Genomic DNA, 279,799 nt, shown 5'->3' with positions numbered 1-279,799 from the left:
TGGAGGCAGGAGGCTCCCTTGCCCTGACCCAGCTATCCTGGCTCCAAACCAACCTCCGCCTGCACAGAGCTTCCCCTCCGCAGGCCACGGATCCACCTGGGCGACGAGGTGCCCCCACTGCCCCTGCCAACCCATTGCCCCATGCGTAAATGTGATAGAGGATTCCTGGGCAAGAGAAAAAGCAGCAGTGTGGGAGGGCAACGCAGTGAAGAGACTTGCTCCCAGCATGTGTTTTAAAAGCAGCTGCCATCGTGTCTTATGTGAAGCCCGGTGCAGTGCTCGTGCAGAGGATTTTGGGAGAGCACGCCAGCAGCAGCACACGGCTGCGGGGAGCACAGCTCGCTCCGCACCGGCTGCTCATGGCCCTCTGCACCAGGGCACTGCAGGCGTGAGCAAAACAGCGCTTTAATGTACAGAAAAGCGGTGCCGGAGAGGGGGTGCCGCGGGGTTTGGCCGCGCACAGCAGGGTTTCAGGGCTGTCCGGGTGCTGCTGAAGACATCTGCGGCGCTTTCGGGATCTGGCCGGAGGGGCCCGGAGGCAGCAGCGACATTCCCGGCCGGCCGCAGCTCCGTCACGTTTTGCTGACCACAGTGTATCTGCTGCTGCTGATGTTCTGGGTGCGTTCAGCCTGCAGGACTGGTGGGACAGGGAGAATTAACACCCTCTTAGTTGGGGTTTTAATTCTACTTCAAGTAAACAGTGTTGAGAAACTCTCCGTTTGCTTGCCAGTAGGAGGAACCAGCAGAATCCCTTCCCCACAACAAGCCATTCCCAGCCTCACAGTGAGCAACAGCCTCCCAGCCCCAGAGAACATTTTCCACTTCCATCATTTTGTGCAGTTTGTGTTTTAAAACCCATCCCAGCTCAGCAACGAGATCTTCCTCCAAGATCAAAAATTGTGATTCGATGTGAACAAATTATTCCCTTGCAGCTGTATCGAGATTTGCTGTCTCCTTTCCCACTCTCTCAATTATTTCCTTGTTCGTTGCCCTCATTATAGCTTGGCAGCCCTAGCTTTTGGGGGAGAGCCTTTAACTTCATTACATCTGCTGGATTACATTAGTGATCTAATCTGCTGATTACAATCCATACACAGGATATTTTCTCCTTGCTGTTATCTGAAAAATATGGGCATTGGTACAGAAGAAAGGGGAAAAAAACCAAAAAGCAATTTACAATTGAGGGAGCGGAAATAAATACATCGTAATCACATGAGGAAGTAGTAACCGCTGAGCTATTTTGGGCACAATACATCATGCAAAAGACGATGTGTCTTTCAAGCAGATTTCAAGTCCAAAAGGCACAAAATGTTTTCAGAAAGTAAATCCTCACATACATTAAGTACCATGCCAAGGAGTGAAATCGGATGCTGTCAGGCTTCTTATTTAAGGTTTGTACAGCATTTGGATAAGGAAAGCCAGAGCCCCAGCTGGTATAAACCAATATCACTCCTTTGGTTCCAGCAGGACAATACACATACCTAAAACCACGCAGGTGCTTACGGACTTTGTTGGATCGGGACCGTCCTGGATCAAGCACACCCGCTAGAGCAGGGAGGCGGTGAGCAGCTCTGGAGGTGTAACGCAGGCTTCATAACCCGCAGTGGATGTACACCCTGTGCTAGCAGGTCCGTCCCTTGTTCCCTAGAGAATCCTATGTGCCCAAAATCACAAGTGGCTTAAAAAATCCTATGGGATTCAAAACCAAACTGACTGCCACCCTTGGCTGCTTGTCCTCCTCTTTCCTGAGCATTCGAAGGTTACAGTGTGCCTGAGGTGGAGGGAGCTCAGCAATGATCAGCTATTTTCTCCACAGCAAAGGAAAGATGCCCGTGTTTTGCCTGCTTGCAGGAGCTGGGGCTTGCAGGACCACAGCAGCCGTCACGCGGCACATGGTGAAAACCCATGACCTGGCCCCAAAGCGAGTGTGCACGCAGGCATCCGCACGCGGGAGGACTCCAGCAAGGGCGTTTTGCACCCACAGAGGGACAAGGTTTAGGCAAGGCCAGCCACCGAGAGAGGCGAACATGCCCCCGCGGCCCTCCTCTCCCCCAGGTCTATTCTCAGAAGAGGAACAGCGGGGGTAGTAGGCTCTGCGGCTCCCGTCGTTCGTCTGGTACCACCCCGAACAATTGTTCTGGCTCCCTGCTGCTTGCACTCTTTGGATGCTTGCGGACAGCTAGCATGTCTCTCTCCCACCCCGTTTTGTTGTGGTTTCTCCCTTGAAAGCTGCCAGGCAGATTTCCTGAGCCCGCCAGTTGACAGGGCCCCACTGACACAATGCCTGCTGTAGAGTGTCAGGACGGCAGCTCCCCAGCACGCTCGCCGTCGGGGTGCTGGGGAACGCTGGGGAACGCTCGGGGGAGCGGCAAAAGCTGGCAGAGGCAAGGGGTGCAGCCCCGAGGGGTGGCAGGAGCTCTGGACGGAAGGCAGCCCTGCTCGGCTGTGCAAGCTGCTTCGGACAAGTACAAAATGCCCCTCACCCTGGCATCGGGGCGGCTGTCTGTTTGAGGGGTGCAACCTCTCTGTGGGTGGGTGACTCACCTGTACGGTGGAGACAGCAGCCCATCTCACAGAGGTGCTTGCCAGACAGCACGACCAGAGGTTTTTGTAAAGGCAGTAATAGCTGCAACAGCCATGACTGACCAGACCACGGCTTCAGTTTTGCACGTGGGCAGTCCCGGGGACTCCCGGGGACACTGCATGCTTGACGCCAAGGCTGAGCTGGAGTGATGTGCTGCACTGAACTTAAATGTTACATATGAATATTTTAAAGGGTGTGAATGGCTGCAAGAATTAATGGAATTGCATAAATGAAGAGCAAGATTCTCTTGTTTTCATTTTGCAAAAACCCCGCTGAAAGTTCTGTCAGAATCAGCAAATCTCAGGAGAAAGTGCCTTTGGTTGGCACTTCAGGTATCAGCCCCCGCTGAGCAAAACAGCACCTGTCTCTGGAGGATGTGCAGGACTTACCGCTCTGTCTTTGGGTCCATGCCTCTCATGTCCCTTCCTAGGCCACTTGGGGCAGGGAAGCACTGGTCCACTGCTTCCCCCCAAATCTCTTCCATCTTTCTGGGGGTCAGCCAGCCTCCAGCAGCTTGCTGGTGGCAGGCTTTCACCTCTCGCACAGACTACCACACACAGGCGTGTTTGCTGTGCTCCTGCTGAGCAATCCCTGCCGGGCTGGACAGGAACCACTGCCTCTGGTTTGCAGAGCGAGTGATCTGGTGTGGAACAAGATGAGTGGTTCAAAAGCAAGAACTTCTTCCATGTTTTATTTGAGCTTCCTTGTATCCTCCCCTCTGCTGATGGCTGGGGCCATGTTCCGTCCATACCATCACGCAGTAACACGGCACGTATTAAACACTAACAAATTAGGGTCACTGTAAAATTACCAGCTAGCACACCTTCTTCTCCACCGCTTTCAAACGGGGCTGGGTTTGGTTTTGGAGAGACGCCCTCTATATGGACAGAATTATGCTCCCTTTGGTTGTATAGAGACTTTATTTTAGTCATATTCTTCAGTCACTTTAAACTAGAATCAGTTCAGATCCCTGAGGAGCCATCGGATCCCTGAGGAGCCATTATACAATGACAGGATTGACCTCACCAGGTCTGGCCCGGTCTGAACCATGGCCAGTGCACTGGGCCAGTGCAGGGTGCAAGTGGCACTGAAACCCGATGAGTTTGCTATGGTTAGCATTAAAAAACCGAACTGAAAGTACCTGCCTTGTTCTTCATCTCTCCAAGATATCTGAATTACCTGCTGTGCTGTATGCGTGAAACACACCTCATACCCTGCAACTCTTACTGGATTCAGCAGGCTTGCAGCAGCCTCAGGAATGGGCACCGGCTGCGGGAACTGAGCACCAGAAGCCTTCAGGGAGGGTGCAGATGAGAGCTCGTGCTCCCTTCTGCCATCACCTGTGTGTGCAGAGGAGGGAAAGCCCCCCCTGTAATTTTGAGACAACCAAAGCATCTATCCAGCAGAACTCCGTGCTGCATTGTCTGCCCTGCCTGGTTTCTGAGGTGCCTCCCACCAGGATGGCCAGGTCCCCCGGGATGCCCCTGCTCCCCGGGATGCCCCTGCCCCCCGGGATCCCCCTGCTCCCCGGGATGCCCCTGCTCCCCGGGATGCCCTGCTCCCCGGGATGCCCCTGCTTCCCGGGATCCCCCTGCCCCCCGGGATCCCCCTGCTCCCCGGGATGCCCCTGCTCCCCGGGATGCCCTGCTCCCCGGGATGCCCCTGCCCCCCGGGATGCTCCTGCCCCCCGGGATCCCCCTGCTTCCCGGGATCCCCCTGCCCCCCGGGATCCCCCTGCTTCCCGGGATCCCCCTGCCCCCCGGGATCCCCCTGCTCCTGGGATCCCCCTGCTCCCCAGGAATGCCCCTTCCCCTCGGGATGCCCCTGCCCCCGGGGATCCCCCTGCCCCCCAGGATCCCTCTGCTCCCCCTTGCCGAGCAGGGGCCGGGGGGCCGCCTGCCCCAGGCCCGGCCGGGAGCGCGGCCGGGAGCCCCGCGGTGGCCGCCGCGCCCGGCAGCGGAGCGCTCCCCTCGCCGCGGCCCTCGCCGTCGTCCGGGGCCGTCCGGGGGCGGCCGCGCGGCGGGGGCGGCCCGGGCGGGCGGCGGGGCTGGAGCGGCGCCGGGTTTCCGCCGGGCGGGAGGCGGAGCGGGGAGGCGGCGGCCGCGGCCCGGGCGGAGCGCAGAGCCGAGCGGCGCCGGGCCGGGGCTGTCAGCGCGGCGAGCGGGAGCCCAGCGGGCCGGGCCGGGCCGGGCCGGGCGCCGCCGCCGAGCAGCGCGCACCGCCAGCCCTGCGGGGGAGGCCGCCATGCCGGGCGGGCGCTGAGCCGGCGGCGCGGAGGGGGCGCGGAGCGGAGCGGCGGAGCGGGGCGGGGCGCGGCCGGGCCCGGCCGGCCGGCCGGGGGAGCGGCGGGCCGGGGCCATGCCATGCCCGTAGGGAGAGATGCCTTTTGGAAATGGAGACACTGGATCACAGCGCAAACATGGCGTCCCCGCGGCGCGGCTGCCCCTCTCGGGCTGGTGCCTGCTCTGCTCCCTGCTGTGCGGGGGGCTGGCGGCGGCCCGGGCGCCCCCGGCCCCCGCCTGCCAGCCCTGCGCCGCCGACTGTACCTGCGCCGGCCCCGCCTGCCTCGTCAACTGCTCTGCCCGCGGGATGGAGCGCCCGGGGACCGGCATCCCGCCCGCCGCCACGGCGCTGTGAGTACCGCGGGGCGCGGCGGGCCGGGGCGGCGGGGCCGGGCCGGGCCGGCGGCTCTGCTGTGGGCGAGCGCCGGCAGCGCGGCCGCCCGGCAGCTTAATTTGTCCTCGAGTGTTTCCTTGAGCGTTGTTTTGCCCTGCGCCGCGATGGAGATGGGACGCGTGACAGCGGGGACAAACATGGAGGCATGGCAGAAAGTTTGCGTGAGCCCGCGGGGTCGGAGACGGGCAGAAGTGGCCCGAGAGAAGGAAGGGGGAAAACAGCTTCAGTCTGTGAAGTGTGCGGGCCCAGCCTGGCAGGGCTGCTCGGGCTCGTTAGCTTCACCTGGGGTAGGGCTGGCGCGGCTGGGCTGATGGCCGCCGAAAGTCACGGCCGTGGGGATGCGCTCGGCTCCGCACCTGGAGAAGCGTTTTCAGGATTCAGCCCAAACCGGGTCATCTGGGAACGCTGCTCGCGTCCTGCCACGACTCGGCGAGCAGTGGGGCACGCTGGATACACCGGTGGGTGAGACCGGGGACACCCCGGGAGGTACGTCGGGCAAACCGTGGGTAACATTCCCCGTGGGTTCGTTAAAGAGAGCTGGGAGGCTGCTGCGCCGGAGGGGCAGGGGGTTTTGTGCCGGGAGTTTAATTTCTGAGGTTCTGGGAGAAGTCGCAGGAAGAGAACGGCGTAGGAAATGAGCCGTTGGAGGTGGTTTAAAGACTGCTCTGTGAACAGAAAATCCAAAAGACTCAGTTAACGAGTTCAAAGAAAAAAATTCTCCATGAAAGTGCTGGGATGGGATGACAGTTGTGTTTGTGTGATGATCTTGTTGTTTTGGGAAAATCAGTCAGAACGGTATGTTTCTTGGAGGGGCATTAGAATGGTCCCTATGCTCAGTCACTTAAGTAAAGTCACTGTATGATGCAAAAAACAGACTCAGGGTAAAAGTGGGGTTTTTTAGTTTATTTTTGAACCTAAATTTGTTTTCCTTGGGGAGCAACTTTTCTGTTCTTGAGGAGACAAAAGCATCGAGTGATTCATGTAGGAGAGATGACGTGGGGCCCGGCACAGTAGAAGAATCTCACATGAACTAATTTCTACTGGTATTTCAATAAGTTAAGGGTCTGCTTTTCTATTCAGATATCTTAACTAAGTTGCCACTTTTTAGTGTCAATAGAGATTAAGAGATATTGCAGAAGCTGTGAAGTACCACAGTAAACATTAAATTGTAGGTCAACAAGATGTACCTAGACTAACTTCAGGAAAATGTGCACGTCTCTAAATCCAGCAGACAAGGTGTTTTCCAACTGTTTTCTTACAAGATATGTTTAGACTTTTCCAAACAAACTAGCCATTGTTTGTTGCTGAAAGTCCCTAACTGGGAAAAACTGATTTTTATTAAGGGGTTTCTGACACTGCGTTAACTGTTGTCAGTTAGACACGGGGACCTGCAGCTCAGGAGACTGAATGTGCCGTTGCGACAGAGGTGGAACGTGCCAGCGCTTTGCTGGTCACTTGTAGAACAGCCTTCTGAAGACTGTGATGATAAGTCCTTCATTTGGCTTTTTAAGGATTTGGGATCATTACAGAGTGTTTCTAGGATTATTAATTTCGGTAGTAAGTGTTTGAGACTGTTTATATTATTGTTGTTCAGAGGCGTTGAGTTGTAAAAGCTCCCAGAACGTTTTGGATTTGATCCTATTATGCAATGACAAATTGAAGTTGGACATAAAGCTCTTGCAGGTCAACAAAACAAAGTGCCCGGAATGTGGGAAGAGGAAATCTACTAAAGCCAATGGACTGAAACGGCAGGATAGTGTTACTGACATCTTCCTCTGCTTCCGATGGAGAAATGTTTGTTTACAGCACTGTTGAGAACAGTGCGGTGAGGAGAAGAGCTTTGCTCCGCTGAGGGACGATTGTCTTTGGAATTCAGGCTGTAGCGTCGTCTTTGTCAGCCAGCAGATCATCTTGTGTGTACAGTCAGGACTCAGCTGAAAAAGTGTGTGCTGGTAATATTCTGATGACTGGTATAAGATGTGCTGAAGCGGTCTGCTGTGGCACATGGATTTCCTTTGGGGAGAAGTTTACTGCCTTGTTTGACCTCCTGACGATGGGAAAGAAGGCATGTGTACTTATGTTGTCATTATAACCATGAAAGATTTACAGATTAATTTCTGTCAGGATGAGAGGGACTCTGGCTCGTGACACAGTGAAGTTATGCAAGCAGTTTTCTCTATTCATTTCATGTTCCCTTTATTGAACACTGACAGATAAAGTAAATAATGCTTTTAATGATTTGCTGTCTATTCTCTCATTAGAGGAAAGCACTTTTTTAATATCTCAACAAAACATTATTTTTTTATTAGTCTGAAAGGAAACCAGCCTTTAAGAAGGCCGAGTTCAGAAAATTACCAGCGCCGAAGCTCCTTGATTCTGCGGCAGGCGTGCGCGCTTGCAGTTACGCTCAGCAAATGTGATACCGTACCTCTAGCTGTAGAAGTAAGGCCTAGGAAGTGAATTCCTCTTATATCTGATGTTATAGACATAGCAACTTTGAAGAAAGAAATGCCAGCTTGGGCAGCACTGTTACTAGGAGTACAGAAGAAATGCCCCATCCAAAGAATCACTAAGGAAATAAGCTCTGCTGCTTGCAGACGCTACATACCTAGCGGGAAGCAGTCTCCAGGCAGACTGAATGGGAATATTGGCCCCCTCCCATCGCCAGAGTCGGGTTCTTGAAGTGTAACGCAAAGTCTGGCTGGAATCAGGAGCAAAGTCTGTTTTTCCAAATAATCTGCAGTGCGCAACTTAAAAAACTGTACTTCAAGAGCAACACACTTCAAGTGGCAGCATTTGCACTTCTGAGTTTCTCCATCTGAGAAACGCTCTGATCTGATCTCTTTTCAAGTGCTCTGCTTGCAGGGCAACCGGATTTTGTTTGCATTTACTTTGAGACTTAGCTGTTTCATGAGCTGGTATCACTGCTTTCATTCCTCAACTGGAAATACACCTTGTAAAGGTTTTCTGACTTACCCTTGCAAATATTGACTATTTCTGACATGTTGAGTACTGTGGTACTTTTGAAGTGGAGATTAGTGTCTTGATTTATAAGACTAGAGTTGAAACTCCCTTATTTTTCCTTCATTACTGTGGAATACTATCTGCGGATGGGTAAGAAGGAAAAGGTGAAAATATCAGAGGATATCTGCTATCACCACGCTCCTGCAGAAGCAGAAGCTTTGCAGATTTGGGGGTCATAACTTTTATCCAAAACCCAGCAGGGTTTTTTTGTGGATTTGGCAGTGAGCTCTGGGCTTACACTGCCTAGCCGGTGACTTCACCTAAGCAAACCTTCTTAAAATAAACAGTTTTTATGATTCAGGAACCTACAGTCTGTGATATTTTAAATTTCAGGAGTTGGCAACGATCGGTAGATTTTGGAATTGTTATGTGATACAGTAAAAGCCTTTTCAAGGCTCAAGGTGTCTTCAAAAGCTATCGGGGGGGAAAAATCCAATTAAAACTAAAATCCAATTCAGGTAAAACCAAAAGCAGTGGCATATCTGTACAGTAGTGTCCAGTCCACAAAGACAAAATAGCTTTACTTCTGTTCCTAGAAAAAACTTAAACAGCCTGGAATGTCATTCTCATAAGAAGCCGTATCCCCAGCGAAAACAAGGCTGTGTTTCTCTTTTGTGAGAAAGTTTGGAGGGGGAAAAAGGCCCAAATGAGGTGCTAGATAAATATTTTGCAAACTAGATTCATTCAGCCTGTGGGAGGGACCAATCACATAAGCAAATTGTAACTATAGTTTAAGCCCCAAACAAGGAGGCAATTCTGTATTATTCTGTCTAACACTCTGGTGTTAGCGAAGTGTCACCATAATGCCATTACAGCAATGGCACGAGCAGAAGGTCTGGGTTGTTTATTGTGCTCCTTCCTAAAGCTTCAGAGAAATTTGAGTGCTGTTCCCACGAGTGAGAAACTTGCCCTTTTTAAAACTAAAACTTTGGCTTTTTTTGGTGGTGTTTGAAAATGTACTAACAAAAATGTCCCGCTAGGTAAGAAAACGCATCCCCCAGAGAGGTGGCGTTTGAAGGCATTCCTGCTCCGTGGCAAATGTTGCAATTAAATAATCCCGAGCAGCATCAAGGTGCCTCACTTCCTAGACGCTAAGCCCAGCATTTAAAGATTTTGAGATTTGCAATTCGGTGCAGCCAAACCTACAAACCCTGGAAGTGACAGAAAACCACACATTGAGAAATGGTAGCTAAACATCTCACAGCCCCACGGGGCAGAGGGAAGACCTGCTGTCTGCATGCCCGCTCCTGACCCTTGTCAGGCGGTAGTGGAAAGGAAGACCGTGTCTCTGCTCACCTCATCTTTTGGGGTTCCTTTGGCATCTGGTGTATTTTTTACCAGGTACTATTTGCATTGATTTTTCTCTGTATTTCCTGCAATTTTTAAGTTTAGTGGTGGTGTCTTTCTGTGTGTGGCCTTTTCCCTGTTGGAGTGAAAGTGTGGGCTCGATCCTGCTCTGCTGGCAAGCCCCCGCCAGGTCTCTCTTGCATTTCACCCAGCTGCTTTCATTTTGCTCTCACAAAGAGGGGTTTCAAAAAGAAAATCGCTCAGTCAGAAGGTAGGGTGAAATGGACTCATATGGTTTGTTAATGCTTCTCTCCCTGTTTGCCGTTTAATGGGATTTCTTGTTTTATCTCTTGTCATGCTGCGGTTTCCACACTGTGGTTTCCATAATGCGTTTCTGCGTCATCCTTTCTTAATTTCGTCAAGCTTTGTTGTCCTTTGATTGATCGTTGCAGTTCAGCTTGATTTTGTATCTTGTCTCTTGTTTACCCCATATGTCCCCAAACGTTTCTCTGAGTAATAAGTGCATAAGAAAGTGAGCAGGGGTGAAGAAGGACAGCTCAGGAGCGAAAACGTGCTTTCCAGTGCCAGGATGGAGCGGGCTGGGAGCTGCACAGGCAGAGGTGCTTGCTCTTACCGTGAGCAGAGCGCACAGGGGAGTGTGGGGGACACGGCACTTGAGAAATAGTCCCTCCATAGCCAACAGCACGATTTAGGCAGTCGCTGTCAGGCTCAAAGAGAAAATTTCTGTCTCTTCCACAGTGGAAAGTTGGCAGCTCCGCTCGTGGGCTGCACTTACGGTGCTATTGCTATTTGGAGGAATGGCTGCTACCCCACATCAGCCTGCCTTTCTCTCCAGGCTTTGCTGAGATTGGGCTTAAAGGCTGGAAAGCTACAGCGGCTGCCGGGCTGCAGAGCTACCGACCGCGCTCCCCTTGCAGCTTCTGCCACCGACACTAACATGTTCTGCCGAAGGTCGCTGCCTGTCCCAACAGGAGGATGAGGGCTTCAAATCAGACCTCAGCTTGTTTTTCATAACGAAGGACTGTTGTTTACTTAGACACTGAAGCTAAGTTGGCATCTCTGTTTGCCAAAACTAAAAATGTCAAATTGAAATATAACGTTAGTTTTTGCTTTGCAAAGAGCACAAAAAGCAAAAAACATGTGATTACAGCCATTCCATTTTTTTAAGGGATAACTGTCATCAGGAAGAGCATCAGCAACATGCAAGTTGACCATCTGTAGCATTTGCGGTATATTATAGGAATCATGACCAGTAAATGGATTCTGTCCTCGCTTTCCAGCTCCTCCCTTTCCCTCAAAAGATTGCATCCATTTTGATGATGTGCTACCACTGGATTTAAACAGAGATAATCAAACCAAAACATAATATTCTTCAGTCAGCTGTTTCTGCCAGTCTAACAGTAAAAATAGTTCCCCTCAGGTTAGGAACGAATACATCTCTTTGGCTTCTTGGCATCAGGCCTGATAAAAACTTTAATAAGCTGAGCTCAGAGTCAAAGTTTCAGATGTGGCATACGGTCTTGTGTTATTCTGTTTAATCCAGCATAATTTTAAATTTAATTAGCAACCCGTGTTAAGATAGTGTGATACACTGGTTTGCTAACAGTACTTGATGGAAGGAAATGACGATGTTCACTTCGTGGTAATGAATCTCCCACCTACGGCATTTTTCATTTGCGGTGCATGTGTTAACTGCGTGGCCCTGCTTTACCTCCCATCTGGGGCCTATGGGCTGCCCTCCGACGGCAGTGCTGGGAGGCGATGGGACTCTCTCTTCCCGCTGCAGTTACGCTGGCAGATGCTCTTGAGCATCACCAGGAGAAGGCTGTACTCGCTCTGACAGCAGAACCGTCTGCAGCAGCTCTTGCTTTTGATGAGCCTGCGGGATGATCTGTAGTGACATGAGTTCTGGATCCAAGCCAGGACTCAGCCAGCCTGTTCCTATTCATTTGAAATTGTACGTGGACACCATACCATGCCCTTTTTTCTTCTAGTGACGGCTGGGCAACTTGTATTCTGCCCGCCTATACAGACAGGTCCTTGTATCAAGAAACACATTTGGCTCTGCGCAATACTATTTTGCATGTCTGTGATGAAGTCATGAGGTCTAATCACTGGTTTGAAACTGAGATTTCCAGGGTGGAGTTTGTAGCCCTGGCTAGAGCCTGTGCCCACCTCCTTGGACAGACATCGCTAACCGTACTTGCAGATGCCCAGCAATGCTTCTTCACAACTCCGTTGCAACATCCCCTGGCAGTACCTCGGCCCTGGCTCCCGCGGGATCCGTGCTGCGCTGGGCTCCTCTAGCAAAGAAGGAGGACTTCTGCAAATCCAGAAGCGAAAGAGCAGTTTTCCCTGCAGCTTTGGTTGAGACAGACAGTGAAGCCTCTCCTTCCTCTCCCTGGTGTGGGGGCTTGTATGGGATTCTGAAAACACCTTTCTCTGCTCGGTCACGGGGCATGGATCCTGCTGGGAATGGGTTAAATAGGTTCTGCTACAGCAAATGCTTCATCGTCAGGGAGAGGTGGGAGTGGCTCTCTAAAAAGAGGATCGAGGGTGTGGGTTGAGTCCTCCTGAGGGAGGAACCCGAGGAACAGCTAAGCCTGGGAAAGCGAGAGCCCAGCCGAATGGTGTTGGCCAAAGTTGTTGGTTTCTCTCTCAAAGCCCCGCCTCGGGAAGGGGGTGGAGTGAGTCCAGCCTGAAGTGTGCAGATTTTGTTTTTAGGTCAGGTTGGTGGTGGCATCTGTGTCTAGTCCCACCAGGGACGGTGTGCGGAAGCTGCGTGTGATTGTTGCTGCGCTGCGAACAGCCCCAAGGTGGTTAGCTGGCGGGTGGCGGGAATGGCTGTGAACACAGAGCTGTGCGTCGAGGGGATGCATCTTTTACCTTGTTGCAGTGATGTGAGCGCATGGGTCCTTCTAAAAGCTGAAAAAAACCCCATGGTCGTTCCTTTTTGTGTATTTATTTTTGTAGGGCAACCTTGTGTTGCTTGAAAGAGCGTTACAGAAGTGGCTATTTTTATACTTCTCTGTTCATCTGCTTGCCTCACAGCTGGGCTGGTTGTGTTTTAGGGGTGGAATACAGCTTTCCAAGTGTGGCTTGGAAAAAACAGATGTTTCAGTTCCTGTCTCCACTGCCGATGCTCCCATATGCCACATTTCCAACAGCAGGACATCAGTGCTGGCACACTGGCCCTGGACTGTGCATGGGGGAGGCCCTGCGGGGCTCTTCAGCTCTCCAGTGTCTGCGTGCTGTTTGCGGAGCTGTCAGGAGAGCTGGCCACACCAGCGTTAACTTCAAGGGGAAGCACATGGCTCTCCGTCAGCACCTGCGTGCAGCCCAGTGTCGGCACCCCCGGCGCCTTGCTGGCAGCGGGGACCGGCACGCTGTCAGTATGGGAATGTTCACGGGTTTTGCCTCATGGGTTGCTTCTGTGCTATTGCTTAATGGCTTTCACACGCAGAGGCTGCGTAGCTGTTTGCGAGCAGAGAGAACCATCTGAGCCACACTCTTCAGCCGGTGCCAGGCAGTCCGTGGGGTGATAAGAATAATAATCACGGGCTCCGTCCTGTGACGCGTGCTCCCAGCACAGAGTGTGCGTGCTGTATTTCCTCTCCTGGGGCTTAGAGAGCTAAGGGAACAGTTGGAAAACGCAATGAGATGCAGAGTAGAGAGTCTCCAAGAAAAGTGTTGCAGCCACGTTCCCTCCACTTAGTTATGTTTTTTACTGCTTCAGACACCTCTGTTTAAGCTGCATTTCTTCATCAGAAAGAGGAGTGGGACAGGGTTTTGGGGACAGTGTCTTACCTTGTCACCCACAGCCAGATGCTTGCACAGGAGCGTTGTGAAGACCTTGTGAAAGGGTCTGTGCTCTGCCCGAGCCTGTGCGGTCAGCATTGTGTGCTGCCTGGAGTGTGGAGCTGGCCCTCGGCAGAGAGTTGTGTTTCACCCCTCCCCAGATGAAAAGGGTTGGAAAGCCTTCTGGAAAGAGTGAGTTTTCAAAAGGAGGAGTTTGGATATGGAAAGAGCAATCAATGGCACCTTTAATATTTCGTATTGCTGTACCATCTCTGTGATCTCATAGCTTAGGCACAGTGCAGACACAGCAAAGAGACAGCTCTTACCCAAGACCTGCAGGTGGTCCAAGCAATCCTGCAAAAGCATAAGCTTGGAATATGGGCACTTGCCTTTGAGGTGTTAGCAGAGCTGCTGCCATTCTGGCCTCATAAATGATTCCAGCAGGCCACATAATGACTCTTCAGTGATTTGTGTCATGAAACTACCCTTGCACCTAAGCATAGCAAAATTAAAAAGAAATCTTCTCCTGTTTCCTAAAACAAAACAACGCACTCATCTGAAATACGATGCAGGGTGATTCCCTGGGAGAAGAGTTTCCATTGGAAAATATCTTGGCTCCCGACCAACCCTCTGTAAAGCAGTTGTAGAGGGCGGCTCATTATTGCTACCTGGGTGATTTTCTAGAAGAGACTGTTACATAAGCAACGAATTGGTGAAGCCATTAGTCAGGATCCCTTCTCGGCTACTTCACTACATGGTAAAAAAAAGGTTCCCTGTCCTCCCAGAAGAGGAGGCGACTGCAAGTAGAGAGCCACTGAAATGAACAGAGTGACGCTGGCCAGAGATTCATAAGTAATGAATTAAATCTGTGCAGATCAAAGGTTTCTATCAGAGTGTGGGAACGTTATTTTACTCCTACAGAGGGAAAACATGAAGTCACTGGCTTTATGAACTGAACTCTGCCTAGATTTGCAACCCCTGATTGCATGGATCAGTGCAAAGTTTGTATCAGAAGTCTTAAAAAACTAGTGTAGACAAAACTGAGATGGTAAGACAAAAGCTAGAAGAGGCCAAGGGTTAGACTGTGTTAGTCTTTCAGTTGCGTTAAGCAAATTCGCTGTAGCTAATATATGAGGTGGATTGAGTTCGTACCAGCAGTAAGTAATGGCTTTACTTAAGAAAAAAAAGAAAGCTGCTGCCCCTTTGTGCAGTAAAGCTGTTATAGGGCATAGCACATATTAGGACAACACCATGGAAACAAAGCTTAAGCTGTCTGGGTGGTACTGGAGGCCCTGCTAGACTGCCACAACACAATTCCCAAGTTTTAATTTAGAGAGAAGACACACCCCATTTTTTGCAGGGAGTGCCGGGAGCATCACTGGTTCTTGAACAGCGTTTCATACAACACAAAGTAACTTCAGTAGCCCAAAGCCAGACCCTGAACTCTGAGACCCTTGGCCCTCACTGCTGCCCCTGTTGTCACTCATTGCATCCAGCAATTAGCCATTTCTTGAAAAGCTTTCTGCGTTTCCAGTGCTTGCAGGAGAGTAAACTGTCGAGGTAGCAATGTCACTGTCCTTGGACAGATTAGTTTCTGATTACATGCACAGATTGCATCTGACATAGCCACCAATTTAAGTTACCTTGGATTTGCTTTGCGCTGAGTGTAGTGACCTATATTATCCAGCCAGTCAGATTGGAGTATTACTCTCTGGCATAGTTTAGAATTCGCAGCATTTAAAGGGTTAATTACAGCTAGCTGTCAGATCTCTAAAACAAGCCAGCAAAGCCCACTGCTGCATTCTGTCTTCCTGTGGATTAGCCGTGACAGGTCCAAGCCTGTACTTGATCCCGTAACTTCAGAAAGAACTGGGAGAGGAGACTAAGTTTCGAAATTAATCTCCAACACCCCTGCTCCCACAGGATGCAAAGCTTCCCCTGAAGTAGATGCACTCTCTAGATGCTTGGGAAAGACATTTCATAAGTCATTGGAGAGTCCTGGATCTTCTGAGGGCGTGCAGCCTTACTCCAGATCCTCTCCTCTTGCAGGTGATTGGTCTGATCAGCAACATGGAGCACCTTTTTCTCCCTGTGCACACTGACCACAACTCCTGTTCATTCCCATAGAGAGGGGAGGTGGTAGTGGAGCCAGTGTTGTGTTTATTGGCTTTCCATGCAGTTCCTGGAAGTTGCTAAATTCTGCAGCAGCCATGGAGGCGGTGTACAGCGTGCTTAAAGCCAGGATTTGCTTCCCCTTCTGTCCTTCTCCACAATCAGGGATTTGAAGTGCATACCTTAGTTTGGGAAGAAAGCCGAGCTACTGGGGGCAGTGTTGTCTAACATCTGGAACACAGAGGGGAAAGCAGGACGCCTTGGTTTTGTTTTCAGTTCTGACCCTGGTTGTGTGGGCTGGGCTGTCATTGATTCATCTGCACTCAGTCTCCCCTGTCTGAGCAATGGGGCTGGTGCTTCCTTGCCTCGTGGGAGTATTGTAGTGGTTGTTTACGGGAATGAAATGCTTGTGGAGGGCTTAAATGCTAGGCTGCTGGATAAATGCCCTGGATTTCTAATTCCTACTTGCTTGGTGCTCTGCCATCCTCATGAGAAGGCACCAAAACATTAACTTATACCAACTGTCAGGAAGCTGAATCTTCCCTCTGAGCAAGGTAAATGGCAGGGCAGCACAACACACACCCGTACTCGTTTTGACAGGCTTACTGGTAACCTTGGTCCTGCCTTCCTGCCCCTGCCTGTGCTTCAACCCCTTCCTGCCGTCGTCCTCTGAATTAAACAACCTTGTGCTTCGCTGGTACGTACTGTGTGGCAGGTACCAGAGCCAGCAGTATCTCACTGTGCTGTCGTAGCTGGAGAACCATTCGTTTTTCTTTTAAAGCATCTGAAAAAAGAAAAGTTTTGTTTTCTGCCCAGCTTTATTTTTTATTTCAAGGCAGTTCCATCAGTTTCCCAAACAGAGACATCCCAGCCCCAAATGGGAAGTCAGCGCTGACTCCAGCCCAGCGCGCCAGCTCCTGAGAGAAACGTGGCTGCTCCCTGTGGGCTCCTTGGGACAGAAGGATATGGGGCTGGAAGCATTTTCCTCACCAGGAGCAGCCTGGGGAAAGCAATTGTGTAGCTCCAGGCTGCGGGTACAGAGATGGATGCGCAAGGCCAGAGCTGTGCTGCTGGGACAGGACGGCCTGCGCCCCCACAGCAGGGCTGCAGCCATGCTGGTGGGCCTCGCTCCCCTTGGCGGAGAGCGAGACTGGGATGGTTCTCCAGTGCTGCCAGCACCTCCACTCTTTCTCCCTCAGCCAGCAACCAGTTTACCTCAGCCAGGCGCCACTTTACCTCAGCCAGGCGCCACTTTACCTCAGCCAGGCGCCATTTTAATCTCACCAGCTGCCGCCTGACCTCAGCTGTGGGGCAGCTTCTGCTCTCTTGTGCCATTTACCCCCCGCCAGGTCAGCCAGCCCGCAGCTCAGGGGGTCTGGCAGGCAGGTCTCTGTGGTGTTAGCAGTCCAACCCTGTTTCTCAGCCCTGTAGCAGGCAGCCTGTTGCAGTCACTGTGGCACCGGAGGGCCCGTCATGGCGCTTGACAGCAGTGTGGCCTCGCAGATGGGCCCTCTGGAAACACAGGGTTTTTGTCTGGGCTTGGGGGAACCCCTGTGCAGCCATCTCCTTTCCTGCCTTGCACCTCTGCTGCCTCTGCGGGCTCTGCAACCCGTTGGGCACGCAGGGCCTTGGCGCTGCACGTGCCTCACAGCGAGGCCGGGCTCAGCTGTGGGGAGGGGGTGCCATGAGCTGCCCCGTGTCCCGGCCTGGGCGCCCCGCGGGGCTGAGCTGGCTGCCCTGCCTCGGGGCTGCAGAGCTGGGCCTGCTGACACCGCCGCGGTGCGGGTTCAGGATCAGGCAGTCGGTAGCTCTTGGCTGTAATGCGTGCTACAAGATCCCTGCTGTTAGTTGTTTGTTTAATGATGGCTGATTAGAGGGAGAGGAGACTGGCCCTTTCCTTCTCCTTAGGGGGTGCGTTTCGGTATTCCGACTGGGAGTTTGAGGATGTCTTGATCCTCTGCCTAATCAAACTCAGTGCAGGGCACGAAGAGCCATGTCTCCACTGCGCTGCTGCCACCGCAGCCTGAGCACGGCCTTCCAGGGGGAGGGGTTCTGTCTGTTACAACACAACACACATTTCAGCAGCAGCATTTTTTTTCTTTATTGAATCTAGAGCAAAAAAGCCCTCAGCAGGAGCTTGAACTTTCTGTTGGGATGAGACACAGGCCTGTGGCAGGGATGGGTCCCAATTCTCCTTCTGGCTGCAACTCAACTTTTACACTTGTTTCTTTTAACTTCTTGGGGTCCTAATTCTTGCCGGCTCACGGGCTGTCTGGCAGTAGCGAAGCCGTTGTTGGCCATCTATGGGAAGATAAGAGTTTACAGTCAGTGGCGGCGTGGGTGGCAGAGGATCAGCACGGGGGCAAGTGTGAGTTTCTAGTGTGACCACGAGAACAGTCCCGTCAGATTTATATTATTAATTAATGAGTTAATTAATGAATTAATCTACAGAATTGAAGAGCATGGGAGACTTGTGTTGTTTTACTCTGTTTCTGTGCAGGCCACAGAAAGATGAGAGTCTTGGTGTTGCAGCATCAGGTCCTGGCTTCTGCAGAGGACTGTTTTAATCCTTCCCACCTACCCTTTCAGATCCACCATGTTGTGCTGAGCAAGGGCTGCTCTTAAATCCCACTTGGCCATCAGTATGTGCAGGCCATGAAATACCCTGCCTGTCGTACTGCAAGAACAGGTTCTGGGTCTTGGGATGCTGGGAATCCATGTATTTCAGGTCTCAATATACACTTTTATCTGGTGTCTCCCTGTCCTGAGTGTGCACCATGAGGGTCCTGGTGTGGAACAGTCTAAGCAGACACCTGTTGTGGTGCATGGGCTGAGGTTGCACGGGTGGCTCAGCACCACTAATTGATGAAACCCAGGCATGGCGATGGGAGCGCAAGAGCCATTTACTCATGTGTTGCTCTCCATGCCAGGGACTTTGGTGACAGGCTGTGGTGGTAAGTGGCTTTCAGCAGATGCCTGTAAAATTGTACAGTCCTTCTTCTCCTAGTGGGAGGAAATTACGAACTTTTAATGTTAGACCCAATGACTTTCTGTCCTGACAGCAGAGCAGGACTTTCAGGCCTCTTGCCTACTGCTAGTCATGGGGTGATGAAGAAGCAGCTGAGGAGTAAATTCCTGACATATCAGCAGTGCTGTATCTTTTTGTATGTAAAGGTACCAGAAAGCCCAATTTAAAATGCAGAGATTCAGTTGTATCTCTATTGCGTGGTACCATGGTATGTGTGGGTTTGCAGAAAAGACCCAAAGCTCTAGGAATTGTTTTTTGTATGTGTTGTGCTGTGAGCCCTGGGCAGGATTGGGACCTCGTAGTGCCGCATACTGTACACATGCATACCGAAAACAGAGCTTATCCTCAGGATCTTGCAATAAAAATAGACAAGGCGAAAGAAAAAGGAAGTCTTCCTGTTTTTTCGGCCGGGTAAGGCTGTAAAAGCTTTATGCTCATAGAGAGTAAGGGAGTTGCCTGAGGTCATACAGGGAGTTTGTGTCCGAGCCCGGCACTCAGCCCTCCCAATCTTCTGAGGTGCAGCTGAGTGTGATAAACACGTGGGCTTGCACGTGCACGTGGGGCCAATCTGACATGAGGATCTTGCAGTGTGAGATGACTTGCTGGGGGTGCAAATGCATCTAGCTGCCACTGGTCTGTAGCATCTTCAGACTGGCAGAGCTGCGTTCGCTGCCTTGTCCTAGTCCCAAAGGCAGCACAGCGTGGCTTAGATGTGGTTCATTTCGGAGTGGGGAGAGCAACACCTATCATCATATCCTTTCGCTGCCTTGTAAAGAGCTGTGCTTGCAGTAGCCGCTGCTCCTGGTGTGCACGGAGGTCCTGCCTCTGCAGGCGTGTGTAGAGACTGTTCCTCCATGGTGACCTCCAGGAAGCAGGATTAATTTAGGTAAATTTGGTGTGACAAGAGGAACATTTCATCATGAATTTGTGCCGGGGTTCTGGATTAATCATTACTGCACTTAATGTGTTTTAACTCAAAGCTAGAACCATCCGCATCACCTGACCGCTCTGCAAGCAAAACCAATGGGGTATCAGATTTTGGCATGGCTTTGCTACCCGGAACTGGGGTTTCTGCGAGGCATGAGGGAATGGAGAGCAATGGTTAATAGGTAGGATGGAGTTAATCATTCACTGAATTCCTTAGCTACAAACTCTCTTCTCAGTACTTTTTTTTGGTGCACTGCTGGAAAGGAAATCGGGGTATGTGAAGCAAAACCATACTTAACAAGTCACAGTAGCCCTGGTGTGTGTAGGATTTCTTGCCTTTTGCTGAGGGTGGAGCTCCCCTGTGGCAGGAGATGCTTGAATAACCTGATAGAGCTGAGCAGTGCTGGGAAATTTGATCTATCTGCACCTTTCACTTTGGATGCCTGGGCCAGAGATTGAAGAAGGAAATGTCTGGCCTTTCACCTGCCTAAGACCCAAGGCAAAGATCTGTGTTTTTCTTGCAGCCAGTCAGTGGCATCACCAACACCTCAAACAGAAGTGGGAAAACTTATCTTAATTAATAAAATAGCGAGGATGCAATTACTTACAAGAGTCGGCCAAAATATGAGTCAGCTACCTCTCATAAATCTTGAGATTAAAAATAAACCAAAAAAGGCCAAATGTTCTTGCCTTCTGGGTTTTGAGCCTGAAGTTGCATGTAGGAGACATTTGGAGGCATCTGTACTTCTCAATAGGGAGATGCAGAGGAAAAAAAAGACTTCGGCAAAATAAAAGGGAAGGAAAAAAGTAGAGATTATCATTTAATGTCATTATTCCAGGAGACAGCTGTAGGGAACCCACCACTTCTCTTATGGCAAGGCTGAGTATATCTTCTAATTCCCTTTTTGGGGTAAAAGTGGGTCATCTAAAGCCACGTACCATGGGACCAGATACAGGAGTTGGTTAGAATTCAAGTGAGGTTGATACAGGCTTTGAGGTTGCTAAAGAGGCAGCTGAAATCTTGAGGGTCATTTTTAGAGGATTTATCATGTGATCAGATGGATTGTATGACATTTTTGCTGTTTAGAGGTAAGTATTTAATCTGTAGGTAACCCAAGGCTGAACTGAATACTGTGCCAGGTGGAGCTAGCCTTCAGTCCAGGAATCTGAGTCTGCCTTCCACTTCCTCACAGCCCTGATTCACCTCCCAAACACCACTCAGACCTTGAGAAATTTTATCCCTGAGCTTCTGGCTTTTGCCTCTTTCTGAGGCAGAAGAGTGTTTGCAGGGTTGGGGATGGTGGTTACAGGGTGGTTGCAGAGTTGGGGATGTGATGTGCTCAACCGCGACAGATCTGCTCTCTGCCTCGGGAGTGCTGACTGGACCCCAGAGGCGCGACTGTAATTGGGACCTGCAGGTTCAGATGTATTTAGTGGGTAGCATTAAATTCAAGTACTGTGACGTATTTAATGAGAAGGGCAAGTTCCTCCAGCTCCGTCTTTGATTTCAGAGGTCTCTTCCGTTCCTCCAGCCTCACCTTCTCCACACGCTCAACAGCGATATCTTACCAATATTTTTCTCGTGCCTTCTCAGAACTCCAGTGAAAAGTTGTGACTTGAAGCCTGATTCTGATCTGTCTCATAGCAAAGATCACAGTGGTGTTCAGCTGAGTACTTAAACCCATGCCAGGAGTACATAGGTGGGAGAGCAGATTCAGACTTTTCCTGTGCCGGTAGAGCTTGCGAGCCTTTGAATGCCGAGTCTAACGGCTTGTGCCAGCCCCTGGGGTGTCTGCTCATAATAGACATGGACGGATTGCTTGTGTAGCTGATTGTTTGCAATTTGAAACTACAACCCTTAATTGCTCACTGTAAGTTACCAGGACTCCCCACGTGGAATCTCATTAGACAGCATAGTTAATGGGAGAGCAGAGGGAGCATTTTAAAGTGTGTTTGATGATATGTTGAACTAAGGAAGATTTGTCTAAGGGTACAGATGCCATTTGATGGGGAAATCTTGCTGTAGTTCTGTTCCCCACTTAGGAGCCAGCGGTTGTAGGATTGGGGCTGTTTTCACATCAAGAAAGGTAGGTTATTACAAGAAAAGGATGGATTTAATTTACTGAGAGTTTCTTGCGCGGCTTTTTTTGAGAGTTTTAAGATCCCAGGTAGGATGAGCATGCTGACTGTTTCCAGGATCCTCTGGGAGCTGCTGTTGTGCAGGGAGGGGCTCCTGGAACTGGCTCTGTGGTTGCATTTCTTGGGAAGTCGCTCCCATTTCTCTCCATGCCGTTAGTGATGTTCCCAACCGAGTTTGCCTCCTCCATTAAGATGAAGCCACAGTCTGGCGAGGAGGGGGAGAGGTCATGGAGGAAGAATTCTGAAACCACCCGAATCCACGGTTCAGAGACATCCAGTTGCGAAAGACTTTTCCTGGTAGGGGAAAGTGTTGGTTCCACAGGGTGTTCATAAACCACTGCTTGCCTCCTGCTTCCTGGGCCTGTCTCTGTCCGTGCCGCCAGATTCTGGCCAGTTAAGTGCGTGCAGTCAACCAGCGTCTGCTGGTCACTTTTCAGAAAAAAAAAAGGGGGGGCAGGAAATCCGCAACCTCTTGGAAGCACAGGGCAAAATACTGCTTTCTGGAGCGTAGGTGCAAATGCAGAACAGCCTGGCTAAGTCAGGAGAGGTCCTGCAGCTCTTTGCTGAGGGCTGAAGCCAGCCTCGTGGGGAGAGTCACCTTCCTCCTTTAACTTCTGTAGCAGCGACCTGTAGCTCTTCGTCTTTTTCCTTCTGCCATTCTGTCTTACCCTGCCACATCAGTTGCAGTTGCCCTTTATTTGAGAGAAAGTCATATTTGCACATTGCTTTTGGTCACTGAGTCAGGGAAGCAGCAGCTTGTCCCTACACCTCTGCAATCACAGAAGAACTTGTGAACTCTTATCCCTGCTCTGCGCACATCCAGCACACTGTTTATCACTCACCTGTTACTCTGCTGCCCTGTTCTGCTCTCCTGTCTCTTATGACAGGCAGATGGAGCCAAAAAAAGCCAAATGAGAATGAAAAATAACCCAGTTGGTGTTAGTCATGCTGCAGAATGTGTTAGCAGTTCAACAATGGCCTTAAACACCTAGTGGGATCCAATTTAAGCCCATAAAAGTGAGGAAGTCCGGACTTGGAGCCTGTTCTTCTACCTGTGTAGGCAGCCATGCGTGTAGTAGCTGTGGCAGAAGCAGGCTAGGAAGGTGTTGGGATTTTTTTTTACTTTATTAAACAATTGTCATTTGTTTCCAAGGATTTGATTTTATTGCTCCTCCTATTTCACGCAGCAGGAAATTAAAAAAAACCCAAACACACAAGACACAGATGCAAATTTTTATTTGCTCAAATTATGCTGAATGTAGGAGCTGGGACTCCAGGTAGCTTCACAAAAGTGTCATAATATTTGATGATTCTGAATGTAATAAAAGTACATGAAATCCATGCTCAGGCCTCTGAGACCAGGAGATCTGCCGTACATGGGAACACTAGTCACAAGTGCATTCCTGCATTTACAGCCCAGGCCTGAGCATGAGCAAGTAATGGCTGTCTCTTTTCTCGTGCATCGCCTTCCCCCTTCACTCCATCTGCTGTAAACCTCGGCGTGATCCCTCTAGCTCAGAAGGCTTCCAGACCCTGTAGGAGCTGGGGAGGTGGCCTCCCTATGAAGGACCCAAAATGCCTGATCTGCTTCAGAGCCACCCTTCGCTCTCCCTGAGTCTTTCCTTTCTAGGATGTCGGAAGAGTCTCAGCCCCTCGGTGAGGAGCGAGGACAGAGCTTTGCGAACGTCCCGCCACATCTCTGAGCAGTGCAGCAGCAGCCAGCCCTGGTGCGGGTCCCTCCGAGCGTGTGTGCATGCGTGTGCTAGCTGGGAGGACTCTGCAGTAGGAAGCGTTTGCCAGACATGGCAGGCAGCTCTCAAGAGTTTTCTTGGCAGGAGGGTGTGGAAAATGTCGGAAAGGAAAAATGGAGCAAAGGCAGCCTGTAGCTCAGTCTGCCTGGAGATCAGACGTGTGCGCAAGGCTGGGGAGCTCTGCATCACACGCTCCTCGGTCCCTCTGCCTGTATGAAATCCCTCTTCATTCACTGCTATACTTATAATCCCTACATGCTCCTAATTTTGTTTTATTTTATTTTGAGGGAAACAGTAGCTCTTTGATAGCCTTCCAAGGGATAAGATGGGACAGACAGACTACTTATTGGGAAAAGCCTCGGGGTCTTTGTCTTCCTGAACCCACCGATTAACACAAAGCACAGCTTCCAGCAAGTCTAAGCTGCTATTTGTATTGAGAGACAGAGAGAGGGGTGCAATCAGCGTGGGTTGATGCTGTTTGAATAGGCATGACTGGGCAGCGATCCCAGCGTGACTTGGCCAAATAAGGGACTGGTTTTGTCTTTTAGTGCGTGACCCAGGACCTTTTCTGACCACAGGTGCCCGGGCCGTGGTTTCCCTGTCTGCTGGAAAGCAGCATTCCCAGCAGCTCTGCTCTCCCAGGCACGCACAAGGTGCCCGGCAGTCTGTCGGGGCGGCACGGCCCCGAGCTGAGTGGGGGATGGCACAGACGTGCTGCCCCGTTGGCTGCTGCTAAAGAGGGGGGGACTCCAGCACTTGTCATTGTCCCGAGGAGATCTGTGCTTAGTCTTGTCAGCAGAAAGCAGCACCTCTCCTCTGACAGATCTGCAGAGAGCAGACCACGGATCAATCTACCTTTCCTCACATCAGCAGCATGACGGAGGATTCAGTTCTTGGTCCATGGCATCCCTTTGCTAGTGACTGGCGGTCCTTCTTTCCATCTTAAACTCTGCTTTAATGCTGGGTTGCACCCCTAAAGAGCAGTGGCTGTATTTCAGCGGTGGATTACGTAATCCCAGTGCACAGAGCGTGCTTCAGTGAGTTAAGTTGATGATGTCCTTTTGGATCCGAGAGGAAGAGGGGTGCTATGGAAACGTAACTTGTTATTATTATATGGGAATGAAATTTGTTATTTCGCTCTTCTGCCTCAGTTTGTGATTACACCATGGAACAATTTTTAGCCTTGGCAAGAAGGCGATTTATTTAACATAAGACCAAAGATGCAGCTTAACTTAGTGTCTACCATAAATCCTGAGAAACGATGATGCTGTCTGAGGCTCGGTGCACCTCGAGAGCTGGGCAAATGTTCTTTCTGCCAGCAGAGCTGATGTAAGGTCTGATTTATGAATGTGATACTTCTTGACATTGCTGTGGTGTCCAAAGATTACCAAGGATGTTTACCGAAACCCTCCAGAGTCTCCGTATGGAGCCTAAGAAGGGATCAGGCTGAATTTACAAGTCCTGCTGTGCCAAGACTGCTCTTGGTAACCTTCCAGTCTCTGCGGTACTCGGAGCAGAGGCAGCGGATGGTGCTGTCAGGGTGCAGAGTGTGGTGGGTGTGTGCGGACCACATGCCTCTGCTTGTTGGGGGCACTCTGTCCTTAGTATTTTATTGGACTTGGCATTGCTTGGGTTCATGCTCTTCTTTCCATTTTAAACAAAGCAAATTTACTGGTGGTTTGTATTTACTGCTAACACTCTCTTACACAATCACCCTTGTGGTTTTTTATCTGCAGCTTATGAAGAATAGGGAACAGTAATTTTGTATTTAATCATTAAATTGAGACATAATCCAAGACAGTTGCCTGAACCTGAAGCGAAGCATCAGCCTCCCCAAAGACTCCTCAACCAGCACTGTCAGCGTTTCATTTTGAGCAGCACTGTGCCAGAGAGGGGACTCAGCTTTGGGTTTCTGTTTTACTCAACAGAAAGTGAAACAACAACAACAAAATCGATTTGTTTACGGTAGAAAAAAAAGCTATGAAGTGGAAGGGGTGTGACTTTTGTTTTTAAATTGTCTGTCTCTGCTCCAGTGACATCTGCCCTGTTGGGTCTCCGATGGTTCGTTTCTCCTTTCTTGGTGTGTGCTTTGGCAACTGTGTGATGTGCAGTGGCTGTGGGTGTTAGCGATAAATGCCTGTCGTTAAGGTGAACCGTCAGAAGACCTATGCCTGGGAACTTTGGAGAAAACCTGAACTGAGGAAGATTTAAACTGACTAACCAAGAAAAGATTTCTGAGAGGAGGAATCAGCTCCTGGGGAAAAGCCCCTTTGCTGCAGCCGTTTGAAACTGGAGTGGAGGAGAGACCGGGCAGGCTGTGCTGGGGCAGGCTGTGCTGGGGCAGACCTTCACGTACCCGTGCTCCGTTCCCTGCGAGCCCTCGGCACCTGGCCTCGGCGCCGGGTTGCTTCCGTGAGGGGGGCAGGTGGGAGCACGGCGGGGTGCTGAGCCCCTGAGCCCCTCTGTCTGTCCCAGCACATGCTCGCATGGGGAGTAGGCAATAATTTAACAGGTTTTACAGTTTGACGTGCCTGTATATATTGACCTGGGAAAGAAATGTCTCTTGGCTTTGCATATGAAAAGAAAAAAAGAAAAGTACATAGTATAGGCTGCCGTTGGTGAGGTTCACCCCTGGGCACAGAGCCAGCACAAACACGGCCCATGAAACCACTTCAGCCTTATTCTGAGGTCTTGAGGGGGACAGGAGTGTTTCGCAGGCCTTGTTCTGGTCTTGTACGCGGGGGAATGCTTAACCCTGGTTAGCTGAACCACAGCAATCTTCGCCTGGGACTTCTTACCATGGCTGTGGCACACGGCGTCTTGAGCAGATGCAGAAATCAAACTGTGGACTCTGGGATGTCCCCTGCCTGTTCCTGCTAATATGATTAAGAAATTGGGGGGGGGAAAGCATTGCAAAAGCTGCAGAGAAGGGATGCTTGCCAGAAAGAAAGAATAATTAAAGAAAAAGGGTGGCTTTTGTAGAACAAAAAATGCTGATTGTGAATCATCCACTGTCCGTGACTTTCCCGCTGTAAAAGGTTGAATGGCCCAGTCTGTGTATTTGTGCTGGCAGTGAGTGATCTCTACAATAACAGCCATACCCTGTTTAGCTTTGCTACTATTTGGAGGATCTGTGCCAGGACTTATTGGAATCCCCCAGGCAGGCATTTAGAAGGTCTTTTAAAATTGGGGAGGGCGGTGGGAGCTAAAACCCCTACTCAGTCTCCAGAGAAATTGGCTTTGTTTAAAAAAAAAAATTCACAGTAGGATGCTGAAGTGTAGTGAGACGTATAACACGACAGCTTTTAATGCGATCAGGAAAGGAATACCTCCCAGTAGTATTTGCAGGTATTAAATCATTAGGAAGATTAGCAGAGTTGCAAGGCCTTTTTTTTCCCTGGACAGTTTATTCCACATAATGTTGTTTTAAAAAGAGGATTATGGGCATTGGTCCTGTGGGAGAAAGGAACAGACACCGTAGCGATCTTCCCTTTAACAGATCACTGATGTGACCTGTAGTCTGAAGTGAATGAAATTATCCTTTCTGTGATACCCTCACAACAAAACCAGACCAACTGCGTCTCCATTATGTGTTTAATTTGAGGGAGAGAAATCCCTTTCCCAAAGTTGATCAGGGAAAGGAGTCTGCAGAAACAGGCACCTCCTTGTGAGGAGAGGGATGTGGTACAGCTAGCCTGTCGCACCCGCTCTGTGCCTGCTGTCGTTCCTCTAGGAAGCAGACTGGGACCTCCGAGCCTCTTTCTTGTAGGCTATGGAATGGCTGCTGTGATTTCCTCCTATTTTTCCCCAGGCTGAGTTGAAACAGATGCTCTAGAGATAATGTATTGTTGACCTGAGAGCGTTTGTGGCTTGTGTACATGTATGGATAATATATATGCCAAGACAGGGGATGATGCCTGGCACTAAGCTGTGGAAGTTGTGAAGGATTAGGGTATCTTTCCCCAAGGAAGCATGGAAATTCTCCCTAAGCAGCATGCACCTTCTGCTTTCTCATCTGGTGGTGGCTTTTGAACGCAGCCCCAGCTTCTCCGCTCCGGGACTGCAGCACGCGCCCTTCTAGGCAGCAGGTAGCAGGAAGAGTCTGCAGTTGCTGAAGGTCTTGTGGGCTGCGGTAAAGCAGCACAGAAGCTGCGTTACAGCCAGCAGAGGCAAGCCCAAGAGGGTCTTTGACTGAGCCAGAGGTCAGAGGTAGATTGTTTTCATTGCTCTGGACAGGTAGAGGTCCGTCCATGTCAAGGGGGAGAGTTGAGCTGAGGGGAGCGGTGTAAAAGCAGGTTATCTTGAGGTCAGTTACATCTTTCCAGGATAAGCTGATGACTTGACCGGAGCATGCTTCCAGAGCTCTTTCCAGGGATCCGTCCTTTGGTCTCCACCCCATACCTCCAGATATGTTGCATAGTGGATTTATCAGCCATTAATATTTGGCAGAAGTGTGGACAGTTACTCGTCCCAGGCAGATCATGTTAAAGTTTTGGCTCTCTCCTATCTGGAGTTTAAATTTTCCAAGCAATGAGTAGAGAGTTAGATGTGCAAGCCCTGTTTAACCCCTGAGATCCAAACCCTTCCTTTCTGCAGCGTCAGGCTCATATCATTCCAGCTGTATCACTGCTAACGCGTCAGTTGTGCCATCTGCACCCTTTGCACGTTGAGGAGCTATTGGCATCTCTTAATGTACAACGCGTAGAAACGAGTGGATCCCTGGGGTACATCTGTTGACTTCAGGGCTGAATTTGTCCCATTGCTGCTTGACAAGTTTTCTCATAAAATTCCCTATAATTCTTGTGGTTTTGTCCTGTGCCCTTCTTAGCAGGGACATTTGTGGGCTCTTTTGATGGGTTGAGCAGGGAAAGACCCATCTCCTCTGGTGAGAGAGATACGACTAAAACCCAGAGTTTAGCTGATAGCGATGCAAACAGTGCTAAAACCAGGATGGGTTCAGAGGAGGACACTGAGCAGACTCCTGTGCGCAGTGGTCCAGAAGAGAACCAGAAATCACCTACACCTGAGCCTGGCACACGATCTGACTTGATGAGGACCTCCACCGTGCTAGCAGCAGTATCTGCAGACACCGAGCCTGACAGCCTGCTGAAGAAGCACAAAGCATGGCCAGCGACCAGAGCTAACCTCCTCTGATGGCTTCTGGGTGATGGGTCTGACCTGGCTGCTGGAGGAGCCTCAGGAGAAAGGAGATTTCCATCTTTATGCTTCTCCTGAAACTCCCAAGAGGGAAGGGTGGACAGTTTCCGTGGAGTGTGTGGTCAGCTGTCCTCTGTGCTTGTACCTAAACCAGGATCGATTAGGTGACGGAGCTAAGGAGAATGGCAGGGGCTCCTCAGCCTGTACGCACTCCGATCCCAACAGTGGAGGCAGGGCTAGGGAGGGGAGCAGCGTTGTGTGGTTTCCACAATTTTTCTGCTTGTGGTGCCCGTGTCCCCTCTTGCTAGAGCAGCACAAGGAACTGTCGGCTCTTTCACTGCAATGGCAAAGAGTCGTTCTTCTGGGGATCTCGTGCAGAGGACAAATCGGTTGCTGTTTCCCACGCCTGTCCAAAAGGTCTTCTAGAGGGGGTGGCTCTGCTGCAGAGCTCGGGGCCCTGCTGAGGCCCAAGCAAGCTGCTCATTTCCCTTTGTACCTACTTTGGGGCCTCTGAACATCAGCGTTTTTTGGAGTAGAAGTATTCTGACTGCATCACAGAAGACTTGCTAATGCTAAAAGGAAGCAACCCAACCACACAGATTATTAATGCCAGAAACATGCAAATGCATTTTGCACTGGAACCAGCAGGTCTATATTGGGTTCTGATTGTTTTTTGTTTTCAGAAGGAAGATGTTTAAGGATCTCTAGTGAACATACTCGAAAAAACATTCAGAGCAGAGCCCTCCAACCCAAACAACCACATTTGAAAAAATACGGGGGAGCTTGTATCAGTATCGGCACCGGCACACAGGGATTAAGGAAGGGCTTGTCCTTCGGCGTCTTGTAAACCATTTCCCTTTTCTCTGTCTGTCTGTCCAGTTGCAGAGCAGACTGGCTCTGGGTCTTTACCATGTCCTGTGATTTATGGCATATAACGTCAACGAAAGCTGCTGTTTAATGAATTCCTTGAGTGTTTCTGTTCCAATAGGGATTCATGGGCCTGACTTTGAATTATGGTGCCCTTGTGCTAGAGAGATGTTTACAGTGAAACAGTAGATTGGAAGCCCTTTCTCCCTGGGAATCGTGGAAATACTGTTATCTCAAGCTTCAGAAGGAACTGTGATGCACGGAGAGCACCCGAGGCACAGGCCCGCCTGCCACCAGAGCACCTCTGCCTCTGGTCAGTCTGCACACCTCCATTCGTTTAGGCTGCTTAATTAATCAGATTTGCTTTTTTTCCTGCCTAAATAGAGGAAACCTCTAGGGTTGATTCTAAATCTCTTATTGCCCAGCAGACCAGAATGTTAACTCCACATTTAGGCAGTTTCTCCGAAAGTGTTTTATTTAGCTGATAGACACAGCAACTCCTGTAGAAGTGCTGCCTGGGTTCTTTAATGAGACACATATTTAGGCATTTAAAACAACAGTCCCAGATTGTTTCTGTATTTGATAAAATGTATTTGAATAAGAAAGTCCCTGCGGGGGCAAAATACCTATTTGCCTGTATGTGTGTCTGTGTATGTATATATCTGTTTGTCTGTCTATCTATCTATGTAATTTCAAACCCAGAATATTGTAACACCCAGGGATCCAGGGAGCATGGAAGCGAGCCAGGAAAGGAGAGGAGATGTGCTTCAGGAACTAGCACAGGTAGTGTTTGTTGGGGGATTCTTCAGCGACACTCAGAAGTAGAAGAGATGCTGCAAACCTAAAACCTGATGATGCATGCCCAGCCTGACACAGAGGGAGGAGATCAGGGCTTCAGGAGCTGTCATCTGCAGACCCACAACCCTTCTGCTGGGCTCAGCGTCCGATGGGACCCCTGCCAGCACACTGGTCACAGCAGCCCGATAGCATCTGGGTCTGTCTTTTCAATTCTCATCTGGAATTGTCCCCGTGCTGGTGACACTGGTCTGACTTTCCTGCTCTCACACACCTCTCCTCACCTCCCGTTTTCCCATCAATGTTCCCTGGAACGAGTCATCCATTCCCATGTCTCTTCTGCCTTCATAGCTCCCAACAAACACCGCTCCAGTCACGCCACCGTGTTCATGCCATGTACCTGGGGGGAGGCAGGGAAATTTGGCACAGGCTGGGCTGAGCCCTCATCACCTGGAAGGGCTGGATCCCCCGACACGGCTACGGACTAGGAGAGATGGAGAAGTCCTCATCAGCGAAGTTTCTGGCTACGTTTGTGGTACCTTCAGCCTGACGAAGAACTGAGCTTTGCCCGTGTTACTGCTGAGAGAATATCCCTTCCTGAGGGCCTGCAGGCTTTTCTCCGGTTGCTGTAGCGCAGGACTTGTTTCCCTTACGTATCATTTCACTTCTCTTCCTGCTGCTGGTACGGGCTGCCAAACGTTTTGTTTCTTCCTCCCCCGTAGATGTGGCTGCATCCACTGCTGTTTGTGTTCCTGCTTTCCTTTAGAGGCTTTTTTTTTTTTTTGAACTTCAGTTGCATTTTTATCATATTTGGATCCTGTGAGTTAGGGATCACTGCACAGCGCGGGGCGAGGGGGAGGACGCTGCGCAGATAACGTCCCTGTTCTGTCACCTGCCCCATGGCCGTCAGGCGCAGACCAGGTTGGCTGAAGACCCGTGCCCAAAGGGTTTAACCAGCAGACCTATAGCTTCTCCTCCTCTGCAGGCCATGGTGGGAAGCAGCCAAGCCTACCCCCGGCTCCTCTGGAGCTCATTTTGCTGTGGAGAGCTGTGGCAAACGCGGCTTTTCAGAGGTGACTGTGAGAAACAGCCCTGTCCTTGTCTCTCCTGGGGTTTTCTTTAATACAAGAAGAAATTGGGCACCTGGAAGAAATGTGGACCCGAGGCCCGGCCAAAATCTCTTGAAGGAGACCTCCCAGAGGGGAACGCTTGTCCTCGTGGCCAGCGTCAGCGTGGCAGGGCAGCGGGTGTTGGGTCCCTCGGTCTCTCCTGGCTCTCGGTGAGGGAAGGGGAGCGGGGCACCGGGACGGGGCCGGAGCGGAGCCGCGCTCCGGGCTGGAGCTGGACGAGCGTTACATAACGCACCGCTCCGCTCCAGAGACACGTTCAAATGATTAATTTGAGGCTCTGGCAGCCACTTCCCTGTAATAATATTTTAAACATTACTTTTCCACTGGTCCTTGCCAGCAATCGTTATTTTGCGCTGTGGAGGCTGTAAAATTTCACTTCAAGGATGGGTTTCACTCCCGTTACAAAATGTGTCTGGAATGTGCAGATGTTTCCTTCGGGGAATAGCGAGCCAATCCGCTCTAACACATCATCCCCACGGGGAGGACTCAACGTGCTAAGCAGCCCTATTCACAAAATCACAAACAAACACACACACACAGAGCCCTGTGGAGCCGTACCCGGGCCGGGCATGTCGCTCAAAGCCCTGTTGATGTAAAAAGCCCAACGGCTCTGCTGGAGCTGCAGAAGGCTTTGGTCTGGGCTGCAGCTGGGCTGCAGGGGTACATGTGCTGGTCGCAGAGAGGTCCCTCTCTGCAGCCGGCGGGAGCTGTGCGTGTTGGTATTGCAGCTCGGCTTTTACTCAGTGCCACATATTACTGTGTTCTGGAGACGGATTGGAAGAGCTATGAAAACTTTGGCTTACCGGGTGCAAAATAACATCCTGCAGGTATCCAAGGGTGTGCATGCCAAGGACAAAGAAGAGTTGCTGTAGATGCGCCAGAGTTAGAGAAAATGGAGAGATGGGATTTAATTGAACAAAAAAAAAGTTTGTATGGAGAGTGGAGGACACTGAAATAGCCTTTTTATGGAACAGCCACTGGCGGACGGGTGCCCCAGCAACTGGGACTTCAAATTAAGGCTGTAACCATCCCTGCGGAATATCTTATGGGGCTGGTCCTGTTTTTGTAGGAGGATCCAGGAGATCACTCATTTTTTTAATTGTGTAATTTTCTCTTTCAGTGTCATCTTTACTACACGGGAGGGGAGAACAAAGCTGTTAGGGAGGTCAGGTCCTTGGCACTCGTGCAGGGGTTGTCTGTCGTGCGCGCAGCAATAGTGCCTGGAGCAGATCTGCTGTAAGTGCTCCTGGAGTCCTCCCGCCCTGCCCCACGCTGGCTGCTCCCCTCCGCGCTGAGCCGTGTGCCCCCTGCACGGCCGCTCCCGTGGCTGCCCGTCAGGAAGGGCAGTCTTTGGGGACGGGCGCTGTCTTTCTGCAGCTCCAGATCTGGACTGAGACGTGTTGCTTGAAACCCTGCCTCTAATGTGGTGAGAGCATTTTGGGCCCATGGCATCTCTAGGGAGAACCTCATTTGGGGTGCTAGATAGGTTTTGGTGATGGGGTCTGCCTTGATCCTGATGTGCACCTCTGTATTAACCAATATACAGGGCTACCTTGCCTTGCACCCTGCATAAAAACCAAGTGGAGCCTGGAGGAGAATGAAGGCAGATACGGAAAATAAATATACAAGATACAGTACTGGGAAAGAGAAATGTTGATAGTGATGAGTATGGACTGAGTGCTCAAGCCCATCAAACACTGATAAGCAAAAGAATGTAAGGAAAAGTCTGTGGCCAGCAAAGTTGAGAAGAATAAAGAGTTTTTCAAGTATATATTGGGAACTAAAGGAATTAAATGATACTGGTCTGTTAATAGGTGGACATGGTCAAATTATCAATGAAAATACAGAAAAGGCAGGACCGTTCAGTAAATATTTCTGTTTTTTATTTGGAAAAAAGCCAGATGATGTATTTGTATCATATGAGGATGATGAAACAGTTTCCACTCCAACAGTAACTGAAGAGGATGTTAAACAGCTGCTATTAATGTTAGACCTTCTTAAACTAGCAAGTTCAGATATTTTGCATCCAAGAATTTTAAAAGATCTGGCTGAAGAGCCCTCTGGGCTATTAATGTTCACTTTTAGTGGGTTTTTGGGCAGTAGGGAAATTCCCAAGGACTGGATCAAAATGAACATATTTTAGTATATGCCAGTATTAACAGAAGGTAGATGGGATGGTACCAACATTAATTAGCCTGCTGTCCTGATTTTCTAGCCCAAGGAGAAACAATACAGTGCATAGCATGGACATTAGCTAGAAGTTAAAGGGGATAGTGTAATTAGTGGCAATCAACATGGAAAATTCACTTATGGAAAATAGATCTCATGAACCTCTACTTTTTAAGTAAGTTTACAGATGGAGTAGATGAAGATGATGACGTTGATGTAATACACATATGACTTCTGTAAGGTATTTGACTCAATGTCACATTTTTTGTCAGAAATTGGAATGAAAAAAATCAGCACTACATATACTAAAGGGATTAAAGACTGGCTTCAAAATGGATCAACTGGAGTCATCATGAAGAGCTGTGTTGCAGTGAAGTCTCAAAGATTGATTGCTGACTGCCTCCGTAGTGTATTTGTCAACAGACTGGAGGAGGACAAAAAACATTAGTGATACTGTCCTGAGAGTGCCGGAGCACAGAGAAGGAAACGGAGCTCTGCTTTGGTTGGAGACTTGGTCACAAAAAAGAGCAACGATGCTGCCGAGCGTGAGATCGTACATCTGGGAGCAGGAAAGGCAGGCCTGGCATATAGGATGGGAACCTTCTCCTGGAAGGCAAGGACTCGGCCAGGGAAGGTGTGATAGTCGAGTGTGCGATGAAGGATATGGCCACCAAAATGATTAGTGCGACCCAGGGATGTGTAAGCAGGGAACTGTGGAGCAGAGGGGTTGTATTTCCTGGTGTCCTCACTTCATGGAGATAGTGATGTCCTGTAGAATCCAGGCAAAAGCGTATCTGAAGGACTGTCTCCTGAGAGGCAGCTGGTGTGTGCTGCACCAGCAGGAAGGTGGTAGGTGACTGCAGCCTAGGGAGTATTTGTGGTTAAAACCAGAAGACGTAATAGAAGGACACCCTCAGTTTAGTGGACAGGCAGAGTGAATCCTACACCTGGGAACTCAAGCTAGGCAAATTCAGACCAGAAATAAGCCTAACTGACTAACCCTGAAACAGCTTACCAAAGCCAGTGATGGCCAGCCCATCTTGGGAGTCTTTACGTGAAGACGGGAACGTTCTCTAGAAGGATGGGGGACTGCTTGCATAGGCTTCATGCAGGGATTGATTGTGAGGAGCCTGATGGCTTGCAGTACGTGAGTCGTTGGGATAAATGATCGCGTTAAAAATCTGTGAGTCATTCCCGTTGTTCTTTGTTAGTGCAAGAAGCAGACTGCCAAAAGGGAAGGGCTAGTAGCTTTGTGTCCTGTTCCCCCCTTCCCCAAAACTGGCTCGTGTATTGGGTAGGTCCCAGGGCTTCAGAACATCTGGAGAGCCTGTCCCTCACTGAGGAGACCACAGAAAGCAGACATAACATCAGGATTGCAAGGAAAACACAAACCGGATTGTGCTGCAGCCGTGGTTTGGCCAGGTCTTGTGTCCTGAACATGCTGCACTTTTCTTTTTGCTTCAGGCTCCCCTGGTTTGTGGATTTTCTGTCGCAGGCAGTGGGCTGTGAACTCTGTGGTTGTGCTCAGCATCATTGTTTTCACAGAGCAGCACCATTTACTTTGTGCTATTTTTAAACATATCAAGTGCTAACGTGACTGCCCCAAATCCCAGCGTTTTCTCTCTGGAGAAGAAGGAAATAAGTGAGGGGCTCCCATCCCTCCGGCACAGGCTGTGCCGCAGAATGTTGCTGGAAGTTGTTCTCCGTCGCTAACAACGCACTGCCAGGCCTGGACCTGGTTGAGTGTTCCTGGTCTTTACTTGTCCTTTTCCCCATCTCAGCTATTTTTAGTTAGCATCCCATGCTTTGAGCTGAAGGCTGTTGGTGAGAGCCTGGCACAGGGAGTCTCTTAAATGAAATGTTGGTAAAACATATCGGAGGTGAAAATCAATTGACAAGGCAGGGCTAAAGTACACACAAAAATGTTTTTCTTAAGCAACCACCCAGGAACTTGGAAAACTTGCTCGTCTGTTAGAGATTGCTGTTAGCTAAAAGTCAAACAAATTTGTACTGTCAGCTACAAAAGGGAAAGCGTTTGAGGGAGTGTTATCGCCCGTGGGAAGTGACTGTCGGGATCTGGCTACGGGGCCAGCGTTAGCAGGGGTGGGTGGAAAGTCGGGTCCGTTTCGGCACCGGGGCGGGTGCTGGCGGGTCTGTGCCGGAGCCTGCGGAGCCAGGCTGGTGGCACCCCGGTCATCTCTGCTCCCCGTGCCCGGCGGGAGGGGCGGGCTGGGGGATTTTGGAGCAGGACCTGGGGGGCTGGAGCTCAAACTTTGCAAACAACTGAGGAGGAAATGGCCGCAAAATCTTTCTGTTAGGTCCGCGTCACCTTTGTGCTGCTCTGACAGCGGAAGGTGCAAAGCGGGGAGCACCCTGTGCTCACCCCAGGCTGCTCCCACAGGGAGCAGGAGGGATACAGGGACATGGTGATGCTGTCCCTCAGCCGCCTCGTGGCTTTGGCCGTGAGACTTTCCCCATCTGTTCTCACACTGTTTGGGGTGCTCTCTTCGTGTCTGCTTTACCTGCCACGCGTGCGTGGCTTTGGCTGGTAGGTGATGGTACTCCTAAATCCTCAACCCTTCGTGAACCCCCATAAATGCCGTGTTTTGCTGCCTCGTGGCTTTGTTTTCCTCTTGTTTGTCTGCTGCTGGTGCTGTGCAGTCCTGACAACGTACTGACTGTTCTCCCAGTACGAGAAATGAGAGAAGCATTTCCCAACTGTTTGAAGAGATTACTTTTGATCTGATGCTGCCTTATCAGTCTCACTCTCTCTTAGCTGGCTTGCAGTCCGAATTCAACTAGGAGGTGGCATTAAGTTTTTTACAAGTCTCACCAGGGCATTTCAGATGATGAGGAGGTCCTTGGTTCACAGTTTTCGTGCTGTGTTGATGCCCAAGTTGTTCCGCTGTTCCTTTTGGGATACAAAACAGGGATGCCCTAGAAGGTTTCCAAGGAAGAGGCTATGCAAATATTTTTTCATACTGTGTCAGTGTTTGCAAACTGGATGTGTGCTTTGGAGAAGACTTTCCTGGAGTTCTCTGCGTCTCTTGGCTCCAGCTCCTGTCTCAGCTCAGTGATGTATCGCTGCTGTCAGTTCAAGAGCATCCAGAGCCTCCTGCATCCTGTGAGCCTTGCCTGTGGCTCTCGTTCGTTGTGTATAGCAGAACTTACGGTGCTAGGGAAAAATAGCATTGTGTTTTTATTATTTCTCACAGAGAAATAATATCCCTAGAGGATAGCTATTCAAGCACAGGCCTCACATTAAAATAAATACAAATAGGATAATAAAAAAACAGGACCCGAAGGTTATGTACTCCATCTCCTGTCCTGGTGGTGAATTAATATCAACAATACCTAAACATTTATTGAAAACTCTTCACTTTCTCTGAGGAAGATTAAGCACTTCGTAGCTCAGCTGTATAATTCCTAAATTACAGCTTACAGAGGGCTCGCTTCTCATGGTAAAATAAAATATCACTGGGCTCTGAACATGCTGACTTGGAAACACTCTGGGTTTTCAAGAGACCAGAGCTGGGGGCTGAAAGAGCCGTGTGTCGGCATGCAATGCCACAGGAGCTGGGGGCTCCCTGGACGGATGCTTTTTCGGGGAGGAAGTGGGTATCTGTGTGGAAAGTGGTTGGATTTGGGCTGCAGGCATCTAACATGATCTCCTTTCTTGAGCTCTGCCATGTATGCTGGGAAGATACTTGGTTTTATCGCATCTTTGGTTTCCTTACAAACTTTCCATGAAACAAATGTATATTTGCAGGGCTGACATTTAGCTGGATGAAACTGCAGACAGCTTGTTTATGTACAGCACTAATTATGGACATTAACTTTGTTTAAATATTTGGGTTGCTGCTTTCCCAAGCTGAAGGTCTTCTCTGTTCTCATCTTTTAGTGTGATGATACAGAGGCGGAGCAGGGCTGGGTGATGCCTGACGTTTCAAGCCTTATTTTATGCCACATTAAGTCACCTCTTGGCAGTGGAGGGGAGGACCACGTCCAGAGCCAGCCCTGGTCACTGCCGGCTCCTGGTCACTCGAGCAGCTCCGAAGGTGGGACCTGGTGTGAAAAGTCTCTCTCATAATGGTGGCCATCCCTGTAGCCAGCTCTTTGTCCCACCGGAGCACTCTGCAGAAGCTCTTGCTGACCTCCACAAGCACAGGAGGCCCCTGGTGACTCCCCAGTGCCCCCCTTGCCTTTGGCTCCATTGTTTCGGTGTTGGGAATGAGGAGATGAAGTCAGTGGCAGTCTAAGAATAACTTGTAAAATGAGCCGTGCTGCGGGTCCCTGCGCAGACAGCAGTGCTCCGGTTCCTGGGAGCCTCTTGTGTGAAAAAGCCCCCACCCTGGCCGGGGAGGAGAGGGACGGAGCGCATGATGCCATTGCCTGTGAGCCAGCCCTGCCAGAACATGACATCTCTCCATGAGGTAACGCGTCCCCTTTGTTCGAGTGGCTTCATCCCTGGTCTGACTTTATAGCCATATTTGGGAAAGTCTGCGGAAAGCTCCTGGCTGCGGGGATCCGAGGAGCCGCTCTTTGAGTCTCAGCTGCCCTGCAGACAGCTCCCACCTGGAGGGTGGGGATGCCCTGGCCGCGGTGGGGATGCCCTGGCCGCGGTGGGGATGCCCTGGCTGTGCACCCTGCAGGCATGCGCCGCGTTACCTCCTCTGTCTGCTTTGGGGATGGGGCACGGGCACAGGAGCAGAGGGAGTGTGGGCGAGCAGTGGCTGGGTAGGGACTGCCGTGTCACCTGGGCTGTCCCGAGCTCTCAGCTTGGTCTTGTGCAGGGCTCAGTCTTTCTCACGCTGCTTGAAGCACAGGCTCTCGCAGCCCCTTTTCCTCAGCCACCGGCAGGGACGCAGACCCCCGCTGCCCGCCTTCCACCCTGAGCTCACCCGCTCTGCCGAGAGCTCAGGGAGTGTTTTACACCTCCCTGTGGGCAGCTGCCTGCCTCTCAGCAGGATCGCGAAGAACCTGTGGCCCCAACCCAGCAAGACAAGTAGGGTTTACTCCTACAAATCGGAGGGTCGCGTTGTGCTGCTCCGGGAGGGGCTTGCGGCAGGAGGAGGCAGGCAGGCTGAGGTGGGGAAGGAGCATTGCTTCCCTCCCGCTGCTCAGAGGGGAGCCCGCAGTGATGGGGTGACCTGCTCGTGGTCCTGCAGCAGGGGAGCTGGGAGTTACTTCTGGGTCTGCTTCATGTCAAACCCAGCCATCTCCTGGCACAGCTGCCTTGCAAGGGCATGTGTGAGAGTGCTTTGCAGTTCTCCCAGGAGAGCACAAAGTGTACAGAACATTGCAAAAATGCTTGTATCCTTGCCTTACATTTTCATATCAACAATTACGATTTTGCTGTGGGAAGAAAAACATTTAGTTTTCATATGAATATTTGTGAAAAAGTCTTTTAGGGCAAATTCCTTAGAGAGAGTTAAGACTTGGGCCAGCACTTGAAACTCATAAATTCAAAATGAACAAATAAATTGTCATCGTGCTGTGACAGCCTCGGGGAGACGAGGGTGCTCGCCGCTGTCTGCTGGTCCCAGCGTGCAGCTCTCTGCGTGGGACTTGCTCTCAGCAGCTGCCTGAGCCTTTCCCTGGACCTCCATCTCGCGCATTTGCTCCCTAACAGCCTTGCTGTTCTTTGGGAGCTGATCTCTGCAGTGGAGTCCCTGGGCACACGGCTGAAATGCAGCCTCCTCTGGGGTGGGATGCATCAATTCACTGTGACCCACTGCTAAATGACTTTGGGAAAGAAAGGGGTGAAACCCCTTAGCGAAAGGCCCCCCTTCGGGTTCGGCTGCAGCTCTTGGAGGTGATTTGCGGTGGAGCTTCAATCCCTTTGCCTTGGAAAATCCCTGCTTCGGTGTGATTGAAACCAGTAGCTGGTGATGAAGATCTCCATATGCTGTTGCCCTCCTGTCTGTGCTGAAAGGCTGGGAGCTCATCGTGCGGGAGAGCTGTGGAGACAGCGTTCCCCCCAGCCTGCCGGCCGGCTGTCCCTGCACCTAGCGCAGGATGACAGCGTTGCTTCCCGCGCCCGGCACACAGGAAAATCTGTGTCTTTTCAGATTTCCATAACCACTGTGGCAAGAATCTCTAGTCCCCCCGCTGCACACAAGCACTGTTACTTCTCCTGTGCTTCCTAGGAGAGGTGCAAGCCAAAAGACAAAGAAAAAAAGGAATCAGATCAGCAAAAACCTATAATTTTTCCTGGCTCAAGTGTGCAAAAACACATAGGGTTTTTCCTCCTCTTTTCTGAAAAGTCTATTATGTACGTCAGGCAGTATCAGCACAGCACGGCTGCATGGGGGACCGTGCTGCCTTTTATTCCTGGAGACTAGAAAAGTGTTTGCCATGGTAACTTGTAAGACAGCGTTTCGGCTGGGCAGGCGACCTCTTGGGCTGCTCCGTCTGCTGACGGAGGGCTCTGGAAGCAGTTGTGTCTCACCAGGCATCTCGCATGTCCCTCTGTCACTTGTCCTCTCTGGTTGCAAGGTGTGGAACGGTGCAGCCTGGCCTTTGGTGGGGGTGAGAAGTGGCAGCATTGCTGGTCATTGCTGGGAGCGTTGCTGGGCAGCTGCTGCCGCCTACGGCGTTTTCTGTGCCTTGGTTTGCTGCTCGCTTTGGTCGTTGCCTCTCCCTGGTTGCTGCAAGGCTTTAGCCACGAGAACTGCCAGGGACTGAGCACCTTCGTATTCTTTGGTGGACGTTTGGGTGAAGCATGTGGAGTTTGTTGAGATCAGAAAGAGGGAACTGTTTCCACTGGGAAAGAGAGGACTTGGGTAATCTGGGAAAGGCTCTGGAGTCGGGAGTGGGGCAGAGAAGATGAATAAGAACGATTATTCAGTGTTCACAGCACAGAAAATTAGGCAGTATCCAATGAAGTGATGCCTCCAGCAGGTTTCAACAAACCAAAGAAAGTACTTTTTTTGTAAAGCATGTGAATTGCGGAGCTTGTTGCTGTAGGCTCCTGTGGAGCCCAGGCTGGCTCAGGAAGGGGTGGACGGCGTCGTGAAAGATCGGTCTGTTGGTGGCCGTTAAATACAGCAGTCCGATGCAGTCTCTGGCTCTGAAGGTCCTCTGTTGCTGGCTGCCAAGAGCTGGGAAGTGTGTTGGGGAAGGATCGCTTGCTGGGAGCTTTGCTCGTGCATCTCCCTGAACACGTGGTACTGACCACAGCTGGGATACGGGGCAGGATGGACCCTTGATCCCAGGGACAGAGCTGTTCCTATGTCCCTGCACCCACTCCTGCTGTTAAAACACAGTCCTGGACCAAAATGGGGCCCGGCCCTGTCCCCATGACTCTTACTTTGGTCACACAAACATGAGGTAAACTCCATTTCGGGGGGGTCTGTCCTGGATCAGGGAAGACTGGCCAGTTGGGAGAGGCTTGTGGGAAAGCCCAGCCTGGCTGATGCACGGGGAGAAAGTGATTTTCCCCAAAGGACAGGGTCTCTCTGTTGCAGATGCTCCATTTACTCACCCTGTGTGTCCTCTTGGGCCAGCCCAGCTCAGGAAGGTGGGCTGGGAGATAGAAAAGCTTTTCCCTTGACTGCAAGCTGCACCCGGCAGCCTGGAGGGCAGATGCTTTATCCCTCCTGCAGTGTTGCAGGCCCCTTAGTAGCCACTATAGAGGCTCCTGTGCAGACTCTGGATGGAAATATGACTGTACCCAAGCCGCCATCTTTCCCTAGCACCTCTGGAGCTTCACTGGCCCACAAAAATCTTAGCTTTTACTGTGGCTTACAGACCTGGAGCTTCTTTCCTACTGAACCACTGCAGCTCTCCCAGCCTGCACGCAGGCTCCTCTCTGCACAGACGCTTCTCGCCGTCTGTGGATGCTTTTCCCATTACTGTTCTGGCTGGGCTCCACGCACCAAAAGGGCTGGGGAAGGCACAAGCCAGCAGTGCCCCCCCTTCCCTTCCCTCCCTTTTTTGTGAAATGAAGGCAGAGCGGGCCCACAAATGACATAATGAGAGCATGACATCAGGCTTGGCAGGCGGAGGCGTGCTATACTCTGCTCAACATTATATGTTCTGTGGAATTAAGAAAAAAACAGCAGTGCACCAAAAAAAGCCTGTCTACCACAGCGCTGCAGAAATAGCCCCCCTGGCTGCCCTGGGCTCGCAGCTGCGGGGCCGTGGAGCCCGTCTGAGCATCACGAAGGGACAAAGCAGGCGGCACCACGCCCTGCTGCTCGCTTCCATCAGCAGCTGCTGGAGGGCAGCAGCTAGGTGAGGGCACGCCAGTGCTCGACGCTTTTTACCCCCAGAAGTTACCTGACCCCATCCGCAGGAGATCTTGCTGGCGGTGTTTGTGACTGATCCATCCTCACGCTCTCCGTGAGACGGGCTGCTGTTAGCCCTGCGGTACGCACAGCTCTGGAGAGGTTCAGTGGCTCACCCAGCATCACATGGGGAATTGGTAGCAGAGCTGGGATGGAGCTGAAGGCTCCCAAGGCTCAGGTTGACGCCCTCATTACCAAATGTTCCCTTATCCGAAGCTTCACCTTCCCCCCACGACCAACTCCACTTCCAGAAGAAGTTTTTTTAAAACTTCCTTTGCAAGGCATGTGAGTTAAATGTGTGAGAGTTTGCTGGGGCACTTAGGGAGCTGCAAGGGGAGCTCTCTGTAAGGCATCTTCCACACACTTCTTGTTCTATACCATAGTTGTTGGGGGGTTTTGGTGCTTCTTGCCCCACAGAGATCTGCGGAGAAGTGGGCCAGCCTTCCCAGCCTCCTCTGGCATTACATGGCTCCATTTTACAGGTGTGGAAACTGAGGCAGGATTGAGAAGTTGTGACTTGCCCATAGCTGCCCTCTTCCAGGCAGCACAGCATGTTCTCAATATCCCCTGTGGCAGAAATAAACTAAATTTTTCTTTCTTCTCGTGGAGAGGGCAGCAGTCTGTGTGCACAGTGCATTTCAATGGAGAGCCTTGTTTTCTGCTGGCTTCAGCTCTGCTTTGAACCTGCTCCGAATTTCCTCCAGCCTGGCAGCAGGCTGGGAAAATACAGTCGTGGCAGTTTGTGGCACCGGGAGGCTGAGCTCTGTCCCACAGCCTTTGCGCTGGGTTTTATTGCTCAGTATTTCCTGATTATTTTTTTTTTTTCTGCAACCTAGCTTGGTTCACAGCCATCTTTCCCATGCCAGGAAGGCATATTATGATTTTCCATACAAGTTGGAGAGGGACCAGTGGGAGAAGGCAAGCAGGCGGCTGGGAGCCCAGCTCACTGACTTGCGGCTGGAGGTGGCAGGCGCTGGCATCCACCACCGTTCCTCGCTTCTCCAAGCTGTCCTGTCAGCAGGAGCTCTGCTTCCCTTGCAGGCTCTGCACTGAGGAGGTCCAGGGAGGTTGAAAGCTGGGAGGTTTTATACTAGTTCCTCATCAGATCATGAAGCCAAGTGTAGAAAATAGCAAGGGAACTGGGCTCTGGTTTGTAGGTACCGGTGGGTTGCCATCTAGTGCCTGGTCTGGATGGAGGACAGCAACGTCTGCGGGTGCTGGACGGGAGCTCGGGCTGTGGAAGATAGAGGGTGGGAGCCAAGGTCTTGGGATCCCTTGGAAAGCACATGAGTTGTAGTTAAGTGACAAGTGTCAGGGTATAGAGAGAGCTTGGGTTAATGACAACCTCCAAGGGTTCAGAGCATCTCGCAGCCTCTGAAGCAGCCTCGCCTGGGAAATGAGCCCCAGCTTTCCCCTTTGAAGTCCGCTCGTGGAGCTTCTCTGCTTGCAGGGCCGTGGGTCAGTGTTGGCTTTGGATGACGGTAGTGGGTGCAGGATAGATGAATGAGCTCAGATGATAATATCTGGCAGCAGCAGCTTGGCGATGGTGTGTGCGGAACGACAGCCAAGTTGTACTATCAGGAGAGGAGGAAAAAGGCGCAGGAGCCCCCTCCAGCCCTTCTGCCGTGACGCCGTGGAGGCTCACTGAGGCACGACAGTGCCGATACCTCAGAGACAAGCATCCGAGTGGCCTGACACCCTCACAAGCTGTCCTGGCCATGCAGAGCAGCACAGTCCCTTGAGCAAATCAGAGGGTTGAGGGTTGTCATTTAGGAGTTTATGGGGGACAGCTCCTCCTGGCCCTTCCTGAACAAAACCCGCTGGCTGCAGCCACAGCAGCAGGCGTCCTGCACCCCTTGAATCCCCGCTGGATCTCCCTTGTTCACCAGGCGCTCCTTCCCCGGAGCGTGCCGCTCAGTAGGCAGTGACATCTAGTGTCAGTCCAACACGCTGTGCAAAGCAGCACTGCGTGGGGAATTACTGCCTGCCTTTGCATTTTACCCGTTTGCTGGGGCTGGTGGGAGCCGCTCTGCCACTGTGCATCTTCCTGGAGCAGGTACCAGGTCACAGTCATCCCTGGTCCTGCTTTTGGGTAAGAATGGAGCTGACTGACCCCTGGGAGGCAACGATTTGAGGTCTTAGCCTTCACTCATCTGAAGTTTAAAAGCTTTCTCTGAGGTGAAATGGAAATAATGATAAGAGATGTTTGTAAAGGGCTGGGGAAGGCTCAGGACCAAGCCCTCCGTGCCTGGCACTGTGGCAGAGGGATGGAGAAGAGCAGACATGCCCCGCTGGAGTTGGTCACTTCCTACTTGGGAAGCAGGAAGGTGGGAGAGATGGAGAGAAAGCTGCAGAGAGCTGCAGAGGAGGCAGCTGGGCTTGGGGCTGGCTGTGCCGGTACCCTGCGTGGCTCAGGTGCCCGCTTGCTGATTGTGCCAACTGTGATGCTGAGAGCTTCACCCTGCCCTGCACGCACCCTTCTCCATGCAGCCAAGCCGCACTTTTGAAGAGGCTCTTTGAAATGCCAAAGCCCTGATTTTGCAGCAGCAGAACGGTTTGTTTTGGAGGTCTCTCTTGTCTGGGCAAGGAGCAAGAAGGCACCAGAGCTGCAACACTATTTCCTTCTGTCTTGGGCTTGAGGTGGTGCCTAAAAACTAAATGGGTTATTTCCAGGTATTTCAAAGAAGAGAACTAGTTTTACTGGTCTCCCCGTAAGGTAACTGGTTGATAGTCTGGCCCTTTCCAAAACTGGTCAAGTAACGGAAGGAGGTACAGAGGAGTACAATTTACAGAACATACTGATGGAGAAGTGGAGCAGGAGTCTCCTGAGGAAGGATCTGACCTGGCTGGCTGGCTACAGTTGGGATTCCAGTCCACGCTGGTCTTGTGTGTTTGTCTTGCAAGTGGGAGCTGGAAATGTGTTTGGAGGTGACTTTCATGTCTCCTGTGCAGAATGTGACTCCCATGTGGTCTGTGTCACTTCAGCAAAGGATGCTCTGTATTCTTTAACTATTGTCCCAGCCACCCTGAGACAAAAGAACACTGGCTTGATCAGATATTTTTGCTAGCATCCTTTTTTAAAGTGTATTTGTTGAGCTTTTATTTTGCACATTTCTTGGACTTCTTTATTGATGTTGCTGGTGAACTCTTCTGAATCCACTCTCAGCTTGGCAAAGAACTCCTGGACAGCAAAATCAAGGAAAATAAACTCAAGCCTTTTAAAGAGACATCCATCCCTTTTACTTATCCCCAGAGTTTCCTGGAATCATACGTAATTTTCCTGCCAGTTTGGCAGAATTCTTTTCATTTGGATAAAATAAGTTTAAATGTCAGATCAAACCAAGAATTAATTGATTAGGGGATAACAATAAGAGGTGAGACACCAAGGAGAAATTACGAGAGACGCTTGTAGGAAAAAAGGTGAGAAAGGAGGTGGGTGGGAGAACGTCTCTGTTGACACGGCACGGCTGCGGCTGCAGTGAATCCAGCCCTGTCCGCCTCCCTGGAGCTCTCCCAGAAATCCTTGAAGGATAATAATCGTTGCATGGGCTCGGAATAAGTATTTTGATGCTGCTAAAAGAAGTTTTTGGCCAAAGGAGATTCATCTGAAACCAAAGAGTGAAGTTTATTGGGAACGAATGGAGACCGATCAGCGAAACTTTCACTTCTTAGCTGAGTGACATTTTAAAATTGAAAAAGAGGACATGGGGTGAAAAGAGAGAGCTGGACTGGAGGACAGAAACCATTTTGCTATGGATGAGTTGAAAGCTATTGGTGTTACAGGGAGCGATTAGAGAGTTTTTAAAACAGTGTTCCTTTTAGAAGGACAATCTAACCTGATTTTAAATGGAAAATATTCTTTGTTACTTCTTTCCTTTTAAGCTTTTCCAAAGAGAGACAAAAAGGTCGTTAAAATGTAAAAGTTGAATGCATCAGTTGTGTAATTAACGATCAGTTCTTTGGCACTAGGAATGGACTTGGAAGTTCCTCATAAATTTTTCGCTAAGTTAATTACTACTTTAGTCTAAATTATTTCTTAATTACTTTTTAAAAAGGATACATCAAATTTAGTAATACATTTGTCATGTCTGTAATTACTCTAGGTACGCTGCAGAATGATATGCATATAATGATAGTCCTAATCTGTATCCACACATTATACAAAGCTTTGAGCAGCAAATGCTTTACCGCTGGGAAAGGAGTTTTGTTCGGCTGAGAGAAATACTCTGCTTTAACACACCAAAACCTTCCAATCTGGAGTCTGGATGGAGTTTGGAGAGAGGCTCTTCTAAGGTCTAGTAATGGAGGAATGACAAAATGAAGTTGAACGAAAGCTGAAAATGGTGTTTTCTTTCTCTAGGGATCTTTCCAATAACAAGATCGGTGGTTTAGATGTTCAGATATTTGAAAGCCTGACTTCTCTGGAAACACTGTAAGTACATGCTGTGCCCTTCCAGTCCTCCAGCTCACCGTGCTCGTTTGAGCTGGTACCTAGGATGCATGCTTGTGTTTCACAAGTTAGCCTTGTTCTTGCTTGACCTCATCTGTCGAGCCCTAGATAGATTTGTCCGTGGACTCCTTCCTCGAGGCGTTTAGCTGTACAGTCCAGAGAATGACTGATTCCCTCATTGGCATTCAGAGAATCGGGCAGGATTTGACCTGCTGTACTGCTAGATGGAGAGGAGATCAAGGCAAGAGAATGAGATTTGTCGCAAGATGTGTGTTAGTACGTGGAAAATGATGATAAAGCTGATAAACGATGATAAATCTCACTCATCTTCTGAGGGAATTGGGTACTGAGTCTGAGGGTGCTTTGAGGAGCCCGGCACTAGTCGGGGAAGGGCCCGATGTCCCATCGCTCCCCACGCCCTGCGCTGTCCAAAAACTGCCCAGACTCTGTGTGGGCCAGGAGAAGAGGAGAGCTTTGACCATTAGCAAACTCACTGGTTCAGCTGCTGATCAAATGCGTTTGCACTGTTACTTGCTAATGGTTCATAGAGAAGATTAACTGTTTTTAAAGAAAAATTGGACTGTCAGATCAAAAAAGGCAGCAATAGAGCCAGCACCAAAACGTTCCAGCTGAGTAGCTGGCAGCTTGGACAGGCTGCCATCTTTACACCTCAAAATCTCCTAAAAGGAGAAGGGCTTATGGAAGGACTTGGAGCATGGGGACTGGACTTGAACACAGAAGCAGGCTGCCCAGAGAGGTTGTAGAATCTCCATCCTTGGAGATGCTCAAAAGCAGTCTGGACATGGTTGTGGCAGCCCACTGTAGGTGACCCTGCTTGAGCATGGGGGTTGGACCAGATGACTTCCAGAGGTCCCTTCCAACGTCAACCATGTGCCTGACTGGACATTTTGCTATCATATGCATGTGGCTGTTGAGACTCAAGGTGCTCAGAGGGTAACGAGTACCCAAGCAGAGCTTGGGACAGAGGTTGATCCTGTGTGTTGGCCAGGAAGTTGTTACCAGCATGATGAACTTGCCTTTTCATTTTCCCTCTTTTACAGAGATATAAGCCACAACAAGATTTCTACATTAGAAGATGGAATATTTGATAATTTATTTAATTTAAGTGAAATGTAAGTTCATCTTCTTTGTTTCCCAGTTCTCTATTTAGACCTTTCCTTGAAACAGCTCTTCCCTTCCCAGTGGGGTGGGATGCCGTGCTGTCTTGGGGAGATCTGGGGCATGTACCCAACCAAGCAGCTGCCTTTTGGACTCTCTCCAGTTTCTTCCTCAAGCTGTGTCCTGCTCCTGGGTCCTGTTGGTGCCCTTCAAGTGTAACCTCTTCCCAGACTTTGCTTCTGTCTCCTGGATACCTCCAGCCTCTGTCACTGCCTTCCTGGCTTCCCTGCTTCTCTCCCACACCAGCTCTGCTGAGGTTCTTGTCTCTGGCCGTGCTCCGGCTCGCACTTGCTGTTCCTCTTTGTATGGTCACACCTTGGGACTGGGGGATCGGGTGAAAAGGGCACTGACCTGCAACACGGGAGACCCTGACTGGGGTGTCTGAGTCACTTGAAGACACTTGAAGATGTTCTCCCTGAGTGATTCAAGTTCTTAGGCTTATAGTGGTTTTTAATTGAAGTAATTAAAATCTGTGCTGTTATGTGAAGGGTGGCGAGGGGAATGCCACACATTTCCAGGAGAGATACATGAAGTGACAGCGCAGAATGGCCATTCTGTGTCTGAATGAGCCAAAGGATTAACCCTGTGCAATTGCTCTTGGCAAGCAAGAAGAAAGCTAAGCCACACATTCCCCCCTGAAGACAGGACACAAAGGGCATTTTCAGCTCTGCGTTTTTGCTTACAAGTGGCACTGAAAAGACACAAAGGACCCGGGCTAGGTCCAAGTGAGTCTGTCCCTGCTAAGGCTGGCCGGCAAAGTGGTGCTTTCGGTATAAAAATCCTGGGTTCAGCCCCTGCGGCAGCCCAGCCCAGCTGGCGTCAGCTAAACAAACAGCTTTCCATCTCTGTCCTGTTCGCAGCTGAATGCCAAAGGCTGTAATTTGGATCAAGCTTAGCTGCAATTAAAGTTTCCATCTTTTCATTAAACTGCCACATGGAAAGATTATCATTGACTTTGCATTTCTTTTTTGACAGATCAATTTTATTCTCTTAGCTATTTTTTAATGGAGCTGTAAATAGTCTCCCTTAGCTGGAGAGGCTGCCATTACATCCAATGGCTGTTAGATGGCAGACTATTTTAAATATAAGATTGTGTCTGTAATTTGCTTCTAATTGCAACAATTATTTGTAGAATGAAAAAAGTACTTGGACTACTTGCCTAATTCTAGCCTCTAGAAAAATCATGTTAATTATTGCTTGATTCCCTATTCATTAACTCGCCTTGCAGTTCTTTCTGAAGCATTTCGGCAGAGTGGCACAGATGGGAGCAGTGAGGGATCTGCACGCTGCTGTAATTAACACTTAGCACATGTCAAGTTAATGCCTAACTTTTGTCTGATCTCCCTGTTACAGAAACTTAAGTTGGAATCCATTTGTTTGTGACTGCAAACTTTCCTGGTTGCCCCTTTGGGTGGAAGACAGAAAAGTGAAAGTTATTCAGGCGTCGGATACGAGATGCGCCCGCCCTCCTGAGGTGGCAAACCTTTCCCTCTTCAGTGTCTTGTTCCTCAATGCTACTTGTGGTAAGGAAACACTGTGGGCTGTGGTGGGGGAGGCGACTAAACCAGTGGAAATGATGGGCCCAAGGGGAGCTGGGGATCACATCCAGACCTCTTGAGACCTCAAGTCACCAGTCCTAATCTAATTAAGCAAATAATGGTAGCATATGACTATACCCTGCTGCCTTAAGGCTGGAGTCAGTCACACCAGGGCTGAGATCAGCAAACTCATTGCAGACCAAGCTTCAAGCAGCCGTCAGATGGCACTAGCTCCATGACCTCCAGCCTTAGACTTCCATTCTCTCAAGGTTTTAACAGTCTGACTTTAAGCAGTGAAATCTCTTGGAGTTGATGGGACCTGAGGACGTGCTAAGTTGAATCTTTGCAGGTGACAGGGCTCCAGGGAACGTTGAATGAGCACTGCCCTGATCTACAGCCCATCGCCTGCTCTGGGTGCATTTTTCTGGCTGCCTTGGCTAGCAGAAACATGGGGCGGTGTTTACTTGGAGGGTGGGGGGGAGCCCTAAGAAAACTGATCCCCTTGGATGCTCAGCTGTCTCTAAGTAAGAGAGAGGGAGGGAGGCAGGCGGCAGGCATCTCCCTTAATGCCTGACGGGAGGATGAAGTGGTGAGGGCTGGGGGACCAGAGCTGGTGGGAGCCAGCTGAGCCGCCTGATGAAGTGCAGTGCTCCCCCAGGGCCAAAACACGGGTGGTGGTTGCTCCGCTTTCCCCAGCCAAGTTGCCCCAGCCTTGCAGCACCCCAGTAGTGCACCGTTTGCCTGGTGCTGGAATTATCAGGGGGAATAACACCGGCACTGTTAGTCCCCTTGATAATTAGTTGTTCCCCTCTTGAACTACTTTAAGTTAATGTGGAAACAATAACGTGAGGCTGTCTTCTGGGTAATTCAGTGTAATGGGAGTAGGCTGGGGACAGCCTGCCAGCCACTGACCGGCAGGGAACGAAGAAGTATGACCAGGCTGGTGTTAAAAAGCAAAGTAGTTCCCATGCCGTGGTCTTCCTCACGGGGCTTTTGTTAAGAAAAGTGGCTCAGCGTTTGCGGGAGGGCCGTGGAGAAAGCCAGAGATTTGGATGGATTTGATATGGGAAGATCACGCAAGGCCGGAGCTTTTGAGATGTTTGGGGGGAGATGTTGTAGCAACCAGCAGAAACAGAGGAGCAAACGTGGCTCGGTTGCGTGGGCAGAGTTGGAGAGGAGGCCAGGCAGTCCCAGCTGGGCTGCGGCTGTGCACGCGGCAGAGGCCCTGCCTGTGTGTTTGTGGCAGAGAAACGTCCCACCCCTTGCAAGCCGGTGAGGGGGAAGTAAACTCAAGGGAGTGAGCTGTTGCTCTGAGAATGGGGCTCTTGTGGCTGCCATCATTCTACGTGTCCATGCACGTGTGTGTTTGTGCTCCCTGTAGCCAGGCGTGTGTTGTTTCTGTGCATCCTTGCCATCAATGCATACATGTGCATCCTTCCACACCCCTCGGGTGCAGTCTGGCACTGCCTTCTTTTCTAGCACCAGGTTTTGCGTGCAAGTAGGTGGGAAGGTCTTGGCTCTCCCCAAGGAGGAAGGTGGCCACCTCCAACGTGGGCCATAAATCTGTGCAACTGGCTTCTTATTTCTGTCATCATTAGAGTTAGGAAATCATTGCTGAGGGGTTAAAGACTTCCCAGGCAAATCTCAAAAAGGAAATGCTTGGAGTGGAGCTGCCCAGGAGAATTCCGTTCCCAGGGGTGTGGGGTGCTGTCTCTTGGAGGGTTTCACCAAGCCACGGCTTCACAGTGTCAGTTTGCAAGAGGATCTTCTGTTCTTTCCCCAGGAGCTCAACACATAACGTGTCTGACAAGCAACCACACAGAAGGGGCTGAACTTGTCATCCTCTTCACGTCTGTTCACCCCGGGAACCTCACCGAGGAGACCTGCAGTGCCCTCTGTTATGCCGAAGACCAGGAATATGGAGGTTTCAGCAGCCAGGGGCAGTGTTTGTGTGGTACTGCCCACGAAACAAACTCTTCCTCCGGTTGTTTGCCGTTTTGCACTGAGCATTGGTCCGGGCAGGCCTGTGGTGGCCCATCACTCGTCCCCTCTCCCTTCCAGGCACAGCTGCCTGTGTCTTTCACAGGACTCCAGGCCCGGCACAGCCTGCACCAGGCCGTGCTCTTCAACGTCAGTATTCCCATTGCTGCCAGCACTTTACTGTGGGAATTTGGGGACCAGACGGAGGTTCTCAACACCACTGGAAATGCAGCTGTCCACACGTATGCCTTACCTGGGCAGTACAACGTCACTGCCACCATCTTCGTGGGCACCAAGGTCTTACACGTGCAGGCAGAAATTGAGGTGGTGGCTTCACCCCAGCAGTTAGAGCTGCAGTGTCCTTCCTTGGTCAAGACGAATGAGAGTCTGGACATACGGATCCGCAACAGAGGTGGCACTGGCCTCGCGGTGTTGTACGGTATCACCGCAGAGGCTGGAGAGCTGGGCAGAGGTAAGCAGGGTTGGCTGGGTGGGTGCTGGGCACGGGAGGGGTGGCACTGGGTCCTGGGCCTTCCCTTTCCGTTCCTTCTCAGTGGGGAGTGAGGGATGACTCCTTTGGGCACTCCTTGCTCCCCTGACTGACCAGGCAGTGTTTTGCACCGTCCTGGGCCAAGAAGGTGATTGCGCAGAGTGGGGTTCAACGGCGAAGGGGGTTTATGGGCTTCAAGAAGGACGGGACATTCCTGTAGCCTCGCTCCCCAGATTGGATTGGGGTGTGTGGGCCCCTAGAAAGGCCACCATGCTTGTGTTCTTCTACCTCGTGCAGCAGTTCACCCCATGTGTCCCCCTGATGGTTTGGTTTTCCCGGGCAATAACCACTGCTATCAGCTGGTGGTGGAGAAGGCGGAGTGGCTGGAGGCCCAGCAGCACTGCCAGGAGCATGGCAACGGAGAGCTGGCTTTTGTGAGCAGCCCCGAGATCCAGAGCTTCTTGGTCGCTCATGTCATCAGGTAAGCGAGGAGGGTAGGGTTAACATTTCCTAGGGATGGGTCTTGTGTTCCGGGGGTCACGTCTGCAGAGGGGTCTGGAGGGAGGGTCCTGCCGAGCCCGGCAGCAGGCAGCCCTCTGCAGCCAGTCAGGCTGGAGAGACACGGGCCCAGGCTGAGTATGGGGAGACGGTAGGGGTGAGGCTGCTGAACAAAGAAGGAGAAATAAGCAGAGCTTGCGCCCTTGCTGAACTTGGCTTCTTGGCTTAAAGGCTGTGGAGGGAAGAAGAGGAATGGGGCAGAAAGGCTGGAAGTCAGAACTGGGAATTGTGGGATCGCTGCTGGTGGGCGTCTTGTACTCTACGTTTGTGCCTGTGGGTGCATCTGAAATGGTGCGGAGAGGTGCAGGGTCAGGAGCAAACGGGGCTGGGCTCAGCAGACCTTCCACCCGGGCGTTCAGCAAAATCTGCAGCCTCGGGTTGGACGGAGGAGCGGGTCAGGTGCTCGTGTCCAGAGGCTGTTTGGCTGCCAGGCAGGGCCTGAGGGTGACCTGGCAACCAGGTCCCTCCATCAGCAGAGTTACAGCTGGATTGTCCCATGCATGACACCGTGACATCCAGCCGCTGCTCTAGCAAAGCCCAAGCCAGTGCTGCAATCCTGCCTCCCAGCTGGGGTCCCGCATCCTCCCAGACATGGCTGCAGCCTGAAGCCCAGACTTCTCCCCCTCTTCTTTCGCCTCCTGAGAAGCAGCAGCTCTCCTCTGCGAGTGTCAGGCTCCAGCAGCATCTGTTCCACCTCAGGACTTGGGCTTTATAAACAGAGAGCACTGAAAGTGTCAGCCTTTGATTAAATCCGCCCCTCTAAGCGCCCTTTCTGCAACCAGCCGTCCTGGGGGGAGGACGACCAGGAGAGCTTTCAGGGGCCTGACAGCTCTTGTCAGCGCTCCCAGATGCAGATGTTGGAGACGGCCTCTTAATAAACACGGCCCAGAAAGCACATGCGAAGGGAGCAGCTGCTGGTGACGTAGCCTTTGAACGGTCCTGCTGAAGGTCTGACAGCCCCTTCTCCCCAAACTTGTATCCTTGCCCTGTTCCCTTCACACTGGGATTTATCCTGAGATTGCAAACATGTGGTCCGTGCTCTGGGGAAGAGGAGTCTGTCCCTTCCCGCGGGTTAGGGACGGGTCGCTTGGTGCTCTGAGTTATCAGGCATTGCGTGCAGGGCTTTTGATGGACTGCAGCGCAAGGAAATCGTGAGACCTCGGAAGGGAATGAGCCATCCAAGCTGTTTCCCAGCTGCTGCCCCACGTTGCTCTTCTCCCCGGCCCCCTTTATTTCATGTATTTATTTTATTAATCCATTCAGATAAACATGAATGAGGCGGTTCCAGGATGCGATTTCCCTGGCGATAAAAGACAAATCAGCCAAGCTGCAGGTTTTTGGAACATGCAGCCTCCATAGTTTCTTGTGGGAAAATGACAGAAGCAGAAATCTGGTTCCCATTAGAGCATGCAGCAGCGAGGACCGCTCTCTCCTCTCCTGCACTCCTGTCGTTTGATGGCCTCCCCAGGAGCAGCATGCACTGAGCTGGTCCCCTCCCCGCCGGAGCAGCGTGCTCCAGCCCACACCCCTTCCAGGGGACCCCGCTTTCCCCTCAGAGGCAGTGCTGGGAGCCCCTCTCCCCTTCCAAGCCTCCTCAGGCTTCATTCTGCTCCTGCTGCCCCGAGCAAGGCAGCTTGTTCCTTCCTCAGAGGCAGAGGGACGCTCACATTTGCTTCAGAAGAGGGTGGCGAGAGCCCTCTTGTTCCTCTCTGCAAGGTAATGGGCCAAGCAGTGGGGCAGGGGTGGGAAGCAAGCCAGCCAGCCTATTTCTTCTTCTTTTTTTTTTTTTTTGATGACTTGCAGTTAGATCATAGCTGGAATTAAAAAAGGAAAATCTCCATCGAGTTTTACTGATGGCAGCAAACAGGCGGTTTCTTAGCCTGTTCTCCCTAATTCCCTGCCAGTGGTTCGGGAGCAGAGCACAGCGGTTATTTATTTTTTAATCTTGTTTGCAATGAAAACTACTGATTCACGGAACAGTTATTTTTGTCGTCGTTTTTCAGCATGACCTCATTAATCATTTCATCTGGCTGAGCCTAGTGGTGGAGAGACACCAATTATCTCCCTGGCCTGCTTTTTGCAGACAGTTGTACCACCCTGGGAGCACACTGGAGCGGAGGGGCAAGGCCGTAGCAGAATTGATTGCAACCTGCAGGAGGAAGCGTGGAGAAGCAGCTGGGGGCTTTGAAGGGTGCATGATGAGGCTGTTCTCCCCCCACCCCCGCCGAAGTTAATATGGAACAAATGCCTCACTCTCTGCTCGGTGCAATTAGAAACAGTTGTCCAGGCTGTTTGTGGCTATGAAAGACCGCTCAGCACTTTCCACTAGAATCTCTGCTGGGATTCAGCCAGTTTCCAAATGTGGAAGGGACATTTCGTCTTCCTAAAATGATCCTGGAAGTTTCTTGTCTGGGGGGGTTTCATCTGCCTGCAGTGCTTTGGCCTCTGCTGCTGGTGTCTTGTCCCCCCGCGGCTGCTGCCCTTCAGTGGTGGCTGAGGAGCTGATGATCTCCCAGCAGCTGCATCAAAGATCCCCTGATTTGACCAGGAGCTCCCGTAACTGGCACCGTCCGAGGTTTAATCCTGCACTGCTGCCAGTTCCACTTGCAGTGGAGAATTGGCTAGTGGCAAATTCCACAGGTCTGCAGAAATAAAGCAAAAGTTTTCTAAAAGATGCAGCTTTTTCAGACAGTTTTGTATGACCATACCATTCCTCCTAAGTCATGACTCAATACGGGCTTCAGAGTGTCTGTGAGGGTCATTCAAAGCGCAGTGCAGGCCGGCCGTTTTAACAGACTGCTCTCCTAAGAGGGCTCTGAGGTCCAAGTCAACCGGCTGATACGTCTTAGTTTGCAGATAGTCCCACTTCCCAAACTGTCCAGGGCTTACGCCGCCCTCCCAGGCACCCGCTGGGAGGGGAGGCCAGGCTGCATGGAGGTGTTAATAAGCAACTCCAACTTGGGGAAGCAGGAGATGTGCAATTGGAGGGAGTGCAGGGAATTCCTGAAAGCAATAAAACCTCGTGGTTCTCCTCTCCAGCCAGTGTCATCTCATTACCCTCTCTGATATCTTTGTGCTGTACCAGTTGCGGCTGGTATGAATCAGTGCCTACCAGTATGTCACGAGCTCTGTGGTGCAGACGGAGCCTTGAACTGGGTCCTTTTGTAACTTGAGCGAGAAAGACTGGCGTTCTGAGAGTGGGGTGACTCAAGTTGTGGGGCAGCGATCATCAAGGGTCTGACTCAGCTGCAGACAGCAACCCACTGAGCTCCTTCTCCCTCCCAGCTCCGCTGCACTGTAGTGTTGGTGTTGATTGCTCTGTCTGGATCCTTTTGGCTCGGCTGTCCCCTCGGTATATCAGAGGGCAGGGGGCTTTCTGTAGCCCTTACGGCAGAGGTTTGAAGGGCTGGTAGATAGCAGGATGGTGTGCCGTGAAGGAGCTGTTACTGAAGAGCCAGGTTCTGGTGGTAGAATGGATATTGAAATCCTTTAATAACTAAAAGGCTCCGTTAAATGCAGCCTGTGACACCCGGATGAAGCTGCTGTTGTTAAGATTATTATTTTCATAGAGAACCATAGATGGCATCTGTCCCAGATCTTTCTAATACTCATGATTTCCTGAAATCCCCCCCCTCTTCTTTTCTTTTTGAAGGAGCCTCGATGTCTGGATTGGATTCAATGATTTTGCAAGCACTGGAGCGCAGCAAAGAGGCGAAGGATTTAATCTGGAGAGCTGTCAGAACTGGCTGCCAGGAGAGCCCCATCCGTCAAACGCTGACCACTGTGTCCGGATGGGCCCCACAGGACAGTGTAACACGGACCTGTGCATGGCCAAGCACAGCTACGTCTGCGAGTACAAGCCAAAAGGTGGGCTCTGCTTCTCTCCTGCTGCCCGCTGGCATCGTGGGCAGGCGGGTATCCTGCTCACTGGCATGTGCCGAGGAAAAATAGGGCTGCGTGGAGAGGGTCATCTGGAGCATCACCCTACATCAAGTGGGACTGGCAACAACCACAATATTCCCAACAGAGGCTTGGCTGATAAACTTTCAGAAACCTGCCCTCAGGCCAAAGGGAAGAATGTGGCCCACTCCAATCTCTGCCATCAATAGAAGTAGAGAGAGGAGCGAAGCTCTGAGGCAGAGCTTTGGAAATAGCTTTTCTCTCTTATTTGAGCAGTCTCTGCTGCTGCCAGGATCTGAGGCCATGGTGCTCCCTTGGTGACTCTTGCTGTCCTTCTGTGGCATCTTGTTTGTGAGATGTTGGGATCTTGTGACTTAAAAGAGTATAGGGCGTTGGAGATCATTGGGTGAGCTTTTATATGGTGTGTGCTGTGCAGGTTTGTGTTTATGCAGCCTCCCAAATCTCCCAAAGTGGTGTAGAGAGTAAGAAAGAGAAGCAGAAAGGACATGAAGTATGGGAGAAGATCTAGGTAAGAAGGAAAAACCACTGGCCCTGGTAGGAGAAACAGCATCAGCTGGTTGTGCTCAGTCCCCAGAGCCTGGCCTGGCTGTGAATGAGCCAGAGATGTTTGCCGCTGGTGGAAACCCGCTGGTCCAGGACGCATTTCCCATGAAGTCCAGGGGGATAGGGAGGATGGGGAGTTCACTTTGTGCTCAAAAATTCAAAGCAAATCATGGGGTGTTAGAAGGGAGAAGTATTTGCAGAGTTCCTAGAAGTCAAAATTGCTGAGAATTGCAAATGCAAACATTACTTGTGCAGGATGAGAAAGAAATCAAAATACCAGAAGAAGAAGAAGGAAACTACAGGATTACAGCAGCTGCTTCTCCAGTAAAGCTGGAGTTACGGATTGCTGAGTGGTCCAAGCCGTGCTACAGCTCTGCTGCATGGTGTGAGCCAGCATGAGCAGGGTGGGGGAATAGCTTTAGGTCTTGCTGAGTCTCATGGGCTTTTTAAAAATATTTCCTTTGTAAACAGGAGTTCTCTTAAATGCCGAAAACTTCTTTGTGGGAGACCCTATGTTTGACACACATGAGACTGTGAAAAATGTGACAGAAGATGTGCTGTCAGCTCCATGGCAAGCTGCGGAGGTAAGAAGGGTTTGCTCATCCTGCTGCTGCAGAGGGAGCCCAGGGAGACGCAGGCAGGTGAGAGCCTCCTTTGTTTTGCAGGTGATGGTGTTCCATGAGCTGGCATTCAGGCACGAGGGATATTTGACTGCCCTGGAGTTTGTGACACAGGAACTGCATCAGCCTGTTCAAGTGAGGTTCCAGGTGCATAGACCGATAGATGGAGAAGGTAAGGCACCTCCTCTCAATACTTGTGGTATTGCTAGAGCTGATGCCATCAGGGCCATGTCAAACTGAGTGTGTGTGGCCTTCTTGTGGCCCCTCTGTCTTAAAGCAGAAGCTGTGAAGCCTTAAAGGCTCAGAGATTTGGTTCTATTTTTTGAGGAGAGTCAAGTGCAAAATCTGCAGGCGTGGTTGGACAGCCTGAGGTTGCCTTGGAGAAGTGGTTGTCCTGGAAAAATTAATACAGGAAGAAACCTGTCTCAATGCGTGAAGAAAATGTGAGTGTAAGGAACATGTGTAGAAGTGAATTAATCTTCTGGGTTATGCTTTTATACTTTGGGAAGACATGACATGTTAAATGGGAATGTCTTCTGGTCCATCTGGCCCCACAGGTTAACAAGGAAGAACATTTTCCTGAGCCCATCTCTTCCTGATGGATGAGATAATCTAATAAGCCTTTTATTCCTTGTACAACAGCTCAATAGTCACAGTTTTGGCAACAATTAATTTTGCAGCAGAATGTTTGCTATAGCCATAGGCTTGGCTGGTTACAAAAGGATATTTTTTGACACTGAAAAGCTGATACTTTGACATGGAAACATTAACTTAAGAAGAGTTGCTTAATGTGTTTTCAGTGTCAAAGCCAGCTCTGCTTTTACTTGGACTCACTTTCGCTTGAACATAGATCTCTTTTAGATTGCAAATTGGTGCATTCTCACTGGAAAAGAGACTAACTTTGTTTTTAACAATCTTTGCGCCTTTGTGAAATTTTTCTGTAAAACAGGACACTTGTCTTATGTAGTACCAAGATGCATTGCAGTTGCAGCTTTTACTGAGTGGAGAAAAACGGTGAATTTGGAGCGAAGAAGTACTCTAGAAGTGTTACTTGTCAGAATGGTGATCTTTGCTTTCCCTTTCACTTCTTCCAGACTGCCAGGAGGGAAAAAATGCTACAGAACCATTCCACACTGCTCAGGATGATGGGAACTGGACTCTACTGGAATGTCCCTCTGGTTTCCAGTGGTGTCATTTGACTAATTTGTGCTCGTCGCTAAACAACTGCTGCAACGCGACCGAGTGTGCCAACAGTTCTCTTGCCAGCAGCCCTACCCCCGTTTCCCTTCAGCACAATGAAAGCCAGCTCAGCTATGAACTCATCAAGGAGTTTCTCTTTACAATACCAGCTGGCCCTTCTTCCCAGTATCTGGTCAGTGTTTATTAGCTGCTGTAACCAGTGAGTAGGTGGGGCAGTTTTCTCTTGAGTGCTTTGGGTAAATAAAGAATTGTTCCCAGTTTGCAGATGGAGATACTGAAGTCCATTGTAATGACTTGCCCAGTGTCACACATGCCACCACTTTCTATCTTCCCCGCTCCCAGCCGTGGACTCCCTGCAGTAACCTGTTGCAATAGCACAGTTGGTCAAAAGGCTGTGCGGATTTCCTGGGCTATTCCCATTGCACTTACGAAGTGGAGATAGAGCTTAAAGCTGACTTCCATGGTAGCCCATTTGATTCAGAGTGACCAAGGGGAGCAGAGTGGTGAAATGTCTCCCCATGCTGTGCTTGGATCTGTGGCTTTTCTGTTGGTTTCCGCTTGGCAGTAAATCCAGCTGTCTTGCCCAGGCAAGAGTTGGGTGCTGAGTGCTCTTAATTTGAGGCATTAATCCAAAAATATCTCCTCTCTCTGCAGGTCACATTCAGAAAAGAAAGTATTTTTGTCAGGGCCAAGGACATCTTCAGTATCCAGCACAATGCAGGCTTGGGCTTACTCCTCCAGTGCCAGCCAAGTACCACGTCCCCTTACAGAACCAACGTCTTAAGCACGAACTCTTCAGAGTGGGCGCTTGGCCTGTCCGACAGCTCCGTCGGTGCCACCTGGATAAACAACACTGTTTGCTCTCTCCGAGTTCGCTACGCCGAGGAACAGCTGGTCCCGGTGATCAGCCCCCACAACGCGGGGCTGGAGCATCCAGGTCGCTACACGGTCAGAGCCGGCGTGGACAACGGGCCCTTCAGCGCCAATCTGTCTTGCAGTTTCTGGGTGGCTTCCTGGGTGTCAGGCCTGCGTGTCATCCACCCCGCTCCTCAAGGCAGCAGGGTCTACCTGCCATCCAACCACACTACCCTGGTCATCAAACTCTCCTCAGGGGTGAACGCAACAGCTAGCTGGCTGGGAGACAACCACACTTTCCCCTTCGAGGGGTCCTGCCCTGCGGCTGTTGCACCGCTGACAGCAGACTGTGCCAGGGAGACCAACGACACCTGGTTTGCTGTGGTCAGCCTGAGCAGCCTCAGGGAGGGGGTGAGCACCCACGTGCTTGTTGCGGAGAACGCCGTGAGCTCCCAGAACATCACTGTCACAGTGAAAGTGGAGGAGCCCATCCGTGGGCTGCGGGCCACCCCTGACCCTGAGAGCAGAGTCCTGCTAAATACACGAGTGGTGAGTGATTACTGCTGCTTTTGATTTGTCGGTAGCATTTTTAGTCTTCACTGCTAACAGTGCGTGTTTGGCTCACGAGGAGGGCTGGGGCTCGGCTCCACACTGGTCAGGTGTAGCACTGCTTGCTGCTAAGCGCTGGCTCCCCGGCCGTGCGGACAGCGCTGCTGCAGACGCAGGCATGTGGCAGAAAGCACTGGTGCTCTCCAGCAGGAAGGCAGCTCAGCTGTACGTTCACTGTAATTCCCTCAGAGGTAAGGCAGCACCTCCTGCTAGGGCAATACTGGCTTTCCAGTTCTACAGAAAACCAGAGGCATTATGAAAGGCTAGTATTTACCTTCTTCTGATGTGTCAAGGTAGTTATTCCTTTAGGTGTGTAGATTTGCTCTACTAAATCCTTACATCACCTGGCTGAAGCTATAAAAATGTTTCATCCATCCATCAAAGTCTTGGAGTTAGTCTGGTGTTTGCAGTCTTTTTTTTCTCAGATCCCCTGTCCCCAGAGCTACGGCCGAGCCCTAGGAACCTGTTCAGTAATTGCCCATCGGTATCTGTGAAATGCTCTGCTCAACCTCTGGCTGCTTGTGGCAGAACCCTGCGCCTGCAATGCCTGTTGGCCTCACCCTTCCTGGCTGCCACGGTCTGCTCAGGAGGCACTGTAGGAGTGAGGAGGGACCTACCCCGTCCAGTGCAAGTCAACCATTTTAGCCTTTGGGTTGGGTACCATCGATGGACGAGGGTCAGAGACTCAGCTTGCAGGTGAAGATAAAGCTGAGTTGTTTCCGCAAAGATATCGGAAAGTTTTTTAGCTAGCAAGAGAGAGACCTGATCTCAAGAGCAGAGCTCTAGGGTGTGGGAGCAGGCAGTATGGGTTCTGCTCCCAGCTCTGCTGTTGATTTATGGTGTCAGGATCTGCATTTCTCTATCAGCAACAAAGCCACAGATGATCTTGCACCTCTGTGTCATGCTCTGAGAGCGCTGGCTCTGCTCCTTCTCCAGTTCAGCTGGAGAACTCCTGGGAAGTGCTGTGCATGCTTTTCTCTTGCACTAGTATAAAATGTCCTCATGCCTTTCAGAGCTACGTCCCTGTGATGGAAGCTGGGTCAGATGTGACTTTCCGATGGACAGTAGATGATAAGCCATCTTTCACTTTTTACAATGTTGTCTTCAACGTTATCTACCAAAGCCCAGCTGTGTACAAGCTTTCGGTAAGCCAAGGCCTTTCCCATGATACCATTTCAATCCTGAGTTTCCATCTCATCCCACAAATGAAGCAGGAAAAGCAGCAGGCAGAGAAGGCAGAGTTGAGTTGAGGAGGTTTTCGCTGTGCTCCTAACGAGCTCGTCTGCTATTTCTCACTGAGCTGCTCTTGCAAATGCAAATAGTAAGTTTCTTCCTATTCTTCCATTACAGCTGACTTCGCTGTCTTCCTCGTCTTTGCTTTCTCCTCTTTTCTCCATGTCCTCCTTTCTGTTCATGGAGCGTCTGTCCTTACTCCTCCCCAACAGGAATGAGGCAGGGAGCCCCACTGCAGGGTGCTGGCCACTGCTTTGGCAGGCAGGAGATGTGGGTGCAGACCCAGGCAGAGGCAGGAGGCAAACGTGAGACACTCATAGCCAGAACAGAGCTTCTGCCACAAGCTCTTCTGGTCTCTGTCCTGTTCTCTTTCTACTGGTGCAGATGGAACACTGGGTTTTGTCATGACCCCAGAAGGATAGAGCGGAGAGTCTGGGCAGAGGGAGGTATCTGTTGTGGAACAGGAGTTTGTCTCTGGCCAGAACATCTTTCTCTATCATGGCCTGTACTGCCATGCAGAGTCCTGGTCTGGCTCCAAGCTGCTTGATCCATTTGCAGGGTAACTGCTGGCTTCCTGAAGAGACATCAGCCCTAGCTCCAAGGGCATGCTAGCACTAATTTGCTTGGTGCAGCACTATGCTGAGTAGCACTAATTTGCTGGGTGAAGCACTGTGCTGACAAGCCTGGATTGCTTTTACTTACAGAGTTGACAAGGTGGCATTAGTCTGGGGTCGACTGCATTCAGCGTAACAGATTCACAGAAGCCTAGACACAAACTTCTATCTGTTGGGGTGGGAGGTCTCTTTTCAAGGGTTTGAAGGATCCCTTCTGTCAGCAGCTCAGCTCTCCTGCAGGTGAGGAGGTGGCAAGATGCTTCGTCATGAGGTGCCATGTCAGTGTTACCTGCCTAGATAATCCTGAGGATCCTGCTCTACTTCTGTCATGTCTCTTCAGTCTCTTGCCCGTCCATTCTCCCCTTCCCTCCTCTGCCCAACTTTGCTCTCCCTCTCTGTGCCCACTACACCCAGGATGCTGGAGCTGCACTTGGCGTGCTTGGTGTTATGAGTCTCTTCCATCCCCACTCTCTGTGCTTGGAGCCACGCACCTGCCACTGTCCTAAGGGAGCTGGGTGGCTGTGGCCCCCTTGGTGGCAGCAAGTGCCTGGGCTCGTCAGCTGGACACAGCATGTGGGGCACATCAGAGCAGGCAAAAGGGTAATGGGCAAGTTCAGAGCCAGAGGAGTCTCAGGATGAGAAGCTCTTCTCCTTGCCCTCTTGCTGTAGAACCAGTCCTTCCTTGGACTGACTTTAGTGGTGGAGATGTGGTGGTTCCAGCAAGAGGTGGCTTTGCCAGGTAGGTGGCCTTCCAGTCTATGCTGCTTTCCAGTGCCATTCAGGCTATTGCCCCTGCGTCCCTGTCCTACAGGCTACTCTCCTCTGACCTAACCTGCTTGCCTTCCTGGGGGGACCTCTTCAGTACAGTGAAGCCCCACTTTCAGGAGAGGGCAGCACGGCAAGGTGATCCCAAATGCATTCTTTGTCCCCCTGTCCTTCCCAGCTCACCGCCTCCAACCACGTCAGTAACTTTACGGTCAATTACAATGTCACGGTGGAGATGATGAATAAGATGAAGAACCTGACTGTGTTGGGTGTCCTGCCAGTCCTCCCTCAGAACAGCACCGTGGAGCTTACAGCAAGAGTTCAGGTTGATTCAGCTGTGGATGCTATGTTCCTGTGAGTCCTTTGCAAGTTGCCTGAACTTGGGATCTTACTGTGCATAGCTTACCAGCCTTGCCTGCACTATTTCTCTTCCCAGGGCCAGCTGATGTCAGATGGCCCATTTCCCACTGCTGTCTAGTTGATTTGAAATCCCTGCAAGTGTGGTTCAGTCACACTGGCTGGGACCTATAGTTCAGGCTGAAATGCTTTTCTTCTAAAGGATTGCCACGTTGCTTTAATATTGGGTTCCTCCTCTTCTTACCAGTGCTATACTCTCACAGCAACAATTCTGCCGCATTGGGCACAGCTGCTGCTTTGATACTTGGCATTATGTTTCCTATGGCTTTTCTGAAAACCCCAGCCCTGAGCCTGAAAGACAGCCCTAGACCAGGCCAGGGTTCCTCTGGGATTTCCATGATTCTCCTGTTGTGCAGTGTAACATGGTTTGCATGTTTCTCCAGGTGGGATTTTGGAGATGGTGTCCAGGAGACGTACCTGTTCAGACCTCCCTACAACAAGTCTTTCCTTGTTCCTGATCCCAGTGTCCATGAGGTTGTAATTGAGCACAATGTTTCACACATCTATCAAGACCCAGGTATGCTCAGGACGGTTCTTTGGGGAAGAAGGGACTCAGATATTTTTGTTGTGAGGGGGTTACAAGGCACCTTTCGATAAAACAATGGCTTGAAATTCATTGTCTCATTCCTGAGCAAACAGCCAGAGTGACTGGAATTCTCCAGCAATTGCCGTCCTGTATAACTCTAGGAGAAGTTTGTCCACGCTGTAAGAAGCAGGTCCACCTCACACAGTCCCCTTCTTGTGCAGTCTCAGCAGATAGATCAGTGGCAGGCGAGCTCTGTGCTGATGGGAGGAGGGGTAGGGAGCAGGAAGGGGGTCTGTTTTGTGAGCAAACAGAAAGAAAATCTTTTCTCTGTATCTGTCGGACTAGTTTCTTACTTGGTGTTTGGTCCTCACATGCATGGCCTGGTTGTAATTCCTGCTTTCCTGGACCGGAGGAGGGAAGCCCAGGGGGTGCGCAGTGCAGGAGCAGTCCCCTGCCACGCTCCCCACGCTGCTGCAGCACTGAGGAAGCTGTTGCACAAGCATGTTCTCACAACAGGTTTTCTTCTGCTCTCTTCCTACGCAGGCGAATATGCCCTGGTGGTTCTCGTGTCAAACCAGTTTGAGAACCTCACTCACTTGACCCCAGTTCACATCCACAGTTATCTGATCGATGTGAAGGTGGAAGTAGAAGAGGATGTTTTAGTTGTGAGCCGTCCAGTCACCTTCAGAGCCAGTCCATTGCCGTCTCCTTACGGCGTCGTGTACACCTGGGACTTCGGGGACGGGTCCTCACTGTTCACAGAGAGCCAGTCTACGGTGACGTACAGCTACTCCAGAAGAGGGGTATACAACATCACCGTGACAGCGAACAATACCATAAGCAGTGTGGAGACAGTTGAGTGCTACCAAGTGTTTGAAGAGATAACTGGGCTCCATGTTTGGGCAGATGAGGCAGCAGAGCTGGGAGCGTCTGTGACCCTTAATGCCTCAGTGCAGTCGGGGGACAGTATCACCTGGATATTCGATATGGGGGACGGGACGGTGCTGAGGAGTCAGGTGCCAGTGGTAGAACACGTGTACGTAAAGGACATCAACTGTACTGTGAACGTGACAGCTGTGAATCTTGTGAACTCTGTCTCCCAAACTGTGCCTGTTCGGATATTTGTCCTGGAAGTACTCAAAATAGAGCCTACTTCTTGCATCCTTGAGCACCCAGATGTGCAGCTCACTGCGTATGTGACGGGGAATCCTGATGAATACATCTTTGATTGGACTTTTGGAGATGGCTCGTCCAATGTGACAATCAGTGGGGACCCTGTGGTGATGCACAACTTCACCCGAAGTGGGACATTCCCCCTCTCCCTGACTCTCTCAAGCAGGTTTAACAAGGCTCACTATTTCACCAGCGTCTGTGTGGAGCCAGAGATCGTCAACGTTACCCTCCTCCCTTCCAAGCAGTTTGTGAGGCTTGGTGAAGAGAGCACCTTCCAGGTCAGTGCCGTGCCTCTCTACCAGTACCGCTACCGCTGGGATTTCGGGAACAATGAGTCCACTAGATCGAGTGGGACTGAAGTGACTTACACCTACAAGAATACAGGGGTCTTCCTGGTCACGGTGACCGTCTCCAACAATGTCTCTTTCAACAATGACACAGCGTTTGTGGAAGTCCAGGAACCTGTTGGGGTAGCGAAGATTGAATATAATGGGACAAGTGTTCTGGAGCTGAACCAGATCTATCTGTTCTCTGCCAGCATGAACGGAACCAAAGTGAGTTACTGTTGGGACTTTGGAGATGGCACTACCCAGCCTGGCCAAATCGCTACCCACTCCTACAACAACACGGGCCATTACACTATTAGTGTGATGGGCCAGAATGATGTGAGCTTTAATGAGACCGTCATCGATGTCACAGTGAAACGTCGGCTCCATGGGCTGACCATCAATGCCAGCAGGACAGTGGTGCCATTAAATGGTTCGGTGAGTTTTGTAGCCACGCTTGTAGCTGGCAGCGCCATCCGCTACTCATGGATCCTCTGTGACCGGTGCACTCCTATCCAAGGCTCTTCCACAATTTCCTACACTTTCCGGTCCGTGGGCACATTCAACGTCATTGTGACAGCAGAGAACAAGATCAGCTCGTTGCAGGACAGCATCTACGTCTATGTCCTGGAGCAGATTGAAGGCCTGCAGGTGGCTAGCAGTGACCTCGTGGAGGACATCTATTTCCCAACTAACAAAACACTCCATTTGCAGGCAGTGGTGAGAGAGGGAACAAACATTTCTTACAGCTGGGTCGCCCAAAGGGATGGCAATGCTCTGCAGACCTTCACCGGGAAAACCTTCTCCTTGAGCATCCTAGAAGCTGGAAACTACACTGTTTATCTGAAAGCCACTAATATGCTGGGATGCGCAACTGCTAACAGGACACTGGAGTTCGTTGAAAGCATTGGTCTTTTAAAGCCTTATGCCTTCCCCAACCCAGTTGCTATTAATGCCTCTGTTAACATAAGTACCACCATAACCAGTGGCACTGGCATCACATATGTCTGGTACCTAGAGGATGGCTTCTCTCCTGTTACCGCTGAACCCTTTATTGTACACTCCTTCCAAAGCCCTGGAGTGATAGAGGTTGTCATCGGAGCAGAAAACAAGCTGGATTCAACCAATGCAACAATTTATATCTGTGTAGAGGAGGTCATAGAGGGGCTGAGTATAGGCACTGCAGAACTGGACTGTAGGTATGTCTCATCAGGCTCCACGGTGGTCTTTGAGGGGGAGCTGCAGAAAGGGACTGAAGTGACATGGCTTTGGGAGGTGCCAAATGGCACGTTGACGGGCCAGTCCGTGGCAGTCATGTTCCCCACAGCAGGGTTTTACACAGTCTATCTGAATGCATCGAATGACATCAGCTGGGCTCTGGCCAGCAGGAATATCTCAGTGCTGGACAGGATTCAAGGACTGGAAGTTCTTGCCAGCAAGAAGGTGGTGGAGCCAGGGGAACAGGTCACCTTTGTGATCAGGATGTTGTCGGGTACCTCTGTGAGTTACTTGGTGAGCATAAGTGGGGACTACTCTGTGGTGCTCAACGGGTCCAAGTACACGCACGAGTTCACCAAGAGCGGTGATTATTTGGTGACCGTGACAGTGCAGAACCAAATCAGTATCGCACATGCCCAGGTGCTCATCTCTGTCCTGGAGGCCATCCACGATGTCAGGCTGCTGAACTGCTGTGAGGAAGGCATACCCACGGGCACAGAGAAGAGCTTCAGTGCCCAGGTGGGAAGCGGCTCCCGTGTATCATTCTCCTGGCAGTTCTCCCTCTGGAAAGAGCGAGGTCGATCCGTGGTTACTGTGGCAGGAGAGAGTGTTTCCTACACTCCAGAAGCTGCAGGGCTGCTTGAGATTCACCTCAATGCCTTCAATGACTTGGGAGGTATCAATATCACAAGAACCATCCAGGTCCAAGACCCAATAGTCCAAGTCTTCCTCACTGCCTCCAATGCCTTTGTCAACAGGACAGCACTGTTTGAAGCAGCAGTGGTGCCCAGCAGCAGGAGTGTTGAGTTCCTGTGGACCTTTGGGGATGGCTCTTCCACTCAAATGACCAGGGTTGCAGTGGCCAACTATTCTTACCTGAGCCCTGGGGATTACCTGGTGGAGGTGAATGCCACCAACCTCATCAGCTTCTTCATAGCCCACCTCACTGTCACTGTCAAAGTCCTGGAGTGTGAGGAGCCAGAGGTGGAGTTAGCCTTGCCCCCTCAAGTAGTCATGAAGCGGTCCCAGAGGAACTACCTAGAGGCACAGATTGACCTCCGAGGATGCATCAAGTACCAGACGGAGCACCTATGGGAGATCTACCGAGCGCCCAGCTGCATGAACTTGGATGACTCCAGCAGGATCCGTCTGCCAAACGTTGATGTGAACAGGCCTCAGTTAGTTATACCGAAGCTTGCCCTGGAAGTTGGGAACTATTGCTTCATCTTTATTGTCTCCTTTGGAGATACCCCACTGTCCAAAAGCATCTTTGCCAATGTAACTGTGATACCAAGTAAGCTGGTCCCAATCATTGATGGGGGGTCATACCGCGTATGGTCCAACACTCAAGACTTAATCTTGGATGGGGAGAAATCCTATGACCCGAACTTGGATGATGGTGAACAGACTCCGTTGTTATACGATTGGTCTTGTACATTCTCCTCCAAGGTAAGAGCTGTTTTCCACAGCCAGAGAGGGTGATTATTTGGGAGCTCCAACTGCACGTCAGCTCCACTACAAACGTGTCTGGGTTGAAATGGTGTTGAGGGCAGCTTTTGTGAGCGTCTTGAACAAAGCTGCTCCAGAAGGAGGGTTGCAAAGGTTTCCCGGTTCCCAGCTCGGGATGGTGGTACAGAAGTTGCTGTGGAGAGTTGTGCAGCGCAGCCTGCTGCAGCCCGGTGCTGCGCAGCGTCCCTGGGCAGGGCACTGGAAGCGGAGGCATTCACGTTGCTGCTTCCTTTCTATTTGGCCTCTGGTTCACAGATTCAGTGTAGCTGCTTCCATAACCTGAAGGCATTACAGAGCTGCTGGGTGCAGTCTGGGGGGCTGAGGGCTCTGGTCCCTCTCCCGTTAACGGTTAAATGTCTCTAATTTCAGCAGGGGCCAAAGTTAGACTTCGGAGGAGTCAAGTGACCACAAGTCATGGTCGCTATGGTCAGTGGCAGGTCACTGTCCTCACACACTGAAATGGTCTGACCCTACAGTGATAGAGGGGTAAGGGAGGACTGCCCTTCAAATTCTTAGGGGAGATCCACCTCAGGAACAGTTTTTGTTTGAATGTGGGATTCTTTTTCGTGTAAAAAGTCATTGTTTTCTATCTTTACCTCAAAATAGAAAGGTACGGAGTGTGTGTGGATTAGACTTTTGAGTTTAATGTGAGCTTTTTGTGTTGCTTGGCAATGTTTATAAGCTATTTAATGAAGAATTAATTGCTATAAAATAAGAATGTGAAGCTCAGATGAAATACAGGAGTATTCCAAGGACTGCTTACTAACCTGAAGAACAGGATAATGTGCTTTATTGTCCACACACCACCCCGTTTCTCCCACCCCAGCGGTGGCATTGCACAGTAAGATCTGTAACAGTGACTTTGTGTGGACCTAAATGTTTTGGCTGTGGACTAACCCGATGTGCACCCATACCAAGGAGGGTTTGAAAGTTCTTTTCTCCTTGCAAGCAGAGCTCGGCTGCAGGGTGCTCTCTGAATTTCAGTGCCAAGGAAGGAATTGTCACAATTTCCAAAGCTGTATTAGAAGCAGATGTGGAGTATACATTCGACCTCACCGTCAGGAAGGAGGGTATGAGTCCCGAGGCAACAAATCAAACCGTACGTACCACAGACAACTGTCGCTTTCTGTCCTTCTGTGCCTGTTGCTGGACACAGCCGAGCTGGAAGTCCCCGGCCCTTTTTCTAAGGAAGTTTCTAGAGGAGAGCGCTGCTGGCTCAGGACCGTGCCCAGCCACGGGAGAGTCCCCAGGCTGCGTCCCCTGGCCCGGTCCGAGTGCTGGTGCCAGTTCAGCTGGAGATACCACTACCTGCCTGCACCAGCCAGCAAGGGAAAGCAGGGGAAGCAGATTCTAGGGCATCACTGGGGCTCCATAACCGATCCAGGTCATTGGCAGGAACAGACACTGGTGTTTCCGTGATACATTCATCTTACGCTGCCTTGGGCAGCACTGTTTGCTTGTCCTGCCAAGTCCTTTTAGCTTCTTCCTTCCTTTAGACTTCGCGTTAGTCCCTCTCTGTGCAGAGGCTGCGTTAGTGACCCAGCCCTGGACGGTACTGGCCACCGTTCCTGGAACTGAGAGTCTGCGACCGCAGATCTGCCCTAGGAGGACAGCAAAGGAGCCCGTGGTCAGTAGCTCTTCCACCACTGTGTGCAGTCCCGGGCTCTTCCCTGACTTTTGCCCAGAGAGAGCTTCCTGAGAGCTGGTATTTAATTTAACTGTCAACAGTTCCTCTCTTCTCTGTTTCCGAATTTTGTTAAGGGAGGATTTTTTTAAGTGCATGTTGTTTATGTCAAATTAAGCCTAGCGCTGAATGCATCTGCAGTCCGACAGCAGTTATGGTTTATGTCAGAAACATTCATCGTGGTGCGTTTGGCAATTAGAGATATAGTTAGTCTGAAAGTGGAAACTCTTACTGCCTGGGTTTTAAACCAAAGCTGGAGGATAAAAAGAAAAAAAATTAAATTGATAGTCTTTCAAGGACATTCCGTACTATCTGGTTTCCATGCATGAGCACAAAACAATGATTCCAGTGTCGCAGGAAATTTGCAAATACTGTAGGAATGAATGAAGCTTCAACGTGCTCCGGCTTAGTGCTGTGGAATATTTATCCTCTTTTAAAAGTCTGCCATATTAAACAATGTCTTCATTACTGTCTGTCTTTGAATTCAGAATATTCATTATGCCAGGGCAGAGGGCTCTGTCAAATGCTGGACAACCCCATTTCCTAGGGGATTAAAGGAATTTAGACAAAGTACAGGGGTCAGAGCTCAATAGCCGTTGTGTCTGAGCCACCGGTGCTTCTAAAGCTCTCCTCTCTCCGAGTGCTTTGCCGGGGAGGTGTGGTAGATCTTGAGATGTGAGCTAAAAGCCTGGAATAATGTGCTGCTCTCTGGGAAGGGTGGTTCTTCCAGGCTGCAGAGCGAAATGGATTTGATGCACAGTAGAAGCTGTGTTTTCTGGCTATTTTTATCATCATTCCTTTCTTTCAGGGACATAGGTAGCGTCAGAAATGGTGATGGTTCTGCACAGGCAGTGCGCCCAAGGGTCAGGTCCTGAAACGTGGCACGCGGTTCTAGTGCAGGCTCTGCAGATCAGAGCAGGGATGGGGGAGACAGCGGGACTGTGCCCTGGCTTTGCACAGGGCAGCACATCCTCAGTAAACCCAGGCTCCCTGGCTCGCCCTGAGCCCTCTGTTACTGTGGACTGTAAATGCTTCCCGTTTAGCAATCTTCCAAGTCGAGGACAGGGACACACTCCCGTGTCCGCGACAGATCTGCTGTGACCCCACCGGGTCAGGCACTCCCCAGCTGCAGAGGCAGGACCAAGAGTTTTGCCCACAGAAGACAAAGGAGAGCTGCAGTTGCTTCCCGGGGCAGGTGCTCACCAGATGTTTGGTCCGTGCTGTAATGGAGGCTTTCCTCCTCCCAGTTAGACGGCTCCTCTTTTCCAAACTCTAACACGCATCCCGTTTTTGTAGGGCTAACAGCTGTCCTGAGATGGTCGGCACAGCAAAGTGCTTCAGTTAGCATCTTCCCCACCCGACAGCACAGGCAGGACTTGCTGGGAATTCAGCACAGGGTACCAGAGGGACATTTTGGAAGCGATTTATGTTGTTAAAAAGTGTAAATAAAGTAAATCCAGAATTACCTGGATTGGCCCAGCTTGGCATAGGGTGGCTCTTGAAAATCAGTGGCAGAAGAACTAGCCAGTGTAAGAAAAGTGGTGTAGCTTAAGTCTGACCTGAAATCCTTTGGAAATCCCTTTCTGCTGTTTCCTTAGCACAGACTGGGCTGGTGCAGAGCAATTCCTGCTTGCAGAACCAGGTGCTGGGATGTCTACTTCCCTGTTCGATGTCTGTATTTTTGTCTCAGATCTTCTGATGGAGCCTCTTGCTTCCCCAGGTCTTCATCAAGAGGGGGGGAGTTCCTATCGTGTCCCTGGAGTGTGTTTCCTGCAAGGCTCAGTCTGTCTATGAAGTTAGCAAGAGCTCCTACGTCTACCTGGAGGGGACCTGCCAGAACTGTCACAACGACTCCAAGCTTGGGGTAAAGTGATCAGCAACGCTGGTCTTTGCTTCACCTTTGGTGGACTTCAGGGAGAAGGGGAGAGTCAGAGAGGACAGGCTGGAAAGAGCTGTGTGAGAAATAAAATCCTGGACCTAAACTGCCATAGAGACAAGGACGGGAAACAAGCTCTGACCGTAAATGCAGTGGCAGGCTGGGTCTGGCTGTGGGGATGAAGAAGGCTGGCTGATACTGGTCTCTTCATCACAGCCCCTGGAACTGGCTGCAGGACTGGCTTGCAGAGTCAGAAGTTTAAAACAGGCCTTGCACAGAGCTTGCCTCCTGTGACATGGGCTCCCCCGTGCCGTGCTGTGTCTCGGCAGCATGGAGGAGGCTAGGAGAGCCTGTGAAGCAGGTTCCCCATGTCCTGTAACCACTGGACCCCCTGTGAGATGTCCAGAGCTTTCCTTTGCCCTGGGTTGTGCCTGCAGGCTGTGGGACACGTGGCCTGTCCTCCATCAGTGTGATGACCTACCCAAGGGCAAGGCCTTGCTGGGTCATTTTCAGTACCAGCTCTTTTCACACAAAAGCCCCTTTTTTCCTAGAAGAGGTTTGTAGAGTGTTTTCTTCTCCCTGCTGATTGGCATTTTGCCCATTATTCTGGTGGCTCAAGCAGAGGTTGTTCAGCCTCTTCTGATCCCCCAAGTCCCTCATGCCCTCCTCTAATTAGAGATTCCACATCTCTGCAACCTGTTGAATGAAGCAGGTCTCAGAAGTGGAAGTCCCGTTGCGAGAGCTAGTCTGTATTGCTCCCAGCAAGCCCAGCATGTACTTGCATGGCATTTTCTGGCTGGCTATCTCACTGTCCCTCTTGTTATCGCAATTGTACTTTTGTGCTATTAACAGTAACCATCCAGGACACGTTCAGCTTGAAGCATATAAAACATGGTATCCCGTGGAGACTCCACCAGTACTTAATTTATTTCCTGTGTTTTGTATTCTGTATTATGAAATACTCTGTCAGAGGGTGATGTAATCCCAGAGACTAAAGTAGATCTCACAGTGGAAATATTCCCACCAGACATTTTGGAAAGGTTCCAGTTCTTGTTGCTGTAGCACACAAGACTGAAGCTGAATTATCAACTGCAAATTTGGCAGACGCTCCCACTAGAAATCTGTTACTTTTTATAAGAGACTCAATCTGAAAACATTTTAAGGACATAACTTCAGATTTAAACAAAACCTCTCCTGTCTTTCCCCTCTTCATCTCTGTAGAGGTGGGCAGCACACAGCTTTAAAAACAAGTCTCTCATCCTGGACAAAAAAACTACCTCCACTGGCGACACGGGAATGAACCTGGTCTTGAGGCAAGGGGCACTGAAGGATGGGGAGGGATATACTTTTACCCTTCACATCACAGACCTCACAACAGGGGAGGAAGGATTCGCCTCCATCGATCTGCTCCCAAACCAGCCGCCCGTTGGAGGATCCTGCCAGCTGTCTCCCAAAGGACCCCTCAGGGCGCTGATGGCAAAGGTGCACTTCGAGTGTGCAGGTGAGAGCGTACGGACAGCGGCGCTGGGCACCTGCCAGCCCTCTCTGCTCCTCATGGGCAAAGGTTTCTCATCAGCAGTGCGTTACCAGCTGCCCTTCTTCCCACAGATGTTTTCTTTACCCCGAGCTCCCACCCCAGGACACTGTTGGCCAGGGCTGAGTTCCAAAGCGGATCTTTCCAGTTCTGATCCCCAAAGCAGCTCCAAATTATGGAGCTCTAAAACTCATGGTAGCAGGCAGGCACTTTTTAAAATCCTAATCCGTGTAGTTGAATGGCGATATCCAGGCCAGGACAGTACTTGCAGGACACTGGTATTTCAGTGCAGGAAAAAGAAGATAGGTGCCCAAAACTGAGTCACACATGTGGGAAGAGGCAAAAGACAAAGCACTGGGGCCTTCTCTGCCATGTGGGCTGGATGTTCCCGTCAGCCGGTACCTTCTCAACCAGCTGCAGAGACAGCAACAACGAGTCTAGCTTTGGAAAAGTGGCCTGGCGGACGTCCTGTAGCCTTGGGCCAAGGAATAAGGGCCTCTGAAAACTATATTTCCCCAAATGATTAGTGTTAGAGATTAATGCTGTCTGTGTACAAATGCTGGGAAGCCACGCTGCAGAGGAGATGATGAATTCTGCTGGTTCTGGGGTGGCTGGTCACCAAAGCCCAGCTTAAGCTGGGAGAGAAGCAGAAGTGTATTCAGCATGATATGGTTGTAACTTTGGTATGTTTTGAGCTACCAGAATAATTATGAAATCAATACTTCTCTGGAGTGGTGGGAATTTTAGCTCTTAGTGATTGTTTTTAAGCTGAAGTGAAACACTGGTCCATGTCCAGTGCCCTGGCAGAGCCAGCACCTTCACTGGTGCTCACTGGCAAACGCTCAGTGAATTTCCCAACTGCCTGCTCCCACAAGATTCCCCGTAATTCCTGGGAGCTCTAAGGAAACCTTTGGGCAGGTTTTATCCTCGACTCAGTTGTTCCTGAGATGTTGAACTGCCTGAGGGCTCCGCTGAACCTCTGTCTAATGTCAGGCTTTGCAGGGCTTGTACAGAAGCTGTGGCCTTGGGTCAGTGCTGTTCCCAGCCCCAACAGAGTTATTCCCATTGGTATTTTGCTCATGAACTCTTCACAAATCCCTTTAGAGGTTACAGGACCCAAACACCTAGGCAGAAACCCCTGAACGTCAGCAGAATTCGAAGAGGGTCAGAGCTTTACATTGCAGGCCCTGGAGACATCCCTCCAGCCCGGCGGAGTCCTTAAGCCTTCCTCTAATGGTGGGGACAACCTGTCCTCTGCCAGAGCAGGGTGACCCTTTGCTGGGGACAGCAGTAAGGGGAGATGCCGTGCTGAAGGGCTGAGCGGGGTGGGACACACCAGGGGAGGGAAGGGGCACTGCCAGGCAGTGCCAGCTCTGGCGGACGGGCTGGGCTTCGGGATGGTGGCTGCAGCCCCCCCATGCCCTTGCCCCGTCAGACCCCCTGCTCGGGTTTGTTTTGCAGGCTGGCGAGACACGGAGGACGCGGAGGGCCCGCTGGTGTACATCCTCCTGGCATCCCGCCGCAGGGCCGGGCACTACGACGAGTTCTGCGTGTACAAGGGCAGCCGTGCCGAGCACAGCGCCTTCCTGCCCCCGGGCTTTCACGAGAGCGGCTTCGTGGTGTCCGTGTCAGTCCTTGTCCAGGACCAGCTGGGAGCGACCGTGGTGGCCATTAACCGGTAAGACCCACCGCTCGCAGGCTGGGCTTACACGGCAGCGCCAGCGCCCAGCCGAGGCTCCTGAATCACGGTCTTATGGCTTGACCACTGGCACCTTGACCAAGCCACTTACGGCTTGACCAAGGGCTCGGCAGATCCTGGGTGAAACGTTTCCCTCCTGGAAGAGGCTGTGGCAGGAAGGCGAGGGGAGGCTCAGCAGAAATGCAATACAGAGAATTCCAGTCTTTGTGGGTCATCGCTTACGGGGGAGACTTTCCCCTAAGTTAGTGCTTTCCTGACCACCTCCTTAATTCCCTGGTGACACGCTGCTTTGGAGGCATGATGTCACTTTCTCAGAAGATCTCTATGCTCTGTGCTCTGCCACCTTCTCTGCATCAGGAGCCCTCCAAAGGGAGTTGGCAGCAGCAAGCTGTGGTGCTGCGGGTGGCCTGGTGTCCCGCTGCCGAGAGCCAGGGAGGTCTCAGGTAGCCAAGGTGGAGAGCACGTGCATTTGAATAGGGTGGAAGGGGTTGCAGCTCGAGTCTCGGCAGGCCCAGTACTGTGAAAGCCCAGTTACCCCTCTGCAAACTGGTTTCCAGTGTGCTCCATGCAGGCCACAAGTGCCCACAGGTAGCAGCATCCTGAGCTGGTCTCTGCTGTCTGACCGAGCTGTATGACTGCTCCTTCTCGAGGCTGATTTGCAACTCCCCGCACTGCACATGCGGTCCCGGCCTCCCAGGCTGGAGCGCAGGGTCCTGCAGTGCCTGCGGAGGAGGATCTGTGTCCCAGCTGTTCCCCAGACCCTGGGAACGATGCCAAAAGCAGTGCAGCTCCTCCCAGCACACCGACCCTGTTTTTGAGTGCTCTTTATGCTCCATCAGACTAAACCTGGATTTTCTCCTCTGGGTTCAATGCACCCATGTGCATCCTCCACCTGCAGCTTTGCAGAGCTGGACCAGGGAGGAACCAGGCTTCAGGTCCATGATGTTCCTACATACAGCTGGTGCAAACTGGGCACCAAGGCAGGCGTCAATAATGCTGTCTTTGTGGTTTAATCACCTGCCTCCCCCCTCATCTTCCTTCCCAGCTGAAGGGCGGGTTGTGCCCCCTTCCCCCAGCCCCGTGTGATAGTCTGCCCTTAACCCAAATGCCTCTTTCCCTTGGCAGCTCCATGGAAATCAGCTTACCCGAGGGGTTCCCCAGCCTCTCCCACTGGCTCTACAATCAAACTGACACCGTGCTCCAGGGCTTGGTGAAACAAGGGGACCCTCAACAGGTCATTGAGTACTCTCTGGCCCTCATCACCATCTTAAATGAGGTAAAGCAGCACTCTCTGCCCAAGAGGGGCCTCCAGAAGGCCTTGCAATCGCCAGCAATGTTCTTTGGCCAGGTTTTGTACAGCGATGTAGGGAAATGACTAATGCTACAGTTTTTCATGTAAATCAGCGTACGTGCATGCTGGGAGCTGGACTGGAGCTATTTTCATGCATCAAAAAGAGTAACAAGCTCCAGACACACAATGACCATAGGAAGCAGAGGGGCTGCAAAATAAAACAGAGGTCCCAGAGAAGACAGTGGCCTGGGTGTCTCCTATGCAGCCTGCTTTTTTGCCCTCATATTCAGATAGTTTTTACGCTTTACTGCCAACCTCAAGTCTAAACACTGAATTTAGAAACAGAAATCTTAGCCCAAATTCCCCCACCTCCTTCATGCTTCCCCTGAGCCAGCCACCCCACTCCAACTCAGCAGGACTGGAAACTCCCTGTAGCTGCTCAGGTGCTGCTCGGGGTGCTAAGGAGACCTCCTTGTTCTGACTGCTGAGCTAGTGCAGCTAGAAAGATCTTCTGGCCGCATACGAGGCTCTTAATCCACAGTGCAGGAGCATCATCCTCCTGGCAGCGGTCACTTTCACGCCTACCTAAAGTAGGGCCCAGTCCCTCCATGTGCATCTCTATAGGCAGGGCAGGAATTGTGGTCTCTGCTCATGCTTTCCTCCCCGATAAGAGCCTGCTGCACGCCTGGAAGCCAGGCAGGGGCGATCCCCCTGAGCACAGGCACTGTGCTTGGCTGGATAAGGACTGGACACTGGTGTACTACTTTGCTGTCAAGTGCAAGGCTGTTAAGGTAATTGCTTGGAGCGCAAAAGTGAAATTGAGGAAGTTCTGCTGAAAAACCAGCTCATTAGATCACCCCCTGGGGAAGAGCACAGGCAGGGAGATACAGAGCACGGAGAAGAGGTGACTTCAGCACAGCTCGACATCCTCTGGAACAACCTGATACATTTCCTCACTCTACTTGCTTTTCTGCCCCCCCAGTACGAGCGGTCCATGCTTCTGGAACCTGAGACTGGGAATGAATTTGAACTCCGGACCTGGACTCGCAACAATATCACAGAAACCCTGAACTCGCTGAACGTGAACACAGTTGATGATATCCAGCAGATCTCAGCTGCCTTGGCGCAGTGCACGGTATGTTCCCCATCACCACCTCCAGCCTCCTGCTCTTCCAGGCACAGCTTAGATGCTCTTCAATTCTTGTTCTGCTTCCCTGTCTCTCTCTCCCGCACACATACCACGCAGGGAGGACAGGTAGCACTTGTTGATATCATTAGGTTTTCTGTGGTGATGTCCTAAGCGGTGTCAGCTCTGCCCCTCGCCATGCCACCAATCTAGCAGGCGTGGATAAGGTCATGTATTCATGTGCTGGAAGACAGCACCTAAGAACTCTGTGTTTCTTCTCTGGTACCAGCCCTGGTGTGGAGCTTGCTAGCAAGTAGGTTCCTTCACTTGCAGATGGAGACTGTGGGAGAGCCCTCAGCAGACTGGAGAAGCACTGGAATAAATTTCTGGGGGAGTTGCAGAATCTCCAAGGACAGGCTGGACTCCCATCAGGAGTAATACAAGTAGAGCCGGACCTCTCTTGAGCCAGGGGACAGCGCCAAGGACTGACGTTCCTTCCAGCTCTATTCCTACCATACAAGATTAGAAACACTGCTCTGCTCCACTGCTGACTGGAAGCGCTCTGTTCCCCAGCCAGCTTGCAGTTTCAGCTCCCCCGTGCTGGGGCTGCTGCCTGGTGGATTTAGGAGTGGCTTTATGTGTTTTGTCAGATGGGCAAAGGGAAGAGAGCCCAGTTATATAATGTACTTGGGGTTTGGTGGTCAGCCAGTCGGCTCTGGCATGCTCTTCCTCCCCGCCCTCCCAAATCTTTGCTTTCAGGACTGCAGTCAGGTACCCTGGCCTTGGCTGCGAGTCGCCTCCCCAACCAGGTCACCAACCTCGCTCAGTGGGAAGAGGCTGTCCTTGAAATGATGGACAGACTACTGCATCCCACCCACAGAGTCCCCATTCTGTTGCTCCTTTCTCTGCTTCAGAGCTCTGTAAACCTCAAAAATCACTTCTTTCTGTTCATCTTTGTTCAGGGGTTTGGGGTTCGGCACATCCCATTCCGATGCTGGATTGGTTTGTTTCTGTCTCTCCCACGTGTTCTTGCCTTGCGACTTGATCTCGCTGTAGAAGCTTAGGTCTAGAAATAGAATTTTTGTTCCATGGGAAAAGCTGACGTACCAGGATTAGTTTGTGCTCTGGATTGGAATGAAAAGCTTAGAAAAACAGTAATCTAGAATTTCCCAAGTGGCTGAGACTAGCGCGGAGTTCACACATTTCCTTTCCTGTAGAAGTGTCAATCAGTGCTGATACTTTTTTGATTTTACCTACAGGGGAGAGGAAAGATCAGAATGAATTTCTCCTGGAGGGGAAAAAAAGAACCTCAGTCTTCTTAGTAGATTCTCCTTCCTAAGCAGTAGCTCCTTGGGTGGTTCCTCCCAATACCCCTTTTTCTTCCCCACCTCCCTGATACCTGACTCTGCCTGGTGGACTCCGATTTACACAGTATGTCCTCGCTTCTCATAGCTTACAAATAAAAGCAGAAAAGGGGGAATTCTAGACCTGCAGATGCTGTTTTGATTCTTCACCAAAACATATGGCGAATCACGTCTGAATCCTATGATGATTAAAAGAAAAAAGATGAATAAGAGCTAGGAACGGGGTTGTGGTAACAGCTTCCATGTGTTGCCTCAGTCCCTCCCATCCAGCCCTTGAGAGTGCGGGGAGCTCCAGGCCATGGCTAGAACATTCTGTTTCTTGGACACATCTGGGAGCAGAGGGAGGGACATCCATCATGCCTGAGTGGCAGGATCCCTCCCACAACTTTCAGGAGTATTTGGACACTAGAATGGATTCGGTTAGGGCTAAATCTTGCTTCCATTGAAGATAGCGGAGTGGATGGAGGAATCCTATCCAGCTCCTTCTGGTTGATTGCTGTAGGAATAGTGCGTGGCCCCAAAGGGGTGCTCATGAGATGCAACAGCAGGAGACGTGCTTGGTCCTTACAAGTGAACTCCAGGGAACAGGAATATGCTGCCCTTTATTGCTCTTTCCAACCCTAATGCATCCTCCATCAGACTCCAGGCGTCCCTGCCTGTACGCTGGCAGATTGTAACATGAGGGGAGGTGGATGAAGAGTCTTGGAGACACCAACAACTTCTTGGCATCTCAGTGTGAGCAGAGCAGCCGTGGTCTCTGCACTCACCTCCTGGGTGTTTGAACAACTGTGCTCAGGTCTTTGCAGGACTGAGCCAGCTGAACTTGCCCACAGCTGCCTTCGTCTTTCCCTGGGGTGTTCCTACTGAATTGAACCGTGTTTCCCTTTGCAGGTGGTGAGCAAAGAGCTGGTTTGCAAGTCATGCCTGACAAGGACCTTGAACAAGCTGGAGACCATGATGACCATTCTGCAAGGGGAAATGACCCAGGGCACCGTGACACCAACTGGTATCGCTGACAACATCCTCAACATCACAGGTCAGTTTTGTTCCTGCAGGAAGGGGTGACATTGGACCAGGTGCTGCTGAGGGCACAGGTCTCCCTGCACAGGGTGCTGGGCAGAAGTAGAAGCTTCACAGGCTTTCTCCTGTACCATTAGGGGTTTGGCTCATGCCTTTTCAAGCTGTTAGGGAAATTGCGTCTAACATCTGCAGTGTGGCACCCCAGTACTTTCTTCTCCCTGCACTTTTCCCAGGGTTGTCCTGGCTTTGGCAGCTGTCTCTGCGGACATTTAAATATGACAGTTGTTAATAAACTCACTAATACTTCAGGGAATTTTCTTTGTAGTAAACAATGAGTAACAGCTATGGCTTCCAGATGCTTGCCTTTCTGGTTGCAATCTGAGGAGGTTGCCAAACTTCACTGGGGCACCTATGAACACTGTGCGGAAATTCCCACCTGGTTACCCTGGGAGGAAGCAGAGGCACCTTCTTTGCACTCCTTGTTACGTATTTCTGAGTGTTCTGCACTTTATAGTGCAAAAACTTAGTAACATGTTTGCTTTATCCATTCTTTCCCTGTTTCCCAGTCTGCTGTTCTAGTCACTTCACAGGAGAAAAATAAAGCCTGTTGTGATTAAATATGCACCACCAAACTTTGTAAATTAGCCGAGAGCCTGCAGGAATTGCTGACAACTCTATTTTTAGCTATGGGCTACTGAACACTTCCAGTGTGGAAGGTCATGTGCACAGTGTAGAGTTACAGGGAGAAGACAGTAAGGAAAGACTTGTCTGATTGTTTTGGGAAGGTGTCAAATGTTATCTAGACTGTAGCAGTTATCTAGGCTACTTACCACTTCCTCTGTTTGCCCCTTTATTTCTCTCCTGGCAGGTGACCTGATTCACCTTGTCAATACGGTTTCACAAGAATCCAAGCCCCAGGAACTGCTTTCTGATTCCCACAATTTGCTGCTAGCTCCCAAAGCCTACAACCTGTCTTCCAGCCTGATGCGCATCCTCATGAAGTCTAGAGTGCTGAACGAAGAGCCCCTTGAGCTGGTGGGAGGAGAAATTAAGGCCACAGGCAAGCGGTCTGATCCCTTTAACTTGCTTTGCTACGAAAACACACCAAACTGCCAGTTCTCCATCCCCCAGGCATTCAACACCACCCTTTCCAACCTGACAGATGTCATTCAAGTCATGTTCCAAGTGGACTCCAATCCTTTCCCTTTTGGTTACATCAGCAACTACACCGTGTCCACAAAGGTCGCCTCCATGGAGTTTCAGACACACAACGGGGTGCAGATCCCCATTGGGAGCCTGGACTCAGAGAAAGCCATCACCGTAATGGTGTCAAACAACACAGATGCTGACAATCTCTCTGCTGGCACTGAAGTCATCGAGGCAAGAACATCTGTGAACCTAATTGTGACTATGGAGAGCAACAACAGAGAAGCAGGACTGCACTTCCAGCTCACTTACAGAGTCCTGAACGGTAGCGCAGACAGATCCAACTCTGTGCTCTTTGCTGTTTCTTTCCGTGGGAGAGAAGGGCTGGGTGTTGCAGCAGATGAGAGCTGTGTCAAGAGATAACGGGTGTGGGAGGGGATGTCAGGTGTAGCCAGCAAGTTCCACACTGCATGGTTGAGGTTCCAGCTGTCACAAGCATTATCCGGTCCCCAGTGTGATCCTTGCTTGTGGATTCTGGCACTGAGAAGCCTTTTGCTTTTTCCAGCCCTTCTGTTGAGCCACATTAGCACTGGCGGGAGTTTGTCCTGACTCTCTCTTGGTCAGGTACAATGGTATGCAGAGTCTTTTGCTCAGGGATCCTCTGAACTGCAGACGGAGAGAGTGCAATCTGGAAAAGCATCTCTCCTGACTTTCTGCATTCCTGATACTCCTCCCTGAACATCCACTGCTGGCAGGAGGCTTGTGGTCGATCTCTCCCTGGTGTTTATAAAGTACTTTCTGTTTTTTCTCCCCCTCCCCACGCAGATCACTACATTGCAAGTGAGCCTGAGCCCTTCATCATGGCTTATCTCCATCATGAACCAGAGCCCAACGAGCACAACTGCACTGCCTCTAAGAAAATTGGCCTGGATGCCCTGGCTGGAAGTGACCACAAGCTCTATACCTTCTTCACCTCACCGAGGTAAGAGAAGCCTCCCTGGTAATCCCTGTCACCCACAGGCTGTCCTGTGGATGTATGTGAGGGATGCTCAGGGCCTTGCCATGGTTTATACCAGGCTGCTTTGCAGGGCTGGTGCTCTTGTAGCTATCCACGGTGCTCCTCTGTCCTCGGAGGAGACAGCTCTCCGGGGCAGGCAACTGCACGCTGCCATTCCTACACCCCAGCATTGGCACTCCCTCCTTCCCAGACGTCTGCTGCTGCTGGTGCAAAAGCAGCTCAGTGCTCTGTGATTTGCCTTTCTGATCCAGGTAGAGGAGGGTTCCCCTTTTTAGAGCTGTAAATCACATTCCCTGTATCATGACCCTCACCCAGGGCCTCTCCTGCTGATGAGTCTCCCCCCTGCTGCCCTTTTCTCTGCTCACTTGCCTGATACCTGCTGTAGTCTGTTTGTCTGTTGCTTGTTCAGACTTGCATCCTCTGTGCACCAGTGATCCCAGAGCTGCCCACCTTTACCAGGACTCTTTCGCCAAGGGGCTCACACTGCCCTTTGCAGATTCAGGGCTTGCCCCATGCAGCTCATGAAACCATTTCCCGGAGCAAAGCACCACGCGTTAGCCTAGTTCCTGAACTGCAGTGCAACCTTCACAAAAGCACCTCCATCCTCAGAGCTCATCTTCCCAACATGTGACTGGAGGAGAAAGCAGGTTCCCTCGTGGGCTCCCATCCACCCTGCTTGCCTGCTGCTTGGAGCATGCCGGGACTCATTAAGTGCTGCTGTTGTGCTGTTGGGGTTTGCAGCAAAGGTCTCTTCTTTTTATCAGAGCAGTCATTCTTGTAACTTCAGTTCTGACTTGCTGCCTTGCCCGGGAGCGTGTGTTCATGCCTCCTGTTATTTACGAGCCATTCCTAGGCTGAGAAGAAAAGACAGGCAGCTTGGGAATAGGTGGGGCAAGAGTGGAGCCACTGTTGTGTAAGTTGACACAGCTTCCATGGCTTTTGGTAACAGGATGCTCAAAGAGGGATTAATCATCATAAGGAGCAAATCTGCTCCCAGCCTAGAATCGTAGAGTTGCTATGGAAGTGTCGCGTGGGTCAGTGGGACACGGGGAAGGGCGGGTGGGAGAGCTGTGCAAGGCTGCCAGCACAAAGAAGAGGATGTGCAACATAGTGCTCCAGGTGCTGAAATAATACAAAGATAAAGAATTGAAGTGGTCTGTAGAACCCCAGAATTTCTGCTCAGCCAAAGGGCGGTGTAAATTACACCACGTTCACTGGGCTTTTCCTCCTCATTGTGTGCTTACCTGTCCCTGCAGCAGGGTGCCCTCCGTGGGCACACATCCATCAGAACGGGGTTTGTATCCCTTCAGCGGGCGGGTTAATAATGTCTCCTTGCTGTCTTTCCCTTCTCCAGAACGGATGACATCATCCAGAAATACTACTTCAACATCACAAACCATTTCAGCTGGTCCCCGGTGGAGGTGACTCTGGGGCTGTACACCTCCCTCTGCCAGTACTTCAGCGAGCAGGAGAAACGGTGGAAGACAGAAGGCATCATCCCGCTGGAAGAGACCAGGCCAGACCAGGCTGTGTGCTTAACCCAGCACCTCACCGCCTTTGGGGCCAGTCTGTTTGTCCCCCCGAACTCTGTCCAGTTCATCTTTCCTGTGAGTAAAACACAGCAGAGGCTGTGGCAGCATTGTCACAGGCTGAGCAGATTGTTGTCACTCAGAGGAAAGCCTTGGGCTCCCATCGGCTTCACGTTCAAGCTGGGTCAGGGCTGAGCTGTGCCCAGCTGGCGACCAGCACCAGTTCCTGAGAGCCTGTGGGAGCAGCACATGGGCACAGCTCACAGAGGGGCTCTGTCCTCTGATCGTGAATCCTGGCTGCTGCTGCTAAAACCAGACCTTGCAGATGGCTTTATTCTCTATTCTGGACACCTCGCAGTGTGTTCACCTCGTAGTGAGATGCCAAATGCTGTCACCCAGCACTGTTTTATCCCAGCGAGCTTGCACCTGCCAGCTGCTCCCTGTCTCCCAGGGGCGGTCAGGCTTTTTCTAGCTGCCGGCGTGACGTAAGTGGGAGCAGAGAGCTCGCGGCAGCTGCTACAGCAGCTTCACCCGGCTGCTGCAGTCGCTCCGCAGGGCTGTGAGCGCACAGTCTGCGCAGGGACAGGTCTCTATTTGCATGTGGTATCATGTGTGTGAATGATGATTAAGGCCAGGAAGGAGGCAGCATGACTCCTCGGGAATGGGGGGTCCTCCTGGGGAAGGAGGGTGCCTTGCAACATATTTCTTTTCTTTTAGGCTCCAGGCCCAGGTCTCAACTACATCGTTCTGCTGACATGTGCCGTCTGCTTTGTGACCTACTCAGTGGCTGCACTGATCGTGCACAAGCTGGACACGATTGACATTAACCGAGTGGGGGTGATTCCCTTCTGCGGGAAGAACGGGCTGTACAAATACGAGATCCTGGTGAAAACTGGCTGGGGCAGAGGATCAGGTTAGCCCATAGTCTACTCCTGTGCTTGATTCCTAGGGTGACATCTGTGTAGTTCCCCTGAGACCTCACCTCAGCCCATCATGCACCAAATGTTCCCCTGCAGGGCCCAGAGCTGAGCTGGTGTTTGGAGCAGCCCTGAGCAGACAGTTCAGGGCTTCCCACAGCATTCTCAGTTTTTATTGTGTGATGATGGGCAGGTCAAGAGCTGTGGAGAAGAGCGTGCTGCCCCACCGCTTGCTGTTGGGGTGGGATAAGCAACTGCTGCTGGAAGGAACCACCCAGTATAGAAATACCTTCACCCTGCTTTCCCTGACTGGGCTGTGGTTGCAGAACAGCCAAGAGGCAGCGATTGTTCCTTACTTCTGGCCCTCTCCTGCAGAAGCATCCAGACCTTGTGGGGCCTTTAGATGGACCATTTTGCTGTCTTCCAGTATCCATCACTTTGTTCTGCCATCTGAATCTTTCCCAGCGGCATGAAGGCAGAAGGCTTGGCTTTCTGATCTGGGACTGGGTTTGTAGCTAGAGCTGCCAGAAACATCATCCTGGACTTGGAAATCTGGGCGGTTGGGTTGTGGAAGCTTTAAGCAAGGACAGAGGTGGAGTGCCACCGTGTCACTGCCAGAAACATGCTCCCATTGATCTCAGTGTAACCACTGGTTTCACTGGCAGCGGCTTCCTCCTGAAGCCACCCCAAGAACCATCCACCAAGGAGCAGGTGGACCAAGGAGCATCTGGCAACTGGCACCAGAGAGAAGTCAAAGAAAACAAGTCTTTCTACTGCTTGGTGGAAAAAACATCCAGAATAAACATCTCCTCCCATTAGGGTGTTAGCAAGGCAAGGAATGTCAGATTCAGTCCCCTCCAAAGAGGAGAACCATGAGCATGCCAAGGTCCATGCGCCAGGCCAATCTGAGCAGCTGCCCTCCAGGCTGTGTGTAACAGTACTCCTGGGTGTGGGATGGCTGTTGAGCACGTTCCTTCCTCCCGAGTCTCCAGGTGGCCCCTCTGAAGGGCCATTGCATCTGGTACCAGGTCACTGGCGGGGAGACAGGGCTGGGGAACAGCTCCACCTTGGGTGGACTGCCCTAACTGAGCCCCGTTAACTCTGCCAGGTACCACGGCCCACGTGGGGATCGCCCTGTATGGCGTAGACAATAAAAGTGGTCACAGACACCTGGATGGAGAAAACGCCTTCCACCGCAACAGCCTCGACGTGTTTCAGATCGCAACAGAGCGGAGTCTGGGGAGCATCTGGCGCATCCGCATTTGGCACGACAATAAAGGTGAGACCTGAGCGGGTGTGCGGGCCTGAGGCAGCCGTCACACATCCCAGGTCAGAACCAGGCTCTGCTCCGCCTGGTGCCTGGGCCGGGAGAGAGGGACCTGGCCTACAGTCTGGACTATCCCTGATGGGAGACCATGGTGACCCACTGGCTTGGGGGAAGATTGCTGGGCGGGGGGACGTCAGGGGAAGTCTGCAGTCCTGTACACATACGATGCAGTGTGCCGTGACAGTGTCTGTAAACGTCCGCGCAGCCTAGGAGGTGACCTGGCTAAGCCAAGCCTTTCTCCTGGGGACTGTGCAATTCCCACCGATGAAGATAGCGTCACAGGGTAACTGCTGCTGTCCCACTGAGGGGCTCTTGTGTTGCCGCTCGGCTTTGCAGGTCCACGCAGGGAATGTCTGCCATGAAACACATTTCTTCATCTCTTAACTTTTAGGACTCAGCCCCTCTTGGTACCTGCAGCACGTCATAGTCCGGGACCTGCAAAGCAGCAAGAGCTACTTCTTCCTGGTGAACGACTGGCTGTCGGTTGAGAGCGAAGAGAACGATGGCATGGTGGAGAAGGAGGTTTATGCTGCCAGTGAGTGCTCAGCCCCTGGGGCGTGGGGCTGGGATGGCGGAGCAGCATGGCAGTTCTCATTGCATTGAGGAAAGGCCCGCAGCAGGAGACTGCAGAGAGGCCATAGAGCCTGCACACTGGCTCTTCCTCTCTGCATTGATGCCTTGCGCAGCCAAGTGCTCTGCTGGGTCCTTTGTGCTAGAGGACAAGGCATGGCAAGGACCCAGCTGTGCAGGAGGGACCATATAGATGCAGTGTGGATAGTTCCTTGCATATCAGTCTGCAAGGAGGGACCGTGGCAGGCCCAGCCGGGTCCCCTCTGTGGTGCAGTTGGCCCTGAGAGTCTCCCTCTTTTTGTGCTCAGGTGAGACAGAGCTGAGGAGCTTCTCCCGGATCTTCATAGCAGAGTTGCAGCGAGGTTTCTTCGAGAAGCACGTCTGGCTGTCCATGTGGGACCGCCCGCCTCGCAGCCGCTTCACCCGTGTCCAGAGAGCCACCTGCTGCTCCCTCCTCATCTTCCTCTTCCTCTGTGCCAATGCTGTGTGGTACGGCGTGGTGGGGAACGTACACCTCAGGTGCGCTGCGGCCCTTGGTGCTCTGGCCAGTCCCTTCCCTCCTCAGGGCCCCTCCCCTGCTTCTCATTACATAGGGCAGGACAGACCTTACGTCTGCTGCTTGTGGCCTTGACTCTGCCCTTCCTGCTCCAAAGAATCAGGACACGGATGACTAAGGACAACCTGATCAGCTTTCCCCCTTACCTGGTTTTGCTGTCATCTGTTAGCACAGCCCGTGCCCATTTCTTTCTCTGCACATCTGAAATACCTGGTTGTGCAATTTTGTCTCACTGCTTGCTTAGCTGACATCCCTGAGTGCTCCTGCTAACGCCCGTCTCTGATCTCTCTTGATTCTCTCCAGCAATGGGGCCGTTTCCAACCTGATCCCTGTTAATGTGGACACAGTGGCTGTTGGTCTGGTGTCCAGCGTGGTGGTCTACCCTCTCTACCTGGTCATTTTATTTCTCTTCCGGATGGCTCGTGGCAAGGTAATGAGGAGAAGTGGTTGCAGGCTGCCCAGATGGGTGTGGTGCCATCAGGTTTGCTCATCCACGGCTAGATTCTGCCCTTTGTGGTACATCACTTCTCCAGCTGGTCTCTGCACTTTCCCAGTTGTGCCTGTGCTGCCCTGCACCGTGGCCAGACCCTTGCCCTTAGCAAGTCTCTGCCTCCCTCTTGAGCTGGGAGCAGCCCCTGACCTTAGAGGGACAGACCACTGCCTGACAAGGCCCAGAGAGAGACCAAAAGGGCAGATTTTAAAAGCTGCTTAGCACTTACTCCCCTCTTGATTTCGGTACGTGATAGGTACCCAAATGCCGTTTAGAAGTAAGACCCTTTGCTGCATTGGCAGGAGCTTGAGAGACGCTCAGTGGAGCATTGCTAATGAAATGCCTACTCTGGGTACAAATTTAGCTGTCTGAGCAGAGCTGTGGTTAGGCAGCTGTGAAGGGATTAGCTGAGGATTTAATGACTAGTTAGACACAATTAGCAGCCCCGTTAAGTACTGCAGCCAGCTGCTCAGTGGCTGATGAGCAGCAAATGTGTCTGATATTTCTTGTTCCTGTAAGCACTCCCTGCTTCGAAGGAGGTTGCAAACTCGTGCAACCTGGCTTCCTGGGACCTTGTACCTGGGACAGCCTAGGTGGCACTGGGCTGTGGTACGTGTGGGTACGAGTGCCCAAGGTGCCTGGCAGGCAGTGGAGGATGTGCCTGTTCTCAGCCCTGCTGGGCAGGCCTGGGGTCGCCCGGCCCTGCCTGCACAAGCGTGGAGCTCCCCAGCAGAGTAGGGGGCTGATGGGAGCCCCTGAGCAGCAGGACTCTGAGCCACCGTGACATTGTCACCTCCATCCCTCCCTTTTCTGCTCAAGCCTCCCTGTCTCCTGCAGGTCTCCATCAACCACACCCTGACTCACTCAGACCAGCAGTCCTTGGAGATCGACAACTACCTGGACTCCTCAATCCTCGACAGCTCCTTCCCCACCTTCCCCGGGCTCCGGGCGGAGGTAACCTGCTTCCCACCCGAAAGCTGGACAGGCTGCACGGGTCTGTATGTCCCCTGCACGGTCACAGTGTCCATCCGTAGCTGTCAGTGCGAGAACTGATGCACTCAAGTGCCTCTGGCAAATACCGGTGATGGGGCAGAGCCACAGCCCTTCAGCTCTCCCCTGCATCTCGCCCGGGCCAGTCCCAGGACTGGGCACAAGCTGTCTCCAGCTGCTGCTCTGTGTCTGTGAGCATGGATCTTCCCAGCGTGCCTGGGCCTTACTCTGGAGGAGAGCAGGCTCCTGGAGGGGTGGACCCAGGGCTAATGGCAGCTCAGGCGCCAGGTTTCCAGTGACCCCTGATGTTAACAACCCGCTGTTTTAACCGGGCTCAAACCAGTGTCGTGTGCCTGAAATGCCTCTGCTTCCTCCACAGGCCTTCTCTGAGCAAACCAAAACAGATCTGTTCCTGGAGGACTCCAAAAGGTAAGTAGGTTTCTGGGGATGGAGCAAGTAGGAGTTTAGTGTAGTTTTCTGCTTTGGTAGACTGGGGTTGTGCTCCCACAGCTGTTTCCCTTCTAGACAGTCCTACGCACGAGCACAGTTGCTTTTCTCACGCTTCCCATTCCCCACACGTGCCTGTTCGCACCCCTTCCTCTGTTGTCCCGCAGCCTCGTGCGGTGGCCCTCCAGCGAGGCCCTGCTCAGCTGGCCAGACCTCCTCAGCGACCCCTCCATCATGGGCAACACCATCCAGAAGCTGAAGAGAGGCCGGGCCAGCCGCCACCTTGGACTCGAGGGCCCCTTGGCAACCGAGGAGGACAGCTTGTCGCTTGGCGTTCACCAGGGACAGCCTCGGTATTTCTCTGCCTCAGGTGGGTGTGTGAGTGGCATTGCTCTGTGCCAGGGTTTGAATGCCCCGGGGAAGTGCAGGAGGAGCAGTCTGGTCCCTAGGAGCCCTGGCTCAGCTCTGGGGAAGGCAGAGTAGCAGAGCCTGCCGCCATCACCACTGGCTTCAATTTGAAGGGCAGAGGAGGAGGGTCGTGTTTTCTTAATGGGGATTTCAATCTGGGAAAGCAGAAATCCTGATGTGGATCAGTCTGAAGTGAAGGGGTCACCACACTGCCAGCATGCTGGGAGCAAGGAGAGATGTGTTCCCATGGGATCTGAATGTTGGAAGCAACCAGCACTTGTTCACTGGTTGCAAAGCCACAGTGTGTCTCTGAACCTCTGTAAATGGCTGGAGAAAGAGAAGAACTTGGCCTCCTACACCAGCAGTTTCATGCTAGGCTCTGCAGTCAAGCTGGGGATAGGCAGGAGCTAGAAGACAGAGAGGAGGGGAGAGCTGTCCCATGGAGAAGGACCTCACCCTGGCCCTCCTCCTCCCCAGTTCCCCAAAGGCGGCTGAGCCTGAGCGGTGCAGAACCGTCCCTCGGTGCGGTGCTGTGTGCTGTGCTCCTGCCAATGCTGTTTGCACTCTCTCTTTCCCCAGATGAGGATCTGATCCGGCAGATCCTGGCAGATGGAGCTAGCGGCATCTCCCACTCCCAGGACCTAGGGCCGTACATGAGGGCTGAAACAGATCTGATCTCAGGCCTGTAAGTATTCGGGGGGCAGAGTCCCCCGCTGAGCCAGTGCCTCCTGTCCCTTGCCCTCCCACCCAACTCCGCAGCGGCCAGTATTGCGCCAGCCAGCTCTGCTGCACCCAGCTGCAGTGAGCTGAGCTGAGCTGGGTTCTGAGACATTGCAAACGCCTGGGACAGCCTTGTCATGAGTCACTATGTTCTTGCTGGCCGTGGTTCCTGCAGCCCCCACAGCCAGAGCTCCAGGAGGGCACTGCCACCCTTCCAGGAGCCACCTGGAATATCCCCTTAAAGCCCCAGCTGAAGATGTGTCTCCAGAGCTTTGCGGGCTGCTGACAAAGTGCCGGGACGCGGGTTCGCTTCATGGCACTGACGGGAGGGAGAAGGGGAGTTGAATCTCTGTAGTGTTACCGTGCTCAGAGCACCCTGCTTTGGGACCCTGACCACCACCCAGCCTGACAGCTCACCGCTGGGTAGCCAGTGCAAAGCGGCAGATCAAGGGAGGGGAAAGACTTTCAGCCCTCCTCCATGAGATGCAGAGCAGTGTCGGCGTGCCTTGGCAGCCTGGCTCTAGAAGGAAGCGCCAGCCTGCTTACCGCAGAGCCAGCAGCGGCATGGCTCACCAGTATCACCCCTTTGCCTTGGCAGGTCCAGTGTGTTCGGGGAGAAGGTGGAGACTGTGATGATGCAGAAGCTGAACGACAAAGGCCAGAGCATGGCAGCTCCTCCCAGGGAAGTGAGCAGATCAGCCAAGTCGACCTGGACAGGTACCAGAGCCGCAGGGCTGTGCCATCGTCAGGGCAGGGAGGGTGGGGATGTGCAGGGAGAGGGGCCGTCACACGCAGCAGCACTCGGGAGGCACAGGCGGGTAAATGGAAAAGGAGCCTTAGGAAAGGCTGCTCCCCTGCTTGGGATGTATTTGCTGCTTCCTGCCAGCTTCTCTTGGAGCCTGAATCTCAGTAAGCCCTGGGCCACCACTTGTGCTGTGACAGTCCCCACCGTGCACCCTAGGGAAGCTCTGCTCACTGCTTCCCCAGTTACTCTGCACCCCTCTGCAGCCATCAGTCCCTTCATCCATCCAGCGTGAGAGGGAGAGAGTCTCTGTACATAATCACAGGGAGTCAAATGCCAAGAAAAGTTCAAATCAACAAACAAAGCAAAGAAGAGAAGAGACGCTTCCTACTGGGTCATGCAACATGACAGCCGGCCAGCCGGGCTTGCACAGGGCCGGAGCAAGCTGTCAGGCCCCACAAGGTCTGGGGGGTGATAAGTGCCCGGGTGCCCTGCAGAGAAGCTCACAGCATCAGTTCTCTTAGCATGAGCTCATGGCTTCCCGAGGCCCAGCCTCCCTGGGGCGGGCTGCAGCATGGAAAATCGGACACAGCAGCAATCCTCTTGGGTCCGTTAAAATCCATCATTTCGTCTTGGTTGATGAATGGTTGTCGTGTCTTTATGCAGGCATTGATTTGGGTGGGTGAAAGAAGCTGTGCTGAGCGAGCCCCAGGGCAGGGTGGCTTGGCAGTCTGAAGGCAGCCAGAGCAACAAATCTGCGTGGCTTTCCATGGATTTGACAGCAGCACCTCCAGCCAGGCTGGGCATGCCCAGTGTCCTGGGGCTCTGAGAGAAAGCAGAGAACCCATCCCACTACCCAAATCAGGATCCCATCTCTTTCTCCTGCCCACCCTGTTGTCTACAGATGGAGGCTGTTCTTTTGAGGCTGGCTGTTTCAGCATGCTGTCCGTCTTGCTGCTTAGTGGGAGGTGTTTGGGATAATCCCTCCGAACTCACCCAGGACTGGTGGCAAGCTCTCTGCTGAGATGAGTGGTGTGCTCAGCCCTTCCTGTGCCCATTGGGACCCTTTTGCAGTAACCTTTGTGCTTGTTTTCCCTGCTCCTTCCAGTTGCAGACCAAACATTTAGGAAGCGCTTGCTGCCACCCTGGTGCTCCTATCTGGCTCATGGTATCAGTCTCCTCCTCTTCGCCACCTCCACGGGGGTCTCCGTGTGGATCGGGGTAGGCTTTTCCTCCAGCGTTGCCCTCATGTGGCTCATCTCAGGGATATTCAGCTTTCTGGCATCCTTCTTGGTGTGGGAGCCCCTGAAGGTAAGGGTAACATGAGTACACAAGCACATATCTGTACATGTGTTATGTATTAGCTGCAATTAACATCTTGTCCAGATGCTAATCAAGTCGTACCGGACACTGCGTGGATTGAACGCTCTTTCCCATCTTTGTATTCCTGCAGGAGGGGAAGGGTGTGCACACCAGCAGCAGGAGGAGAGGCAGGGCTGGTGGCGATTTGTTTTGGAGGTCGTCGAGCTGCTCCAAGAGAGTGCTCAGCAGCTGTGCCGTGCTCGCTGCCTGTGCTGAAAGGCCCACAGGAGCTGCTGCCCACGGCGGTTCTGGCCTCTCTCCGCAGGCTCACGACGCTGCTTGTCTCCCCAGGTTCTGCTGGAAGCCCTCTATTTCTCACTGGTTGCCAAGCGCTTGCACCCGGAGGAAGACGATACCTTGGTGGAGCATCCGTTTGTTGAGCATGTTTCTGAGAAGATCAGCAAAGTCCGACCCCCACAGGGATTTGCCCTTTTCCAGGCCAAGGAGGAGGCCAGGAAGGTCAAACTGCTGCACAGGATGCTGAAGGTAAGACATCTCCTGATGCCTGTGGTGCCTAGGGCAGAGGCAGTGCTGGCTCCGGGAGCTGAGATACATCCTTGTGTGGGTATTCCCAATCCAGCTGTGATCTCCTGAGCTAGTAGGTGCATGTCTCCAGTTTCTGCCTCAGTTTCCCCATCTATAAAAGACTGGCAGTGACATTCATCTTCTCTGTGAAGCTCTGAGATCTGAGGTGGCTGGAAAGAAGAACCGTAGGGGGTTGATTTGGAGCGGCTGGTGTTTGACTCCATAACTCGAGTGTTTGAGGTTAGGGCAAGGTTTGCAGTGTGGAGTAGACACGAACTTGCACAAGAAAATTCATTAGTTGAGTCTTGTGAAACCCCTACCTCCCTATCTAGGAGCAGAAGTTTCAATCTCTTTGTAGCTCATTCAGTACTAATCCTCCACACTTGTGCTGGGAATACACAGCTGCTTTAACTGAGTCAAGTTATTTTTATCTGAGTGATTTCCCTTTAAAGGATGGAAACGCCCATAACTACCGTATAAGCCGAGCTGCCAGCATATAGGAGCTCGTACAGGGAGGTTGTGCAATGCATATCAACTGAAACATGTGGTGCCAGGCTGGCCGTTTTGAACAAAGAATATTGTTATGAGCCTGTGGTCTGGGTTTCATTTTAAGCTGCTTCCCATATGGAAAAAGAAAGAACAGCATGCTCTGGGACCTGATCCTGCTGCATGGCAGTCAGTGGAAAGCACTGACTTGCTGCAGGATTGGGAACCAGCCCCCCAACCCCCGTGCTTGGGTGCAATCCCTTTCTACTCTCTGCTTGCCAGAACTTCCTCATCTACATGGTGTTCTTGCTGGTGATCCTGCTCACTAACTACGGAGATGCCTCCCGCAACAGCAGGGCCTTCCTTTTGCAGAGCTCCATCAAGCAGCAGTTGGGCAGCAACGAATTCCTCCGCATCAAGAGGTAACGGCAAAGCCCCCGGGGATGGGGAGGAACGAGATGTTGCTTTATATCAGAGCAGCTCTGCAGGGCTGCAGCAAGGAGTTGGGGAGCAGGCTGGGGGTGGCTGTTGGGCTCCACAGTCGCTCCCATAAGAGGTTCTCGACCCTATGGGGAGTGCTGGTGCCTCTGTGGAGCTGGGCGCTCGCACACGAGCACAGCATGGCAGTGAGCAGGTCCCTTTTTGTCCCGGTGGTTCTGCTTCTCCCCTGGAGAACAGAGGGACCTGTGGGGGTGGAGAGCTTTAATTTCTTTGAATTTTAATTATTTCCTAGTGGGAAGGGACTGTGTGAATTACAGATGTTTATCTTTCTGTATCTGGTCAAAAGGACACAAGTTTGCTCTGTCTCCAAAATTTACAACTGTAGGGTTTAGCCATAAACAGGGTCACGAGAAACAAAAATAACATCTTGTATAAATAGAGTCCTTCCCTTCCTTGCTCTGCACATGTGGTTTAACTAGATTAAATTTTCCCAGCTGAGTTTCCACACCGCTGCAAACTCCGGCAGCCCGGACTGACATCGGAACGGCTGCCTGGGATTAACGGCGTCTTTGCACCCGTCTCACTGCAGACCCCTTGATTCTTCTGTGCAAATAGAAGAATCTTGTCCGTGCCACGCAAAGTCACAGAAACTTTGATTCGCCACAATATGAATCAGGAATGATTCCAGTGAACTCAGTGGAGTTTCTGGGGTGAAAGTGGTGTAAAGGCAGAGAGCAGAGCCGCATCTGGTCTTAAATATCATCTCTTTTCCACTGCGCTGCCAGGTCATGGGTGAGGCATGCAGAGACTGCCCTAGCAGAGCTGCCCCGGGAGCTTCGCCTCTCACGCCTTTTCCCCGTTGCAGGTCAGATCAGTTCTGGGTCTGGATGTCGCAGGTCTTCCTCCCTTACCTCTACAACAACCGGTCGGGTCAGGAGAGCTACAGCACCACGCTGGGGACGGCCCGGCTGCGCCAGCTCAGGCTGCAGGAAGGTAGGTGGGCAAGGGCCCATGGCTCTGCTGTCACAGGGTGCGTGGTGACATTCCTGGAGGGATGAAATGGGCCGGTCTGGATGCAGCTGGAGCTGAATGAAGCAAGGCAGGGGTTAGGGAGGCAGGTTTTTCTTTGCAGCATGTATATTAGTGTGCCTCTGGTTCTGCTCCTGCAGAGGTGAACTGGGGCAATCAGTCATGGGAATTTAGTCTAAAGAGAGAGGTTTACTTGATTTCTGGAGGTGTGACTGAGGATGTGGAGGTGGAGGGGGCTTGGGAAAAAGGGAGATGCTAAGTGTGAAAGCTCAGCTGTGTGCCCCAGCACTGTTTGGCTGCGTTGGGCTCCGCACGGGATAACAGCGTTGGTCTCGTTCCAGCCGAGTGCCAGCGCAGTGCCCAGGACGTCCTCCACGGCATGGGCACAGCTGCCAGGAGGAGCTGCACCGACTCGCACAGCTTTTCTACTGCTGACTACGCAGCTGGCTGGGAAAGGGCGGCCGTGAATGTGACGGCTGCGTGGTCCTACTCGCCACCCGACCTGACGGGGTAAGGAGCTGCCCGGCCTGCACCTACACCCCCTGCTCCATCTGCCAAAGGCATTGCGTCTTTACAGTTGGTTCGGTGCCCAGGGTGGTTCCCAGCCCTCGCCTCAGTGAGGCCGACTGCAGCCCCTGAGCCTGGCAAAGTGCAAACACACACAGAAGTGCCAAAGGCCTTCCCCGAACACGTCCACACTGGCAGTGTGAATGGTGGGAGGCACGTAGCTGCCGCTCGCCCAGCTTCCCTGGAGATGTGCATGTCACCTCGAGCTGTCTGAACAGCGCTCTGCTGTGCCCAGGGGCCCAGGGGCAGAGGGGTCGACTCTCCAGCTTCAAGGGCAGAGGCAAGCTGCAGAACAAGGTAACCCAGCCACCCACGGAGACCACAGAGCAGCACTAGCTTTCTGTTAAAGTGGGTTATGGGAGATTGGCCTTTACCAGCATTCTGGATGTTAAATCGGTGTTGGTTTCTGCTCTGGTTTGTTCCTGGATGCGTCTTCATTGAGTCTCGGGCACCACAGGGCTTGGGGCTGTTCTGAGGTTGGGAACACGGAGATGGATCAATGCAATTCTGTAATTTGTCTTGTGAAATAAATAAAGAGGCAGCGGTCACCCTTGGATGTGCAGCATAAGGGTCAGGTTCTGCATCTGCACACTTGCTCCTGGCCTGCCACGTAGGAGAGCATACCAGTGGCTGCTCTGTCCTTCAGCTCTCGCCCCATGGCTCCTCTTCCTCTGCAGGGTCTGGTACTGGGGTTACATCTCTTTCTACGATAGCAGCGGTTACATCCAGGAGCTGGGGGCTTCGCTAGAGGAAAGCAGGGCTCAGCTGAATTTCCTTCAGCAGCACGCGTGGATTGACAACATGTAAGTGTGGCAGGGGCGAAGGAAATGTTCTACTGTCACCCAGATTTTTAAGGGGTGCTGCTGGAGTGTCACGGCAGGAGAGGATCTATGATCCTACAAACCAGTGGCACCAGAGCCCAGAGTTGGTGTTATCCTGGTGCCCTGAGCTGCTCTTCTCCCCTCCACAGGAGCCGGGCAGTCTTTGTGGAGCTGATGCAATATAACCCCAGCGTGGACCTGCACACTGCCATCACCCTCCAGCTGGAGTTCCTGGGGGCCGGCCAGGCCATCGCCGCGGTCACCATCAGCCCCTTCCCGCTGCTGCGGCTCAGCGGGGGCGTCACGCTGCAGCTTCTCATGATGGTCAGTGTGTTACTTCCCCTCTGCGCTCCTCTTCCCTCTCGGTCACTGCACAGAGGGCTCTGGGGACCCATTGCCTGGGCTCCTGGGAGGCCAGTGTTGGTCACTGTGGGTTAAAGCTCCCCTGCCTGAGGCCACTTGTCCCCATGCCTGTCACCACTCCACTTCCAGGCCTGGATAGCACACAGAAAACGTGCCTGGCACCTTCCCCCCCCTACCGAGGGGAAGGAGATTCCTCCTGTCTGGCAGCATTTGTTGGTCTTGTCTCAGCCTTTTTGCTTCCCTGAACTCATGCCTGTCACTGTGGAAGCTCGAGGCTTTTGTTGTTCTGCCCTCGGCGGGCACATCGGCCAGCTGAGCCACGTCCCCAGAGACCCTGCCTGGGCCAGGCGTCAGGGTGAGCGGAGCCCTCTTCCCCTGGGCGCTGCCACGAGTGCATTGGACGTGGTTTGGGGAGCTTCACTGCGAGGGCAGGAGGGAGCGGGGCACTGAGTGAGCGAGGAAGGCATGGAAGGACTTGGGGGTATGCTCCAGCTGTAGGCTGGCAGAATTCAGCCTGGTACCTGGGGCTTTTGCTGTCCTGGGGTGCTGCAGGGTCCCCCAGTGCAGCACAGGAGTCAAGCGTTGCCCTCTCCTTCCCTGGTAACCTCTCCATTCCTCCCCCAGGTTTTCCTCATGATGTTTGTGGTCTACTTCGTGGTGTCTGAGTCACTGTCCATCAAGAAGGAAGGCAGAGCCTACTTTACCCTGTGGGGCAACTATGGCCAGTGGGTCTTCATCCTCCTCACCACTTGCACCGTGGTGGTGCACCTCAGCCAGGCCACCCTTGCCGACCAGCAGTGGCTCAAGTACCTCAACAACCGCAAGGGTTTCACCAACTTCTACCAGGTGGCCTTTCTCAACACCATCTTCAGCACCTTGGCTGCGTCCCTCCTCTTCCTCCTGACTGTGCAGGTATGGAGAGGGTTGGGTGGGAGCAGCACGTGGGCTTGGCCGTGTGCTTTGGTCCCCCTGTGCCAGCTTGTCACCTGTGCGCGGTCCCATGGCAGGGGCAGCAAGGGGCCCTGAAGTAGAGACAACTGCAAGACACTGGTCCTGCTGTGCCAGGCACTGATCAAATGCAGTGGGGCTGCTGCCACTAGACACTACTGCAGGACAGAGGTGGTGGGAGTGATGCCACATGCATCTCTGCTGTAGCACTTTGGGTCTCGAAAGCCTCTGGGCCCTCAATTCCCTTGGGGAATTCAGCCTAGTGGGGCTGATGGGGTGATTTTGACTGCAGGGAGCCCGTTGACTAGGATGTCCTCTGCTCTGCCAGAGTTTGCATTTCTCAGGCTTAGAGATGTTTGAAAGACCCTTCCCTAGGCTGGAAGGGTCTCGCAGCAGCCTCTGCGATGGGCCCGTGTTGTAACACCGTCCTCTCTCTCGGTCCTAGGCTGCCCAGCAGCTGCGTTTTGTCAGGCAGTGGTCTGTGTTTGGGAAGACCTTTCAGAAGTCCGCGAAGGAGCTGACCGCTGCGGGGCTGGCGTTCGCCGTCCTCATCCTGGCCTACGCTCAGCTCGGCTTCCTGGTAACTACGCGCTGTCCCCGCCTCGCCTTGCAGAGTGGCTGCTTGTCAGCCAGGGCTGCCCAGGGTCGTGTTGTCCCTCGTCCCTGCCACGCCACGACTGTGAGCAAAGCCCAGCGGGTCCCCCGGGTGCTCCGGTGCCCAGCCTGCGCAGGGTGCTCTTGCCTTGGCTTTGGCCAGGGGCTGTGTCTGTGGCCTGTCGCTGTCACAGCCGATTTGTGGACCACTCCGCAGGGCTCATGCTCTGTGAGATGGGGTAGTGAGTATCAGGGGTCAGGGGAACGTTTTGCCACTGAACCCTTCTCATTACATCTCCAATGTCCCTTTGCAGCTCTTCTCTTCTTCCTCGGAGTCCTTCCGCAGTGTCGGCAGCAGCCTCCTGCTGCTCTTTGCCATGCTGCGGGGCAGCGTGAACCTCCGCCCCTGCCTGCCCGAGTCCTCAGGCCTCTACTACCTGTTCTGCACCAGCTACATCATCCTGGAGGTGTGGATCGTGCTGAGGCTGTTCACCGTGGTGCTTATCTACAGCTACCGGGAAATGCACTTCGAGCTGTACCGCCCCGCCTTCGAGCCCCAGGACTACGAGATGGTGGAGCTCTTCGTGCGCAGGCTGAAAATGTGGATGGGCTTCAGCAAAGCCAAGGAGGTGAGTGCAGCCTCGAGACTCCGTGGAGAAGGGGCCTGGTCGCAGGCAGTAGGCTGCAGACGTTTGCAGAAAATCTGCGTCTGCCATCCTTGGCCTTCCTTTGCCTCTGGCTACTTCCCGCTGCTGTTCACAGTCAGGTTCCTCTGGCAGGTGAGGGCTGGAGCAGTGGCCATTCCTGGAAGCCCAGGAGCTGGGCTAGTGATGGGGCGTTGTAGGGGTATCTGCTGCCGGTTCTCAGTCCCACGGTTCCACGTGTTTTTATCTGGGATCTGGCCCCAGGTCCGCGCCGTGGCCTGGCCCACCAGGAGTGGCTGGGAGCAGCCCGGGGGCTGTTTGGAGCAGGACACAGTGCCACAGCACGGCATTCCCACTTACCCCTCCTGAAATAACTCTGCCCCCTGCCCCCCTCTTCTCTTCCAGTTCCGACACAAGGTGAGGTTCGAAGGGATGGAGCCGCTGCCGTCCCGAGACTCCAGTGACTCCAAGTCCTTTCGGGGCCCCACTCCCAGTGCTGCTTCTGACAGCTCCAGGGCCTCCACCTCCTCCAGCCAGCTGGACGGGCTGAGCCTCGTGCTGAGCACCCGGGACAGCCTGGAAGTGGACGCTGACATCCAGCGCCTCCTGTCCCTCTTCGAGATGCTGCTCGCCCAATTTGACCGGGTCAACCAGGTGACGGAGGACGTGTACCGCATCGAGCACCAGCTGGAGGGCTCTCGGAGCCGCCGCTCCAGGAGGAGGTACCCCCAGAGGTCGGAGGATGTCCTGAGCAGGTACTGTGCAGGCAGCGCAGAGCAGGGGCCCTCACCCGAGACCTCCTCCGACACAGACCTGCAGCCCCCGCGGGACGCCCCACTGTCCCCCCACTCTCCTGCCGCCCCACCAGGCAGCAGGGGCTCTGTGCCCAGCCGGCTCCTTCGAGCAAGCAGAGGCATCAGCATGGCGGCCTCTGTGCTGCCCCCACACAAACCCTACGCCGCTGTAGCTCCGGCGGTGAAGAAGAAACGGCCCCTCCGGGCCAAGAACAGGGTGCACCCCACTGTCAAATAACAGGCGGCGTGCTGGGCAGCGCGGGGAGCAATGCCCTCGCAGGGCAGAGAGCGCCTGGGAAGGGGTTTGCGAAGGGTGGGCTGTGCCTGCCGTGCAGACCTGGAGCCTCAGGAGCTGCCGCTTCTGATAGCTCCCGCCGCGGCGGCTGCCTGCAACGTGGCTGGCACAGCCGCCATCCTCCACGGACCTGACCGTCCCCGTCGGCTGGGCTGGCCTCCCTGCTGGTGGTTTCCAGCATTAAGGGTTGGGTGGAGAAAGCTGAGCTTTTCCCTCGGGGACAGCTGGGGAAGGCTGCGTGGGGTACGGTCAGCGTGCAGAAAATCCCCGTTGGGGTAGGGCAGTATTAAAAAGTCGTCTCTTTTGTTAAATGGCCCCATCTGCAAACAGCCTGCATATGGCGACTGTCACAAGGACACTTTACTGGGGACTGGCACAGGGTGACCGGTACAAAGCTCACCTCCCTTCCCCGCTGGCTGTGCCGGATGGAAAGGGGGAGAGGAGAGCCCCAGGCCTTGAAGGTTTGAACTGAGTCTTGGATTTTTGTCGACCAGACACACTGTGGAGGAAAGCTACAGGTTTCGAGAAGATATTTAACCCATCTTTTTTTTTTAAGCATAAATATATATAGATATAGATAAATGATATCTACACCCAAATCAGTTAATTTCCAGTATTGGCTACTTTTATCCTCCAGAAATTGGTATATTATTTGTATTTAAAGAAATCCAATATTTAAAACAAATGACATCGCAAGCTGCAGCGAGCTGCCAGCCCTGCCACCCGGCCAGGCACGAAGGGGATAATGAGCAGCAGCTCAGCCCGAGGGGTGCGGAGACCTCGGGCTGCTTTCAGCCGTCCCTGAGCGTGGGGTTGCCAACGTGCTGGCTTCGCTGCGGTCCCCCACCCCCCCGTCCGCCAGCGCTCGCCCCCCGCGCGGTGGCCCACGGGGTGCGGGCGCTGCTGGCTGCTTGGCTTTTCTAATCCAAGGAATGTATTGACATAAGTATATGTATTTTTTTGGTTTACTTGTTCGTATGTACTGCCCAGCACTTTAAACAATGCTTTCCTCGGCTAACAATGACACATGCGATCTAACAAGAACGGGATAATATATCACAAAAGCAGTATTTTTTTTTGTTTGTTTAAATCATGAACTGAAATGAGCAAGCGCTGATGAAGTGAACGCAGCCCCCAGCACGCCCCAGCCTGAGGCAGCCGTGCCGGTACCTCCTGGCACCTTCCCTTCGAGAAGCACAAAGGCGTTGGGGAGGCAGGTGAAGCCCTAATGGAGCTTTTGTCGGGGTCCCTCCAGCCCTGGCACCCCGCAGCTCCCCGGGACTCGCCGTGCGCTGGGCTACAGCTGGCCTGTGCTCGCCGTGCCCGGCCGGGGAGGGGCTGCGCCGCGGGGCACCCCCTGCTCGCAACGCAGGGGTGCTGAGCAGCGGCTGAAGCCTCCCCAGGGCCTGCGTTCACTTCATCATCACCATTTCACATTATGTATATTGTAAGTAATTTATATGTTTGGGTTTTTTTTAAATGTATATATTTTTGTATGTTTGCTATATTTTCATAGCATCGGTAACGTGTTTGAAACATGTAGATAGGAGACAGAATACTATTGTCAGAGTTATTTAAAGGATGTATTAAGTGCTTCTTCCTGGGAATGTCCCGTGTATATAAAGTATTAGGTGTCTGTGTGCATGCGGTGCGTGTGCTCTCCTCCCAGCTGAGGTTGGGCCGGGCGGGCTCTGGGCCAGTCCCCGCAGGTGGAGCGGAGCGTGGCAGGGGAGGGGAAGCCCCGCGCTGTGCTAGTTGGTGTTTTCCCAAAACCTGCTCCATGCTTGGGAAATGTAAGAGGCTTGGAGGGAAGCCTTGGGCAGCGAGACCAGGCGGGCAGCGCGCCTTGCGTTAGACTGCATCTTGCCTCTGATGCTGGTGGTCCTGGAAGCATCCTTCCCGTGAGGGGTCTTCTCAGACACTTCCATTGTAATCACATCACCTCCTGAGTCTCCCCATCCAGCTCCCAGCACTTCTGCCATGCTGTGTTAGATACTTTTAAGGATTTCATTCCAGCTGTCCATGTGCTTCCTCGGCTCCAGGCACCTGCCCACAACCCTGATGCGTGACTGAAGGAGGGTGCAGGAGGACACAGGGGTGCTCTTGGTGACGGCTTTGGGACTGGTGTAAGTTACCTTTGAAAAACTCAGTTGATGATTGATGTGAAGGAAAGGTTGCGGAAGGATGTGGGCAGGAGAAAACAAGTGTGCTGTAGCTTGAAGATCACTTAAAGTGAGATGGTGGTTGGTCACCATAAAGGTTGTTGAAAGAGCAGATTGCACAGAGGGAAGTAGAGTGCAGAGGGGAGAAAACCAATACTAGTAACCACGAAGCTCTCGTAATGGGACGGAACAGGCAGGTAGAAGAGGAGATGACAGAGAAGTGCCTAGAGCTCAGTAGCGGTAGTTGGAGATGGAGGATTCCAGCCTGGAGGCAGGAGGTGCCTGGAGCAGGTAGAACCAGCAGTGAGGTCCTCGGAGCCCAGGGCTGGGGCCCAGGGCTGGCTCGGGTGCTGACAGTAGTAGGCTTTGAGCACTGTAAAAAGCGATTTGTTACTCCTTTTACAAACAGCTCCCTCTGCTCCAGAACTCTTCTGGTAGCTAAAACTGGTTTCCAAGCCAGAGATTTAAAACTATTGGCCTTGCATTTTTTGGTTCCTTTTACTTACCCAAGCAGCACAGCCATCAGGCTCAACTCTGGTAGATGCCCATGACTCTTTTTTGGCAACGGATACAATGCTGGTGCAAGTCCGAAACCCGCTAAGGCGATAAAACGAGCAGCTGTGAGAGGTACCAGGATACCTGGGATGTGGCACTGCAGCTCTGGTAACGGCACTGAGCACGTGTCTGCAGTCGCATCCAGCCGCTAAGCTCATTGCCCCTCTGCTGTGTCCTCCCTGGGGCTAGGAAGGACGTGGTTATAAAGCAAAATCCTAATCGGAGAGACAAGCACCGGCCCTGGGTGAAACTCAGGAACTCTGTTCTACTTCTGTCCTTAGAGCCAAAGGTTCTGACTCTTTCGCTCTGCCTCAAAAGGAAGGGCACTGGAGAAGTATTTAGTTGCACAAACAGCAACTACCCGCAAAGACAAAAGCAAGTTGCTCATCTTCTAAACCGCTGCGTAAGCGTGCAGGAATCTTTTTGGCCAACAGAGAGATGGAAAAAGGAGAGTAGCTGTAGGAAGCACTCGCTGGCATGTGCTGCTGGGTGGGCCGCCAGCTCTAACTCTCTTTTGGGTTCTTACATGGGAGATCTAAGCACAACTGCACCAGAACAGCCTCTTGTAACCTCCAGCTCCGCACCTGGCTGCACCCGTGCATCCCTCTCCCGCTGCAGTGGAGCAACGTGCGCAGATCCAGCCACCCCCGAGGGCCGTGCGGCAACGTTCAGTGAGTAAAATGAACCAAGCAGGTCTTGGAAATCTCCTGCATCTTCAAGAGCCAAGGTGGTCAGTTCAAGAACCACAGTTCAGTTCTCAGCCCCTCCCACCCCCACAGCTTGAGCATGCTCATTTAAAAGAGGCTGTTAGTAGGAGTTAAGTGCAGGAAGGAGAGACGGAGGCAAGAGGCAGTGGCGAGCAGGGGCCCGGCTGCTCAGAACAGCCTTTAATAAGCTACCGGGAGGCGAGCGGGGGGTGTAACAAGGACACTCCCCAAGTGAAGTGTCAGGATTTTTGTTCCCAAGTGCCTGTTTCTTACCAAGCTTGCTCTGCGTGTGTGTGAGTGTGACTTGATGCGTGTGACTTACCAAGTGCTTCTTCTAATCAAAGAGGAGCAGAAACAGGATAAGACAACTGCCCTACTTCTTTCCTTCACTTGAAGTACGGAGAGCAGCTCTGCAATCCACAGTTGTTTCTTGAAAAGCCAAACACCTCCGCGAGGGCCCATGTGCGTGGTGGGCACCACTGACAGCCTTCAAGCAATCACAGTTCTCATCGCAGCCTTTATTTGTACAAACTATAGCAACACAACCCTCACAGGGTTCCTCACAGTCCCAGCTAAGGTACCACGTATACATGCACTTAGCTGCAGCCAGAGTTACTAGTCATGGAGTTATACCCTCGACAGCAATAAACTTGACTTGCAGCCCTAGCCAATAAATACTCCTGAATGTATATTTCTGTGTTTGTAGTCACCGAGAGATGGTTTCTTATTTATTGTCTTAAGTCTCACAAAGATGCAACATTATCAAGCTGCTTAAATAAAAAACCCTATCCATTAGTTTAAAAGGGAGAGGGAGGGACTTTTATAAGTGCTTTTTTCTTTTTTTTAAAAAGAACAGATGATTGTGACCAATATGCCAACTGTTACTGTCTGGTCAGCATTTCACTGCAAAAATACCATATTTTGTAACTGTGGGGATGTTTCTTAAAAAATGACAAGGTCAAATAAAAGATGACTGCTACGACGTGGCTCTGGTGCTTTTGTTACGCTCACTCCAGCCCACTCACCGCTACCCGTGAGCGCTGAGCAAAGGCAGAGGGACAACGCAGCACTAGCCCGAGCTAGTCCAGAGACATTCCTCCCCACCCCATTGTCATTCTCTTTGTCTGTGACCAGAATTTTAATTAAGGTCTCCTGCACAATACAAGACACTTTTAAATCAGCCAGCCTGTTAGGGCAGCTCTGGGCTGTAATTAACGACATCAGCGTCTCAGTGAAGGGTCTGCGGCCAACGTCAAGGAGACTCAACCAAGCAGAGTGCGGCACGAGGGCTCGCTCGGCCCAGGCTGCCGCTGCACGAACACCCGCGAGGGCACACGAGCGGCTCCGGCTCACCTGCGGTGGGAAGTGCCGACAGAAAAGCCCCCCGCTGCAGAGGTTACCTGAAGCTGAACCAGAGGGATTATCTCCAGTACAGGGACTGGAACACAGCCAAGTACCGCACCACATCCAGCACGTGGAGGTGTGGCTGGTGGTTACTGAAATATGAGCGATACGGATCGGAAAACTGAAAGGGGAAGGAGGAAGGAATTTACATTATTGTGAAACACAGTTTGAATCTTCCCAAGCCAGCAAGAACCCACTGACCATAGGAATATTTTATTTCCTTTACAACTTATAAACACTCAAAACACAACATACATGTAGAGTTCCCAAACAGCCCTGCACAAGCTAGTAGCATCACTTTTGTCCCCTCACCTGTCACTTCACAGTTCTGTGTGCAGATTGCACTTGTCTTCATCTCCATTGCAAGGGCGCTGCTGTCACCCGTTACCAAAAAGCCACGCTTCCCATTTATTGACAAAGCAGGAGATAAAGTACTCACAGTATCGTCCAGCTTACATGGTTTCTCCCAGTTTGGTAGTGTAGTGTCTGATGACCATCTTGCCACAAGATGGGCTACATAATCCCATTCCACCTGTACATGCGTGCTCCGAAAGGACCGCTTGTGAACTGCTTCAACAGCCGAGGTCCCAGGAGGAGAGACTGTCACTATGCGTTAGTGCAACAGGCAAAACTCATTCAGAGATGATGCCCCAAGACGTGTCAACAGTCTTTCAAAAAGGGATTTGCTGGGTGCACGGAGAAGGACGAGAGTTATCCCCAGCATCGCTGCAACCCGTGGAAATTCTGCAGCTGAAGCTAGAAGCCAGGTCTGGCCGCTGGCTAAATCCCTGCAGTCAGCCCGGTGGGTCAGACCGTTCATCCCAAGTGATTCGTGCCCCAGCTCTCTGCCATCCTGCTGCTCCGGCGAGTGGCACCCGCCTCCCTGTTTTGTGTACTTCTGGTAGCAAAATCATTTCCGCTGAATGAGGGAGGGTTCGCTGTGAATCTCTCAAAATGGAGACAAATCCTTGGGAATTTAAGCAGCACGTTTGGCAGGTCACTTGAGAAGCCAAATTAACTCTTACCAGAGCTGGCAGCAGGACAAGTCTGAGAGCCTGAAGAGTTCAAGTGCTGAGAGGCACCGAGGCCTGGAGAGGAGCTGGGATTCCAGGGTGCTTAAAAATAGTGACTGGATTTTCAGTACTTCATATTTCATTCCAAATAAAGTCGTCAAAATTCCCACAATTCCTGCACCTTCCAACATGCGATGAACTGCAGAATATCATACTTTGCTTCCACCAGCTGCTGGTGTGGAAAGAGTCCAAAGAAGGGCTCTGCAAGGAAGTTCCCGTCAGAGATGGAAGCCACGAAGTAGCTCAAACCAAATAAAAATAAAACATGTAGAGTTGGTCCTCTCTGGAAGCATCTGCTGGGGATATGGTGTCCTCGTCAGACAACAGTGGCGGGCTGAGACAGTGAAACATCCAGGCCTCCCTCGGCTCAATGCCGAGTCCACATGCAAGCAGCACAGCCACACCGCGCCTGCCAAACCCTGCCCCTCTACGTCCATGCAGCCGCACGAGTCAGAACGCAGGTAAAACGCTTTCGCTGCCTCGTCCGTCCCAGAACAGACACACCGACCCACTGGGATCTACACGAACTCTGTGAAGTCGTCCACCGAGGAGATCAGCCGCTTCCTCTGTCCAGTCTCGTAGGTGGGTGGAGGGTCCTGAGGGACCTGGGGAGGGGGCTTTGTCGGAGCAGATGGATGCATCTGCAGGGGAAGGCCAGGAGTCTGGTACTGGGTTTCTTCACGGAGCTGGAAGTCAAACAAGAACAGATGAGCTCCATTCTCTCTGAAACTCTCTTCACTCTCCATTTGGGCAGGGCAGGACAGGTTACTCAGGACAGCTTGTCCTACCATCCCTAGCACGGTGCTGAGTGGGTGCAGCTCTGCGTCCAGATACCAGGGTTCCCAAACCCCTTGCTGCAAGTCCAAACCTACATCGCTACACTTGTCATTCCCACAAGAGCTGGATTCTAACCCTTATACACATATTCCTCCTCTTATTCAGCAAGTTTTGATAGCTGATTTTATGTGCCTTATTTGTAATAAGGCTCTACGGTAGAGCCCAGTTCTAAACACTTAGAACAGACAGCTTTACTTACCCGGTGCCTAAGCCTCTTGATATGACGTAGCCTTGCAATCCATTTGGATGGGTAGGTGTCAGTAGGGTTTGATCGACTGTGATGAACCTGGGAAGCCATCTAATTTGGGAAGGGCGGGGAGAAGCAGGGAAAGAGAGGAAGCACATTAACATAACCACGACAATAAAATTAATAGAACGTCTCAGTACAGTTCGACAGCAACTGAAATACAGCTCTAAGTTGTAACTGTTAACGTGCTTACTCTGACTGACAGCAATAACTGAAGCAGAAAACTTATTTATTTGTTTTAGCAAGCCCTACTCATTTCCTTGGAAGCTGGTGATGGACCAAGACACCAGCTGAAAGACAGAAGGTCTCAGGGAGCTCAGGGGTACTCACGTTAGCGTGCAAGGCCATCTGACGGGCTACAAATGGCAGGTTCTTATCGGAGATGATCTTAGCGACACTCGTGTCTACGAGACCCTCCATGTCTTCATTTTAAAGGAAGAAGAAAAAAAATTCTTGTAAGATACTTAAGAACAAGCTAAAGGTTGCCAGTAACTAAATAGATAAGTAACATAAACCTGAGGAATTGCATCACAGAATCTCAGACGTTCCCATTGAGCTCTACAGCTCCAACTGTAACAGAACTGGCACTGCAACTTCACACAACTGGCTCTCAAATTCTGGCTGCTCGTAAAGGTTTGAGGAGAGCCTGCTGGGCTCTTTATCACATGAACCAAAGTGTGAGCGAAAAAACACCCCAGAAGTGCCCCTTTGGTAAGAGGAAAGCAAACGCCCCTGCAGATCACTGCACCAGCACTGCTGAACTCGCACGGAGCCACGATCAGTTGCCAAACATCACGTCCTGCAGTGCTGGGAAGGACAGCAGAGGCCAAAGCCACAGGGACCTCCACTTCATATCTCCTCCAGTGTTCCCAAGCAACTGTTGGAGGGACCTGCTCTACTCTGCCAGCACTTTGTCTTAAGCTTTAAGATAGTATGAGTGGTAGAATGGGAAGATACCTCTTCTCTTGGGGAAGATACATGAACAGGACATATCCAAACACAACTGGGCAGCAAACTGGTTTCAGGGAGTTTCTCCTAGAAGTTTTTACTTTTGAAACACAAAAACACTGCAAAGTGAAGGCAGCTATTGCACCACCAATACAGGAAAGACTGAGAATAAAGGCTGGAGGGATTCCTACCTTTCCGACACTGCAGCGTCACCAGGTTACAGTCATAGTCAAGTGGTGTGATGATAACATGCACAAAATTGAACTGACCCTAATGAGAAAACAATAAAATAGTCATATACATTTTACTGGCAGCCATCGTGACTCTTGTGAATGCCATAAACTAACACATGTGAACGCACCAAGGCAAATCACCTCCATTCATGATCTCAACACTGTTTGCTAAGATAACACACATCAGATTAAGGTTTTACAAACAGCCACATCCCTGTTTTATAACACACCAGCAAGTAAAGTACCTTTATTGTTCCCAGTTTAAAGTCTTCTCCAGAATCATTGTAAATGATAGAAACAAAATCATTCCCAAGGTGCCTTTTCTTGTCACAGCGATATTTATCTAAATCCTTTGTGGGCATCAGAGTAGCAATGTGGAAAATAGCTGAAGAGGAAACAGAAAAATCCTCAGGCTGGCTGGGAAAGCAGTGCTGCAAGCAGCAACAGTCAACATGCAGCACTTGTCTGGAAGACAAAGTAGCACCAGCACCACAATAATAAAAAATGTAAGCTGTGCTCCCTCAATAGGTTTGTCCCCATTTGTGACAGCTGAATCCAGTCCCACTGGATTGCTCCAGTGGTACCTGGAGCATGGAGCATAGTGGCCAGCGAAAAGGCAGCCTCTGAAACCTCCGCTCTTGCTACTTTCTAGGTACTGCCCTGCAGAGTCTTCTCTTGCACCAGGCTCCGCAAAGTGAATTTAGGGCCTGGCTTTCAGCATCTGCCTGATGGATACGGCAAGAAGCATTCTCATCAAGCTGGGGTAGCTATCTGTCTGTTCATAGAAAATGAACGGGGGACTGCAGAAGTGCTTCTGGGTATTTATTCCGTGACCACAGTAGCATGGTGAGAAGAATCTGGTTTGAGGAGGAAGAGTTAAATAGCTTAAACCAGGACTTCCCCTAATTGAGCTCTGCAGAGCACCAGGGCCACAGTGAGTAACCTGCAGCTGCTCCGCTGAACCAGACTAAGTACGATGACTGGGATGCACAGAGCTGTACGAAAAAATTTGGGAAGTTCATCATAGCTTCTTAGATCCTGGATGATATCTGCACCGCTTGGTGCTGCAGGAGCTGGGTAACGCTGCAGTTCAACTATTAATGACCACAGTAATGACAACCCTCCTGCTTTCAATACTGTTCTTCAGAGAAACAATTAGCAGAGTTTTGACATGTACACACTACCCTCAATTAACGGCCTTCACAGCAGCTCAAGAACAAACAGCTTATTCTACAAACCTCTACACCAAACCCTATCAACCTTGAATAGAGCAGACTATTTTAAAAGTAAATAGTGTGATTTTTTTTTCCTTCAATAAGGCAGGTATGGACCTCTCCCAAACTTTAACACATGGCTTGCAGAGATATGAGAGAGAGAATGGGAGAACGGAGCCCCAGGTCATCTTTATTACATCCCTGGAAAGGAAACAGTTTGTAGAAGGCAGGTGAGTCTTAAGATGAGAAGAGACCATCCTTCTACTTCCAATTTCTGGAGCCACCTTACCTTGCATAATGTCATCGTGCCAACAGTAGGTAAACTGTCCATCCTCCCCACAGACGTCCAGGCCACCAAGGTAAATTTTATCTGGCTGACAGTCTTTGAGCTCAATGAGCTTCCCTAACCCAGTCAGGAACTCTGTATAGCGATAGGATCCGTGTTCATTTGACAGAATTGCGATTTCGTTGTTGCTCTAGGAAATAAGAACATGGGAGTCCCACACTGAATGCTAAGAGCACTCAATCAGCGTGAGTGATTAGGTTGTTACCTTCCTAGAAGGGCTTCACGCAGGCACTGATTTTTAGTGCAAGAAACTAAGGAAAACCAAGGCTACTGCAGGAGCAGGACAGATCTCACAGCTGGAGTAGTGGTGCCCGGCCTTCTGTTGAGATGCAACCGTTAAAGGATTAATGCCCCTGCACACAACTCACCTGGCCTTCCCCAACGTAGAGCACTGCAATCTTGTGTGTGTCGTAAGAAGGAATTTGATCCAGGAGCTGCACCGATCTTTCAAACGTCTACAATCAAAATATTGGTCACATCTTTAAAAACTTATCTCCACACACCCGCTGCCCTCCCTAAAACCCCTCCAGGACAATGACAGCACAATGTAAGCACAGATTCCTGACCTCCACTGGTGTCTTCCCTGATGAATGCTGCCCTACTCTGTTCTGCAAGGGCACAGCGCATCACCAGTCTAAGGTACAGAGCAGTGCTACATGGCATCTGTCACCACACTTTCTTGGCTTTATACTTCAGATGAGATAAATCTGGCAAACTGCACGGGTTAGATGCACTTGCCATGACAAATTACATCGTATCTTCACTTAAGCTCCAGGCATGAAAAATCACCGTGTCTCTTGCTCTGAAGAACATTTTTAGCACAAGGCATCACCTCATCTCACCGAGGCTCCCAGCTGCCTGACCACCCGAAGCTGAAGTATGGGGAAACTATCAGCAGAGGTCTGTGGCGCTCAGTTCACAAGAACCCCATTCCAGCACTACTTCTCCAGGAAGTTTATGACTAATTTCTCATATGACCACAGAAAGCTTCTTGGCCACTCTGAATTATACGGAGGGCTGACAGGTTTGTCTAGTGACGTTCTGCCAACATCACCTAACGCTGTTTTCATCCTGCATTCCTCTTACCAGCAAAAACCAAAACTCCACAAATCATCCTGCCTTCAGGCTGGGATTCTGAAACAGCACCAGCAAAATCTCCCAATATCTCAAATTCAACCCAGAGCTATAAAGAGGGAGCCACCAGGATTGGGGTACAGAAAATCTCCCATCTGTAGCACTGTTGGTAGGAAACACCTTTAAATCGCACCATCTGAGCTGGACATTCATTACTATCATTTATGTTCAAGAAAAGTAATGAGGTTAGAAAAATTAACTACAAGAATTTAAAAAGAAAATCCTTGCCTACCTCATTTGGCAACAAAAGGGGCTTGTTGTTTTCATCGCCAAAGAATGGGGAGTGGTACAACTGTAAAAACACAAAGCTAAGGGAGAGGGGGGAAAAAGTCCTGTTACCATAAAAATTAAGTCAATTTTGATCTGTTGTATGTAAGAACGTTATGTACAGAAGAAAAAGAGGAGCAATTAAAATGCTAACAGAGTATTACTCATCTTCTAGAGACACTTTAGGTGCATGGTCTACCTGCAGTTTGTAATAGACCCCTGTCACAAAACACAATGGTTATGTCAAACAGCAGCAGCAACTGCACAAATTCCCCGTTCAAAAGGCAATCTTTACGCAGAACGGAGGAGTAGGAATGCACTCCTGCCTCACAGTTATGGGGGGTATTGCTAGGCTAGCAGATAAATGATTTTACAGACATTTGCATTTTACCTGCCCTCAGTAAGATGAAGATTGTCTCATAATGGAATTTTGGGCAACTACCAATATCTAAAGTTCAAACCCCTTCTTTTCCTTCTTTTCAGTATTTTGCACATGATATTTCTTGAACTGCAAGACTAGTAATTCATCCTGTTCACAGCAAAGTTAACTCTAGATGACCTGCATTCGTGCCACACATGCATTTGGACCCTAAATTGGGATAGATTAAGAACTATTTCTTTCGCCATTTAAGAGACCTGTTTCCTAAATCACAAAATTAATTTGGTAGTAGTGGTTTCAACACATCTGTATTAGCTCCTGAAAAAACAGGTAATTAATCTTTCTTTTTAATCAGATACTGTTTTGTAGATCCCACAAAACCAGCAAACCACTTTGAACTCATCCAGCCACGGCTGCAGCAATTCTGAGCTCACGATTTCTAGCTTCAGATAAGCCCCTCCACCCACCTTGGGTTTATTCCGGGTACTTTCTCAGCATTGGAAGCTGCTGTTCTGCTCTTGAAGGCATCTCTCTCAATCCTTTTTCCCCTCCTTGATGGCGCTGAGTCGGAGATGGTGTATCCTCGGGGCCGGTGCCCAGAGGGGGAGCGAGGCGAGGTGACAGGACCGGTGCCATCCAACCCGCCTGACCCCGTCACTCTGGCATCTTCCCCCTTGCCCAGCCAACCGCCCAGCCCTTCCCCTTCCAGGTTCCCAGACTGGGATTTTGATTTCACTTCTGTGCTCAGCCTCCTAGTTACTTCTCTGCCATTTGCGTCTTTGAGGACCTCCTGCAGCGTCTGTAGCTCAGGGGAAGAACTCGACTTGCTGAGCGGCTGGGATGGCTGGAAGGAAAGCTCCTCCAGCGTTCGGCCGTCCTCTGACGGCAGGACTCTCCCGATGGGAATTCCGCCCTCCACCAGGTCTTCTGACTTCAGAGATTTTTCTTCTTGGCTGGAGGTTGAGGAGGACTTAAAGAGGGAGAAACAAAGATGAACAGTTTTCCTGACATGCAAAATAAAAGCTGAAACAGTAACGCTCGAGGCACCCCCTGACACTTCCAGTGAAAGATGAGCAGGAAGGTGCCAAGTACAAAGCAATGCAGATCGAGGACTCTACATAAAACAGGTATTTATGCTGCTGTTCTGCATGCAGTCCCTCACAAGCCATCCGAACTCTCAATCATGACTGCATGTGCATTTTGGTATCATTAGTGAGTTCTTTCAGAGGGTGCCAAGAGGGACTCATCTGAGCACAGACAATTCTCCCGTGTGTCTGAAGACGGGGCTGTCATACAGGACAGAGCTGGTTAACCTGTTTCTTCTTACCCTGCTATAAGACTCCTGGGGTTTACCAAACCTTTCCTCACTCAGGACTTGTTCAGAACATGAAGTCTCAATGTCCTCACTCTCTGGAGACTCAGCTGGGGACTCGGTTTCCTTTAGCTCCATTTCCGATGGGCTCCCTTCCTCCAGCACCACGGCTGATTCTATCGAGACACAAGGCAGAAGAACTGAAGTCTGTAGAGAGGCACAGACTGGCAGGCCCCCATCCTCTCCTCTGAAGTACCAGCCTTTTCCCTACGGGATTTCAATGGAAGGCCATATTGAATGAGTGCTCTGTTCTTTGATTTCTTGTCATGTCAGACTTGCTCCTGGTTCCCCTTTTGGATAGAATAACTGATCACCTTACCCTCACAGCAAAGAGCTGCGTCTGCTTTGGTCAAAATAACTGCAGTTGTTTCGAATTGTTACTGATGAACAAGCAGGGGACAGAATGAGGAAATGGGACCTTGTACATCAATGCTCAGTTATCAGGACAGACAGGAACTACAGAGATGTGAGAAAGTACAAGACTAGCATTAAAAGTTCATCATTATCCAGGCAATGAAGACATCAGTTCTATGCAAGTGTGCAAAAAAGTAAGTTTTTCTTGTATTGAAATGCAATGCTCCTGTGCCTTGTAGTGGCCTAGAAGGAGATAAGAATTTTTTCTAGGAGCCATTTACTTGCAGTTTGGCAGTTTTCCTAGTATGTCTCAGTAGAAGCAAAACCATTCAGCCCTAGGCATATGAAAGGACGAGAGAGCAAGAGTAAACATGCACTGCAGCAATACTGGGAAACCTGCATGTGGCATCTCATCAGACAAATGGTTAATGAAACCACACTGACAAGAAAGCTCCTTGGAAGCCCTGCCTACGGTGGAGGAGGTTATGGCAGCATTTAACGTTGTCTCTACTCCCGGCAGTGACCCTGACCACAGGGATGAGCCTGACCAAAGGCTCCTCTTGGCCTTGCTTTTTTGTCCTGAGGAAAAGGCTGGAGAACAGGAGGCTTCCCATTACGCACACAAGGGACTGGAAGACCAATCTGAAAGGCCAAGATTTGTTTTCCAAAGTAAAATAAAAATTAAAATTAGCACACACAAAAAATAAAGAAAATCAGCAAAATTAAAAAAGAGAAAAAAAAAAAATCACTAAAGCAGCTTTTCCTGGATTGATTTCAGCTCGCAGGACCAAAGTTATTTCAAAGAAGCAATTAAGAGTTAGCATTGCACACACATACCTTCTAAAGAAAAAAAAAAAACAACAAAACAAAAGAAAAAAACCCAAACGAACGTGCTGATCTGGTTAGCTGTCCAAGCCAGAACACACCTGCATATATCCAGTGTTTCCAACCTTCCTCAGCTCTTACACTACTGCCAAGATTGCTGGTGTTTTTAAATAATGCAAGCGCTTGCTAATTATTCTTTAAGTGGGAAGAGAATAATATGAGCAGAGAGAAGTACAGAAAAATATTTTACTGCAGCATCTGTGTATTGCTTTAAGAGGACTATGTCAACCACAACCAGCAGTTAAGAATACCCTGCTGCTCTACAGAGAATTTTCCAGTGAAGGAAAGAAGGCAGAAAGACATTTCAACCCTCTAATTAAAATCATAAAGCACTGCAGATTATCAAAGCAATGCAGGTGTTGTGCTCATAAGGTACACAATTTGAACTCCACTTCATTTAATTATGAATTCAGTTTTACTGAAGTGGAGAAAGATTCTACACTACTATAGAGCCTCCAGAAAGCTAGAATTTAGCAGGTTTTCCCCTGAAATATATTTCTTCTTTTTTTATTTCAAAAACTTTTAACCAGTATCCGTTGTAACGTCAAACTTTTTATATATATCAGATATATCAGCTCCTTTTATCTTTTCTGTGTCCAATTCTGACAGATTCCTGTGGGCTGAGTAGCATGGGACTTCATTTCAGGGTAGCTCGCCCTGTAGCATACTATGCTATTCTCAGAAGTGGGAGCTTTTACATTTAGCAGAACACAAAGCCAATTGTAAAATGAAGCTGAAAATAAATAATTCAATCAATCAAGCCACTCAGACATTTTGACAGGTCATTTAACACTGTGCCTCATGACTCACAATCCACCCCAGCTAAACCAAAAGTTGCTTTAAGAAATTGTCTGCACTTGCAAATGTTGGATCTGGCTTGGACTTCTTCATGCTAGTCAAGATCCCATTTGTTGAGAGTAATGAGACTGGGTACAGACAGGAGACATGAAAGCGGAAAATGAAGTATGGGGGATACATTTTCTATGAATCAGAGGTGTTCTTCTATGGCAATACTTTTTTTTTTTTTTTTCCCTTAAAGATATATAAATATACCTGCCCAGGATATGCTCCTGTGCAACTTCCCTTGACAACTGGACTGGTACATGGAAGAGAAAGAGGCCACTGCAAAGGGAAATCAAGTGAGCAGCTACATCAAAAGGAAGGAGAGACTATATGAAAAAAAAAAAAAAATTAAAAAGCACAGAGTTTAAAATGTAACCAAGAGCCTATTTTAAAATAAATAAGTAAATAAATAAATAAATAAAAACAAAGGAAAGAACAAGCTGGGATAAGCTCACCAGATGCCAAAGGGATACTTTAAGGGTACAAGGTCTCAACATGAATAAGGAGGCATAAACACATTCAAACAATGCAGACTCAAACTGCTCTCTTTGAAGAATGCATCTTTGTGAGTTTTAGAAACAGAAAATTCCTTAGTGATATCCTAGCACACGCAGGAAACCAGTCTGAGCTTTTCCTGAGCTGCACACTTCTGGCAAAAAATCATTTTTAAACCCACAGAAAAGCCTGAAGATTAGAAATATGGATAAAGATTCACATAGTTTTAGCCTTTAAAGAGGAAGAACAACAAGCATATGACAGTCTGACAGGAAAACTTCTTCAAAACATTCATTTGCCAGCCTGCTCCGGCAAGTCCACTAGAAGTTGTGCTAACAAGAATGTGACCAAAATTATTTTCTCAGACTGCCACAGGAGTGTCATTCAGGCAGGTGCTTCTTTCAACTAATCAGTTAGCACCTATGTACCACAAATGTGAAGGAGTCAACAGAAGTGCTCACGGATAAGAATTTAAATTTCTTTTTTTAAAAGGTGATAATTTGATTCTGACTCTAATTTTATGTTTACCCATTCTGAAATCCTAAAATCAAATCCTGCCCTGTTTAAAACAAACCTGAAAACTAGCATTTTTACCAGATTTCCAAACAAACCATACCATTGATGCCACCTCTCCAGAAAAGCCTTGTCTGCTGTATGTGTATAATCTGCTCAGTTTGATAGTGCTAGCAGTGCTGAGAGCCTCAGGGGTAGATGTTGTTGATAAGAGCTCTGAGGAGGGATTACATAAAGCTTTAACAATTTCAGCTGTTGGTCCAACACTAGCCTCCCAACATTAACAGCTCTTTCGGAAGTGAAAAGCCCTGGCCACTATGTGGCCATCAAAAGAAACTCATTTGATTCAACTGCACCAGTCTGAAGGCTAAACAGTCCTTTTAAGAGGTGAATAAATCCACAGCCAACAGGATTTGCATTCTGCTATCTCATGCTGTAAAAGACAGCGGCAACTAACTGACCCTGGCTGGCAAGGTTTGTAATAGGGCATTCTCCCAGGAACCTAGTGCTCTTAGAGCCCAACACAAACTCCCATACTGAAGACACATGGAAATGGAAACGCTGCATGGGAAGAACCATCCGCATGTGGGATGCCCAGATCAGCCCCAAACAAGTGGAAGAGGGAAAAGATCCATGACTTTGTTCATTTTCATTTGGGAAACAGTTAGCATGAAACACATTACTCCTCCAAAGAAGCTCCATTATCCTCTCTTTCTTCTCTTTAAGAAAGAGAGGTACTTTTGTGATGGAACATCAGAAGCAAGGAGGAAGGGAATTTTTCACTGAAAACTTCTAGGGACAAGAACTGTTTCTCCTTCTCATTGCTATGTTATTCCTTATGCTACTAACTTTACTCTTCTAGAAGACCTGCAGTAACTTCAACAGACTTTAAACAGGCTAGCGACAGCTATGCTGGACAAGCTATTAGCTTGACATCTCTCACCTGTATTGGAACGCTGCAGAAGCGATGGTTTGGCTGTCCCGGTGGCCAAGCTGGAGGAGGGGACAGAGAGGGATTTATATAGAGCCGTTTCTCGGTGTTCTTTAAAACGCTCTGCAGCCATGAGCGCATTAGAGAGCTCTTGCAGGGGCATATTGTTAATATCTGAAGAAAATGGACTGAGCGGGTTCTCCAGACTCATTAGCCAGCTTGTGTTACCTGGTAAGAGAAAATTAGGGAAGAAATTAAGTACTCCCAACTCCAGAAAGTTTACAACTCACATCGAAAAAAGCACAGATTTTTTTGGATTTTGCAAGTAAAAATCAAAATGGACCAACTTCTCAGTTCTCCTGACATTTGGCAGAATCACTTGATTAATTTCCTATTTTCAGTAAGTAGCTCCCAGTGCTCTGTACTTCACCCCAAGCTCTTCAAAAACCATCCTTGGTAACTCATTACTACAGCAGATTCCCAAAAGGCATCCAAAACACTCCGGTATTTTAATTAATGATACCAGGTCAGTCATTTTCTCATGAAGCAACTTTCAGATGAAATAGACAATTCCCTGTTAATGTTGTGTAACATACCAGTATTCAAGAATTTTGACTGAACATGTCATTACTCCTTCCCTAACAGCAGACACAACCACGCAGCTGCTCTAGCCATAAGCCTCATTCACCTCAAATCTAGCATGGGAAGCTAAAACACAGCACAGACAGATTTTCAAGAAAGACCACAGAGCAGTGTAAAAATGGAAAATGCAAAGTAGGGTTGATATTATCTGTCTCTATTTCTGTAACAGTACTTAATATACAAATTTAAGCCCTTGCTTCAATCTTTTCACAGGTCCTTTGTAGGTTTAAAACACTAACGAGTGATTTCAAAGAATCAAGTATCAGATGTATTAGTTTCAAGAGGCAGTAAGCAATAGAGAGATCCATTTGCAACTAAATATGTATTTTGCTTCTTCATCCAGGCTCCGCTTTCTTAGCAAGTCAAAAGAGCTCACTCCACACTTGGGTAAAGATACCTGTGGGTCTGCGCACTAGGATTTCTGCCCATCCCTGCGTCAGCAGCGGGACATATGCAGCTAAGTTTGCTTTTTCTTTCTGCAGAGGTATCTGTGGAGCAGGATTAGTCTTCTCTGATCGAGGTGCAGGAGCAGGAGGACTCTGTGTCCCTTGGGAAGCCGAGCCACTGGGGAAATGGGAGGCTGAGCTGTCCAAGGCACCAACACGTAAGGCATGACCACCTAGCAAAAGAGACACAAAACAGAAGGGACAGCCATGCTTAGTTAGCACTAAAAATATCCCAGAAGCAGTAAGTCTTTTCAGCTCCTCTAGCAGCTGCACTTACAATATTGGGAACCTAAGAGAACTTTACTTTGAATGTGTTTCTTATAAATCATGAGGTTAGATAAACATAGGTGATCTCACTGCAAGTGCTCACCACTTAATCAACCATCAAAGCTTTCCTGCAAGGAGAGCCAAGCAGGAGGAGCATCGCCACTCCTGAGGCCAACAGCTGCTGCTATCTGCCCACTATTAAATACCAGACCAGATTCTCAAATTAATTTAGACACAGGTCTCTTCGGCAGGCACTTGGACAATTAAGACTGCGACATGGACCCAGAAATGGCAGTGAGACTCCAGGATAGGAATTTACCAGACATGGATCGGACTCTGTTGCGAGAGCTTCTGCAAACCTGCTGCCCAGCTTGAGATTCCAGTTTTGCTGGAGCTTCTTTGGTTTGTCTCACTTGCAAAACAGGGTCTGAGCTGTGGGGGGGGAAAAAAAAGATATTGATGATATTGATGATATTGAGAGAGGAATCAGTCATGTTGGACAAATAAGACATTCCTCTTCTGGTAAGTGGAAAACCTAAAAAGATGCACTGCAACAGTGGTTTAAGTGACTCTGTTAGGTGGAAATTTCTAGAAATGGGAGCAAACTTTACCTTGATTCTGTGCTGCTTTGGAGCTCTCCAGAGTCTAGGCCAAGCAGGGACCTTGTCCCTGTTCCAACGCTTGTAGTGATGGTCACCAGCTTGTTACCAACCAGCCACGTCTTTGTCCTTCCTCCAGCCAACAGAAACTCACCCACAGGAGACCTAGAAACACATTTGTGATGAACGCAGCTCTCAGGCTGCAGAGCACAGAGCCTACACAGGTGGCTTATTTCACGTAGCTACGTAGGAGGTACTGCCCGCTTTCCTACTTTATACAGCATTTTTAACATACCCCCCGGTCATCAACATACGCATTATCCATCAGGTAAGGGACGAGCTGAATTTAATATCAATTGATAGCAGTGCTACTGGACACACATTACAGAGCAGTCCAGTTCAATCCTGGTCACACATCACAGAGCAGAAGGGAACGAGCCTTGTCTGAGCTACGTGTCTCCTCCTGGGAAGGGCCAGCAAGAAAAGTAAATGCCCTCCATTTGAAGCCAGCTGGCACAACACTCAGTTCTGTAGCGAAGACTGTGATTATCCAGCAAGGACACGGAGCAAAGCACTGCTGACAGACAGCATGCCTTCAGGGCATCTCCTTCTGGACAGTTCAAGGCTGAGGCAAGGGCTGGTTGGCTCCAATGGACTTCTCTCATCTAAGCAATTTAGCCAAGCCAGATTTTATCCGCGAGGCATGGCTTCAGAGCCTGGGCCTGCCAGAATCTCGAATGTGTCACAGTAATTTTCCACTAATAAGGTGAAATATGAACCTCAAACAAAAACATCTCTCCCATGGTCACCGACTGACCCCTACCTCTTAGGCACCGCAGTGAAGTTTGAAAAGACGTATCGAGCCATCATATCCAGACAGGTCTCAGTGAGTTCCAGGTGGAGATTTTTTAAGTTGTCATCAGCCTGAGCCATCGAATTTTCATCTGCAGAGCCCAGGCTTGAACTAGTGATGGATGTTTGTATCCGACTAGAAGAGAATGTTTCCAACTGACAGATCACATTGCAAAACGCTTGTCCCTGTCACCCGAAAGACAGTGTGATGCAGAACAACCTGCGATACATGCATGTGCCAGATCAGAGAGGTGGCCAGACATTAAACCCAGGACATAATAAAAATATTTTTGGATCAGCCTCATGTTGTGCTTTGTAGATTGTCATTGCAGAAAGTGTATTTTATCTTGAGAGACTGAGAAACGTTTAAATGTCCATCAACTGACTAGGTCAGGCCAGGGCTCTCTGATGTTGGGTGGCCCATGGGCAAGTGCACCAAGCAGATAGTGAGTGGCAGCACCATGCTTTGAGCTTCCTAATCTATAGTGAGGGCAAGCGTCCCATGACCTGCACAGTTTCCCAGGCAACAAGTTGCCCATGAGCCACAAATCGGGGCACTCTAGACTTAACTTTATAATCCTGTGGTTTGCTTTTTTCTCTGTTGCATCCCTTTCATGTATTGATTTTTTCCTCCAAATTCAATAGCTATGTAAGACCTAATTTAACTTGAAACAGAAAAAAATTGCACTCCGAACAGGAAATTGGTACAAGAATAGAGAGCAACTCTGCCTTCAAATCAGCCAAGTTAGCAATGCCATTTAAAACGACTGCAAGAACAGGCTAGATTGCAATATTTTATAAAGATGACTCCTTATGCCATTGTAATACAAATTAAGCTGAGGTACAGCCAAATTTTTTATGACATGGCAACTTCTTTGGCAACATTAAGGGTAATTATCTGAACTTTTAGTTGCTACCATTTACATATAAATACAAGAGAAAAAAATCACGTAATAGATTAATGGGGATATCAGAGAATGAAGTGCCAGAATTGTATTCACAATTCAGTCACTTCAGTGTCTTTCCCCCAAATACCATATAGTTATAGTCAAAAATAAAAACACGAAAAATAAAGTTCCACGGACAGCAGTCCTTACAGATTAAGGCACAAATCTTCAGGTTCAGATTTTAAACCAACATGTTACAGACAGCAGTTTAACACTCAAGGGAAGTGATCCAGAAATATGTTCTAAAAATTAGCATAAATTGTTTCATCTTTCATGTGAGCAAATCATTGTTTGCAATCAAAACTTGTTTTCTTTAGTCATGAAAGCAACAGCTTCATATGGGCTGAGCATACATTTCACTGCTCTGCGGAAAGACAAATTAAGGTTTTCACAGCACCATACTTCAGATCAGAATACTTTGTCAGCTCCCTTTGCCTCAAAGAACAAATCCTAAACTGAGGCCACAACTATTCCTCATAGTTTGGGAGGAGGGCCCGTATGTAAGTTTGCAGAGTATCAAAAGCCTCTCCTGGGGCAAGTCACTGCTTAGAAGCCTGAAGTTTTAGTGAGTTTTAACCAGGACTCTCACTTGCACAGAATGCAACCTTTTTCCTTTTTTTTGTGTGTTTTTTGTTTGTTTGTTTGTTTTTCCCCCCTTCGCTATCTTTACTTTGAAAATAGAAATTTTTGTGGCTAAAGCATCAGAGAATAGCGCAAAGTAACCCTAACAACACAGGGCGTGATGTAACAACCCAATAGCCGGCGTTGGGAAGCCATGGGATATCCATGATACCTTCCCAAAACCTTTTGACTGTGGCTAAGGCCAGTTTTTTATTGCGTAACGAAGTCATGCAAGCACCCCACATGCAAATCCACCCTGCTTCCACCCACCCTTGTGGTAAAATTTCCAAGTGCTGAGTTGCTCTTGGATTCTCCCCATTTAAAGTGCCTCTACCTGCGGACCACATGTTCAGACACACTGATGCTGCGGGATCGGAAGGCATCAACTGCAGAGGATTCTTTCAGCTCTTTCACTGGAGGAGAGTTATTCAAGCCTTGCTTTGCATTTTTGGCTAGTCTTAAACTACTAGGTGGAGAAGCACCAAGCCCCAAAAGAGGTCACAGGAAGGGAGGAAATCATTGTAGGGATGTAGGTTGAAAGGTCACAGGTCACAGGGTCAATATTGGGGGATCCCGGAGGGTGATGTAAAATAAAACAATGCCAAAAAAGGAAAAAAAAAATTAAAACGTACAAACAAGCAGAGCTGAAAGCATTAAAAAGACAAACCACATTTTGAAAACAAGATTTTAAACGTGCTACAAAACAAATGAAATTAGTACAAGTTAAAACAAAAAAACTGATTGAAATGATAGTTGGAATACTGCGCTGTTAAACAAAGGCAAGAGCACCTGAATGCTAATTCAGCACAAATGTCTTGAGTCTGAGTAGTTTTGTGCAGTTCAACCACCTCTTGAGTTGCCCCAACTCACCACTTCAGCACAGCTAAAATCTTGACTACTTCCACAGAGACCAGATCCTAAAATGCTTTACCAATACCAGGTAGCAGCACATTTTTCTAAGAGGCACGGGAATACGTCAGCCATCTCTACCTCTGTGCCCAAATCCGAGCTTCTACCGTGAACCACAAAACCACCAGGACCAGTCAGAGGTGCCCCTCAGCTCAGCTCGAGACACTGGGGAGACTCAGCCCGTATGAACGAGACTGATCCTTCTCACACTGCACAGACGGAAGGGCAAGACGACAAACACCCTCTTGGCTGTTGCTAACTGCATGATGATTTTCTGTCAAACAAGCTATCTTATTTCAGGTGGCTCGAGGTAACCCACTCGACTTTCAACTGGAACAGAAAGGAAGATGAGCCTTTACACTGTTCCGTGCCAACCACATGTGGGAGATGACAGCAATTAACATCTAAGAGGCACTTTAATTAGTCACAGCTGAGATGCATGCTTGGCTCAGTACTAATTTGGACATAACAGTTGGTCCAGCAGCTCACATCCCTGTATATAAAATGCAGATACTAATTTCACCCTTCTGGCTCTTTCTGAACATGATTTATTTGCCCTCCTTTCAGTGAATTATTACCGTTCAGACAGCCACCTGGAGGGATCAGAATTTATTTGTCCTTCTTCTCCCAACAACCTCTGACAGATCACTTTTGGCCATAACTGGAGATGTGACTGCAGAGAGCACAGGCTCATACTCTGAGACAATCAGCTACACCAACATCGTGCCATTCAGCAACCTTGGGAACCGCTGGGATCTTCATCTCTTGGAACAGCCAGCACCTCAGCTAGGGCACAGAAATGCTTATTCTTTGGGCTTAAGGAGTGTTAACCAAGCACAGAAGCTTCTCAAGCAAGGAAACAGGTATCTGCTCAAAGCTATTTCCTCTCTCGCTTGGCAGAATCCAAGCTCAGACAGACTCAGAGGCAGTGGCACCCTGTCATTCTGGTGTTTCGGGTTGCTGCCTGAGTACAGCCCACACTCCTTAGCAGAGATTTCTGTGGAAAGTGATCCAGCCAGTTAGCAAAAGCCTTTAGATACAGTAGTATTCCAACCTGGTAGAATTTAACAGGTTTTTGGAAAGAAGATTAGTTGAAATTCTAATTGGAGAGACAAGTGTCAAAAGGCTTCTCTTCCAAGTTTCTGAATGAAAGAGGAGGAGATGGGAGAGATGAAACACAAAACAGGGTTTACAGCTATAGCATTAGGGCAGGGATGGTGTTTCTTCATTGCAAGGTACTCATTGAGCCTTGCAGTTAAAGTAGAGGCACTTTCCCCAGGGTTCAAATGCCACTGTACGCTTACTGCACATTAACACTGAAGCAAGTTAAGTGAACCAATTTAGGTAAGCCCTGCAGGTAAAAGGACATTAGAGAAACCCTGAATGCCTTCCAAAGAATATTTTCCTATCCCAGCAAATGTTACTTTGAAGGACTGCTAGCAAGATACGTTCTGACTTCTAAAGACATTAGGCTTTGCTTAAAACTGACATAATGGTTTCAAGATTCAAAAAAAAGATCAGGACATCCAGACACACATAAGGCAGCTGTCTGCCACCCAGTACACTGACTTGACAGATAACACTACGGAAAAACACAGCATTGGTGCTCTCAATTTATACAGGTTGCTAATCACAACAATTTCTCTGGCAATCATTTAAATAGTCATTACAGATCAATTATCAAAAGGAGTTAACACGATCAATATGAACATGGTATTCTATTACTTCTGGTATTACCCTTCCCTATTACTTCTGGTAGCACTGTACTGACACACATCAACCTGAAAGACTGCTGATTTTCAAAAATTAACAACAAAAAGCCCCACACCTTACTGCAAAGGCTTACAGAACAGCCAGTGATGCCCTCATATGTACTATCAGACTGTCAGCTTGGTTTGATTCCAGCTTCTTACCAACCTAAGTTTGTCTTTTACCAATCCCCTGACCTAAAGAGGTTTACTTTGCTTGCTTAAATGCACTGTCAGATTTTGGATAACTAGACCCAGCCTCCTTCAGAAAAACACAGGGAAGGGTGTGAGCACTAGAACAGGGAACACAGGACCCTGCTGGAGTCAAATATAATTTACCTTTTTGGCCTCTCATTCAGGCTTGTACTGCGAGCCCTGAAACTGTCCTTCTCAGGCGTGTCATCAAAGGAAAGGAGGACATTTGAGCGCAAACCCTGCCGATCGAGACAAACAGATAATAGTTTGAATGACTAGGACATGCACCTGAAAGACTGCAATCATGGGCCAATGCACAAGAACTCACAGTCAGTTTTGAAAAAGACGTTGGCAAGAAAAGTAGAATTTTTCTAGCTTCAAACAGAACCTTTAAACTTCTCAAACCAGTTTTTAATTCATCATTTTTATTATATACTGTTTGATTCAGTAATGTCCATTACCTTTGTAATATAGGGGACAAAGTCCTTTCGGAAGGGAAGGCGACACCGAATGAACCACATAGCTATCACGTGATGGGCCAGGCAAACGATGTACTGGTTAAACCTAAAACAGCAGAAAGATCTCCACAGAGTTTAATGCTGCATTATGATGCCATTCCAGAATTGAACAGAAGGACTTTTCAATCTGAGAAACAGAATTGTTCCTTTACCTACTGTAAGTATAAAGGAAAAAAAACCCTCAAAAGTTCTGTTCAAGAAAAACAGGTATTTTGTCCAAGGTGAGTACCTCCCTTCTTCAGAAAAAGCCTGGAGATACCAGAATGAGCAATATCCTATAAAAAACCTTGACCCAAGTACTACAAAAAAGCATGTCTCATTCTCTTCATTTTACAGATGAGGAAGAAGCCCATTTGCTATGAACTTACTTGGAAGGGTTTGTGTACGGCAGGGAGATGGCGAACACACTGGCATACTGCTCTGCTGCAAAGTTCCTGTAGAGGTGAGGCAGCCTCGCTAGAGCTAGAACAGTTCAAGAAGAAAACCACCACAGGTGAGGTCAGAACACAAACTATTCAACATCACAATTCAGTTTAATTTGAATTGTTTTGTTTCTTCTAAATCATCAGCTGACATAGAAGTTAACATCACGGTGTAATTTCGTGCTATTTAAGTTATAAGCAGCAAGGTGGAGAAAGCAACTTCATATTTCCCATCACTGTATGGCTACACTACACAAAGCATGTCTCTTTCTCCAGTGTGTGCAAGTGCTTTACATAGAAAAACAGTAACAAACAAGAGATGATCAAACATTTATATCTTGAGGATGGTGCAAGGGCATCACCAAAAACCAAGAAACCCTTACGATGCATTCCATATGACTAACACAATCAAAATACCCATATTCGGTGCAGACAATACATTTACAACTACAGAAGATCAAAAGTAGAAGAACATTACAACTTACTTGAAAGAAATTCTAAGAGAGGGATTGCCATATTGGCTGTAGCGGAAATGTGGGTTAATTTGACTATTAAGACAGGAAGTGCCTTTATGATGATGTCGGGCATCTCAACGCTACAGACGGAGAGTGCCACAACGCACTGGTTTGCACAGCGATAAATAAGACCATGTTCCAGGCAATACACTATTTCACGCTAGAGGAGTAAGAAAGAAAAAAAAGTTATAATACAGGTAAAGAGAAAACCTCTGATGTAGCATCTCCTGACTTCAGTTAGCGTTTCAGAATGGCTTGCCAGGTGTCACTACTGCAAGGCCTGTATGACGCACATGAATTCTTACCCAAAATACACTAACACAGAACCCTAAATAATGTTGTATGTATTCTAGGCCAAAATCTTAAGGTGGGACTTTAATCAAGAAGACATTTTAGAAATTATTATTTAGGTTTCTGATTAAACAGAATTTTTATGTTTATCAGGGTCTTCCAGCAGAGGGTAAAGTCACTCAGTGACCTGCGAGGGGGGAGAGGTCTGGACGGAGAACAGTGAATCCAACTGACCGGACAGTTACTGCTGCACAAAGTTAGCAATGTATTTTTTCAACCCAGACCCTACCCCAAATACAGTAGATGCAGCTTTTTATAACAGAAAAGGGCAGTGTTACCTTGCACTTAAGTCTCCTAATGAGCTCGTATGAGAAAATGCTCTACTATATAGGCTCAGGCCCCATCCCCCCCACACCCTCTTATTTTCCCCATACCTGTTTAGCTTTGTCCAGATAATTATGATAAGATATTAATGCCGTCAGCACTGGAACTACAGCCAGATGCAAATCAGTGCGAGAAAAGCCTTCTGGGGTACCATGGAGCCTGTCAGTAGTCTTTTTGTCTGTGAGCTGATACATCACAGAGTTAGTTAGAATACCTCCTGCTAAAAATACTCTCTAAAAGGCAGTTGAAAGGCACCGCCCATAGCTTCCCTTTCACTTGTATACATACACAATACATACGTATATAGAGAAAGAACACTCATTATTAAATACCTAAAACAACACTCACAAAAAGGGAAGGTAAGGATTGACAACAACCATGCTAAATTAGACTGCAGCAAAAACAAACAAACAAACAAACACCAAAAGCAACTCTCAAGCAAACTAAGGATCTGATCTCATACATCAGTAGGGTGCATAGCATTACCATGTAGCTCAGTGCAGAGGCCAGGAGGTCTATGTTACAAGGAGAGGTTAAAAATAGCACTTTATAGCGGAGGGATTCAGGTAATTTGTTGAGGACCAACTTCAACACCTTCCAGTCTGTCTCCTGGAAAGAAAGAAAAAGTTAAGGTGGAAAATTTTTGTACGATTTCAGTTCAGTTTGAAACTACGACCAATCAAGTTTCAGACAGCATGCCACTTCCCTGGCAGACGTATGTCTTGCCATGGTAGCTACATAAAAAGAAGTGGCATTTAGCTGTCACAAGTGACTTTCTGTCTGTCATTCAGCTGTAGGTGCAATATTGGCACCGCAAACCAGAAGACAACTTGTATCCAGATCTGACTGAGCTCAAAAAGATAGAGCCAAAATTCAGTTCTCCTAACCTCTAGTACAAGTTAACTTCCAGAGCAAGACAACCCCTCAGCACATAACTATGTCCAATACAACACTAATGAACAATTTATATTTACAGTTTATTAGCGACTGAAACATTTATCAATTCTCAAAATACTTCAAAAACTTGCAGTAGGAGGGTTTCTTCTAGTTTCAAATGCCCTTTCAGAAACAGGATGACTTATCTGATCTTTGTTTAACAAACACATTTTTTGTCTGCTCTGAAGCAGAGTGAAATGAAAGCTTTGCTTAGTTTCTGAAGAGCTGAACTGGTGCTCCCACTGGTGGTTGTAAAGCTGCACAATTACACACAGATTCTGCCCAAGAAGGAGGATTTACCTATTGCTTTTCAGATGTTATTTAGATATTCTGGGCTAGAATTCCCTAGACAGCTGGTTTAAGTTGACCTATTTCACATGAAGATGACAAAACGTCATTAAGAGCGGACGTACTTGCTTCAAACACTGCAGGAGGACGCCAAAGACCATTGAGTATGGCAGATGCCCTATACGAATGGTGGTGTTCTGGGAAGACACACTGGAACTTCCTGAAGGCGGAGAGAGCGTACCAGTAGGCTTTTTCTCAGAAGCCCTCTTCTCTGCTTCTCTACACCATGGAAAGGGAGAAAAATACACGTAATGTAAAATCAAGATCAGAACAGCCTATTCACATGACCTACAGTGCTACCCTATTTGATAGCCAGTTTAATGACCAAACAACAGTATAAATTGCATTTTACACAGGATTGCCCAGTAGACGGACAGCAATGAGTCAGTTTGGTCAGGTTAAGAATTTTCTATCCAGGCCCCTAGCAAATTTAGAAAGATATCTTCTGGGGCGTGTTACACAAAGAACTTCAGACCAAGCTATAAAATTAAAAACAGCCAGATTTGTACAAATCATTGAATCAAACCTCAATGTAAAAACTGGTTTTAGGCAGGAAATTACCAATATTTTTGTTAAGTTTTGTGAGCAGGAATAGAAATTTCATGTCTGAGATTGAGAGCTCTGTAGGTAAGTGATTTGTAAGAACTATTCACCAATGAGTTATTAGTTGAGACAATCCTAGGCTTTAACTATAGACTTGTCTAGCAGCTGATTCATCGGGATTTGGAAGATATAGAAAAACTGCAGATTGCTACTGACAGACCATCAAGCTCGTGCAAAAACACCAAATAGTTTGGAAAACAGCTTTCGCTTAATGCAATGAGAAACCTACACAAAATCACACAGACAGTAAGGGCTGAACCTCACTGCTCCATCCTTGTTGGAAAGGCCAAGACGGTGGAGGGAGTCAGCTCGAAGCATCAGCAGGAAATCAAATACCTGTAACAGAGAAGACACTGCAATCACTCAAAACCCAAACCAGAGGAATATTCTCCCACCTCCCCATGTGATACTCTTGCAAGTACAAAGGGCTTTTTAATAGATGCTAGTTCCGTAGGAGACATAATTTCTGGTGTTACAGTACATATACATACTCTTATTAGCCAAGAAACATTTAATTCTGCTTCTGGCAAGCTCTAGAGCACACACTCCCCACCCGCTACCCAAGAATTCCAAAGACAGCATGCAGCTCTCGACCTGAAAGCATAGGTTATTGCTCATACCTGCAATCTGATGCTGCTAGCAACAGCAAGGCTGTATGTATATATATAATGGCGTTGGACGTGGTGAATCAGCATCTCGTACACCCGCATTGCATGGCTGGAGGGTAAGCTGTAGAGTTTTGTCTATAAAACACAAATCAAAAGGCAGACTGACACTTGTCATTCAGAAATGTGTATCTGCACTGAGAATTCAAGACGAACACAGCAAAAACTTGCTCCTGAAAGCAAGATGAACAGATGGCTCTGGACAGAACCTCTGCAAAGGCGCCAGAGCAACTCTGCCTGGTTCCAGAAGGGCAGTGGTGGGAACAACCAGCTCTTCACAACTGCTTAATCATATCTCAGGACACGCTGGATCTACACAATGGATCTACTCAAGGTTATGAACCACTCTCCTTTTGCTAGTTTATGAACACATCTGCCCTCCACACATGAAAATGTGCTCCTATTCATTGTACGGTGGAAATTAAGAAAATAAAACATTTAGCAAACAGTCATACAGTAGCCAAAAGCAAAAGGAGTGATCAAAACAAGAGTTAAAATATTAAGTGGACAAAAGTCGGAATATTTAATAGGGAGAGGATGGTTATTTAAAAAGCCAAGTCCAGCAGAAGACTATTCTGAAGAAGACGTGTTTAATGCTCTGCAGCATTTACCTGAAGAATTATCAGGAGTCCAAGAACTGCTGTCTTGACATCCTCCAAAGAAGCTGAATACGACAGCAAGTCCCTCTCTTCCAGTTCAGAAGGAGATGAGAGAGAATGTGCAGCCACCTTTTAAAAAGAAAAGCAATACATGGTTTAAATCTGCAACACACCTTTTCTTTATTTCCACCCTAGAAAGTCAGGAAAGACTACAGCGAGTCATCCTTGCCGGAAATTCTGCAAGCCCTGTCAGATAGGTCGGATGTGCGTTGATAGGGTTTCTAAAGCTCCCTTCCGCGCTGCACTTCAGGCTTGCATCCTCCAAAACCCAGCAATTTTACAATAGCCCACTGAACCACGCAAGTGACAACAGTCATGGGTTAGTCTCCTCAGTCACAGTAAGAGGATCTGGCAAAAGATGTGATGATGCTACTGACAATTGACCAACTTGCCTCACCTTTTCTATGATATCAAGCAAGCTGTTAAAGTGATGTGTGTTGCAGCCTTCAGCCAGGTCTACAAGTAGCTGAGTGGCCAGTTTTCGGACTTGATGGTCTTTATCCTCTGGAATGTGAGCCAGCTGAGAGATCACAACCAAGTTTATCAGCTCTTCCTGCAAGAGGACAGACCTTAATAAGCCTTGATATTTTGCTGTCAGTTGTTCAATCAGCATGTTAAAGAGACAAATAATTACAAACAAAAGAACACTGATATTCTGATATCAGGCTTGTTCCTCAACTAACTCTTTGGTTCCTTGATCTTTCCTCTTCCAGCCAATTAAGTATTTCTGTATGCCATCCCTCCAAATATTTATGACTTATTTATGACTTTTGTTGAACTTGGATTCAATGCTTTGGTTTTTGTCTATCCTACAGACTTGACAGCCCAGGCTCAAACAGACTGTTGACAAGGGATTTTTAGGGCTTGGTTTTTTGAGATAGAGGGGAAACATGCAACAGCATCATGTTTTCACAAATCTTGAAGGAATCCAAGAAGCACCTCTGCCCCTTCCTGTCCTCTGACACTCTGGGTACATTCAAAGGAGCTGAAGACATCCCTAGAGCTCTTCCATAACTCCTCTCTCAGGCAGCTTCCATCTTGGATTGCAATTAAACTGCAAGCACCAAGACAAGTCAATCTGCTCATGTCAGATTATGTCCAGACCTCATCTTTTTACAAAGCTTTTAAATAAACTCTGCATCTCTCACACTGACTTTCCTTTCTTCCAAAACAAAATGTATACGGAATTCATGAATTTAAAACAGGGAAGCAAATACACAACCAGGTATGTCCTCAAAACACAGCAGCTCCCACTGCAAGTTGCACATACCTGTATCCAACTAAGGACAATTAAAAGACAAGTCCTCCTACAAGCATCCTAAAGAAACATGTCTATTGCATGCAACATTTAAAGCACAGTTCTGTGCATTCCCCAGTGGCAGAGACGACCTGAAGCACACCTTCAAACATGCCTCACCAAAGCCTTTCCCACCCACTTAAGATCTCACGTGTGATCATCGGAAACAGATAAACACACACCTCATAGAACTGTCTGTTAATACTCAGGACAAAGGACAAGACATCCAGAACTTTAATACGAACAGCACTACGACTTTCGTTCCTAAAATGGGAAAAGCAAATTCAAGGTGAATAAAATAAAGTTGCTGATATTTAGGGAAGGGGGGAGAGGAGAAAAGGAAAGTAAAATTAAAGTAAACTAAGAAACTTCTTAAGAGTTAGAACAGTAACTGTTAGAGATCAGCTGAGCATTCAGTTAATATCTCTACATACAAAATCAGATTCAAGAACAACTGGAAACTGGAATCCCAATTCAGCTTTTACTAGAGACCTGTATCTGCAGTTTTCCCATTTCCAATGCAAACTAGGAAGCACATGTCAGAAGAACAAGTGCTCTAGTGAGCAAATTTAAAACCAAACATATGGCACCGAAGAAGAGTTGCTCATTGGCAGCATTTCACAGATGAGACAGAAGTTTGTTATTACTGTATGTTGATATTTTAGAACACAAGAATACTTTTAGGAGTACCAACTCAAAACCAGGTAACTTTAATACTGGATAACCATATGCAATCCTGATGCTTAACAGGAAAGTCTTGTTTGGTGTCAGAACTACAAAGGAGTGGAACACATAACTGCCTAAGCTAATTCGAATAGCACCATCCAATGGAAATAAAGAAAAAAAAAAGCATAAATAACTCAGGGTAAAGTTTTTCTTCTGTTAAAGAAACTCCTTTCATGTACTGTGCCCTGGAACTACAGACTTCTTAGCAGTCATTTACTAACATTAGAACTTCAGAAAACAAAATTATCTAACGTGAAAAGGTGGCAAGAAACATTTGAAAGTGCCTTGTATTCACAAAGTTATGATTTCATACCTGAAGAATCTCTCCATTAACATCTGCAGGTTGTGAATCCAGCCATCTTTGGCAGGATGAATTGATTGAGCTCTGTATGTTATCAAGTTTAATACAGAAGATTCCTTTCATGGAAAGATCAAGAAATTTTTTTTTTTAGTGTATAAGCAAACACAATATATCCATTCCCCCAACCCCCACCCCAAGAATAAGGCTCATATAAGTCCTGACTGTGATTTTCTGACCACTTGCTATTTTATCTCAACTTTCAACTGTACCGAGTAACAAAACAGATTCAACTGGCAACAAAGGAAAACAATAATAAGTAAAGTCTTACTGGTCTCTGATCAGCACATCTTTCCACCAGCTCAAAAAATCTCTCTTCAGAGCCATGGAATTCATTCTGGTCACAGAGTTCTTCTACTGTAGTCAAAAGATCATGTACAATGGACTTAAGTTCTTGGCTCTCCAGACTCTGAAACAGAGACAAAAACATTCCTAAAAGACTCCTACCTTACCAGAAAGTGCTAACTTTTACATACAAACAGAAAACTCAGTTGAGAAGCACAGTATTGAGAATTGGGCTAAACCTTCATTCAGCTTCAAAGTTCACTAGAGCGTACAAACAGGAGATCAATTTGCAAAAAAATTTATGGCAAGGTCTTTTGATTGAAAGCACATAAAGACAGGCTCGACACTTACCTGCAGCTGTTGCAATAATCGCTCCATGATGTCCAAAAGGATATCCCACGTTACAGCTTGCAGCTCCTTCCCATACTTCTTTATTAGACGTGTTATGGACAGAACTATCTCATAAGACACAACTGCATTGGGACATGTCATGGCCTGGAATACAAAGCATTTCAGTCAGTTAACAGTTGGAAAGCAGTGATCAGAAACCCTCTTAAATTCAAATGAAACACGCCTTACTAATTAGGAACTTAGCCTGAAGGTCTGAGATAAATATATTCAAGTCTATACACACAAAGGGCAAAGCAAAGAACCATTTTATAAAGTGCAGTTATGCACTCTTGCAAACAGCTGTAGATCAGATGTCAAATACAGTCCCATCTTACAGAGCAGACACATGAGGTTAAAGCTAGTAATTCCTGCTTGATGCACTTGGATGAGAAAATTTTAAGAGAGCTCCAAGGCTGTCCCTGAAGACACCGTCCCTCACTTTTTGTACCACACACTGGAAAGAGTGAAAGTTTTTGCTTTGTTTTTGTTTTTTAAGGTAAAGTACCCACGATGGAGATAGTTGATAAAAAGAATTCCGACTTTGCTTTTCTGGCCAACAAAGATATTCCAGAAGGAGGCCTCAGTTTCAAACTTAAATCCTCTCTTGTTTTAGTTTCCCCATGCTTCACCCCATACCCAATTGCTGTCTCTCATCTTTCAGGCATGCAAAGATCTCTTTGGTACAGGGGAGCACATTTTTGTTCTAAATTTGTACAGGTCCAGACGTACACCTGATTAAAAACTTCCTCCAGCATCCCATCCTACCTTGAGGAACGAAGGCAGCACTGAAGTTGGGGAATTCTTGAGTGAATTGAGGCGATGAGCACCCCACAGAGCCATCCCAACAAAGAACACAGCTCCTCTCAGCAGCGCTGCATCCGCCATGTAAGCTCTAAGAACAGATGGAAGGAAAGTCTTAGACCATGCTACAATTATTTTAGCATACAAGAGTCAATAGAAATATACACTGTCAAAACTGGAATTCCCAGCTGTTATACATCAGAGCCTTGCACAGCAATTTACAAACATTAAAAGCAGAAAATCATTTAGTACAACTTTAAACAAAGGAAAATTAAATTCAGAAATGCCAAAAAATGAGCGCTTCAGCAGCATACCTAGGAAGGGAATTCATTTCTAAGCACCAGAACCTTCAGCTTGTTCTACTGAGGTCAGCGACTCCCTACCTATCTCAATGGGAGCTCTACTGAATTCCCTGGGTTTTGTTCTTTACCTGTCTTCCATGATCCTGCACATGTTGTAGATGGCACTGTGTCCCAAATGAGTTCCCAAAAGGTTGCGCATAAGCTGCAAATTCAAAGAGAACACTTAAATATCCAATTGTTAAAACACTCATTAGCCTAAATATGCAGTTAGCTTGCCGATCATGCCTGCTTATGGTAAGTAAATGTGTCCAGCCATTTCCATGCCACAACAGAAGCCTGCCGCATCAGCTGAAAGGAAACTATGGGTAAATTCCACGGACATGACAGGACTCACACTAACAATGTGCTGATCCCTTAATACTTGAAACAATTTTTAATTTACTCTTAAAAACAAATTGAAATTTATGGCAGATGTGCACAGGTGCATCTGACACTCCATCTATGAGGCCAAAACAGTGAACTCATTAAAAAACAAAACTACTAGAGAGTGCTGACCTTCCAGCACGGCTCGCAGAGCTCCTTCACATTGATGGTACGGCACAAAGTGATGATAAATACTGGCAGGTTCTCTGATGGCAGACAGTTATAGCAAACAACTGCATCTAGGACTTGCAAGGAAATCTTTGGGAAAGAGAAAGACAAAATGGTTATACACTTCTCTAGGAATAAAACAGGTCAAATCCTAACTTGGTAGATCAGGAAATCTTCTGGAAGTCAAAAGGGATAGGGATATGTCTTTTTTTTTTTTTAAATCATTGCAAGATGGAAAGTATACCATAAAAAGCACTGTTGAAAAATTGATTCACTTATCAAATTTATCAATGCTCTGTTTGTTTTAGAATAAAATTATTATTAGTGTATGAGATCCAATGGTTTACAAACACTTCGTAACACTGTATTAGCTCTCTTGTAAGATGAGAATAAACTCAGGAAGGAGGAGAGTCTGATGACCTGATTTTGTTTGTGAAAGTTACAGTTTCAAAGAATTTCAAAGAACTCTAAAGTACTAAAAGAGACTCAAATTACTGACCTCTATGTCCACAGATGATGAAGTCTGAATGCACAAGAGGCATATCTTGCTGTTAGGAAAGAACATTGAATTATAATTGTTTGCTTAATATGATTTTAGGCAAATTACAAAGAGCCAAAACAGACAAGTAAATTGGCATGTTATTTTACTCATCATTCCCCTTACTGTGGCATTGTTGATAACACTCCTAGAGACACTGAACACTACAACCTCTTTTATAAAGTTAGCTTAAAGTTGCACTTAAATGCAACTCAGTATGCCTACACCAATACAATAGCAGAGACCCTCTGTGAGACTAAGCAATGCAATCAGGTCCATCACATGAAATAGGGAAAGCAGTTAAACTAAAACAGATCTGAACATTCTAAGAACTGAAAATCAAATATTTGTCAGAAATGTCAGGTATGAGCTGGAACGAAACAGATCCAGATCGGATGAAAAAGATACCACTTATCTGTACGTTGTTCTGCAACTTTCTCCTGTGATTTACCAAGAATAAGCATGTAGGACTTAAAAAAAAAAACAACTTACTGGACCATGTCAGCTACATAGTCTTCCAGATAGCAGCTATTGAATTTCACCAGGTTCACTAAAACCAGAAGGAACTCAGAAGACAAACCAACATCCATCCACTGCAGTACAAAGTCAGCTAAAGAAGGAAAACAAATTGTTACAATATGCTTTCTACCCAGAAGTGTTGTCACTACCTTTTTCTCATATCACTGAATGCCTGTCCCTTGACTTATTCCCACCAAACTGAAGAAGGGTAGAGACAATACTCACCTAACTCTTCTTCTAAGTAGGTGATGTATCGTCCATTCTCCGTTAGAGCCTTGAACACTTCAAGCCGTTCATGCAAGTCTTCATTGGAGGGATAGTCCTTAATAACCTTAAAAAAATGTGCTCTGAGGATCCCTAATCTCTCACCCTTAAAAAAAAAAAAAAAAAGGAGGGGAGGGGAATAACAGTGTCACTAATGAAAAAAGGCCTGGACCTTGTCAAGGTCTGTAACAGTAATCTTCATGCTTGAAATTATTTTCTTTTCCCATGGACTACAAAAATTTCCTGAAAATACCTCCAACCTCTACTGCCTACTGACAATGGCTCAGGTCTTCTCAATCTGTTATATCAGCACTCAGGGTTGGAGGCGTTTTGTTCAGCAACACACAGACAGTGTCCAATACACAAAGTATGGAAAACCCATGGAAACTGCAACTGCCAGCACTGCCAGCAGAGCATTTAAAAAAAAAAAAAACAAGCCAACAAACCAGAATCAATGCCTATTCTTTTCGTAAGCATCTATCCCTTCTTTTTCAGAATACTGAAAACTAGAACTTTGGTCTGATACAGTCTTATGTTTGTATAGCACATTGTGAAATCTGAAGAATTCATAGCATGCTTAACTTGGCCAGGCTAGAAAAGTATCTTATACAGAACTTCTTGCATATTTGACATGCTGAAACATCAAAAACAGCTGCAGAGTAGGACTAATAGGTCTGGGCAAAGACCATATAACATTTGCTGTACTATGCTGAACTTAACCTAAAGTATTTCCTCTTTTTCAAGAACATTGCCCCAAAACAGGAAAGTTGTATGAAAGTTGTATGAAAAGTTTTGTTATGAGGTCAAACCAAGACTTAAAATTTAAATGCTTCCTCTTCCCATTTACTAGACACAACCAAAATAAGAAACATGGAAAGTTGTAGAGAAGAGCCACCCAATATTTTTCATATTCATACTCTGCATAAACCCTAGTTTAAATGTAGTGTTTCTTCTACAGTTTGCTTGTTTTCACCTGTCCTTGAACGATTGACTTTAGCAGATGAAGAACAGCATGTCTGGCTTCGATGGGGCGCTCTGGCTGGAGCATATCAGCTACCACTTTCCATATTGCTTCCACTGCATGCTGAAAACAAACATAGGAGACAGGCAGCAGTAGGAAAGTTAAGCTGCTTCTGGGATCTTTACCCAGCAGGTCAGTCATTAATTATGGCAAGTTAACGAACAAGATCGCCAGGGATTTCATGCCTGGAGTTCTCTTTTCTGGGCGACACTGCCCAGCCATAAGCGCCGCTGAACCACATGAGAAAGACCAAATCCCATCCTACGTGACAACTTACACCCCAGTAACGGAAGTTCTTCATTCACACACTTCATTCATTGTGAACATTTGTGCAGAAGCCTTCACCCAAACACAAGATGAGTTTAAAACCAATTTGAGGTTGCTTATTAACAAGACATAAGGAGCTAGCAAACACCTCTTCTACAGGATTAACATAATCTCCCGTGAACCGTCCTGAACAGGCCTGAATATTCGCAGCATTCTCCCTCCATTCAGTTCAGGAAGTCCATCAGCTACATCCTCTCTGCTCCACAGCTGGTAGGTTGGACAAGACTAATTTCCTTTGCATGTGAGCCATCCTTTTACAGGTTTGGACAACACAAAACAGCTTGTGGGATTACCAATTTTAAAAGGCGGTCTAAACTACAGGAGCCTCTTAGGATAGGTTAAGAGCTGTTGCTTAAATTTTCTTCCTTCCAATATTCACTGAACACTGTGAAACTTACCTCTTCAATTTTTTTTGTTTTTGCCACTTCACAAATTTGACTGATTGCTCGTATCCTATTACTTAATCCACATTCTACGCTCAGTTCCTGGAAAGAAATGTAGAAATAAGCTAACAGTTTATCTTACTAGAAACACTTATCCATTTCTCAAAGGGGATCATGAACCACTGAAAAATAAATTACACATTTGTCCAAAATGATCTAACCATTAGTCATCACTGGAGCTTTTCAGGAATTTCTCCAAAAACTTTTTTCCATTAGCAAATGATTTGTCAAAACTAGAACTTCACAGAACTGGAGCCAAGCAGTTTTTCATCTCCAGGACAGAACCCCTCATTTTCTTCAGAAAAGTTAGTAACTCCCTGGCTGTGGCACTCGCCCAGTTCGGGAGAAGGGCAGAGAAAGGAGGGACGTTAAGTCCGGCTCCCCAGCCTTCCAGAGGGTAAGAGCTTGGCTGCTCCAGCACAGACAGGAAGGGATTCTGGTCTCCTTCTCCCTTTTATGTGTTTTCCTCCCTGTGTGCCAACTATTCTGCTTACAGACTTGCTGTACCAATTACTGGAATTTTTTTTTTTTTTTTTAATTCTCACAAAACCTTAAAGTTTTCATAAAATAGAAACAGTTTCCAGCTTGTGCTAACTGCCACCACATAAACTTCATCAAGCTCAGACTATAAAAAAAGAGCAATATATTTTGAGGAAACCTTGTCACCTGACATAAGACAACACCACCCTATCAAATATCTCAAAAGTATTGAAACACTGAATAACCAAAATGCTGTAACTTCAAAGTAGGTGAGTTTTACATCCATTTCACTAGAGAATGAATTGAGAGGTAAGGTAAAAAGGCATGACTGGAGAGGGAATGAATGTCAAAACAGAAAGGAGAATGAGCAAGCCCTCCTTCCGATCCTCTCAGCTCAGGTAATCCAGGCACTACCCCCACCTTTACTACGGTCAGTTCTCACACCTTGAGTATTTCCGCAGTGATGATAAACTCTGTTTGCTTGCCCTCCGACGACTTTGAACTTCCCCGGGATGTTCCCAGCCCCAGGAGATTCCTGAACTTCTCCTTCAGTCCATCCTTGCTCTGAGGCTTTGCCATTGCTGACAAGCAAGCAGCGCTGAGCTCCTGCAAATACAGAACGGGGTTTCTGTCAAGGGAGGCCCAAGGGGAATCTGTAAGCAGGAAAACACCAGTAACAGCCATCACAACGTGGCTTTTACAAAGCCTCTGGTGTCTCAAGCCGTTTCAAACACGGGAGAAGCCCAACACTGAGGATGAAACAGCGAGGAGCCTGCACGCGTGAGGAGCCTGCGCTGCTACTGCCTTCAGCACCCGCATCCTGCACTACCCGAGGAATGGGGAGCTCAAGGTTACCATTTTCTGGGAGCTCCAAATGCCCAGAACGACCACAGCCCACACAGAGCAACCACCATTTTAATACCGTTGAGCTGATTTTTGAAATATGAACACACACACACACTTTTTGGCGAGTGTGAGCTGAAGAACTTCTTCCCGGTCCAAAAGCAATGGACAAGCACACAGCACTGTAAGTGAGCAGCTAGGCATGAGGAAGGACTTACGAATCTGAGCGTTCAAACATCCAAATGCTGCCACGGCAAGGAGGAAGAGGGGGAGCGAGAACAAGCACACCCATTACAGCAACGTCCTTCAGAAACTGTCTCCCTGGCCAGCCCCAACCCGCTGCCCCTCAGGGACCCCCGCACCCGGCTCAGAGCAGGACACCCGCTCCTTGCGTGCTGGCGCAGACCCAGCACCCTGCCCTCGGCACGCGCTCCCCCACAAACCCGGCAGCCCCCTGGCTATGCCCCATGCCCCCACGGACACGGCACAGCCTTCCCCACACCCCGGGCACATGCCACAGCAATCACTTGTGCTCCCTGGGGACACGCCACAGACCCTGTCCCAGCATCCCAGGGGACACGCTGCTGCCCTCAGCCCAGGGGACACGCCACGGCCCCCAGCCCAACATCACCATGGGACACAATGCAGCCCACCGCCCCGGGGGACACCGCACAGCCCTCAGCCCACCGCCCCGGGGGACACCCCCCAGCCCCCAGCCCACCACCACCAGGGGACAGACCCCAGCCCAGCGCCCTCGGGGGACCCCCCCCAGCCCCCAGCCCACCACCCCGGGGGACACCCCCCAGCCCCCAGCCCACCATCACCAGGGGACAGACCCCAGCCCAGCGCCCTGGGGGGACCCCCCCCAGCCCCCAGCCCACCGCCCCAGGGGACACCCCACAGCCCCCAAGCCCAGCAGGACACGGCACAGTGTCCCCGCGTCCCCCCCAGACACGCCGGGACCACACCACAATCCCCCCACCACCACCCCGGGACACGCCACAACCCCTTACGGACACACCACGGGGGACACGCCACAGGGCCCCCGCCCCAACACACCCCGGCTCCCTGACAGGGGACACCCGGGGCACCCCGGGGTGCAGCCGGCAGCCCCACACACACCCCCGGGGCACGGCAAGGCCCCGCCTCCCGCTAGGCCCCGCCAGGCCCCCGCGCACCCCGGCCCGGGCAGCGCCCCTCGCCCGGGCAACGGGGCCGCCGCTCACCCGCTCCCTCACTCACCGCCGCCCCCCGGCCCGGCCCGGCCCGGCCCCGCCGCCCCCGGCCCGCGCCCCGCTCCGCGCCGGCCCCCCCCGCGCCGCGCCCCGCCCCCGGCGGAAGTCCCGCCGCTTCCGGCGCCCGCCCCCGCCGCGGGGCAGGCCGGGGCCGGTAGTGCCCGGGGCCGCCGCCATGTGCGCGGCCGGGGCCGCCGGAGGTGGGCGGGCGGCGGCCCGGCGGCTCGGCGGGGCGGCCGGAGGTACGGGGAGGGGGTGATCGGTGCTTCCCGGGGCTGGCGGGGTCGTGTGCGGCCCCGGCCCGGCCTTGGCACGGGGAGGAGGGCCTGGGGGCCTGCAAGCAGCGGGACTGAGGGCCCAGCCCAGCCGGGGGACAGGGGCATGGTGTCCTTGTCACGTCCCCCTCGGGGCCCGCGGTGTGGCCGCACCCCGGCGGCTGTCCCGCCTGCGACACTGGGCGGGGGCCTGGGGATGCATCTTGTCCTTCAGCAGCCGCCTGTGTGTTGGGGCTCGCGGCCCCGTAGCGTGACGCGTGTCCCAGCTGTTGTCACCGGCTTCCCGGGTCCTCCCCAGCCCTTCCTCGCCCCGCGGCTGGCGCTGGTTAGGGCTGGGCGGACGGATGGTGTTGCTGCTGGGTTGGGACTATGGGGAAGACGAGTTCATCCCTCGTCATGGTCCCCGGGTGGTTTCGGCACGCAGGGCTGATGCTGGGCTCTGGTGGGAGACGAAGGCTTCTTTCCCCTGGCCTGAGGCCTGAAAAATCCCTCTCCCGCCTCTTGCAGTGAGCCAGGTCCACAGCACAGCCGGCATCCCGAGGCGCAGCAGGAGGAGGAAGAGCGTCGCCATTGCCTACGAATCTGGGCAGGGGGATGGTGCCGAGCAGGGGACGTCTGAGCCCCAGAGACCACGCTGGGAGCCAAGGGACTGGCGGCAGCAACTGGAGCGCATCCGGGAAATGAGGAGGAGCAGAGATGCTCCCGTCGATGAGATGGGAGTAGAGAAGTGTTATGACAGCAGCGCACCTCCACAGGTAACAGCATCCTGCTGCCCTGCTCCGTCAGGTGGGCACATGAAAATACAGCCCAGCTTCCGCAGCCCTCCAGCCGTCCTCGTCCTCATGTTGCCCCTGGATATGTCCCATTTTGGATATCTCCAGAACAGAAAAATAAATGCAAGGCGTATCAGGACTCCAGGCTGGGATTAGTCCCACAAGAGGTTACTGCACAAGCGTGCATAGGAGGGAAACTGTTCATCCTGCTAGAGAAGGAGAGTCAGCCGCTGCCTTTCTGGTATTGGGCTCGTTGGCTTCAGACAGCCCTGGTGAAATGGCAGTGGGTATTTTCCGAGATGTTCTCTGCTCGTATTCAGCCCGTGCTGGGCATTAGAGACCAACTAGCAAACACAGCTGTGAAAGGCCCTTGTTCTCTGCTTAAACTGCTGCCAGAAGAGTTAGCGGGCTGTACCAAGAGTAGGAGCTGAGGCAAAAATAGGATGATTTTGGACTTGGGAGTGAAAACCGTGGAAGTGTATTGTGGCAGTGCTGTCTTCTGGGGAAGGCTGGCAGGGCATGAAGGCGTGTCCCTTTTTTCTTAAAAATCTCTGTAGGAGTCCAAGGAAAGTATCCAGCAAGATGGCTCTGTAATACAGAGGAAAAACAGTACGGAGAAAAGGCGAGGGGAGCCAAGAAAAAACTTTCCAGGCTGCTTTTATGCTCTTCAGAGCAGCACAGAAGCGTAGGTTGGCTTCCTCCCCTCTTGCGGTCCGCTTTTAAGGGGATACTGGTTGAAAGGAAGGGCCATGCTGGGATGGCACTGTGCTCCCCAAGCCTGGGAACACAATCAAAGGCCCCAGATGACACCTCCCTCTGAGGGGACCATTTGCATCAGTACAAAAAACAAAGTGGAGGGAGGCCGCGGCGCTGGGATCCGGGGCTGCAGGGCTGCGCTCTCCGTGCGTGGCGCTGGTGTGGGAACATGGAGATAACCCGCAGGCAGGCTCAGCGGAGCAGCGGGAGTCGTGTGCTCCATGGCGACCTGCCGGGCTCCGAGGGAGGGGTCTTGAAGACACAGCTGCACAGCTTCAGCGCATGTAACGCTGTCCTTATTGCTGGCATCGTGCCTTGGGCTTGGATCCCTGGGGAAAACGGTTAGCTTTGACTCCGGATTCAGACAGCATCACACGCTCTGCAGCCATGTGGGCTGGCACCAAGTGCAGCTGTGGGGCCAGGGGGAACCACGGTGCACGATACGGAAATAACTTTTCTTCCCTAGGGAAACAGGGTTGTTGCTTCCAAGAAAAAGTGGACGTTGTAACCCTCAGCACACACCAGCGCTCCTCACACAACATCCGTGCACTCGGAGATTACCCTACTTCCGTGCACTCAGAGATTTTTCCTGGTGCACCTGTGGTTTTGTAAACTTTGTTTGTAAGAGAGCTGGAGGAAGGATTGTACCCCACATTATTCTGGGTCAGTCCAGCTTAGTTGCATCACCTTCCTCATTCTGGTGTGGACAGAATCACATCTGGGGAAAAATCAACTGAAAAATAGGAGGTGAATGGTCTGGGCTAAACCCTGCATGACAGCATCAGAGGAACTTGTGGGTTTTGTGCTTCATCTCCCAGTCTCTGTCATCCCAGTTCTTTAGATATGGTTTCGTAAGGAGCTCACTGGAGCCAGATACCCCATTCCTAGTGGCAAAGGGACAGGATTTTCAAAAGCTGCTTTAGAGCAGAAGTTGCATGAAAAATCATTGGGCGTTTGTACTTCTACATCCTGTGGGGTCTCCTGAGAATCCCATCATCAGCAAAAGCTTTGTCTGGCGCTTTGTGGCTAAGCACTGACGTCTTTGGGTGTGAGATCCCAGCAGACAGTAGCCGCTCTCTGCCCTTTTACACATGCTGACCGCTTGGATTGAAGGTGTTTCTTTTCTCCCTTTATTGTGTGGTAGAAGTAAAAGGTTATGGATTATTTCTGTTGCAGCCTTCCAGTCTCTTGTAGACGGATAGGGCTGAACCAGGGTAGGTCCATGTTATGCACTGGACTGAAGATGGTGCTGGGTGGGAGAACCGAGCCCCAGAGGCGGACGGATCCTCTCAGAGATCTTGGGGTGTCTCGTTGTCTCCTTTTCCCCAGGTTATGCGCTACCAAGTTCTGCTGTCGCTGATGCTCTCCAGCCAGACCAAGGACCAGGTGACATCAGCTGCCATGCTGCGCCTGAGGCAGCGTGGCCTCACAGTCGACAGTATTTTGCAGATGGATGATGCGACGCTTGGGCAGATCATTTACCCTGTAGGATTCTGGAGGGTGAGTGCAGGATCGTGGCAGCACCCGACGTGCACGTAGAGGAAACCCCTCCACGGTCCTCCGCTCCCACGCAGCCGTCCGAGGCAGCTCAGAGGCCCAGGAGAGGAGCGCAAGGCGGGTGCAGGCTTGTCCTTTGCAGGCTGTACTCGTGGCCAGTTGCTGAGCTGACAGCAGGTGATGAAGGCGGGAGGTGGGTGCGAACCAGCCCTGCTCCTGAGGGACGCACCCCCAGCCGGTATTCAGCCCGCGTGCCCTGCCCCGTGGTGATCTTTCCCCTGGAATCAAGCTGAAGGCTGCATTTTACGCCAGTTTTAGCAATTTGTATTCATAGCAAGATTGTTTGCTGCAGTGCCTGGAGCGTGCAAGGGAGGTTAGAGCTAATCAGGTCTCAGCATTTTGCTTTCAAGGAGAAATCAAAGACCTCTCTCTCCCCTCCACAGACTCCAGTGTGTGGCCTCATATGTGACATACACTCAGGGATGGTTTGTTTTCTGAGCTGTTTGTCTCTTTTCCCTATATTGGAGGGCAACGTGGATTTTTTGCCTTTCCCCTTGGTTTTCCAGAACAAGGTGAAGTACATAAAGCAGACGACAGCCATCCTGAAGCAGAAGTACGGGGGCGACATACCGAGAACTGTGGAGGAGCTGGTGCAGCTGCCAGGCGTGGGGCCCAAAATGGCCCACTTGGCCATGAACATTGCCTGGGACAGTGTGTCCGGGATAGGTAGGTTGGACCATGTTTTCCTCGTTCCTCTCCTGAACCCTGCCTGATGCATTGCCTGGGCAGAGGGGAAGCATTGCAGCTGGGTAAACTGCCTGCCCCGGGAGCCTGATGGCATCGCTTCAGTTTAGTCATGTGCAGACTATTTGGGTGGATGAAGGATGCAACCCTCAACCACTCACAGTGGATGAGTTGCTAGGATTTGAGTATGGAGCCAGCTACTGTTTTTCCCCAGATTTGATAGCAAAAACCCCAGGGGCAAACCCCTCCCCTCAGATGCTGGTAAGCAGTGCAAGTATTGCCAAATGAGGTAGGCAACCAAAAAGATGTGCTAGCAGAATAATGCTTTGAAATCTTTTTGGTGTCAAGTGAAAGAGAGGTGGAGATAATTTTGTAATTTGGGGATAGTTTTAGGATAGTCTGACATTATTTTTTCCCAGGGTTGCTTCCATTTAAACGAATCTCATTTGGGATTTTTGTTTGGCAAGCTGTAAGGGAGCGGACGCAGGGTTTGAAATCGGTAATTCATGGTGGGTCGTAGAAAGAAATGGTCTCAGGCAATCTGTAGCTACAGAATTTCTGATCTGTTTTAGTTCCTGCAGCTGGGTAATAGGTGACCACAGGCACATTTGTTTATTTGCTGTGTTTATTGAACAGAGAGCGTAGGAGAGCGCATAGCTGTACCCTGTGGAGCTGTGTGCTTTAGCAGTGATCGGCTCGGAGGAAGTCTGCAGTGGAGATGGGCCCAGGCCAGACCAAGGGCAGGTTCGCTCCTGCACGATGCTCTTTGGGGAGCACGGAGGGGAGCGTGGCTGGCAGCAGAGCTGCCCGCAGCAGCCGGCAGATGGGGCTGAACGATCGGCTGCAGGGTCCCAGTGGGCTGCCCAGCCTGAGGGTCCCTGGGGACAGATTAATATTCCAAGTGTATTTGCTGCGTAACGGAGGAGCCCTGGGAAAGTTAGGAATGGTGCCACCTGATGACTGACTGCTGCCGCAGCGAGCACGCAGCCCAAGGTCGGTGTGGGCGGCAGCTGACTCCTGCAGCCCCGCTGGTGACCGTCAGCTGTACGAAATGTGGCTTTTGCGCTAGATTCGACAGCGCTTGGGGTCTGTTGTTCTCTCCCTGCTGTGGGGGAGGGAAGTCTAGAGGGAGCCAAACTAGCCAACTATTTTCCAAATAATTGTGCTCAGTTTTGATTTAGGAGGCAAGACTTAGTCTTCCTGTTTACAGCAATTTCCTGGGTTTTGCCCAATTAGCCGTAGAGACAGGTTTATCGCTGCTGATCTAACAATAATATACTTTGCATTCAGAGCTTTTTAGCTCAAAGCACTTTATAAACATTCATTTAAGCCTCACAAACCCTCTTGTGTTGATAGGTATTATGAAATGTGTTTTTCATCTGGGTAAACTAAGGGGCAGAGTTTGGAACTTGCATAACATCAGCTGAAACACAGGGAGGAAGAGGACAGGCTGCCCTGTGCCTGCTAGATCAGAGCATGTGAACCTTTGAAAGAAGCTGGGTCAGATTGTGTGAGCGTGTTGCTAGCTGCGTGGTGTGAGATATCCATCCCGTCTTGCTTTTGGCTCTGGGCCTAGGAAGAAAGCAGCACATTTGTTCTGCGAGTGAGCCTCCCCTCCTGTTTTCACCTGCCTGTTCCTGCCGGCCCGCGGAGAAAGCCGTGCAGGGCGCTGTACCTGGTGTGCTGTCACAGGCAGCTTTTGGCTCTGCTCTCTCGGTTCAGGTGTGTCTGCCCCCACCTAAACTCTGGGCTCTCCCTTCCTAGCTGTGGACACCCACGTGCACAGGATCACAAACAGGCTGAAGTGGGTGAAGAAGGAGACCAGAAACCCCGAGGAAACTCGGGTAGCGCTGGAGGACTGGCTGCCCAGGTGAGGCCTGAGACCCCAGCCTCCTTCCTCCACCCCAAGCCCCTCGAGCTAGCTGCGGGAGCCATGTCTGCACACAATCCCGCTTGCAGCATTTTCAGTGACTGCACTTTGGGGGGACTAGTGTTTCTCCTCTCCGACAGCTGCAGCAGCAGCATCTCAGCTACTTGGTTGTTTCCTGGCTATCAGATATATCGATCACCACTAGTGCAGCCAGGTACCTGGAGGTCTTGATGCCTGATTCTTGCCTTGACAAGTTTACCATGACACAAGCCAGGTGCTTTTCTACATAGGACCTTGCTGAGCCTAATGGCCACAGCAATATCAGACTATGATGGGATCTGGGCTTCACTGATGCTTAATCTTCCGTATCAAGTGCCAGCTGACAGGTACTCTCTTGCATCTCCACATCTGGCACATGCCTTAGCACAGGAGAATGACCACAGGCACTTGGTGTGTCTGTCCTCTGCTCCCCACCCCAGTTCAGCGGGATCAGGAAAGGTTAGGAGGGCTGTTCTTAGCAGGAGGCTGGGACCCTCCTCCAGGCGCCTTGGGAAGCTAAGGGGAACAGGCAGTAGGCGAGAGGGATCCATTTAAAAGCACAGGCTGTTCTCTAACCCATCTGAGCAGTTGAATCGGAAAGCTCATGTTTTTCCTCTCACTGCAGAGATCTCTGGAGGGAGTTAAACTGGCTCTTGGTGGGCTTTGGCCAGCAGACCTGCCTGCCTGTGAATCCCCGCTGCAACGAGTGCCTCAATCAAGACATTTGCCCAGCTGCTAAGAGACGCTGAGGGATCATCCGGTCTTCGTAGAGCAACAAAGCTGCTTCGGCTCAGCAGCAGCCCGGAGCGGGGCCCTAGTAAAGCTGTGCTTTGCACGGGGCTGGCTGTGTGACTGCAGGGAAACAGGAGGCTGCTGCAGCCAGCTCAGCATCTCTGGGGAGGGAGCAGCCGCTGGCAATGGCTGAGCTCTCGAGAGGAAAAAGGGTCTTTCAAAGTGCAGCAGTCCTGCTGCGTCAGTGCTAAAGGCTCCAGCCCCCGTGTGAATGCCTGAACGTGCCCCGGCAGAACAGCAGGCTGTGCCGCGTCAGGAGTAGCTGGAGAGAAATGCTTTGTCCTAGGGGACTTGCTGCTGCTTGTAAATACACATTTAATAAAGGTGGTGAGTTTTTCTTTTCCACCCGTGAGGTTTGCTGGCATCTGTACAACACAGGGCAGTGGGAGGAGAGCACGGGTGACCTCACCAAAGCGTGAGACCGTAGCAACCAGCCCTGCCAGCGGAGAGCCGGCAGCACACAACCTGCCAAGCCGCCTGCCTAGCCCGGGCAGCCAGGGGCACTGCAGTGAATAAGGTACAACTGAAGACTTCACGAGCCACCATCAGAGGAGGCCTCCACCTGGACAAGCGATCTGTGGGTCCTGGTAGCAGAAGAGCAGGGGGTAATGCAGAGCTGGGGCGGGCAGGAGACAAGCCAGCGCCGCTCTCGGTTCTGTGTGTGCCAGCAAGGGTTACAGTGGCCACGGGAGCCAGGCTAGTGTGTGTCTCAGAAGCTGACAGAAGGGACACCACCACCGTCTGTGTTTTGTTCTTCAAAGAAAGGGCAGTGCTGACTTCATTGTAGAGCTTCAAAGGAATAATTTCAGCTACTCTTTAAACAGGCAAGGGAGGAAGCAAAGTTTATAATGTGCTAAAGAAGGCTGTAATTCCGCTCTGAAGTTCCCTACCAAACAGATGAGGAGCAAGCAAATAAGTACTCGGTACATGGGAAAACGAAGTTTATTACTGACATTACAGTGTACATTATGTTTTTACAATGCAGCTGACAGCCTTATACTTTATTGATTTTTTTTTTCCAAGTTAAACGTACAGGAACTGAATAATTACTACTGAGCTACAAGATGTCAGAAATATGATAAGTGCTTCAACCAGGAGCAGTTTCCATGGACTAAGCAGAGATTAAGATTTTAAAATCTCATCAGTACAGATTTGCACGCCTGATATCTTTTGATCTGCATTCAAAAACTACATGTTCTTTCCCCCCCCCTCAACTACAGCGGTCCAGTCTTGTATGAGAAGTGCGGTATTTACAAACAGGTCTTTGCTCTCTGACATGCATCGGAGAGCGCGACTTTTAGGTCAGTGTATTGGGGAACGCTCTGCCCTGTGCAGACTGGGGCACTGCCTGGGGTTTGGCTACACAGGCACAGGAAGCAACGTGCATACCATGAAAAAGAAGGGCTCCTTCAAAAGATTACTGATTCATAGAAGCAAATATTTGGGGGGGCAAAAAGAGAGCAGGTAATTGTCTTTGAAGGGGGGTAGGGAAGAGGTGTCTTGTTAATGGCAGAGTCCTGGAGGGGAGGCAAACCTCTCCACATCCTGAGCCGTCATCCTACTGCCAGTCTCATCACCGATAGCCAAACACCTGCACCAGTTCCTCTCCAAAGTCATTATTTTCAACCTGTTCAGCCCATCGACATTCCTAAAAGATAACTCGTGAAAGAGAGCTCATCTCCTTCACCCCTGAGGCTTTCCATGCTCTCCTGCCAGCCAGCTAACAGCCGTGGGCATCAGCTGCTCCCCACGGGGAAGCCAAATGTCCTGGCTCCGCTACTGCTGCTGCAGTCCCCCTGCCCCGCACCAACCCGCCGCTGTGCTGAGCCCCAACCCGCTGCCGAGGAGAGCATAAATGTTGTAAGGCACCTTTTAGCTCAATACTTAGGAAATACACACAGAGCCGTTACGACATCCATAGCGCGCTGACCCCAAGGCCACAGGCTTGTAACACAGCAGTGCTGGAGTAACGCAGGGCAAAATCGCAGCCACGTGTTTTAAAATGGCCATCGCTGTCCAAGTGATTGCTGCCATTTGCTTTTAGGTGGAGAGAGTGGTTTTGTACTCAACTGTCCTGCTGTGCCCAGTCCCTTCCCGCTGCTGCCTTGGCATTTGAGCTGAAATACTGGGGAGCCACCGTGGCTTGGGGGGCTGCTGGAGCGTGGGAGGGAGGGGGCCAGCCCCATCACGGCCGGGACCCTGCCCTGGTACAACACCTCTGTCTGCAACCTCCGAGAGTGGTGCAGTTCAGCTTAGTCATCTTCCCTCATTTACAGCCAAAGGCAAGTAATGAAGAGCTTAAATGGGCTTAATTTGTAATGCTTTAAAGATATATTTTTGAGGCTCTAATACCAAGAGCAGAGCGTTTTCAAAGGAGGCCATAGAAAGCCAAAGCAACTGCCCACTCTATCACACCGCTGCCTGCTTCATAGCCAGACCCGCAGGGACCCCACGGCTTCGGAGGACGCCCTCCCGACGGCGAGACAGAGACTCAGTTATGCTCACGGGCTGGAGGCATCAAATACCAGCCCAGAAGTCACAAACAGGCAGGACCCGGACCCTGCTCCAGGACCCAGCACCCAGGCACAGCCACAGCTGAGCCCCACTTCCCCAGCACCGCAGCTAGAGCCGGATGCCCGCGTTCCTCCCTGGAAACCAGATGCTGGGTTGTGCTCGCTTTCAAGTCTGACCAAAGAGTTTTCGTAGCGTCTCGTGGCTCTTGTCTTCTTGCAAGGCTGCCGGAGCCGGGCGGGCAGCACCGCTCCTCGCACCACTCAGCACTGCATCGATGGCTGCAAATGGTGAGGCCTGTGGCACTGGGGATTTGTTTTTAAATCCTGCCCTCTCCCCTCTGCAGAACTGTCGGGGATGAAAAAGGGGCTTTTATTGACAGGGCAGAAGTCACTGGTGGGGAGGGAGGTTCCTAAACTAACTGGAAACATATGGAACTTCATTTAAAAAAACCAAAAATAACAAAACAAATTTTTTCGTTTCAATAGCAAAGCCAACAAGAGCGATTTACAGCCACTGTCCGTTTTCCCATTGTGTGAGTAGTTGACGCTGCAGACGGAGTGCCGGGGAGGGGGTGCCAGGTACACCCCACCCTGCGGGCCCCCACCACGGCGGGGGCACGAGGCCGTATGACGTTTGCACAGGGGCACGGAGCATCCCATGGGGCTCAGTCTGGGACACCCGCAAAACCAAAACAAACACCCCAAATAAAAAAAACAAAGTAGTAATAGAAGCCTAAATGATGCAGGTAAGAAACAAGAGTTAAACTCTTCCAGTCCTTTCTCATAGGAACGGGGGACGGCGGGCAGCCAGAGCCGGGCTGAAGAGCAAGCAAGAAAGGGAGCTTTGGTCACATTTGTCTTATGAGAATCGCTGGTGAGTAACAATAATAATAATAATAATAATAAAAAATTAAAAAACAAAAAAAAAAGACTTTAAAATACGCCTTGTAAAAGCAACCAGTGAAGAGCAGAGCACAAAGCATCTCACGTGGACACTGAAGGACAGGGCGTAGGCACCTCAGAAACGTCCGAGCTAGGGCAGGGGCAGGAGAGCGGCGGACGGCAGCCACCAGCAAGGCTCAGAAATTGCTGAAAATCTCTCGTTTCTTGTTCCAGTCCATCTGCGGAGCTCTCTTCTTCACCCGCTTGGCCCGCACCTTCTCCTTGGCCTCGGCAGCCGTTGGGCTCAGGGTCAGCCCGCTCTCCTCAAACGGGTCTTTCTTCTCCGCGTCTCCATCCTGCGTGGAGAAGGGAGAAAAGATGTCAGCCCTTGGCAGCTTCCCCCCCGCCGCCGCGAGCACAGCCATGGTGTCCTGCAGCGCTTCACCCCGCACGGCCCCGGGAGAGGCGTTTCCTCCGGCGTGCACGATAAGCAAACGCACAGGGGTGGGTTTTTTTGGAGCAGGAGGTCAAAGTCTCTCCCCCATGCCGTGTCTGTGGTTTCACTGGCGGCGGCAGCATCCATGTGGCCACGGAGTTAATTACTACATTGCGTTTTGTGGGGTTTTTTTCCCCGCCTGAAGAATGTGTGGCTGCCACGGCTGGAAGTGGAAAAGCAGAAACATAGAAGCTGCTGCCAGAGGGAAAACAAGCTGGGAAAATGAAAAACAAGCCCCTGGTGTAGGCAGAAAGCAGGGACGAGGGAGCAAGCTGGGTGAGCCTCGGGGCTCGCGGGGAGGGGTTGCGGCAAGGCCCCCCCGTGTTCGCCTGCCCGGGCACCCATTTGCTGCCAGAGCACCCGTGGCTAACCGAGGCGAGGACGGGGTTGCGTGGGAGGACAGCGCCTGCCTGTGTGCCCAGCTGGCCGTGCCCAGCACGGCCGCTGTAAGACGCCAGTCAAAGCAGCATTTGCTTTGGGAACTGTTGAAAACAGCATCTTTCCATCCGCTTAATAAAAGGACTTTTATAATAAGAAAATTAACTTTCCTTTCTAAAGTCAATGCCACTGCGGCAACGTGCCCTCAAGCCAGAAGCCCCAGGTGCCCCTCCACTGACCCCCACTCTCTTGTTCCTGCAGTAGGTGAAGGACGGCCACCACGTCCTCAGGGTACAATTAGCGTCCTGGCCAAGATGCTTTTATTCCATTGCATCCCTGCTGGGGACAGACCCAGCGCCAGGTCTCCGAGCCCCTCAAACCCCACAGGTCTGGGAAGCATCGTCCCTGCCGGGACTTGGTTCATCAGAGCTGAGCGGAGCGGGCAGCACGCTTCATAGCGGGCGCAATCTAAAGCTTCGGCTTCACGGATCACATCTATACTGAGGCTTTGCCGGGTCTCGGTGCCGGGCAGGGTGGAGGTGCCCGAGGAGACCAGCTCGGGGGGAAGCGGCTGCACCCGGAGCTGCACGGCTGCGCTCTGCAAGCACCGCGCTCCTGTCAATAGTGGGCAAACATACAGAATCAAGACCTCCAGTTTTAAAGCCTGCCTACTCACATTGCTGCCCTACCACGCACGCGAAACGCCAAAATAAGGATTTCACAAAGCCTGCTGATAACCACGGGCAGGTCTTTCACCAGTGCTGCAAGATAACGGCTCCAGCTTTGCTCTGGCTTATGAATGCAAACTGAACCGGGTGGTGGCTTGAATGAGCACGCCCGGCTGCGAGCCGGGGGGCAGAGCCGCAGGCACCCCCCGCCACCCCCAGGGACTCCGGTTTCTAGTGCGGAGGTGGGACAGCGATCTCTGAACCAGCCCAAAGGTGATGCTGTGGGAGGAACCCCTGCGCTCGGGCACCGGGACACGGCCCGGTTTTCCAAATGCAGCAGCCACTGGATCAGGACATGTATTATTTAATGCTCAGAGAGAAACAGAGAGGCCAGACTGCAGGCGTTTGGCCACAGCTCTCAGACACAGCTGGCGTTCGAGGTGTTTTAGCGGCTCTGGGTCTCAGAGGAGGCTGCGTGAGCACTTGCTGCGGTCAGACTCCCGCTCCCAGCCGTCTCGGGGCAGGGGACAGCACCAGCACTGAGAACCCGCAGGGACCCCAGAGCACCTGCATGGAGACATCCCTCTATATTTAGCAGAGCCTCATGCTAAAGATAAATTTTTGAGCAATTTAGAAGTCCCCTACTTATTATTTCAAGAAAAAAACCTGCTAAATTAGTAACGCCGAGAGAATACCAATCTATGCCTTGTGTTTACTTTTGGTCGCTCGTTCACCTTGCACAGCGAGGTCTGCCTCTTCTCTGGCCCCTCAGCCAGGCTCCACCAGAGAAACAGCCCCAGCCCTGCAACCAGCCCTGCGGGTCACCAAATCCACGCTCCTGCCATTTTGAGCAGCTCCTTGAAACACTGTGATAAATCCACTGTGCTCCAAGCTAAAAGCAATTTGGCTTTTTTAAATTTTAGCCTGCCTTGTTCCTGTTAGCAGCACTTGACCTCACATCTCGGCTCCTCCCGGCTCCCCAGCCTCGCCTCCTGCCCTGCAGCTCGTCAGTATAATTACACTCAAGATCCAAAACTCTTGTAGACATCCTTTCATCTTACACATCCTTTCAAAGTATTCGAGCACGACTCACCGCCCAACGAAGCGCCAATTAACTTGCTGCCGTTACCCCTTGACGTTCTCCTCCGCTCGGTTTGGGGCAGTGCCACCTCCTCCCCGAGGTCACCCTGCCCGAAGGGACGTGTGAGCCCTCCCAGAGCCAGGGGCTCGCCCCGGGAATGGAGCACGCACCCATCCGCACCCTTGCAAAACTCCTCCGTTAATAGGGGACATCTGCTGCTGCTGGCAGAGGCCCCGCGACCCCCACGAGCTTTTCTGTCCCCTGGACAAAGAAGGGAAAGAATTTGCAGCCCGGACGTGGCCCGTGGAGCCATAGTTAATCAAATCCTGCGTGTTTTCACTCCTGCCCATCTGAAGGCAGAAGGGAAGGAAGGCAGAAGACGATGGGATTTAATTCCTGTCCGAATGCTGTTGCATCTCTCAGACGCCGGTTTGCAGGGGGCAGTTTGCAAATGCACTTTACAGACGCTCATCTTTGCAGGTACATCTGTGACAGCAGCACACGTCACCCCGAGGGTCCCGAGCCCCTAACCACCCACTCGAAGGGGCTATCCCAGAAACGCGGCCACCTCTGCGCTGGAACCAGCAGCTGCTGACAGCTCACGGCTCCATTTCATGCACATCTACAGTGCAAGGGATGAAAGAAAACTCTGTATTTTGCTTGCTGGATGGATACAAGCGTACCTTAGTCTGCGAGACAAAACTGAAAACGCATTGGAAGGCAGTGTTACACGGTACTGAAAGGCAGGTATCTACAATAGTATCTAAAAGGGAGCAGGAATGTTTGGGGGTTTTACCTCCGATTCCTTCCCAGGACTTTGAAGGTCACTGTGAGACGAAGATGTGGATCCTCCATTCAGCTAGTGGAAATGAAAATGTTAGTCCAGTTTGCACAAAGAAAGAATTAGAAAAAAAATAAAAAGCTAGGCAGCAAAACGCTGCAGCCTGGTGGGGTCAAACATCCCAGCCGCCCGCCAGGCAGAGAGCAACGCCCGGCTTGTCCAGGGACAGGAACGGAGGGTCCTGCTGAAGGGACCCTGCACAAGCACACACACACACACGCGTGCACACACACACACACACACGCGGGAGCTCCCTGGGATTTGCCGGCAGAGCCGCTGTTCTCCCGCATCCCCCGCACCAGGCCGAGCACAGTCCCCGTCCTCCAGCGCTGGCAGCCGCTCACCTCCTCCCTCTGCACTGGGAGCAGTGATTAAATGGGGCTGAAACCAGCCTTGTGCAACCCCTAAATTAAAGCTGCAGCAGGAAGCAATTAAAGTCAGCCAGCAGCAGTTAAGCTGAGCTAAATGAGCCTTGGGGACATTATGAGCATCCCTCTCTGCTCTGCAGGCCGGCAAGTCATCCCGACAGGCTCACGTGTCACAGGCGGGAGCCGAGGAAAGCCAGCGTGCCAGGAGCCCGGCCTCTCACCCCCAACCCCTCCCCATCACTCCAACACATTCCCTAAACTGAGCTAACCCGGGATGCTGCCCAGCCACCCCGGCCGTCGGGGCATCCTGGAGCCCGCAATACTCACCTGAGTCTGTGCAGATCCGTTTGTCATGGGCTGAGGTACCACACCTATAGACCACATAAAGAAAAAAGGCAGTAAATACACGCAGCTGGGACTGCTGGCCTCGGGTCCCAGGCAAGCACCCCTCAGCATCGCCCACCCGGCCACCCCGAGCCTGCCTTGCCCACCCCCCCAGCTCCAGCCGCTCGGTGTGTCTTGTCTCTTGACTTTGTCCCGTGTTGCTTCCGAGCCCGCGCAAGAGCCTGTCCAGCCGCCTTGTGCCCTTCTGGAACCAAATTCTTTCCAATTCCCCTGACTTCACTTGATTTCACTCTGTTTTCATCAGAAGAAAACACCTTCCAGGAAGGGAACCAAGTAACTTCTTTCTATGAGCACTAAATTCAGCGCCCTTTTTTTTGACTGTTAAGTAATTTTTCTTCAGAACCTGTTTAATCAGAAATCTTAAAGACCAACCCAAAGTTCTTCACCAAAATCAGCATCTTGTTGGTGTCACAACAGCGTGCGGCCAACAACCCGCTCCCCAGGTACCCTGGCATTTTTTTTGCTCACTTCCAACGATTTGCACTAATAATGTTCCACTCAATGGCAAATTTTATGCAGATAAGCTGCCAGGCACCACGATCAAGTCATTGCTGAAAGCGTTACCATGTCTCATCTGTCGCAGGCTAACAGATGTATTAATCGTGACAGGATTAATAACTGAACTATGTCGAGCATGAATGCTTCTCGGGGCAAAGTCCTCACACTGTGCATTCTCCAGCAGAAGACAATGATGTGGGTGCACGTCGGTGGGTAACCCAAAATCCAACGAAGCCAGAGCAGCGCACGGTGCCAAATGCGGCTTGCAACTGCAGAAACCCAGGGCAGCGAATTGCACAGCTCCCTGCACCACGGACGGGCACGGCTGGGCCTTCCGAAGGACCGATTTGGGGGCTGCATCAGCGGGAGCTGCAGGGATTCCTACTGCAAATCAGGGCACCTTCGCGTTTCAAAAAAATAAACCCAGATCATAATTTTGAGTGTGCTGGTGCAAAAGCCTCAGTTATGGTCTTGGGATCCTTGAGTATTTTATCACACTGAATGTCGGACTCGTGTTTACCGTATGATAAGCTCTGAGCAATGGTCATCAGAAGAAAGTCAGCTCACAGCAGAAATGACGCTAAAGTCTCCGGTATCATAAGAAGCTAAAAGATAATGTTATTTAAATGAGAAGCAAGCTTGAAATCACAAGCAATATTAAAGTGGAATTGGACTTAAAAAAAAAGTAGTTTCAAAATTTGGCAGTCTGCAAATATTTTCATATTCCCTTTACCCTGAAAGGTGCATAGCTCTTTAAATACACTCATTGGCTACAATGCTGAGGTGCTTCGGATCAGCTGTAAGACTTTGAAATTATCAGTTTGAGGTCAAAGCAGTTTGATTAAAGACTGCGATTATTATTTCCTCTTATCCCACAAACAAGAATTTACCAGAGCACTTTGTCATCAGCACACGTACCGTCACCGGCCAGGCAGCCCCAATTCTTGATCTCTGATGAATGCGTCAAGACGGCAGCGAGCGCCGCAGAGCCAAGGCAGGGGCTCGAGCACCCGCCCGCACCCCCCGCGCGTCCCTGGCCCCGGCTACATCCCCACCCCGGGGAACAAGGGCTCCTTTATCGCTCGTGCCAGCAGACAGCTCTCGCCCCAGCTCCTCCTCGAACCGATGCGGAGCATCTGACACCGCTTTCGCCCCGTGCGCTTTTCTGCATTGTTTGACCCATTTTTTTTTTTTGGACAAATCTCCCCATTGAGCATCCAAGGGATCGGGAGCGCAGATCAGATAAGGAACAGCTGTACTGGGAAACAGAGCTCCCCATTCAGCCGGGGGGGCAGGACGTGCTGGGGAGCGCCCCGCTCCCTCCCCATCCCGGAGCTGCAGCACAACAGGTTGGAGAGTGGACAGGCAGCTTTCTCTGCCAGGTTTCAACAGCAAGGAAAACATTTCCTGCCACAGCCACCCCTGCGATCGCCGTGGCGTGAAACCCTTCCCCCTGCGCGCACACGGTGTTCGCGCCGCTGTTTCTCGATGCACCCTCAGGCTCCTTCGCAGGAGCAAAGGGCAACGAGGGATTTATTGCACCCTCCCTCCTGAGACCCCAGCTCAGCACCCCGGGCAGACCGCTCTGCTCCCCCGGACCCTGTGGGTCCACCCGCTCCGACGCCAGACACCCCATCCCCCAGGGTGCGGGTGCCGCAGCCGAAAAGGGAGGGGTGCAAGGAACGGCCGTCAGAGAGGCTTCCCAGCCCCAGCCAGACGGACCGGTCCCATCTGAGCATCCCTCCGCGAGCCCATCGCTCACCGAGCACCCAGCTCCCCCCGAATCCCACCACGCTTTGCCTCAGCCACTTTATGGCAGCAAGTTCCTAAGTTAATTATTCACCGGGTAAAAATAACAAATTGGTTTTTGGCTAGATTAGGAAGCATTCTCACATTTATAAATAGCTGGGTGGTGCTCAGGAAACTACCGAGGGATGAGACAGAAGGGAAACATGACTCTCCCTCGCTTCTGAAATCCCACCCATGTCACGGTGAGTCACGGGAACGGTGTAGGGTCGCCCAGGGAAAGCGAGGTCTCACCTTTGGTGTGCTCCTCCGTGGGGGTCACCCCCAGCTTCTTGAAGTAATCATCTGTTTCGGGGTCCACCACCAGGAGCCTGGCTTCGCTCTCCCTGGACTTAATGTGGGACACCACCTCCGAGTGCCGCAGGCCTTCCACGTTTATGCCGTTCACCTGCAAAGCGACGGCGTCAGAACCCAGAGATGCTGGTCCTGGCTACAGACCCCCAGAGCAGCCTCCTCATCCCCTACGGGATGGGATTTTCCTTTTTTAATTTCCGTTGGGATGATAGGAAGGCTACGGGCTTTTTCCTTCCCCCTCTCAAGCCAGCCACAGCCTCCTACCACCCCCCCAGCCTCTGCCAGAGCATCCTTCGTGTCACCGCACACCCCCGCCTCTGCCCGCATCCCGGACACGTCCATCGGGAGCCACAGCCCCCAGACTCCGCCATCACCTCACCCAGGTCCTGCCAAAACGCTCTGGCTGCCCTCTTTAGTGATTTCAAACCCAGCCTTCACCTTGGATGTGCCCCAGGTTTCTCAGGCTGCCCACGGGGTGCAACCATGGGCACGGGCAGCGGGCTGGGTGCTGCCGGCGTGTCCTGCTCCCCAGCCCTGCCCGGGCAGCTGCGGCATCACCACGCCATCATACAGCCCTCCATGACGGAAAACCGTGGATTTCCCATGTCCCCAGTGGGCGAGTCCCCGTGCCCGCAGCGCGGATTCATTTCTCCCTTCCCTGCGTGCGAGCTGGGACCCACCGGGGAACGTGATCCTCTGCTCCCGATTGTTCCCCGCAGCAGGGGACAATAGTGATTTTGAGGCATTGTTCGGGTGGGGAATGAATCACCCTTTGTCTGGCAGGGGAAGGTCTCTGCGCCGCCCGGCCCCTCGCCGCTGGACCCGCTTTTGTGCGATAAACTCTTTTTCAATGCTCCAGCCCGTCTCCGGCAAAGCTCAACCCACCCTTCACCGCCCGTCCTGCCTTTGGCATCCGAAGGCGCCTGCCCGCGGGACGGCAGCGCGATGTGCTAATTCCGCTTGGATGGAGACGGGGCGAGAGTGCTGGTGGTACAGAGATCACCGGGAATGGAGTAACCTCCTCTTAAAAATAGCTACTCCGATACTACAGCTTTCTGAAACAAATCAAAGACTTCAGAAACCTGTCCAGCACAGGAAGGCCTTCGTTAGCAGAGGGAGCTGAGCTCCCCAGCGTGGCACCGCCCCAGCAGCAGGCTGCAGCCCGTCCCGGGGAAGCAGGACAGCGGGTGAGGCTGGCCCCGGCCCAGCCACGGTCCCTCTTGCTGCAATGACACAAACCTGGGGCAGAAGCAGGTCCCGAGGGGCAGGACACGGCCGCAAGGGCTGGGATGGAAAGGGAACCCCCTCCCCAGGCTTTGCATCGCACTGGCTACTTCAGCTGCTGGCTTGTAACCCCTCTCTGTCCCCAGGTCACCCCAATTCACGCCTGGTGCTCTCCCCCCGCCCTGGCACCCCCAGCCCGCCCAGCGCAGCAGGGCTGGGGCACATCAAATATTTATTGAAGCCCCAAAGAGCGGGTACAGAGGGGATTGGGTTTCCGAGCTCGCCAGCTCACCCCTTGCCGCTTTGTGTGCGCCAGGCGCTCTGCCAAGCACCGATAAATAAATAACACAACCCCTCGCCCTGACACCGCGCTGCCGGGAGCTGCTGCCGCCGGCACCCCGCTCCCGGCCCCGGCCCCATGCTGCTCCCCGCATTAAACTTTCAGGTGCTGGGAAGAGGCAGCAGCTCCCGCCGGCTGGGCAATGATTATTCACGGGGCTAGAAAGCAGGCGAGTGCTTTGGTCTTAGTACTTCCCCGTCTTGCTCGGCTCTGCAGGATGCGAGCGTTTTCTTCCAGGAGTGCAAACCCCTTTCCCCCTCCGGAGCCGGCGGCGAGGGGCACGGCTTGGTCCCCGCAGGAGGGTTTTGGGGTTCACCCTCCTGGGGAGGAGCATCACTCCGAGCAGGGGACATCCAGGTGCTCCCGCGGTGCAGAAGTGAAAGGGGTGACGGCTGCCGTGCCACCGGGGTGCCGTGGGGCACCGGCTGCCGGATCAAGCCCTGCCTGTCCCTCTGTCCGTGCGCTGCTCAAGCCCTGCCCAAAGCGCAGGCAGCTCCGGGGAAATCTTGTTCTTCAGGAAAAACACAAGACACAAACACGCCGAAGGGAGGGCGATTCCCAGACACATCAAAACTTGCCTTGTCCGGCACTCGGTGACCAGGAAACTGCTTCCAAGAGAATTTTCCCCCCATTTTTCACAATTCCGTGTCTTAAAAACTCTGCAAAGCTTTTTCCCCTCTTTTTCCAAACACCTGCCTGGCAGCACATCAGCTCGGCCGGGTGGCACCGACCTGGCCCTGCACCCATGGCAGGACGCCAGACCCGGGTGGGACGTCACCCGCTCCCCTGCGCTGGCAGTGGGACAGGTCCCACGTGTCCCCGCACCCCTTTCGCTGCAGCGGGCAGAGCCAGCTCCAGCACCGAGCGGCATCAGGCAACGCCACCGAGCGCGGGGCTCGCTGTGCTGCGGGCGGGCGATGGGCACCCATCAAGCACCCCATCTGTCTGCAGGATCCCACCGCCACCCCCGAGCCACCCGGATGGGCGCAGGGGCAGCAGCTCGCCTGCCCCGACCCTCCTCTGTGCCAGCCAGAGCCAGCGGCAGATTTCAGCGCTCGCAAGTGCCTGCTTTTAATGAGCACCCGAAGGACCACAAAGCCACCGCCTCAGCACCCGCGTCGGTCTTACGGCTCCGTATTACGGAGGAATACGGGGGGATCTGATGGAAAAGGTCACGGGACGGGGGTTTGTCTCAGCTTCAGGCTTCCCGAGGGTCCCAACACTTCTGCTGTCCCTCTCCCCACCTGCAAGAGGGGGACAGGACCCGGCTGCTCCTGCCAGGCTGGGCAGGATTGAACATCCCTGCGCGGCATGTGCCGAGGAAACCCCAAAAGGCTTCCCAGGGAGGGAGGTGCCGGACCCCCGCGCCGTTACCTCCACCAGCCGGTCCTGGGGCCGCAGCCCCGCTCTGGAGGCCGGCGAGTCGGGGTCGACCGAGCGGATGAACTGCCCCGGCCGGGACTTCTCGCTGTGCAGGTTGAAGCCGTAGCCGTTGGGGCCTTTCTTCAGATGGCAGAGACGTGGGCACAGCTCCTTCTGTCCGTTTAAATCCTGATTAACAGAGGAGGGGTTGGGGGAGACAAAACACGGCGGTTAATTTATAGGTTTGGTTTTGCTCTAAAGCAGATGCAATCGTAAATAAAGCTACCAAGGAAGCACCATATCTGCACCCCGTCCTCCCTGAACGGGGACAGGTTAACAAATGAATTTCCTCTCATTGAGTCTATTTTAGAATATCAATTGTCTGAAATCATTCCAGAAAAATCAAAACAAAACAAAAAATGCATTTCCTTCACCAGAAGCAGCCCAGATAGTCCACCCGTACGCCGAGACCCCCCCGGCAGCAGCCGAGCCCCACGGCCGCAGCCCCGGGCAGGGAGGAACCAAACCTGAGAGCCCAGGCGAAGCACACAGGCTCACCAAGACACTGGATTAACCTTAGTTATTTATTTAAGGCAGTGCCGTGCCCTCGGTCCCAGTGACACCGGCATCACCCGCGGGTACGATCGCCCCCAGCATGGGGCCTCTGGGGGCCGGGGTGATGAACCCCACGCCTGATGGCTCCCCGCAGCACGGAAAGGCCGAGCTTGCTGTGGGATGAATGGTACAGGAGCACGTGAGGAGTTTAGCGCCTTCCCCCCATCCCATGGAAAATGCTTTCGGGCTCCTCAGGGCAGCAACAAATACCGGCTTTCCCCCAGGTCTGCAGGACCCATTGCGCTCCCTCGGATGCTGCTCTCCCCACGGCCCCTTCCAGCCCACGGGCGCTGGGCAGCGCCGGCCCACGGCACAGCACCGCGTACCCGGCAAGAGCCGCCTTGGAGATACGGGTTTTCATTTTCATCTGTGGTTTAAGGAAAACACCCCTGTGGCTGAGTTTTAATCTTTCATTAACGGGAATGCTGCTCCCCTCCTGCTAACAGACCTCATTTTTTTTCAGATCACATTTATGGCAAAATCTCTTACCGCCTTTCCTTTCAAATTAAAAACCCACGCAGCAATTTCCTCCACGTTCCCGTCTTTGCCAAAAGGCACCGTGAAACACCAAACCTGCACCCCCTCCCCTCCCAGCGCATGCCCAGGGATGTCCCCCCTCCTCGGGCAGCCCCGGGGCTCCTACGCGCGGTGCTGGCTTCGCGCTGGAACCGCCCGTGCCAGCAGCTCCTTGCACTCGCAGCACCTTGGGGTTATTTCTGCAAAAGGCCCTCAGTGGTGCTCAAAAGCTGCTTCCTCTCCTGGAAGGGCTGCGGGAGGCGAGGGCACCCATGGCTGATGCCCAGGAGACCTGGCCCGGCCGCCGCTCACGTGGGGGACCCCAAGGATGTTGCCAAGGGGCTCCAGCTGCACATGGACCCTGCGTGGCAAGAGCCAAACAAGCCAAAGGACGTTTCCCTCTGCCACCGTGGAGCCGGACTACCCGCAGGGTGCTCACGTGCCCCAGCGGCGATGGGGAATAGCTCCGTTTGCAATGATACAGGGTGATTTTTGGCCACTGCGAGTCACGGTGAGGCAAATACAGAGCGCAGCGAAGAGCTGAATGAATTCACCAGCCCTTGCTGATCTCCTGGCCCCCCATGGGGACAGCGGTGGCCTGCCAACGGCACCCCCGGGGTCAGCACCTAATTCCCGCAGGAGGAGCACAGTGCGTAAGCAAGCCGATTACCGGGCGGCCGGGCACTGCCGGCGAGCTGCCAGCTCCTGCCGCCGGGGCCACCACGGCTAAGTCACTTCGGGGGCTGATCCCATCTCCTTCATCCCCGCAAAGAAGGGATTTTCTGGAGGAGCATCAGGCAGGGACGTGCAGAGCAGTCACCCCCAGGGACCCGCCGCGCTGGGGAACGGCTCTGCCGCCTTTCCCCTTCGGCACAGCCACGGAGCCACCGGCTGCCAACGGGATGGAGAGAGCAGCCCCGCAGCACCCCCTGCCCCCCGGGCACCGCTCAGTACCTACGGGCACCGCATTAATGCAAACGGCGAAGCACGACTGGCATTCCTCAGTGCATGTCCCTGTCCCCAGCTGGCTCCCCACTTTGCAGAGCTCCGGGCCAGAGGATCCCCAGGCGCAGGGCATCGGCCGTCACCCGCACCGAGCACCGGCACCATCGGTCACACGAACACCCCGCCGGGGTGACACTGCTGCCGCTGGCTGGGGACAGAGGCCACAGATGATGAGAGATAAACCCAAATAATCCCAGCAAGAAATACCCGCTTCGTGCCACAGAGAGCACGCGTCCGTGAGCCGTGACCGTGGCCGCCCAGCAAGCCGGGGCTCCGGACACCCCCCAGCACCCACTGCCTGTCGCAGGCTTAAACGCAATGGGATGAGACCTGGGGACAGGGCAAGGGGGGGCAGAAACCCACCGCGACTGCTTCACTGCGGGGGGAAGCCCCCCCTCGCCCTGCCCGGTGCTCGCTCCGACCCCACGTGCACCCACCGGCTCGATGGGGTGTAAACAAATATCCCGGCACAGCTCTCCTCGAGCTGCTTATGAAATACTCGAGCTGGTGGGGTTCACGGTGGGTTGGAGGAGTCCAGCGGACGACTCTGGCGTGACTGCAGCCTCCATCCCCGCACAGCCCTTTGGTGGGAATACACGAATACAAAAAAGCCACTTTTCCCCCCCATCGCTTCAGGCTGCATCTTCCCAGGGCAGCCGACCACACCAAACCACGTCCTCCGTTCCCTCTGCAACTTGCTTCCCCACCTTGAGCTCCTCCAAACACAGCCCCGCAGGGCTGACACCCTGAACCCCCGTGGGTCCCCAGCCCCGCCAAACCCCAAAGCAGAGAGGCAAGAGCAAAGCCTTCTCCAGGACCAAGCACCGGCACTCGGCAACCCCTGGCCAAAGCAAGAGCTGGAGCTGCTCCCACTTGCACCCCTCATCTGCTCCCACTTGCACCCCTCATCTGCTCCCACTTGCACCCCTCATCTGCTCCCACTTGCATGGGGGCATGCCGGCTGTGTGCTCCGGCAGCGAGCAATGAGATGGGTCCCAGGGTCCTGGGGCAAAAAGCAGGGGGAATTTTGGCCGTGGCTGCAATGCCCAGGGGGAACAGAGGTGGATCGGGACTCAGGACCAGCTCGACCAGCTCAATCCCAGCATCCGAAAAGAAACAGGGACGCGAGATGACCGGCCCTCGCAGGATGCCAGGTCAGAGCTGCCCGCGATGCTGCTGCTGTGGCGCAGGAGGGACAGAGATTACAGAGATTAACTTGGCAATGCAGTTTTTTATAAAAAAAGCACGGAGGGAGCTGTAAGAAAAGCCGTACCGGCTGCTCACGTGCACACGCTGCAGCTGAGCTCGCAGCGCACACGGATGCTACCAGGACAAGTTTTGGAGGAAAAGAGACCCACAGGCACCTGCCCGGGGAGATGTTCTTGGCATCGACACCTCAATGCACAGGCTGGTTCTTAAAAGGGAAAAAAATCGTCAGTGCAACATCCGCTGATGGACAAAACCCAGCTCCTGCCAAAACAGGGCAGGGCTCCCAAAACGCTTCGGCTCCCTGCTCAGCAGAAGCCAGGAGCAGCCCCCCCGCCTGCCACGACCCTGCGCTCGCATCCTCTCCCTCGCAGGTTTAGCAGGCCTGTATTCTTCCCATGGCCCCGGAGCAGTTAGTTCACCCTGTCTGCAAACATTTCCAGCTTGCCTTGGAGTTCTTCAAAAACTGAAGAAAACAGGAAATGATTCAACCGGGCGAAGAGGGTCGGGTCCGCGCGACCTTGAAGGACGCACGGGGCTCTGCGCAGCGAGGAAAAGGGGGCATGTCTCGCAAGCAGAGGGGAATGCATCTGGGATCACCTATTCGGGTTTAAAAAGAACCTTTTTTAAACCATTTTCCTCTTGCTCCATTTTTACAGGGTCAGAGCTCCGGCAGCAGTGCGAAAGCACCGAGAAAATCACCCGAAAATGCCGCGCTGTAGCCACCGTCCCAGCACGGGGATCCCCGGGGCTCGGCAGGCGGCTGCAGGGGGACACACCAGCCCGGTCCCTCTGCCTTCTGGGGATCCCCCGGGATTGCCAGTGAAATCAAACTACTCAATAAATAAACTGTGCAGGGGAAAGCTTCGTCTGCAGGATCCCTTTGGCTGTGAGGGTGGTAACCCGTGCTGTGTTCTACGCGGGCTTGCTCTGCTTTCACCACAAAATCTTGAATTCAAGGTCCTTAACTGAAATGAATTCAAGATCTTTGTTTAAAAAAAATAAATAAATTAAAAAAAATCCCAATTCAGCATCTGTTCGGAGCAGAAATCCTCCAGCAAAACTCCTTATCCTCCTGCAGAGATGATCCGGGGCTTTCGCTGGGCTCTTAAACCTCCTGACTAACGCAATCCTCGGCCACTGGAAAAAACAGGTCTTAGACCACAACTCTGCAAAGCCCCTCTCTGGGATTAAGCAAACACTGACGCTCCCCTCGCTTCACCCAGACCCGAGTACATGCCCAAACACTTTGCGCTTACGTGCTCTGTTGACACGGAGCTGCTGCGTCTCTTGCCAGCTCTGCTATTTATTTTCTTTTTGACCAGTGCCAACCTTTCCCTGGTTGTGTTCTGGGAAGATATTTCCTAAGCTCCCGGGGGGATTTTGCCTTTGTGAAACCCAAGCCCTGCGACGAAGCGTTCCCTGTAACGGTGGCATGTTATCTGGGCTCCCCAGAAACCCGCCACCACTCACCCTGCAGAAACGCTTTGGTATTGCTCCGGAGAGGCTTTGCCACCCTTTCGCATGCCAAGAACACAAAAGCCAGTTTAGGTAAGTTAGATTCACACATAATCTAGAAAGCAACAAAAATTAACTGTATCTTTTGTCTATTTGCATAAAGAAAAGCAAAAAGAAAGCATTTTTTTTTCCCTAGGTATCCAGATACTACCAGTGGCCACTAATTTCGTAAGTTGGCTTAAGCAGCAAAGGCATGTCATACTCCACCTCCAACCATCACTCTCCATACACATCCACAGGTATATATCTGCGTGTGCAGATAAATAAGCTGCATTGCCACACCACTTCTGGCGCTGCCGCTTGAGGCAAATCATCATCATTTTAGAAGGAAAAAGGTTTCGGAAACGCTGTTCAAGCTGGTCCATTTAAAAATGCACAAACAAGACATTAAATAACAATGAAACACTTCCAATAAAAAAAAAAAAAACAACAACTGGTCGGGTGTTGCCAGCTCTCACAATCTCATTGCAACTCTTGCATAATCTGATTTTTTTCCCTTAGAGTTTCCAGTGCTGCTGCTGGGAGCTGGGGACCCCCAGGGACACCCCCAGGCTCACCGGGGTCCCCTGGGGACACCCCCCGGCTCACCGGGATGCCACAGCACAGGCTTCGAGCCACCCCCCTGCAGGTCCCTGCGGAGACCAGGCCATTCCCACTTCGTACACCTGGGTGTTCCAGGCACGCTCACCATGGAGCCGGTATCATAAATGTCACTGGCTCTGATTAACGAGGGGTTTCCACGCAATTAATTAGTAGGTGCCAGCCTCTATGCAAGCAGAATCCACTCACAGAAGCACCAAACCGCCGGCACTTTGGTCTTTTCTGTTTCCTGAAACAAACTCACCTCCCGGCTTTCCAGGGCCAGCAGCGCAGCCCCCCTGCCCACCCAAAGCCCACCTGCCCCTAGAAGAGTCGCTCCCCGGCTCCAGCGCCAGCCCCAGCTCAACGCCGCGAGGCCGCCGGCGTCCGAGAGCCGCTCGCCGTCACCGCTGAGCCAGCCCCCAGCTCCGGGACGGGCCCACCGCCGCCGCCCTCCCGAAGGGCACTACCTCACAAAAGTAACCTGGGCCTTCAATCCGCCACCCGCCGCCTGAGTGCCAGCGGCAACGGGGACGAAAAGGGCTTTTCAAAGACCTCCGTCACACAGGCACATGCTTTTGAGCAGGAACACGGATGCTGCAGGCTGCACGACGCAAACTTGCCGGCAGCCCAGCCCTGGACAGCCCAAAAAGCCGCGGGAACGGCCGCGGGTCTCTCCGTACCCGGGGTGCTCAAAGTCGGCGGTGGCCAGGTCCCAGGACCGTCCCCAGCCCCTCCACCCCGCAGCTCCCCGCGCTGCGCAGGCGAACGCACGCCCCGCGATGGGCTAAAACGCCTTGAGAAGTCACGCTTTGGGGGTTTAGTCCAGCAATAAAACACCGGTGCCAGCATGGACACCCGGCTCTCCTGGGTCATCCGGGAGAGAAGGAGAAGGAGGCGGCAGCGGCGGGCTGAGCACACACACGCAGACACGGAGCTAGTCTAGCAGCCGAGGCCGGGTCGGTACCATCTGCCGCTGGAGCCCGGCGGGTCCCGGCACACCGCGGGGCAGAGCGGCTCCTGCAGATCAGCGCGCCGAAGCCACGATGCTGCTGTGCACCTCAGCAAGGGTGTTCGCCCCCCGAACCTCCTCCACGGCTGAAGGGATGCTCTCGGCACAGCCGGGAAGCGCGCGGTGTCCCACGGCAGCACCGTGAGGGGAGCGGGAGCTCAAGCCCCGCTCGTCCCCCCCGGCACGGGGATTTGCTCAAACCGAGCTGAGCTCATCTGCCGCAGGCGTGACGGCCGCCTCGGCCCCGTCACAGCGCGTAATCACCGGAGATCAGGGCTCGCCACCTAATCGGCTCAATCCTGCCCGGGACGACCTCACCCACAGCTCTCCGCACCCTCCGGCGCTTTCAGGGCTGCTCCCGGCACCAGCTCCATCCCTCCGTGGCCCAGCCCGGGGGGCTTTGCCGTTTCCTGGGGGCAGCCAAATAGGCTCTCATCGCCGCTGTTGGGAATCGCACCGCCTGGACGCGCCCCCGGCTCCGGATCACCCTGCGACATGTCAAGCCTTTCCGCCTCTGCTCGGCCGAGCTGGAGAAAACACAGGCAGGAGCGTTCCTGCCTAATTTACATTGTTAACATACTTTCTTTTAAGTCAGCTCCTGTGGCGTTTCCTCTCCTTTCACATGTGGTTTCGGTCAGAAAATGGCTCCTTTGCTTGCCTGCTCCCAAAAAGAAAACCTCCGCTGGCGGAGCCCGCTGGGGCTGGGGGACAGCGGGCTCCCATCCTGCCCCGTGGCCCCGAGATGCCCCGGGGGCACACGGGACACTGCTCAGGGCCCCGGTGTCCATCCCCGCTGTCTCGCCTCCAGCCAGGACCTCTCCATCCCTCCACTTTGGCTTCTCTGCTGCAGGCAGCGAGCGCCAAGGGACGCACGGCCGGGACGCACGGCCACCTTCAGGGCTTGCAGAGGAGAAGGGCAGCTCTGGCAGCGCGGAATCCCGACGGAAACCCCAACACCGGCAGGCAGAGCAGCCAGGGGCGATGCCGGGAAGGAGCCGAGCGGGGGGAGAAACCTGCGCAGGAAGGGGCCTGGGACACAGCACCGCCAGAACAAGGGGCCCATTTACACCCGCCCTGACACAGGCACCCTCCCTTGGCAGTAATAGTTATACTGGGAGCCGAGCTGAGCCGCGGGCAAGCTTTAATTACCACTATTATTACTACAGTTTTGTTGGAAGCTCAAAGGCTGCTGCCTTCGCTCAGATTTAGGGATGCACTTAACTTTAAGCAGATGCTTACAGCCCTGATCTGGAAGGGGAGGGGGGTCCTCGCGCCCCTGCCGTGAAAACCCACTGTCTTTCATGCCACAAAGGTGAGGAAGGCTGGGAGAAGCGGGAGCCCTCGCACCGGCAGTGCCCGCAGCCCTGCTTGCCATGAGAACCCGGGAGGCTTTGGGCTCGTGCCACGGCCAGGAGCGGGATTACTGCCTCCATTCACTGCCGTGCCAGGGATCCGCCGCCTGCCACAGCGGGGCTGGTTTTCATTCCCCTTCCCCCAGGAATGACTCAAATTTTCCCATTAAAGCAGCACCAGAAAGGGGGCTATTGTAGCCCTGCAGCCCCCAGGGCCAGGGGGACCTCGGTGACACTTTGGGGGGGGGGGGGGGGACAGGGCTGACTGCTGATGGCAAATGTCAAAGGAGCCTCGAAACCCAGCCAGAAAGCGGGACCACCGGCTGGCAGCGCTGCGGGAGGGGGAGGCAGAGCACCCCCAGGTCTGCACCGCAGGGCGAGAACACGGCAGCTCTCCCACTGTCCCCACCGCCCATCGCTGGGAAAAGTGGAGCGAGGACACTCCCGGGGCTTCCCAACCCCCGGCTGGTCCTCAGCTCCACGCCGGGATGCTGCGGCCCCCCGCACGCTGCTGGGAAGGGCCCGGGGGCTCCCTCCCTCCCCGGCCGCACACGTTTCACCCAGCTCCGTCCCCCGGCTCGGAGTCAGCCAGCGCCGAATCGGCTCAAACTCCAGATGTTGGTGAAATGCTATAAATAAAGGAGGGGGAAGGGGAGAGGCGGCTGGTGGGACGCCAGGCCCACCGATACACAAGCAGATGTTCCCCCTCCTCGCAGGGCCGGGCTGCGCCCGTCCGCAGCTGGGGTTCCACCAGCAAGGTGGGGGTTCCAGCACCCAGAGGTGCCCGGGTTGGCGAGACCCCCCAGCGCCTGCAGAAGGGGGGTAATTTGGAGGTTTTCCACCAGCCAAGCCAGGAATAAATTCTTGGGCAGGACCAACTCAGTAAACAACCTGCTTCCATTTTTATACAGCCACAACTCTAACTCCCGCCCGCCCGGTGAGCCGAGGAGGTGTTTCGGCTCAGACGGCAGCCGTCAAAAGAGAAAAACCTTGCCTCGTTCTTCCAAAACAGACCTGACAGAACTCACTCTTAAAGCTCCTTGCTTCACAGCATCTCCCGGGCAGCAGCGGCTGCCGCCCCCGCATCCCAACAGCCGGGAGAAAGTTTCGGGTGCTTCCCGGGGACGAGCAGGGACTGCGGCAGCACCCACGGCAATCCCTGCCCCGAGAGGAAAGGAGGGGCTCAAACACAGCTGAGCTGCTGTGAAATGCCTTTTGGCAGGGCCTGTGATCGCCCCGAAACAAGCAGTTATCTTAAATATCACCGGGAGGAGAGGAGGGGTGCCGCAGGTTCCTGACGGCACCGGCACAAAGCGTGCCGCGGTGCCACCGCCCCTCACCTCGGTGTCAAAGCTTCGAGTCACCACCACGCCAAACTGCCAAGCCCCTCGCCTGCCCGCGCGGGCTGCCAGCCCCGAACACCAGGTCTAGGCTTTTGTAGCTTATTTAAATTGCTTCCATTATTCAAATTGCTCCAATTATTTAAATTGCTCCAGCTGGGTTTGAGTGATAGAAGCATTAAGAAAAATTATTTATTTGTTTTTAGAGGGCAAAAGACACCGAGATTTGCGCTGTTTTCCTCAACCGCTGCAGCACTGCTGCCCAGCATCCTCAGGCAGCCCGGGGGCTCACCCAGCGCTGTGTCTCAGCCCGGGGGGCTGCTGGGGGAGCGGGGGCTGCACCGGCACGCATGCCCAGCGCCCTTTGGACGCATCCCGCTGCTTTCTCTGCCAACGTGCAGCACAAAGGAGCGAGCAAGGATGGCAGGCGAGCCAGGAGACAGCCGAGCGATCCCAATTAGCAGTGGAAAGCGTCCAGCCACGGGTACGCAGCAGGACCCACAGCCAAGCCGCAGCTGATACGGTAATTTGGATATTTTCAGTGGGTGAGTCTCCAGCCCTGCCGGGTCTGCTGCAGCGGATGGGAGCACTGAGTCGGGGCCAGCTGTGCTGGCCGGGGGGATGCCGGGTCCCTGCTCACCGTCACAGCCCGAGGGTGGCCCCTGCGAGGAGGCGGATCAGCCGTGCAATGGAAACCCCGTGCACACAGGACGGCTCCTTCCAGCAGCGAAGGGGAAGGATAACGCCCGCAGACGGCCACGGCAGGTACCGAGCCCCAGCAAGGACCCGCTGTTCCCAGGGACTCTCTGAGCCCTGCAGCCATTTCAGACGCAGCGGAGGGGACGGTGTGGCTTGTCACCAGTGACCCTCAGCCCCCAGCAGCCCTTTCCAGGGCAATGCAAAACCAATCAAAAAAAATGAATGAGGTCCTTCACTGTCCCCTGGCACTGCGGGAGCGGCATGAAGAAGAGGCAGGCACCCTCCCTGAGCCGTGCACCAAAGTGTCCGGGTCTCCCCCAAGCCCGTGCAGCCCAACCTGGTCCCTTCCAGGCGCTATGGGATGCAAACCCCGTGGGAGAGCGGGTGGCCGTGCCAGCACCCTGCCGCAGAGCCGGACCTGGGCCACGGCCCCAGACACGACAAAAGGTTATTATCCCGAGAAACTGTCGGGCAGGAGAAAACAAGAGCAGGAAGGATGTGAAGGGTGGGGAGGACGCCTGATCTCCAGCCCGCGGTGACAGTGCCTGCCAGGCTGGGCTGCCCCATGGGACGGCACAGCTCCTGCCCCCCGGGGCACCCCGCACCGGAGCAGGGTGATGGGAAAAGCATTCCACTCACAGCCTCCCACCAGGGTTTCACCTTTAAGCAATTTGCTGCCAAAGAAATAAGAGCCCAACCTCATCAGCTGCTGATGCCCTCAGGCAAGGGGCTAAGCCTGGATTTGCCCCTCTCCGAAATCCCTGGCACGGTGCCGCAGCTCTGGCCATGGCATTACGGAAATCCCTGAGCACAAAGGGGCCTCTCAGGAGAGGGGCTGCAGCCGGGGCCGTCTCCTGGTGAGGACCACACGTCCCCCGTGGGGACAACCCCGGGCAAGGGTCCCTGACAGGCACATCCCCCAGCGAGGGCGGCTGGCTGGTGCGGGGACTCCAGCCCGGTCCGGCTCCGTGGGGTCCGTCTGATCCCCCCCAGCAGCAATGCCTCCGGCCGAGCTGTCCCTGCCATTCCTCTGCAATCCCACAGCTGGGAAATTTCTCAGCCACAAGAAGCAGCTTTTTTCCCCCCATTTGCTGGCGTTTGAGCAGACTCAGACAGCGAAGGCACCCACGCTCTCCCCGGGGCAGGGCTGGAGCCAGGAACAGCAGCACAGGCTTGGCTGGGAGCAGGGAGCAGCTGGCCCGGCCCAGGGAGAGACTGGGAGGGAGGGAGGACGGAGGAGACCGAAACCGCCACGTGCATGTGTTTTCTTTGAGAGACAACTTTTCCAGCACAATCTGCCAAGGGAACAGCCGGGATACCGGCGAGCTCCCCTGCTCCGGAGGGATGGGCTCTGGGACAACACGGGGCAGCACCGCGGGTCCTGGCAGGCTGGGATTTGTCCAAGAGGAAAAACACAGGATCTGCGTTCTGGATGCAAAGGGATCTCATCAGATCTAGAGGGATCTGTTTCCCAGTGGGTAGGAGGGAAAGGAGGCAAGGAGCATCGGTCGCTCTGTGCAGGGCTCAAACCACGGCTCGAGCCGCTGGAACAGGGGCAGAAGTCCTTCCCACGCTCGCCATGGAGCCCCCGGGGCAAGGGGAGGGATTGCTGCGGGCGATGGGAAGGCAGTGGGAGATGCTGGGAACGAGCTTCCCCGATCGCATGGCGCTCCCTCCCTCCTCAGGGGCTGTGCCGCAGCTGGGGGCTCATAGCCCCCCAGGAGAGACGTGCCCCGCTCCGCGGCACCCCAAATCAGAGGCACAACTGCCACCCACGTCTCAATGTCCTCAGCACTGCTCCAAGGACAGGCGATGGACCCCAAACGCAGCCTCCTGCCCAGGGCAGGGCCCCACACCCCGCACGCGAGCTCACTGGGGCAGCCGGAGGCTCTGGCCAGAGCCATAAAACCACTGACCACCCCGTATCAGCCCTTTGGACTCCTCAGCTTCTCGCTGAGGCCAAGCTTTGAGCAATCACCAAATTGTTCGTTAATGCTGGCCCCATTCGTTGCCTTTAATAATCCCAGGTCATTAGTAGGAATCCATCGTACCAGCGTTGCACTCCCGCGGCAGCGGGGAGCACCGGTTGCAGCCACAAGCATCCCAGTGTGGCTGCACCACGGTGACCAGCTCAGCACCACCGACACTGGGGGAAATCCCCCTCAAGAAGGTGGGGGCTCTCCTGCCACATGCCAGGGAGCACCGGGGGCTCGTGCGATGCACCGGGCGCCGTGGAAAGCACTGCTCCCTCCCCAGAGCCTGTGGTGGGCACCGGGGGACGACTGCCACCATCTCCTCGTTACAGGTGGGGATCTCTCAGCCGCGCACCCAGGGAAGAAAAGATGTTTTCTGAAGGGTATAGGTTGCTCAAGCTCTTAACTCCTGGTTTTCACCCTGCGGGCTGCACGGCTGCGCTGCGGTACCTGTGCAGGACCCAGGGGACACTGTGACACAGTGTGGCTGCTGTGGGACCACGCGCCGCACCCCAAATCCCCGCTGCTGCAGTGCCACGGGGGCCAGCACCAACCTGCTCAAACCCACTGAGAGCTGCCCTGAAAGCTGATTTTTGGGGACGGGGTGCAGCCCCCAGCAGGCCAATAAACAACCCGCAGCCCGGCAGAAAGCCGGCTGTTAGCTGAGACGTCTAACACGGGACGGGGAAGCCGGTGTTCTGCACCACGGGCCAGCAAGGACACAGCTCCTGGTCCTCCCCCCAAGCCCCCGCAGCCTCCCCCGGCCCCGGAGGAAGAGGTCACGGGGGCTATATTTAGACTTGCAGAGCCCAATAAAGCACATGCAGAGTGGGAGAGAGACCGCGCAAGCCATCATACCGGCCCTTCGGGGCTGACCTTCCCCCCGGCTCCACCACCAAGCCCACCCCGTGCCCAGGTTGGGGCGGTGGGTGGGATGGACGCAGGGCAGGATGAGCTGGGTGCAGCCCCGCAGGTGCTTCAGCTCCGCAGAACGCGCTGCACGCTCACCGCACGCTTGCTGCGCGCTCGCCGCACACCTTCCAGCTCCCACCGCAGCCTTTCCCTGCCCCGGCTGTGCCCAGCACGGGGACACATCTGCACCCCCCCAGCCCGGCCCCTGCCCGGGGAAGCGGGGAGAACAGGCGCTGCTCTGTGAGCGCCGGGGAGCGCTGGGACCAGGGAAGTTCAATAGTTTACTACCAATATTTGTCTTGGCCCGGCAGCACGGCTTGCTGGAGGAAACGGGGCAGGGGGAGGGCTCCAAACATCCTCTGCATTCCTTATAATGAAAGTAAAGGCAGCACTGTGGCACCCGCGCTTGGGGTTAACCAAATGTAAGGCCTTTTGTATTTAAAAATCCCGCAATAAAATATCCAGGGGTGCGATTTTCCAAAAAGCAGGAGTGAGGGGCCTCACTCCCAGCCCTCAGCTTGACACGCGAGCTACCCTCTCCTGCCAAAAACCCACAACTCAAAGCTTTTGCACAAAATCTGCCCATGGAGCTGATCCGCATACAGCACCCAAAGTCCGTGGCTCTGCCTGGGGCTCTCAACCTCCTCCTCACAACTCAACCCTCCTTCCACAGCGACCATTGCAAAATGCTGGTGCCAGCTCCATCCCACAACACTGCTGGAAAACACGGGATCAAATTGAGACTTGATGCAATCAGGGAACATCAGGACTCGCGCACTCAGCCCATACCGCTGCGATGCTCAGCTCAAAAATAACATTTTAAACCCAGCTCCTTAAAAATGAGACCACGGAAGATGCCCCTCGCTTGCTAAAGGCTGAGGGGAGCCGAGCACCGTCCCGGCCGCTGCTCCTCGCGTTTATCTCCAGCCGGGGCAGCTGAACGGCACCTCCATGCTGGGGCAGATAAGGAGGCTCGGAGGCGGCTCTGGCAAAGCCCCGCGCAGCAGCGGGTGGTCCAGGACAAAGTGCATTTCCAACGCAGCGTGGGAGGGGCTCCCGCGATAACCCCCGCAGCCAGCGCCAGGCTCCGGCTGCTCCTGCTGATAAACCCCGGGCGAAGGCGGGTGCGCGGTGCTGGGCACACGCCGGTGCCGGCTGCGGGGCTCTGAGCACGCTGCGATCCATGCCCACGGGAACGGCTGAAGAGGACCAGAAAGCCACAGGGAAAGCGGCGGCCACAGGAACAGCCCCAGCACGGCGCTTGCAAAACCAAGAGGTGGATCCGGGTGCCCGACAACACCCAGCAGCGCCTCAGGGAGGCAGTTTTTATCCCCACCTTCGGGCTGCCCCAAGCACCTCTCCAGCACGACACGGGGTCTCCCATGTCCCCCATCCCCAGGACAGACTCAGCCCCCCGATGTCAGCGGGAGCCCTGCGCTCATTAACAGCTGCCAGACAAGAGCAGGGATCTCTTCCAGGCAAAGCAGACTATTCACCCCGCTTAGAACTAATTAGGGCTTGTCTTAATTAAATCCTGCTAACCATGAACAACCGCAGGGCCAGAATTAACTGATTTACCTGGGATGGCCTTTGGCCGCTCACGAGGGACCGCCAGCCCGGTGCGAGCGAGCCAGCCCTGCGCCGGCCACGGTGGCTGCAGACACGGCAAGGCGGGAGCTGTGGGGCTCGGGAAGAGCCACTGGAGACCTGCCCCTCGGCCCAGCACCACTCCCCGGGGATGCCGGTCCAGCCAGGCGGCACGGCCCCGTCCGAGGGCTGCGGGAAGAGCTGCCGCAGCGCACCCCGGGTGGGAGCTCGGCCCGCCAAGGCAGGAGCGGAGGGATTAGCCCTCCTGCCGCCTTTTATGCTGCTCGTTTCTTTAACAGGATTAGTCCCCATAAGTCCGTAAGCGGGTTTAATCACATAACGCCATAGGGCGAGCAGCGGGGCTCCTGCCGGGTCCGTGCAGGCGGCGAGCCTCACTTAACCGGGTTTGCAGGAGACGGCGCTGGAGGGGCCCAGGACCACATCTGGACACAACTCACTGCTGCTCCCTGTCCCGCTCCTTTCTCGAGATCCCCGGCCACGGGGCAGCGCACGGGACGGCTCAGTGTCGGGGCTGGGGACTCCACCGAGGGAAAGACCCGCTGCCCGCCGCTGGCCGGGCGGTCAGAGCCCGAGATGCCCACAAAGCATCCCTGCGCACTGCTGCAGCACCGGTACCTGCAGGGAATCGTCTTTCTTACCTTCCCCTTGCTCGTAAAACTACTTTTCAATTTGGCTTTCACAGACTCACCACTAACAGACATCTACCACCGGCTTATTTTACCTGGTAACAAACTCTTGCAAGGTTTTAGTGGGAAAAGAGAGACATTTAGCCAACAAAATCCAGCTCCAAGTCTGGTTACGGTTTAAGCATACACAGCAGTGGAACCAAAACACTCAGGAGTCCAGGCAAAAGCTGTAATGAAATTAAATTACGATATGGATCTTGCCAGAAATAATTATGTCGACAACTTGGGGTTTAATTCCTTATTTAGAGAGACCTGTGGATTGGGAGAAACCCTTTGCTGATTACAAGTTTAATTGTCTCTCTCTCTCATATCCCAACCTGGAGTCTCCCAAGACCACTGCCTGTAAAACCTCCGTACCTAGAGATAGAGCCAAGGACTGGGAGCCAAAACCAGCTCAATTCAGCCCTTAATTTATACACCAAGTTCTATGGTGCGGGGTAAATCACTCAACCTCGCAGCCTGTCTCCCAGCCGAAGGGCAGGAACGAAGCGCACAGAGGCAATGCCACGGCCATCGCGTCGCACTTGGGCGCTGTTAGGGTGCGAGCAGTAAAGGGATGTTGCCTTAGGGGTTAAAAGCAGCTCTAAAACCTCGTTTGGAAGTCGGCTGTGCCCAGCCAGCAGCTGGAAGCCCTGGCCCCCTCCGGCCCGGGAATGCACGCTGTAAGTCAGCATATGCACGGCACCTTTGCTCCATGTGTTTCCATCCCCCGCGAGCAATGCCGTAACGCCAACACCTTCTCCCCCGGGTGGGAGCAGCCCCGTGCCCGCGGGGCTGGGCAGGAGGAGGTGGGATTCACCCAGACCCGCAGCATCGCCCACAGCACCCGCAGGTCCGGGGTCAAACGCCCGGAGGTGTTTTATCCAGCCACGCTGCATGGTGGCACCAGGGACAGTCCTGGATAAAGAGAGCTGAAAACACGCAGTGTGTGCCCGCTCCTCCGCAACTAATTTGGGTCTTGGGAATAAATAGAGAATGTAAAAAAAAACCCAAACAATACTGTTTGAAGGTTTCTTCCACCACAACAGGACCACGAGCCCGACCAGCCCAGAGAAACTCCAAGGGATGGAGCAGTCACGGCAGAGGCTCTGTGCAGCTGCCAGGGCACATGCAGAAGGCCCTGGTTCTGCCAGAAGATTTTTAATTTATTTGAAACCATTTAATATTTTTACTATTGAACAGAACCATTAAACAGCTGGCGAGGAGCCCACTTGTAAGCAGGGCTGTTATTAAAGCAAGCTGCTCGAGCGCATCCCTGCGAGCAGAGGGGGCCGGGACCGGCTGCGCTGGAGCAAGCTGCATTTTGAATGGCTCCCATTTAATATCAGTTTTCAAATCATTTTGAGGGAAAGCTTTTGATTACTCAAGGATGCAGAAGGGAACATCACTGGCTGGACCACACGCAGCATCTCTTGGTGTCAGCAGCGTCACCGCTCTGCAGCCAGGCAATGGGCCGGGATGCAAACACCCCCCTGCCCTCCTCCCAGGGAGGTGGCAGGTCCCAGGGGTGACCCCACTGTCCCCTCACAGGACCGGGTGTCCCTTGGGAGCGTGTGGCCCCGGGAACAAAGGCTCTTGGCAGGGCGCAGCTCCTCCCGATGCTAATCTGCCTCCCGCTCCCTTCCACTCGCTTTGTCTTTCACTAAAAATATCGCGGCGGAGGAAGTTTCTGCCGCGGGGTGGATGCTCTCCTCCCCGGGAGGGGCTTCCTGCGCTGCCCCGGCACAAAAATAACCCCCCAGCCGAGCTCCTCCGCAGGACCCGCTGCCCGCACCGAGCCCAGGCAGGTGAGCTGTAGCCAGGGGACACCCGCTCAGCCCCCTCCCTCTGTCCCCACAGCCCACCCATGGTTCCCATACATTTTGGGTGATGGGACGCAGCTACAGTCCACGTGAAAGGAAGCGTTTTGCATCCAAACCCCCTTCCCACAGCACTGGGAGGATGTGAGCACATGGGACCCGGGCGTTCGGGAGCCAGAGCTGACCCTGCCATGCGCCAGCACGGCGAGCACACACTGTTTTCCACACCTTACAACACCGTGGGTAAGTGTCCCATCTCCCGTCTGGATCGCATCCAGCAGGACGAAGCTCAGATCCCTGCCGGCACCTCCTCCGCGCGCTGCAGCAATACCCAGCACCCGCCGCTCCCCCGTGGGCTCATCACAACCTGAGCCGAGGCTCCAGCAAACCCCACTGCAGACAGCGGCATTGCGATGCCAGCCCCAAACCAATACCGAAAAACTGCTCTCAGCTGCCTGCACACCACGGGCACAGAGGTGCAACCGGCTCCTGAAACACCCCAACGCTCACGCAAAGGCAGCCCTGCAAAAACAGGTCTTGTCCTGCTCCTTCTAACCAAGCGCCAAGTCGCTGGGCTGTCAGAGGGACCAATGGTCTGAAGAGTCAGTTATTTTTAGGTATTTATTCTCTCCTTGCTTGCACGGGAAAGGGGCAGGCTGCCAGGAAAGCCAAACACTCCATGCTCCTCCGAGCAAAGCCTGTGGTGTAGCAGCCTCCCGCAGCCCAGATGGGCACGGGCCACCGCCCCATTGCCCACCGGGCGAGGGGCAAACGTCCCACCGCCATCCCCGGAGAGGGCCCCTCTGGCTGCCGCACGCCCCGACCTCCATCCCCAAGATGCTGCGAGCTGGAGCTGCTCCAGAGCCCACCTGCACCGCCAGCGGCCCCGGCACCGACTCTGCCCGGCCCCGTGACACACGATGCCGGCGAGCCCAGCGCTATCAATAATGCAGCGAGGTCAGCACCGGCACGGGGCCGCCGGCTTCCCCGCAGCTCCGCCGCACACCAGCCCAACTGCTGCCCCTGGGACGGCATTGAAGCACGAATCCCAAAAGCAAGCCCAGTTTTGCAGCCGCTCCTCGGCTGAGCTCCTGCAGTAACCAGACCCGTGTAGCCCAGCGCCCACTGCAATGCCGCTCTTTGCGGGGAGGCAGGGGCTCTCCGGCCCCGCTGTCCTGCCTCCCATCTTCCCCTCCTCTGCAGGGACATGGGAAGCCGCGCTCCCATCCCATGCCCTCAGCCGGGCACAGCAGAGCAGCAACCCGAGCTCCCGGCAGCCCTGGTGCAGCCCCACGCTGCGGCTGCAGGAACGGCTTTGCGAAGTTTTTTGTTTATGCAGAGAAACACAGAGCGCACGCGGTGATGCATCCCTGCTCCGACGGGACACGCACACGCCTTCCTTTCAGCTTTGCCCTTTCAGACCCGCAGCGAGCGCTGCCAGGCTGGCAGCATCCACAAAAATAGCTGCTGTGGGAAGGGCAGGGAACGCTGCAGGGACATGGCCACAGCTCCGCGGGCTCTGTGCTGGAGGGTTTCCCCAAGCCTCTGTCTGCACAGCAGGAGCCTCACCCAGGTTGTACCAGGGACGAGCTTCGCTGTCCTCCCCACGGGTCTGAGCCTGCCACCGGGGCCCGGGGAGCGCAGGATGCTGCAGGGAAGTGCTTTAATTTAAACCATCCACTTAGTTTTTGGGGTTGGGTTTTTTTTTAATCGCATAATTACTGCAGACATTTCTGCTCATGTTAGGTTTTATTACATCTTTGTGGTTATTCTACAAGCCCTAAATTTTGGGCCTCAACTGAGTTGGCAAAGTTCTCCAAAAACATCTGTCCCGAGTTACTCCCCTTCCAGCGCTCCGGCAGAAAGCTGGCGGCTGAAGATGTTGCAACGCGGAGTTTTATTTGCAACAGAAAAAGTTCTTCTTCCTGACCCAAACAGAAGTGTAAATATTTACTGCCTCGATGTCAGCGCTGGCCCCACACCTGCGGGTCCCGACAGGCACCCAGGCGCTCGTCCTCCCTCCTCCAGAAAACAGCACATCTGTCCCCAGGCACATCAGCTCCTCTCGAGCGCGGGCCGGCGGCACGCAGGAGGCTCAACGCCTGCTCACTGTCGCAGCAAAGACGCAGCCAAAATCCCCCGTGTCAGCAGAGGGACACCCACCCTCCCGCTGTTTGCAGTCCTTGCCAGCAGCAACGCTAAGGTGACACCACCCCTCCCCGAGCAGGGGCCAATTAACAACCGGCTGCTAATTCCTCTACATTAGAATTCCCAGACCCAACAGGCTGCTTGAATCCAGCAGCTACAAGATGTGAGTTTGTTTTCCAACAGATAAATGCTGGTTGTAAAGGTCCCTTTGCACACCCACCCCCCCAGCCGTGCTTTTGTGTGACCAGAGCAGCAATGGAGGGGAACTGCATCACCCAGAACACGGCTCGGGGGCTCTACTGTTGTTCTTGTTTCTCCTACAAACACACCTGGAGAAAGCAGTGAGGCAGCGAGTCCCAAGGACACGGCTAACGGGGCTCATGACGCCTGCCTGGCCATAACGGGGGTCCCAGTAACAGCACATCCCCCCCGCTGCGCAGGAGCAGCCGAGCTGCAGCCTGCAAAGGCGCTGCCGGCCCCGGGCCGCGCTGCCTGTGCACCACCAATGCCTCCGGGACGGTCGGCAGCACCCGGGCGAGCGCCCGGCAGCACCGCTCAGCACCAGTCTGGCCCTGCAGCACACCTGCCTTTTACACGCCGTTAGCCCAGGCATTTAATTAACAGCCACCACCGGCTCACACCGCTGTCCCAAAGGCACCTTTGCAATAAAAGCAGCTCACCACCAAGCACCCAATGCACCCAGAGCGGCCCCTGCCACGCTGAGACCCCCTGCCCGCCACCTCCCAAACCTCTGGGGACTCGATGCTGGGTGCCCGGCAGGGGAGAGCCAGAGCTCCAGGGAAAAGCAGAAAACAGCCGGGTGGCCACAAGAACACGTTTGGGACAGGGGAGTGCGTGGCATGGGGGCACGGGCACTGCTGCTTCCCCTCGCGGGGGGCACGGCGCGGGGCAGGCAAACCCCCCCAGCACAGGCAGGCACGGACCCGGGCGCAGCGCTGCAGGACCGGGCAAGGCAGACCCTGCTCCCCGTGCCACCAGGGCCACGCAGGGCACGAGTCCCCAGGGTGCCGGGGATGGCAGCGCTGCGATGGGCACAGCTGCTGGCAGCCAGCCCTGCCGACCTGCTCTCGGGGCAGGCAGCCTGATTTTAAATACGTGCTGAATTATTCATGGTATTACCGTGGTTCCTGGAGCACAAGGTCCTGGACACCAGGTCTCTGCCAGGGGTGCGCATTGACCTCCCCACCCAAGGCAGATCTCCGGGGGGGTCACCCCTCTTGCAAAATAAGACTGGGGCAGCACGGGGGAGGCTGGCAGGGCCGTGCCCACCCTTGCTGCATCGCCTCCCTGCTGCCCACCGCTAAGGCTGCACCGGGTGCCAGATTTCCCTCCTCTTTATTTCAGTTGCTCGTTGCTTCGGGCTGCATTGAACAACCTGGCCTCAAATCAAGGAAAACTGCAGCCTTTATATAAACAAATGCTGCTCAGAAAAATGCTACTCCCGGAGAGCAGCCCGGAGCATCGGCACCAGTTCCCACAGGGGCAGGTTGGGGCCAGGGGTCTGCAGGGGGAAGGGAGCTGCCTTTTCTCCTTCACTAAACGCCTCCAGGGAACCTACACAAAAGACTCAAGTGCTGCCAGCCCAAGCCCAGCTTCTCCCAGTGCCACCCAGCTCAGAGCCTGGTCCCCTCCAAACCTAGTTGAGGGCAAGTCTCTAACTGGACCCCAGCTGCCACGGCCCCGCTGCAGGGACAGCAATCTCTCCCAAACAGCCCCCGCGCTCAGGAGCTGCGCACCCCACGTGGGCCCGGTGCCGGTGATCTGCAGGATTAGGGTCAGGCTAGAGCTGCCCCATGCAGGGGGGAGGAACTGGGATGTTGGAACTGGGGTGCACCACCGTTCCCCTGGCCTCCAGCCCTTTTGGACCTAGGAGGAAAGCCACATCACCCAGACCAAGAGCCTGGAGCCGGTATTACCGCCTTGAAGCAAGCAGGACCGCAAGGCAGAGGAGCAGGATGCAAGTCCTGCTGCTCCGGCCACCCCTGACCTCGTTCCAGGGTCACTCACGGCCCCAGCACAGAGACGTGACTTGGCCAGGAAAGGCTGCAGCGCCCAGCTCTTCAAAGAGCTGCTGCCTGCAGAGAAGGAGCAAGCCAGCCGCTGCCCTGAGCCTCTGCACCCCGACACGCTCAGCACCGCCCGTCCCCAACCCCCCACGGTGGGCATCGCCCCCGGAGTCAGGTCCCTTCGTCCAGCTCAGGCTCTGCCTAACGCCAGCCCAGGCTCCGGCACTGCAAGCACCAAATGTCCCGGCCGTGCTGCCCCAGGCGAAGCCCCCGGCCAACCCCCCAGCCCCTCCAAGGGGAAGCACGGGTGCTTCTCCCCCCTCGCACCCCAGCCCTGCCCGGCTCTCCCCGTCCCACCCTCTCCTTGGAGGAGCCGAAACCCAAAGGCCGGAAAGGACCGTCCTGTTCCCCTCGCCTGACTTCCCGTCAGCACACGCTGTTGGATTGCAACCAGCAAACGAAACCGAGACGGGATAGGAAATCCCCAGCTTGGAAAGCCGCCCCTGGCTGTGCCCAGCTGCCTCCCCGGGAATGGCTCCTCTCCCACCGGCCATCCCGGGGGTGAACAGCCCCCCACTGCACCGATCCCCAGGGGAAATGCACCCATCGTCATCACACAGACCTTCAAACAGCTTCAAATCATGCAATAAGTTAAAAAAAAAATACTGCCTCCAAGCCTGCCCCTGCCAGCCCCAGGGAAGAGGGTTCCTCCTCTGCAAGATGCCAAGCAGCTCCAGAGGGGAGGACTGGAGGAAGACCCCCTCCTCATCGCTGGAGATGGACGTGCCTCCTGCCTCAGACCAGCATCGCCTCTTATCTGCACGGGGGAATTTCTTTGGCTGTTACTCCGTGGGGGCTCCTGAGGACACGAAGCTTTCCGGACTTTCCCACTTACGTCCTCCCGGCAGCCCCACGGCCACTTCTGGGCCAGCACCCAGCCAGCACCCCACCTCTGAGGGGGCAGAGGCCGACCAGGCGCCGCAGCCCTGCAAGCTCCCCGGGGAGGGGGAGGAGGAGGAGGAGGGCACCCATGGCAGCTCCACAATGGAGCAGGCGGTTGAGCAGCAGCATCCCTGCCCAGTGGCACAGACCAGCAAGCGCAGGGGGGCTGCAGGGTGGGGACATGGAAGGGAAGGGGACAGATGGCTGCAGAGAGGTGACAGAGTCACCGGCTCGGCCACGCGACACCTGCACCGCTCCTGCCACGTTCACACCCTGAGCAAGGGCAGCGCCGGGACCGAACCCTGCTATCTGCCAGGCGCAAGGCTGCGCCGTCTCCGCCAGCACAGCCCCAGCAGCAAGGCAGCCATGGAAATTGGACGTTTTCCACCCCAAATTCTTTCCTTTTTGGAAAGGAGTTTACCAATAAAAGGCACTTACTGCAGAATCACAGTCCAGACCCAGGCCACTTGAAAAAGAGCTAATTTCCTTCCTATTTAAGCAAAAAGCTGAGACCACATTCGCCCCAGATGTTCCCTCCCTCCCTCCTGCAAATAATGAGGAGAGAGAAGCTCGTTCATGAGCTCCAGCTTGGTCGCATCCCTGGTCCGTGCAGCTTGTCCCGTAGGGGAGCGAGACCCAGGCTGGGTCACCCGTCCCCAGGGCTGACGACCCCCCACCAGCCCCCCCGCAGCTCCCGGGGCTCACAAGACCCTCGAGGGGCGCAGGAGGGGAGAGAGCAGCGCAGCCCCCAGCAGCCGACGCTGCTTCGAGCAAGAGCGAATGAGGCCAAGGGGCAGCTCACCCACCGCTTCGGGACACAGCAGGGTCCCCAAAGCCGACAGCCACGTACGGGAGGTTTTTCTCCGACGGGAAGCAAGCCGTGCTTGCAGAGGGAGGTGCTCCCAGGGTGGTTGCACCCGCTCCCGGGCTCTGCGCCCAGCAGCCCCACGCGCCGCCCGGCTCTGCCCTCACCTTCCTGCTGCCATTCGAGGAGAAGCTGTGCGAGTGCCGCTGGAGGCTGCCCCCGCTCAGATCCAGCTGCGGCTTCCAGACCTCCCCGTTGTCGCTGCCCACCGACTTGGTGGGCGAGACGCTGGAGTTCAGCAGGATCCCGCTGTGCACCATCTCCTCCGTGCACGTCAGGCGCAGGCTGCACAGGTACTCGTCCGTCTCCTTGTCCACCACGAGCAAGCGCGTCTCTGTCTCCACGGCTTTGATGCGCTGCACAACCTGGAAAGGAGAAGAACAACTGAACAGAACCCCAGGGACCTCCTGGCTGTGGCAGGAGCTGGATTTGAGGACCATTAACTCCCCCACACTCTCCTGCAGCTCCGGTCTTGCTGCAGGGTGCAAGTTTGCTGTCGCTTCCAGCTATCAGTGATGGGGGAGAAGGGCAGAGCGCGGCTTTGGGGGACCCCCAGGATGGAGTGCGGGTTGCCTGCAGCCCCGCGTGATGACGGTGGTGGCTCTTCCCACTCCATGCCCCGCAACCCCCAGGACAGCTCTGCCCAGGGTAGCTGCACAGACCAGCCGGGATCACCCGCTGGGATCACCCGCTCCACTCGGAGAGGAGCTTTCACAGAGGCTGCTTCATTGCCCCCGAGCATCAGAAACCCTGCTGCCTGGATTTGTCCCTTAGAGGGACAACACAGTCTGTCCCATCAAGCAAACAATCCCGCACACCCTCATTTCTCTGGGGCTTCTTCCTCCCCCCATCACCAGGGCAGGGTGGAGAGCCGGGGTGCACAGGGAGGCACCAAGCACCCAGGCACACATTCGGTGGCTGGGCTGCCTTTGCTGGCTGCTCCCCCCTACACCGGCGTACCGGCTACCCCCACCCAAGTGGATTTATGAAAGAAACAACCCGATCTGCGCATTCATCCCCGGTCTGTGCTAGGGGAACGCAGTGCTGGGAGCGGGAGATGGGCCCGTCCCTGCTGGGACCCAGCTCCAGGCAGCACTGAATGGGGACCATTGTCCTGCCGCTGCCCGGCTCCTTCGCGGGGATCGGTGACTGGCAGAGACTCCAAAAGGAGCTCGCGGTGTCAGCATGGCGGGGAGAGATGGGAGGAGCCGATCCTGGCCGGGCAGGGGGGTAAATCACACCAGGGTGGGCTGTGATGGAAGCAGGGCAAATCCAGGAGATGCACAGGAGCAGGGTAAAGGGACTCCAGACTCCCCGCCAGCAGCTGCAGAGGGCTGGCTCTGCTGGGCCACCTCCTCCTGCGCAGGCCTTCATCCCGAGGAGGAGGAGAAGGGGTGGTATCGCTGGTGATGCTGCTTGGCAGCCATCCCCAGCCATGGGGTGGCCCTGAAGACCACAGACCTGTGACCCCCCCAGGCGTGCTGGGAAACCCCCGAAGCAGCGCTGGGCTTTCTTACAGGGCTCCCGCTCTGATCTAGGTCACACTGGCCAGACACGCTGCAACCGCCAAGGTTACGAGCAACAAGCAAGCCTAATGCGCAATTAGCTAGCATTTATTTACTCCCCTGCAAGCTCCATTCAAGGTCAACAGAGCCGGTATCTGCAAATGAAAAAAACAACCAACAAGAAATTTATAGACTGCAGACAAGGCTGCTTGTCCTGAATCAAGTGATCTGCTGCAGGCTGCAGCCTCCGACTCCACGCGCCGCGTCAGGCAGCAGCGTGCCCCGGGCTCCCACCCGTAGGACGGCCTGAAGGGTGCTACTCCATCAAGCCCCAGAAAATCCCCCTGCTCCCTTTCAGACCTATTTACATGCAACATCAGACGGTGCTGCGGATACCGGCAAGGCAGTGCCTGTGCGAGGCCACTTCTCCCGGAGGGGACCTGGGAGCAGGCAGCCAACATGCGGTGGCAGGAGATGCAGATGGGCAACGCCTGTGGGGAGCATGCAGGAGAAACATGCACAGCAAGACCCCCCCAGACCCCGCAGTCTGGGTGCTCCAGGCGTAAGGGCAGCACAGTTCATCACTGGCAGGGAGCAGGGTCCCTGCAGACCACAACCAAACACAGAGGGACTGCAGAAGCGGCTGGCGGAGAGCGATGCCGGGGCTCAGCCCAGTGCTGAGCTCCCCAACAGCCGTGGCAAGAGCAGCGACAGAGCAAACGTCCCCCCAGCCCCGCGAGTGCCGGGGGCTGAGCCAGGCAGGGATGGAAAGCGGGCACAGAGCAGCCCCTCAGCCTCTCCCCGTTAGCGGGGACGAGCAGAAGGGGCTTTCTGTGACAAACTCCCCAGGCAGCAAGTCGCTTTGGGGACAGAGCAGCGGGGTGAAGGCAAAGCAGCAGCCAGGCACACGGCGAGGTCCTGCCCGACGCGGGCAGAGCCCAGCACCCTACCCGTTTCCGAGCCATGATCACAGCCTCGAGCCCGCAGCTTTTCTGAAGACGACACAGCCTCCCCTGCGCATCCGGCACCTCGGGACCTTCTCAGCACTGGTCCCAGTCGCATGATTTCCGCAGCTCCACCCAAACAGACTTTCACCCAGCACCAGCCCAGCAGAGCCAGCCCGGGCCCCTCCACCCTTGCCAAGCACCAGCTCCCCAGGAAGGAGACCCATGGTGCCGCTGGGAGCAGCTCAGTCCATCCCTCCCGCTCCAAAAGAGGCGCCTCTGCCCGTGCACCTCGCTGCCGGCCTCAGCAAGGACCTGGAGGCTTTCCATGCTTCGGGCACAGCGGGAGGGCAGGAGCTCGCTGCTCTGCCCCGCACACACGCTGCCCGCCTGGGCAAGGAACCGAGGAGCCAGGATGCAATTTTGCATGAAACGCCCTGAGAACATGTTCTGCCTTTGCTCCTTGGGTAAGGCCAGGAAAAAAAGAGAGAACAAAGACAAATGCCGCCAGCTTCAGCTCGAAACATGGTTACACCCAAACAGCAAGGCCTTGTTTGCTGCGGGCTCCGTCCCACCGCAACTTCAGATGCGCATGGAGAAGCGTTACTTATTCAAGGTCGGGGACCTCAGCAGCACAAGGAGGAGAAGCCACGGCAAAACAGCTGCTCTAACCCATCGGCAGGAGCCAGCGTCTGACCTGCCACAGCATCGCCCTTCCCACAGTCCATCAGTGCTGGATATTTTTTTTTGGGGGGGGGGAAAGAGGTTCTTGCTGTATTGCGGCAGGAGGAAGGGCGATCCCAGAGCACGTCCTCGGGCAGGGCTGCTCCTGCTCACACACTAATGCCACCACAGCAGGAACACGGCACGGCTGTGAGCTCCACGACACCCCCGATGGGACACTCCGTCCCATTCACTGCTCTGCAGCAGGGAGCGAGTGCCAGGGCTGAATCCTGCCTCTGCCAGCAGAAAATGGAAGACAGGAAAATTTCTCCCATTTCACTTGACCTACTGGAAAACCCCCGCACATTTCAAAGACACAGCTGGCTGTCTCAGCTCCGCTATCGCCCATCCCCAGCATCCCAGTTTCAGCAGGGAGTTCTGATTCCAACACGACGCAGCTCCTTACAGGAACACAGCCCTCTTTTCTGCCCAGCCAGATCAAAGACATGGATCCTCCTTCAAGGGTTTTGAAATCACGTTCAAGACAAACATCAACTTTTACACAGCTGGCTCAGATCATCAAAACAGGCTCAATTAGCCATGAAAACCCACCAAGCCCACAGAGGGGAGTCCACAAGGCTTCATTGGAGCCACCTGGGCTTGCCATGATGCCCTGGAAGGCTCTGCCCCACATTGAGCACAGCAACATCCAGGCCTGCCCAGGAACCCCCACCTCCCAAATCACTGCTGGGTCCGCAAGCTACACGAGGCACATCCCTGCTCTGCCCCAAAAAAGCGCTGGCAGGGAGGGCCAGCCATATGTTTCAAGTTACTAAAGCGCTAAACCCCGCAGAGCCCCGCGAGCCATTAGGCAAACGGGCACGTTTGGCACTGTGCCCCTGCCAGGCTCCGTGTCTCCAGCGGGACAGGGGCAGCTTGAATCTCATTGCTTGTTTTTTGGACTAAACTGTTTAACAAACACAAGTTGCAGTTTTATAAGCAGAAAATGACACAGCCTGGAGTGCAGCTTCTGTTACAGAGCTGAGAAACAGCTCGCTTGGACCCCCCCAGTCACAGCCGTGGTCTAATAACAGCCATTATTTCCCGACCAGCCCTATCGCACTTAAGCCAGCCAAACTGCTGAACATCTGCAGAGCTTTATCAGTAGATTTTAAGGCATCCTTATACCCTCTTGGCTGGATAAGCAGGAGCAGCTCACCCAAAGTGACCAAGAAAACCCATAGCAGAGCCAGAAATAAAGCTCAGGTCTCCCCATTCCTTCTCACTACAGATTGCATAAGGCAGCGGTGCCCTGCCCATATCAAAACACCTTCGGCTTCCCCACCTTCACACGATTACAACATCTCTTCCCCAGCAGCGAGACAGACCGCACCACGCAACCGTTCTCGTGGGAACTCGGTGTCCCGGGCACGCCAAGCCCCCCTGCAGCCCAGGCCTAGGATTTTGGGGGGGCACCCACCCCACCCCCACGACCACCCATGGATGCTCCAGCACAGATATTTTGGGAGAAAACCAGCCCTCCAGCTCACCCCAGGGAGGCTGGAGCCGGGCAGAGCCAAGCCGCGGGGGGGAGGCTCGGAGCCGGGGCGCTCGGCCCGGGGGTGCCGCGGCCAGCTGCCCGCCCTGCCCGTACCTGGTGGTGCGTCTCCTGCTCCACGTTGAGCCCGTTCACCTCGACGACGCGGTCCCCGGCGCGCAGCCCCGCCGCCTCGGCCGGCGAGCCGGGCTCCACTTTGCGGATGAACTGCCCGCTCTTGCCCTTCTCGCCGTGCAGGTGGAAGCCGTAGCCGCTCTCCCCCTTCAGCATGCGGCACAGCCGCGGCTTCAGCTGGTCCTTGGCCATGGCCGGGGCGCCCGGCGGGCGGCAGCAGCGGAGCGGCGGGCGGGCGGGGGCGGGCGGCCGCGGGGCCCCTTTTATGCGCGGCCCGGGGCGGGCGCGGAGGGGCGGGCCGGGGCCGGGGCCGCGGCCGGGGCCGGCGCTGGGGCTGGGGCCGGGGCGCTGCGCAGCGCGGCCATGCTGCGCGCTGCCCCGCGGCGCCGGGAGCGCGGCGGGCGGGGACGGGGACGGGGATGGGGCCGGGCCGGGCGGAGCCGGGGCGGAGCCGCAGCGAGGGACGGGGATGGGGACGGGGACGGCCGAGGGACGGGGCGGGCGGAGCCAGCACCGGGACCGGGACTGGCACCGGGACCCGCACTGGGACCGGCACTGACACCGGCACCGGCACCAGGATTGGCACCGGGACCGGGACCGGCACTGACACCGGCACCGAGACCAGCACTGGCACCGGGACCGGCACTAACACCGGGACCGGCACTGGGCGGACAGAGTCGATGGAGCCCCGGGGCCGATCGCGGCCTCCCGGGCTCACGGATCGGGGCACCCCAGGGCTCTGTGGGCTCAGCTCCGGCTGCCGCGGCCCCCCCGGTGCAGCACAGAGCCCCCGGGCTGGGCCAGCCCCGGAGCCCCCCGGGCCAGGGCAGTGGGCAGCCCCGCAGGCAGCTGGCGGGAGCCCACCACCCTCCAGGCCAGCCTGGGGACGGCTGATGACACAGAGCCGCTGGACTGGGTCCCCCCTGCATCTGCGGGCCAGGCCCCCCATCCCCGCTCCCCTCCGGGAAGGGGGATCCAGGCCAAGGCTCATGCATGGGGCAGCGCAGCTCTCCGGGACACGGGCAAGGACCACCCCGTGAAGGGGAGGCGATGGGGAGCAGGGCCGGGAGCAGAGGTCGCTCATCCAGAGAGAGCCCGTCCTGAACCGATGGGATGTTCTGGGAGTCCTCCCGGAGAGGGGAGGACGCAGCCCAGCAGCTCCTCTGCCCACCCAGCCCCAGCCCGTGACCGCGGGGAGATGCAGAGCTCTGTGGGATGCCGCTGCCGAGCCAGCCAGGCTGGCACACACGGAGCTCGTGGGCTGATGCACTTCATGTGTTCATGTGAAAGAGCTCAGAAATGTTTTGTGTCCCCCTGAACACCAGGCAGGGGACGGGGTTCGTCAGCGGGCAGCTCTGCCGTTCCGGTCCCAAGACATTCCTGGCAGGGAAAGGCCCCTGCTCCATCCTGGGTGCCCCTGCGGAGAGGCCGTCCAGGTTTCACCTGGAATGCGCGTGTTTTGATGGAACACGGAGATTCCTGTCTTCACCCCATTGCATTCCTGGTCTTCATTTCCTTGAAATCTCTTACAAGAAGGAAATGACCCAGATTAGTTGTCACAGCGTTGGTGCTGCCCGTTGCGTTCCTGTGTCACAGGTTTTCTAGCTCTCCTCTGTGGCACTTCTCCTCCCTCAACTGCTTTCCTACCAGATTTTTAGAGAGCTGAAGCAAATGCAGTGGCCAGCTTGAGGCGGTAAATAAGACTCCAGAAATTAATATTGATTCGCTTTTAATTTGTAGTCTGCTTTTAAAAAAAGACTTCCACTACAGTTATACATAAAGTCACTCTTCAAAGGAAAGATGCTTGAACCAAAAAGATGCTTGGTGATGTGTCTTAGAGGAGAGTCGCTCTCCTGGAAAAAAATGGCATTATTTATCACCAGCAATTCTTCCCACCTCCATTTCCTCTAGGCAATGTGGCTATTTGGACGTTGCGTGCAAGGAGAGAGCACAGCGTGGCACAGAGGGCACCGGCGCTGTCCTCCCAGCCGGGAGCGGGCTCAGCCCCGGCTCAGCCCCAGCTCAGCCCCAGCTCAGCCCCGGCTCAGCCCCAGCTCCGGTTCAGCCCCGGCTCCGGCTGCGGTTTGCAGCCAGCGAGGTCCCACCAGGGAGGATGCCGGCTGCCTTTGCTCCGAGGCTCCTTTGCTCTCTGTGGTGCTGCAGAAGTGCCGTTCTCAGCACAAAATCTTGGGTGACACGAGAGGAGGCCAGAGAGCCGGGACATTCGGAGACTGTTTTATTTGCCGTACGAGGCAAGTACTCCCTTGAGCCTCTTTGTGGAGTCCTGAAGCTTTTTATCAGGCTAGAGGAGTGCGAATAATTGATTTTTCCGCTCACTGGCCAAACCAAAAAACTGGAGGGAGGGGGGGAGGAGAAGGAATTGTTTCAAGTTTATTTGAACAAAAAAGTTTTTCTTTTTATTCAGTGCAATAAAAACACGAGGGAGAAAATCTTTTGGGTGGTCATACAGAATATTTTAACCCTTTTGAATGGCTTTTTAAAAGTGTTGGTAGCTTGCAAGATAAAAGGGAGAAAAAATTTCAGAAAGGTGAAAATGGGACGTTTGAATTTTTCAAAAATGCTTATTTTTTTGAGCACAAGCATTTTCTCAAGTGTGACCTGGATTTGTTGATTTTTTTCAATCCCAGAGTCCTCAAAAGCCATTTTTTTCCCCAAAACCCATCTATTCATTGTAGAGAAATTAAGGAGGGTCTGGTACCGAGTGTCATCTGTCCAGCAAGAGGACGTAACCCAGCAGAGAGGCCAGGATTTGCAAACCTTCCAGCCCGAGCATCCCTGCCCGTCTCCGCCGGGCACAGGAGGCAGCAGCATCCAGCACTTGCTCCCCGGGGGCATCGGGACCCCCGACCGAGCCGCTGCCGGGCCCCCTCCCCTGCAGGGACACGTAGGGGACCTGGTAGAGCCCCGAGTCAGCACAGGATTTTTGCCTGCCTGCTTCTGGTCGCACACCTTGTGAGCCTAAACTGGAGCATTTACTTCATGATCCCACTCCTTTGGGGGCTGACGGAGCCGTGCCGCGGTTGTGCCCCTGAGCCCGGACGGCGCACGGCTCTGGGATGTCCTGCCTGTCCTGGCACAGCTCAGTGCATGCTTTGGCACGGACATGGTTCAATGAGAAACGCTGTATTTTTTCAGCGCAGCTGATGGGGAAGGCTCCTTCGTGTAAAGGAGCTGGAAAGAACTTGAAAAACGCGTTGTGCAAAGGTGCCTCCTCGCACGGGACAAAACCCCTTCGGTTCTCAAGGCCATCCGGCCATTTCCCACCTGTGGCCCGTTGTAGAAAAAAAGGAGAGTGCACAGGAGGGTGCCTGCACTTACTGCTACAACAGGGCCATGGCCAAATCCAGCAGATACTGCACAGGTGAGGTTTTTCCATTTAAATTTCTGTGTGTTTTGATTTGGGCAGATATTTAAGTCTGAATTGGGCCGGCCTGGAGGCTGGGGAAGTTCATGGGAACTGTGTGCTTACTGGCTTGGAAGGGTTTAAAGCTCTTTTTGTTTGACATCTGCTTCTAATTCCGTCGCTGCACTTGGTTGAGCAGCGTCAGAGAATTACACCTGTGTCCTGAACGCTGTTTGCTTTAGGCCCGATCCTGTTGCATCGCTAATGTAAAATACAGATGCTGTGAAAAGTTTCACAATTACAGAGATCAGGCTGGACCAGCAGGCTGCCTGGTGTGTCGGAGGGAGGGATTTTTGGAGCCCATAAAGTTCATCTTCATTCAGAAACCGGCAAAACCTCGGCTGATAACCTGAGCCCATTCGGGCTGGCTCATTTCTAAGGCGGGTGGAAGGTCAGGGCGAGGGGCTCTTGGAGGGGGAGGATGGTTTGCCAAGGCTGTGCCGGTGCTTCCAAGGAAGTGAGAGGTTTTGCACGTGCCTTTGGGCCACCTTCTGCCAAAGAGGACACAGGTTTTCAAGACGCCAGAAGCCCTGTGTCTCGCTCACGGCTCCATCTCACGCCTGCTGCATGGCTTTGGGCAGATCTTGTGGCTTCTCTGTTTCCTCCCTCTCCCCAGCCCTCTCCCGGGGTGCGGATCGCTCCCCTGTGCTTGTCCTGCTCGGGGATGGGCGCTCGGCCAAAGGGCGAGGGGAAGGCTGGGCGCTGCCGGACACCCCTCCCTTCGCCTTTCGTGAGACGCCCGTTTCCATCTCAGCCGTGGGAGCAGCTGGCAGGGAGATGCTCTTCCTCCCGCTCAGCCTCCTCCTCCCCGTCAGCGCGCTTTGGCCGCTGTTTATCCGCCCCCCGCTCCACACCGCGGAGCTGGAGCTCACTGGGCTGGTTGCAGCTGTTGCAACTCCACGTCCCAGGAGACCTTGGCACCCACAGCACCTTCTGCCTGGGTGTGGAGGGAGACCTGGGTCCCTCTGCCCAAGCTCAGGGACGTCCCCTTGTCGGCAGTTTGACGGTCCCCGCTGGGAGCTGCAGGGAGCCGTTGCTACTGCAGTAATTAGCTCTGACTATTAATGAATGAAGTCTCGGGTTTTCCGCCTGGCATGGATGCGGCCGTGCTCATTCCTCCCTCGTTTTGCCGTCGCTCAGCGTGGGGCTGCTGGGTCCCGGCCGCTCTCGGGGAGCAGGGAAAGGCCGATGATTTATTTGTGTTGCCGGAGGAACTGGGAATGAGAGGAGGGCTCATAAAAAGCACCGTCTCATTTTCTCTAGGCCTCTGTGTGTGGCACTATTGAGCTGTAAACATTTTCCAGGTTAGATTTAGGAGAAGGAGAACTGATCATTAGGAAGATTAATTATATTGCGAAAGTCCAGAAAGTTCAGTTACGCTGCTGGGAGCTGGGAGATCCCTCCTGCACAAGCTGGCAGGTAGGACCTGCCCAGGTCCTTTATATTTACAAGCCGATAGCAGCGCTATGGGTACCGAGCCGGAGGGGGCCCGGCGGCACTTGGTGCTGTGCAGGCGTGGCGCTGGTGATGGTCCCCGGCCAGGCTGAGCGCACCCGAGACCTCCCACGTGCCAGCACGCCCACGGACAAGTGTGCAAGCAGCGATGCTGTTCCCACGCCCCGGCGGCGTGCAAGCCGCCCTGCTCCGCACCCGCCGTGCCCCCGCAGCACGGGCACCCCGCTGCCTGCGCTGTGCAGGGCACAGCCCCGCCGCTGACCACCGCTTTCCCCCAGAAGAGCCGAAATGTCTCTAGCAGCTGCAGGAAAACCACACGGATAATATGACTGCAAAGGGACGTGCTCCTGGAGAGCCTGGTGTTGGCACAGCTCGTTTCCTGAACTGGATGCCAGCCGGTACTGGTGCCGGTGCCGCACTGGTGTGCTGGTGTGCCACCGTGCCTACCGCAACAGGACGTGGATGTAAGAGCAGCACCGAGCCTTCCAGCTGGCTCTGGGGCCCCTGTCCCTGGGAGCACCCATCCCCAGCAGCACCCATCCCAAGGAGAACCCATTCCCCAGACCACCCATCCCCAGATCACCCATCCCCAGCAGCACCCATCTCTAGGAGCACCGATCCCCAGGACCACCCATCCCCAGGAGCACCCATTCCCCAGACCACCCATCCCCAGCAGCACTGATCTCAAGGAGCACCCATTCCCCAGGAGCACCCATTCCCCAGACCACCCATCCCCAGCAACACCCATCCCCGGCAGCACCCATCCCCGGCAGCACCCATCTCCAGGAGCACCCATTCCCAGGAGCACTCATCCCTGGGAGCACCCACCCTGGGCGAGGTTGGCGGCAGAGCAGCGCAGGTGAGCACGTCGGCGGAAGCGCCAGCGCGGCGGAGGGGACCTCCCTGGGCAGGAACGTGCCCGCCAGGTCCCTGCCAGCGCCCGGCCGGGCAGCGCTGCCGCCCAAGGAGGGCGTCGGGGTTCATTCGTGTCGCCCTCCACCGCAGCCGCCTCCTCTCCTGCCAGAAGCGGCAGAGCGGAGACCCCACGCCACCACGTGGGAGCAGGACCCGAGCCCAGGGTCCAGCAGAAGCACCTCGAGAGGCTCTTCAGGGCTGGAGGTGGATGGAGCTGGGGGGCTCCCGCCTTCACCCAGCTGGGACACCCCCTCCGCCAGCCCAGCCGCAGCAGCCCGGGGGGCTGGGACCGCTGCTGGTCTGTGCTGGTGTTTTAGCACGGCTGTGCCTGGGTTTAATCCTACCGTGACGTGAAAGTCCTGGCCCAGGCTAAGAGTTTTGGAGGCATCAGCTCTCCTGCTGGCATGTCCAGCCCTGGGTGTCACCCCAGCACCCAGGGGACCCTGCAAGGGCTGGGGCCATTCCTGCAACATCTTCTTGGCATGAGCAGAAGGGTTAGGACATCCCCACCGGCCCCTGAGGTGTCTGCAGCTCTTGACGGGGTTGGGGGAGCGCACTTGGATGAAGGGGCTCCGGGCGGGGGGGAGGACGGCATGGCCGGGCGGGGGGAGGACGGCTTTCTTCCGCTGCCCGATGGGGCTGCGTCTGGGTTTTGCTCTCCCCTGCACACATTAGAAGGAATATCCACCAGAAAATAAGACAGGGGAAGTGCTCAGGCCCAGGAAGGTGCCTGTAGCCCAGCGTCTCATCGCCCAGGAGGGGGTGAAGGGGGGCTGGAGGGGACCCCGAGAGGACATTTTATCTTTGCTGTACCCCGGATCCAGCAGCGTGTGTGCACGTCCCCTGGAGAGGGGCACGGGCTCCAGCAGGATGCCCAGGGAGCCGGCAGAGCCGGGCAGTGCAGGCAGGGCAGCGCTGGCACGGGTCACCTCCGCTCCCGCTGGCACGTGCCCACGGCAGGTGACCTGCCCTGACGAAGCGGCGCGGGCGCTCCCCAAACACAGCCCTGTGTACAGTCAACACGGGGGAGGCACCTCCAGGGCGGCCTCGGCGCGGGGCGGCACGGCCCTCGGGACGCCGAGGGGGACACTTGTGGGTGGGAGGGTCCCCACCCGGCATTTCCCCTCGGGCACCCCAGGAACAGCCCCAGGCTGCTGCAGCTCTGCCGGGCAGATCCCTGCCCGTGTCTCTAAGCCACTGTCACCTTCTCAGCGTTCTGGACATCTTAGAAATAGGCCAAGAGCAGGCACAGCGATACCGTCCTCTCCTGTTCTCTGCAGCTCCTACCCCCTCTCCCCAGCCTCGGCCCGTTCCCCTGCGTGGGGTCAGCGTGGAGGAGTCCCGGTGGGACAGGACAGGATGAGACCCCTGGCAGACCCTGGCTCAGCACAGGGTCCCGCAGCCCGGGGGTCCCTGCAGGGACCTTCGGGGCCATCGCAGGGACCATGCTGGGTACCCAGCTCTGCCCAGGGGCTTTTCATCCCCAGCCACCGCCGCACCCAACAGGGGCCACCCGCCGGGGAGGGGCTCAGACTGGCCCGGCTCAGCCCCAGCCGCCTGCATCCCGGCAGGGCCAGGAACAGCTTCTGGGCAGAGCGGACGACGGAGGAAATTCCTTGGGGAGTTTTCTTCCTCCTGGTGCACGCAGGGCCCTGCAGCCATTGTGTGTGCTCTGGCGTGAGCTCACGCCGGCTCCCCGGGGCTGCCGGTTCCCGTCCCAGACGCTGCCCGCCCCAAAGCCCCCAGCCCCGGCGTGCCCAGCCGCCTCGGTGGATGCTGCTGGTCCCCTGGGAGAGGCCGGGGAGCCGGGAAGGAAAGGGAGCTGCCCCGGGCTCAGGACGGGTTGGGGTGGGACGTCTTCCTGCCCGTCGCAGCCCCTGGGATTCTCCCGCCTCTTGGACTGGAACAAAATGCATCCGCTGGCACGGCAGGCTGGGTGACGGCGCACCCCGTCCGGGAAAGCCTCGCTGCGTCAGCCGGCCTGGCTCCGGCCGGCGGTGCTGGGTCTGCAGAGCTCCCAGGCGGCACCTCGGGGATGGACCTGGACCAGCGGCCAGATCCAGATCCAAACCCCGCTTGTGCTGCGTGGGGACGCAGCGCCCGGGAGCAGCCTTGTCCCTGGGCTGCCCTAATCCAGAGCAGCGGGACAGGCTTTAGCCCAGAGCTCCCATCCCGTGGCCTTGGCCAGGGCTGTGCAGACAGAGGGGCACCCATGGGGGCAGCTCCCCACTCTGCAAGGGCGCAGGGATGGGGACGTGGTGGCAGGGCCAATCCTCACCCCTGTTGCAGCTCCCCAGCCCCTGGCATCAGCGTGGCCAGAAGATGGCATGGCAAAGCCACCCGGGTGCCACTGCACCCCCTGCACCCTGCCCACCACCCCACAGCCTCAGTGATCTGGTGGAACGTGGTGGGAGGGAAGGGGTGACGTGTCCCACTGTCACCTGAGGGGTTTCTCAGCCCCCCACATCTCCCAAAGCAGTGCCAGGAATCACCCTCCTTGGTTGCAGTTACCCCCCGCAAAGCTGCTCCGCGGGGGTCAGGGGGCCAGGAGCCGACGTGCTGCTGCAGCCCTGAAAACCTTCATCCCCCCACTTTGCTCCCAGCCACAAACCCAGCCCATGGCGCGCAGGGACCCAGCACCCTCCCCAAGAATCCCTGGGGCTGCATTTCATCTCGGGCACGGACGGGGGCCAGGTCAGGGGGTCCCCGTGGTCCAGGTACGCAGCCCCCCGGAGCGAGGGGCACGGGAGGCAGACCGTGGGGAGCGCGGCGTCTCCCCCGGCACCAGTCTTTTAGAAGGGATTAGATTAACGTCCATCAGGGATGGCTGGGTCCTGCCCCGAGGCGGGAGGGGTAATTAAATGTCGTCTTAAGCTTTCTTCCGTTTTATTTGGCTTGTTGACCCCCGGGGAAGGCCCAGACCTCTCCAGAGAGCTGGGAGCACAGAGGAAATTATTTTATGGCTCCAGTGGGCAATCGGCTCATGCTGCTCAACAGCACCAGGAAAAATTATTTTACAAGGTGAGAAGTGAAGTGCTTGTGGTTAACTGAGCGTCTCGCTGGTTTTGCCCCAGTAATTGGCACGTACAAGCGTTTCTTTCCGACAGGCGAGGGCAGAAGCGCACGCTCGAGTCGCGTCTCTTGTCACATCGCCCTTCAGCCCCCTCTCTGCGCACCCTCCTGCGCGAAGCTGACCTTTACATTTTCTACCTCATTTTATCACTTACCTCCATCAAGAACGGCAATCTGCCTCGGCGGCCGCTCCCCCGGCGGATTGGCGCCCTGACAGGTACAGCCCTTTTCAAGTGCAGCTGCCTAATGGGTTATTGGCAATCACGTCTCATCTGGCCATCCCAGCACCGCGCTGCGCTAACGAAGAGCAGAAATTGGAAAATCATGGGGGGGAGGGAGAGGGGACATGGCAGAGAAACCGGTTGGGAATAAACTGGGAGAGAATGATCCTTCACGTGTTACAGCACCCAAAACCCTCCCCGAGACCCGGCGAGGGGTGACGGCAGCCCCCCGGGTGCAAGGGGCAGCGCAGCAGGCAGGGCTCGGCTCCCCCGACAAGCACTGCGAGGGGTTTTTCCTTTCAGATCCGAACCAAAGGCAGCACAAACGCTGCTGTCCCCGCGCCACGGTCGGCCGCAGAGGCTTGGCAGGAGCAGACGGTTCATGCGAGAGGGGTGGAAACGTCTCTTTTTGCCAGATTTCCTGCAAAATCCGCCAGCGCTGGCGGGTGAGAGCTCAGCAATTCAGGGAGCCAGACTCAGCCCCGCAAACCCCAGTTTTCTCTAGAGCCCAGATCCCGCCCGCTCCAGCACACCTTCACCCTGCGCTCCTGCCCGGCCCCGAGGCTTCTCCCTGTTTTAATGGGGAATAACGTTTATTTTCATCAGCGGAGACATATATAAAATTAAGCTCTAAGCAGGCAAATAAACAACCAGAGCAGTGAGGACTCGCAGAGCTTTCGTTCAGCCCAGTCCAGGAAAGATTTCTAACTTTGTCATCTTAATTGACACTTAGCCTGGCAGTAACTCCGCGATGGGCAGTAAAAGAGATTTACTGTAAAGCTGCAGAAGAAACTGTGTCAAGGAGTTAAATCATGTCAGAAAAATCTGGGAGTGACTCGACCGCTGAAGTGACTGCCCCATGCGGAGCCGTACCAGGTTTTGCCTTTAAAAAAAAAAAAAACCCACAACAGCACAACGAAGCCAAAGTTTCCTTTGATCAATTCTCATTTTAATGAGGGCAGGTTCCTAGGAAGCAAACAGTACATTTTTGTATCATATTGCAAACAAGCTAGTACAGAAATCTAAAAAAAATAAACAAAAATAAGTATCTTCCCTGTTTATTTCTCCCCAAGTTTATAGCACTAGGTTGACCTGAAAACAAGATGAATTTACCACTGCGTCTGGACAGCGGCCACGAAAAATCAGATTTTTTGGAATGCAATTGTCTGTATGGTTTCAGAGAGGTCAGAGTACCAGGAGATCCGCCGATGAGACTCTTCCTCGCCAGCTAGGGTGAACGGCTTCCACCTCGGGCAGTCAACGCTCCTCCGGCGCTTGAAGCATCTCTGCCGAGCCCCTTCAAGGGATCAGAGCCACGTCTTCAAGCGGGAGAAGCTGAAAGGAGAAGAGGGGCCGGGTTATTTCGGAGCCTCACCTGCACGCCCGGCTGTGCACCTGAGCCCTGCCACCACCTCCCTCCCCACGTGGGACCGCGTTTCCCCTCTGTACAGCGCTTAAACCAACGCTGCTTTTGCAATATTCAGGAATATTCTCCTTCACGGGCTCAGATTTAACCTGTGGTGACGGCAGACTCCCTTTCTGCCACTGTGCATGCAGATAAACCCATGCAGACCCCCAAATACGGGGCTTGGACCTGCCTGTGAGGCTCCCGTGGAAATTTTGCTGTGAAATCAGTGATGCACGCATGTACGCAGGTCCGGAGCCCCAGCCATGGCACCCGGACTGCTCTGCCCACGCAGAGCCAGGCTGCGGGAGGTAACGGGACGGCGCAGACGTAAGGCAGGGCTGAGCTGACCTGCCTGGGCTTTCCCAAAAAGATACTAATCCCAGATTTCCTCTAAAAAAAGGAGGGGAGGAATACAGCTACGTGTTTCAGGGGCTGATCCAACAGCTAAAAGCCTCACTGGATTTCAGCTGGATATTGGCTCCAGCTTTACATAAGAGGAAAGAGATTTAATGTCTGGAAGCAGTGCCGAGCCAGTCCCACGCAGGTTGGCTGAGCCCCGAGCGGGCAGGGAGAGGGGTCCTGCGGAGGGGCCACGCCGGCAGCACCTCGGCATCGCCGGCCTGCCGGCCCTGCGGACACCCCTCCCAGCACTGGCAGCTCGGTCCCGCAGGGTACCAGTTTGTGATGCACCAAACGGGGGGCACAGAAATCATCCGGCCCCTTTTTCTGCCCTAAAGTCAGAGTGCAGCTCCTCCAAACGCGTCCCGTGGTGGGGAGGAATCGCATCCCCCTCCTCCTGGCCCGCTTTGCTGGGTGCAACAAACCTCGTGGGTCAAGTTGAAAAATGCGGCAGAGACTCAAGTCCTGCAGTCGCACCCACGCGGCGGTGACAGGGCTGTAAACCCCCCTGGGACCCAGGCTGTCCCGCAGGGTCAGGGCTCCCCTCGCTCCCCACACCCTCCCAGCACAGCCGGGGCTGGGGTGCAGAAGGCGGTGTGGGTGTCGGGTGATGCTTTGGGGCAGCCCCGCTCTCTGCTTGGGGCACCCTGAAACCCTGGTGCCTGCGGGATGGGAGACCGCAGCAAGGCTCCGTGCACCCCCGTTACCTGGTGAAACCCCCCCACGGCTCCGTGCACCCCCGTTACCTGGTGAAACCCCCCCGTGGCTCCGTGCACCCCCGTTACCTGGTGAAACCCCCCCGTGGCTCCGTGCACCCCCGTTACCTGGTGAAACCCTTCCAAGACTCCATGCACCCCCGTTACCTGGTGAAACCCCCCCGTGGCTCCGTGCACCCCCGTTACCTGGTGCACCCCCGTTAGCTGGTGAACCCCCCCAGGGTGCCGCAGAGACACCGCAGCAAGACTCCTGCACCCCAGGCAGGGGTGGCACCCCAGAAGCATCCCGGGGCACTGCGGAGAGACCGTGCTCCCTGGCCCCGGCGACACCCCCGGGCTCCACCGCCCCCCGCCCGCCCGTCGGGGCCCCGCGGCACCGGGGTTACCTGAGCTTCGCGGGGCCCGGGCGGGGGCCGGGCGGGGGCCGGGCGGGGGCCGCCCCAGCCCCAGCCCCGCCGGAGCAGGCGCTGCAGGAGGCGGCCGGGGCCGGGCGGCGGCGGCGGCGGGGCGGGCGGCGGGGTCTCCCCGGCGGGGCGGCCCGGGGGCGGTGGGGCGGCGGCGGGCGCGGCTCCCCCGGGGCGGCGCGGGGGCTCGGCCGGCAGCTCCCGGCGCCAGAGGTAGGGGGAGCGGCGGACGCCCATCAGCAGCCCCGAGGCGCGTCCCACCGTGTGGTACCGGGGGCTGGCGACGTGCTTGTACCAGGCGCCCGCCGGCAGCATCAGCCCCAGCAGCACCAGGGCCCCCCAGGCGCCCCCCGACAGCTGCCCCCTCGCCATCGCGCCGGGCTGCGGGCGGGCAGGGCGCGGGCAGGGCGCGGGCAGGGCGCGGGCAGGGGTGCACCCCGGCCCCGGGCGCCCCAGCGACGGCTGCCCCGCGCCCGCGCCCCGCCGGTTTATAGCGCCGTCGGGAGGGGCACCCCGCGGCTCCGCCCCGGCAGCCCCCGGCCGCCCCGCTGCCAGCCCCCCGCCCCTCCTACCTGGCGCCTCCAGCGGCCCCCCGCCCTCCCCCTGCAACCTCCCCCCCGGGACGCCGGCCTCCTCCCCATGGCCCCGAGCATCCCTACCATCCTTGAGCATCCCCCTGCAGCCCTGAGCATCCCCTTTGCCGCCCCGAGCATCCCCCCTGCAGCCCCGAGCATCCTTGGGCATCCTCCTTGCAACCCTGAGCATCCTCCTCATGGCCCAAGCAACCTCTCCGTGGTCCCCTTTGCAGCCCCGAGTATCTTCCCCATGGCCCTAAGCATCCCCCCCGCAGCACTGAGCATGCCCCTGCAGCCCCACAAACCTCCCCGCAGCCCAGCCTCTTCCCCGGCCCCTCAGGACCTGCTCTACAGCAGCAGGATTCACTGCCGGAGCAAGAGAGATGTCATAAACCGGCTGCAAGCGAGGACCCTCAGAGGGGACCGGCACCCTCTCTCCTTCAGGTGTGACCCCCAGCCTCACTGCCTAGAGAGAGACCGACTGCAAGGCACAGGAACATGCCCTGGAGGAACCGTAAGTAAGAACAAATTGCAGTGATTTTCAGCAAAACTCATCCTGAGTGGGGTACCAGACAGAGGTGGGCGATGCGGACTGAAGCCCGCTTCGGTTACCTGCCTCGGTGCAGAGACGATGCTGCTGCTGGGGGGGAGCAGAGGGCCCACACATCCCAGGGAGCACGCCTGTCCCGCGGTGCAGAGCTCAACTGGCTCCTCTTCACCTTCGTAGCGCCCACGAAGTGGTGAGACCCGGATTTCACTCCCACCTCGCTCAGCTCAAACTAATATCCCACCTGCGCTTCGGGGGTCCTAGTGCCCATGAACTTGCCTTGGTGCAGGGCAAAGTCACGACTGCTTAAGAGGTGCAAAGCGACGGGAAGAGATGAGACACCGAACCCGCGCGGGGGGCTCAGACGGCTGCTGTGCTCATGCACGGCTCAGGCCCCACGAATGCTACCCCCGGCATCACTGTCTGCTCTTGGTCACTTTTCCGTCACAGCTGAAGACGGCCAGCTGCCTGCCTTCCTACCCGAGCAGCTGCTTCAGGAACTCCTGCTCTTCCATCTCTTCTTTAGGAAAAAAACAGATGACCCAGGAGATGAATACCTGATTCCCATGGGACGCCTGGCAACTTGTCTTCCTCTCACCGAAGCCTACTGCCTTCATAATCCAGAGAAATTACAGGACCTGGTATTTCCAGCCCCTTCCAGTGGTGCCACTTCTTAACGAACGGGAGGATTGGGGATTCAGTAACACCATCCCTGCTGCCTCCTGCTGAGAGCCGCTTTATGTTGCCTGGATCGAAATCTTGTGGCCATACAATGTTTTGCCCATAGATATTTTGGAGGGATGCGAGGAGCCGATCGTTCTGCTCCCCCCTACGATTCGGAGCCTGCAGTGGACAGGAGCGAGCAGCTGCTTTGCACTTTCTCCTGCAGCGAAGTGCTCCAAACCATTTGCAGTGGATTTGTCAGGCTGCTTCCCCTCTTCTGCAACTCAGTTCTTCTTAAATAGGATATTACCGTGAATTTTGCCATTCCAGTCAGGTGACTTTTTCCCCCAGATTCCTTAATAAAACCAAGCAGGTCAAATTTATGCTCATCAGGGAGCAATTCCAGTTCCTCTTGTTTATTAGCCAAGTTCTTGGCTTTATACACTGAGCTATGACTAAATAATTTCTTTTTTTTCAGGCCACACAGTAACTTGATTAATTTTATTCTCAGCATCTCGCATGCTCCTCTGTGCCCATTTCTCCTTGTTGATATTATTTTAACATGCTCCCAAGGAATCTGACCAGGCTGCTTCCCACTGCCGGGCTCCCCAGCTCTTTACCGGCATCCATCCACCCCCATCTTCTCATGCCCAGCAAGCACAAGCTCCCAGCAGAGAAGCTTTCTCCATCAGCCCAGCTTGCACACGTCGGCGTTTTGTGACCCTCTGCTCAGGCACGGGGACGTGTTTGCACGTTCAAGCAGGAGACAGGCCCACGCTGGGACCCCTCGGCGTGTGGGAGCCGCTTCTGCTCATCTCGGCCAAGCAGCAACATCCGTAGGAACCAGCCCCGTGGCCAGGCAGGGGCCAGGGAGAGCGGGGCTGGGGGCTGGGGGAACGAGGGAGGAAAGGAGAGTGGTGTAAGGTCAGTGCAGAGCCTCACGATTTTCCTCTTCTGGGAAGTGCGAGTGAAATTCCCAGTTGGTAAGAAGGGGATCCCGGCCTTTTCCCGAGCGGAGTGCTGGAAGTTAGCCTGTGCAGAGCACGGCTCGTTTCTGTTAATGAACCGGACCCTGAGAGTCCAACTCGCCCACGGCCCAACTGCTTGGAAGCACCCAGGCTTACAGTAAGGACGAAGCCGGGCTCCCATCTCCCACCGAGCAGATCATCGATGGGTGGGCTATTTTTGTCACCCTTTGAGTGCTCTGGACATTATGAACGGCCTCACCACTTTCATGTTTTAATAGAGCCATTAATGAATGGCATCGGTACAGCACACAGACCATCACATCGCATCCCTCCCTGGTCACCAAACCCCAGTTCACAACGGGACACGCGCTGCCAGGTTTATTTCACTCAGTAAAAAGCCATTATACTCCCTTCTCCCCCCGAGAGACAGATCAATCCTGAACGACCTGACGTTCAGTCTGGAGAAGGCAGAGGCTTGTTCCCACCTCTGCCCCCATTCCCAAGCAAACCGGCGTTTTAGCAGCTCCTGTTTCGCTGCAGCAATACACCAACGTGGGCTCAACCTTCCCACCCAGGAGTGGAAGATTTTCTCGTTCCTAGAGATCTGCCTGAAGTGTCTTTTATGTGTATTTTTGGCATAACTTGAATAACTTGGAACGCTGATGAACTCTCCAGGAACTGAACTGAACTGAACTCTTTCCTCCCAGTGCATTGAACGACTCCTGCTTACAGCCAGCCTGTTGTGTCTGCAGGCACTTTGAGATCCTTCAGGCTGATACAGTAAGGCTCCGGATCTCGAGCAGAGTGCACGTTTCCTCTCCCAAGTATTTTTAAATATCTTTCGAACGGAACAGCTGACAAGCAGTTTGTCTTCTATTTATATTCTAAGTAGCTAAAATACAATTTTAGGATTCCTATTCCCCTCGCAGAAGCCGATGCTCCCACAAACACCATAGCATGTCAGCAGACACATCGCACAGTGCTGCTCCGAGGTGGTCTTCTGCCAGGAACTCCCCCAGAGGAACAAAATCCTGGTTATTCTTGGTACAGAAAAAGCTTTTGAACAAATCCTGGCTCCTATGGAAGTTTTCTACAGACTCCATGAGATTAAGATTTCAGCCTTTCGGGTCACTTCTATAAGCTGCAGGTGCTTGGGTTCACCCGAGCAGAGTCCAGCTGATCTCAAGCCCTTTCGAAAACCCCGCTTTTATGTTTTCACTTAATAAACACAATTATTAGCTCCAGCATCACATTTACCAACTATATGGACACTGAGCCGAGACTTTGCTCAGCTACCCCAGTGCTCGAACGAACCCTTAATGATGTTATTCCACATTTGTTGAAGTGAAGGGCAATGGGGTCTAACCCTATGGCTCTGCTGCTGAAAGGATTTAAGGTCTTTTTCTTTTATTTTGGAACAAAATCAATCTTTGGTAAGAGGAAGACTCCGCTGTCCCACTGGATGCTCGGGCTCTCCAGGAGGTACCTCCCTCTTCTCCACTGGACCAGCCACCCCACCACAGCTCTAAGCTGAGATACCAGAGCACAAACCGGGGTTTCAGTCTGAAAAACTGCCCGGGGGACCCCCTGGCTGGGGGGACAAGAGGGATGAGTCTCTGGAGGCATCACGTCTCAAACCCCCACAATAAACCCAGCCCAGCTCTCTTAGAGCCCCGACTCTCGACCCGATTTAATGCCTGTTGTGCTCTCACCTCCCACCACACACATTACTGCACCCATTCAGGATTTGTGGCTTTTGAGAATGATCTAAATGAATTTGATGTCCCAGAAAGAGGCACTTGGAAAATAAACCGATGTGGTTTAATGATAGCATTTTCCACATTTTTATTATAATGACTCTGGTGTTTATTGGAAGGTTAGTGACTCTGCCGAGCATGAAAACAAAGCAATTGAAGAGGCCAGCCCTGTGATGGGGTCTCTGGCACGCTTGGTCATTAATGCTCTTTCTATACCTGACACTTTCTGGCCATTTGGGCTCTACAGCATCTCCCTGTGGGAGTATGATGAGAGGATGGAGGCAACATCATTTTGGATGAGGAGCCTCGTGCACTCTGGTACAGAGCCTGCCCTTCTCCTCCGGAGCACTCTGCAAACTCACACCGCCTTTGTTAATTGTGATCATCCTGTTTTTCCAGTTGGGAAACTGAGGCCCGGAGAGTTCAAGTGAGTTGCCAAAGACCACTCAAGCGAATGGCAGGTCTGGCCAAGTAACGGAGCCTCCGCTCCGAGGTCCTGCTCCTGGAGACTCTGCCTGGTTCTGCCTTCCCACGCAGGGCACGGGTTTGCCTTGGAGAGATGGGCACAAAACTGCCAAAAGGCAAAAGAGGCTGCACTGCCGTGAAATCTGCTGGAGGCACAAAAAGTAGCAAAGGAGCTGAAGTCAGAGGTTGCAGCAGGGATGGGTTTTACTGCCCATGCGCTACCGGGCAGCGCCACGCTCATCCTGAGCCGGGGCAAAGCCCGGCACGGCTGCAGGCAGTGGTCTTTCAGATAAGGTTCAGCATCGGAGCGACCTGCTACTGAAGATCCCATCTGAAAAGGTGAACGTGAGAAATACCCTGCCTGGCTGCCCAGGAGGTCTGTGGTCTGGGTCCCCGCCGCTCCATCTCTGCCTGCGCACCGAATTTCTGCGGTTCACCCTTCACCTACTTTCCCAGATTCACATCCCTGCTGCCTCTTGCATTATTTCAACCCGGGAGTGAGTGAAGTCTTAATGGCAAGAAAAAAATATTCCCACACATGTGGCTCAGCAAACCCTGCTGCTTTCCAACACCCAGCCCACTGCTGAGCTTTCTCGGTGAATCAGGAGGAGTGTGTTTTGCTAAGGAGTGTGGATGAGCCACTTAGCGAGCGGGACCCAAGCAGGCTCGGTCCCTCGGGTACCGCAGTGACAGCACCCCAGGCAGATAGTCCCAGGAATAACAACCTTTGCCATTTTCTTGCACCTAGAGTGTGTCCTTGTGTAATAAATTCAGATTACGGAGCGACTCCTTTCACCAGTGATTCAGAACATGCTGGTTAAATGCTATTTCTTTGTTCCTCTGAAATAAAGGAACTGTAGCTGATACAAACAAATTACGATTTCAAACTGTGAGGCAAGACACACCTTGACTCCACGATAAAGCTGCTGCATATTTTGGTGGCTCTGAAGACAAAGGGGAAACAATAAGTGGTGTTTCCTAATGTTGCAGATCTTCTTATTAAAGTGCACTAAATTAATTATTTTAATTCCTAAGAAGCGACTAATCCTCATTATTTTTAGACTCGTGCACTATTTTAAGAGATTTTTTTCCAGGGTCCAGTCACATGGAAGTTAAACAGCAAGCAGTAAAGTCTCCAAAGGATAATAAACTATCTCAAATTACTTTGCTAATGGAACAAAGAGTACTGTAAATGTCACACACGATATAACAAGAGCGGTTAGAAACCTTTACATGAAACAATGGATCCATTAGCATTAAGTCAAAAAAAACCCCACAGACTCGCGATACTTTTGCATAGTTTCATGGAGCTTGCTGCTCCAAGACAAATGAACGTGTTTGTTCACTCGAATTCTGCAGCTGAGCTCACAACACGGCATCCAGCTTACTAATCACACACACTCTCGAGGCATCGATCATTTAGGATTTCAAAGCCCTTTATAGACAATAATTAAGCCCCATCGCACCCAGCTGAGTCAGTGGAATTATTTCTGCTTAAAACTGAGGTACGGAGAGGGAATAACTGAATCACTGATTGGAGACCAAAACTGAACCGAGGTACAGACCAGGTCCTCTGCACTACCCACCAAACTCCACTCATCGGTCCTCGCCTATCCAAGCTTAATGAAGTAGTCCATCATCTTACAAGCTACAGGCACGATCCTTCACTTCTTACGTGACTCATCAACTTGAGAACCCGACCCTGATGGGGCTGCTGGGGTGAAAGGATGAACTGTCACAAACCATCACAACGCCCATCCATCCAGCCCTGTATTTTGCCTATTTTGCCTCCAACAGCTGCGGCGGGCAGAATATTAAGAGAGTCTCTAAACACCTCAAGGGCTGAAGCAATGTCATCACGCAGTGATTTGGACACGACATAACACCGCCAAAGAATCCTGATGAAACAATCACGATGATGTGGCATGACAGCGTTGCCTTAGAAAAGCAGCAAGTAAGCAGCAAAGACAAAAATCTGAAATGCAGGTAAAAGAGCAGGGAAAAAAGATGCCGTCAGATGGCTGTCTCTAATGCAAGCAGATTTCTCAACCCCCTCCAGCCATGATTCAGTCTTTCTCCTGGAAGTAATTTACAATAACGAAAGCGAGCTAATACCCAGATGTGTGAAGTGCAGAGTATATTTGGCTCCGATCTGAAGCATGTTTACTGTAAGGAGGAAGAGTTGTGAGATGAATCTTTTTGTTGACAGCGCTGAGATCTCTTAACCAAATCCCACACAACCCCGAAGTGCTCTCTTATTTTCTTGAAATTTAATTAGGTGAGGCTATATTATACACACAATTATATACATGTAAGATAATTGGAGTAGAGGGCTCCAAGGCATGTAGATGAGAATAAAATTTGTCTTCAAGCAAATCTGCACAGGTGGAGTATGTTTTGCTTGGCGTGAACGCTTTGCCGGATTAAGAGCTATATTTGTAAAACCCTCTGAGATACCAAAAAGGAGGCGCATTAGCAGTCCTATTCCTGGACCAGCACTACAACTAGAATTAAATATGCTACAACTGTGTTGCAAGAAGCACAATGCTACAAGAAGAAGCCCAATGTCCCACGCTGACCGCATGCAATTCTTACTCCTGTTTATGCAGTCCCCGCGGGTGTGAGATTGACACCCCCCTAAAACCTAGCAGCAGACAAAAAAAATCAAATAATTCAGAGCAGAGTGGTTGGGCTGGCAGGGCACCGAACGGGGAGGCAGGAGCTCCCAGCTGCACTCCCGAAGTTATCAGTTATTTGCTCTCTGAGCTCTCCAATTTTCTGAGCCTTAGCATTGCTGAACAGAGAAATGGGGATGAAGACCTATCTCGTCGTTTGAAAAGCCCACCCTGACCACCGGGCAGAAGACCTTGCGTTTGCCACGTCTGATGCCGGGCCGGGTTGGATTAAGCGTGGTTAAGGTTAGGTCACAGCTCAGCTCCACCGACGCTCCCGAGGCTCCCGCCCTGCCCAGAGCGTCACGCAGTGCCCCGCTCCGGCTGCCCCGTCCCCTCGGACGTGCCCCAGCACCAGCTCTCCTCCCCCGTACGAAAACTGGGGCACGAGCAGCAAGGGAGCTCTTGCTTCTGTCCACTGACGTTAGCTCCCGTAATGTTATTTGAAAATCGAGCTCTCTCGAGTCCTCATCCTGTTCTGGGAATCTGCACACTGGCGCTTCACCTTGAAAGCCTAATGCCGGTTCTTTCCCCCACCGTTCCTTTGAATTCCCATCTAGGTACTCTATTTTCTGCTAGCTGCACTTACCCTGCTTTCATCCCCCAACAAGCCGTTGCTAAAGAAAACCCTATCACTAGACTAATGCTTATGAATGCCTTAAAATACAGCTGCTTCCCAGCATGGGTCTCTCTTTAGACTTTAAGGATCCTTCCCCTCCCTCTTCATCCTCCCCCTCTTTAAGGAATCGCTACTTTTCAGAAAAGCTCGTATCACCAAATCATGGGGTTTTTACAAATACAGATTTTGAGGAAATCTGAAGTCGTGCATTGTGCAAAGTGCATTGTGTCTACTGACAAATCGAGGGACTGCAGTATGTGTATGCCTCTATGACTGAACTTTTAAATACAAAAATACGCTTTTATTAAAAAAAAGGTGGACAACTAATGTGATCCCAGCAGACTGAGATATTTCATAAATGCAGGAAAATAACAGACTGACTTCCTATCAGTCCCACAGATAAGGCGGCTGGTATATTCGATCCAAAACCCCGTAGAGCGAAAACCCCCAACCCTCCTGACGCCTGCGCGTTCTGAGATGCCGCAAGTGGTTTCACTGCACGCAGCAACACAGTGGAAGGGAGGTCTCGGAGGAGGCAGCGCGATGTGTCTGGGACAAACAATGCTGATCTTATAGCAACCTAAAATGCTATTTTCAGCCTTAAACTCTGAACCATAAACTCTGACCTCTAAAGACTATGGACGGTCAGAGCTGTAAATCCAAACCTGCCCTCAAATGAGGTACCGCTAATAAGATGCTGTCTGAGACTTCTTTAAAAAAAAAGAAACCCTGAGAAAATTATCACTTTTAACAGAAACTTTGTCAAATGAAAGCAAATTTCACTATTACGCACTAAGTATCTTGGCTGCAAATGAACCGCATCCGCGTCAAGCTGTGAATATGAAATTAATCTAAGGCATAACCTTTAGCTCTACACTTCGACAGTATTTTAGTGCTGAACTATAAATATTTGATCTGTTGCTCTTCTGAGTAAAATGGATTTGTTGTGCTCATCTGCAGAGTTACCAATTCTTCCAAAGTATATTTATTGCTGATCAAATGATTTGAAAAGTGCCTTTTTCTTCTGATGTTACTATGTGATATTTAGCGAGTAAACATGGAAACTAATTATCCCTAGCATCAATATTAACCCTTTATCTTGGGAAGAAAACATTTCCTGTCTGACAACACATAGAACTAAGTACCGACCAAGATATTTACAATACACGCTGGAGCCTAGTTAATTATATATGATTATATTTCTTTATGTTTTGGGGTCACACTTAGTGCTAAGATCCAGCTTCCATTTGCAATCACTAGAGAAATAAAACAGCATCCTTAAGTCATCAGCAAAGAATGATTCAATCCTTTGAAAGAGTATTATAAAAACCTCTTTGCACCACAAAATAAATTAATCTAAACCCATGACTCACATACGGATGATTTTTCAGAACAATAATGACTTGAAAACAGGCTTTGTTGGACAGTTTGAATATCGGCTTTTTAGCAATTCTTTGTCCTGCTTGCTGAAGGTGCAGACGTCAAGAAAGCAGGAGTACCTTGTGCGGTGATATCAAAATGGCACAGAGCGGATTTTTTTGCCATTTTACACCTGTGTAAAGACCTGGCACACCGCTGGAAAAGCCGCGTTACAGACAGAGCAGTTTGCAGAAGGACTGTTCAGACCTGCTATCTGGCGTGCGTGGAGTGAGAAGGAGAGGCAGGAGTTAAGGAAACCCAACCCTTGCCGAAGGCTGCCTCGGCAGCGTGCCAGAAGCTGGGGTTTGGGTCGTCGCATGTTTGCACGTGGAGGACGGGGCTGGATCTGCCCTCCCAGCCTGCACTGGAAGGATTGATAACCTTACATGTTCTTGGTTCCAAATAAACTTCCTGGATCTAGTTCAAAATTGAGGGCTTGGTGAGAGTGTGAAATCTGGCTGGTATGAGCTTGCACTGGTGATGGAAGTTTAGCTGCACCGTGAAGGGACACGAAACCTTCAGCGGTTTCCCCCTTCAGCCACCGATTATACTAAATATTACCCGAGAAGCAGAAAATGCCCCAGCCGATGAGTTGCCAGCAACGCTGCCTGCAAGCCGCTGCAGCACCCTGGAAAAGAGCCCGTGCTCCCTTTCACCAGGAACCTCACACACGCTACCGGTGGGAAAACCAGCACGCTTTGCAGGATCAGGTCCTCGGCGCTCCCGGACCTGCCGGCGGTGCCACCGACCCGCTCCTGCCCACACAACTGAAATCTGGAAAGTACAAACTCGGGTTCTGCCCAGTCGCTTTGTCATGTCCATGTTCTTTGTGGTGAGTAATGTCACTTTTAAGCCTAATTATGCAGGTGTATTTATTATCCTATGCTTGGCCATAGCGCTGGGGTACTTGCGTAATTTCACAGACGAGTGACACTTAAGACAGCACATTACTGTCAGCAGCCTCCATCTCATTTCATGCTAATTGCTCTCCAAAATTGTGGGATGCAGTTTTGACACAAAAACATTTTCAACAGTATCATTAATTCGGGGGACACACACACATTTCCTGAAGTAATTACAGCCAACATCCTCAGCCATTCCTAATTATTTAATACAGCCCCACCCAAACACACTTTAATGTTGATTACCAGAAAGACAGGTATTATCTACTCTACTTTGAAGTGTGATAAATGGGTCGTTTTAGGAGAAAGTAAATATTACCTGTTGTAGCCAACAATCCAAAACATCGAAATACTTCATTTATCTGTTTTCCAAAACACTTGTCAAACCTATTACTTAATTTATTTTATGGCAGAGATGTAGTTAAGTGATGCTGGTGTTGGGCTAGGTATCATGATACATTTTAATGAATTCACTGTGGTTTATATGCTCCTTTGTCCTAAAATGATCATTTATGCATCAAAGAAAATGGAGAGCATCTTTTAACTCAAATGACAGGGAATTTGGTGAAAAGAAAGAAGACCTAAACGATAGAGATACTGTTTGTCCAATCTTCCAGCTAGCCATGATGCACACAAGTAGATCCTAGGAATTTACCGTACATTTTAATGTGGAATTTAGTGTGGCTTGTCTCCATTTCCCTTCCTAGAAAATGTAGTTTATTTTGTGTTTTATTTTTAAGGGTTATCATATTGTGCCAGCGAGTACTCTGAGCATTGACCTGCTTCACTGAGGCATGGAATCACTCTTCAGTCGTCCTCTCACACCAGCTCTGCAGGTCGCGGGAGAGGCCCGTGAAACATCGGGCCGTTTTGTCACTTCTGGGACAGATGGAGCCCTTGACTCAGGGGACAGGACTCCAGGAATGTTTGCTAAGCGGCGTGACGTGCTGCTCATCTGGTGACACATACGAGGATGTGGCAGAACGAGCGCCTCGTGCCAAGTTCTTGGGGTTTCTTGACACTTTCTGGGTAGATCTAGAAGCAGAACTTCCGTGTTTGGCAGGGACCTGCTCTGATTTTTCACACATGGAAAGGAAAGTGACCCCGCACAGGTCGTTTTGTGGGAATCCGGGAGAAGAAAAAAGGTGGGAGATCCTAAAGTTTGAAAAACTGTTTCTGTCTCTTCCTCTGTGCTGTCCCCAAACAAGCTTTTATGCTTTTTTACTTCACTTTGAGAGGAACATGGCTGCTGAGCCCGTGTTGACGCTGTTCTCCGTGCTCCTGGAGCACCCTCTTCTGTTTAAGGAGCTGCAATTCTCGTCTCTGAGCTCCAGCAACACACAGGCCTTTAAAATACAAAATCAGCCCTCAAAGCAAGCGCGGGAACATACATTTCTTTACCAACCAACCAGACATATCAATGATTAACTCTAGTCCACCTTAATTCGCTCTGAAACCCCAGGCACCTGTCACATGCCCAGATACTGAACGCATGAATCATATAGCACATACACAAAGAGGCTTCTCTAACAGACCGTGCTCTTAACGTGCCGGCACTAACAGAGCCCATTTGTGGTGCTGTTCTAATGGATGCAATATTCTATTTTCTACAGTGTTTCAAGTACACTTTTTAACAGGTTTTTTTCCAATCGCACCTAGTTTACACAGGCTACCAGACGCCTGCATTATAAAATCAGATCAAGAGGCAGAGCTGCAGGTCCGATGCATCCATTGTGGGCCTGTTTGCCCTGGCAAAACCCCACGTAAAGCACCACCCCACCGCCTCCGCTGCGGCGGGTCACCACGCTGCCCCAGTCTCCCCACAGACAGGGTCTGCAGCTCCCCATGAGGTGACACAGCGCAGGCCGCGCCCGCCCAGCACTCTCGGCCTCTCCCGGGGCCTGCTCAGCTGCCACCGGGAAAGGGGCCGCCAAATGGCGCCCGCGGGCCGCCGCCACCTCAGGGGAGAGCAGCGAGAGGCAGCTAGAGGGGCCCCGCCGCGGAGGCGCTCCGGGCCGCGCTTCTCCATGGTCAGAGGCCTGCAAGAGCAAGGCTAGCGCGGCCCGGGCGGTGGGGCGCTCTGCGCTGTTCCTCTATGGTCGGGCGCTGGAGGACGCGGGGTGACGTCCGGAGGCGTGGCGCTCTAGCGGTCGTAAGGGGTAGTTAGGGGGCGAGGCGTCGCTCTAGGCGGAGACTCGATGGTCAGCCAGGCTGGCGCTGCGCCGGGGATCCGCGAGGGCGGATCTCTATGGTCGGAAAGCCGGGCGGAGAGTCGCGCGTCGGGCCGGGCCGGGCGGCGCTCTAGGCCGCCTCTCGATGGTGCGGGCGGTTGCTAGGCGGTGCGGGGCCTAGGCCGCGGCGGGTCGGCGCCGCCATGGCCGCCTCGGCCGCCTCGGCCTCCGGCGCGGCGGCGGGCCCCGCGGACGGGTCGTGCGTGCTGTGCTGCGGGGAGCTGGAGGTGGTGGCGCTGGGCCGCTGCGACCACCCCATCTGCTACCGGTGCTCGGTGCGGATGCGGGCGCTGTGCGGCGTGCGGTACTGCGCGGTGTGCCGGGAGGAGCTGGGCCAGGTGAGGCCGGGACCGGCGCCCTCGCAGCCGGCGGGGCCGGGCCGCTCCCTCCGCGCCGTGCCGGGGCCTGCGTGGGGCTGGGCTCGGGCGGGCTGCCGCGGGGAGCGGGGCCGCGGGGGGAGGGAGGCCTCGGGCTGGGCTGGGGCAGGAGCCGGGCCGCGGAGCCACTCGTGGAGCCTGCCGGCGGGAGCCCCGGGCGGGCACATCCCCCAGCCGGGAGCTTTCCGGGTTTGTCTGCTGCCCACTTCGCTCCCCGCGGTGCGGCTGCCGTTCAGAGGAGGCGGGCGGCGTGTTGGAAACAAAAAAATATTCCCTTTAAATTGCATTTTCTTCATATTTTGCGTTTTAAATCAGCAGGGCTTGCTCTCCGGGGGTGGTGTTACGTGATCTCGGGTGACTCTATCATCCTGCCGAATTCCTGGCTTGGTTTGAAGCTTGGGGGAGAACATACTTTGTATTCTTTCAGGGCTTGCTCATGCCTTGCGTTACAGCGCACCGTGCTGCGTTTGCCTCCGGTTCCTGTTGGCGTGAGCTGCCTGTTGGGCGTGTGCTTAAAAAGTGATTTCCCCGCGGTTGTAACGTTTCTGATAGATTTCTGCTTTCCTCACGGCTGCGGGTGCCATAGCGCAGGGCCCTGTTGCGGAGTTCAGGGGACGTCGCTCTGATGCGGTGGCTCGGCTGCGCGGAGGGAGCCGAGGATTCGGTGCAGCGGTGAGCTGCGTGAAGAAAAGTTGTTCGAGGATGGTTGTAAGAACCACTCTTCATATGTGAATTTGTTTTTGCAGAACTGATGCAGAGAAAAACACACCCTTTAAGAAAAGAATTGGTACTAGCACTGAAAGAAATACACTGAAGTGGTTTAGGAAATGAAATAAAACAAATGTATCAGGGGAGGGGGCTCTCCCCTTGGCGAAAGGAGAGCCCCCAACTAAACTATTGGCGTGGGCTGCTTTTCATGTTGTTCAAATGGTTGGAGGGATTGAAGATCTTGGGCTGCGTGCTGAAGATCCTCAGACTTTGTGGAGGCCAGAAAGGTCAATGTGGTTTTTAGAGAGAGCTTACTGGCACGTGGGTAGCCTCTGTGTACAGAAAGATACTCTGTGAAAGTAGTTTTATCTCTGATCATCCTCTGAGGAGCTGCTGCTCTGCTTCTCCCATCTTGGGAAGAAGCAAGCTGTGATGTTGCTCTTCGTCCTTAAACCTGCTTGTCTTAGGGTCACAGGTGGACTGTTAAATCTCGAGAGCTTTTCGATTTTGTAATATTGCTATATTATGTGGCCTGAACTTTGGTTCATTCAGCCATCTTTCTGCCTCCTTTATTAACTGTTTAAAATGATCCTTTTATTATAATTGACTGAGAGGTCATTTTTAATGGCCATGCTCTTTTTTATTCCCTTGTCTTTAAGTGGCACTATAAGACCGTTCTGTCTGTTCACCCATCTGCCGCAAGGAAAGTAAAAAGATATTGGGCGGCATAAATCACATCAAAACTGCCCTTGAATGAAGTGAACGTATATGTAGGATCTAAAACCAGGTTTCTTAATTTGCATAGTGTGTGTGGAGTTAGAAGAGGCAAGTACGACGCTACAAAATCTCAGGTGTCGTACAGAGTAGTGTAGACCGAACTGGTAAGTGTCACAGCAGAATGTCCGAAGGAAATAAAACTATAAAGATGAGTGGCGGCACAGGACATGATGGAGGAGAAAGCAGGATATACTTGTTATGGTAATATGTGCTTTCAGTGATGCATAATTGCTGTAGTGAAGTTAGGAAGGATTACTTATTGACCTGTAAACTAACCCTGACGTATGCTTGGATCAGGCTCGGAGGATCTGTCAGTGTGCTTGTTATGTATGTGTGTGAGGTTGTTCTTGGAACTGCTGTAGGAAATTGTGTTGGACTCCTGTGATAAAATCTACTTTTCAGCAATTCATTCCTCTCTTCTAAAACTCACTTTGGGCTGAAATGAAATGTCAATACAATTTCACTGAAACGAAATTTTTTTAAATAATTGAGTTAGACATAGTTGTCATCTATCCAACAAACTTAAACTTGTATTCTCTTTATTTTAAGCTTGATATTTCAGCAAGTTGGGTGTATTTTTTGTTTTGGTTAACTTAAAAGAAGCCCCACTGTAAAGAAAGCTTTAAAAAAACCCCACAAAACCAGACACAAAAGACTTGTTCCATGGTATGTCACCCCAACAAGGCTAGAGGAATGATTTAACAAGACTAAACTACGTGTGTATTATATAATTGAATGCTTATATTAAGATTGTAGGTATTTCTAGATTTACGACATTTACTGTAAGAACTGAAAGACGCTTACTGTGTTTGTGTCTCAGCCTTTCTAAGCTGGTGAAGGTAATTCCAGCTGTTTCATAAACGTTGCTGCTACCCCAGCACTTCCCAAACTGGGAACGTGTGCTGGAGCAGGCCAGTGGTGGGTGGCTTCTGAAGAAGGATGTAATATTGTAAATGGCTGCGGCGTGAGACCCAAGCTGCTTGGAGGTCAGCAGGAGCAATTGTGAGCAAGCAGGTTCCCTTAGAAGGGGTATGCGGTACAAATAATTTGGAAAGTGATGTAGCGTTTTGTTTCTTGCTTTCCTGGTAGTTAAGGAAAGAAGAAGAAGTGGTTTCCCAGTCAGACTCCGAGTAATGTCACTTTTCGCTTACAGACTGTAGGTTTCCATGTGATCTCCTACCGGGAGAGAGGAGGGAGCTGAGTGCAGGGCTCTTGACAGGCGTTTGCTGCAGAAGGGGTTGAATTGATTGAAGATATTTACTCTTAGCCCAGCTGTGGTAGCAAAACATACCATAAAAGAGTTTCCTTATCTAGTTCAAAACCCAAAGACCAGGCTACTCCAATCCACCTTCTTCTAAGCTGGCTCACGTGCTGGAAGGCGATAAGGAGCAGTCGCAGTGGCTTTGCTGACAGTTGTGGGGGCAGCAACCGGGGGTGGTGGCGAGCAGCTGGGACTGATACAAAGCTCTGCAGGTGTTGTCCAAGCTTCAGGCTATGGCGAGTTCCCTGACAGACGCAGTTTGTGCTGAGGAGTTTATCTGGAATCCCAAAGGCTGTGCAGCCTGAGTGGGCTCTTGCTGATTCTTGTGTTGTGTTGCCTGCAGGTTGTCTTCGGACGGAAGCTTACGTCTTTCTCAACGATAGCACTTAACCAGTTGCAGCATGAGAAGAAATATGACATTTATTTTATGGATGGAGATGTTTATGCACTGTACAGGTAAGTACTGGAACCCTTTCTGTAACATATCCCTAAAGCAGCATATTCTTATCTGCGTTACGTGGCAGGAAATGCATGCTTTAGAGCAACAGTGTGGTTTTGTTTCACGGGTATAGAGTGGCTGCTGTGCTGTGTACATTAGTCACCGTGCAGCGCACGTGGCTTCGGTAGGATGAGAGGCTGGAGCGGCGCGGTTGGCGTGAACCCTCAGTACCACAGCGGGCAAAGGGAGTGATTCCTCAAGGCTGGAGTGTTAGATTCACCGACGCATAATACAGAATTGCGTTGCTCTGTCAATAAAAGTTGCGTTTTGCTTCTTTAACAACAGCAAACTTGCTGAAAGGCTTTTCATTCCTTGCATGGCTGCTGTGGAAATTAGTAAAGACTGAATTACTATCATAATTGTATTTATTGCTGTGCTGCATAAAGGCTAATCAAAACCAGTTGTACCAAACATTGTACGAAAAGAACGGCAACCTTGTCTGCCTGCAAAGATCTTCATTCTAAATGGGAGAGAAAAAGGGTGAAGTAAAAAATCAATGCAGAGTAAAAAATGTGGCGTTAGCATCATGTTATAAAAATATTTTTCATAATGTGCTTAATTCAGAGGCTTTAAGATAATTAAAAGCAGTTAAAAGGAAAGAAGAATGAAAAAAGATGAAGCCATGCAGGCAATGGTACCTTTTTCTTGGAGAATTATGCATTATACCCGACCTGATTTGGGCTAAGAACGTAGCTTTGCTGCTACATTTACAGTTTTGTATGACTTCATATTTATGGAGTTGGGCAATGGGTTTAGTGCGCAGCATCAGCTGGAAGCATGTTCTGATTAATTATGCACCAGCTCTGGGAATTGCCTTTGATGATACGATTTCTGGAGAGTTGCTGAGATTACAGTTCCGTGGGCAGCAATCAAGTGCGAGGGAGTGGGGTCTCCCACTGAGACCAGTGCTCTGTCTTCAGCTCATGTTGGGAATCATTGTGGGTTTTTTGTTTGTTCCCCCCCGCCTTTTCTATTACAATTTTTTATCTCCCCCCACTGTATTGTTCAGTTTCTGACAGTAGAAAATGTAATTAAATTGGATATGGATGTTGCATATATCAGCTGACTCTTCAATAAGCAAGGGGTTTGTTGCATGGACGTGTTACAGTCCACTCCAAATTTTATAGTGGCAGTGTATTACTTACACTGTGACTGTTCAGCTCTTCTCCTACGGTTGAAGCCTCTGTGTAATTTGGTTCTGTTCTGTTCCTGACAGATGACAAAGTATTCTTGGAATAAGCAGGACGCTAACCTCATCACAAATTGCTGGGGGAGCTATAAAAATGCAGCCTTCTGCCACTGACAGAACATTTGGTTTTTGATAAAGGTATCGGGTTGCTGAGAGGGAATCAGATGATTTTTAGGAAATCTTTCTTGTCCCTTAGGAAGCTGCTGCAGCATGAATGCTCTTTGTGTCCAGATGTGAAGCCGTTCAATACCTTTGCAGATCTGGAACAGCACATGAGGAAGCAGCATGAACTCTTCTGTTGCAAACTCTGTGTTAAACACTTAAAGGTGAGCTAGTTCTATGATTTAATGTGTGGGAAGGAGAGGTGCTTCCTTACACGACCTGCAAGAGTACTCGGGGAGGTGGGAAGAAGGGGGTGGCTGAACAGCACCGATTTTATTGTTTTTAAGTTTCCTCTGTCTGCCTGCAGCGAGGCCAGTTGCTTTGTTTTAAGTCTGTCTTCTTCCATAAACTGGTTAATGAAAAAGGCCTGAAGGTTCTCAGTGGATTATATTTTAAATTAAGTCCAACCATATTAATAATCTTCTGGTGTTAGCTCCTCTGCCACGTGTGTAAGTACCAAACCCTAACTGTCTGATAGGAAGTTAATCCTGAGTCGTAGGCAGGCTTCGTTACCACTGTAATGGTAGAGTTTGATGTCTATTAGGACTTATACTCATAATGACTTTACGAGCTAAAACTGTGACTTACGAAAATATTTGGTGCCAGTTCAGAAAGCAGAATGCATCGTGGAGCGATGGATTTATTTCTCAGATCAGAGTCAATGTAGCATTTACAGTTGGATCATGTACAGGAAGAGAATCCATCTTGCTGGTTTAATGAAATATAATTATATTTCATTATCTTGTTTATTTGTTCAGAGCAAATTTCCTGTATCTTGTTGACTTGATTGGAAAATGAAACTCACTGTTGCCTGCAATTGAGGTCCGCTGTGTTTGATGTACACACGTAGAACCTGACCAGGGGCTGTTTTAAAATGTGTTTTACAACCTGCTAAAGATAAAACAGTTACTGGAAAGCTGAGTTGTCTGTGTCTGAAAAGATCATGTGTATTGAGCCTAAAAACTACTCATCTTACCATCACCATCATCATGCTTTTTTATTTTTTTTAATCCCACCCAAATTTCACTTAGAAGGGCTGGTGTTAGGTCCGCCAGGCAATGCTTTTTCACAGTCTGAAAGTTGGAACGCCACCTTTCCCTGGAGCTAGAGTGGGTTTTGTATTTCTGAATTACACATTGAACAAAATCAGCAGCTACTGTTAAATGAATTCTAGGGCTGCTAACCTCCGTGTCTAATAGTTGTCAGCATTCCTTATTGTTGTAGGAGGGAATTTAATGCATGAACACATACTTTTAGAACTCGTTACACAGGGTTTTGTATGTGTGTTTGTTTTCTCTGAAACCAATTAAGTATCAAATCGGAGAAACGCATTTATCCTGTGGTGCCACAGTTGGTTTATGCCAAGTGAACTGCAGTTTACTGCCAAAAGGGAGCAGGATCCAGAAGTGGTCAGGTTGACCTGGATGAACGCTAATTCGTTGGTTTTTTTGCAGGGTTAGCTTTCAGTGAACTGATTTGATTCTCTTCCCTGTGGTCCTGCAATCACTAGAGCTCATGCAAGGGAAGTGGTCAGGGGAGGGCGAGACCGCTTCTGTCAGTTGCTGTGTCCTTTGAGCTCTGGTAGCCAGCACTAAAGGAGCTTGTTTGTCATTGTCTCTCCCAGAGAATTCACAAAGAACAGTAGAACTTGTTGGCTTTTAATTTCAGAATATTGCAGAGATTTTTATTTTGGAGAAAAAAGTTCCATATTACTAGTACCCACTGAAAAGAAGTTCTTAAACTCGCAGAAGCTTCAATCAGTCAACCCTAGCTAAGCCAAATGAACCTTTTCCCAGAACAAGTTAACGCTCCTCGTCTAGGCGAGAAATAAAGGATATTCTGTTCTCAAGGATGTGTTGATCTTTTTGGCATCTTCAGAACCCTTCCTACCAAAATAGCTCGCGTGTTGGTAGGTCAGAAGATTGGCTTATAATACAAAATTTGTTCACTAAGCTGTATCCTTTGCATGTAGCTATCTTGGGGTAGTTGCTATCGGAGGAAAGTATAACAGCTCACTTCTGCTTTACAGGTTTTTTTAGTTTGAGTATGCAAAATACTATATGTTCATAAATGCATGTTTAGGATTTTTTTCCCCACCAGAGATTATAATTTAAAGTTTGTTCCATTATGTTAATAGACAAAAAAAAAAAGGGAAAAAGGTGAATTAGATCTGTTTCAAATGTTCAAACTGAGTGAAATGCAAGTTAGATTTAATTTGGATCTATCACGTGAATTTTGTTTCCTATTCACTGAAAATTTTAGGTGTCAGTTGTCAAACTGCATCTTTCTGAAGCAAATCTTCCACCCCTATAAAGGAACAAGTTGTGCACAATCCAGCTTATTCTATTTTGTTCTCTGTTCACAAGAAGTAATACATATATATATATTTCTTCAGATTTTTACTTATGAACGGAAATGGTATTCTCGTAAGGACCTCGCCCGTCACCGAATCCATGGAGATCCAGATGACACCTCTCATCGTGGGCATCCCCTGTGTAAATTTTGTGACGAACGTTATTTGGATAATGATGAGTTACTGAAACACCTAAGACGAGATCATTACTTTTGTCATTTCTGTGACTCAGATGGTGCTCAGGAATACTACAGGTTTGTGCAAGCAGTTTATTCCTCTTCCTGTAGCTTAAATTTTGAGGAGAAATTGCTTGGGTCTGCTTTGAATTTTGGGGAAGGTAGTGCTTGAAGACAGAGGACAAGAATGTGAATAGGTTGGCTGCAGTCTCTTTTGTTCCTCAGACCAATAGCCAAAGTAATCACTTTCTGTCTAGTTTATGTCTTAAAGTTTTCTTCGTTAATGTTAAACATTAAAAGTTACATTTTGCAGCATGACAGCAGATGTCTGCAGCTGTCTAGCGTGTTAAATCTAGTACTCCAAAGTTCATGGGCAAAGCAGGTAGAAGTAAATTTTCTTTTATGAAATAGATGCCTTATGTACAGCTGGATGTGATGAGTATCAGCCAGTAGGTTTAGTTTAACATCTGGGATCGTGCATTAAGGCCGATGTCGACTGTACACAAGTGGTTTCAGCTGGAAAGCTTGCCTGGGGATAAAGAAAGAACCAACCTCCTAGGCTTGTCTTCACTTCGTCTTGTAAGAGTAACCGCATACCATTAGTTACTATTGTACTTTCCCAACACATATGCTGGGAAGGTTGCAGCTCAGCCTCTTTTCTCTTTCCAGTGATTATGAATACCTTCGTGAACACTTCCGCGAAAAGCACTTCCTTTGCGAAGAGGGACGGTGCAGCACAGAACAGTTTACCCATGCTTTCCGCACAGAAATAGATTATAAAGCACACAAAACAGCCTGCCACAGCAAGAACAGGGCAGAGGCCAGGCAGAACCGGCAGATAGACCTTCAGTTTAACTACGCTCCTAGGCACCAGAGGAGGAGTGAGGGTGAGTGTGGTTGGGGGATGAGGTGGACAGAAACATATTCATTCTTACTGCTTTGACGGTTTTCAAGGACACCAAGAAGAAATTCTTTACAAAGAGGGTGGGCAAGCCCTGGAACAGGACCCTGAAAGGTTGTAGAGTTTGTCCTTGAAGGTAACCAGAACTTGACCGGGCAGGGCCCTGGGCAACCTAATGTAGTTTCAGAGTTGGCCTTGCTTTGAGTGAGGGGATGAGCAGATGACATCCAGAGGTCTCTTCCTACCTGAATTGTTTTACAATTTTTTTTCCCCCGTGTGTGGATTTAATGATGATAACATAATTTTAGGAAAATTGCTGACTTTCTTCTCCAATTTGTAATTACGTGAATGACTTATATTACAGTTAATACAAAGTAGTGATGAACACGGAGCATGAGACCAGAGTAGCATATCCACTTAGGAATGCAGAGATGGACACACGTATTGACTTTTCTTCTGTGTGGAACTGTATGTAGAGAGATCTCTGCATAAAAAGAAAATTACTCAAAACTCACATCACAAGTTACAATACATGGAATCCATATACTGCAAAATATATTTTAATGTAGCAATCCCAAAGGTTATATAGACTACTTAATCATCAGAAAGAAATCAAGGTATATTTGTTTGTACTAGTATAGTTCCATTTTTTTCAGGCATAGCGTGATGCCCAAATTAGAAAAATAACTTTGAGAGTGATCAACCATCCCTCCTGTTTAGGTGTTATAGGTGGAGAGGACTATGAAGAAGTTGACAGGTATAACAGGCAAGGGAGGTCAGGCAGACTGGGCGGCCGAGGAAGTCAGCAAAACAGACGAGGCAGCTGGAGATATAAGAGGTGAGTAGCGCAACATTTTGTGGATTTTTATTGCTGCTTAGTGTTGTTTTTTACTTACCAATTCACAATGTTTTGGTGGACCAGTAGGAAGGAAGTGGGTACAAAATTTGGAAGCCTCCATACTGAATCCTTGAGAGTAGAACTAGCTTTCAGCCTAAGCCTGTGTGCTGACTACGTGCTTGGTCAAAGTGAAATTATTCTGTGTGAAGTTTCAGCTCTCTGGGTTGACACAGGAAGCAAAGAGTGTAATCTTCAACTTGTGGGTTAAATACTCAGAATCCTAAATTAATTTCAGCAACTGTTTTTATGCTAACTTTTCTAAATAGGATTTTCTGAAGTGACAAGTGTTTGCAGGTTTAATGGACTTTTTGGTCTGGGTAATCGTGACGTTCCTCTTCTAAGGACCGTGCTTTTCATTGAACTAACAGATCTCTGTGTGGCCAGACTGAGTGCTTTGGAAAAAGAAGAGGGTTAAGTATTGAAATGAAGTTTTGCATTTCTATGTCTCTTCATCCACACAAGACCTGAGTGCTTTATACATACTGCACATCTATTTTTCTTCTTTTTCTCGCTGGACGGTCAGCTGGTTCATTACTGGTGATTTCACTGGGGGAAAAGGTCCATCTCTAAACACTTCTATGTTGGTGTCGCATGTGGATCGTGCATGTGTTAAGAGTTCATGACAAACCATATTTCAAAGAATTACTGTGGCCTACAAGTATGACTTCATACATTTGAAAATTAATGGGAGAGACAGGTGTCCCCATGCATCCTTGGTACTGTCTCTCCCAGTTCACCCTGGTTTCTTCTGGCCTGAATTTTAATTACCACATGTCGAACTTGCAAATCCCGGGGGTGAATGTTGCCTGTCTCATCAACCGGCGCCAGGGTGTGTTGGCGTAGCGGGTTTCTTTTAGCCTTCTCAGCAGGTGGCAGCACAAGATCAGGGACAGTCATCAGCCTGACACCGGAGAGGTGAGACAAAGGTGCTCGGTAATCCTTACTGTTTGACCAAGAAAATCTGCCCTGTCCTGTAGGGAAGAAGAAGATAGAGACGTCGCAGCAGCAGTCAGGGCATCTGTAGCAGCTAAACGGCAAGAAGAGAAAAAACGCGTAGAAGACAAAGAGGACAGCAGCAGTAGAGGTAAAAAGGAGGACTTGAGGGATTCTGAAGTGCTCAGCTCCAAACGTGTGCCAAAGTCTTCAAATGATGCTGCAGGTTAGTGTTGAACACGTTCTGCGGCTGCCGGGAGGCATGATGGGTCTGGAGATCAGCCTGGCAAAAGTGGGAATCGCCATGCGTTGTTCTCAAAAGCTGGTGGACGTGGGTAGAGCTATGCGGAATCTTAATCCAGCAACACGGATTTGCAGTGAAATGTGTCCGAGTGGGCTGGGATTCCTGCAGCAGGTTATACTTGAAATGGAGCTGGGTAGAAATACCAAATGCAATTAACATATGACAATGAGTGATGTTCCATCCAAATCAATATAATCTAAGAATGTGCCATGTCCTACTCTAGCGTGCAAGAACTGGTTGATTGTGATGCTTGGGCTGAGTTTCCCTTTTTTTGAGAACAAGTTATTCCCAGTAAAAGTTTATAACTGGTGAAAGCAAACCTTTTACTGTTTTGACCCAGGTCCAGTTTGGGGCAAATAAATATGATGCAGTGGTGTTTTGATATTACTGTGGCTCCAAATCCATTTTCCACTGTTTTATTGCTCCTACAGCAGGATTTCCACTTAAAGACTATATGCTTTCATCATGAACTGAGAGCTGCTGAGAGCTCTGTTTGGTTAATGGGTACCGCTCAGCTGGGGATGACGGGCAAGGTTTTCTCCCCCAGCTGCCTCCCCAGCTTTTGCTGCATGCATGTCAAAGTTGTTACCGGCTGTCCCTGAACTGCTGCAGTCCGCAGCACTGGATTTGGATTTTAAGGCAAATCTAAATTGGGAATGAGTTATGTTTCAACGTAAAATGACTGCCCAGGATCTAATTGCTGAGCAGCTTGGGCATCTGTGCAGCAGAGGTGTGATGGAGAGCTCAGAGGAGCAGCTTTCCAAGTGAAGCAGCGTTGGCATACCTCAGTCGGAGCTCTGCGGCTCTGACGAGCGTGCTGGCCCTGTGCGGGCAGTTGAGTGCTAACCTCTGGTAGAAGCATGGCACAGACAGCTGGGGGCATTGGCATCTCGGTCTCTAGGGGGTTCCCTCACAAAGTACTTACCAACCAGTGTTTTGCTCATGTTAAGTGTCATGAACTTACCGCGTGCTAGAGCCGGTACACGATGACATAATGGTGAATGCGGTTAGTTGAAGGAAATAGTGATGCATGGATTTAAATTGTCCTTTTGGAATGTCACAGTTAATGACATCATCAGCTGCTGAAAATAGGACTTGTTAATGCTGCTGTCATGTTCATTGATAGCTTCCACTCTGAAATGAATGGATTTTAGTTGAAAACATTTCTTTGCTCTTTTTGTCAATACTCCAAAAGAAGCAGCTGCTAACGGTGCTTTAAGCCAGGATGACTTTCCAGCAATTGGTTCAGCAGTGGGACCTCTACAAGGGTAAGTTTGTGCAAGGCTGCAGCAATGAGAAAGCAAATTTAGAAACTTACTTATGTTCTGCATTTCTGGAGAAAATAATTTTACAGATCACTTAAACTACAAATGCTTCCCCCCAGCCCTGGCCCCCTTCTGCCTCGAGCGGTTTCTGTGCCTGTCACCTGCATGGACGGCATCGGTTGTTGCTTCAGTTCATGGCTTGATCTTTTGGTGGTGCAATTTCAGGGAAATTCTCAGCATTCTCCATTCCAGTCATTTTTAACTTGATAGCTTACCTTGAAGGAGCCGTGCGTTTTAAAATTCATCATCTCCTGAAATCAGTGATGATTAGAACAGTGTCTCTGCAGGCTGTGGGCAGCTCAAATGCGCCTGTGTGTACAGCTCTGGTCAAGGTGAGGTGTACTGGGACAGTACTGATAACACAGCAAGGCTAGCGTGGCTTCTTTGAGGAGACCCATTCCAGACACGGTTTACAAGCCTGAGTACATTTGCATCCTGTTAAGTTGGGTCAGTTGTGCCACCCTAAGTGAGAGTTTGAGGAGCGCAGCCAGGTACGGAGCTCGTCCTGCCTGTCGGAGTTGTGCTGCCTCCGCAGCACCGGTGTAACGGGGTGTACTTTTCCTTTCTCACAGCTCTGCCCAGCTAGCAGCGGTTAAGCTTAAAGAAGAAGATTTCCCAAGCTTGTCATCCTCTGCAGCACCCACCATCTCTTCTGGGATGTCTTTGACATATACAGCGACTGCAAAGAAAACAGCTTTTCAAGAGGAGGATTTTCCAGCTCTAGTGTCCAAAATGAGGCCTAACAATAAAACAATAACTAACATCACATCTGCATGGAACAATGGTTCCAGTAAAAATGTGGTCAAAGCCATTAGCAACCCCTGCGTAAACCAGATAGCCAAAAAAACATCCTCCTTGAATAGCGTTAAAGGAAGTAAGAAGAGCAATAAACTCTCTCAGTCAGACGACGAAGACAGCGGTAGTGGCTTGACAACCCAGGAGATCAGAAACACACCAACAATGTTTGATGTGTCGTCCTTGCTGGCAGCTTCTACCTCACAAACTTTTACGAAAGTGAGCAAGAAAAAGAAGATGGGGGTTGAGAAGCAGAGACCGTCGTCCCCGCAGCTGTTACAGGAGACATCGCTTCCCAGGCCATCCACTGAAAAGCTGCCAGAAGCAGAGCAGACATCAAATGCATCCTCTGCTCTTCACGCCCCTGACAGATCCGCGACTGTCATGAATGGTCATTCGGAAAAATCGTTAGCGATCTGTAGTACACCCAAAGAGCCCCCTGGCCTTAAAAAGCCCACAGTGACTAACAAATGCCCTTTACCTCAGGAAGACTTCCCAGCTCTTGGGAGCTCAGGATCAGCTAGAATGCCCCCGCCACCAGGTAAGGACTGCAGGGCACGGCCAGCTTTGCTTGGCTGTAGCTTAGAGAAAGGCGGCACGTGGATGAGATGTATAACCTGCTCCTGGCTCTCGTGTGAAGAGCAGTTCTGTCGGTACGCACCTTTGAAGTTAAAAAAGGCAGTCTGGGCAACACGGATGGGCTTGAACGTCCGCTGTGAAACACGGTTGAAGCGGTGGCAGTGGTGGGATACCTCTGCTCCGTGCAGCTGCAGGTGTCTGCTCTGACGAGCAGCTGGTCCTTACCTGTCACTGCTTTTCTGATGAGTCATGTCTGACACAGATCTGTGCTTTTGTGCTTTAAGGTCTAGTTTGGAAGCCCCTGCGGGCAAAGGCAATCTCTCTTCAGCTGTGACCTGTGCCTGCTGGTACTTGTCAGTTGGCTTGCTTGGTCACTTTTGTTCTGTGTTTGCAGAGGTTTAATGCCTTTGCTTTTAGCGGTGCCGTAATCTTGTAAAACTGGAGTAACATAGCAACAAATGTGACTTACAGTGGTTTTAATGAAAGTAGAATCGCATCAGGAGATGCTTGCGTAGCTGTTTTGTTCTGTGCTGCTCTGCAGGTATTGCTTGGTGGAGTATGCTGGAACATGTGATGCCTAGTGCTGTTTTGACTTCTGGAGTGATTTCTGTTCACTTTAATAATGTAAAGGTGTTTTTCATCGTGAGTTTGTGTGGGTTTTTTTAAATTATTTTCTTTTGAAAAAATAAATTCATAGTCAAAGCGCTTTCCTTGTGGAGTAACACCAGCCACTGTGAAGTGCTTCTTGACCTGACTGTTAAGGCAACAGATTTCCACCTCTCTAATTTTTAGTTTTTTTCCAATATAGTGATGTCTGCACTGCTGACTCTTGCTTCTTGGTGCTTCTGGAGAGTACGTCAGACCACTGGCGTTAATTTTAGACGGTGGTATGTGGGTGCCACAGATACGTGCTCTAACTTCCTGCCCGTTCTCTGCTTTCATTTAGGCTTTAACACTGTGGTGCTATTAAAGAGTCCTCCTCCGCCTCCGGGACTGTCGGTGCCTGTTAGTAAACCCCCTCCAGGTTTTGCTGTTATTCCATCCACCAACCTCTCTGAACCTGTCACTACATCTTTGAAAGAGTAAGTAGAAGTCCTTTAAGCTAGAGTTACTTTACGCATTGCATCTCAGTTATGGCACATGGGCTTCAAACAACAGATGAAATGCTCTGAGGGGATTATTCTGAGCAGGTGCCGCCGCGGAGGCCAGCCGCTTCGTGGTTCCCGCTGGGGAGTCCCGCGGCCGTTGTGGGCTGGATTCGGGAGAGTTGTGTAAAAGGAAGCACAAGCGTTGTGTGGATGCAGGTCTGAGGAAATGAAAACCTGTGCAGTGTGGCAGCTCAGACTACTGTCTTTTCTAGATTTATTTTTAACCTTTAACGTTTTTAACCTTTCCGTTGATCTGTCTGAGTCCCAGAAGCAAGGCACTGACGCATGTTTTCCTTGGTGACCTCTAAATGCCTTCATTGCTCTGACCTTTCCAGCAGCTGGTCTGTGGTCGGGGCCCTTCTGGGCTAGAGAGATGAGTTTATGGGAAAAGGGGAGGGGAAGGCTTGCCTAAGTTTAATACAGGTGCCTGTATTAGTCTCTTCGGTTTTATTCGTGGTGCAGTCTTGTTGCTCGCATCTTTTTAGTAAACCTGGCTTACAAAACGGCTAGTCAAGACTGTGTTAAACTTGCATTTTAAATATTCTGTCTAGGTAAAGCTGGATACAGTAATCCCACAGGATGCATTTCATCGTCCCGTCAAGATAGCTATGTGCTGCTTATAGTAACTGCATGTGTGGTGGGTGGAGAAAGGAGTGCATCCTATAGAAGAGAATAGCCATATAATATATGTCCCGCAGCATCTTTGTGTAACACGAAGCAGTGTCAGAGTCACTTTTGGTCTTTTCAAATGCAGGCCAAAATCCTGTCACGGATCGTACTTGATACCTGAAAACTTTCAGCAAAGGAACATACAGCTGATACAATCTATTAAAGAATTTCTTCAAAGTGATGAGTCCAAGTTCAATAAATTTAAAACTCATTCTGGGCAATTCAGACAGGTGAGTGGGCAAGAACCTTTGGATTCCCGAAACCTTCTTCTCTGGGAGAAAGTGAATCCCAGTGAGATTTTTTTGTTATATGTGTATTTTTTTCTAATTATTCCAATTCTCTTTTCACTGAAGGGTCTGATTTCTGCAGCACAGTATTACAAAAGTTGCCGAGAACTGCTTGGAGACAACTTCAAGAAAATTTTTAACGAGTTGTTGGTGTTGTTGCCGGACACAGTTAAGCAACAAGAACTGCTTTCTGCTCACAACGATTTCAGAATCAAAGAAAAACAAAGCTCAAACAAACCCAAAAAGAACAAAAAGAATGTTTGGCAGACGGACTCCAACTCTGATCTCGACTGCTATATCTGCCCAACGTGTAAGCAAGTACTAACTCAGCAGGACGTTGTCACCCATAAAGCTTTGCATATTGAGGATGAGGAGTTCCCTTCCTTACAAGCAATCAGCAGAATCATCAGTTAGCTTTCCCGAAGACCAATAAAACAGTCTCTGTCTATGAACATGCACTTTTTGGAATGAGGTTTGGCAGTGTGGTGTGGCTGAGAGCCGGTGCCAGTTGAGTAGTCAGGTAACCGTTAGAGAGCCCTCTCAGTGCTGTTCATAAATTCTGTGCAAAGGGATCACCGGACTGCGCCGTAGCTAATTAACGTCCAAAGTCTGAGCTTCCGAAATGCCTGAGTAGAATTAGGCTGAAATCGCAGGGTGGGCAGGCAGGGGGGCACCTTTCTCCTGTAACAGGCAATAGCTGAGAAAATACTTTCTGATCTGAAGACTGACAGGGGACGCAATAGGGGAATAAGCATCTGGTTTGGGTTTTTCTTTCTTTTTTTCGGGGGGTGGGGGAAGATTATGAATCACTGAAATGAATGGAAGCAAAAGCGGCTTCCCTTACAATATTCTGATTTTTTTGTGCTATTTCTGTGACCACAAGATCACAGTAGTCAGGGGTACAAAGGTGCAGAGAAGGAAAAGATGCTACTCACTGGTGAGTAAGACCGTTACAGCTGCGTGTCTGTAAACATTGAGCTGCTCATAGAGCAAGGAAAATTCCTGTCTGAAAACGGAATTAATTCTACTACTTGAAGAATTGGACTGATCTGTGTGATTAGTTGAACGTGAGATTTGAAGTTGCCTCTGACCTTTTATGTAACATGTTCTTGAAAGAAACTTCCTTTGTAGCACTGCATGTGGAATAATAACATTAAGGCTTTACTTTCTGTAAAGCACACTTCACAGTAATTTTATTTAATGACTGCCATGTTTCTAATTTCTTGGATGTATTAATGGTGGTAGGTCCGAACAACAGCATATTGGGACATTAAATGCTGCTGATCACTGACCATGTTTATCTGCAGTGCCTTTAAGTGCGTTTATCTGTTTACAGTGGTCTGCACTAACAAGGATAATTTGTTCAGATTGTACGGACCGTTTGCATCCTGTACCTCCCTCGGTGATATCGGTCTGAAGTAGCTTTGCTTATGTTGCTTGGCATCTCTAAATTCCCCCTCTCGGAGACAAGAGGGGAATCGTCATCGTTTGAAGCAACTCCTCCAGCAGCAATGACGTGATGGAGTGACAGGAGTCCTCCCCGCAGTGCACTTTCATGGCTGTAATTCCGTGTCCGGTTCTCTCCCCTCCTGGCAGACCAGGTTTAGTTATTTTTAACATGTAGAAATAAAGTTGAAATTAATTTATGTAATTTTTAGTGACAAAACACGGCTTTTCTATAAGCATCATTTCTATGAAATTGAGCTCAGAGTATTACTGAAGAGCTAGTCCTGGCTACAGAAAGTTTTCCTGGCCTTACACTTTTTAGTTTTGCTTGCTGTCAGGCTGCAAAGTGCTTTTGGTTTCTTTTCCGAATAATTAAGTCTGTTTTGAATACCGGAACGTGTTGTATTTAGCACAGGGCTGGGCTGCACGCACTGAAACGGGGGCGGGGAGGATTATTCGGCTGCATGGCTGCTCATGAAGTGCATGAATACGTGACAAGTAGCAACAGGTCCGTGTTCCTGCCTGGAGTCGGGTTCCTCTGGAGCGGAGCCCCTGCCCCTGCCCCCTGCCGCGGCGCTTGGGGCGGGTGCCGGCTGCCCCGCGCTTCTACTCAGCAACTGATCTACGGCGTCAGCTCTTGCCCTGGCTCTTCCTTTGGTTTGTGAGGTTCAGTGGAAGTGAAATGCAAATTCTCTGCAGGAGCATCTTACGTCTTCCCTTGAGCTTCAGTTAATTTCTTCTGTGTTAGCAGATACGTAGTTCCCACCGGGCGGGTGCTGCTGTAAGTTTCCTCGAGGCGATCGAGCTCTTTGGCCTGATGATGCAGTTTCCTTGTTCCTTGTGCTCACCTGATTAAATAAAGTATTACCAACTTTTTTTCAGGCCGCTTCTATTCATTTTTAACTCTTTATTGAAAATAAGTTGCAGTTGGTACACGGACACTGAAAATACATAGTCACAGATTGTTCTCTCAAAAGATATTTTTATATATATAATATATACAAAAGTTGTAAACATTTTAAACTTATTTCCATACACAGTCCACTTTATACTACAATGCACGTAAGGTTAGTGACAACTGCAACTCTTGGAAGCGGTCTGCTTATACAGAGGTATCTGCAAAAAAACTTAAATTTGCAAACCACATTTGGTTTCAGTTTGATATTAAAACTCTTAAAGAATCTGAGGTTTAAATGCATATTGCAACCAAATACAGGCAGCTGAACTTGGGTTTCAAGTTGGTACAGTAAGGCTGTTTCTGAGCCTCACTGGTGGTGGGAGAGGGTCTTCCGACACACACAGCTTCAAAATGCTGCCGAGAAAAGAACTAGGAATAAAGGGGAGTGGAACTGGACCCATCCGCTCTCCCCAGCACGCTTGGGGAACACAAAGGCTGAAGGAAGTCTGCAAATCTATACAGTAGCTTTTATCGAGAGAAATACCGATGTGATGTACTAAAGAAGAGACAATGACCACCGTTGGCTTAGTTACGTCAGCTCATGGCAGCAGGCGCGACTAAGGAGCCGGCCGTACGCCCTTTGGGGGTTGGTTGCGGAGGGAGAAGGGCACGAACTTCCCCGTCAGGGATTGCTGGTCGGCAGAAGTAGAAAAGAAATGCCATCGTTGTCACACGCTGTTGTAGCATGAACCGATGGGACACTCGCCCTACAAAGCGTCCAGGCAAAACGGCCAGAGAAATCCCAGCGGCTTGTAGACATGACAAAGGGAGGGGTCTGCTCAAACTGCGAACTGTCTGCTCAAAAGCAGCGTGTGATGGGGGCAGATCTTTCTTTTTTACTAAGCATCAGTTAAGCAAAACTTCCGCCTTGCTAGGAATAGCTTAAAATGTTGAGAAAAAATTCCAATTCTTTCAAATCTTTTAATATGCTTAAAATAAATATGCAAAAACCATGATGTGGTTAAATTCAGCGCTGAGAAGTATCTATGTTGTCGCAACAGAACCTCCTGCAGCAAGGTGATTTGGTAGAATACATCCCCAGGAAAGGTACGGGATTGTTTCAATTCTATTCTTTACACCCGAATTCAGTGCTAACCCTACGCAGAAGCTTTCAGCACGCTGGCCTGAGAGCAGCACGATCCTGCCCTCTGCAAGCTCGAGTTAGCTGCTGGGCTTCTGAGATCTCTGGAAGAGAGGATTTATTAAACAGCTTGCGAGGACAGCATGGGGGCAGCAGCTGGCGCGGCACAAATTCACAGCACAATCCTGGCATGCTTTTAGGACGCGGTCTGGACGGTTACAAGGAAAGCCGCTAGCGCTACTGTACACAGCGAGTGCGCCGGGAGAAAAAAAGTGGGAGAAAGAAGTACAAAGATTGATGTTACAAATACTTGAACCCCAAATAATGTACTACAGTTACTACACCGATGGCTCTAATTCTCTAACCATAAGCCCGTAAGGTTATATTTAGTTACAGTCCATACCTGTACGCACTAGTCTGCCTGACGAGTCACGGACACGCCGATGTGCTACGACAGTTAATCACGGCACTGCTGACACCGAACGGCTAGCGGGGACGCTGCGGGGGCTTGCGAAGGAAGAGGGTTTCGTACGAGGGGTAGGCACGCGGCATCGCTGGCCAGGCTGGGGCCGGCGGCTCGCCCCGCCTTGAAGCACGTTTTAATTCAGCAAGGCTGCGACGGCTGCCAGCCCGTGCTGCCGCGGGGCCGGGGAGCTACCCGGGCGTTCGGCAACGGCCTCACCAGTGAACCAGAACATGGTTTGTGTTCAAGGTGGGCAAACGCTCTTTCCCAGGCGTGTGTGTCTCGGGCGTTGCGGTACCACGTTAATTACGGCTTGTCCCGTCCTGCCTGGCTGACACAGCCTCGGTGGGGTGACTACCGACAAACTCATCGCTGTTGCCTGGAAAAAATACACCGATCGCGGGCTGCCTGCCCGTACGTGCTGCCTGCCTTCCGATCCTTCCCAGTGCCACCCCAGCGGGGACGTCCTCCCCTCCACCGAGGGGAATACGGCAGATTTTCGGTGGCAGAGGGAGCAGGGTTAAGCTTCCTTGAGGTGCCTGTTGGTGTGGCTGGACACGTTATTCCCGGCTCTGGTTTAATCAAGGAGCAATCTGTTCTGCCTTCCCGCTGCCAGGAAGCCTCTCGGGCGCCCAAGCTCCTTCCTCCTCCTCCTCTCCTGCCCAGCAAAACGCAGCCAGGTCCTTGCACGCTCACCGTGCCGACTGCAAGTTAAAGGTAATACTGACTTCTGGGGAGCTGTAAAAAGCCGCTGACCTTGAGAAGAACAACGGTGCCTCGGCCAGGGGCTGAAGTCGTGCTGAAGTCATCCCCGTTTCACCGTTGCTGCTCTTAAGGTCGGGGCCGGCATGAGAGCGTGCGTGTGCGTGTGCGTCCCTTCTGCGTCCCACCGCCCGCGGGCGGGAGGGCGGGGGGAAAGAAAGGCAATGCAGGCCTCGGTGCGTACATTCAGATGTTGTAATATTCAGCACGGTTACACCAGGGGTCAGGACACGTCCCGCAGTCAGACAGAGCTTTAGTTCTTTACGGTTACAAGGAAACTCTGGAACAGTTATATAGTTAGAAAAAATACAATGTACTGAACAAACATTATCTCACATACAATCAATTTAAACATTTAAATTGATTATAATTTTGCTAAAATATTAACACAAGTACTGTTTGTGCTGCTAAAATTTCAGTGTTCCCTCTAAGAAAAATATTGCTACAGTTCTACCGTACCCTGTACTAAAATCTTTTGCCTTTTTCTTCCCCAGCAAGACTGACTCTAGAAAAACCACAAGGGTCACGTAATTAATTTAGGCTTATACCGTACTGGGGTTTGGGTGTCCCTGGTCTACTTCATGCAAGGATGTCTCACTGCTCGCCAAGCCCTGCTGGCACGGGCCACCAGCAGGTGCCCCTTGGCCACCTCTTCCTTGCTCCTTGCAGTAGCCGAGCAAGTGACAGCTCCGATAAAGCCGTGCAGCATCCTCCTGCTCACGCTCCTGCCGCCGCTGCGGGCAGCAGGGCCAGGCTGCGGGGCGGAGCGCTGCGTACCCCGATAGCGTTGGGACCTCAAAGTGGGGGCAAAGGTGTCCAGAGGGAGAGAGGTCTCCTCTCCTCTGCTGTCGCCGTTGGGAAAGCCCGTGGTGGGGACCGTGGCGGGACGCCAGGTCTCGGTGCCACCGCGCGCAGCCGCGCTGCGTGGGGAGGCTGCAGCGGCGCGGGAGAAGTGTCCGAGTTGGGAAATGGTGCCTGAAAAATCCCCGTGCAGCTCCAGTGGCTCCGGTGCCGCCGGGCGAGCGGAGCTCAGCTCCAGCAGAGCCAGCCTTCGCTGCAAATGCACATTTTAACCCGGCCTGAATAGTAGGGGATTCAAGTAATGCGCTTTGTCACTGATAATGACTGCTCATGATGAGATTTGCTGCTTATTAATTAATGCATTTATTTGCAATTTAGCAGCAGAAATGAGCTCTGTTAATGATGACAAAAAAACTGCCAGATGTTTTTGCTACAAGGAGAGCTGGGCAGTCCGGTAACTATTGCTTGTCACGAGGTCAGAAGGCAGCACGCAACTTTTGCCGGCGTAAACCAGCAAGGCGAAACCCCGGCTCGCCAGCCGCCGGGAGAGTCGGCGGCCCCTAAGGATGGAGCTGCCACCGAGGTGGTCAGGAATTCAAGTTTCAGCTCCTTTGCTGAGTGCTTAGTGACAAATAGCTCAGATCACAGCTGCCGCGCAGGCAGACAGGCGGGGAAAGCAGGCAGGTTGCTGACAAGGACCTACTGGATTTTGCACATTGAATTGTTTTTGACAAGGCAGGAATTTTGCAGCTGAAAACCAAAACTCAGCCTCTTTCCCAGGCATCTTTCATTCACCCTCTTCTCCCGCTATTTGCAAGCACGGGGCCGTGTGCCCCCACACGATGGACTTCAGTGGCCTGTAAAGTCTTTCCGATTCTCTGAATTCCTCACTTCTAGAGACCGCAGGGTAAAACGCACATTCACCCTGAGGTTCTGCTGCAGCTGACGACAGATGGTGGCTGCTCCCAGTACAAAAATACAAGTTCAATGCCACTCCTAAGTGACTTGGACTTTGAGTCGCTGAGACACCCACCCCTTTTCTGTTGGTAGCTCTGGGTTTGAGCATGAGTAAGTGTTCAGCGTTGCCAACCAGAAACTATTTGTAAATTTGCAAACTTTCCCAACCCCTCCGTGAAGAAGTGGAACTGCAACGCGCCGTATTTTCTGCTGATAAAAGGCTATTCCTAATTAGCAGCCAACTGTTGCTGAACTGGTTTCCAGTTTCAAACAGTAACTTTTTAAATTCTCAACCAGAACCATCTTGAAGCGTAGAAGCAATCTGGCCATTCACCACAAACCCAGCCCGCTGCGCCCCCCCATGCTGCCTGCATCCTAAGCTAAGTTTGAAACAGCTGTTTGGATTTTTTTTTTTTACAGTAAATATATACAAATAAAAGTTACACAGACACCACTTATTTCTTTGTGAATTTGGCACTTTCCACGGAACACGTACAGGAAAGCTCTGCAGTGGGAGCGGCACGGGGCCAATCTCCCCAGCGCCGCCCACCCACCCTCGGCACCACAAGACCGGTTCTGTGTTAGCTCTGGAAGAACGAGATAAATAGCACTCCTCAGCTACTGTTTTGTAACAGGAAAAGGTATTCTGGGCTTTCCCAGGGGCTCGGCAGGGCCCAACGCTGACTGCCCAGCGTCAAGCCTCAGAGAGGGCATTTACGCATCTTTCGCCACGTGTAGGTGATGTGGTAGCAACCTTCTTTCCTTCTGACTTAGAGGGAACACTGCTTTTATAAAACCCTTGGACAGGTAAGACAAGAACCAATACCACTGTACAGAATTCACTGCACAACTAGCTAATAGTAGGGAACCCGGCACTGACTTGCCACATTAAGGAAATGGGACTGAATACATTTGCAATCAACCGGTTCAGTGTACTGCACCGTCGGACTCGCTCTGTTGGTACGCGGCCCTCGCCCCTCAGTACGCTGGCACTTGGTAACCTTTCGGGTTGGTGTCTAAGGTCTCGGTGAAGGGGGGGCTCTGGTAGGTCTCTGTGCTCTCGATGCCGCTGCCGGTGGGGTAGCCGGGGTACGGCGCGTTGGGGTCGGTGGCGAACTGATCGGTGGCAAAGAGCGACATGTCCGTCCCCAGGCGGTATCTCTGCAGCGCCTTCACCGCCAGCGCGACCTGCCGCGGGACGGAGGAGGGTTAGGGGGGGATGGCAACGCCGCGGCCAGGACCCCACGTTCCCCCACGACCCTGCATCCCCCCAGGACCCCGCGTCCCCCCAGGACCCTGCATCCCCCCAGGACCCTGTGTCCCCCCAGGACCTCACGTCCCCCCAGGACCTCATGCCCCGCCCGGACCCTGCATCCCCCCAGGACCTCACGTCCCCCCAGGACCCTGTGTCCCTCCAGGACCCTGCGTCCCCCCAGGACCCTGCGTCCCCCCAGGACCTCACGCCCCCCCCGGACCCTGCATCCCCCCAGGACCTCACGTCCCCCCAGGACCCCGCGTCCCCCCGGCTCGCTGCAAAGCACCGAGCACACCACAGATCCCAGGTGGTTGCTGGCCCCACTCCATTAAAGCCGAGAGCTAAAACAACCCCAAACCACAACCCCTAATGCTAAAGGTGCCATTTCTATGTGACAGGTTGACCCCCAAAGCTCTGCCTAGGGTGGGGGTCGCAGCCTGGGCTCACGTCCCCGGCCGTGCAGGTTTGGCACCGCTGGCACCAATAAACCCATCCGCTGCGGGGAGGGAAAGCTGCCGAGTCCCGGGCCAGCAAAATAGGTCAGTTCTGCCGAGACTCCTTCACCCTCTTCCAGGTTGCCAGTATTCAGGTCGCAAACCATGGGAAATGCGGGCGGCAGAGCTGCGAGCACACCACGCTCGCTCTTATTTCAGGAGGTTTCATTAACAATTCAATTAGTTTATAAATGACAGGCCTGGGGGGGGGGGGCGGGAAACGCCTGCAGACACCGAGAACGGCTTCCCAACCACCGCGCTGGTTGTGTGCCGATCACGCAGAGCGCCTGGGTTTATTAATGGTACCAGCGGAGGGGCTGCCGGTGCGACCCCGCACCCCAGCCATCCTCCGTGCCGGTGGCAGGAGACCGGCGTCCCCACTGCCCTCCCTGGGGTGGGAGCAGACGCTGATGGGATGGGGGAGAGCATCCCACCCGGCTCCCTTCCCGGCGGCTGCATTAAATGGGCAGTCTGGCAATACAGCGATGGAGAAGAGCTGCGACGGAGCTGGGATTAAGAGAGATTTATTTGGGTGATAATAGAGCAGGGAGGAGTTAAACTGGTGAGTAACTGGAGCCAGGTCTGCTGCTGGAAAGCCTCAGACTGTCTTTTGCCCCGATTCTTTTAAGGCAATATGGAATTACTGCACATCTTGGGTGCTCTCTGCCCGCAAAAAGCCAGAGGAGGAGGGGAGGTGATGCAGGGGCCACTCCTGCTCCTCCACGTGCAGCCTCCAGAGCAGGAGCCCCCCGAGCAGTGCAGGTACCCCCAGGTACACGGGGGGTCCAGCGGCTGTGGGCAAGGGGCCCCGCGGGGTTTTGCACACCCCTGGCTGACGTCCCTCTGCCACTGTGCGGCCCGGGGGATGCACAGAGCCTAAAAGCAGGAGCAAAGGGGGTTTCTGCAAGCCCCTGCCTCCAGGGTGGGCAGCAGAGGAGCCAGCCTGGCTTCCCCCGAGGGTGAGCTGAGAGCTCCCAAAATCCCCCTGCCATACCGTGAGACCGGCTCATTGCGGTGATCTGCTCCTGGGGACTCGTTTGCTTCCAACCAAATCACTCCCAGGGGGCTAACGAGGCCCTGAAATGAGGGCAGCTCATGGCTGGCGACACGTTTTCGATAGGAATGCAACTTTCCAGCCTCAGGAGAAAGGGAAGTCTGGAATTCCCCAGCGAGAGGGGACCAGAGCTGCTGCTTCCCGTGTAAGAAACCACAAGTTTCATCTCTATTTGGAGGGACCGCAGGTTTCCTCAGTACAGCCCCTTGCTGCCCACCAGGATTCACTTCTCCAAACCGTACCCCAGATTCCTCCTCCCAGTTCAGTGCTGAGCCCAGGGCAGGTTTCATTTCTCCTCTCCCCACCTTAGCTCCGAAGCTGAACTCACCCAGACGATGATGGAGAAGAAGGAGAAGGCGATTGCTGCCCGGGCGGCGTCTGCTCCTTGCGAAACCCCTTTGCTCATCGTTGTCCGTTGCCACTGGTTTGCTAGGAAGCAGAAGGCTACAAACCACAGGAAGGACAAGAAACCTGAAAGAGAACAGAGCTGGTCAGTGCTGCCCCTGCCCACCGCCGCCTCTGCTGCAAGGACCCCCACTTGCTGATGCACAAACATGCCGCCATCAAGGTTTTTTAAATAGCAAAACTGTGATCTTGGGTGCCTTGGCCTGTGCTGTGGCCCAAACGGAGCTATTTTAAAAGAGGCTGATTTGCAATTGTCGGAAAAACAGAGATGGAAGGAACCTTGTAGGGTCACCCAGTGGATTGCCTGCCTGAAGTTTAGCTCACCCACATCTCAACCTGATCTCAGAGACCTACAGGGACAGCAGACCCTCTCTGGACATGCGGTCCTCACAGTCTGGGGGATTTCAGCCTGCTCGCAGGCGTCAAGGCGCTACCAACTCAATTCCAGCACCTCAGTGTGTCAACCCACCATTCCCACCACCGGCTCTTAGAAACTTTAGGCTGGATACTGCAAACCTCACCCAGGAAGAAGCCTGCACTCCTGAGAGCAGCACCAGGCTGCTCGGCTGATGCAGGAGACGGCTTTACAGCTGTTCTGCAACGGGCTATGCCTTGGTCCTACCCAAGGACACAGCTGGAGAGCTTAAAAAAAGGCAAGGAACAATCACCCAGGAATATGGACAGGCTGAGATTAACACGGGGATCGCAACTGACCCTGGGACGTCAGCGCATCCCACGAGCGCAGCAAACGAGCAAGTGCTCATCGTGTGCCGTGCCCAGGGCAGGGACGCGGCAGGGCTGCCCATGGAGCCGAGAGGCACACGGGCTTCACGTGAGAGAGCTGTGCTCGTCCCTGCTGCCCTCCGCTGACTGCGCTCCTGTTCTCAGCCTCTCTGGGCTCTGCGGGATTGAGCAAAAACGCTCTGGTGATTATTCCTTACTGGAACCAAAGCTGGCTGAGCAAGATAGGGCTGCAGCTCCCTAATTCAATCTCCAGCCAACAGCGCTGCCTGATGCCAAGGAGCTCAGAAAATAGTCAAGAAGCAAGCCACAAGCGCACAGTGTAAGGAGCAGTGATGCTTTCCAGCGCTGGGAAGAGGAGCTGCACAACCTGGAGCCTTCCATGATGCTGTTTTAAGGGTCTCCAGCTTCCTGATTATCCCCAGCACAAAGGTCCCTCCACTCGCCAATTCTGGGTGCCAGTGCACACGTGGACGCCAGGCACCGGCAGGTGGGATGCTGAGCTACCCAGCACCTTCCCAAGGATCATGAGCACATCAGTATGAGCAGCCACACTGCTGGTCCCACAGGGCAGCCGGCTGCAAAGCACAGTCTGACTGCAAGGAGAGGAAAGAAGCTTCCTTTATTCCCGTTTAACTTGCCAGTTGTTCCTAAGTACAATATAAATTGCATGCGTGCATCCACATCCAGTGCGAGAGTTACAGGGCACACCCCCTCGTCTTTAATTCAGAATTTGCTTCTATATGCAGTTTAAGTAAACGCACTCCTCACCTCCTTCTCTTGCGCGATGGGGCCTGGGTCTTCCTGACCAGCGGATGCTTTTGTCCGCCTGGCCGTGCTTGACCCCTTGAGCTGCCCTCACAGCCACACAACCTCCAGCCAGGATCATCCAGGCTTTCCTTTTCCAAATTACAGACTAATACAACAGCCCCCTTTTGCTGAATACAGCTAATGCCTGCCACCAAAGCCGCCCCAAATCTCTGCATATATATTGTCACTTCCCCTTAGGATGATCCACTTGTCATCAGTGTTAAACAAGACCTCTGGGGCTTAGTCCTCAAAGGTCATCCTCAGGGACAGAGATGCTTTCTAGCTCCCAGCTCTGTTATAAGGGGGCTTTACCAGCAGCTGGCCCCCGTTAGGGGAAGCAGATCCAACCCCTAAACGTGGACACAAGAAGATGCATGCCTGCGATACAGCGTTGGCTGCAGCTCGGATGACCAGTATGTGGTGAATGTGGTGGGTAACGGTCCCCCAGCAGGACTTGGTGCAGGAGATGCTGAACCACATCTCCAGATGCTGCACTGCTGAAGCGCTCCCATCTCCGGGTACTTGGGGAGCAAATGCCACGGCAGTGGGGAGCACTGCCCTGCCGTGCTCGAGCAGCAAGCCTCAGTCAGGAGTTTCTCGCTCAAATATGCACCTACCTTAGAGACAGCGGTGTTTGGAAGTCGAAAGACCAGAGACGAAACGTAAGAGCAGCTCCTAACAGGCTAATTTGGAGCTGCACTGTGCGGAGCAGAGGGATGCTTATGGACAAGCTCTGGGGCCATGCAGGGCTGGCACCAAGGGACACTGGTGCTCTCCAACAGGTCTAGGCTGTGTCACTGGTTTATAGAGGGCGAACTTTCTTGTTTCTTTGTTAACACTCAATCTAGTGCAGCAGGTCCTCCCTCGTACGCTCCTGGGCAGGACACTACCGCAGAGCACGAGTCACAGCCACGACACGGGGGCTGCCCTCCGACCAGCACAAAGCCCCACCTATCGCTGGTGCCTTCTAAGGGTTTTCAAGAGTTAAATGACATCATACACATCTCTGAATGTGCACCGGCTGCGCTGGGTATTGCAGTTACCGGCTTCTCTGCAACACTGAGATATGCAAGATGCTGACCTTTCCAGTGCTAAAACCATTAGCTTCTTCAGCCAGAAACGCCTAGCTAGGGTCACTTCTGCTGCCACCCATGTGGACTTCCCGGAGGTTTCGCGACACAGAGACAAGCCTTTCCCCTCCACATCCAGCTCTGCCAGGATTCCTGAGAAGAAAAAGGATTCCCTCCAGTGCCCTGGGGAAGCGGGAAGGCAGGTATCGCTGTTAACAGAGAAGATGGGGTCAGGCATGGAAAGCATCTCCAGAAACACCAGCCAGGCGTCGTTCGAAGTTTGGAGGACGGACACACGCCTCCCAGGGAGCTCTACGGGAACTATTTTTGTTTCTGCACCAGCGCTTATTTTCTTTGTGATCATGTTCACCTTCTGCTAGCACTTCTTCGAGAGGAGGCTTTGCACCCGATAACATGAATCAGACACGCAGGATTGCAGCTGACTCCCCTCGCTCCTGGCACCTCACCGGGAACAGGGCTGTGCCCTCGTCCGGCACCCGCATGGTCCTGGTCCCGCAGAGGGGCTGGCAGTGCCTGCACCCAGCCCCTGGTGTATTTGCAGCGTCAGGTGTAAGCGGGTGTTTTGGAGGTGTCTGTTGCTACCCATGAATTTTAAAACCTCACGAAGAGGGCTGAGTAGCATGGTGTGGCTATGTGTGCCAGTCCCGACTCCAGCTGGAAACAGGCATGGTAGCAGCTCTGCACCCTCCAGCACGCTGGGGAAAAGGAGAACGCCAAGAAGCACTGCAAGAGCCAGTAGATAATTATCATTTTAGGATCTGCAGACAACAGAGTGCAAACACCAGGAAAGATGCGTTACAGCCATAATTACAGCCTGGTCCAAGCAAGCGCACGTCTACGGGAGCAGCTGTAAGAGCAGATGGAAGAGAAAGTCGCAAATGCCATTTGCACAGTGCGGTGGCCCTGCCTGCACCCTGCCTGCGCCCTTGCCTGCACCCCAGCGTTACCTCCCAGCTGGCTCAGTGGCTCTGATCTGCCACTGATCCGATGCACGAGTCCTCTTTCCTTCAAGCGAAAGAAAGTTGTGGGTTAACGCTTTCATTAACTCCCCCCCCCAACCTCCAGAGACAGCAACTGCCAGTTGACATCTGCTTTGCTGGCAGCCGGCATCAGGCTCCTGGGTGACCCGGGCAAAGGGCCAGAAACAACCTGCTTTTCTCACCCCCCGGCACACCGCCCGGTTTGCAATGCTCCCTCACACCCGAGCATGTTCCTCACCCGGTTATTTCCCAGATGCATTCTCGGCCTTTATATCGAAACAAGCAATAATGCAGAGATCATATACAGAGAGAAAGGATGAAACAGTTGCAAGGAAAAAGGAGGAAACCAAGCATCCCATCCTTGGTGGGGAGGAAAAAAGAAGGGGACAGCGTAAGAGACTCCCACAGGTGAAGTCTCCAGGGGTTATTAACATGGAGGTAGTTAAACATGGCAAATTACACGGGTCAGCTCTGCCTCCTGGCAGGCTGGGTGCCTGATGCTGCTGGGAGCAGCGCAGGGGGGTACGGTGGGCTGCGATCTCTGCAACTGCAGAGGCTTCACGTGCCAACAAAACCCTGCACTTCATCTCTGCTGCGGAATCTGCCTGTATTGATGGTTATTCTGGGAGCAACCAACTGCCTGGTATTTCCGTGTGAGTGGGTGTACAGGCTACGGCAGTAGGGCTGTAAGAAAGGTTTGGGGCAGTCATAATTTTGGAAAAGTGAAGGCACAGCAATAGGAATGGGATAAAATATGCTGGGCACGAACCCACCCTGACATCCCCCAGTGAAATGAGCCCATTGCTTGTCCACACAGCAGAAGGGTGCCTTGCACACCGAGCATCCTGTGCCGCCAACAGCTCATGCTGCTGCTTGAATTGCTGCAGGATCTGGGTGGGAAGGGACGTCCGGGCGCCACGTGTCTAACCCACCGCTCCAAGCGGGGTCAGATGGGAGGGGAAGGACCAGGCTGACCAATTCCTCCTGCCAGACCCCAGGGACCTGCACCTTCCCCTGGGAGCGAACGGGGCAACTGCACATCAGCAGTGCTGCGCCAAATTTGGGCTTAGGAGATGCCAAAAACCAGACCTAGGTGGAGATGTGTTTACTTGCGACCATGGACTTAAGAGCCCCAGACAACACTCCCATTTATATCGGCACCAAGCTGGATTCCAGCACACCATTTCTAGGGTGCCCTGTGGGAAATGGTTCGTTAAGCGGAGAAAGTGGGGATTGTACCAGAGCAGCAAGAAAGGTAAGGAGTTGCTGGCGGGGAGACGTACCAGGCAGCATTAACAGAGACAACGCCAGGCTGGAGGGGAGCTATGGAAGACCACTCTTTGCAGACTCCAAGAGGTGACACTGTGTCGGTCACAGGCTCGCATCCACATGATCTGCAGGTAAGTGATTGATTTGTTTTACCAGCAAGGAAGTGGCTTGCCTGTTTTCTACCAAGAAGCCCACAGAGGGCATGGCCCGAGCGAGCAGGATGTCTCTGCCCGGACACAGCCTGAAGACCGATGCACCTGGAGCACAGACATCGACCCAGGGTGATCCTGGGGTAATAAAGTGTCACCGCTGGCAGCACAGCTGTGTTGGGTGGATTTAGCAGCACGGAGCTCTGGTGCAATACTGCAGCCTGTTCCCAGAGCAGAGCACAACCCCTGCACGGCAGAGGCTTTGCAGGGCAGAAACCATCTTCTCCAGCTCACTGCTGAAGCCTGTGAATGCGCACACAATGCATGACAAGTGCAAAAGAGAAACGAGGCAGAGATTGAGAGCGGTACCATTTCACAGATGCCTGGCAGGGGAAAGAATGGCTGTTAGGAGGTGGAAGGCAGGGAGGATCACAGCCTCGCACCACGACAGGCAGCATCAGCCAGAAGATGGATGTGATGTTCCCCTTCCATTTGAATTGAAGGGTTGCAGGCACGGAGCCCCACGGAAGGGGCTGTAAATATCATCTAACAAGGGCTGGACGCTGGTGCTCTAGCACCATGGAAATAAGCTTTCTAGCAAGGAGAGAACATCCTTAACAACAGGCAAGTGCAGGGAGGCGATGACGGATGTTTTCATTTGGGACCAGCGAGCCATCAGCGACGCTTGTGCTGGATAAATCACCTTCAGACTTCGCTAACACAAGAGCCTGGAAAGGGAGAACATCAGCTGCAAACTCAGCCAGGCAACTCCCGCAGCAGCCGAGCAGAGGACGGCCTCTCCCGGCTCAAGGCATCCCACCGGCTCGTGTTCACACGAATGAGCCCCAGGTCAAGGGGCTCAAGATGGCACAGGAGATCTGTGCCAGCCCTTGGGATCCCCAGACCCACCTGCACACCGCAGTCCTCGAGGCAGCGAGGGATTACAGCGGCGTGTAGAAGTGTCTTTCTGCTTTGTTCCAAAACACACATGCACAAAGTGAAAACAGACTCAGATGTAACTGATGAAGCGACATTTGCTTGAGCCAGAAAGAGGAGATGTGGGAGGGTAAAACGCCCTCCTGTCTGGTCTCTGAGATGCGACCACCAAGCCTCACTTCTCCGGATGGCCTCACTGAACGCAGCTCAGCGAACGCCTCTGGTTGCAGAAGCGACACAGACGAGTGGGACACCCCACTGTCCCCAGGCTGCCACGCACCGGCTTCCTCGCTGCTGCCTCTGAGCTCACAGCTGGATGGGACAACCCACCCCCGACTGAGGCACACGAGTCGTGTCACGCCGTGGGGGGAGAGGGGAGGACTCAAGCGTGGAGCTACAGGGCACAGCAACGACCCCGCACTCCCCACGGAGCCAGCATCGTCCTTCGCAAGCACAGCAAAGCCAGAGATGTACCTGAAAAGCCGAGGTCCAGCAGGACAGCCCGTTTGCGGTCCTTCACGCTGCTGATCTGCTGGAAGTGGAGGTCCACGATAAAGAAGAAGATACAGCCAAAGAAGGCAATGATGCCAACGGCGATGCCGTAACTGCAGGCACTCTCATTCTCGTTGAAGACGCAGAGCAGCTCGGGGTTCTGGCTGTCCGTGTTCACGTAGCACTCATTCACAATGGAGCCAAACACCACGATGGAGAAGATCTGCAGAAGGAAGGAGAAAACACAACTTGCTGCTGTTTACATTTAACTCGGTTTTCCAACAGCAACATAATTGGATTCAATCCTGTCTTTGACTCCATGGCAACGTGGCATTTGTTAGACAGATCCCTACTCTCATCTGTTTGGTGGCCCCAAGCAATGCGCTGGTGGACGGTACCTAGGTCCTCTCTCTGTGAGCCTGTCTGCCTTTCAGTGGCTTGGTTTGCAGAGTATTTTAAGAGATGTTATTCTCCAGACAGGCTGGGGAGGGAAAAAGTAAATAGATGGGCCAGGTCTCTGCACAGTCTTTCTGCTCGTGCTGCTCTCCGCTGTCAGGCTGTGCTCGATAAACCCCCTTGTGTCACTGCGGAGCAGGGAGAAATGAAGTTAGAGAGGATAATTGAGCTGCTGAGAAGGCTGACCCAGGGAAGGACTGGATGCCCGGTGGAGGAGGGACGGGACACCGCAGCAGGGGGAGGTGGGGAGCAGCTCACCTGGGCGCAGCGGGGCAGGGGGAGAGGCTGCCCTGAGAACGACAGGGCAATTTTTCACCTGGCTTAGCAGGGGTTGAAGGATGCAGCACCTGCATCCATTATCCAGTGACCTGCTTTCAGCCCTGTCAGGGACGAAAGGGCAGGGGGTTGCTGGTGTTTGCCCAGGTCCCACCGCTGGGACCCGAGGGTGTTTCATGTCCCTGCAGGCAGGGAAGGAGCCCGATGGCAGCACGCAGCCGGTTGCCTAAATTAATACCATTCACAATGCTGCACGCTAAAGTAATTCCCTTATCCCTCCGACACCAAAGGCAGCAAGCGGAAGCCGCGGGACCAGCTGCATTATAATTTGCTCTGGAGCCTGCTCCATTAGAGCCTAGAAAGCGCTGCACTGCCGTTTGGATTTCAAGGCAGAGAGCAGGGAGGGAAGCAAGGCGTGCAGACACCCCTCCATCAAGCTGCGAACCTCTGATCTCGTCCCTTGCTGCCAGCACCGGCCCCCCGCATCCCTGCACGCCTCCCCGCCCCGCAGGACACAGCTGGAGGCCATGTATGCAGGGGGGAGATAAGAGGGTCCTCCAGCACGCCCCGGCACGGCGGCTGCCCGGGAGCAGCTGGGGTCTCGGGGTACGGTGCAGCTCGCGCTCTGGACGCCCCGCCACGTCTTCTGCAGTAACAACACAACACGAAGTGCACGAGACCGAGACAGGCGACAGACAGAGGCGGCAGCCGAAGAGCCACATGATGAACTGCAGCCGGTGGCCTTTGCAAAGTCACCTGCGTCTCACCCAAAGAGCGGATGCCCGGCCGTGGGCCATCTCCTACAGCCCTGCGCTCCCCAAAGCGCAGCATTAGCAGAACTGGGTGAAACGGAGCAGAAGCCACTATAAGCAAACCATTCAGAAAGCTCTAGCCACTCTTAAATATAACATTGTGATATACATTTTTCTCCCAAGCAGTGGCCAAATATCTCACTCTTGCCTGCCCCAAAGGATTTCATCCAGATTTCTCTCCTCCAAACTCCTTCCAGTGCTGGGGTAAAGCTGCACAGAGCTTCTTCTGTCTGAAGCTACTTACAAATGCAAGTGTCTCATTAGCAAACACATCTTAGGTAGTGTCTACTAACTCTCCCTCAAGTTGGAGGGAACAACGAAGAAATGGATCTGCAAGGGATTGAATTACTAAAATGTGAAGGATTGGTGAGGGATTTGTTTTGTTCTCTGTAGGGGGTCATCTGAAATAAATGATGAGCAGAAGCAGCAGAGTCTCTGGAGTACCTCCCACCTTAGGTGTGTAGGAGCTCCTGCAAGCAGCTACCCCAGCACCCCAAGCCTGGGACTTTGCTACCAGCTTCTCATGCTGCTATCTGCAAGCACGTGATGGACGAGCAGGTTGCACCATGCTCACTCCCACCTCCAGAAACCCGCCAGCAGGACAACCGAGGGCAGGGCTCATCTTTAAACCCTTTTAGCCAGGAGCTCTGTTAGTGACAGCAAACTCCTATTGCTTCTAGCACTTAAAATTCACGGTGGTGTCCGGTGGTGGAGATCTTCTGAGACCTGCTTGCTAATTTAGCTGGCAAATGAGCTACCCGAAGATGTGCAGGAGGAACAACATGTCGTATCCAGCCCGGAGACCCCCACGCTGCAGTGTGACAAGGCTGCAGGGAATCACGCAGCCAGGCTCTCCCAAAATGCTTCATCACTGCAAGGAAACGAAAAGCGGGGGTCCCACTGCAGGGCGAGGAGAGCAGAGCTCGCCCCCAACACCCGGCGCTGGGGATGACGGCGGCTGGAGAGGGCGGCTGTCCTTGCCCTGCAAGGCCGCTCGGCCGGGAGCGAGCGACGTCCTGCAAAATCCCCCAGGGATTCACTTGCGGGTCTCGGCAGCAGCTCTTTGGGGCTCTTTCCATCAAAACACCTCGGGTACCTCCCATCGCTGCCCTAGACCCCCACTGGCTCTGCGCTGGCCCCTTCTCTCCACGGCCTGCTGAGCCAAGGGGATCGGCATCTCCGCCCCGGCAGAGGCGAGCACGCATCCCTGGCTCTGCGACTGGCAGCAGGAGTGGGTTTCCGCCCTGGAAACACTCCTCAGCCCCGGGAATAAGCCCGTTCTTGAATGACGCCTTCCTAGAAATGTGGGTTTCCAAATGTGCATCTGCAAAATTCAGGTGCAACCTTTGATTTCCCCTGGAGCGTTAAAAGGGGATAGGAAGTACGTATGTCCCACAGACCTCTCCACGGCTGGCACAGGGAGATAATCAGACCTTCCTCCTCTCCGAATTTAACCACTACCCGGGGTCCTGTTCCCATCCATCCCCCGCTCAGCTCTGCTCCGAGCACCAGCCACGAGCTCCACAACCCGAGCCACCCGCTTCCATTTGCACCCTCTTCCTCGCGTGCGCTGCATGTACAGCGCGCTCGGATGTCACACCGCGACGGGCACATCATCATCATGCAAAGAACAAGAGGGTTGCATTGTAAGAAAGAAACAACAACAAACAGTAATAATAATTTTCCCAGTGCTTTGGCAGCAGCTGTAATATCAGCAGTTGTAAAAATCTGTTCATAAATAATGCAAAATTGTTATTTACCATCAGAAATAGCAGCAGCATTTATAAAACAGGCCCTGGAAGAAATAATGTGATTCTGGAAAACATGAATAATTGAGAACCTCTGATTCCATGGGATTACTTCTCTGGCAGGCCAGCAAACTCATACACAGCTTCTCCGATAACTGTTTTACTTAGTCCTCCCAGGATTAGCAACCTGGACTCCTTCTCTATGCTTTCGGGTGCCAGTTTCAGTGGCTGAGGGAGGGCTCCCGAAAATACAATTGAGGACGTTACAGGACAGGGTGTCTGGCTGCCCTCACGCAGGTTTGCACACATGGGGCTGTTGACAGAGGATGCCCAGGCAGCGCTTCTGGGATGGAGATGGAAAGAACAGACATTTCATTGCTTAACTTCAAACTCCAGAGGGTTTTGCAAAGCAAAGCATCCTTCTCGTGGCTGGACGACCTGAGCAGCTCCCCCCGCGAGACTCCCTCGGCCGGGTGCCGCCCGCAGCGTTTTGATGCAGGCAACGTGGGATACGTGGCTTCTTCTCGGGAGGCCAAAACAGCAACGAATTGCAAGCGCATGCATTTGATAGATGTGCTCCAAACATCAGCACTGGCTGAAATACTCCTGTCAAAACATGCTTTTCAGTGAAAACAAGTCTTTCCATGGGTTTTCTCCCGCTCCCCTCATGACTGAAATTTTATAGTTTTTCTTAAAAAAAACAACTGGTGCTGGTAAAACATTGTAATGAGAATAGATTTGGAGTTGTCTGTCTAAGTATAGGTGAAAAAAAATTTTTTGAGAAAATGTGGGTAGATGGGAAAAAATAAAACTCATACTTTTTTTAAAAAGTTCATGCAAAACTCATTTTCCAATCACCTCTACAAACCGCACTTGCTCAAACCCAGAACCAGTTCATCAGAGACTTGAAAGCAAAAACACAAGGTCAGATTTTCCACTGCGAGTGAGATTTTACGGGTCCTGAGCAAGGATGCAGGAATCCTGCGTTCCAGAGGCGCTCCTCTGACTCCCACCTCCTCCTCCCTGTCAGGTCGGTCCCCAAGACCGCAGTCCCCGTGACCAGGCACGGCAGTGGCAGGACTCGGGACCACGTGCAGGTCACTGGCACGCACAGCACAGGGGCATCTGCCGCACAAGTCGCTGCATCCCAAGCCCATCCACCTTTCTAACAGGGCTCCTCGTATCTCACGGGCTTTGCAAAGGAGCCTGAGCATTCACAGGACACTCCATTTTCCAGCTGAACAACCCAACACAACCAGCAACAAATTTTGCTCACTGGGTGAACCCGTGCAAGACCCAGTAAGAAAACTGGATTACCTCCAGCTACCCCAGTATGAAATTGCATCCCGCCTGCCAAAGCTTTCACATAAATCTGCTGGCAGCTCGGGGTCTCCTGGCCAGCAGCCTGGCGTGCAGGTTGCTCAGCCCTGCCTCGCCCCGGTGTCAGAGAGCGGCTGGGAGCCCCCGGCACACGGCTCCGGCAGCTCTGGCAGCTCCGGCGGCACAGACCATTAGTGCTCCTCTCCGCATTCAGCTGCAGGGAGGGATGGGAAGGAGGAAAGCTGTCTTCTCCCATCCCTTCCATTAAGACTTGCACTTCAGCCACACAAAGGAGCTTCTATGCCTCAGTCACACCCTGGGAGGGAGAACAACGCTGGTCAGGGAGATGCATGAAGTGCTTTGAACCAAAATGACGCAGCTCAGCTGCTCGTGCAAGTGCAGATGGAGCTCATGTTACACCAAACCAGTGAGAAGACTGGGACCTCACTTCTTAATGAAAGCCAGCTGCCTAGTTCCCCCAGTTTAAAGCTTGCTTCTAAGCAAAATGGGACACCTCGCCAGGCCAGCGAGCATTTCTGTAACGCAGGACAAAGGGACAGGTCTTGGCAGTGATCGGACAGGGTCTGGGTGCGCCGGCCACGATGAACTCTGGAAAACGGCTGGTGCAAAGCTGAAACCAGAGGGGTTTTGAGTACCACCCTAAAAACCTGGGAGAGCACCCTAGGGATGCTGCTTGCCCAATGCTGGAGGCTGCGTCTGGGCAGGAGCCTGCCGCTCGAAGGCTGCCTTTGGTATCCAAAGTATGGGACCCAGATGCACATCTTGCCCGCTTTCCTTGCTTGCTGCCCTCCTCCTGTTTTCCGCACTCACCCTATTTTAGGCGAGACCTCTTGCCTCTTTTGCCCTCTCTGGCAATGGCTGTTAAGTGCAGGGGACCGTGACTGAGTGCCCGGTGCCCCGTGCTGGTGGATGCCCCAGCAGGGGCTGTGCTGGAGGAACAGGGAGGTGATGGTGCACAGCGGGCAGGCTGCTGGCAGCACGGACACGCAGGCAGCCCTGCAGCAGGAGACCAAGTGAAATCTCATTTTTTCCCCCCAAAAAAGGAAAGGGGAAGACTGAGAGGGCAGGTTCCTCGCTCAGCAGAGTCCAGGCACTCATCTGAGGCTGCTGGACCCGCAGCCGCTGCCAGACCCTCACAGGAACCCAGGGCGCTGGGGACGCCTGTGCGCCCCGCGATGGAGACACCATTTTAGGCGTGCATAAAGCTGGGAGACCTGCGGCTGCCTCCTCTGCACCAGATTTTTACCATCTGGAAGAAGGTGGCTGGCCAGGCTGCCTGGCTCAGTGCTGAAATTATACTTTGCAGATCGATGTTCTCTCCCGGGGCTTGAGCCGGTTGGACCCCAGGACACGCACATTTTTCATCCACGTTGCTTTCAGCCTTCTGTAGCCCAAGCACCTAAAATGTGCTTCAGGAGACCTCGCGGCCTGAACACAGCCATCGCAAGGAAAACAAAAAGCAAGTAACACAAGAGAGCACAAGCTGAAAGCTTCAGTGTGTGAACTGTCAGCCATTTTAAGGTGAGATGTTTCCACTGCTGATGCACTGTACTTTGATTTGGGACCTATAAAAACATTACCAGAAGGTGTGGGGTTGTAGGAGACTGCAAACCGTTGCTTTGATTACACACGCAAGCAACCATTAATGTCAACATCAAGGAAATTTAATGCATGAAGAAAAATAATCCGCCGTTAATTTGCTCTGCTGCAGCTCACAATCAATGGCGTTGGGCACAAACCACACGTACAGAGAACCGGTACCAACGCCTGGGTGATCCTTCGCCACTCTAACACGAGCGTCAGTGAGACAGATGCCACCCTGCTCGGCTCGCTCCCCTCCTCGAGCCACCACCCAGCAAGTGAAGGATGGACTAGCAAATGAGAAGGGAAAACAATTAAGGTCAAATCAGCACAGGCCAAATCCTGCCCAGCACTGAGTGTTTTCATAAGCCCTTGTCTTGAGTCGCATACGTACCTCGAGCAGATACTCTGCTCAGGGATGAGTTAGACCCTTGGCAGAGGGCCAGCCTCCTTCAACACCCACCGAGCTCAAATTCTGGGGGAATCGGGTCCCGTGTCCCTCTCCAGTTTATCTTTACAGTTGTCAGTCACGGGGAAGTTTCCAGCACAGATCTGCATAATTTATTGGAGGGTGTGAAGACTAAAGAACTACTTTAAGCACTGCCAGATCTCCCACAAGGGCTATGGATACGACCACAAAGAAAAGACCTGATGCAGTTTCTGGCACAGAAAGAGGTGGTATGATGCTGGCCGTAATAGATTTATGGACATGTCTACCAGGCTAACCAGTTTGGGAAGGATGCATATTGATGACCACATGACCGATTTTTACTGAATTACTTTTTCTAATGTGGCGAGAGATGCTGGCTGAAACACAGCGCCCATTCAAAGTTCCTGAACCAGTAAGGCAATCTGAGCCCATGGCAAGCCAGCAGCATTTTGAACCAGGGATGATGACGATATCACAGGAAAATTATAATTTAGCAGCATCTTAAGCTCAGATGCAGTGAACCTTCTGTATAATTCCATTACCAAAAACGTTAAATTTAAGTTCTGCCTTTAATATACAGCCCAGGGAAAGAGAGAATTAAGACGGAAATCTGGTGACCCTACTGAAAAGCAGCCAAGACCAGACAAAGTCCAAAGCAGCTAAGATCAGGCTAATGATTCTCAGTAAACACACCTTTTACCATGAGCGCAAATACCGCCCTTTCCATCCTTCCGGAGAAATAAAACAAACCTGGACCAAGATAGAAAGGGCACGCTCCCTCCCTCCAAAAACCACCACCTATTCCTAATACATCAAACCACCACCCGGCACATCCCTTACCAAAGTCACACTCAGCAAAGCGCATTTGCCTTGCTGAAAGACAATAATCTGCTGCATTATGGACTAAGACCCATATCAGTGCAAAGCCGAGCACATAAAGACTTTGCTGGATCTGCGCCGAAGTAACCTGGTCATAAAAGTTCCCTACCGCATATCAAAGGCTACAGGGACTGCCACTTTGCTGCCATGCCTCTGCCAAGTAATCAGATTTCGCTGCCCTAGTCCAGCCCCTTAATAAAGGTCCTGCTCTTAAAAGCATAAGACTATTGCAAAGAAAACCCAAACAAAATACTGGGCCTAATGAGATAAAATACTGCATAGGAAAGCTCTCTCCAGTGATCCAAGTGAGGAACTGCAAATTCATTCAACGTTAAGAAACAAGATAACGGCAGCAGATAGGGTCAGGCAGCTGCCGACGTGTCGGTTGCAGGCAAGGTTGTCCAGCTGTGCAGGCAGCAACAGGGGGGTCACTGGAGCAAGAAACAACCATTTTAAAGAAAATGCTTAAGTATTTCTCTGTGTTGTAGTAAAATAGAGACCCAATCTGCTGCCGAGCTCCTCAGAGGCAGAGGGAATGCCTGGGCGGGTGGAGGGAGGCGAGAGTGGCCCAGCCCTTCCGAGCAGGCTGCACCGGCGGGACCGGGCACCACGCTTTTACTGTTGCTCTTACTGAAGTTCGCAGGAGTTACTGAAAATATTTTCCAGAACTGCTTTTAAAAGTCAAACCTAAACCTAGGTTAAATGAACAATGCCGCCGCAAAGCTGCGTGGCCACTTGAAAGTCTAGCTGGTGCTGGCAGTCACTGAGAAAGGAACTCATGATTCTGCGGGCATCCTTCGTGAATACCGAGTCTGTTTTGCTGTGCAAAAAACGTCTCAAAAGGAAACCACAAGAGTGATCACATCTTCATCTGACAAACTGCATCAGACGGAGGGGGAAGAGATGAATGAGGAACTGTTAAATGGTTCTTTCCAGCTTTTGATTTTACAGCTCATGCCAGGAGCGTTTTTTTTCCCTTCAGATACTCAGAATTACTATATCTGTCAGGGAGAGGTTGCTGTGTGAGGTAGAATCAAGAATCCCCTTCTGCCATCACTTACATTTGGGGATTTCTACATTGAAGTTGCCATTTTCCTGCCGGTCCCTCAGATGTTTACCAGCACAAGGTCTGAACCCACAGCCCCGAAGCAACTACCGGAATCACAAAACGGAGCCGGACCCTCCTTTGGCAGGAGCTCGTCATGAAACCCCAGCAATGGCCATCGGCCGGATTGGCACCAAGTCGCTCGCATCAGGCACGTGCGACGGGTCCCAAAGCCTCGTGGTGGTTCTCCATCGCCCATACTCCCACCCAAACCAGCACGTCTCAGGCAGCTCCCTCCTTTTCTCACCAAAGGAATGTAACGTCATACGCGCAGCAAGGGTTACGTCTCCGAGGTTTGATCCAACTGCACAGGTTAAACATATTTTAAAAGATGCCAAACCACAGCATGGGAAGGAAAACCAGATGAAGAAAACCCACCCCAACACCTAAACTCAGTCATCCTCAAAGCCTCAGTCAAGGCTGTTAGGTGCAGGCACAAGCAGCTCGTCCCCGCCGTGACGGCAGGCAGGAAAGCCTGGGAAAGTTTCTGTTTGCTTTGTGAATCAGGGAGCGTCACAGCAGGGCGTTGGTCCGTGCCGCCTGCCCGGCCGCCAGCACGCTGCGATAAGGAGCAGACGCTGCCACGTGCCACGGCGCTGCCGCGCTCTGCCAGGCAGCAATTACGAGTGTCAGGGCAGAAGAGAAAGGCAGCAGAGACCTCGCAGGCAAACCCTTTTGGCTGCCTCCTCCGTCCAAGCTCTCCATCTTGACATGGGTCCCATCTGGCAAGAGCAGCAAGGCAACCGCTCAGAAGGAGCCCGGGCACACGTTGCTTTACAAAATCTGCAAGAAATTGCGATAGCCATGCAGGCAGGTGGGCAGGAAACCTCCACTCATATCTCTCACCTGCCTAAAGTCCCTGCTCACACCGGAAAGGAGCCATAAATGCTGATCTGGTTTAAGATACAGGTAATTGGACTGCAACAGCCGAGCAAAGGCCGGTCAGGGCTCTGAACCCCCAAGCTGGAGCGGCGATGCAGAATGGTCCCCAACAGATCTGCCAGCAAATGTGAGACCTGGGAAAAGTGGTCCAAAGGGCTTTTAACGTGACCTTCCCCAGCCCACTGAAAACAGCAAAAAAACTCCCTTTGAGCTCAGCGGGCTCTGGACCCGACTCCAAATATTGCAAACATTTACGCTTGGGACAGCACAGTGTGCATCCCACATTTGTCCACATCAGTGCCCCCCTACGCTTGTTTAGAGTTAAGCTGATGTGTTTCCGTAGTTGTAAGTGCTCGGTTTTCACAGATTCCCTGTGAACGCAGAATCATGAAATGAGTGACTTTGCCATTGAATAAACCAGCCAGTGAATATATGCATGAATATTTTCTAAGCTGGAATTTTTATTTTATCTCTATATTCCATATTCTGTTCCTGCTTCCCAGCAGCATCCGATCCTCTTCTGTACAACCAGGATGGTGAGCTCTCTGGGTGCATGGTAGCAGATTTATTTTACGAGGGGCCTAACTCACCATCAGGGGGTCAACAATTTATCTAACTGTACCCAAAACCAACACCACTGCCAACAGTGTGCCATTGCCACTCGAGGAGGATTGAGGAGGATCCAGGTGGATCCAGACCAAGTTTTCTGGACTGAAGCAATGCTTCTAGGAAATGACTGCTACCAGGTGCCTGAACCCTGCCCAAAACGCCCCACCCACCCCAAGCTGGATGCTCCAGATCCGTACCTGGCCTCCGCTCTTCTCCAGTAATGGAGTTGGGGGCTTTCTCAAAGCCCTGGAAAGCATGCTAGCTCCCATCCAGCAAAACACTTAAGCATGTGGTTTAACTTTAAGCATGTGATTGCAGCTGGAATTGCTCATGTGCTTAAAGATAAGCACATGCTCCCATGTTGTGCTGCACAGGGCCTCGGCCAGGGCACCCCACCCTGGAGAGTCCCACAAACGCACCAGCCGTGTCGGCTGGCAGGAGGGCAGCTGGGGGGGCAGCACCTTCTCATCACATCTTTCCTTCGCTCACTGCCTGCATTTGGCACTGCTGAAGGTGACACAGAGCCAGCGCGGGCGGCCGAGGGCCTCCGTGCACAGCAGAGGTCGAGCCCCCCAGGCCCAGCTCGGCTCACCCGCAGCCTCCGGCCCAGCACCGGAGCCAGGAGCCAGCCGCAGTGAAAGCCGGGCAGACCCTCCCATTGGGGGCTTTTAGGAAGGGCCAGGCATTGCCGATCTCCCGAGGCCATGCAGACTTGCAGATCTGAGCAGGTACAAGCCAGGCTGGGGGAGGCAAACTAGTGGCTGCCGTTACCCCTCGGGCAGCCGGGCACCACGGCCCCAGCGAGCATCAGTGCGCAGCTTCCCATGCTGCTTATTCACGGACCATCGGCGAGTGAAGCCTTCCCCGAGCAGCTGCACAGCGTATTCCACCCCCTGCTCTCTGCTCCGCGGCAGGAACTCATAGATGGGAAACGGCCAAAAAATATGACATCCTTTCAGAAGAACAGGGTGAGCTGGGCAGGGCTGGCTCTCGGATTTCTTCTGTCACACACACGCATGCATGGAGCGTGGAAGGAAAGAAAATGTCCTCTGCCTCCTGATTTACACCCCGTCCCCTTAGCTCAAACACCAGGGACAAAATCGGTAAGGGGCAGTGGCACATCCACCCGCTGCATGGTGCCCCGTTCCCAAGGAATCTCCCTGCAAACACCCACGGGAGCCGGCAAGCCCTGCCGCCCTGGCCGGGACCCGGCCAGCCCCACGCCGCACGGCTGGCCACCACCCGCCCCGGCTGCACCAGCGCCGCACAGCTGCAGAAGCACCGCACGTTGTACGAACGCTGCACGATGCCTGCTCGCTGCACATTGGACGGGCACGGCACGCTGCAACGGGCGCTGCACAATGCAACGGACGCTGCACGGGCACTGAGCGTTGCGATGGGCACTGCACATTGCACGGGCGCTGCACAATGCAACGGGCACTGCACATCGCACAGACGCCGCCCGGTGCCCGGGCACTGCCCAACGCCCGGTGCCGAGCCCCGCGGCCCCGTCTCCCCGCCAGGACGGCCGTTCCGCCTTACCCAGGTGATCACACGGAGGATGGTCTGCGGCTGCTTCAGGAAATCCACGGGGTCGATGGCCCCCCCCGCCCGGCCCGCTCCGAAGGAGGCTCCTTCCATCTTCCCCCGCCGCCGCCCGCTCCGCTCCGCTCCGCGCCGCTCCGAGCCGAGCCCAGCCGCGCGCGCCCCGCGCCGGCCGCGCGCCTGCCCGCCTGCCCGCCCCCCGCGCGCCTCCCGCGTGGGCTCGTCCGCAGCACCGCGTGCGGGCAGCGGGAGGAACCACCCGCTGCGCGGGGGGGGAGTGGGGGGGCGGCGGGGCACCGGCAGGTGCGCGCGGCCGGCGGGCCGCCCCCCAGCGACCCCGAGCGGCGCCCCGGGGCGGCGGGGTGAGGCCGTGGGGACCGTAGACAGCCAGTGTCACCGTGCCGCGGCCGGGGACACCACGCTATGGCCATGGGCACCGTGCTGCAGCTGGGGTCACCATGCTACTGGCACAGTCACTGTGCTATGGCTGGGGACAGCATGCTGTGGTTGGGGACACCGCGCTATGGCCACGGTCACCACGCTGCTGCTGGGGTCACCATGGTACTGGCACAGTCACTGTGCTATGGCTGGGGACAGCATGCTGTGGTTGGGGACACCGCGCTATGGCCATGGTCACCGTGCTGCAGCTGGGGTCACCATGCTACTGGCACAGTCACTGTGCTATGGCTGGGGACAGCATGCTGTGGTTGGTGACACCGCGCTATGGCCACAGTCACCACGCTGCAGCTGGGGTCACCATGCTACTGGCACAGTCACTGTGCTATGGCTGGGGACAGCATGCTGTGGTTGGGGACACCGCGCTATGGCCATGGTCACCGTGCTGCAGCTGGGGTCACCATGCTACTGGCACAGTCACTGTGCTATGGCTGGGGACAGCATGCTGTGGTTGGGGACACCGCGCTATGGCCACGGTCACCACGCTGCTGCTGGGGTCACCATGCTACTGGCACAGTCACTGTGCTATGGCTGGGGACAGCATGCTGTGGTTGGGGACACCGCGCTATGGCCACGGTCACCACGCTGCTGCTGGAGTCACCATGCTACTGGCACAGTCACTGTGCTATGGCTGGGGACAGCATGCTGTGGTTGGGGACACCGCGCTATGGCCACGGTCACCACGCTGCTGCTGGGGTCACCATGCTACTGGCACAGTCACTGTGCTATGGCTGGGGACAGCATGCTGTGGTTGGGGACACCGCGCTATGGCCAGGATACCTTGCCACAGCCAGGGTCACCGTGCTGCTTCCAGGGATAGTGCGCCATGGCCAGGGGTAGGGTGTTGTTGCAAGGGTCACCGTGGTACGCCCGCGTCACCGTGCAATGGTAAGGGCTACCTGAGCTATGGCCAGGGCAACCCATGCGGCTCTAAGTACCCAGGCCATTGGCACGAGGGAGATGCCATGGCCCAGAGCGCAGGGAGGTCACCACACGCAGCAGGTCCTGCTCAGCCCACCTCCGCTGCAGATGCACACCTTGCTTCCCCTAAGATAAACACCCTTTCTCTGCCCAGACGCACAGAAAGGGCTGCTGTCACCTCTTCAGGGGAGCGAGAGCCTGGGAGGCCCCCGCAGCAGGCAGCACGCCCCAGTGCAGGCAGGGCTTTCTGACCTACAGCAGCTCGCTCGGGGCCTTCGGCTGAGAGCAGCCTCTTTGCGTGGCAGAGGGAAAGGTTTGGCGGCTGCTTGCAGCGAGGCACGTCGTTACGCACCCATTAGCTGGTACAAGAAAAGGGAAGCGAAGACTGACGGGACTGAAGCTCTTGCTTGCCTCGTGCAGGAAGGAAGCACCCACAGCTGCCGTGGGACGGGAGGAGGCCAAGCCCCGTCCCTGCTCCCTCCCCAGGGACAGTAGGAAGGAGGAAAAAGAGAGGAACCTTACAGAGGGAAACCCTCAATTACTGCAAAGGGAGTTCCCCGCCGTGGCTCCAGGACCATCTCCTGAGTTAGTTTTCATAGCACCGTGATGATGATCCCGGTTCCATAGATACCGATGCCATGACAACTCTGACATCATCTCTGCTTCGGACGGGAACTGCAGGGAAAGTCGCAGAGAGGAGTACGCATGCACTGCTGGCACGGAGCAGGCCTCCGGTTGGGGCTGGGGGGTTTCTCGTGGCTCCACCACCAGCTCTCCTCCCGACCTGCTGTCCGTACAGCTCCGTTTCCCCATGCAGGGACCGGTGCCGCTGCTGCGGGATCACACAGGGTGTTCGTGTAGCAGGCGTGTTAAGCCCCTTACATGCAAAACGCTGTAACAAAGCGAAGGATTCCCGTGCGCTAGGCCCCGTCTCTGGCTCGCTTTGGCCTTTTGCAGCTTTGTCGGTCTGTTCTTTCTGGCAAGTAGAATCAGGATTTAACTGTTAAAGCTCATGATGATGCCATTCAGTTTTTCTCAATTACAGGTGAGTCATCATCTCTCCAGATCTATTTCTGACTCTCAGCAGGAAAAGCAGAATTCAGCCTTTCGTTTCTCAATGTCACCAGCTCAGTAGAAATCACATTTACTATGCAAAAAAGAAATGGCTACAAAGAGAATGCCAGGTTGGTCCCTCCTGCTTTCTTCTGGCAGGATGTCTCATGGGGCTGGCCAGGGATTGCACCCCAGTGTCAAGAGCATCACCAGCTCATCCCTGAATTGCAGATTTAAGAACAAAGACCATATTTACTTGAAGGAGTTACCACAGGTGAGATTTTTCAAACAGCTTCAGCAGTTTAGAAGCAGGTGTTCCAGTGTCCTCAAAAATCATTTTCGTACTTTGAGAACAAACCATCCTGTCTCCATCAGCCCAGAACTACGTAGGATGGCAAGGGCAGCCCTGCTCCCCGAGGGTGGCCAGTGCCAAGGAGGCTCCCTTGTCTGGGCTGGGCTCAGCACGGCCCGCACCTCGCCCCACGAGCGGGTGTCCCATACAGCCATTGCCACGCTATACATCCCAGGTGAGTCTGTGCAATGCAAGCAGTTCACACATGTAAAAGAGTGTGGACAGACCCTCAGAAAACCAACAGCATTAAGGAAGCTGTGCGGTAGGGTGTACCTGCAGGACAGCAGCGTGCTCCCGGAGTATACTGCACAGGGAATCACCTAGACCTCTGGGGTCTGCTCTTGGTTTTCTGGTGACATTGGAAAAGACATTTCAATCCTCCTGGGCCTCTGCTCCCCCTTTCTAAAATGTCTTGCTCAGTTCATCTGTCCCAACTGAGACAGGCATATTTCGGACAATGCAAAGGGGACCAAGATACTGCCTGAATCTTTTAGATGCTACCGTAGAACAAATCATAACCCTTTCCAGACAGATATATGGTTTATATGCTTCACGGCATGACCGTGATGCATCAGGCAAGATCCTCACAGAAATCCCCGCTTCTAAACTTGTCCTCTTTCTTTGAGTTTCGTATCTCCAAATTCTGCTGTGTGCAGTATGTTTACACAATCATTTTTCACGTCGTGTTGTGCTAGCTTTTGTCCCCTGCTCCAGTGCAGATAAAGCACAGTAGCTATCTCTAGCCTACATGCAAACTGTATTTCTGTTTCTCTTCCTATTGCTGCAAATAAGCCAACAGATACACAGAGCCAGCCAATAATGGGAAAGGATATTGCATCTTGGAACAGTTTTCCCATCAAATGGGGGAAAAGAACAGCATTTGGAAATGACACTTTCCAGACCATTTGTTCAGTTTTAACAAGTTCTGTCTGCATTTACCATTCCCCCTGGATTTCACTGACAGGAAGCAAACAGAGTGGCACGCAGACAAGTGCCTGAGATCTGTCCATGTTCTGATTTTACATGAGTTTAATTAAGGATAGTGGAAAACATGGGTTCGCCTCATGCTTCTTGTAGTCACATTGACCTCTTAATCTTTGTCTCCAACAGAAAAAAGCAAACTGTTTTTTACCCAGGGGTAAGTACATGGACGTGACAACTTTGAGGAGACAAGATATGGGGCTTTCTCCTTCAAAGCTTGAGTGAGTCCTATCCCCTCAGCTAAGGGCTGATTTTAACTAGCTCTACAGAGCGAAGAGTGGCCATGTTTTTCAAGGGCATATGGCTGGACATAACCCATTTATGAAAGCTTACCAAGTTACCTGTTGTCAGCTGAACAACTGTAAGCGATGCTAGCATCGCTCTGTGAAGCAGAACGTATTTACAAAAATTTCCAAGCAGATGGCTGAGGCTAACGCACCCTGCTTCACCATCCCGGCACTGCGATCTCTGGGATCGGGACCTGGCCCATAGGAAGCCCAGTAATGGACAAGATGAGTTAATACGATTTCTTTAGCAGGACTGACCACATTTTCTCTGTTGCAGAGGGTAGCAGTGGGATGCCCCTGATTTTGCATGCAAAACAATCAGCCACACTTTCTACTTAACTTCTCTAAAATAAAATAGTGATGTGAAACTGCTCTGCTCTCAGAACAGTTTTGACAACGTATTTATAGTGAAACTGCTTCGGCCAAGCAATTCAAATAAGCAGAATGCTGGCTCTCTGCAGCGCGTGGCCGAGGAAGCCGGGCTCCGGCCACAGTTTACAGCCCACCGACTTCAGCAGCAACGCGAGGCCCAGCACTGTCTTTTGCACGGGCGTGGGAGGTAAAACGGCTTGCCCTTCACATTCCCTGGGCAGCACGCTCGAAGCAGTACTTTGATATATGTTCATTTACTTGTTACTCTGAAATGCTTTGCTTGACATTAATTAGAGTTTGGCTAATATTCCTTTCAGCCATTAGTCTCTAGAAAAAAAGGACAGTTGATGGAATTATTTGAGAGGTGCTTAGAAATTCATAGTGTCCAGTAACAGAGAGAATGGACTTCCTGAGTAGCAATACCTTAGCACGCTATCACTAGAAAGCTACTTAATGCCCTCTACCCTAAGAGATCCAAAAATATCTGGAAGATCATTTATTAGCTGGTATAATAATGCAGCCATTTCTCAGGGGGGATTCAGCAGTTACTGTGCAAGTATAAACACAAGATAAATATGCTATAAAAAAAGGCAGAAAACTTTACTAACTGAAATTGCCAGGAGAAGATTTGGATAGCAGAATTCAATTAATTGAGATAGCATTTGTTTTGAATAGAAGAATTAATATCTCAGTACTTGCATAAAAACTGAACTGAACAAAAACCCCAAAGGGTTTCAAAATGCTTTCCAGTGGTGCAGTTGCAGGCTTGATGTCTCATCTAGTAAACTTATTTTTGGCTTCTTCTCAAAATATTTCATAGCATGAAAAGTTTGGGGTTTTTGGCAAATCAGTGAGCTAATCTTATTCAGTCACTGGGCTGAACTCTGCTACATGAAGGTGCACAACACCCTGGGAGCAGCTAGACGAAAGGGAAAAAAAGATCCCTAGCTGTTTTCCAAACTGACCTCCTTAGGACCACAACAGCAAGTCACATCGTGTAGGGCCTGACCAACAAGTTGACTTTGGTGCTTGTCATCTGCTACCTGCTTGGTGTTGCAGCTAAGCAGGTATGGTAATGCGAGCAGAGCTGACAGCTACAAGGACACGGGGCAGCCTCCAAGCAGCTCGAGCCATGCTCTGACACACATAGCTTCTACAATTCTCATTTGAGCTACATCGAGCTTTGCTGCCAAAGGAGCTCTCCCAGCTCAGTCCTTTCGTTATTATCGTTTCTGCTCATGTTATGCAAGAACGCAAGATCCACAGCGCAAATTCTGGGGGAAAAAAGGGCAGCGATGTTTGTGTAATGACTGTGGTATTTGTAGTGATCTACTGAAAATAAGAAACGCTTCGTTTCTTAACTGAATATAGCAAAAACCAAACAGGTCCTTGGATTCAAAAGAAAGATGTAACCTGACATAAAGGGGATTTGTGGGACGGATTGAGATGAGTGATTTTGTAGTGAACAATCTTGGGCCCAGGACTATGCAGTACAAGCACATTAGAATAGCCTCCCTGAAAGAGATTGTCATCTAAATAGGAAATACAGGCAAAGGCTGGTGAAACTGCTGTTTTTATCCCCATTTTGCAGAAGTGGAAGTGTGGCTGCAAAAGATGAAGGGCCTTACCTGGAGTCTAGCAAGAAGCTTATGACTAAGAACTGCATTTTGATCTCTTGAGTCTCTAGCCATGTGCTCTAGCCATATAGGCCTTGTCTTACATACCTTGCATATCTTTTACCCTATCTGAGAAGCATGACACGAGGCACAGTTACAGAATCCTCTTTTTCACACTACTGGTAGCTTGGGCCCGACATCAAGGATGGAAGAAGCAGGGAAAGCCCAGCTTTGCCTGATCATACTCGGCATTTGAAAGGAAAGTCCCCATCCAGTACTGGGGCTTGAGCTTAGACCTAAAGCTTGGTGTTCTGGGAAAAATGGAAGCTTTGCGGGACAGCATGAAATAGCTATCTAGTGTCTGCTGTGGGAAAGACATTAATTTCACTCAGCTGTTTTCTTTCTCACAGATCTGCTAAAGCAAGGCTCCCATGAAACTGTGGGATTTCTTCCTACCTCTTCCCATTCAGAAAGGCTGGGTTGCATCCCTGTATCTCAAAAGGGATAGTTTCACTGAAGTCATGACTGCCTTGTGATCTTCCTTCCAAATCTTCTTTTTCCTCCATAAAACATCCAGAGCACGTGACACCCATGCCAAGTAAGTTTGATCCCCTCTCTGACTAAAAATGATGCCTGTTTCATGACTGCTGTGTACCCTTCCCCTTAACTATTTCTGGTCTGTGCATGAGCCCACACGTGTCCGCACATGCACTGAAGAGCTTGTGTGTGGCACAATTGAGTTGTGCCAGCATGGACCAGCTCGCCTTTAAGCAAGGTACACATCTGGCTCCCATTTGCTGCTGGCTCAGGTCACAGGCAGAACAAAGCAAGCCACGGGATCTAACCCAAAGCAGCCCCTGCCACCAGAAGGACCTCTGAAGGCTGGCCACAGCTGAAATTGCTTTCCTACAAGCAAGCAATGCCCTATATTACACACACAGTGCTCTGTTTAAGAACATGACTGTTACAAAATTATCAGATAAAATTCATTCACCCTTTCCAATCTGTTAATGACCTAATAAAAAAGACAGAACTACTTCTCCATATATGACCAGCTACGCGCTAAAGATCAGGTGGGAAACATGCTGGAAATTGCATCCAGACAGTGTTTTATTATACTTCCAAACGCAGATTTTAGCTACAGGCAGAGAAATAATCCTTCATTTAGGTAATTATACAAGAGGTATTGCACACTAGTTTGAAAAGTAACTGAAGTCACCAAAATCTCCTCCCAAAACCACAGGAAAGGGACTAGCATGAGGTAAAACATTTGATATCTGGAGCAGTCTGCTATTCCAGAGAAGTGTAAGAAACAGGAAAGTCAATGAAATGCATGCTTTGTTGCCCTCTACTGTTTGCTTGGTTAAGATGCAAAGCGAATTTTCCCGTAGCTTCATCCCTGTGAAGCACACTGCAGTAGCAGACAACGGAAGCTAAGCAGCATGATGGCATGTGATATATGGGAGGGAAAACCTGGGACCAGCAAGAGGCTTCTGCATTAGGAGTGCTCGAAAGGAAAACCAACAGCCTGCGCTAGCACAACGCACAGAAGCAGAGAGCACCCTTCCGGGGAAGCAACGCAGCAAGGTCATGGGAGGCAGGGGCAGAACTCGGCAGGCCTGAGTGCCAGGACCACCGTCTAAGAGCTAGACCGTGCCAGATGCTGGGAGCCCAGACAAATGCTGGCGTAACTTTCCTGGTTGTATTAGTTACCCTTCACTAGCCCAGTATGGGCAGACAGAATTGTCACACATCAAGGGGAACAAAACAGTTTCAAAGCTTGGCAAATGCTAGTGCTACTTGTTAGACTTGACTTCCGGAAACGTTAAGAATAATTACAAAAATGAAGAACTGACAGCAATATCAGATACCCCAGCAGCAGCAGAGATAAGGATACTGAGTCCCATTTATCCTTAGTTGGTAGGAACCAACCTTTGTTACAGAGATTTGCAAGTTGTGGCAAGTTTTCTGACGTGCAGTAGATGCATACTGCATGCCAACGACTACCATCTCTCAGCTCCCTCGACTGTGAATTAATTGTGCATCCGTGCAGACACACCTGAACTGGCTGTGTCAGCCAGCTGGGAAGCATCATATGTTGTTCACGTACACTTCCCTGTGGGACTTGCCAATCCAGATCAGTGCTCCAACTGACCGCAACACTCACCCCCGTCCCCTCAGACAGTCCTCTACGTTCTAACTGCTGATTTGCGTACAAGCTATTAGCTGTGGTTTTGCTTTACTTGCTTTATTATATGTTCTATTAGTGTACAAAATCAAGAGTTTACTTCACACAACCTTGTTGGTAGTTTCTACTGAAGTGTTCATTCCTGACTACACAAAATACTGAACAGCTCCTCTCCACCATTCAGACAAAAAACCTGAACAGCCACTCCGGGAATGGGAAAAAAGTCAATGCTGACAGGAAAGGGCAAAAAACCCAAAGCAAAACGTAAACCCTACCCCCTCCAAGCCTGTAAAACTTCAACAGGAAGAAATATCACACACTGCCTGTAACAGGCTGGAGCAAAAGACACATGCAAGCAAAGCGACTCTTGGGAATCTTACTGTAAACTGGAGACTGTATACACCCAACACACTTCACAGGAACAGCTAATCCCTGGAAAAATGTTAAAGGCATAGTGGTGCTTCTGCCAACATCTGCACTTGTTACTTGCTTAAGCAACTCTGCCTCCCATTCATGAAGCGGACTGTTCCCTTGTGGCTCCCTGCTCTTTGCTTTCAGAGGGGAAAAAAGAAGAAAAAGGGAAAAAAAAAATTACAGCTATGAATGCAAACAGTCCATGAAAACAGTAAGTCCTTTGTGAAGCTGAAAGGTTAGCCAGGTGCCTATTACACAGGAGCAGCTCTTGAGGAAGGTCCCACAAGCTCCTTCGGCAGCACCTGCTCCTGACTGCCCTTTGTCTTGCAAGGGCTCCTCGTATTGATAGGAAGCAGCTTCCCCTTTCTGGCAAATGTGATGGGATGTGCACGGTTGTGCGGTAAATATGCGGTTTAACAAACGTTGCCCTTCAGTAGATTACACCCTTCTCTGCCATCCTGCTCAAATTCAGCAAGATTTGAGCTACTCCCACTGTAACGCTACCCTTAATGCTGTTAGAAGCATATGACAAAAAAAACCCCACTTGAACGCCATAAAAAAATCCCACTGGTCCCCACATACAGCCAAACTGTATGTGATGTATCTGATGGGCAAGGACCTGCTGCACAAAACCACTGCATTTTTGTAACTTCTTGGCCCACAGAGAATTGCGTCGATTCAGCAGCACAACAGAAAAGGACCAGTTGCAGCCCCACCTTGTCTGATCAATACACACAACCTCAGTTGAGCAATCAAGCTCAGACAGTAATATACTGGCATGCAGGTTAGACATACCAGCACAATATGATGTCTTTTTCTAAGTCTCATGCAGTAGGGAAGCCAGGAATGAACTCAGTTGCTTTATTATTTTTACATCTACAGGAAATATAATTTGAATACAGGTATTTTTAAAACTAGATTTAATCAAGTGCATTTAGAAGAGAATTCACAATTTTCTGTACACAAATACAAGTATCTTCAATAGAAATTCCTTACGTAAGATTAAAACTTGAGATGTGGTACAAATGAGCAGCAAAAAAAATCCCCCCCACCCCGCGGTCAAGTCCACAGAGATGACGATATGCCTGAGAAACATCTAAGTCAAAGCTCTTCTGCAAAGCCATAAATATGAGAACAGAGTGCAAGCATGTATTTTACCAAATGGCCACTTAGCAAAGTTACAAGCTTCCCTGATAACATCCTAGCAGCCACAGCTGGTGGCCTCATTATCAGGAAGCATTCGCTAAAGACGCTGGCTTCAGCTTTAAGGTTCTTCCCCTACCCCTGCGCCACTGCCAGGACAGCAGAACAGCACATACTGGCAGAAGGGGCTTTTTCTTCTCCAGACCTTTGCCATCTCCTTGAACACCACAAGGTGACACAAAATGTGTTGCCACAGCTGCTCCCCGATTTTGAGCAGGATACACATTTATTTTCCTCTCCCCACTCTTAAGATGCAGACAGATGCTGCAGTATGGTGGAACGTTAGCACGCACCTGCCTATCACCAACCGCTTGCCAGCACAAGACAGCAGCGGTCCTAGGACTCGGCTGCAGAGATCAAGTGCGCTTTTCACAAGATAAGTGCAACTCACCGACCTGGCTTGTTTTCAGTATTAAGATGAAAAAGGACGAGACAGGTGTTTCACCAATCTGCTCATTTATGCTGAAGCAAGTTAGGAAGAAATCTCATCATCTGCTCCCTGGGCAATGAAATGTCACAGAGAATAGGAGAGGGCTGATTGGAAAGGAAGAACAGTAAATTCCTCCTTTAGCACAACCAAGTCCAGAAGAAAATGCCTCTCCACACCCCCAGCTGCTAAAGCTATCCTGACAGAACTGGGTAATTTAGGTCACGCCTGATAAAATGAGGCAGAGGTGCTATAGCCTTTTTGTTGGTCCTCTCCCCACTAGTGCTCTCCCCACCAATGTGCTTCATCTGGGGGATTGAGTTTATTACTAAAAAAAACAACCAAACCAAAAAACAGGGCTGGAATTTATTTGTTCTAAGAATCTCAACATGCTAACAGGGAAATTTTCTGAGCGCTTTTAACAACCCGAATGATACCTTCAAGTCTTAAGTCAGATTGCATACTTCATGACGTACCTTATCATCGCCTTTGTTGGGTTTGTGTTTAGAAATGTTATTACATAAAAAACTTCACGAATAACTAGTCCATAAAATTTGTCTCATACTGTTTTAACAGGTCCAACTTGAAAGAACTTGAATATGCCATAAAACACTAAAAGGTATATCCAAAGTTCTTACTGCTTTTCTAAACACTAAGGAGCCCCATGCACGCAGGTTTGAAGATCAAAGTTCTTAGATATGAGCTGTCATCACTCTAATACTGTTATAAAAGTACCATTAACATTTCCAGGTAACGCTCTATCAGCAAGAGTAAATTTACAAATGTACTGTAGGGCATGAAATAAGGAAGCTCGCTAAAACACACAAGAAAACCTCAGCAGGAAGCACAGAAGGAAAAAGCCTACTATAGTCATGGTTTGTGCAAACTCCTGCAAACTTTTCACAGCCAAAATGTAATAAGGGCATGACATCGCGATCTATTTTAAGAACTTGAAATTATTTTGACTCTTTTTTGTAAGCTGTCTCTTTTTATAGGACACATGTTTATATGCATTGTGGTGTAAATCGTTTATGCTGCTATTTCACTTGAATTTGAAATTCACACTTATGCATCAATATACTGATGCAGTATAGCTGACCTAGGAAAAATACACACAGCGTGGATTCTGACCAGTTTCTACAGAGGGAATCTACCCTAGGAACCCCTTTGAGTCCCCTGTGCAATGAATACTATGTAAAGCTGACATCGCAGTCTGAAGCAGGACTCAAATACTGCAGGGGGCTTGTAAAGACCTCTTGTTCTAGAGAGATTTTTAGCTAGGGGATAACACCAGAATATCAACCAGGTCAGCAAGTACCAATCAAGAATTTCAAAACACAAGTGACATCTCAGAAATACTGTATGCTAAACAAAGCTGAATATGCTTCATTACAGGTATCAATCTCAAGCTATTTTCACAACTGACAAAAGTTCACAGCAGAGATGAAGAGGTTATCTGCTTTAAGAATAAGCAGTTCAGTAGAACTTATCATCATACCACTTCTGGATCCAAAAAAAATTAGCAATCAATTTAAACATTTGAATTCCACCCAGTTGATACTTCATTCCATTTTTCAGAGGAGGGTTTTTTTTGGTCCTGCTTAGTTTCCCTTTCTACAATGTCCTCTTATGCGATAAATTGAAACAAAAATAAAATGAGAAATCTGGGCTCCATGATTTTAATATTTAAATTAAATGTACCTGCCTTCAGGCCTTTCCTTTTATCAAAGGAACTGGATGCAAGTTTAACAAAAAGCATTGGAGCTCTCAGAAAGAGAGATCCAGGGGTACAGACTTGGCACAAAACACAGCATGAGTTTCCTCTATCAGAGCAACAGAAATAAAAATTACAATTAATCAGATGCATTTTCTAAAACATCAGGATAGTGCCTGCAGATGAATGTAAAATGCCACAGGGCAGCCCTCTACAACTGTTTTCAGAGAAAAGGAATTCTAGTCACAGAAATAAGCAAATGCCCCTAAAATAAGGAAATGTCATAATGAAAAAGTCTCCACAAGTTTGTCAGTGACTTCACTTCACAGGTTTCTGGCAATTCCCGTGTCAAACGTAAGGCCTCAGTCCCTCAGGTGATACATTTCTGTAATCATTTATCAACATACTATTAGGATAAGTTCTTCAAATTTACTTTCAGAATTGGTTTACCTTTATTTCCACAAGCCATATCAGTCACACACACAAGCACACAAACACACAGTTATTGCCTTGCACATCCCCCTGTAGTGACTCGACACCAGATTGAATTGGTCTGTTAGATTTCCAGAGCAGTCTCTACGGATTAATCACAACTACCATCTTTCCAACCATCTCGCCAGCGCTCATCCACACGAGAGCAGTCAAATTCAGATTTCCCCAGTTTCCTGTTCACTTCATTATGAAGAAGACACAACCACTGGGAGAAGTTATTTCTGTTGCTAGTATCGGGCTGATTTGTACGTAATCTGCAAACAGGGAAGAAGAAACAAACGTTACTTCTTTACAGCCACCAACTTCGATACCCAAAGCAGGCACAGAGCACACAGACAGCCAGAGTTGCCTTTTCAGCTATTGCAAGATGAGTCCCAAAGAGACCCCAGAAGAGAGCACACAGACATCAGTAATTATCAGAGGCCAAACCTCCGCTATAAAATACTGATGACTGCAACTGGCTTGGTTTCATTCAGTGCCTAGTCTTGTCAACTGGAAAAGACGCAGGAGTCAAACAGCTTAGCTATGATAAAAAGCAAGAAGCACTTGAGTTCATCAAAACACCAAGTTAAAAAAAAAGTAGAATAATAAATGAAAAATACTGAGCAGTTGTTTTGCCATGTGATGCCTGCTAAGTCAATAATTAGGTTTCATCATCCAGAAAAGAGGAGTTGAAACTTTGTAGAAACAAGTTGACAGTAACAGGAGTAGAAAACTTTATCAAACATCACACCCTTGCCTCCACTGCTGAGGTTGCCAATAAAGGGGATTTTCTGGAGTAGAAGAACACTTGCCTCCTGAAAGCCAAATTATTTCAAGTCTTAGTCTAATTCCACACTTGAGCGCAAGTCCAGTTTGAATCAGGAAATCCCAAAATCGCCTCAGGGAGGCCTTGGAGGCAACACACAACCGAACAGCACAAGAAAAGGTATTTGTTTTCTGAGTAAGTGTATCTCTGATTGATGCAATAATGGAAGAAACCAGTTCAGATAGCTACAACCCCAACTGCAGGAAGAGCTGCTGATATGCAAATAGCTGCTTGCAGCCCAGCACTTCAGGCTAGCCCCTTCAGCAGCAGCCACCAAAAAAAAAAAGGATGAAGCAACTCACCTTTCCCTCAGATCCTCAGCACAGTGCTCGCAGGGGTAAAACTTGGAGAAGAGGTTGACGAACTCCCTCATCTCCTTCTGCTGGGCACCGGTGGGGTGGTCAGGGTAGTACGCTGCCATGGTGTGCAGCAATGCCCAGGTGTTGCGGCCCAGCTGCTCGCTGTCGAGGGGACAGTCCGGTGGTGGCTCTTTCTCCTCCGCGACCGTCAGGTCCTGGAGCAGGAGAGAGGGTTGTGAGGGGACGAGACGGTGGGGAAACAGCCCCTTTGCAGTCAGGCGGGAGGATGAGATGGGGGGGACAAGCCCTCCACACCCTCAGCCGAGGACGACGGCTGAGCCCCCCTTCACACCCGGTGGGGAGAAGATGGAGGCCCCGTTCACACCCCCCCCAGAGAGGAAACCCTGCCCCTGGCCCCTTCACACCCTGAGGAGGGGCCCACAAAGCCCCATCACACTTGGGGGGGGCAAGATAGAGGCCCACTTCACAGCTCTGCAGGGGCTGGAGGTACGACAGCCCCCCGGGGGTGACAGGTGAGGCTCCCGCCGCCACCGCCCACCCCCCCACACCCCCCCCCCGGGAAAGCCGCCGCCTCACCCCGCCGCCCGCGGCCGCCCGCTTTCTCTGCTCGCGGAGCCAACTCTTGAAATCCGTGCAGGCTCGGCACGGCTTCTTGGACGGCTCCTCCGACCCGGAGCCCGCGGCGCCGTGCGGGACGGCGAAGGGGAAGGCGAAGGGGCCGCTCTCGGTGCCCGGGAACGGCGAGGCGCCGCGGCCCGGCCGGCCCTCGCTGGGCGCCGCCATCTTGGCGCCGCGGTGCACCACGGGCCGGGGCGGTCACCGCGGGAGGCCGCCATTTGAATTGCCCCCGGTTTCCCTCAGGTGGGAGGGGGCGGTGCGGCCCGGCCGGCAGCGCCGGGAGCCGGGGCCGGGGCCTCGGGAGGGCCTCGCTGTAGCCCCGGCCGAGCGCTGGCCCGAGGGACGAGGCTTTTCCCGGGTCTGGGTGAGAAGGCTCGGCCCGGGCATTCGCCGTTAAACACCACCCAGAGAAGCGCGCGTTTCTGATGGTGTTTTTGCCAATACAGCAGCAGGCTCTGGGTTTGAATCCTGTCTTTGAGGACAACAGGGCGGGTTTTCCTTCACATGGGCAGTGACACGAGCTTCTCACCGGCGCTTGTCCACCTTGCATCTGTATATACACACACACACACACACGTATATACTGCGTGCAGCAGAGGTTGTGGCACGGAGCAGCTCTCCTACGTGCTGGCGGTGGCACAGGCCACCTCAGCGTTATCTCCAGCACAGTGATACCGTGTGATTTAAAGAACAAACAAATGGATAACTCCATTCCAACTTGTGCACCTGTAGCAGAGCACGCCTGTACCAAATTTTACGTGTTTTAACACCTCTGATGTGCTTGTAAAACTATATTGAGGAAGAATGCACTTACCTCTTTCTGAGAGCGTTTGCACGTGCCACAGGGCAGGTACGTCTAAGAAATGAGCCCTCGCCTGCCGCTGGATGTGCTGGGATGCTCAGGGGTGAAGGAGAGCCCAGGCCTTGCCCCAGCTCTTCGGTCTCGAGTGGACGTTCAGCAGCTTTCCTTTTACCCCTGTGGAGCCACAGGCTTGCGAGCACGTGAGGACGGTGACCCAGCTCCTGGGCGACGGTTCAGCGCGGCATCAGCTTCAGAGCTGGGTCTCTCACCCCTTGGAAAGGTTAATTAGCTGCGGCTTGGCACTGTGCTAAAAGTGCAGGTAAAGCTTTTGGCTCATTCATCCCGTAGTCCGGCGGGTGTGACCACCTGAAGCGCACCCGGCAGCCAGCCTCCAAGACACGGTGGCCTTGGGAAATTCTTGACGGGGATGAAAAGTCGGAGGGCAGCACAGCCTTGCTCTTTCCTTCTTTTTGGCTTGACGCTAGAGGTTTTGAGGCTATAGGATAAGTCTCCCAGTGTGGATAATGCACTCTAGAACATGAATTTTGTATCCACTTCCACTTTTCACCTCTTCATGTCCTACAGGTCAAGTGAAAAGTATGATTATTTTGTTTAATGCAAACAAATGTATGGCTGGGATGGAGATGAACCAAAATATCATCTTAAGAAATCTTGTATTGGTTGGCTGGGATAGGTTTTTGCCTCCCCTCCCTCCTCGTCTTCCCTTTCAGGCAGCACCAGCCCTTTTCATGTCCCTTCAGACAGTCATGGCCTGGGACCTTTCTCTTAGCAGCTTCTGCCCATACAAATAGCTGTACCTGTCCACATCCTATTCCTTCCGGGCTGTTTCGTAGCCTATTTGAAATGCATCTTGAGTCTTTTGCCTGATGTTAAGTGCTGTTGTGCCACCAATTCTGCAAAAACACAATTTGTATGAAAGTTGCTGGAAAAATACTGCTTATTTTCAGCTGTTATCCTCTGATATATTTAACACAGCATGGTGTAAAATGTTTAGTAGGTAATGCATCATTTTAGAGAAATGCTTCAAAGACTTGCCTTTGAAAATATTTCAAAACTTACTGTGCTTTACGTGGAAATGGCTGATGCGTTTCCTGGTCTGCGTAGCACTGAGCTGATGATCTGGATCTCCATCTTTGGGCCTCCTATTTACCAGTGCTCCATTTCTTTTTTATTTGCAATTTCGTGAGAACATTTCTTTGCTGATATTCATGGGGGAGGGAGAAGAGACATGAGTAACTGATAGGAACTACTGAAATGGCTTTGTCTCAAGTTATATATAAAGTTATATATATGTCTCTAAATTTCACACACAAAGGAAAGATCAAGTAGGGGAAAAGACATTCTTTATGTTTGTTTTCCTTATTCACCAATAAATATTTAAATGATGTGGATGACGTCATTCTTTTTTTTTAATTCAGGAAAAAATGTATGCTGGTATCTGGAAGAGAGACCCGGGGAATTTCCTACAGTGCTTTATTGCTTAGTCTTCAAGCAATTAAATAGTTGCAGAGATGTTTCTAAGGCAAAGCAATCTCCTTGTTCGGCTGTTAACAGTCTGTTTGCTTCCTTGTTAGTGATTTTGTGTACTGAGTTAGTTAAAATATAAGCATATTTAAAAAGAAAAAGTTCATAACCTGGTAAGAAGCTATGGCTTACAAAGGGATTTGTGCTCGGTGTTGCTCCCCCTGCCCCTTTTCTGGTCGGCTGTAAAAGCAGAGCTGGCTCTTTAGGAAAAGGTGCTCCCAATTTTCTCTATTTGCCCTCACAGCCAGCATCATCTTGTTTCAAAGCAGGCAAGGAAAAAAATGGAGAGATGCTCAGGTTCAAATCAGAGCAAGGAAATACACTTTACTGTCTCTAATTGACTCCAAGCGCAGAGCCTAATTCTGTCTGAAGGAAGGAACATGGCGCAGAGCAGGGGAAGGACGCGGCAGCCCTCCTTCCTGCTCTCCCTTGGACAACCCTTCTGTTACGTCCCAGCAGGAGCCTGGTGGATGGCCCATGGAGGGTCCCGATGGGTGCCGGCGTTCACCCGGTGTTCAGTGTCCCGCACCGGGATTGCGTGACACTGGAGCATCCCTGCGCATCCTTGCACCACCGCTGCCCCGTCTGCTCCAAGCCTGCCCGAGGGTGCTCAGACCAGGCAGAGAAGCCGCAGCGCGGTCGGGCAACACGTGAGCGCGGCGGGGACGGAGCTCTGGGGCCGAAGGAACCCGCGGTGAGCCCCGGCAGGCCGGCGTGGTGCACGCTCCCACCTAGCCCTCTGGTTCCAGCACTGCGATTTAGGAGCTGGCAGTGTGGTAGAGCCTGTTACCAAATGAGCTCCTAACAAAGACCCCTCCTAAGAGTGGCTGCTTCTTGGGGGCAGGGAGCAAAGCACGGCTCCATCCCGCGCTGCCCGGCTGAGGCTTCCTTGGTGCGTGGTCCAGCGCCTGCTGACAGTGGCACCTTGCAGTGCTCCTGGGCACGGCCGCTGCCAACAAAGCGCCTATTTTTCAGTTACTTATGTCTGCGAGACTGGGCTCACTGAAGTCTACCGATTAGGTGCCTCTTCCTAACAGCTGCTTAATCCCTGACTGGAATAGGGTAACTTGCAGGACAGCAATGACAGTAATTACCAGGAAGCATTAGTAAAACCTGTGCTTGAGAAAATGAAAAGGGTGTGTTTGCCTTTCTCAGCGGAAGAATGCTGTTTGATGTTCTGCTTTTATCTTTGGTGCTTGCTAAACAAGAGCTTGGGAACTGGCAGCTGACGGTGCATGGGAAAGGAAGAAGAAACGGGCTGGCAACGGGAGTTGACCTGTATTTGAGGCCAGACACGCATCCCTCTGCTCGCTCTCTAGCACGAGGGCGGCAGCTGGGGCCGGACACCCCCCTGGGGCAGGACACCCCCCTGGGGCAGGACACCCCCCTGGGGCAGGACACCACCTCCCTGGCCCTCTGAGCCCCACTGCACCGCGGCCAGAAGGTCAAGTCAGGATGGGCAAAATGCATGGCACAGGCGTACCCACAGCGGGCTTTGGGCGAGGACAAAATCCTGAGCTTAAATGCAGCTCCTGAGCAAAGGAGGGGTGACCCCAAGGAGAGGAGACCCCAAGGAGCCTTCACGCAGCTCTTTTCCCAGCAGTCTGACCCCAGGTTACCATAGGGGTATTTTTGTACGGATATGATTACATCTACGGAAAGGCTGCTAATTTTCAAAGATAACTGGCCTAACTAACATAGAGAGGACAAAACTGTTGCTGCTATCCGCACAGCCCACTTTCTAGGATGCAACAGGATTGTATGGAAATGTAATAGCCTGCAGGGCCAGTTAGATTTTGGCCAAAGAAGAAGGAATAATGTTCTCAGAGCCTTCTGTTTCATTTGGGAACCTAAACACCACTGACTTTTCATTAATTTATTTAAAGTTCTTTGGAAAATTTTACCCTGTACCTCTCAGGATTCTTACCACGTTTTTGTGATGGTTTTGTAGATAGTTCCAGTTGAATGAAACTGTTGCCCTCTCCAGAGGAATACACCAAAAGGAAGCTGACTTGTGCTTGGCATGTAAGGATGTGAGCCTAAAGTCCAACCAGTTACAAAGCCAGCATCAGGAATTAGTCATGCAGTTGTTTGTGAAATTACAGTCAACTAGGAAATAGCAGCAGAAAAAATAATGTATATTTCCAGGTAAGTGAATCATATTGAACAATTTTGTTTGTATACAAGAAATGCATCACCTGCAAAATTTCCTAAGGCATGAATTTATCTCTCAGTTATCAGGAAGGAGCCTGCTGCCGTACTGACACACTTCACTGCCAGTGAATGGGTGAGACATTGATCTCAGTTCAGATCCATCCAGAACTATTAAAATCTGTTAAAAACAGTCTGAGGTGTAAGACTTCGCATGGAGTATACCAAGGCTCTGCCTTGCTTAAATCTGGGGGTCTATACCCTGAGACTGAAGTACGTTATTTTGAAGTTTGTGCCATTTTTACATGTGGATCCTCTTGCTGATTAAAAAGGGAATTCAGAAGTAGTGGTGTATATATTTGCAATGGCAGGGATAGGGAGAAAACCAAATTATTTTCTGCAAGTTGGTACAGCCAGTCCTCTGACGCTTGTGAGATGCTCCAGTCTGTCTCCTACATCCCAGACTCTCTCCGAGCATCCATGGAGTTAATGCATTCTGAGCACAAACACAGCGAAATTGGGGTTTTCTTTTTGTGCTCTTGAAAAATAAAGCACAAAATCTTCAGCAAGCAGCTCCCGTTCCTCTTGGCTTTGCAAAAGGAAACTGGCCCGAATGCCCTCTGCGAACACCAGGAGAGTTCAGGGTGGGCTCCAGCTTGGAGAGGGCTTCTGCTGCTGCGCCAGAACCGACTGCATGATAAGAGCACCCTTTGTTTTAGTAAGAAGACGCTATCTGAAGTTCATTAAAAAATGTTGTAGCATGCTGTTTCCCATGTGGATTTTGAGGGTCCTTCCTTATCAGAGACTCCCATTTTTGTCTCCTAAAAATTAACGCCCCTGTTCTTATGAGAGCTGTGCTTTTAAAATCGCTTGTCCTGTACAGGACAGGTGTACCTGGTGGTTTCTGTCTTCTTCCTCATCCTTATGCAGCTCTCCCTGATTTTGGGGTGTTTCCTTTTTCTAGAAGTAGGTCAAAGCAAGTGGACAGTAGTAAGTCTCAATCAGTGGTGGAGGAAAAGATTTTTTTCAGTTAACAATTGCTATGAGAATGTGTTGAATCGTTAAGAATTAAACATTAATGAAACAACAGTTCTCCTTCCACATTACTCTTCTCCCCACCAGGCTTTTGTGTGAAGATTAAATATTGTTTTCACTGTTTTCTGAAGGGGGCAAGGAACACAAAGGTCTTGTCTTCGCTCTGAAATAAAGGTGAACTTTTAACTTGAGCTACCAGCGCTGATGGAAACCCCAGGAGACATAAGGCGCTTTGCATATTCTGCTGATCGATGGCAGTGGGGAATGAGGAAAGGGTAAGAATAGGATGAGCATTTCTCTGACTAATCTGGGAGGAATACAACGGTGTTGTCTCTGATCAGACTTTACCATATTTAGCATGAAGTAAGAACAGATTTTGCCCAAGTGAAAACAGTAGTTCCATACGTTCACTGGTGCTTGCTTCGCTTGCTGTTGGCCGTACAGGTTGTGTTGCTGGGATTTTCCCTGATGGATTTCAGAGCATGCGGGGCAGGCTGTGCAATGCGGAGGCACAGCCCCCTCGAGGCTTGAAACCCCTTGGAAACTCAACCCTGCCTTCCGTCTCCCTTCACATCCCGTAGCTGGGTCCCAGCACGTACACACGCTGCGTTGGCCTCGTACCACGCAATGCGCTCATCAAACACCTTTTTTTTTCTTCTTCTCTAGGAAATGATGTAGGAAACTTTCTCTTGCAGCGGCTTAATTTACATTGTCATCCTCCCTGGAATTTTTCTTGAATCATGCTTTTGTCCTTTGCATAACCTTAGAAAAGCATGCCATTTTTACAAAGGAGCTATGAAATTGTTGGAACAAGTGCTCGGTAAACAGGGGCCTGTCCATCATGCCGCGGGTGGCGAGCAAACCTCCTGCGAAAGGCTGCTTTCTCCCTGGGCTGGGCAGCTGGATCCCAAGGGCATTTCAAGGAAGATTTGCTCTGTTGCTTTTACCCCTCTCAGCCGGCCGGTGCGAGGTTTGAGGGAGTTTGATGTGATGCTGTGAATTTATACCAGCCGTCTGGCTGCGGCCATGCTGTCAGTGACCTGGGGGGGGGCGGGATCCCCGTGTCCTACGCCCTGGTCTCCTGCACAGGGGCAATAACCAGGGATGCCCCAGGCACGAGTCCGTCACAGGAGATTGCAGGTTAAAAGGAGTGGGACTCATGCTGAGGCAGGAGGGTGGCAGAGGAAAGCAGAAACAGGCACAGAGCAGAGAGGAGAACGAAAGTGGCCGAGGAAGCCAGCCCCTGATGTGCCTCTCCTTGTGCTGGCTCACAAAGCTACGGCGATCGCCTGCAGTTTCCTTGTGGAAAAGGCAGATCAAGGGCTTGCAGAAAATGAGCACTGTCTTTTCCCCAGCACTGCCGTAGAAGGCCTTGCTGGCTGGGGCTGTTTCTAAGATAGCTCAGGTAGCAGCGCTGCAAAATTACTTTTTCTTTCTTCCAGGAAACGCTGCCTTACCAGCCTGAGCTGGTGGAGAACAGAGAAACACGCTCAGCCGTAACGGGTCTTTGGTCTCAGTCTCTTATAACTGCAACCGTTATAAGCTGCCGCAATTCACTGTGATCCAAATGCAAACACGGCTTGCAGGTATTGCAAAATGCATTGTTGGTGCTGTGCAGGCACTGCAAGTTCATCAGCTGGAAAGGAAGGTCCTGCACACAGCCCCGGTGCAGATACCTGCTGTCCAGCTCCCGCTATTGTACCCACAGTGCCAGTTACCACAGCTCTTCATGCTCAAGCCTTTTTTATCATGAAGTAAATCTGCCTATGAGTAGTCAGTGAACCCCTGCATTGAAGATGGACAGGCATCTTCTGAAGCTCCTGCAATGCAGCCGCTTCTGGGGTGGAGAAGTGCCGTGCTGCTGCGTGTGCTTAGAGTCTTTCTGAATCGGATTCCGCTGGCCACTGAAAAATGCTTTAGTGCCTGCAGCAGCTGCTGAAATTAGGAGGAAATGAAATTCTTTCTTCTGGATTAGATATTGCAAAATCTTTCATCCCAGCCTGTGTGAAAGTTCAACTGCTTCCTTTGTTTATGAGGTGAAGGATATTTTTGTCAACTCCGGTGTTTGATTTTTTTTTTATTTTTAAATAAGGGTCTATTTATTGGAAGTCTAAAACCTCTTTGTACTCTTAAAATCAGCTTTCAGCAGCTGGGCTTTTCATTAAAGGTGCTGATAGGTCATGTGTTATCGCAGGTGACCTTCAAGAACAGTAAAGGGCAGGTTTTGATCCTGAAGGTGATGGTGGGAAAAGATGAAGCTCTCCTACTGGCGTCGTTCCAGGCGAGGGCCCCCCTTGGCTGTGCCTGCAGCTCCTTTCCATATCTCTTTCTTGCAGCTGTAGTATCTCAAAGGTGGTTTGAGGACTTTTTCTCTCTTTGCCTTTCCCCGGTCAGTGAGCCTGACCAGTAGCAGTTCCTCCTGTGCTGGGCATAGAAAGAGAAATGCATGATACAGAGTCCCACACATCTGCAGCCATGAGATGTACAGGTCGCTAACCAGCCCGGCGCTGACTTCTGTAACGGGTAAAGGATGTTCATAACACGGCCCCTTCTCTTTTTCATGTGTGTGCATTTGTGACAAGGCCATTGCTTGTTAGACTTTGAAAATGGCTGCGGTGGAGCTGGTGAAGAGCTGCCTTTGGCTACCCCCGAGGGCTCAAATTCTGCTTCTGGCTCTCGTCGGATGCCCTGAAGGATTGGTCCAGGCACTTGTCCCCCCAGGCTGCTCTACTTTGGTTAAACCCACTGGATTAAATTATTCCTGATCCATAGTGAAATGAAAAGAAAACCAGACCCTCAGGGTTTAATTGTCATGGACACTTTACGCTTGGTGGAGGGAAGCTGGTCTTGTAATGGAAATAGCGGAGGGGGCGGCCCGGTGAAGCCACTGGATGATCCACCCTGTCCTTCAGACTATGGGCTCTTCGGGGCAGGGACTCTGGCGTGACTCCCCATGACTACATATTAGTCACTTCTGTGACACAAACAGTACTTCGTATACCCAGAGCAGCTCTTTATGGTGGTAGTGATGTTCCTCGAGTAGCAGGAGGCAGAGCTCCACCTTTGCGAGGCATGCGTGGCTGCAAAACGTCTGCAGTTACTATGGAGGAAAACGTGTTTCCTCAGTCTTGCCAAACCTGGACAGTCCGCTCCTATATATTACTTGTTAATTTATGATCTCTTTTATGATGTCTTGTAAAACAACTAAAGGACATAGTAACTGCTGTCCTCAAAAACTACATAAATAAATACTGATGATGAAATAGCAGCGCCCAGCATACTTGCCGAGTTTTATTTTTTCCGGGCAGACTACTCCTACCCTTCAGTTAATAATTACACATAAGGAGGTACCAATTTATGGCAGGATAATATGGAAGTAGTAGAAGAGGCAAAGTAAACTTGACAATGTCAGGAAAATGGTGTTTGGTTTTGTTTTTTTATAAGTGTGCTCAAATGTATCCGGCAAAGAAGTGGAATTAATGGCCTCTTCTAATCCGTTTTCCCTCCTTCCCAGCAGAAATGGCCCTGACCTGTCAGGGTTTTGCGAAGGAGGTGCAGTAATGCTGTTGAGGAGCGCTTGTGCCGACCCACAGGCAATCTGGCACGGCCCTTCCTTCGTTTTTAAAGGTAGCATCACTGTAGACTGACATGACGTGACTCATTAGATCAGTCTCTGGAGTGGACAGTTTCTTGACATCAAACTTGACAACAACAAGGCACCGATACTGCTATAACAACTGCAGCGCCTTGAACGGAGCTCTCGCGGGTGATACCAGAAGTGTTGTTATCTCTGAGTAGTGCCTGGCCATTCTCCCCCACCCCTGTTCTGCATTGCAGTACTTTGCTTCTGCAGTACGCTTTCTCAAAAACTAATTATCGAGTTTTGAGCAGTTTTGCTCATACTTCGCTTTATCTGAGATCCCTACCACCAGCCAGTCTCCCCCAGAAAATCAGCTCTCCAAACTGCACAGCTGGCTCTGCAGCCTCAGGTGACTTGCGAACCTCCACGTAGTTTCACCTTCCTGTTGTAACATTTCATTATATGTTTTCCACGCCTCACTTCTGCTTGAATTCCGAGAATGGCGAAATACGGCAAAGCCTTTGGAACTAGCAATTGCCAAAACCAAGGCTGTTTCCTACTCTTCTTGTTTTCACCGAGACCCGCAGTACCTGCCGACATGGAGCAGCGTGCTGTCTGAACCTGCCCTGGCCATCTCCTGTGCACACAGAGATGGCAGCTCCTCCAAGATCTTGTCTTTGGCTCTTCCCATTCAGGGTAAATGTTTTAAACCTTTACACTCTTGGAAATACATTGTGTTTTGTGTTTGCTCTCAGACAGGAAACCGATCAAATCTGCTTTGTTGAGAGGCTTGGTTCCAGCTTTTCTGGAAGCCACGTCACAGAGCTTGGCCCCGGCTTGGCTGCCGAGGAGAAGCCCGTGAGCGTGGGTATGATGAAGGGAGTCGTGAAGGGTTTTGCCACCTCAGAGACTGGCAGCTTCTAGATAAGCACAATCGTAAAGAATAAACTCGCTGGATGAAGCGATCTCCTCTCTCTCCATAAAAACCCTACCTTTTGAACCGGGTAGATTTAACAGCACGTGCTTTTGCTGGACCCTCTGTGAACAGAGGGACGGAGGGTCCGATTCCGGGGCTGTTGAGGGCAGCGAGCTGCTTTGCGTTGCCTTTCCGCAGGACAGCTCCCGTCTGGCTTCACGAGCCAGGAAGTGCCCTGGAGATGCCATCAAAGGGGTTTTCCCACCAAATCTGCGCACGGGACCGAGTGCTCTCTGCATAACTTTCCCTTCCCAACAGAGGACAGATATCCAGCAGCAATAGATTGAACTGCAAAGAAAACACTTCCTTTGTCCCCAAAAACTGCCATCCTGATGTGCAGGAGCCACCCCACGTGCTCATGAAACGCAAACCAAGGTCCTACTCACTGTATTTTCTGGCCATCCAGAAGGAATCTTGTTTGGCTTCCTATTCAGGTTCTGGGGGATTTTTTGGTAGATGAAAAATCATCCACAGCTGTTGCTGAGGGTTTTGAGACACCAGGTGTAACTGGAAAATGAAAGGGACGGCAGGGCTGAGCCTCTCAATTTGGGCTCCAATAACGATAATGATCCAATCTAGACTTCATCAAAGAAGAGGAGGAGGGAGGACGGAGAAGGCGGTTTGATCACACGGATGCCCATCAGCCAAGTCATAACCTGAGGCATGCTAAAGGCAGCAGTTCAGTGAAAGGACAGGCTTTCCAGGGCTGTAATTACCGGTCCTGCAGTGCCTCCGGGCAGCGAGGAGCTGGTCCACGGGAAGAGCTGCCGGTCACCCTGCATGGGTACGGACACCCGGCTTGATGTGGGACAGAGCACAAGGCACCTGGAGCTGAGTCTCCATCGTGTATTTACACCCGAGAAGCTCTGGGACTTTTTAAGTTATGCCCTGGGGAATGTGTTTGTTCAATCAATAGATTGAACTGCAGAGAAAACACTTCCTTTGTCCCCAAAAACTGCCATCCTGATGTGCAGGAGCCACCCCACGTGCTCATGATGTGCCACCCATCCTTTGCTCCGGCAATGTTGGTGTTAGCATCTCCCATTAATTCCTGAGAGAATGCAAACGTCGATATAGCTACCAGAAATCCTTTGAAGTGAAATATCTTAGCAGATAGGACAGAGCAGTAAAGAAAAGAGATTTGTAGCAGCTGGCACATGTCAATTTGTACTTTACAACAAGCCATGTTCTTAATCAGTTTTTGGAACTGGTGTGAGCGCAGCCCGAGCTGCTGGCAACTCCGAGGGCACGTCCGTGCAATACAGCCGTAAACACAACGCGTCCATCCCCGGAAACGTACTTCAGTTCACAGCAGGTGTTGCTGCCCCAG

At 51.8% G+C, this 279,799-nt stretch overlaps 8 protein-coding genes across 20 annotated transcripts; 3 read left to right on the top strand and 5 right to left on the bottom strand.

The window, feature by feature from the left end:
* Positions 1-47,095: 47,095 nt before the first annotated feature.
* On the top strand, positions 47,096-103,206 carry PKD1 (polycystin 1, transient receptor potential channel interacting). Its single transcript, XM_075166057.1, has 45 exons — positions 47,096-47,160; positions 47,268-47,339; positions 48,739-48,908; positions 50,707-51,375; positions 51,691-51,874; positions 55,604-55,818; positions 56,887-56,999; positions 57,081-57,207; positions 58,130-58,407; positions 58,890-59,639; positions 60,713-60,844; positions 62,490-62,665; positions 63,112-63,245; positions 63,798-67,420; positions 68,433-68,579; positions 70,885-71,028; positions 72,262-72,541; positions 74,036-74,252; positions 75,399-75,549; positions 76,547-76,699; positions 78,946-79,090; positions 79,943-80,545; positions 81,046-81,202; positions 82,593-82,845; positions 83,485-83,680; positions 84,793-84,963; positions 85,403-85,546; positions 85,890-86,100; positions 86,441-86,567; positions 87,465-87,581; positions 87,997-88,046; positions 88,232-88,434; positions 89,052-89,157; positions 89,791-89,909; positions 91,043-91,245; positions 91,588-91,782; positions 92,590-92,729; positions 93,614-93,741; positions 94,119-94,287; positions 95,022-95,147; positions 95,315-95,489; positions 96,153-96,440; positions 96,922-97,056; positions 97,385-97,699; positions 98,120-103,206. Exons 1-45 carry the CDS (start codon positions 47,096-47,098, stop codon positions 98,744-98,746), a joined length of 12,903 nt encoding a protein of 4,300 aa, XP_075022158.1. The 3' UTR covers positions 98,747-103,206.
* A 622-nt stretch (positions 103,207-103,828) lies between these two features.
* On the bottom strand, positions 103,829-138,689 carry TSC2 (TSC complex subunit 2). Of its 8 annotated transcripts, none has more exons than XM_075165544.1 (42): positions 138,681-138,689; positions 137,056-137,217; positions 136,087-136,173; positions 135,314-135,424; positions 134,302-134,446; positions 134,050-134,167; positions 133,519-133,567; positions 132,984-133,109; positions 132,557-132,630; positions 132,091-132,217; positions 131,287-131,430; positions 130,922-131,059; positions 130,606-130,709; positions 129,749-129,830; positions 128,667-128,822; positions 128,222-128,338; positions 127,566-127,688; positions 127,175-127,281; positions 126,408-126,561; positions 125,545-125,667; positions 125,109-125,243; positions 124,354-124,543; positions 123,815-123,908; positions 123,390-123,492; positions 123,073-123,167; positions 120,411-120,542; positions 118,480-118,644; positions 117,669-117,821; positions 117,377-117,489; positions 116,742-116,963; positions 115,715-115,930; positions 113,974-114,042; positions 111,637-111,797; positions 110,777-111,279; positions 109,896-109,971; positions 108,898-108,984; positions 108,473-108,659; positions 107,215-107,354; positions 106,928-107,006; positions 106,119-106,210; positions 105,741-105,839; positions 103,829-105,390 (listed from the first exon to the last, which is right to left on the bottom strand). In XM_075165544.1, exons 2-42 carry the CDS (start codon positions 137,188-137,190, stop codon positions 105,223-105,225), a joined length of 5,499 nt encoding a protein of 1,832 aa, XP_075021645.1. In that variant the 5' UTR covers positions 137,191-137,217; positions 138,681-138,689; the 3' UTR covers positions 103,829-105,222. The 8 variants fall into 8 exon arrangements, with proteins under 8 accessions (XP_075021645.1, XP_075021644.1, XP_075021640.1 ...); XM_075165543.1 differs by lacking the exon at positions 138,681-138,689 and adding an exon at positions 137,673-138,196; XM_075165539.1 differs by lacking the exon at positions 138,681-138,689 and having other exon boundaries at positions 137,056-137,828.
* Positions 138,690-138,844: 155 nt separating this feature from the next.
* Positions 138,845-145,775, top strand: NTHL1 (nth like DNA glycosylase 1). Of its 3 annotated transcripts, XM_075165535.1 has the most exons (6): positions 138,845-138,931; positions 139,472-139,719; positions 141,823-141,993; positions 142,557-142,716; positions 144,499-144,604; positions 145,269-145,775. In XM_075165535.1, exons 1-6 carry the CDS (start codon positions 138,865-138,867, stop codon positions 145,390-145,392), a joined length of 876 nt encoding a protein of 291 aa, XP_075021636.1. In that variant the 5' UTR covers positions 138,845-138,864; the 3' UTR covers positions 145,393-145,775. The 3 variants fall into 3 exon arrangements, with proteins under 3 accessions (XP_075021636.1, XP_075021639.1, XP_075021638.1); XM_075165538.1 differs by lacking the exon at positions 141,823-141,993; XM_075165537.1 differs by lacking the exons at positions 144,499-144,604; positions 145,269-145,775 and adding an exon at positions 144,091-144,387.
* A 584-nt stretch (positions 145,776-146,359) lies between these two features.
* Positions 146,360-186,433, bottom strand: NHERF2 (NHERF family PDZ scaffold protein 2). Its single transcript, XM_075165534.1, has 7 exons — positions 186,160-186,433; positions 181,501-181,758; positions 158,604-158,780; positions 155,606-155,759; positions 152,990-153,033; positions 152,250-152,312; positions 146,360-149,186 (listed from the first exon to the last, which is right to left on the bottom strand). The coding sequence occupies exons 1-7, from the start codon at positions 186,367-186,369 to the stop codon at positions 149,028-149,030; spliced, it is 1,065 nt and encodes a 354-aa protein (XP_075021635.1). The 5' UTR covers positions 186,370-186,433; the 3' UTR covers positions 146,360-149,027.
* A 10,130-nt stretch (positions 186,434-196,563) lies between these two features.
* Positions 196,564-198,563, bottom strand: NPW (neuropeptide W). Its single transcript, XM_075166056.1, has 2 exons — positions 198,174-198,563; positions 196,564-196,599 (listed from the first exon to the last, which is right to left on the bottom strand). Exons 1-2 carry the CDS (start codon positions 198,561-198,563, stop codon positions 196,564-196,566), a joined length of 426 nt encoding a protein of 141 aa, XP_075022157.1.
* Positions 198,564-211,094: 12,531 nt separating this feature from the next.
* On the top strand, positions 211,095-228,677 carry ZNF598 (zinc finger protein 598, E3 ubiquitin ligase). 3 transcript variants are annotated; one of them, XR_012676148.1, is made up of 13 exons: positions 211,095-211,347; positions 214,476-214,588; positions 216,017-216,146; positions 218,378-218,589; positions 219,181-219,398; positions 220,133-220,250; positions 221,288-221,469; positions 222,743-222,815; positions 223,445-224,208; positions 225,193-225,328; positions 226,149-226,293; positions 226,417-227,287; positions 227,687-228,677. XR_012676148.1 is itself a non-coding variant. In XM_075165530.1 (12 exons), the coding sequence occupies exons 1-12, from the start codon at positions 211,153-211,155 to the stop codon at positions 226,762-226,764; spliced, it is 2,631 nt and encodes an 876-aa protein (XP_075021631.1). In that variant the 5' UTR covers positions 211,095-211,152; the 3' UTR covers positions 226,765-228,677. The 3 variants fall into 3 exon arrangements, 2 of the variants coding, with proteins under 2 accessions (XP_075021631.1, XP_075021630.1); XM_075165530.1 differs by having other exon boundaries at positions 222,746-222,815; positions 226,417-228,677; XM_075165529.1 differs by having other exon boundaries at positions 226,417-228,677.
* SYNGR3 (synaptogyrin 3) lies at positions 228,111-254,322 on the bottom strand. 2 transcript variants are annotated; one of them, XM_075165532.1, is made up of 4 exons: positions 254,156-254,322; positions 242,477-242,717; positions 235,950-236,092; positions 228,111-234,006 (listed from the first exon to the last, which is right to left on the bottom strand). In XM_075165532.1, exons 1-4 carry the CDS (start codon positions 254,252-254,254, stop codon positions 233,797-233,799), a joined length of 693 nt encoding a protein of 230 aa, XP_075021633.1. In that variant the 5' UTR covers positions 254,255-254,322; the 3' UTR covers positions 228,111-233,796. The 2 variants fall into 2 exon arrangements, with proteins under 2 accessions (XP_075021633.1, XP_075021634.1); XM_075165533.1 differs by lacking the exon at positions 254,156-254,322 and adding an exon at positions 252,811-252,898.
* A 10,361-nt stretch (positions 254,323-264,683) lies between these two features.
* Positions 264,684-268,568, bottom strand: GFER (growth factor, augmenter of liver regeneration). Its single transcript, XM_075165528.1, has 3 exons — positions 268,339-268,568; positions 267,745-267,956; positions 264,684-266,888 (listed from the first exon to the last, which is right to left on the bottom strand). The coding sequence occupies exons 1-3, from the start codon at positions 268,543-268,545 to the stop codon at positions 266,726-266,728; spliced, it is 582 nt and encodes a 193-aa protein (XP_075021629.1). The 5' UTR covers positions 268,546-268,568; the 3' UTR covers positions 264,684-266,725.
* Positions 268,569-279,799: the final 11,231 nt, after the last annotated feature.

This window comes from Calonectris borealis, chromosome 16, assembly GCF_964195595.1.
Source record: "Calonectris borealis chromosome 16, bCalBor7.hap1.2, whole genome shotgun sequence".
Taxonomy (NCBI): Eukaryota; Metazoa; Chordata; class Aves; order Procellariiformes; family Procellariidae; genus Calonectris; species Calonectris borealis.
This window is presented reverse-complemented; position numbering and strand designations above follow the sequence as displayed.

What these genes read in the sequence shown, in the direction of transcription:
- NPW (XM_075166056.1), bottom strand. Translation starts at nt 198,563, where the DNA reads ATGGCGAGGGGGCAGCTGTCGGGGGGCGCCTGGGGGGCCCTGGTGCTG. An exon ending in CCGGGCCCCGCGAAGCTCAG is followed by an intron (nt 196,600 to 198,173) that starts GTAACCCCGGTG and finishes TTCTCCTTTCAG; the next exon opens with CTTCTCCCGCTTGAAGACGT.
- PKD1 (XM_075166057.1), top strand. Translation starts at nt 47,096, where the DNA reads ATGTGCCTGACTGGACATTTTGCTATCATATGCATGTGGCTGTTGAGA. An exon ending in ACCGTGGTGGCCATTAACCG is followed by an intron (nt 74,253 to 75,398) that starts GTAAGACCCACC and finishes TTCCCTTGGCAG; the next exon opens with CTCCATGGAAATCAGCTTAC. An exon ending in CTGCCTTGGCGCAGTGCACG is followed by an intron (nt 76,700 to 78,945) that starts GTATGTTCCCCA and finishes TTCCCTTTGCAG; the next exon opens with GTGGTGAGCAAAGAGCTGGT.
- NHERF2 (XM_075165534.1), bottom strand. Translation starts at nt 186,369, where the DNA reads ATGGCCAAGGACCAGCTGAAGCCGCGGCTGTGCCGCATGCTGAAGGGG. An exon ending in ACGGATCTGCACAGACTCAG is followed by an intron (nt 152,313 to 152,989) that starts GTGAGTATTGCG and finishes CATTTCCACTAG; the next exon opens with CTGAATGGAGGATCCACATC. An exon ending in GTCCTGGGAAGGAATCGGAG is followed by an intron (nt 149,187 to 152,249) that starts GTAAAACCCCCA and finishes TTCTCCACGCAG; the next exon opens with GATGGAGACGCGGAGAAGAA.
- TSC2 (XM_075165539.1), bottom strand. Translation starts at nt 137,295, where the DNA reads ATGGCTGTTACTGGTGTTTTCCTGCTTACAGATTCCCCTTGGGCCTCC. An exon ending in AGTCAATCGTTCAAGGACAG is followed by an intron (nt 134,447 to 135,313) that starts GTGAAAACAAGC and finishes TTTTTTTTTAAG; the next exon opens with GGTGAGAGATTAGGGATCCT. An exon ending in CCGTACACAAACCCTTCCAA is followed by an intron (nt 123,493 to 123,814) that starts GTAAGTTCATAG and finishes CTGCTGTTTTAG; the next exon opens with GTTTAACCAGTACATCGTTT.
- GFER (XM_075165528.1), bottom strand. Translation starts at nt 268,545, where the DNA reads ATGGCGGCGCCCAGCGAGGGCCGGCCGGGCCGCGGCGCCTCGCCGTTC. An exon ending in GGGCGGCCGCGGGCGGCGGG is followed by an intron (nt 267,957 to 268,338) that starts GTGAGGCGGCGG and finishes CTCCTGCTCCAG; the next exon opens with GACCTGACGGTCGCGGAGGA. An exon ending in GCTGAGGATCTGAGGGAAAG is followed by an intron (nt 266,889 to 267,744) that starts GTGAGTTGCTTC and finishes CCCTGTTTGCAG; the next exon opens with ATTACGTACAAATCAGCCCG.
- NTHL1 (XM_075165535.1), top strand. Translation starts at nt 138,865, where the DNA reads ATGTGCGCGGCCGGGGCCGCCGGAGGTGGGCGGGCGGCGGCCCGGCGG. An exon ending in GCTCGGCGGGGCGGCCGGAG is followed by an intron (nt 138,932 to 139,471) that starts GTACGGGGAGGG and finishes CGCCTCTTGCAG; the next exon opens with TGAGCCAGGTCCACAGCACA. An exon ending in ACCCTGTAGGATTCTGGAGG is followed by an intron (nt 141,994 to 142,556) that starts GTGAGTGCAGGA and finishes TTGGTTTTCCAG; the next exon opens with AACAAGGTGAAGTACATAAA.
- SYNGR3 (XM_075165532.1), bottom strand. Translation starts at nt 254,254, where the DNA reads ATGGAAGGAGCCTCCTTCGGAGCGGGCCGGGCGGGGGGGGCCATCGAC. An exon ending in GCTGGACCTCGGCTTTTCAG is followed by an intron (nt 236,093 to 242,476) that starts GTACATCTCTGG and finishes GTTCTCTTTCAG; the next exon opens with GTTTCTTGTCCTTCCTGTGG. An exon ending in TCTTCTCCATCATCGTCTGG is followed by an intron (nt 234,007 to 235,949) that starts GTGAGTTCAGCT and finishes GTCCCGCGGCAG; the next exon opens with GTCGCGCTGGCGGTGAAGGC.
- ZNF598 (XM_075165529.1), top strand. Translation starts at nt 211,153, where the DNA reads ATGGCCGCCTCGGCCGCCTCGGCCTCCGGCGCGGCGGCGGGCCCCGCG. An exon ending in GCCGGGAGGAGCTGGGCCAG is followed by an intron (nt 211,348 to 214,475) that starts GTGAGGCCGGGA and finishes TGTTGCCTGCAG; the next exon opens with GTTGTCTTCGGACGGAAGCT. An exon ending in GTCTTCAAATGATGCTGCAG is followed by an intron (nt 221,470 to 222,742) that starts GTTAGTGTTGAA and finishes ATACTCCAAAAG; the next exon opens with AAGCAGCTGCTAACGGTGCT.